Raw genomic sequence first — 280484 nt, forward strand, 5'->3', positions numbered from 1 at the left:
TTTAAAACCCTAATACTGACTAAAGGAAAGAGTCAGTTCAGGGTTTAAAACCCTAATGCTAACTGAATGGAAAAGTTCAGTTTAGGGTTTAAAACCCTAATGCTGATTAAAGGAAAAAGTTCAGTTTAGGGTTTAAAACCCTAATGCTGACTGAATGGAAAAGAGTTCAGTTTAGGGTTTAAAACCCTAATGCTGACTAAAGGAAAAGTTCAGTTTAGAGTTTAGTACCCTAATGCTGACTGGAAGGAAAAGTTCAGTTTAGGGTTTAAAACCCTAATGTTGACTGAAAGGAAAAGAGTTCAGTTTAGGGTTTAAAACCCTAATGCAGACTGACTGGAAAAAGTTCAGTTTAAGGTTTAAAACCCTAATGCTGACTGGAAGGAAAAAGTTCAGTTTTGGGTTTAAAACCCTAATGCTGACTGAAAGGAAAAGTTCAGTTTAGGGTTTAAAACCCTAATGCTGACTAAAGGAAAAAGTTCAGTTTAGGGTTTAAAACCCTAATGCTGATTAAAGGAAAAAGTTCAGTTTAGGGTTTAAAACCCTAATGCTGACTGAATGGAAAAGAGTTCAGTTTAGGGTTTAAAACCCTAATGCTGACTAAAGGAAAAAGTTCAGTTTAGGGTTTAAAACCCTAATGCTGACTAAAGGAAAAAGTTCAGTTTAGGATTTAAAACCCTAATGCTGATTAAAGGAAAAGTTCAGTTTAGGGTTTAAAACCCTAATGCTGACTGAATGGAAAAGTTCAATTTAGGGTTTAAAACTCTAATGCTGACTAAAGGAAAAAGTTCAGTTTAGGGTTTAAAACCCTAATGCTGACTGGAAGGAAAAAGTTCAGTTTAGGGTTTAAAACCCTAATGCTGACTGAAAGGAAAAGTTCAGTTTAGGGTTTAAAACCCTAATGCTGATTAAAGGAAAAAGTTCAGTTTAGGGTTTAAAACCCTAATGCTGACTGAATGGAAAAGAGTTCAGTTTAGGGTTTAAAACCCTAATGCTGACTAAAGGAAAAGTTCAGTTTAGAGTTTAGTACCCTAATGCTGATTGGAAGGAAAAGTTCAGTTTAGGGTTTAAAACCCTTATGCTGACTGAAAGGAAAAGAGTTCAGTTTAGGGTTTAAAACCCTAATGCAGACAGCTTGGAAAAAGTTCAGTTTAAGGTTTAAAACCCTAATGCTGACTGGAAGGAAAAAGTTCAGTTTTGGGTTTAAAACCCTAATGCTGACTGAAAGGAAAAGTTCAGTTTAGGGTTTAAAACCCTAATGCTGACTAAAGGAAAAAGTTCAGTTTAGGGTTTAAAACCCTAATGCTGATTAAAAGAAAAAGTTCAGTTTAGGGTTTAAAACCCTAATGCTGATTAAAGGAAAAAGTTCAGTTTAGGGTTTAAAACCCTAAAGCTGACTGAATGGCAAAGTTCAGTTTAGGGTTTAAAACCCTAATGCTGACTGAATGGAAAAGTTCAGTTTAGGGTTTAAAACCCTAATGCTGACTAAAGGAAAAAGTTCAGTTTAGGGTTTTAAACCCTAATGCTGACTAAAGGGAAAAGTTCAGTTTAGGGTTTAAAACCTTAATGCTGACTGAAAGGAAAAGAGTTCAGTTTAGGGTTTAAAACCCTAATGCTGACTAACTGGAAAAAGATCAGTTTAAGGTTTAAAACCCTAATGCTGACTGGAAGGAAAAAGTTCAGTTTAGGGTTTAAAACCCTAATGATGACTGAAAGGAAATGTTCAGTTTAGGGTTTAAAACCCTAATGCTGACTAAATGAAAAAGTTTCAGTTTAGGGTTTAAAACCCTAATGCTGATTAAAGGAAAAAGTTCAGTTTAGGGTTTAAAACCCTAATGCTGACTGAATGGAAAAGATTTCAGTTTAGGGTTTAAAACCCTAATGCTGACTAAAGGAAAAGTTCAGTTTAGGGTTTAAAACCCTAATGCCGACTAAAGGAAAAAGTTCAGTTTAGGGTTTAAAACCCTAATGCTGATTAAAGGAAAAAGTTCAGTTTAGGGTTTAAAACCCTAATGCTGACTGAATGGAAAAGATTTCAGTTTAGGGTTTAAAACCCTAATGTTGACTGAAAGGAAAAGTTCAGTTTAGGGTTTAAAACCCTAATGCTGACTAAAGGAAAAAGTTCAGTTTAGGGTTTAAAACCCTAATGCTGATTAAAGGAAAAAGTTCAGTTTAGGGTTTAAAACCCTAATGCTGACTGAATGGAAAAGAGTTCAGTTTAGGGTTTAAAACCCTAATGCTGACTGACTGGAAAAAGTTCAGTTTAAAGTTTAAAACCCTAATGCTGACTGGAAGGAAAAAGTTCAGTTTAGGGTTTAAAACCCTAATGCTGACTGAAAGGAAAAGTTCAGTTTAGGGTTTAAAACCTTAATGCTGACTAAAGGAAAAAGTTCAGTTTAGGGTTTAAAACCCTAATGCTGACTGAATGGAAAAGAGTTCAGTTTAGGGTTTAAAACCCTAATGCTGACTGACTGGAAAAAGTTCAGTTTAAGGTTTAAAACCCTAATGCTGACTGGAAGGAAAAAGTTCAGTTTAGGGTTTAAAACCCTAATGCTGACTGAAAGGAAAAGTTCAGTTTAGGGTTTAAAACCCTAATGCTGACTAAAGGAAAAAGTTCAGTTTAGGGTTTAAAACCCTAATGCTGACTGAATGGAAAAGTTCAGTTTAGGGTTTAAAACCCTAATGCTGACTAAAGGAAAAAGTTCAGTTTAGGGTTTAAAACCTTAAAGTTGACTGAATGGCAAAATTCAGTTTAGGGTTTAAAACCCTAATGCTGACTGAATGGAAAAGTTCAGTTTAGGGTTTAAAACTCTAATGCTAACTGGAAAGAGTTCAGTTTAGGGTTTAAAACCCTAATGCTGACTGAATGGAAAAAGTTCAGTTTAGGGTTTAAAACCCTAATGCTGACTGAAGGAAAGAGTTCAGTTTAGGGTTTAAAACCCTAATGCTGACTAAAGGGAAAGTTCAGTTTAGGGTTTAAAACCCTAATACTGACTGGCTGGAAAGAGTTCAGTTTAGGGTTTAAAACCCTAATGCTGACTGAATGGAAAAAGTTCAGTTTAGGGTTTAAAACCCTAATGCTGACTAAAGGAAAGAGTTCAGTTTAGGGTTTAAAACCCTAATGCTGACTGAATGGAAAAGTTCAGTTTAGGGTTTAAAACCCTAATGCTGACTAAAGGAAAAAGTTCAGTTTAGGGTTTAAAACCCTAATGCTGACTAAAGGAAAAGTTCAGTTTAGGGTTTAAAACCCTAATGCTGACTAAAGGGAAAAGTTCAGTTTAGGGTTTAAAACCCTAATGCTGACTGAAAGGAAAAGAGTTCAGTTTAGGGTTTAAAACCCTAATGCTGACTGACTGGAAAAAGTTCAGTTTAAGGTTTAAAACCCTAATGCTGACTGGAAGGAAAAAGTTCAGTTTAGGGATTAAAACCCTAATGCTGACTGAAAGGAAATATTCAGTTTAGGGTTTAAAACCCTAATGCTGACTAAAGGAAAAAGTTCAGTTTAGGGTTTAAAACCCTAATGCTGATTCAAAAAAAAAGTTCAGTTTAGGGTTTAAAACCCTAATGCTGATTAAAGGAAAAAGTTCTGTTTAGGGTTTAAAACCCTAAAGCTGACTGAATGGCAAAGTTTAGTTTAGGGTTTAAAACCCTAATACTGACTGAATGGAAATGTTCAATTTAGGGTTTAAAACTCTAATGCTGACTAAAGGAAAAAGTTCAGTTTAGGGTTTAAAACCCTAATGCTGACTGAATGGAAAAGAGTTCAGTTTAGCGTTTAAAACCCTAATGCTGACTAAATGAAAAGTTCAGTTTAGGGTTTAAAACACTAATGCTGACTGGAAGGAAAAGTTCAGTTTAGGGTTTAAAACCCTAATGCTGACTGAAAGGAAAAGAGTTCAGTTTAGGGTTTAAAACCCTAATGCTGACTGACTGGAAAAATTTCAGTTTAAGGTTTAAAACCCTAATGCTGACTGGAAGGAAAAAGTTCAGTTTTGGGTTTAAAACCCTAATGCTGACTGAAAGGAAAAGTTCAGTTTAGGGTTTAAAACCCTCATGCTGACTGAAGGAAAAAGTTCAGTTTAGGGTTTAAAACCCTAATGCTGATTAAAAGAAAAAGTTTAGTTTAGGGTTTAAAACCCTAATGCTGATTAAAGGAAAAAGTTCAGTTTAGGGTTTAAAACCCTAATGCTGACTAACTGACAAAGTTCAGTTTAGGGTTTAAAACCCTAATGTTGACTGGAAGGAAAAAGTTCAGTTTAGGGTTTAAAACCCTAATGCTGACTGAATGGAAAAGATTTCAGTTTAGGGTTTAAAACCCTAATGCTGACTAAAGGAAAAGTTCAGTTTAGGGTTTAAAACCCTAATGCCGACTAAAGGAAAAAGTTCAGTTTAGGGTTTAAAACCCTAATGCTGATTAAAGGGAAAAGTTCAGTTTAGGGTTTAAAACCCTAATGCTGACTGAATGGAAAAGATTTCAGTTTAGGGTTTAAAACCCTAATGTTGACTGAAAGGAAAAGTTCAGTTTAGGGTTTAAAACCCTAATGCTGACTAAAGGAAAAAGTTCAGTTTAGGGTTTAAAACCCTAATGCTGATTAAAGGAAAAAGTTCAGTTTAGGGTTTAAAACCCTAATGCTGACTGAATGGAAAAGAGTTCAGTTTAGGGTTTAAAACCCTAATGCTGACTGACTGGAAAAAGTTCAGTTTAAAGTTTAAAACCCTAATGCTGACTGGAAGGAAAAAGTTCAGTTTAGGGTTTAAAACCCTAATGCTGACTGAAAGGAAAAGTTCAGTTTAGGGTTTAAAACCCTAATGCTGACTAAAGGAAAAAGTTCAGTTTAGGGTTTAAAACCCTAATGCTGACTGAATGGAAAAGAGTTCAGTTTAGGGTTTAAAACCCTAATGCTGACTGACTGGAAAAAGTTCAGTTTAAGGTTTAAAACCCTAATGCTGACTGGAAGGAAAAAGTTCAGTTTAGGGTTTAAAACCCTAATGCTGACTGAAAGGAAAAGTTCAGTTTAGGGTTTAAAACCCTAATGCTGACTAAAGGAAAAAGTTCAGTTTAGGGTTTAAAACCCTAATGCTGACTGAATGGAAAAGTTCAGTTTAGGGTTTAAAACCCTAATGCTGACTAAAGGAAAAAGTTCAGTTTAGGGTTTAAAACCTTAAAGTTGACTGAATGGCAAAATTCAGTTTAGGGTTTAAAACCCTAATGCTGACTGAATGGAAAAGTTCAGTTTAGGGTTTAAAACTCTAATGCTAACTGGAAAGAGTTCAGTTTAGGGTTTAAAACCCTAATGCTGACTGAATGGAAAAAGTTCAGTTTAGGGTTTAAAACCCTAATGCTGACTGAAGGAAAGAGTTCAGTTTAGGGTTTAAAACCCTAATGCTGACTAAAGGGAAAGTTCAGTTTAGGGTTTAAAACCCTAATACTGACTGGCTGGAAAGAGTTCAGTTTAGGGTTTAAAACCCTAATGCTGACTGAATGGAAAAAGTTCAGTTTAGGGTTTAAAACCCTAATGCTGACTAAAGGAAAGAGTTCAGTTTAGGGTTTAAAACCCTAATGCTGACTGAATGGAAAAGTTCAGTTTAGGGTTTAAAACCCTAATGCTGACTAAAGGAAAAAGTTCAGTTTAGGGTTTAAAACCCTAATGCTGACTAAAGGAAAAGTTCAGTTTAGGGTTTAAAACCCTAATGCTGACTAAAGGGAAAAGTTCAGTTTAGGGTTTAAAACCCTAATGCTGACTGAAAGGAAAAGAGTTCAGTTTAGGGTTTAAAACCCTAATGCTGACTGACTGGAAAAAGTTCAGTTTAAGGTTTAAAACCCTAATGCTGACTGGAAGGAAAAAGTTCAGTTTAGGGATTAAAACCCTAATGCTGACTGAAAGGAAATATTCAGTTTAGGGTTTAAAACCCTAATGCTGACTAAAGGAAAAAGTTCAGTTTAGGGTTTAAAACCCTAATGCTGATTAAAAAAAAAGTTTAGTTTAGGGTTTAAAACCCTAATGCTGATTAAAGGAAAAAGTTCTGTTTAGGGTTTAAAACCCTAAAGCTGACTGAATGGCAAAGTTTAGTTTAGGGTTTAAAACCCTAATACTGACTGAATGGAAATGTTCAATTTAGGGTTTAAAACTCTAATGCTGACTAAAGGAAAAAGTTCAGTTTAGGGTTTAAAACCCTAATGCTGACTGAATGGAAAAGAGTTCAGTTTAGCGTTTAAAACCCTAATGCTGACTAAATGAAAAGTTCAGTTTAGGGTTTAAAACGCTAATGCTGACTGGAAGGAAAAGTTCAGTTTAGGGTTTAAAACCCTAATGCTGACTGAAAGGAAAAGAGTTCAGTTTAGGGTTTAAAACCCTAATGCTGACTGACTGGAAAAATTTCAGTTTAAGGTTTAAAACCCTAATGCTGACTGGAAGGAAAAAGTTCAGTTTTGGGTTTAAAACCCTAATGCTGACTGAAAGGAAAAGTTCAGTTTAGGGTTTAAAACCCTCATGCTGACTGAAGGAAAAAGTTCAGTTTAGGGTTTAAAACCCTAATGCTGATTAAAAGAAAAAGTTTAGTTTAGGGTTTAAAACCCTAATGCTGATTAAAGGAAAAAGTTCAGTTTAGGGTTTAAAACCCTAATGCTGACTAACTGACAAAGTTCAGTTTAGGGTTTAAAACCCTAATGTTGACTGAAAGGAAAAGTTCAGTTTAGGGTTTAAAACCCTAATGCTGACTAAAGGAAAAAGTTTAGTTTAGGGTTTAAAACCCTAATGCTGACTGAATGGAAAAGAGTTCAGTTTAGGGTTTAAAACCCTAATGCTGATTAAAAGAAAAAGTTCAGTTTAGGGTTTAAAACCCTAATGCTGATTAAAGGAAAAAGTTCAGTTTAGGGTTTAAAACCCTAATGCTGACTAAAGGAAAAGTTCAGTTTAGGGTTTAAAACCCTAATGTGAACTGGAAAAAGTTCAGTTTAGGGTTTAAAACCCTAATGCTGATTAAAGGAAAAAGTTCAGTTTAGGGTTTAAAACCCTAATGCTGACTGAATGGAAAAGAGTTCAGTTTAGGGTTTAAAACCCTAATGCTGACTAAAGGAAAAGTTCAGTTTAGAGTTTAGTACCCTAATGCTGACTGGAAGGAAAAGTTCAGTTTAGGGTTTAAAACCCTAATGCTGACTGACTGGAAAAAGTTCAGTTTAAGGTTTAAAACCCTAATGCTGACTGGAAGGAAAAAGTTCAGTTTTGGGTTTAAAACCCTAATGCTGACTGAAAGAAAAAGTTCAGTTTAGGGTTTAAAACCCTAATGCTGACTAAAGGAAAAAGTTCAGTTTAGGGTTTAAAACCCTAATGCTGATTAAAAGAAAAAGTTCAGTTTAGGGTTTAAAACCCTAATGCTGATTAAAGGAAAAAGTTCAGTTTAGGGTTTAAAACCCTAAAGCTGACTGAATGGCAAAGTTTAGTTTAGGGTTTAAAACCCTAATGCTGACTGAATGGAAAAGTTCAATTTAGGGTTTAAAACTCTAATGCTGACTAAAGGAAAAAGTTCAGTTTAGGGTTTAAAACCCTAATACTGACTAAAGGAAAGAGTTCAGTTCAGGGTTTAAAACCCTAATGCTAACTGAATGGAAAAGTTCAGTTTAGGGTTTAAAACCTTAATGCTGATTAAAGGAAAAAGTTCAGTTTAGGGTTTAAAACCCTAATGCTGACTGAATGGAAAAGAGTTCAGTTTAGGGTTTAAAACCCTAATGCTGACTAAAGGAAAAGTTCAGTTTAGAGTTTAGTACCCTAATGCTGACTGGAAGGAAAAGTTCAGTTTAGGGTTTAAAACCCTAATGTTGACTGAAAGGAAAAGAGTTCAGTTTAGGGTTTAAAACCCTAATGCAGACTGACTGGAAAAAGTTCAGTTTAAGGTTTAAAACCCTAATGCTGACTGGAAGGAAAAAGTTCAGTTTTGGGTTTAAAACCCTAATGCTGACTGAAAGGAAAAGTTCAGTTTAGGGTTTAAAACCCTAATGCTGACTAAAGGAAAAAGTTCAGTTTAGGGTTTAAAACCCTAATGCTGACTGAATGGAAAAGTTCAATTTAGGGTTTAAAACTCTAATGCTGACTAAAGGAAAAAGTTCAGTTTAGGGTTTAAAACCCTAATACTGACTAAAGGAAAGAGTTCAGTTTAGGGTTTAAAACCCTAATGCTGACTGAAAGGAAAAGTTCAGTTTAGGGTTTAAAACCCTAATGCTGATTAAAGGAAAAAGTTCAGTTTAGGGTTTAAAACCCTAATGCTGACTGAATGGAAAAGAGTTCAGTTTAGGGTTTAAAACCCTAATGCTGACTAAAGGAAAAGTTCAGTTTAGAGTTTAGTACCCTAATGCTGACTGGAAGGAAAAGTTCAGTTTAGGGTTTAAAACCCTAATGCTGACTGACTGGAAAAAGTTCAGTTTATGGGTTTAAAACCCTAATGCAGACAGACTGGAAAAAGTTCAGTTTAAGGTTTAAAACCCTAATGCTGACTGGAAGGAAAAAGTTCAGTTTTGGGTTTAAAACCCTAATGCTGACTGAAAGGAAAAGTTCAGTTTAGGGTTTAAAACCCTAATGCTGACTAAAGGAAAAAGTTCAGTTTAGGGTTTAAAACCCTAATGCTGATTAAAAGAAAAAGTTCAGTTTAGGGTTTAAAACCCTAATGCTGATTAAAGGAAAAAGTTCAGTTTAGGGTTTAAAACCCTAAAGCTGACTGAATGGCAAAGTTCAGTTTAGGGTTTAAAACCCTAATGCTGACTGAATGGAAAAGTTCAATTTAGGGTTTAAAACTCTAATGCTGACTAAAGGAAAAAGTTCAGTTTAGGGTTTAAAACCCTAATACTGACTAAAGGAAAGAGTTCAGTTCAGGGTTTAAAACCCTAATGCTAACTGAATGGAAAAGTTCAGTTTAGGGTTTAAAACCCTAATGCTGACTAAAGGAAAAAGTTCAGTTTAGGGTTTAAAACCCTAATGCTGACTAAAGGAAAAAGTTCAGTTTAGGGTTTTAAACCCTAATGCTGACTAAAGGGAAAAGTTCAGTTTAGGGTTTAAAACCTTAATGCTGACTGAAAGGAAAAGAGTTCAGTTTAGGGTTTAAAACCCTAATGCTGACTAACTGGAAAAAGATCAGTTTAAGGTTTAAAACCCTAATGCTGACTGGAAGGAAAAAGTTCAGTTTAGGGTTTAAAACCCTAATGATGACTGAAAGGAAATGTTCAGTTTAGGGTTTAAAACCCTAATGCTGACTAAAGAAAAAGTTTAGTTTAGGGTTTAAAACCCTAATGCTGATTAAAGGAAAAAGTTCAGTTTAGGGTTTAAAACCCTAATGCTGACTGAATGGAAAAGATTTCAGTTTAGGGTTTAAAACCCTAATGCTGACTAAAGGAAAAAGTTCAGTTTAGGGTTTAAAACCCTAATGCCGACTAAAGGAAAAAGTTCAGTTTAGGGTTTAAAACCCTAATGCCGATTAAAGGAAAAAGTTCAGTTTAGGGTTTAAAACCCTAATGCTGACTAAAGGAAAAAGTTCAGTTTAGGGTTTAAAACCCTAATGCTGAGTAAAAGAAAAAGTTCAGCTTAGGGTTTAAAACCCTAATGCTGACTAAAGGAAAAAGTTCAGTTTAGGGTTTAAAACCTTAAAGTTGACTGAATGGCAAAATTCAGTTTAGGGTTTAAAACCCTAATGCTGACTAAAGGGAAAGTTCAGTTTAGGGTTTAAAACCCTAATACTGACTGGCTGGAAAGAGTTCAGTTTAGGGTTTAAAACCCTAATGCTGACTGAATGGAAAAAGTTCAGTTTAGGGTTTAAAACCCTAATACTGACTGAAGGAAAGAGTTCAGTTTAGGGTTTAAAACCCTAATGCTGACTAAAGGGAAAGTTCAGTTTAGGGTTTAAAACCCTAATACTGACTGGCTGGAAAGAGTTCAGTTTAGGGTTTAAAACCCTAATGCTGACTGAATGGAAAAAGTTCAGTTTAGGGTTTAAAACCCTAATGCTGACTAAAGGAAAGAGTTCAGTTTAGGGTTTAAAACCCTAATGCTGACTGAATGGAAAAGTTCAGTTTAGGGTTTAAAACCCTAATGCTGACTAAAGGAAAAAGTTCAGTTTAGGGTTTAAAACCCTAATGCTGACTAAAGGAAAAGTTCAGTTTAGGGTTTAAAACCCTAATGCTGACTAAAGGGAAAAGTTCAGTTTAGGGTTTAAAACCCTAATGCTGACTGAAAGGAAAAGAGTTCAGTTTAGGGTTTAAAACCCTAATGCTGACTGACTGGAAAAAGTTCAGTTTAAGGTTTAAAACCCTAATGCTGACTGGAAGGAAAAAGTTCAGTTTAGGGATTAAAACCCTAATGCTGACTGAAAGGAAATATTCAGTTTAGGGTTTAAAACCCTAATGCTGACTAAAGGAAAAAGTTCAGTTTAGGGTTTAAAACCCTAATGCTGATTAAAAGAAAAAGTTCAGTTTAGGGTTTAAAACCCTAATGCTGATTAAAGGAAAAAGTTCAGTTTAGGGTTTAAAACCCTAAAGCTGACTGAATGGCAAAGTTCAGTTTAGGGTTTAAAACCCTAATGCTGACTGAATGGAAAAGTTCAGTTTAGGGTTTAAAACTCTAATGCTGACTAAAGGAAAAAGTTCAGTTTAGGGTTTAAAACCCTAATACTGACTAAAGGAAAGAGTTCAGTTCAGGGTTTAAAACCCTAATGCTAACTGAATGGAAAAGTTCAGTTTAGGGTTTAAAACCCTAATGCTGACTAAAGGAAAAAGTTCAGTTTAGGGTTTAAAACCCTAATGCTGACTAAAGGAAAAGTTCAGTTTAGGGTTTTAAACCCTAATGCTGACTAAAGGGAAAAGTTCAGTTTAGGGTTTAAAACTCTAATGCTAACTAAAGGAAAAAGTTCAGTTTAGGGTTTAAAACCCTAATGCTGACTAAAGGAAAGAGTTCAGTTTAGGGTTTAAAACCCTAATGCTGACTGAATGGAAATGTTCAGTTTAGGGTTTAAAACCCTAATGCTGACTAAAGGAAAAAGTTCAGTTTAGGGTTTAAAACCCTAATGCTGACTAAAGAAAAAGTTCAGTTTAGGGTTTAAAACCCTAATGCTGACTAAAGGGAAAAGTTCAGTTTAGGGTTTAAAACCCTAATGCTGACTGAAAGGAAAAGAGTTCAGTTTAGGGTTTAAAACCCTAATGCTGACTGACTGGAAAAAGTTCAGTTTAAGGTTTAAAACCCTAATGCTGACTGGAAGGAAAAAGTTCAGTTTAGGGATTAAAACCCTAATGCTGACTGAAAGGAAATATTCAGTTTAGGGTTTAAAACCCTAATGCTGACTAAAGGAAAAAGTTCAGTTTAGGGTTTAAAACCCTAATGCTGATTAAAGGAAAAAGTTCAGTTTAGGGTTTAAAACCCTAATGGTGACTGAATGGAAAAGATTTCAGTTTAGGGTTTAAAATCCTAATGCTGACTAAAGGAAAAGTTCAGTTTAGGGTTTAAAACCCTAATGCTGACTAAAAGGAAAAGTTCAGTTTAGAGTTTAAAACCCTAATACTAACTGAAAGGAAAAGAGTTCAGTTTAGGGTTTAAAACTCTAATGCTGACTGACTGGAAAAAGTTCAGTTTAAGGTTTAAAACCCTAATGCTGACTGGAAGGAAAAAGTTCAGTTTAAGGTTTAAAACCCTAATGCTGACTGAAAGGAAAAATTCAGTTGAGGGTTTAAAACCCTAATGCTGACTAAAAGGAAAAGTTCAGTTTAGAGTTTAAAACCCTAATACTAACTGAAAGGAAAAGAGTTCAGTTTAGGGTTTAAAACTCTAATGCTGACTGACTGGAAAAAGTTCAGTTTAAGGTTTAAAACCCTAATAATGACTGGAAGGAAAAAGTTCAGTTTAAGGTTTAAAACCCTAATGCTGACTGGAAGGAAAAAGTTCAGTTTAGGGTTTAAAACCCTAATGCTGACTAAAGGAAAAAGTTCAGTTTAGGGTTTAAAACCCTAATGCTGATTAAAGGAAAAAGTTCAGTTTAGGGTTTAAAACCCTAATGCTGACTGAATGGAAAAGAGTTCAGTTTAGGGTTTAAAACCCTAATGCTGACTGGAAGGAAAATTTCAGTTTAGGGTTTAAAACCCTAATGCTGACTGAAAGGAAAAGAGTTCAGTTTAGGGTTTAAAACCCTAATGCTGACTGACTGGAAAAAGTTCAGTTTAGGGTTTAAAACCCTAATGCTGACTGGAAGGAAAAAGTTCAGTTTAGGATTTAAAACCCTAATGCTGACTGAAAGGAAATATTCAGTTTAGGGTTTAAAACCCTAATGCTGACTAAAGGAAAAAGTTCAGTTTAGGGTTTAAAACCCTAATGCTGATTAAAGGAAAAAGTTCAGTTTAGGGTTTAAAACCCTAATGCTGACTGAACGGAAAAGATTTCAGTTTAGGGTTTAAAATCCTAATGCTGACTAAAGGAAAAGTTCAGTTTAGTGTTTAAAACCCTAATGCTGACTAAAAGGAAAAGTTCAGTTTAGAGTTTAAAACCCTAATACTGACTAAAAGGAAAAGAGTTCAGTTTAGGGTTTAAAACTCTAATGCTGACTGACTGGAAAAAGTTCAGTTTAAGGTTTAAAACCCTAATGCTGACTGGAAGGAAAAAGTTTAGTTTAGGGTTTAAAACCCTAATGCTGACTCAAAGGAAAAGTTCAGTTTAGGGTTTAAAACCCTAATGCTGACTAAAGGAAAAAGTTCAGTTTAGGGTTTAAAACCTTAATGCTGATTAAAGGAAAAAGTTCAGTTTAGGGTTTAAAACCCTAATGCTGACTGAATGGAAAAGAGTTCAGTTTAGGGTTTAAAACCCTAATGCTGACTAAATGAAAAGTTCAGTTTAGGGTTTAAAACCCTAATGCTGACTGGAAGGAAAAGTTCAGTTTAGGGTTTAAAACCCTAATGCTGACTGAAAGGAAAAGAGTTCAGTTTAGGGTTTAAAACCCTAATGCTGACTGACTGGAAAAATTTCAGTTTAAGGTTTAAACCCCTAATGCTGACTAGAAGGAAAAAGTTCAGTTTTGGGTTTAAAACCCTAATGCTGACTGAAAGGAAAAGTTCAGTTTAGGGTTTAAAACCCTCATGCTGACTAAAGGAAAAAGTTCAGTTTAGGGTTTAAAACCCTAATGCTGATTAAAAGAAAAAGTTCAGTTTAGGGTTTAAAACCCTAATGCTGATTAAAGGAAAAAGTTCAGTTTAGGGTTTAAAACCCTAATGCTGACTAACTGGCAAAGTTCAGTTTAGGGTTTAAAACCCTAATGCTGACTGGAAGGAAAAAGTTCAGTTTAGGGTTTAAAACCCTAATGCTGACTGAAAGGAAAAGTTCAGTTTAGGGTTTAAAACCCTAATGCTGACTAAAGGAAAAAGTTCAGTTTAGGGTTTAAAACCCTAATGCTGACTAACTGGCAAAGTTCAGTTTAAGGTTTAAAACCCTAATGCTGACTGGAAGGAAAAAGTTCAGTTTAGGGTTTAAAACCCTAATGCTGACTGAAAGGAAAAGTTCAGTTTAGGGTTTAAAACCCTAATGCTGACTAAAGGAAAAAGTTCAGTTTAGGGTTTAAAACCCTAATGCTGACTGAATGGAAAAGAGTTCAGTTTAGGGTTTAAAACCCTAATGCTGATTAAAAGAAAAAGTTCAGTTTAGGGTTTAAAACCCTAATGCTGATTAAAGGAAAAAGTTCAGTTTAGGGTTTAAAACCCTAATGCTGACTAAAGGAAAAGTTCAGTTTAGGGTTTAAAACCCTAATGTGAACTGGAAAAAGTTCAGTTTAGGGTTTAAAACCCTAATGCTGATTAAAGGAAAAAGTTCAGTTTAGGGTTTAAAACCCTAATGCTGACTGAATGGAAAAGAGTTCAGTTTAGGGTTTAAAACCCTAATGCTGACTAAAGGAAAAGTTCAGTTTAGAGTTTAGAACCCTAATGCTGACTGGAAGGAAAAGTTCAGTTTAGGGTTTAAAACCCTAATGCTGACTGAAAGGAAAAGAGTTCAGTTTAGGGTTTAAAACCCTAATGCAGACTGACTGGAAAAAGTTCAGTTTAAGGTTTAAAACCCTAATGCTGACTGGAAGGAAAAAGTTCAGTTTTGGGTTTAAAACCCTAATGCTGACTGAAAGGAAAAGTTCAGTTTAGGGTTTAAAACCCTAATGCTGACTAAAGGAAAAAGTTCAGTTTAGGGTTTAAAACCCTAATGCTGAGTAAAAGAAAAAGTTCAGCTTAGGGTTTAAAACCCTAATGCTGACTAAAGGAAAAAGTTCAGTTTAGGGTTTAAAACCTTAAAGCTGACTGAATGGCAAAATTCAGTTTAGGGTTTAAAACCCTAATGCTGACTGAATGGAAAAGTTCAGTTTAGGGTTTAAAACTCTAATGCTAACTAAAGGAAAAAGTTCAGTTTAGGGTTTAAAACCCTAATGCTGACTAAAGGAAAGAGTTCAGTTTAGGGTTTAAAACCCTAATGCTGACTGAATGGAAAAGTTCAGTTTAGGGTTTAAAACCCTAATGCTGACTAAAGGAAAAAGTTCAGTTTAGGGTTTAAAACCCTAATGCTGACTAAAGGAAAAGTTCAGTTTAGGGTTTTAAACCCTAATGCTGACTAAAGGGAAAAGTTCAGTTTAGGGTTTAAACCCCTAATGCTGACTAGAAGGAAAAAGTTCAGTTTTGGGTTTAAAACCCTAATGCTGACTGAAAGGAAAAGTTCAGTTTAGGGTTTAAAACCCTCATGCTGACTAAAGGAAAAAGTTCAGTTTAGGGTTTAAAACCCTAATGCTGATTAAAAGAAAAAGTTCAGTTTAGGGTTTAAAACCCTAATGCTGATTAAAGGAAAAAGTTCAGTTTAGGGTTTAAAACCCTAATGCTGACTAACTGGCAAAGTTCAGTTTAGGGTTTAAAACCCTAATGCTGACTGGAAGGAAAAAGTTCAGTTTAGGGTTTAAAACCCTAATGCTGACTGAAAGGAAAAGTTCAGTTTAGGGTTTAAAACCCTAATGCTGACTAAAGGAAAAAGTTCAGTTTAGGGTTTAAAACCCTAATGCTGACTGAATGGAAAAGAGTTCAGTTTAGGGTTTAAAACCCTAATGCTGATTAAAAGAAAAAGTTCAGTTTAGGGTTTAAAACCCTAATGCTGATTAAAGGAAAAAGTTCAGTTTAGGGTTTAAAACCCTAATGCTGACTAAAGGAAAAAGTTCAGTTTAGGGTTTAAAACCCTAATGTGAACTGGAAAAAGTTCAGTTTAGGGTTTAAAACCCTAATGCTGATTAAAGGAAAAAGTTCAGTTTAGGGTTTAAAACCCTAATGCTGACTGAATGGAAAAGAGTTCAGTTTAGGGTTTAAAACCCTAATGCTGACTAAAGGAAAAGTTCAGTTTAGAGTTTAGAACCCTAATGCTGACTGGAAGGAAAAGTTCAGTTTAGGGTTTAAAACCCTAATGCTGACTGAAAGGAAAAGAGTTCAGTTTAGGGTTTAAAACCCTAATGCAGACTGACTGGAAAAAGTTCAGTTTAAGGTTTAAAGCCCTAATGTTGACTGGAAGGAAAAAGTTCAGTTTTGGGTTTAAAACCCTAATGCTGACTGAAAGGAAAAGTTCAGTTTAGGGTTTAAAACCCTAATGCTGACTAAATGAAAAAGTTCAGTTTAGGGTTTAAAACCCTAATGCTGAGTAAAAGAAAAAGTTCAGCTTAGGGTTTAAAACCCTAATGCTGACTAAAGGAAAAAGTTCAGTTTAGGGTTTAAAACCTTAAAGCTGACTGAATGGCAAAATTCAGTTTAGGGTTTAAAACCCTAATGCTGACTGAATGGAAAAGTTCAGTTTAGGGTTTAAAACTCTAATGCTAACTAAAGGAAAAAGTTCAGTTTAGGGTTTAAAACCCTAATGCTGACTAAAGGAAAGAGTTCAGTTTAGGGTTTAAAACCCTAATACTGACTGAATGGAAAAGTTCAGTTTAGGGTTTAAAACCCTAATGCTGACTAAAGGAAAAAGTTCAGTTTAGGGTTTAAAACCCTAATGCTGACTAAAGGAAAAGTTCAGTTTAGGGTTTTAAACCCTAATGCTGACTAAAGGGAAAAGTTCAGTTTAGGGTTTAAAACCCTAATGCTGACTGAAAGGAAAAGAGTTCAGTTTAGGGTTTAAAACCCTAATGCTGACTGACTGGAAAAAGTTCAGTTTAAGGTTTAAAACCCTAATGCTGACTGGAAGGAAAAAGTTCAGTTTAGGGATTAAAACCCTAATGCTGACTGAAAGGAAATATTCAGTTTAGGGTTTAAAACCCTAATGCTGACTAAAGGAAAAAGTTCAGTTTAGGGTTTAAAACCCTAATGCTGATTAAAGGAAAAAGTTCAATTTAGGGTTTAAAACCCTAATGCTGACTGAATGGAAAAGATTTCAGTTTAGGGTTTAAAATCCTAATGCTGACTGAATGGAAAAGAGTTCAGTTTAGGGTTTAAAACCCTAATGCTGACTGGAAGGAAAATTTCAGTTTAGGGTTTAAAACCCTAATGCTAACTGAAAGGAAAAGAGTTCAGTTTAGGGTTTAAAACCCTAATGCTGACTGACTGGAAAAAGTTCAGTTTAGGGTTTAAAACCCTAATGCTGACTGAAAGGAAAAAGTTCAGTTTAGGGTTTAAAACCCTAATGCTGACTGAATGGAAAAGAGTTCAGTTTAGGGTTTAAAACCCTAATGCTGACTGGAAGGAAAATTTCAGTTTAGGGTTTAAAACCCTAATGCTGACTGAAAGGAAAAGAGTTCAGTTTAGGGTTTAAAACCCTAATGCTGACTGACTGGAAAAAGTTCAGTTTAGGGTTTAAAACCCTAATGCTGACTGGAAGGAAAAAGTTCAGTTTAGGGTTTAAAACCCTAATGCTGACTGAATGGAAAAGATTTCAGTTTAGGGTTTAAAATCCTAATGCTGACTAAAGGAAAAGTTCAGTTTAGGGTTTAAAACCCTAATGCTGACTAAAAGGAAAAGTTCAGTTTAGAGTTTAAAACCCTAATACTAACTGAAAGGAAAAGAGTTCAGTTTAGGGTTTAAAACTCTAATGCTGACTGACTGGAAAAAGTTCAGTTTAAGGTTTAAAACCCTAATGCTGACTGGAAGGAAAAAGTTCAGTTTAAGGTTTAAAACCCTAATGCTGACTGAAAGGAAAAATTCAGTTGAGGGTTTAAAACCCTAATGCTGACTAAAAGGAAAAGTTCAGTTTAGAGTTTAAAACCCTAATACTAACTGAAAGGAAAAGAGTTCAGTTTAGGGTTTAAAACTCTAATGTTGACTGACTGGAAAAAGTTCAGTTTAAGGTTTAAAACCCTAATAATGACTGGAAGGAAAAAGTTCAGTTTAAGGTTTAAAACCCTAATGCTGACTGAAAGGAAAAATTCAGTTTAGGGTTTAAAACCCTAATGCTGACTAAAGGAAAAAGTTCAGTTTAGGGTTTAAAACCTTAATGCTGATTAAAGGAAAAAGTTCAGTTTAGGGTTTAAAACCCTAATGCTGACTGAATGGAAAAGAGTTCAGTTTAGGGTTTAAAACCCTAATGCTGACTGGAAGGAAAATTTCAGTTTAGGGTTTAAAACCCTAATGCTGACTGAAAGGAAAAGAGTTCAGTTTAGGGTTTAAAACCCTAATGCTGACTGACTGGAAAAAGTTCAGTTTAGGGTTTAAAACCCTAATGCTGACTGGAAGGAAAAAGTTCAGTTTAGGATTTAAAACCCTAATGCTGACTGAAAGGAAATATTCAGTTTAGGGTTTAAAACCCTAATGCTGACTAAAGGAAAAAGTTCAGTTTAGGGTTTAAAACCCTAATGCTGATTAAAGGAAAAAGTTCAGTTTAGGGTTTAAAACCCTAATGCTGACTGAACGGAAAAGATTTCAGTTTGGGGTTTAAAATCCTAATGCTGACTAAAGGAAAAGTTCAGTTTAGGGTTTAAAACCCTAATGCTGACTAAAAGGAAAAGTTCAGTTTAGAGTTTAAAACCCTAATACTGACTGAAAGGAAAAGAGTTCAGTTTAGGGTTTAAAACTCTAATGCTGACTGACTGGAAAAAGTTCAGTTTAAGGTTTAAAACCCTAATGCTGACTGGAAGGAAAAAGTTTAGTTTAGGGTTTAAAACCCTAATGCTGACTCAAAGGAAAAGTTCAGTTTAGGGTTTAAAACCCTAATGCTGACTAAAGGAAAAAGTTTAGTTTAGGGTTTAAAACCTTAATGCTGATTAAAGGAAAAAGTTCAGTTTAGGGTTTAAAACCCTAATGCTGACTGAATGGAAAAGAGTTCAATTTAGGGTTTAAAACCCTAATGCTGACTGAATGGAAAAGTTCAGTTTAGGGTTTAAAACCCTAATGCTGACTGGAAGGAAAAGTTCAGTTTAGGGTTTAAAACCCTAATGCTGACTGAAAGGAAAAAGTTCAGTTTAGGGTTTAAAACCCTAATGCTGACTGACTGGAAAAATTTCAGTTTAAGGTTTAAACCCCTAATGTTGACTAGAAGGAAAAAGTTCAGTTTTGGGTTTAAAACCCTAATGCTGACTGAAAGGAAAAGTTCAGTTTAGGGTTTAAAACCCTCATGCTGACTAAAGGAAAAAGTTCAGTTTAGGGTTTAAAACCCTAATGCTGATTAAAAGAAAAAGTTCAGTTTAGGGTTTAAAACCCTAATGCTGATTAAAGGAAAAAGTTCAGTTTAGGGTTTAAAACCCTAATGCTGACTAACTGGCAAAGTTCAGTTTAGGGTTTAAAACCCTAATGCTGACTGGAAGGAAAAAGTTCAGTTTAGGGTTTAAAACCCTAATGCTGACTGAAAGGAAAAGTTCAGTTTAGGGTTTAAAACCCTAATGCTGACTAAAGGAAAAAGTTCAGTTTAGGGTTTAAAACCCTAATGCTGACTGAATGGAAAAGAGTTCAGTTTAGGGTTTAAAACCCTAATGCTGATTAAAAGAAAAAGTTCAGTTTAGGGTTTAAAACCCTAATGCTGATTAAAGGAAAAAGTTCAGTTTAGGGTTTAAAACCCTAATGCTGACTAAAGGAAAAGTTCAGTTTAGGGTTTAAAACCCTAATGTGAACTGGAAAAAGTTCAGTTTAGGGTTTAAAACCCTAATGCTGATTAAAGGAAAAAGTTCAGTTTAGGGTTTAAAACCCTAATGCTGACTGAATGGAAAAGAGTTCAGTTTAGGGTTTAAAACCCTAATGCTGACTAAAGGAAAAGTTCAGTTTAGAGTTTAGAACCCTAATGCTGGCTGGAAGGAAAAGTTCAGTTTAGGGTTTAAAACCCTAATGCTGACTGAAAGGAAAAGAGTTCAGTTTAGGGTTTAAAACCCTAATGCAGACTGACTGGAAAAAGTTCAGTTTAAGGTTTAAAACCCTAATGCTGACTGGAAGGAAAAAGTTCAGTTTTGGGTTTAAAACCCTAATGCTGACTGAAAGGAAAAGTTCAGTTTAGGGTTTAAAACCCTAATGCTGACTAAAGGAAAAAGTTCAGTTTAGGGTTTAAAACCCTAATGCTGATTAAAAGAAAAAGTTCAGTTTAGGGTTTAAAACCCTAATGCTGATTAAAGGAAAAAGTTCAGTTTAGGGTTTAAAACCCTAATGCTGACTAAAGGAAAAGTTCAGTTTAGGGTTTAAAACCCTAATGCCGACTAAAGGAAAAAGTTCAGTTTAGGGTTTAAAACCCTAATGCTGATTAAAGGAAAAAGTTCAGTTTAGGGTTTAAAACCCTAATGCTGACTGAATGGAAAAAGTTCAGTTTAGGGTTTAAAACCCTAATGCTGAGTAAAAGAAAAAGTTCAGCTTAGGGTTTAAAACCCTAATGCTGACTAAAGGAAAAAGTTCAGTTTAGGGTTTAAAACCTTAAAGTTGACTGAATGGCAAAATTCAGTTTAGGGTTTAAAACCCTAATGCTGACTGAATCGAAAAGTTCAGTTTAGGGTTTAAAACTCTAATGCTAACTGCTGGAAAGAGTTCAGTTTAGGGTTTAAAACCCTAATGCTGACTGAATGGAAAAAGTTCAGTTTAGGGTTTAAAACCCTAATGCTGACTGAAGGAAAGAGTTCAGTTTAGGGTTTAAAACCCTAATGCTGACTAAAGGGAAAGTTCAGTTTAGGGTTTAAAACCCTAATACTGACTGGCTGGAAAGAGTTCAGTTTAGGGTTTAAAACCCTAATGCTGACTGAATGGAAAAAGTTCAGTTTAGGGTTTAAAACCCTAATGCTGACTAAAGGAAAGAGTTCAGTTTAGGGTTTAAAACCCTAATGCTGACTGAATGGAAAAGTTCAGTTTAGGGTTTAAAACCCTAATGCTGACTAAAGGAAAAAGTTCAGTTTAGGGTTTAAAACCCTAATGCTGACTAAAGGAAAAGTTCAGTTTAGGGTTTAAAACCCTAATGCTGACTAAAGGGAAAAGTTCAGTTTAGGGTTTAAAACCCTAATGCTGACTGAAAGGAAAAGAGTTCAGTTTAGGGTTTAAAACCCTAATGCTGACTGACTGGAAAAAGTTCAGTTTAAGGTTTAAAACCCTAATGCTGACTGGAAGGAAAAAGTTCAGTTTAGGGATTAAAACCCTAATGCTGACTGAAAGGAAATATTCAGTTTAGGGTTTAAAACCCTAATGCTGACTAAAGGAAAAAGTTCAGTTTAGGGTTTAAAACCCTAATGCTGATTAAAAGAAAAAGTTCAGTTTAGGGTTTAAAACCCTAATGCTGATTAAAGGAAAAAGTTCAGTTTAGGGTTTAAAACCCTAAAGCTGACTGAATGGCAAAGTTCAGTTTAGGGTTTAAAACCCTAATGCTGACTGAATGGAAAAGTTCAGTTTAGGGTTTAAAACTCTAATGCTGACTAAAGGAAAAAGTTCAGTTTAGGGTTTAAAACCCTAATACTGACTAAAGGAAAGAGTTCAGTTCAGGGTTTAAAACCCTAATGCTAACTGAATGGAAAAGTTCAGTTTAGGGTTTAAAACCCTAATGCTGACTAAAGGAAAAAGTTCAGTTTAGGGTTTAAAACCCTAATGCTGACTAAAGGAAAAGTTCAGTTTAGGGTTTTAAACCCTAATGCTGACTAAAGGGAAAAGTTCAGTTTAGGGTTTAAAACTCTAATGCTAACTAAAGGAAAAAGTTCAGTTTAGGGTTTAAAACCCTAATGCTGACTAAAGGAAAGAGTTCAGTTTAGGGTTTAAAACCCTAATGCTGACTGAATGGAAAAGTTCAGTTTAGGGTTTAAAACCCTAATGCTGACTAAAGGAAAAAGTTCAGTTTAGGGTTTAAAACCCTAATGCTGACTAAAGAAAAAGTTCAGTTTAGGGTTTAAAACCCTAATGCTGACTAAAGGGAAAAGTTCAGTTTAGGGTTTAAAACCCTAATGCTGACTGAAAGGAAAAGAGTTCAGTTTAGGGTTTAAAACCCTAATGCTGACTGACTGGAAAAAGTTCAGTTTAAGGTTTAAAACCCTAATGCTGACTGGAAGGAAAAAGTTCAGTTTAGGGATTAAAACCCTAATGCTGACTGAAAGGAAATATTCAGTTTAGGGTTTAAAACCCTAATGCTGACTAAAGGAAAAAGTTCAGTTTAGGGTTTAAAACCCTAATGCTGATTAAAGGAAAAAGTTCAGTTTAGGGTTTAAAACCCTAATGGTGACTGAATGGAAAAGATTTCAGTTTAGGGTTTAAAATCCTAATGCTGACTAAAGGAAAAGTTCAGTTTAGGGTTTAAAACCCTAATGCTGACTAAAAGGAAAAGTTCAGTTTAGAGTTTAAAACCCTAATACTAACTGAAAGGAAAAGAGTTCAGTTTAGGGTTTAAAACTCTAATGCTGACTGACTGGAAAAAGTTCAGTTTAAGGTTTAAAACCCTAATGCTGACTGGAAGGAAAAAGTTCAGTTTAAGGTTTAAAACCCTAATGCTGACTGAAAGGAAAAATTCAGTTGAGGGTTTAAAACCCTAATGCTGACTAAAAGGAAAAGTTCAGTTTAGAGTTTAAAACCCTAATACTAACTGAAAGGAAAAGAGTTCAGTTTAGGGTTTAAAACTCTAATGCTGACTGACTGGAAAAAGTTCAGTTTAAGGTTTAAAACCCTAATAATGACTGGAAGGAAAAAGTTCAGTTTAAGGTTTAAAACCCTAATGCTGACTGGAAGGAAAAAGTTCAGTTTAGGGTTTAAAACCCTAATGCTGACTAAAGGAAAAAGTTCAGTTTAGGGTTTAAAACCCTAATGCTGATTAAAGGAAAAAGTTCAGTTTAGGGTTTAAAACCCTAATGCTGACTGAATGGAAAAGAGTTCAGTTTAGGGTTTAAAACCCTAATGCTGACTGGAAGGAAAATTTCAGTTTAGGGTTTAAAACCCTAATGCTGACTGAAAGGAAAAGAGTTCAGTTTAGGGTTTAAAACCCTAATGCTGACTGACTGGAAAAAGTTCAGTTTAGGGTTTAAAACCCTAATGCTGACTGGAAGGAAAAAGTTCAGTTTAGGATTTAAAACCCTAATGCTGACTGAAAGGAAATATTCAGTTTAGGGTTTAAAACCCTAATGCTGACTAAAGGAAAAAGTTCAGTTTAGGGTTTAAAACCCTAATGCTGATTAAAGGAAAAAGTTCAGTTTAGGGTTTAAAACCCTAATGCTGACTGAACGGAAAAATATCCAGTTTAGGGTTTAAAACCCTAATGCTGACTAAAGGAAAAAGTTCAGTTTAGGGTTTAAAACCCTAATGCTGACTAAAAGGAAAAGTTCAGTTTAGAGTTTAAAACCCTAATACTGACTGAAAGGAAAAGAGTTCAGTTTAGGGTTTAAAACTCTAATGCTGACTGACTGGAAAAAGTTCAGTTTAAGGTTTAAAACCCTAATGCTGACTGGAAGGAAAAAGTTTAGTTTAGGGTTTAAAACCCTAATGCTGACTCAAAGGAAAAGTTCAGTTTAGGGTTTAAAACCCTAATGCTGACTAAAGGAAAAAGTTCAGTTTAGGGTTTAAAACCTTAATGCTGATTAAAGGAAAAAGTTCAGTTTAGGGTTTAAAACCCTAATGCTGACTGAATGGAAAAGAGTTCAGTTTAGGGTTTAAAACCCTAATGCTGACTAAATGAAAAGTTCAGTTTAGGGTTTAAAACCCTAATGCTGACTGGAAGGAAAAGTTCAGTTTAGGGTTTAAAACCCTAATGCTGACTGAAAGGAAAAGAGTTCAGTTTAGGGTTTAAAACCCTAATGCTGACTGACTGGAAAAATTTCAGTTTAAGGTTTAAACCCCTAATGCTGACTAGAAGGAAAAAGTTCAGTTTTGGGTTTAAAACCCTAATGCTGACTGAAAGGAAAAGTTCAGTTTAGGGTTTAAAACCCTCATGCTGACTAAAGGAAAAAGTTCAGTTTAGGGTTTAAAACCCTAATGCTGATTAAAAGAAAAAGTTCAGTTTAGGGTTTAAAACCCTAATGCTGATTAAAGGAAAAAGTTCAGTTTAGGGTTTAAAACCCTAATGCTGACTAAAGGGAAAAGTTCAGTTTAGGGTTTAAAACCCTAATGCTGACTGGAAGGAAAAAGTTCAGTTTAGGGTTTAAAACCCTAATGCTGACTGAAAGGAAAAGTTCAGTTTAGGGTTTAAAACCCTAATGCTGACTAAAGGAAAAAGTTCAGTTTAGGGTTTAAAACCCTAATGCTGACTGAATGGAAAAGAGTTCAGTTTAGGGTTTAAAACCCTAATGCTGATTAAAAGAAAAAGTTCAGTTTAGGGTTTAAAACCCTAATGCTGATTAAAGGAAAAAGTTCAGTTTAGGGTTTAAAACCCTAATGCTGACTAAAGGAAAAGTTCAGTTTAGGGTTTAAAACCCTAATGTGAACTGGAAAAAGTTCAGTTTAGGGTTTAAAACCCTAATGCTGATTAAAGGAAAAAGTTCAGTTTAGGGTTTAAAACCCTAATGCTGACTGAATGGAAAAGAGTTCAGTTTAGGGTTTAAAACCCTAATGCTGACTAAAGGAAAAGTTCAGTTTAGAGTTTAGAACCCTAATGCTGACTGGAAGGAAAAGTTCAGTTTAGGGTTTAAAACCCTAATGCTGACTGAAAGGAAAAGAGTTCAGTTTAGGGTTTAAAACCCTAATGCAGACTGACTGGAAAAAGTTCAGTTTAAGGTTTAAAACCCTAATGCTGACTGGAAGGAAAAAGTTCAGTTTTGGGTTTAAAACCCTAATGCTGACTGAAAGGAAAAGTTCAGTTTAGGGTTTAAAACCCTAATGCTGACTAAAGGAAAAAGTTCAGTTTAGGGTTTAAAACCCTAATGCTGAGTAAAAGAAAAAGTTCAGTTTAGGGTTTAAAACCCTAATGCTGACTAAAGGAAAAAGTTCAGTTTAGGGTTTAAAACCCTAATGCTGACTGAATGGAAAAGTTCAGTTTAGGGTTTAAAACCCTAATGCTGACTGAATGGAAAAGTTCAGTTTAGGGTTTAAAACTCTAATGCTAACTAAAGGAAAAAGTTCAGTTTAGGGTTTAAAACCCTAATGCTGACTAAAGGAAAGAGTTCAGTTTAGGGTTTAAAACCCTAATGCTGACTGAATGGAAAAAGTTCAGTTTAGGGTTTAAAACCCTAATGCTGACTAAAGGAAAAAGTTCAGTTTAGGGTTTAAAACCCTAATGCTGACTAAAGGAAAAGTTCAGTTTAGGGTTTTAAACCCTAATGCTGACTAAAGGGAAAAGTTCAGTTTAGGGTTTAAAACCCTAATGCTGACTAAAGGAAAAAGTTCAGTTTTGGGTTTAAAACCCTAATGCTGACTGAAAGGGAAAAGTTCAGTTTAGGGTTTAAAACCCTCATGCTGACTAAAGGAAAAAGTTCAGTTTAGGGTTTAAAACCCTAATGCTGATTAAAAGAAAAAGTTCAGTTTAGGGTTTAAAACCCTAATGCTGATTAAAGGAAAAAGTTCAGTTTAGGGTTTAAAACCCTAATGCTGACTAAAGGGAAAAGTTCAGTTTAGGGTTTAAAACCCTAATGCTGACTGGAAGGAAAAAGTTCAGTTTAGGGTTTAAAACCCTAATGCTGACTGAAAGGAAAAGTTCAGTTTAGGGTTTAAAACCCTAATGCTGACTAAAGGAAAAAGTTCAGTTTAGGGTTTAAAACCCTAATGCTGACTGAATGGAAAAGAGTTCAGTTTAGGGTTTAAAACCCTAATGCTGATTAAAAGAAAAAGTTCAGTTTAGGGTTTAAAACCCTAATGCTGATTAAAGGAAAAAGTTCAGTTTAGGGTTTAAAACCCTAATGCTGACTAAAGGAAAAGTTCAGTTTAGGGTTTAAAACCCTAATGTGAACTGGAAAAAGTTCAGTTTAGGGTTTAAAACCCTAATGCTGATTAAAGGAAAAAGTTCAGTTTAGGGTTTAAAACCCTAATGCTGACTGAATGGAAAAGAGTTCAGTTTAGGGTTTAAAACCCTAATGCTGACTAAAGGAAAAGTTCAGTTTAGAGTTTAGAACCCTAATGCTGACTGGAAGGAAAAGTTCAGTTTAGGGTTTAAAACCCTAATGCTGACTGAAAGGAAAAGAGTTCAGTTTAGGGTTTAAAACCCTAATGCAGACTGACTGGAAAAAGTTCAGTTTAAGGTTTAAAACCCTAATGCTGACTGGAAGGAAAAAGTTCAGTTTTGGGTTTAAAACCCTAATGCTGACTGAAAGGAAAAGTTCAGTTTAGGGTTTAAAACCCTAATGCTGACTAAAGGAAAAAGTTCAGTTTAGGGTTTAAAACCCTAATGCTGAGTAAAAGAAAAAGTTCAGCTTAGGGTTTAAAACCCTAATGCTGACTAAAGGAAAAAGTTCAGTTTAGGGTTTAAAACCTTAAAGCTGACTGAATGGCAAAATTCAGTTTAGGGTTTAAAACCCTAATGCTGACTGAATGGAAAAGTTCAGTTTAGGGTTTAAAACTCTAATGCTAACTAAAGGAAAAAGTTCAGTTTAGGGTTTAAAACCCTAATGCTGACTAAAGGAAAGAGTTCAGTTTAGGGTTTAAAACCCTAATGCTGACTGAATGGAAAAGTTCAGTTTAGGGTTTAAAACCCTAATGCTGACTAAAGGAAAAAGTTCAGTTTAGGGTTTAAAACCCTAATGCTGACTAAAGGAAAAGTTCAGTTTAGGGTTTTAAACCCTAATGCTGACTAAAGGGAAAAGTTCAGTTTAGGGTTTAAAACCCTAATGCTGACTGAAAGGAAAAGAGTTCAGTTTAGGGTTTAAAACCCTAATGCTGACTGACTGGAAAAAGTTCAGTTTAAGGTTTAAAACCCTAATGCTGACTGGAAGGAAAAAGTTCAGTTTAGGGATTAAAACCCTAATGCTGACTGAAAGGAAATATTCAGTTTAGGGTTTAAAACCCTAATGCTGACTAAAGGAAAAAGTTCAGTTTAGGGTTTAAAACCCTAATGCTGATTAAAGGAAAAAGTTCAATTTAGGGTTTAAAACCCTAATGCTGACTGAATGGAAAAGATTTCAGTTTAGGGTTTAAAATCCTAATGCTGACTGAATGGAAAAGAGTTCAGTTTAGGGTTTAAAACCCTAATGCTGACTGGAAGGAAAATTTCAGTTTAGGGTTTAAAACCCTAATGCTAACTGAAAGGAAAAGAGTTCAGTTTAGGGTTTAAAACCCTAATGCTGACTGACTGGAAAAAGTTCAGTTTAGGGTTTAAAACCCTAATGCTGACTGAAAGGAAAAAGTTCAGTTTAGGGTTTAAAACCCTAATGCTGACTGAATGGAAAAGAGTTCAGTTTAGGGTTTAAAACCCTAATGCTGACTGGAAGGAAAATTTCAGTTTAGGGTTTAAAACCCTAATGCTGACTGAAAGGAAAAGAGTTCAGTTTAGGGTTTAAAACCCTAATGCTGACTGACTGGAAAAAGTTCAGTTTAGGGTTTAAAACCCTAATGCTGACTGGAAGGAAAAAGTTCAGTTTAGGGTTTAAAACCCTAATGCTGACTGAATGGAAAAGATTTCAGTTTAGGGTTTAAAATCCTAATGCTGACTAAAGGAAAAGTTCAGTTTAGGGTTTAAAACCCTAATGCTGACTAAAAGGAAAAGTTCAGTTTAGAGTTTAAAACCCTAATACTAACTGAAAGGAAAAGAGTTCAGTTTAGGGTTTAAAACTCTAATGCTGACTGACTGGAAAAAGTTCAGTTTAAGGTTTAAAACCCTAATGCTGACTGGAAGGAAAAAGTTCAGTTTAAGGTTTAAAACCCTAATGCTGACTGAAAGGAAAAATTCAGTTGAGGGTTTAAAACCCTAATGCTGACTAAAAGGAAAAGTTCAGTTTAGAGTTTAAAACCCTAATACTAACTGAAAGGAAAAGAGTTCAGTTTAGGGTTTAAAACTCTAATGTTGACTGACTGGAAAAAGTTCAGTTTAAGGTTTAAAACCCTAATAATGACTGGAAGGAAAAAGTTCAGTTTAAGGTTTAAAACCCTAATGCTGACTGAAAGGAAAAATTCAGTTTTGGGTTTAAAACCCTAATGCTGACTAAAGGAAAAAGTTCAGTTTAGGGTTTAAAACCCTAATGCTGATTAAAGGAAAAAGTTCAGTTTAGGGTTTAAAACCCTAATGCTGACTGAATGGAAAAGAGTTCAGTTTAGGGTTTAAAACCCTAATGCTGACTGGAAGGAAAATTTCAGTTTAGGGTTTAAAACCCTAATGCTGACTGAAAGGAAAAGAGTTCAGTTTAGGGTTTAAAACCCTAATGCTGACTGACTGGAAAAAGTTCAGTTTAGGGTTTAAAACCCTAATGCTGACTGGAAGGAAAAAGTTCAGTTTAGGATTTAAAACCCTAATGCTGACTGAAAGGAAATATTCAGTTTAGGGTTTAAAACCCTAATGCTGACTAAAGGAAAAAGTTCAGTTTAGGGTTTAAAACCCTAATGCTGATTAAAGGAAAAAGTTCAGTTTAGGGTTTAAAACCCTAATGCTGACTGAATGGAAAAGATTTCAGTTTAGGGTTTAAAATCCTAATGCTGACTAAAGGAAAAGTTCAGTTTAGGGTTTAAAACCCTAATGCTGACTAAAAGGAAAAGTTCAGTTTAGAGTTTAAAACCCTAATACTGACTGAAAGGAAAAGAGTTCAGTTTAGGGTTTAAAACTCTAATGCTGACTGACTGGAAAAAGTTCAGTTTAAGGTTTAAAACCCTAATGCTGACTGGAAGGAAAAAGTTCAGTTTAGGGTTTAAAACCCTAATGCTGAATCAAAGGAAAAGTTCAGTTTAGGGTTTAAAACCCTAATGCTGACTAAAGGAAAAAGTTCAGTTTAGGGTTTAAAACCTTAATGCTGATTAAAGGAAAAAGTTCAGTTTAGGGTTTAAAACCCTAATGCTGACTGAATGGAAAAGAGTTCAATTTAGGGTTTAAAACCCTAATGCTGACTAAATGAAAAGTTCAGTTTAGGGTTTAAAACCCTAATGCTGACTGGAAGGAAAAGTTCAGTTTAGGGTTTAAAACCCTAATGCTGACTGAAAGGAAAAAGTTCAGTTTAGGGTTTAAAACCCTAATGCTGACTGACTGGAAAAATTTCAGTTTAAGGTTTAAACCCCTAATGTTGACTAGAAGGAAAAAGTTCAGTTTTGGGTTTAAAACCCTAATGCTGACTGAAAGGAAAAGTTCAGTTTAGGGTTTAAAACCCTCATGCTGACTAAAGGAAAAAGTTCAGTTTAGGGTTTAAAACCCTAATGCTGATTAAAAGAAAAAGTTCAGTTTAGGGTTTAAAACCCTTATGCTGATTAAAGGAAAAAGTTCAGTTTAGGGTTTAAAACCCTAATGCTGACTAACTGGCAAAGTTCAGTTTAGGGTTTAAAACCCTAATGCTGACTGGAAGGAAAAAGTTCAGTTTAGGGTTTAAAACCCTAATGCTGACTGAAAGGAAAAGTTCAGTTTAGGGTTTAAAACCCTAATGCTGACTAAAGGAAAAAGTTCAGTTTAGGGTTTAAAACCCTAATGCTGACTGAATGGAAAAGAGTTCAGTTTAGGGTTTAAAACCCTAATGCTGATTAAAAGAAAAAGTTCAGTTTAGGGTTTAAAACCCTAATGCTGATTAAAGGAAAAAGTTCAGTTTAGGGTTTAAAACCCTAATGCTGACTAAAGGAAAAGTTCAGTTTAGGGTTTAAAACCCTAATGTGAACTGGAAAAAGTTCAGTTTAGGGTTTAAAACCCTAATGCTGATTAAAGGAAAAAGTTCAGTTTAGGGTTTAAAACCCTAATGCTGACTGAATGGAAAAGAGTTCAGTTTAGGGTTTAAAACCCTAATGCTGACTAAAGGAAAAGTTCAGTTTAGAGTTTAGAACCCTAATGCTGGCTGGAAGGAAAAGTTCAGTTTAGGGTTTAAAACCCTAATGCTGACTGAAAGGAAAAGAGTTCAGTTTAGGGTTTAAAACCCTAATGCAGACTGACTGGAAAAAGTTCAGTTTAAGGTTTAAAACCCTAATGCTGACTGGAAGGAAAAAGTTCAGTTTTGGGTTTAAAACCCTAATGCTGACTGAAAGGAAAAGTTCAGTTTAGGGTTTAAAACCCTAATGCTGACTAAAGGAAAAAGTTCAGTTTAGGGTTTAAAACCCTAATGCTGATTAAAAGAAAAAGTTCAGTTTAGGGTTTAAAACCCTAATGCTGATTAAAGAAAAAGTTCAGTTTAGGGTTTAAAACCCTAAAGTTGACTGAATGGCAAAGTTCAGTTTAGGGTTTAAAACCCTAATGCTGACTGAATGGAAAAGTTCAATTTAGGGTTTAAAACTCTAATGCTGACTAAAGGAAAAAGTTCAGTTTAGGGTTTAAAACCCTAATACTGACTAAAGGAAAGAGTTCAGTTCAGGGTTTAAAACCCTAATGCTAACTGAATGGAAAAGTTTCAGTTTAGGGTTTAAAACCCTAATGCTGACTAAAGGAAAAAGTTCAGTTTAGGGTTTAAAACCCTAATGCTGACTAAAGGAAAAGTTCAGTTTAGGGTTTTAAACCCTAATGCTGACTAAAGGGAAAAGTTCAGTTTAGGGTTTAAAACCCTAATGCTGACTGAAAGGAAAAGAGTTCAGTTTAGGGTTTAAAACCCTAATGCTGACTAACTGGAAAAAGATCAGTTTAAGGTTTAAAACCCTAATGCTGACTGGAAGGAAAAAGTTCAGTTTAGGGTTTAAAACCCTAATGCTGACTGAAAGGAAATGTTCAGTTTAGGGTTTAAAACCCTAATGCTGACTAAAGGAAAAAGTTCAGTTTAGGGTTTAAAACCCTAATGCTGATTAAAGGAAAAAGTTCAGTTTAGGGTTTAAAACCCTAATGCTGACTGAATGGAAAAGATTTCAGTTTAGGGTTTAAAACCCTAATGTTGACTGAAAGGAAAAGTTCAGTTTAGGGTTTAAAACCCTAATGCTGACTAAAGGAAAAAGTTCAGTTTAGGGTTTAAAACCCTAATGCTGACTGAATGGAAAAGAGTTCAGTTTAGGGTTTAAAACCCTAATTGCTGACTGAATGGAAAAGAGTTCAGTTTAGGGTTTAAAACCCTAATGCTGACTGACTGGAAAAAGTTCAGTTTAAAGTTTAAAACCCTAATGCTGACTGGAAGGAAAAAGTTCAGTTTAGGGTTTAAAACCCTAATGCTGACTGAAAGGAAAAGTTCAGTTTAGGGTTTAAAACCTTAATGCTGACTAAAGGAAAAAGTTCAGTTTAGGGTTTAAAACCCTAATGCTGATTAAAAGAAAAAGTTCAGTTTAGGGTTTAAAACCCTAATGCTGATTAAAGGAAAAAGTTCAGTTTAGGGTTTAAAACCCTAAAGCTGACTGAATGGCAAAGTTCAGTTTAGGGTTTAAAACCCTAATGCTGACTGAATGGAAAAGTTCAGTTTAGGGTTTAAAACTCTAATGCTGACTAAAGCAAAAAGTTCAGTTTAGGGTTTAAAACCCTAATGCTGACTAAAGGAAAGAGTTCATTTTAGGGTTTAAAACCCAAATGCTGACTGAATCGAAAAGTTCAGTTTAGGGTTTAAAACCCTAATGCTGACTAAAGAAAAAGTTCAGTTTAGGGTTTAAAACCCTAATGCTGACTAAAGGAAAAGTTCAGTTTAGGGTTTAAAACCCTAATTTTGACTAAAGGGAAAAGTTCAGTTTAGGGTTTAAAACCCTAATGCTGACTGAATGGAAAAGAGTTCAGTTTAGGGTTTAAAACCCTAATGCTGACTAAAGGAAAAGTTTAGTTTAGGGTTTAAAACCCTAATGCTGACTGAAAGGAAAAGTTCAGTTTATGGTTAAAAACCCTAATGCTGATTAAAGGAAAAAGTTCAGTTTATGGTTTAAAACCCTAATGCTGATTAAAGGAAAAAGTTCAGTTTAGGGTATAAAACCCTAATGCTGACTGAATGGAAAAGAGTTCAGTTTAGGGTTTAAAACCCTAATGCTGACTAAAGGAAAAGTTCAGTTTAGGGTTTAAAACCCTAATGCTGACTAAAAGGAAAAGTTCAGTTTAGGGTTTAAAACCCTAATGCTGACTGAAAGGAAAAGAGTTCAGTTTAGGGTTTAAAACCCTAATGCTGACTGACTGGAAAAAGTTCAGTTTAATGTTTAAAACCCTAATGCTGACTGGAAGGAAAAAGTTTAGTTTAGGGTTTAAAACCCTAATGCTGACTGAAAGGAAAAGTTCACTTTAGGGTTTAAAACCCTAATGCTGACTAAAGGAAAAAGTTCAGTTTAGGGTTTAAAACCCTAATGCTGATTAAAGGAAAAAGTTCAGTTTAGGGTTTAAAACCCTAATGCTGACTGAATGGAAAAGAGTTCAGTTTAGGGTTTAAAACCCTAATGCTGACTGACTGGAAAAAGTTCAGTTTAAGGTTTAAAACCCTAATGCTGACTGGAAGGAAAAAGTTCAGTTTAGGGTTTAAAACCCTAATGCTGACTGAAAGGAAAAGTTCAGTTTAGGGTTTAAAACCTTAAATCTGGCTGAATGGCAAAGTTCAGTTTAGGGTTTAAAACCCTAATGCTGACTGAATGGAAAAGTTCAGTTTAGGGTTTAAAACTCTAATGCTAACTAAAGAAAAAAGTTCAGTTTAGGGTTTAAAACCCTAATGCTGACTAAAGGAAAGAGTTCAGTTTAGGGTTTAAAACCCTAATGCTGACTGAATGGAAAAGTTCAGTTTAGGGTTTAAAACCCTAATGCTGACTAAAGGAAAAAGTTCAGTTTAGGGTTTAAAACCCTAATGCTGACTAAAGGAAAAGTTCAGTTTAGGGTTTAAAACCCTAATGCTGACTAAAGGGAAAACTTCAGTTTAGGGTTTAAAACCCTAATGCTGATTAAAGGAAAAAGTTCAGTTTAGGGTTTAAAACCCTAAAGCTGACTGAATGGCAAAGTTCAGTTTAGGGTTTAAAACCCTAATGCTGACTGAATGGAAAAGTTCAGTTTAGGGTTTAAAACTCTAATGCTGACTAAAGCAAAAAGTTCAGTTTAGGGTTTAAAACCCTAATGCTGACTAAAGGAAAGAGTTCATTTTAGGGTTTAAAACCCAAATGCTGACTGAATCGAAAAGTTCAGTTTAGGGTTTAAAACCCTAATGCTGACTAAAGAAAAATTTCAGTTTAGGGTTTAAAACCCTAATGCTGACTAAAGGAAAAGTTCAGTTTAGGGTTTAAAACCCTAATTTTGACTAAAGGGAAAAGTTCAGTTTAGGGTTTAAAACCCTAATGCTGACTGAATGGAAAAGAGTTCAGTTTAGGGTTTAAAACCCTAATGCTGACTAAAGGAAAAGTTTAGTTTAGGGTTTAAAACCCTAATGCTGACTGAAAGGAAAAGTTCAGTTTATGGTTAAAAACCCTAATGCTGACTAAAGGAAAAAGTTCAGTTTATGGTTTAAAACCCTAATGCTGATTAAAGGAAAAAGTTCAGTTTAGGGTATAAAACCCTAATGCTGACTGAATGGAAAAGAGTTCAGTTTAGGGTTTAAAACCCTAATGCTGACTAAAGGAAAAGTTCAGTTTAGGGTTTAAAACCCTAATGCTGACTAAAAGGAAAAGTTCAGTTTAGGGTTTAAAACCCTAATGCTGACTGAAAGGAAAAGAGTTCAGTTTAGGGTTTAAAACCCTAATGCTGACTGACTGGAAAAAGTTCAGTTTAATGTTTAAAACCCTAATGCTGACTGGAAGGAAAAAGTTTAGTTTAGGGTTTAAAACCCTAATGCTGACTGAAAGGAAAAGTTCACTTTAGGGTTTAAAACCCTAATGCTGACTAAAGGAAAAAGTTCAGTTTAGGGTTTAAAACCCTAATGCTGATTAAAGGAAAAAGTTCAGTTTAGGGTTTAAAACCCTAATGCTAACTGAATGGAAAAGAGTTCAGTTTAGGGTTTAAAACCCTAATGCTGACTGACTGGGAAAAGTTGAGTTTAAGGTTTAAAACCCTAATGCTGACTGGAAGGAAAAAGTTCAGTTTAGGGTTTAAAACCCTAATGCTGACTGAAAGGAAAAGTTCAGTTTAGGGTTTAAAACCTTAAATCTGGCTGAATGGCTAAGTTCAGTTTAGGGTTTAAAACCCTAATGCTGACTGAATGGAAAATTTCAGTTTAGGGTTTAAAACCCTAATGCTGACTAAAGGAAAAAGTTCAGTTTAGGGTTTAAAACCCTAATGCTGACTAAAGGAAAAGTTCAGTTTAGGGTTTAAAACCCTAATGCTGACTAAAGGGAAAACTTCAGTTTAGGGTTTAAAACCCTAATGCTGACTAAAAGGAAAAGAGTTCAGTTTAGGGTTTAAAACCCTAATGCTGACTGACTGGAAAAAGTTCAGTTTAAGGTTTAAAACCCTAATGCTGACTAAAGGAAAAAGTTCAGTTTAGGGTTTAAAACCTTAAATCTGGCTGAATGGCAAAGTTCAGTTTAGGGTTTAAAACCCTAATGCTGACTGAATGGAAAAGTTCAGTTTAGGGTTTAAAACTCTAATGCTAACTAAAGAAAAAAGTTCAGTTTAGGGTTTAAAACCCTAATGCTGACTAAAGGAAAGAGTTCAGTTTAGGGTTTAAAACCCTAATGCTGACTGAATGGAAAAGTTCAGTTTAGGGTTTAAAACCCTAATGCTGACTAAAAGGAAAAGTTCAGTTTAGGGTTTAAAACCCTAATGCTGACTAAAGGAAAAAGTTCAGTTTAGGGTTTAAAACCCTAATGCTGATTAAAGGAAAAAGTTCAGTTTAGGGTTTAAAACCCTAATGCTGACTGAATGGAAAAGAGTTCAGTTTAGCGTTTAAAACCCTAATGCTGACTAAATGAAAAGTCTAGTTTAGGGTTTAAAACTCTAATGCTGACTGAAAGGAAAAGTTCAGTTTAGGGTTTAAAACCCTAATGCTGACTGACTGGAAAAATTTCAGTTTAAGGTTAAAACCCTAATGCTGACTGGAAGGAAAAAGTTCAGTTTTGGGTTTAAAACCCTAATGCTGACTGAAAGGAAAAGTTCAGTTTAGGGTTTAAAACCCTCATGCTGACTAAAGGAAAAAGTTCAGTTTAGGGTTTAAAACCCTAATGCTGATTAAAAGAAAAAGTTCAGTTTAGGGTTTAAAACCCTAATGCTGATTAAAGGAAAAAGTTCAGTTTAGGGTTTAAAACCCTAATGCTGACTAACTGGCAAAGTTCAGTTTAGGGTTTAAAACCCTAATGCTGACTGGAAGGAAAAAGTTCAGTTTAGGGTTTAAAACCCTAATGCTGACTGAAAGGAAAAGTTCAGTTTAGGGTTTAAAACCCTAATGTTGACTAAAGGAAAAAGTTCAGTTTAGGGTTTAAAACCCTAATGCTGACTGAATGGAAAAGAGTTCAGTTTAGGGTTTAAAACCCTAATGCTGATTAAAAGAAAAAGTTCAGTTTAGGGTTTAAAACCCTAATGCTGATTAAAGGAAAAAGTTCAGTTTAGGGTTTAAAACCCTAATGTTGACTAAAGGAAAAGTTCAGTTTAGGGTTTAAAACCCTAATGTGAACTGGAAAAAGTTCAGTTTAGGGTTTAAAACCCTAATGCTGATTAAAGGAAAAAGTTCAGTTTAGGGTTTAAAACCCTAATGCTGACTGAATGGAAAAGAGTTCAGTTTAGGGTTTAAAACCCTAATGCTGACTAAAGGAAAAGTTCAGTTTAGAGTTTAGTACCCTAATGCTGACTGAAAGGAAAAGTTCAGTTTAGGGTTTAAAACCCTAATGCTGACTAAAGGAAAAAGTTCAGTTTAGGGTTTAAAACCCTAATGCTGATTAAAAGAAAAAGTTCAGTTTAGGGTTTAAAACCCTAATGCTGATTAAAGGAAAAAGTTCAGTTTAGGGTTTAAAACCCTAATGCTGACTAACTGGAAAAAGATCAGTTTAAGGTTTAAAACCCTAATGCTGACTGGAAGGAAAAAGTTCAGTTTAGGGTTTAAAACCCTAATGCTGACTGAAAGGAAATGTTCAGTTTAGGGTTTAAAACCCTAATGCTGACTAAAGGAAAAAGTTCAGTTTAGGGTTTAAAACCCTAATGCTGATTAAAGGAAAAAGTTCAGTTTAGGGTTTAAAACCCTAATGCTGACTAAAGGAAAAGTTCAGTTTAGGGTTTAAAACCCTAATGCTGACTAAAGGAAAAAGTTCAGTTTAGGGTTTAAAACCCTAATGCTGATTAAAGGAAAAAGTTCAGTTTAGGGTTTAAAACACTAATGCTGACTGAATGGAAAAGATTTCAGTTTAGGGTTTAAAACCCTAATGTTGACTGAAAGGAAAAGTTCAGTTTAGGGTTTAAAACCCTAATGCTGACTAAAGGAAAAAGTTCAGTTTAGGGTTTAAAACCCTAATGCTGATTAAAGGAAAAAGTTCAGTTTAGGGTTTAAAACCCTAATGCTGACTGAATGGAAAAGAGTTCAGTTTAGGGTTTAAAACCCTAATGCTGACTGACTGGAAAAAGTTCAGTTTAAAGTTTAAAACCCTAATGCTGACTGGAAGGAAAAAGTTCAGTTTTGGGTTTAAAACCCTAATGCTGACTGAAAGGAAAAGTTCAGTTTAGGGTTTAAAACCCTAATGCTGACTAAAGGAAAAAGTTCAGTTTAGGGTTTAAAACCCTAATGCTGATTAAAAGAAAAAGTTCAGTTTAGGGTTTAAAACCCTAATGCTGAATAAAGGAAAAAGTTCAGTTTAGGGTTTAAAACCCTAAAGCTGACTGAATGGCAAAGTTCAGTTTAGGGTTTAAAACCCTAATGCTGACTAACTGGAAAAAGATCAGTTTAAGGTTTAAAACCCTAATGCTGACTGGAAGGAAAAAGTTCAGTTTAGGGTTTAAAACCCTAATGCTGACTGAAAGGAAATGTTCAGTTTAGGGTTTAAAACCCTAATGCTGACTAAAGGAAAAAGTTCAGTTTAGGGTTTAAAACCCTAATGCTGATTAAAGGAAAAAGTTCAGTTTAGGGTTTAAAACCCTAATGCTGACTGAATGGAAAAGATTTCAGTTTAGGGTTTAAAACCCTAATGCTGACTAAAGGAAAAGTTCAGTTTAGGGTTTAAAACCCTAATGCTGACTAAAGGAAAAAGTTCAGTTTAGGGTTTAAAACCCTAATGCTGATTAAAGGAAAAAGTTCAGTTTAGGGTTTAAAACACTAATGCTGACTGAATGGAAAAGATTTCAGTTTAGGGTTTAAAACCCTAATGTTGACTGAAAGGAAAAGTTCAGTTTAGGGTTTAAAACCCTAATGCTGACTAAAGGAAAAAGTTCAGTTTAGGGTTTAAAACCCTAATGCTGATTAAAGGAAAAAGTTCAGTTTAGGGTTTAAAACCCTAATGCTGACTGAATGGAAAAGAGTTCAGTTTAGGGTTTAAAACCCTAATGCTGACTGACTGGAAAAAGTTCAGTTTAAAGTTTAAAACCCTAATGCTGACTGGAAGGAAAAAGTTCAGTTTTGGGTTTAAAACCCTAATGCTGACTGAAAGGAAAAGTTCAGTTTAGGGTTTAAAACCCTAATGCTGACTAAAGGAAAAAGTTCAGTTTAGGGTTTAAAACCCTAATGCTGATTAAAAGAAAAAGTTCAGTTTAGGGTTTAAAACCCTAATGCTGATTAAAGGAAAAAGTTCAGTTTAGGGTTTAAAACCCTAAAGCTGACTGAATGGCAAAGTTCAGTTTAGGGTTTAAAACCCTAATGCTGACTGAATGGAAAAGTTCAGTTTAGGGTTTAAAACTCTAATGCTGACTAAAGCAAAAAGTTCAGTTTAGGGTTTAAAACCCTAATGCTGACTAAAGGAAAGAGTTCATTTTAGGGTTTAAAACCCAAATGCTGACTGAATCGAAAAGTTCAGTTTAGGGTTTAAAACCCTAATGCTGACTAAATAAAAAGTTCAGTTTAGGGTTTAAAACCCTAATGCTGACTAAAGGAAAAGTTCAGTTTAGGGTTTAAAACCCTAATTTTGACTAAAGGGAAAAGTTCAGTTTAGGGTTTAAAACCCTAATGCTGACTGAATGGAAAAGAGTTCAGTTTAGGGTTTAAAACCCTAATGCTGACTAAAGGAAAAGTTTAGTTTAGGGTTTAAAACCCTAATGCTGACTGAAAGGAAAAGTTCAGTTTATGGTTAAAAACCCTAATGCTGACTAAAGGAAAAAGTTCAGTTTATGGTTTAAAACCCTAATGCTGATTAAAGGAAAAAGTTCAGTTTAGGGTATAAAACCCTAATGCTGACTGAATGGAAAAGAGTTCAGTTTAGGGTTTAAAACCCTAATGCTGACTAAAGGAAAAGTTCAGTTTAGGGTTTAAAACCCTAATGCTGACTAAAGGAAAAAGTTCAGTTTAGGGTTTAAAACCCTAATGCTGATTAAAGGAAAAAGTTCAGTTTAGGGTTTAAAACACTAATGCTGACTGAATGGAAAAGATTTCAGTTTAGGGTTTAAAACCCTAATGTTGACTGAAAGGAAAAGTTCAGTTTAGGGTTTAAAACCCTAATGCTGACTAAAGGAAAAAGTTCAGTTTAGGGTTTAAAACCCTAATGCTGACTGAATGGAAAAGAGTTCAGTTTAGGGTTTAAAACCCTAATGCTGACTGAATGGAAAAGAGTTCAGTTTAGGGTTTAAAACCCTAATGCTGACTGACTGGAAAAAGTTCAGTTTAAAGTTTAAAACCCTAATGCTGACTGGAAGGAAAAAGTTCAGTTTTGGGTTTAAAACCCTAATGCTGACTGAAAGGAAAAGTTCAGTTTAGGGTTTAAAACCCTAATGCTGACTAAAGGAAAAAGTTCAGTTTAGGGTTTAAAACCCTAATGCTGATTAAAAGAAAAAGTTCAGTTTAGGGTTTAAAACCCTAATGCTGAATAAAGGAAAAAGTTCAGTTTAGGGTTTAAAACCCTAAAGCTGACTGAATGGCAAAGTTCAGTTTAGGGTTTAAAACCCTAATGCTGACTGAATGGAAAAGTTCAGTTTAGGGTTTAAAACTCTAATGCTGACTAAACCAAAAAGTTCAGTTTAGGGTTTAAAACCCTAATGCTGACTAAAGGAAATAGTTCATTTTAGGGTTTAAAACCCAAATGCTGACTGAATCGAAAAGTTCAGTTTAGGGTTTAAAACCCTAATGCTGACTAAATAAAAAGTTCAGTTTAGGGTTTAAAACCCTAATGCTGACTAAAGGAAAAGTTCAGTTTAGGGTTTAAAACCCTAATTTTGACTAAAGGGAAAAGTTCAGTTTAGGGTTTAAAACCCTAATGCTGACTGAATGGAAAAGAGTTCAGTTTAGGGTTTAAAACCCTAATGCTGACTAAAGGAAAAGTTTAGTTTAGGGTTTAAAACCCTAATGCTGACTGAAAGGAAAAGTTCAGTTTATGGTTAAAAACCCTAATGCTGACTAAAGGAAAAAGTTCAGTTTATGGTTTAAAACCCTAATGCTGATTAAAGGAAAAAGTTCAGTTTAGGGTATAAAACCCTAATGCTGACTGAATGGAAAAGAGTTCAGTTTAGGGTTTAAAACCCTAATGCTGACTAAAGGAAAAGTTCAGTTTAGGGTTTAAAACCCTAATGCTGACTAAAAGGAAAAGTTCAGTTTAGGGTTTAAAACCCTAATGCTGACTGAAAGGAAAAGAGTGCAGTTTAGGGTTTAAAACCCTAATGCTGACTGACTGGAAAAAGTTCAGTTTAATGTTTAAAACCCTAATGTTGACTGGAAGGAAAAAGTTTAGTTTAGGGTTTAAAACCCTAATGCTGACTGAAAGGAAAAGTTCAGTTTAGGGTTTAAAACCCTAATGCTGACTAAAGGAAAAAGTTCAGTTTAGGGTTTAAAACCCTAATGCTGATTAAAGGAAAAAGTTCAGTTTAGGGTTTAAAACCCTAATGCTGACTGAATGGAAAAGAGTTCAGTTTAGGGTTTAAAACCCTAATGCTGACTGACTGGAAAAAGTTCAGTTTAAGGTTTAAAACCCTAATGCTGACTGGAAGGAAAAAGTTCAGTTTAGGGTTTAAAACCCTAATGCTGACTGAAAGGAAAAGTTCAGTTTAGGGTTTAAAACCCTAATGCTGACTAAAGGAAAAAGTTCAGTTTAGGGTTTAAAACCCTAATGCTGAGTAAAAGAAAAAGTTCAGTTTAGGGTTTAAAACCCTAATGCTGACTGAATGGAAAAGAGTTCAGTTTAGGGTTTAAAACCCTAATGCTGACTGACTGGAAAAAGTTCAGTTTAAAGTTTAAAACCCTAATGCTGACTGGAAGGAAAAAGTTCAGTTTTGGGTTTAAAACCCTAATGCTGACTGAAAGGAAAAGTTCAGTTTAGGGTTTAAAACCCTAATGCTGACTAAAGGAAAAAGTTCAGTTTAGGGTTTAAAACCCTAATGCTGATTAAAAGAAAAAGTTCAGTTTAGGGTTTAAAACCCTAATGCTGAATAAAGGAAAAAGTTCAGTTTAGGGTTTAAAACCCTAAAGCTGACTGAATGGCAAAGTTCAGTTTAGGGTTTAAAACCCTAATGCTGACTAACTGGAAAAAGATCAGTTTAAGGTTTAAAACCCTAATGCTGACTGGAAGGAAAAAGTTCAGTTTAGGGTTTAAAACCCTAATGCTGACTGAAAGGAAATGTTCAGTTTAGGGTTTAAAACCCTAATGCTGACTAAAGGAAAAAGTTCAGTTTAGGGTTTAAAACCCTAATGCTGATTAAAGGAAAAAGTTCAGTTTAGGGTTTAAAACCCTAATGCTGACTGAATGGAAAAGATTTCAGTTTAGGGTTTAAAACCCTAATGCTGACTAAAGGAAAAGTTCAGTTTAGGGTTTAAAACCCTAATGCTGACTAAAGGAAAAAGTTCAGTTTAGGGTTTAAAACCCTAATGCTGATTAAAGGAAAAAGTTCAGTTTAGGGTTTAAAACACTAATGCTGACTGAATGGAAAAGATTTCAGTTTAGGGTTTAAAACCCTAATGTTGACTGAAAGGAAAAGTTCAGTTTAGGGTTTAAAACCCTAATGCTGACTAAAGGAAAAAGTTCAGTTTAGGGTTTAAAACCCTAATGCTGATTAAAGGAAAAAGTTCAGTTTAGGGTTTAAAACCCTAATGCTGACTGAATGGAAAAGAGTTCAGTTTAGGGTTTAAAACCCTAATGCTGACTGACTGGAAAAAGTTCAGTTTAAAGTTTAAAACCCTAATGCTGACTGGAAGGAAAAAGTTCAGTTTTGGGTTTAAAACCCTAATGCTGACTGAAAGGAAAAGTTCAGTTTAGGGTTTAAAACCCTAATGCTGACTAAAGGAAAAAGTTCAGTTTAGGGTTTAAAACCCTAATGCTGATTAAAAGAAAAAGTTCAGTTTAGGGTTTAAAACCCTAATGCTGATTAAAGGAAAAAGTTCAGTTTAGGGTTTAAAACCCTAAAGCTGACTGAATGGCAAAGTTCAGTTTAGGGTTTAAAACCCTAATGCTGACTGAATGGAAAAGTTCAGTTTAGGGTTTAAAACTCTAATGCTGACTAAAGCAAAAAGTTCAGTTTAGGGTTTAAAACCCTAATGCTGACTAAAGGAAAGAGTTCATTTTAGGGTTTAAAACCCAAATGCTGACTGAATCGAAAAGTTCAGTTTAGGGTTTAAAACCCTAATGCTGACTAAATAAAAAGTTCAGTTTAGGGTTTAAAACCCTAATGCTGACTAAAGGAAAAGTTCAGTTTAGGGTTTAAAACCCTAATTTTGACTAAAGGGAAAAGTTCAGTTTAGGGTTTAAAACCCTAATGCTGACTGAATGGAAAAGAGTTCAGTTTAGGGTTTAAAACCCTAATGCTGACTAAAGGAAAAGTTTAGTTTAGGGTTTAAAACCCTAATGCTGACTGAAAGGAAAAGTTCAGTTTATGGTTAAAAACCCTAATGCTGACTAAAGGAAAAAGTTCAGTTTATGGTTTAAAACCCTAATGCTGATTAAAGGAAAAAGTTCAGTTTAGGGTATAAAACCCTAATGCTGACTGAATGGAAAAGAGTTCAGTTTAGGGTTTAAAACCCTAATGCTGACTAAAGGAAAAGTTCAGTTTAGGGTTTAAAACCCTAATGCTGACTAAAGGAAAAAGTTCAGTTTAGGGTTTAAAACCCTAATGCTGATTAAAGGAAAAAGTTCAGTTTAGGGTTTAAAACACTAATGCTGACTGAATGGAAAAGATTTCAGTTTAGGGTTTAAAACCCTAATGTTGACTGAAAGGAAAAGTTCAGTTTAGGGTTTAAAACCCTAATGCTGACTAAAGGAAAAAGTTCAGTTTAGGGTTTAAAACCCTAATGCTGACTGAATGGAAAAGAGTTCAGTTTAGGGTTTAAAACCCTAATGCTGACTGAATGGAAAAGAGTTCAGTTTAGGGTTTAAAACCCTAATGCTGACTGACTGGAAAAAGTTCAGTTTAAAGTTTAAAACCCTAATGCTGACTGGAAGGAAAAAGTTCAGTTTTGGGTTTAAAACCCTAATGCTGACTGAAAGGAAAAGTTCAGTTTAGGGTTTAAAACCCTAATGCTGACTAAAGGAAAAAGTTCAGTTTAGGGTTTAAAACCCTAATGCTGATTAAAAGAAAAAGTTCAGTTTAGGGTTTAAAACCCTAATGCTGAATAAAGGAAAAAGTTCAGTTTAGGGTTTAAAACCCTAAAGCTGACTGAATGGCAAAGTTCAGTTTAGGGTTTAAAACCCTAATGCTGACTGAATGGAAAAGTTCAGTTTAGGGTTTAAAACTCTAATGCTGACTAAACCAAAAAGTTCAGTTTAGGGTTTAAAACCCTAATGCTGACTAAAGGAAATAGTTCATTTTAGGGTTTAAAACCCAAATGCTGACTGAATCGAAAAGTTCAGTTTAGGGTTTAAAACCCTAATGCTGACTAAATAAAAAGTTCAGTTTAGGGTTTAAAACCCTAATGCTGACTAAAGGAAAAGTTCAGTTTAGGGTTTAAAACCCTAATTTTGACTAAAGGGAAAAGTTCAGTTTAGGGTTTAAAACCCTAATGCTGACTGAATGGAAAAGAGTTCAGTTTAGGGTTTAAAACCCTAATGCTGACTAAAGGAAAAGTTTAGTTTAGGGTTTAAAACCCTAATGCTGACTGAAAGGAAAAGTTCAGTTTATGGTTAAAAACCCTAATGCTGACTAAAGGAAAAAGTTCAGTTTATGGTTTAAAACCCTAATGCTGATTAAAGGAAAAAGTTCAGTTTAGGGTATAAAACCCTAATGCTGACTGAATGGAAAAGAGTTCAGTTTAGGGTTTAAAACCCTAATGCTGACTAAAGGAAAAGTTCAGTTTAGGGTTTAAAACCCTAATGCTGACTAAAAGGAAAAGTTCAGTTTAGGGTTTAAAACCCTAATGCTGACTGAAAGGAAAAGAGTGCAGTTTAGGGTTTAAAACCCTAATGCTGACTGACTGGAAAAAGTTCAGTTTAATGTTTAAAACCCTAATGTTGACTGGAAGGAAAAAGTTTAGTTTAGGGTTTAAAACCCTAATGCTGACTGAAAGGAAAAGTTCAGTTTAGGGTTTAAAACCCTAATGCTGACTAAAGGAAAAAGTTCAGTTTAGGGTTTAAAACCCTAATGCTGATTAAAGGAAAAAGTTCAGTTTAGGGTTTAAAACCCTAATGCTGACTGAATGGAAAAGAGTTCAGTTTAGGGTTTAAAACCCTAATGCTGACTGACTGGAAAAAGTTCAGTTTAAGGTTTAAAACCCTAATGCTGACTGGAAGGAAAAAGTTCAGTTTAGGGTTTAAAACCCTAATGCTGACTGAAAGGAAAAGTTCAGTTTAGGGTTTAAAACCCTAATGCTGACTAAAGGAAAAAGTTCAGTTTAGGGTTTAAAACCCTAATGCTGAGTAAAAGAAAAAGTTCAGTTTAGGGTTTAAAACCCTAATGCTGACTAAAGGAAAAAGTTCAGTTTAGGGTTTAAAACCTTAAATCTGGCTGAATGGCAAAGTTCAGTTTAGGGTTTAAAACCCTAATGCTGACTGAATGGAAAAGTTCAGTTTAGGGTTTAAAACTCTAATGCTAACTAAAGGAAAAAGTTCAGTTTAGGGTTTTAAACCCTAATGCTGACTAAAGGAAAGAGTCCAGTTTAGGGTTTAAAACCCTAATGCTGAGTGAATGGAAAAGTTCAGTTTAGGGTTTAAAACCCTAATGCTGACTAAAGGAAAAAGTTCAGTTTAGGGTTTAAAACCCTAATGCTGACTAAAGGAAAAGTTCAGTTTAGGGTTTAAAACCCTAATGCTGACTTAAGGGAAAACTTCAGTTTAGGGTTTAAAACCCTAATGCTGACTAAAAGGAAAAGAGTTCAGTTTAGGGTTTAAAACCCTAATGTTGACTGACTGGAAAAAGTTCAGTTTAAGGTTTAAAACCCTAATGCTGACTAGAAGGAAAAAGTTCAGTTTAGGGTTTAAAACCATAATGCTGACTGAAAGGAAATATTCAGTTTAGGGTTTAAAACCCTAATGCTGATTAAAGGAAAAAGTTCAGTTTAGCGTTTAAAACCCTAATGCTGACTGAATGGAAAAGATTTCAGTTTAGGGTTTAAAATCCTAATGCTGACTAAAGGAAAAGTTCAGTTTAGGGTTTAAAACCCTAATGCTGACTAAAAGGAAAAGTTTAGTTTAGAGTTTAAAACCCTAATACTGACTGAAAGGAAAAGAGTTCAGTTTAGGGTTTAAAACTCTAATGCTGACTGACTGGAAAAAGTTCAGTTTAAGGTTTAAAACCCTAATGCTGACTGGAAGGAAAAAGTTCAGTTTTGGGTTTAAAACCCTAATGCTGACTGAAAGGAAAAGTTCAGTTTAGGGTTTAAAACCCTAATGCTGACTAAAGGAAAAAGTTCAGTTTAGGGTTTAAAACCCTAATGCTGATTAAAAGAAAAAGTTCAGTTTAGGGTTTAAAACCCTAATGCTGAATAAAGGAAAAAGTTCAGTTTAGGGTTTAAAACCCTAAAGCTGACTGAATGGCAAAGTTCAGTTTAGGGTTTAAAACCCTAATGCTGACTGAATGGAAAAGTTCAGTTTAGGGTTTAAAACTCTAATGCTGACTAAAGCAAAAAGTTCAGTTTAGGGTTTAAAACCCTAATGCTGACTAAAGGAAAGAGTTCATTTTAGGGTTTAAAACCCAAATGCTGACTGAATCGAAAAGTTCAGTTTAGGGTTTAAAACCCTAATGCTGACTAAATAAAAAGTTCAGTTTAGGGTTTAAAACCCTAATGCTGACTAAAGGAAAAGTTCAGTTTAGGGTTTAAAACCCTAATTTTGACTAAAGGGAAAAGTTCAGTTTAGGGTTTAAAACCCTAATGCTGACTGAATGGAAAAGAGTTCAGTTTAGGGTTTAAAACCCTAATGCTGACTAAAGGAAAAGTTTAGTTTAGGGTTTAAAACCCTAATGCTGACTGAAAGGAAAAGTTCAGTTTATGGTTAAAAACCCTAATGCTGACTAAAGGAAAAAGTTCAGTTTATGGTTTAAAACCCTAATGCTGATTAAAGGAAAAAGTTCAGTTTAGGGTATAAAACCCTAATGCTGACTGAATGGAAAAGAGTTCAGTTTAGGGTTTAAAACCCTAATGCTGACTAAAGGAAAAGTTCAGTTTAGGGTTTAAAACCCTAATGCTGACTAAAAGGAAAAGTTCAGTTTAGGGTTTAAAACCCTAATGCTGACTGAAAGGAAAAGAGTCCAGTTTAGGGTTTAAAACCCTAATGCTGACTGACTGGAAAAAGTTCAGTTTAATGTTTAAAACCCTAATGTTGACTGGAAGGAAAAAGTTTAGTTTAGGGTTTAAAACCCTAATGCTGACTGAAAGGAAAAGTTCAGTTTAGGGTTTAAAACCCTAATGCTGACTAAAGGAAAAAGTTCAGTTTAGGGTTTAAAACCCTAATGCTGATTAAAGGAAAAAGTTCAGTTTAGGGTTTAAAACCCTAATGCTGACTGAATGGAAAAGAGTTCAGTTTAGGGTTTAAAACCCTAATGCTGACTGACTGGAAAAAGTTCAGTTTAAGGTTTAAAACCCTAATGCTGACTGGAAGGAAAAAGTTCAGTTTAGGGTTTAAAACCCTAATGCTGACTGAAAGGAAAAGTTCAGTTTAGGGTTTAAAACCCTAATGCTGACTAAAGGAAAAAGTTCAGTTTAGGGTTTAAAACCCTAATGCTGAGTAAAAGAAAAAGTTCAGTTTAGGGTTTAAAACCCTAATGCTGACTAAAGGAAAAAGTTCAGTTTAGGGTTTAAAACCTTAAATCTGGCTGAATGGCAAAGTTCAGTTTAGGGTTTAAAACCCTAATGCTGACTGAATGGAAAAGTTCAGTTTAGGGTTTAAAACTCTAATGCTAACTAAAGAAAAAAGTTCAGTTTAGGGTTTTAAACCCTAATGCTGACTAAAGGAAAGAGTCCAGTTTAGGGTTTAAAACCCTAATGCTGAGTGAATGGAAAAGTTCAGTTTAGGGTTTAAAACCCTAATGCTGACTAAAGGAAAAAGTTCAGTTTAGGGTTTAAAACCCTAATGCTGACTAAAGGAAAAGTTCAGTTTAGGGTTTAAAACCCTAATGCTGACTTAAGGGAAAACTTCAGTTTAGGGTTTAAAACCCTAATGCTGACTAAAAGGAAAAGAGTTCAGTTTAGGGTTTAAAACCCTAATGCTGACTGACTGGAAAAAGTTCAGTTTAAGGTTTAAAACCCTAATGCTGACTAAAGGAAAAAGTTCAGTTTAGGGTTTAAAACCATAATGCTGACTGAAAGGAAATATTCAGTTTAGGGTTTAAAACCCTAATGCTGATTAAAGGAAAAAGTTCAGTTTAGCGTTTAAAACCCTAATGCTGACTGAATGGAAAAGATTTCAGTTTAGGGTTTAAAATCCTAATGCTGACTAAAGGAAAAGTTCAGTTTAGGGTTTAAAACCCTAATGCTGACTAAAAGGAAAAGTTTAGTTTAGAGTTTAAAACCCTAATACTGACTGAAAGGAAAAGAGTTCAGTTTAGGGTTTAAAACTCTAATGCTGACTGACTAGAAAAAGTTCAGTTTAAGGTTTAAAACCCTAATGCTGACTGGAAGGAAAAAGTTCAGTTTTGAGTTTAAAACCCTAATGCTGACTGAAAGGAAAAGTTCAGTTTAGGGTTTAAAACCCTAATGCTGACTAAAGGAAAAAGTTTAGTTTAGGGTTTAAAACCCTAATGCTGATTAAAGGAAAAAGTTCAATTTAGGGTTTAAAACTCTAATGCTGACTAAATGGAAAAGAGTTCAGTTTAGGGTTTAAAACCCTAATGCTGACTAAATGAAAAGTTCAGTTTAGGGTTTAAAACCCTAATGCTGACTGGAAGGAAAAAGTTCAGTTTTGGGTTTAAAACCCTAATGCTGACTGAAAGGAAAAGTTCAGTTTAGGGTTTAAAACTCTAATGCTGACTAAAGGAAAAAGTTCAGTTTAGGGTTTAAAACCCTAATGCTGACTTAAAAGAAAAAGTTCAGTTTAGGGTTTAAAACCCTAATGCTGATTAAAGGAAAAAGTTCAGTTTAGGGTTTAAAACCCTAATGCTGACTGACTGGCAAAGTTCAGTTTAGGGTTTAAAACCCTAATGCTGACTGGAAGGAAAAAGTTCAGTTTAGGGTTTAAAACCCTAATGCTGACTAAAAGGAAAAGTTTAGTTTAGGGTTTAAAACCTTAATGCTGACTAAAGGAAAAAGTTCAGTTTAGGGTTTAAAACCCTAATGCTAACTGAATGGAAAAGAGTTCAGTTTAGGGTTTAAAACCCTAATGCTGATTAAAAGAAAAAGTTCAGTTTAGGGTTTAAAACTCTAATGCTGATTAAAGGAAAAAGTTCAGTTTAGGGTTTAAAACCCTAATGCTGACTAAAGTAAAAGTTCAGTTTAGGGTTTAAAACCCTAATGCTGACTGGAAGGAAAAGTTCAGTTTAGGGTTTAAAACCCTAATGCAGACTGAAAGGAAAATAGTTCAGTTTAGGGTTTAAAACCCTAATGCTGACTGACTGGAAAAAGTTCAGTTTAGGGTTTAAAACCCTAATGCTGATTAAAGGAAAAAGTTCAGTTTAGGGTTTAAAACCCTAATGCTGACTGAATGGAAAAGAGTTCAGTTTAGGGTTTAAAACCCTAATGCTGACTAAAGGAAAAGTTCAGTTTAGGGTTTAGAACCCTAATGCTGATTGGAAGGAAAAGTTCAGTTTAGGGTTTAAAACCCTAATGCTGACTAAAAGGAAAAGAGTTCAGTTTAGGGTTTAAAACCCTAATGCAGACTGACTGGAAAAAGTTCAGTTTAAGGTTTAAAACCCTAATGCTGACTAGAAGGAAAAAGTTCAATTTTGGGTTTAAAACCCTAATGCTGACTGAAAGGAAAAGTTCAGTTTAGGGTTTAAAACCCTAATGCTGACTAAAGGAAAAAGTTCAGTTTAGGGTTTAAAACCCTAATGCTGATTAAAAGAAAAAGTTCAGTTTAGGGTTTAAAACCCTAATGCTGATTAAAGGAAAAAGTTCAGTTTAGGGTTTAAAACCCTAAAGCTGACTGAATGGCAAAGTTCAGTTTAGGGTTTAAAACTCTAATGCTGACTAAAGGAAAAAGTTCAGTTTAGGGTTTAAAACCCTAATGCTGACTAAAGGAAAAGTTCAGTTTAGGGTTTAAAACCCTAATGCTGACTAAAGGGAAAAGTTCAGTTTAGGGTTTAAAACCCTAATGCTGACTGAAAGGAAAAGAGTTCAGTTTAGGGTTTAAAACCCTAATGCTGACTGACTGGAAAAAGTTCAGTTTAAGGTTTAAAACCCTAATGCTGACTGGAAGGAAAAAGTTCAGTTTTGGGTTTAAAACCCTAATGCTGACTGAAAGGAAAAGTTCAGTTTAGGGTTTAAAACCCTAATGCTGACTGAATGGAAAAGTTCAGTTTAGGGTTTAAAACCCTAATGCTGACTAAAGGAAAAAGTTCAGTTTAGGGTTTAAAACCCTAATGCTGACTAAAGGAAAAGTTCAGTTTAGGGTTTAAAACCCTAATGCTGACTAAAGGGAAAAGTTCAGTTTAGGGTTTAAAACCCTAATGCTGACTGAAAGGAAAAGAGTTCAGTTTAGGGTTTAAAACCCTAATGCTGACTGACTGGAAAAAGATCAGTTTAAGGTTTAAAACCCTAATGCTGACTGGAAGGAAAAAGTTCAGTTTAGGGTTTAAAACCCTAATGCTGACTGAAAGGAAATGTTCAGTTTAGGGTTTAAAACCCTGATGCTGACTAAAGTAAAAAGTTCAGTTTAGGGTTTAAAACCCTAATGCTGATTAAAGGAAAAAGTTCAGTTTAGGGTTTAAAACCCTAATGCTGACTGAATGGAAAAGATTTCAGTTTAGGGTTTAAAACCCTAATGCTGACTAAAGGAAAGAGTTCAGTTTAGGGTTTAAAACCCTAATGCTGACTGAATGGAAAAGTTCAGTTTAGGGTTTAAAACCCTAATGCTGACTAAAGGAAAAAGTTCAGTTTAGGGTTTAAAACCCTAATGCTGACTAAAGGAAAAAGTTCAGTTTAGGGTTTAAAACCCTAATGCTGACTAAAGGAAAAAAGTTCAGTTTAGGGTTTAAAAGCTTAAAGCTGACTGAATGGAAAAGTTCAGTTTAGGGTTTAAAACTCTAATGCTGATTAAAGGAAAAAGTTCAGTTTAGGGTTTAAAACCCTAATGCAGACTGACTGGAAAAAGTTCAGTTTAAGGTTTAAAACCCTAATGCTGACTGGAAGGAAAACGTTCAGTTTTGGGTTTAAAACCCTAATGCTTACTGAAAGGAAAAATTCAGTTTAGGGTTTAAAACCCTAATGCTGACTGAATGGAAAAGAGTTCAGTTTAGGGTTTAAAACCCTAATGCTGACTGACTGGAAAAAGTTGAGTTTAGGGTTTAAAACCCTAATGCTGACTAAAGGAAAGAGTTCAGTTTAGGGTTTAAAACCCTAATGCTGACTGAATGGAAAAGTTCAGTTTAGGGTTTAAAACCCTAATGCTGACTAAAGGAAAAAGTTCAGTTTAGGGTTTAAAACCCTAATGCTGACTAAAGGAAAAGTTCAGTTTAGGGTTTAAAACCCTAATGCTGACTAAAGGGAAAACTTCAGTTTAGGGTTTAAAACCCTAATGCTGACTAAAAGGAAAAGAGTTCAGTTTAGGGTTTAAAACCCTAATGCTGACTGACTGGAAAAAGTTCAGTTTAAGGTTTAAAACCCTAATGCTGACTAAAGGAAAAAGTTCAGTTTAGGGTTTAAAACCTTAAATCTGGCTGAATGGCAAAGTTCAGTTTAGGGTTTAAAACCCTAATGCTGACTGAATGGAAAAGTTCAGTTTAGGGTTTAAAACTCTAATGCTAACTAAAGAAAAAAGTTCAGTTTAGGGTTTTAAACCCTAATGCTGACTAAAGGAAAGAGGTCAGTTTAGCGTTTAAAACCCTAATGCTGACTAAAGGAAAAAGTTCAGTTTAGGGTTTAAAACCCTAATGCTGACTGAATGGAAAAGAGTTCAGTTTAGGGTTTAAAACCCTAATGCTAACTAAAGGAAAAGTTCAGTTTAGGGTTTAGAACCCTAATGCTGACTGGAAGGAAAAGTTCAGTTTAGGGTTTAAAACCCTAATGCTGACTAAAAGGAAAAGAGTTCAGTTTAGGGTTTAAAACCCTAATGCAGACTGACTGGAAAAAGTTCAGTTTAAGGTTTAAAACCCTAATGCTGACTAGAAGGAAAAAGTTCAATTTTGGGTTTAAAACCCTAATGCTGACTGAAAGGAAAAGTTCAGTTTAGGGTTTAAAACCCTAATGCTGACTAAAGGAAAAAGTTCAGTTTAGGGTTTAAAACCCTAATGCTGATTAAAAGAAAAAGTTCAGTTTAGGGTTTAAAACCCTAATGCTGATTAAAGGAAAAAGTTCAGTTTAGGGTTTAAAACCCTAAAGCTGACTGAATGGCAAAGTTCAGTTTAGGGTTTAAAACTCTAATGCTGACTAAAGGAAAAAGTTCAGTTTAGGGTTTAAAACCCTAATGCTGACTAAAGGAAAGAGTTCAGTTCAGGGTTTAAAACCCTAATGCTGACTGAATGGAAAAGTTCAGTTTAGGGTTTAAAACCCTAATGCTGACTAAAGGGAAAAAGTTCAGTTTAGGGTTTAAAACCCTAATGCTGACTAAAGGAAAAGTTCAGTTTAGGGTTTAAAACCCTAATGCTGACTAAAGGGAAAAGTTCAGTTTAGGGTTTAAAACCCTAATGCTGACTGAAAGGAAAAGAGTTCAGTTTAGGGTTTAAAACCCTAATGCTGACTGACTGGAAAAAGTCAGTTTAAGGTTTAAAACCCTAATGCTGACTGGAAGGAAAAAGTTCAGTTTAGGGTTTAAAACCCTAATGCTGACTGAAAGGAAATGTTCAGTTTAGGGTTTAAAACCCTGATGCTGACTAAAGTAAAAAGTTCAGTTTAGGGTTTAAAACCCTAATGCTGATTAAAGGAAAAAGTTCAGTTTAGGGTTTAAAACCCTAATGCTGACTGAATGGAAAAGATTTCAGTTTAGGGTTTAAAACCCTAATGCTGACTAAAGGAAAGAGTTCAGTTTAGGGTTTAAAACCCTAATGCTGACTGAATGGAAAAGTTCAGTTTAGGGTTTAAAACCCTAATGTTGACTGGAAGGAAAAAGTTCAGTTTAGGGTTTAAAACCCTAATGCTGACTAAAAGGAAAAGTTCAGTTTAGGGTTTAAAACCTTAATGCTGACTAAAGGAAAAAGTTCAGTTTAGGGTTTAAAACCCTAATGCTAACTGAATGGAAAAGAGTTCAGTTTAGGGTTTAAAACCCTAATGCTGATTAAAAGAAAAAGTTCAGTTTAGGGTTTAAAACTCTAATGCTGATTAAAGGAAAAAGTTCAGTTTAGGGTTTAAAACCCTAATGCTGACTAAAGGAAAAGTTCAGTTTAGGGTTTAAAACCCTAATGCTGACTGGAAGGAAAAGTTCAGTTTAGGGTTTAAAACCCTAATGCAGACTGAAAGGAAAACAGTTCAGTTTAGGGTTTAAAACCCTAATGCTGACTGACTGGAAAAAGTTCAGTTTAGGGTTTAAAACCCTAATGCTGATTAAAGGAAAAAGTTCAGTTTAGGGTTTAAAACCCTAATGCTGACTGAATGGAAAAGAGTTCAGTTTAGGGTTTAAAACCCTAATGCTGACTAAAGGAAAAGTTCAGTTTAGGGTTTAGAACCCTAATGCTGATTGGAAGGAAAAGTTCAGTTTAGGGTTTAAAACCCTAATGCAGACTGACTGGAAAAAGTTCAGTTTAAGGTTTAAAACCCTAATGCTGACTAGAAGGAAAAAGTTCAATTTTGGGTTTAAAACCCTAATGCTGACTGAAAGGAAAAGTTCAGTTTAGGGTTTAAAACCCTAATGCTGACTAAAGGAAAAAGTTCAGTTTAGGGTTTAAAACCCTAATGCTGATTAAAAGAAAAAGTTCAGTTTAGGGTTTAAAACCCTAATGCTGATTAAAGGAAAAAGTTCAGTTTAGGGTTTAAAACCCTAAAGCTGACTGAATGGCAAAGTTCAGTTTAGGGTTTAAAACTCTAATGCTGACTAAAGGAAAAAGTTCAGTTTAGGGTTTAAAACCCTAATGCTGACTAAAGGAAAGAGTTCAGTTCAGGGTTTAAAACCCTAATGCTGACTGAATGGAAAAGTTCAGTTTACGGTTTAAAACCCTAATACTGACTAAAGGAAAAAGTTCAGTTTAGGGTTTAAAACCCTAATGCTGATTAAAGGAAAAAGTTCAGTTTAGGGTTTAAAACCCTAAAGCTGACTGAATGGCAAAGTTCAGTTTAGGGTTTAAAACTCTAATGCTGACTAAAGGAAAAAGTTCAGTTTAGGGTTTAAAACCCTAATGCTGACTAAAGGAAAGAGTTCAGTTCAGGGTTTAAAACCCTAATGCTGATTGGAAGGAAAAGTTCAGTTTAGGGTTTAAAACCCTAATGCAGACTGACTGGAAAAAGTTCAGTTTAAGGTTTAAAACCCTAATGCTGACTAGAAGGAAAAAGTACAATTTTGGGTTTAAAACCCTAATGCTGACTGAAAGGAAAAGTTCAGTTTAGGGTTTAAAACCCTAATGCTGACTAAAGGAAAAGTTCAGTTTAGGGTTTAGAACCCTAATGCTGATTGGAAGGAAAAGTTCAGTTTAGGGTTTAAAACCCTAATGCAGACTGACTGGAAAAAGTTCAGTTTAAGGTTTAAAACCCTAATGCTGACTAGAAGGAAAAAGTTCAATTTTGGGTTTAAAACCCTAATGCTGACTGAAAGGAAAAGTTCAGTTTAGGGTTTAAAACCCTAATGCTGACTAAAGGAAAAAGTTCAGTTTAGGGTTTAAAACCCTAATGCTGATTAAAAGAAAAAGTTCAGTTTAGGGTTTAAAACCCTAATGCTGATTAAAGGAAAAAGTTCAGTTTAGGGTTTAAAACCCTAAAGCTGACTGAATGGCAAAGTTCAGTTTAGGGTTTAAAACTCTAATGCTGACTAAAGGAAAAAGTTCAGTTTAGGGTTTAAAACCCTAATGCTGACTAAAGGAAAGAGTTCAGTTCAGGGTTTAAAACCCTAATGCTGACTGAATGGAAAAGTTCAGTTTACGGTTTAAAACCCTAATACTGACTAAAGGAAAAAGTTCAGTTTAGGGTTTAAAACCCTAATGCTGACTAAAGGAAAAGTTCAGTTTAGGGTTTAAAACCCTAATGCTGATTAAAGGAAAAAGTTCAGTTTAGGGTTTAAAACCCTAATGCTGACTGAATGGAAAAGATTTCAGTTTAGGGTTTAAAACCCTAATGCTGACTAAAGGAAAGAGTTCAGTTTAGGGTTTAAAACCCTAATGCTGACTGAATGGAAAAGTTCAGTTTAGGGTTTAAAACCCTAATGTTGACTGGAAGGAAAAAGTTCAGTTTAGGGTTTAAAACCCTAATGCTGACTAAAAGGAAAAGTTCAGTTTAGGGTTTAAAACCTTAATGCTGACTAAAGGAAAAAGTTCAGTTTAGAGTTTAAAACCCTAATGCTAACTGAATGGAAAAGAGTTCAGTTTAGGGTTTAAAACCCTAATGCTGATTAAAAGAAAAAGTTCAGTTTAGGGTTTAAAACTCTAATGCTGATTAATGGAAAAAGTTCAGTTTAGGGTTTAAAACCCTAATGCTGACTAAAGGAAAAGTTCAGTTTAGGGTTTAAAACCCTAATGCTGACTGGAAGGAAAAGTTCAGTTTAGGGTTTAAAACCCTAATGCAGACTGAAAGGAAAACAGTTCAGTTTAGGGTTTAAAACCCTAATGCTGACTGACTGGAAAAAGTTCAGTTTAGGGTTTAAAACCCAAATGCTGATTAAAGGAAAAAGTTCAGTTTAGGGTTTAAAACCCTAATGCTGACTGAATGGAAAAGAGTTCAGTTTAGGGTTTAAAACCCTAATGCTGACTAAAGGAAAAGTTCAGTTTAGGGTTTAGAACCCTAATGCTGATTGGAAGGAAAAGTTCAGTTTAGGGTTTAAAACCCTAATGCAGACTGACTGGAAAAAGTTCAGTTTAAGGTTTAAAACCCTAATGCTGACTAGAAGGAAAAAGTTCAATTTTGGGTTTAAAACCCTAATGCTGACTGAAAGGAAAAGTTCAGTTTAGGGTTTAAAACCCTAATGCTGACTAAAGGAAAAAGTTCAGTTTAGGGTTTAAAACCCTAATGCTGATTAAAAGAAAAAGTTCAGTTTAGGGTTTAAAACCCTAATGCTGATTAAAGGAAAAAGTTCAGTTTAGGGTTTAAAACCCTAAAGCTGACTGAATGGCAAAGTTCAGTTTAGGGTTTAAAACTCTAATGCTGACTAAAGGAAAAAGTTCAGTTTAGGGTTTAAAACCCTAATGCTGACTAAAGGAAAGAGTTCAGTTCAGGGTTTAAAACCCTAATGCTGACTGAATGGAAAAGTTCAGTTTACGGTTTAAAACCCTAATACTGACTAAAGGAAAAAGTTCAGTTTAGGGTTTAAAACCCTAATGCTGACTAAAGGAAAAGTTCAGTTTAGGGTTTAAAACCCTAATGCTGACTAAAGGGAAAAGTTCAGTTTAGGGTTTAAAACCTTAATGCTGACTGAAAGGAAAAGTTCAGTTTAGGGTTTAAAACCCTAATGCTGACTAAAGGAAAAGTTCAGTTTAGGGTTTAAAACCCTAATGCTGACTAAAGGGAAAAGTTCAGTTTAGGGTTTAAAACCCTAATGCTGACTGAAAGGAAAAGAGTTTAGTTTAGGGTTTAAAACCCTAATGCTGACTGACTGGAAAAAAATCAGTTTAAGGTTTAAAACCCTAATGCTGACTGGAAGGAAAAAGTTCAGTTTACGGTTTAAAACCCTAATACTGACTAAAGGAAAAAGTTCAGTTTAGGGTTTAAAACCCTGATGCTGACTAAAGGAAAAGTTCAGTTTAGGGTTTAAAACCCTAATGCTGATTAAAGGAAAAAGTTCAGTTTAGGGTTTAAAACCCTAATGCTGACTGAATGGAAAAGATTTCAGTTTAGGGTTTAAAACCCTAATGCTGACTAAAGGAAAGAGTTCAGTTTAGGGTTTAAAACCCTAATGCTGACTGAATGGAAAAGTTCAGTTTAGGGTTTAAAACCCTAATGTTGACTGGAAGGAAAAAGTTCAGTTTAGGGTTTAAAACCCTAATGCTGACTAAAAGGAAAAGTTCAGTTTAGGGTTTAAAACCTTAATGCTGACTAAAGGAAAAAGTTCAGTTTAGGGTTTAAAACCCTAATGCTAACTGAATGGAAAAGAGTTCAGTTTAGGGTTTAAAACCCTAATGCTGATTAAAAGAAAAAGTTCAGTTTAGGGTTTAAAACTCTAATGCTGATTAAAGGAAAAAGTTTAGTTTAGGGTTTAAAACCCTAATGCTGACTAAAGGAAAAGTTCAGTTTAGGGTTTAAAACCCTAATGCTGACTGGAAGGAAAAGTTCAGTTTAGGGTTTAAAACCCTAATGCAGACTGAAAGGAAAACAGTTCAGTTTAGGGTTTAAAACCCTAATGCTGACTGACTGGAAAAAGTTTCAGTTTAGGGTTTAAAACCCTAATGCTGATTAAAGGAAAAAGTTCAGTTTAGGGTTTAAAACCCTAATGCTGACTGAATGGAAAAGAGTTCAGTTTAGGGTTTAAAACCCTAATGCTGACTAAAGGAAAAGTTCAGTTTAGGGTTTAGAACCCTAATGCTGATTGGAAGGAAAAGTTCAGTTTAGGGTTTAAAACCCTAATGCAGACTGACTGGAAAAAGTTCAGTTTAAGGTTTAAAACCCTAATGCTGACTAGAAGGAAAAAGTTCAATTTTGGGTTTAAAACCCTAATGCTGACTGAAAGGAAAAGTTCAGTTTAGGGTTTAAAACCCTAATGCTGACTAAAGGAAAAAGTTCAGTTTAGGGTTTAAAACCCTAATGCTGATTAAAAGAAAAAGTTCAGTTTAGGGTTTAAAACCCTAATGCTGATTAAAGGAAAAAGTTCAGTTTAGGGTTTAAAACCCTAAAGCTGACTGAATGGCAAAGTTCAGTTTAGGGTTTAAAACTCTAATGCTGACTAAAGGAAAAAGTTCAGTTTAGGGTTTAAAACCCTAATGCTGACTAAAGGAAAGAGTTCAGTTCAGGGTTTAAAACCCTAATGCTGACTGAATGGAAAAGTTCAGTTTACGGTTTAAAACCCTAATACTGACTAAAGGAAAAAGTTCAGTTTAGGGTTTAAAACCCTAATGCTGATTAAAGGAAAAAGTTCAGTTTAGGGTTTAAAACCCTAAAGCTGACTGAATGGCAAAGTTCAGTTTAGGGTTTAAAACTCTAATGCTGACTAAAGGAAAAAGTTCAGTTTAGGGTTTAAAACCCTAATGCTGACTAAAGGAAAGAGTTCAGTTCAGGGTTTAAAACCCTAATGCTGATTGGAAGGAAAAGTTCAGTTTAGGGTTTAAAACCCTAATGCAGACTGACTGGAAAAAGTTCAGTTTAAGGTTTAAAACCCTAATGCTGACTAGAAGGAAAAAGTTCAATTTTGGGTTTAAAACCCTAATGCTGACTGAAAGGAAAAGTTCAGTTTAGGGTTTAAAACCCTAATGCTGACTAAAGGAAAAGTTCAGTTTAGGGTTTAGAACCCTAATGCTGATTGGAAGGAAAAGTTCAGTTTAGGGTTTAAAACCCTAATGCAGACTGACTGGAAAAAGTTCAGTTTAAGGTTTAAAACCCTAATGCTGACTAGAAGGAAAAAGTTCAATTTTGGGTTTAAAACCCTAATGCTGACTGAAAGGAAAAGTTCAGTTTAGGGTTTAAAACCCTTAATGCTGACTAAAGGAAAAAGTTCAGTTTAGGGTTTAAAACCCTAATGCTGATTAAAAGAAAAAGTTCAGTTTAGGGTTTAAAACCCTAATGCTGATTAAAGGAAAAAGTTCAGTTTAGGGTTTAAAACCCTAAAGCTGACTGAATGGCAAAGTTCAGTTTAGGGTTTAAAACTCTAATGCTGACTAAAGGAAAAAGTTCAGTTTAGGGTTTAAAACCCTAATGCTGACTAAAGGAAAGAGTTCAGTTCAGGGTTTAAAACCCTAATGCTGACTGAATGGAAAAGTTTAGTTTAGGGTTTAAAACCCTAATACTGACTAAAGGAAAAAGTTCAGTTTAGGGTTTAAAACCCTGATGCTGACTAAAGGAAAAGTTCAGTTTAGGGTTTAAAACCCTAATGCTGATTAAAGGAAAAAGTTCAGTTTAGGGTTTAAAACCCTAATGCTGACTGAATGGAAAAGATTTCAGTTTAGGGTTTAAAACCCTAATGCTGACTAAAGGAAAGAGTTCAGTTTAGGGTTTAAAACCCTAATGCTGACTGAATGGAAAAGTTCAGTTTAGGGTTTAAAACCCTAATGTTGACTGGAAGGAAAAAGTTCAGTTTAGGGTTTAAAACCCTAATGCTGACTAAAAGGAAAAGTTCAGTTTAGGGTTTAAAACCTTAATGCTGACTAAAGGAAAAAGTTCAGTTTAGGGTTTAAAACCCTAATGCTAAGTGAATGGAAAAGAGTTCAGTTTAGGGTTTAAAACCCTAATGCTGATTAAAAGAAAAAGTTCAGTTTAGGGTTTAAAACTCTAATGCTGATTAAAGGAAAAAGTTCAGTTTAGGGTTTAAAACCCTAATGCTGACTAAAGGAAAAGTTCAGTTTAGGGTTTAAAACCCTAATGCTGACTGGAAGGAAAAGTTCAGTTTAGGGTTTAAAACCCTAATGCAGACTGAAAGGAAAACAGTTCAGTTTAGGGTTTAAAACCCTAATGCTGACTGACTGGAAAAAGTTCAGTTTAGGGTTTAAAACCCAAATGCTGATTAAAGGAAAAAGTTCAGTTTAGGGTTTAAAACCCTAATGCTGACTGAATGGAAAAGAGTTCAGTTTAGGGTTTAAAACCCTAATGCTGACTAAAGGAAAAGTTCAGTTTAGGGTTTAGAACCCTAATGCTGATTGGAAGGAAAAGTTCAGTTTAGGGTTTAAAACCCTAATGCAGACTGACTGGAAAAAGTTCAGTTTAAGGTTTAAAACCCTAATGCTGACTAGAAGGAAAAAGTTCAATTTTGGGTTTAAAACCCTAATGCTGACTGAAAGGAAAAGTTCAGTTTAGGGTTTAAAACCCTAATGCTGACTAAAGGAAAAAGTTCAGTTTAGGGTTTAAAACCCTAATGCTGATTAAAAGAAAAAGTTCAGTTTAGGGTTTAAAACCCTAATGCTGATTAAAGGAAAAAGTTCAGTTTAGGGTTTAAAACCCTAAAGCTGACTGAATGGCAAAGTTCAGTTTAGGGTTTAAAACTCTAATGCTGACTAAAGGAAAAAGTTCAGTTTAGGGTTTAAAACCCTAATGCTGACTAAAGGAAAGAGTTCAGTTCAGGGTTTAAAACCCTAATGCTGACTGAATGGAAAAGTTCAGTTTACGGTTTAAAACCCTAATACTGACTAAAGGAAAAAGTTCAGTTTAGGGTTTAAAACACTAATGCTGACTAAAGGAAAAGTTCAGTTTAGGGTTTAAAACCCTAATGCTGACTAAAGGGAAAAGTTCAGTTTAGGGTTAAAAACCTTAATGCTGACTGAAAGGAAAAGAGTTCAGTTTAAGGTTTAAAACCCTAATGCTGACTGACTGGAAAAAAATCAGTTTAAGGTTTAAAACCCTAATGCTGACTGGAAGGAAAAAGTTCAGTTTAGGGTTTAAAACCCTAATGCTGACTGAAAGGAAATGTTCAGTTTAGGGTTTAAAACCCTGATGCTGACTAAAGTAAAAAGTTCAGTTTAGGGTTTAAAACCCTAATGCTGATTAAAGGAAAAAGTTCAGTTTAGGGTTTAAAACCCTAATGCTGACTGAATGGAAAAGATTTCAGTTTAGGGTTTAAAACCCTAATGCTGACTAAAGGAAAGAGTTCAGTTTAGGGTTTAAAACCCTAATGCTGACTGAATGGAAAAGTTCAGTTTAGGGTTTAAAACCCTAATGCTGACTAAAGGAAAAAGTTCAGTTTAGGGTTTAAAACCCTAATGTTGAGTAAAAGAAAAAGTTCAGTTTAGCGTTTAAAACCCTAATGCTGACTAAAGGAAAAAGTTCAGTTTAGGGTTTAAAAGCTTAAAGCTGACTGAATGGAAAAGTTCAGTTTAGGATTTAAAACTCTAATGCTGATTAAAGGAAAAAGTTCAGTTTAGGGTTTAAAACCCTAATGCAGACTGACTGGAAAAAGTTCAGTTTAAGGTTTAAAACCCTAATGCTGACTGGAAGGAAAAAGTTCAGTTTTGGGTTTAAAACCCTAATGCTTACTGAAAGGAAAAGTTCAGTTTAGGGTTTAAAACCCTAATGCTGACTGAATGGAAAAGAGTTCAGTTTAGGGTTTAAAACCCTAATGCTGACTGACTGGAAAAAGTTGAGTTTAGGGTTTAAAACCCTAATGCTGACTAAAGGAAAGAGTTCAGTTTAGGGTTTAAAACCCTAATGCTGACTGAATGGAAAAGTTCAGTTTAGGGTTTAAAACCCTAATGCTGACTAAAGGAAAAAGTTCAGTTTAGGGTTTAAAACCCTAATGCTGACTAAAGGAAAAGTTCAGTTTAGGGTTTAAAACCCTAATGCTGACTAAAGGGAAAACTTCAGTTTAGGGTTTAAAACCCTAATGCTGACTAAAAGGAAAAGAGTTCAGTTTAGGGTTTAAAACCCTAATGCTGACTGACTGGAAAAAGTTCAGTTTAAGGTTTAAAACCCTAATGCTGACTAAAGGAAAAAGTTCAGTTTAGGGTTTAAAACCTTAAATCTGGCTGAATGGCAAAGTTCAGTTTAGGGTTTAAAACCCTAATGCTGACTGAATGGAAAAGTTCAGTTTAGGGTTTAAAACTCTAATGCTAACTAAAGAAAAAGTTCAGTTTAGGGTTTAAAACCCTAATGCTGACTAAAGGAAAGAGTTCAGTTTAGGGTTTAAAACCCTAATGCTGACTAAAGGAAAAAGTTCAGTTTAGGGTTTAAAACCCTAATGCTGACTGAATGGAAAAGAGTTCAGTTTAGGGTTTAAAACCCTAATGCTGACTAAAGGAAAAGTTCAGTTTAGGGTTTAGAACCCTAATGCTGACTGGAAGGAAAAGTTCAGTTTAGGGTTTAAAACCCTAATGCTGACTAAAAGGAAAAGAGTTCAGTTTAGGGTTTAAAACCCTAATGCAGACTGACTGGAAAAAGTTCAGTTTAAGGTTTAAAACCCTAATGCTGACTAGAAGGAAAAAGTTCAATTTTGGGTTTAAAACCCTAATGCTGACTGAAAGGAAAAGTTCAGTTTAGGGTTTAAAACCCTAATGCTGACTAAAGGAAAAAGTTCAGTTTAGGGTTTAAAACCCTAATGCTGATTAAAAGAAAAAGTTCAGTTTAGGGTTTAAAACCCTAATGCTGATTAAAGGAAAAAGTTCAGTTTAGGGTTTAAAACCCTAAAGCTGACTGAATGGCAAAGTTCAGTTTAGGGTTTAAAACTCTAATGCTGACTAAAGGAAAAAGTTCAGTTTAGGGTTTAAAACCCTAATGCTGACTAAAGGAAAGAGTTCAGTTCAGGGTTTAAAACCCTAATGCTGACTGAATGGAAAAGTTCAGTTTAGAGTTTAAAACCCTAATGCTGACTAAAGGAAAAAGTTCAGTTTAGGGTTTAAAACCCTAATGCTGACTAAAGGAAAAGTTCAGTTTAGGGTTTAAAACCCTAATGCTGACTAAAGGGAAAAGTTCAGTTTAGGGTTTAAAACCCTAATGCTGACTGAAAGGAAAAAGTTCAGTTTAGGGTTTAAAACCCTAATGCTGACTGAAAGGAAAAAGTTCAGTTTAGGGTTTAAAACCCTAATGCTGACTGGAAGGAAAAAGTTCAGTTTAGGGTTTAAAAGCCTAATGCTGACTGAAAGGAAATGTTCAGTTTAGGGTTTAAAACCCTGATGCTGACTAAAGTAAAAAGTTCAGTTTAGGGTTTAAAACCCTAATGCTGATTAAAGGAAAAAGTTCAGTTTAGGGTTTAAAACCCTAATGCTGACTGAATGGAAAAGATTTCAGTTTAGGGTTTAAAACCCTAATGCTGACTAAAGGAAAGAGTTCAGTTTAGGGTTTAAAACCCTAATGCTGACTGAATGGAAAAGTTCAGTTTAGGGTTTAAAACCCTAATGTTGACTGGAAGGAAAAAGTTCAGTTTAGGGTTTAAAACCCTAATGCTGACTAAAAGGAAAAGTTCAGTTTAGGGTTTAAAACCTTAATGCTGACTAAAGGAAAAAGTTCAGTTTAGGGTTTAAAACCCTAATGCTAAGTGAATGGAAAAGAGTTCAGTTTAGGGTTTAAAACCCTAATGCTGATTAAAAGAAAAAGTTCAGTTTAGGGTTTAAAACTCTAATGCTGATTAAAGGAAAAAGTTCAGTTTAGGGTTTAAAACCCTAATGCTGACTAAAGGAAAAGTTCAGTTTAGGGTTTAAAACCCTAATGCTGACTGGAAGGAAAAGTTCAGTTTAGGGTTTAAAACCCTAATGCAGACTGAAAGGAAAACAGTTCAGTTTAGGGTTTAAAACCCTAATGCTGACTGACTGGAAAAAGTTCAGTTTAGGGTTTAAAACCCAAATGCTGATTAAAGGAAAAAGTTCAGTTTAGGGTTTAAAACCCTAATGCTGACTGAATGGAAAAGAGTTCAGTTTAGGGTTTAAAACCCTAATGCTGACTAAAGGAAAAGTTCAGTTTAGGGTTTAGAACCCTAATGCTGATTGGAAGGAAAAGTTCAGTTTAGGGTTTAAAACCCTAATGCAGACTGACTGGAAAAAGTTCAGTTTAAGGTTTAAAACCCTAATGCTGACTAGAAGGAAAAAGTTCAATTTTGGGTTTAAAACCCTAATGCTGACTGAAAGGAAAAGTTCAGTTTAGGGTTTAAAACCCTAATGCTGACTAAAGGAAAAAGTTCAGTTTAGGGTTTAAAACCCTAATGCTGATTAAAAGAAAAAGTTCAGTTTAGGGTTTAAAACCCTAATGCTGATTAAAGGAAAAAGTTCAGTTTAGGGTTTAAAACCCTAAAGCTGACTGAATGGCAAAGTTCAGTTTAGGGTTTAAAACTCTAATGCTGACTAAAGGAAAAAGTTCAGTTTAGGGTTTAAAACCCTAATGCTGACTAAAGGAAAGAGTTCAGTTCAGGGTTTAAAACCCTAATGCTGACTGAATGGAAAAGTTCAGTTTACGGTTTAAAACCCTAATACTGACTAAAGGAAAAAGTTCAGTTTAGGGTTTAAAACGCTAATGCTGACTAAAGGAAAAGTTCAGTTTAGGGTTTAAAACCCTAATGCTGACTAAAGGGAAAAGTTCAGTTTAGGGTTAAAAACCTTAATGCTGACTGAAAGGAAAAGAGTTCAGTTTAAGGTTTAAAACCCTAATGCTGACTGACTGGAAAAAAATCAGTTTAAGGTTTAAAACCCTAATGCTGACTGGAAGGAAAAAGTTCAGTTTAGGGTTTAAAACCCTAATGCTGACTGAAAGGAAATGTTCAGTTTAGGGTTTAAAACCCTGATGCTGACTAAAGTAAAAAGTTCAGTTTAGGGTTTAAAACCCTAATGCTGATTAAAGGAAAAAGTTCAGTTTAGGGTTTAAAACCCTAATGCTGACTGAATGGAAAAGATTTCAGTTTAGGGTTTAAAACCCTAATGCTGACTAAAGGAAAGAGTTCAGTTTAGGGTTTAAAACCCTAATGCTGACTGAATGGAAAAGTTCAGTTTAGGGTTTAAAACCCTAATGCTGACTAAAGGAAAAAGTTCAGTTTAGGGTTTAAAACCCTAATGTTGAGTAAAAGAAAAAGTTCAGTTTAGCGTTTAAAACCCTAATGCTGACTAAAGGAAAAAGTTCAGTTTAGGGTTTAAAAGCTTAAAGCTGACTGAATGGAAAAGTTCAGTTTAGGATTTAAAACTCTAATGCTGATTAAAGGAAAAAGTTCAGTTTAGGGTTTAAAACCCTAATGCAGACTGACTGGAAAAAGTTCAGTTTAAGGTTTAAAACCCTAATGCTGACTGGAAGGAAAAAGTTCAGTTTTGGGTTTAAAACCCTAATGCTTACTGAAAGGAAAAGTTCAGTTTAGGGTTTAAAACCCTAATGCTGACTGAATGGAAAAGAGTTCAGTTTAGGGTTTAAAACCCTAATGCTGACTGACTGGAAAAAGTTGAGTTTAGGGTTTAAAACCCTAATGCTGACTAAAGGAAAGAGTTCAGTTTAGGGTTTAAAACCCTAATGCTGACTGAATGGAAAAGTTCAGTTTAGGGTTTAAAACCCTAATGCTGACTAAAGGAAAAAGTTCAGTTTAGGGTTTAAAACCCTAATGCTGACTAAAGGAAAAGTTCAGTTTAGGGTTTAAAACCCTAATGCTGACTAAAGGGAAAACTTCAGTTTAGGGTTTAAAACCCTAATGCTGACTAAAAGGAAAAGAGTTCAGTTTAGGGTTTAAAACCCTAATGCTGACTGACTGGAAAAAGTTCAGTTTAAGGTTTAAAACCCTAATGCTGACTAAAGGAAAAAGTTCAGTTTAGGGTTTAAAACCTTAAATCTGGCTGAATGGCAAAGTTCAGTTTAGGGTTTAAAACCCTAATGCTGACTGAATGGAAAAGTTCAGTTTAGGGTTTAAAACTCTAATGCTAACTAAAGAAAAAGTTCAGTTTAGGGTTTAAAACCCTAATGCTTGGCTGAATGGCAAAGTTCAGTTTAGCGTTTAAAACCCTAATGCTGACTAAAGGAAAAAGTTCAGTTTAGGGTTTAAAACCCTAATGCTGACTGAATGGAAAAGAGTTCAGTTTAGGGTTTAAAACCCTAATGCTGACTAAAGGAAAAGTTCAGTTTAGGGTTTAGAACCCTAATGCTGACTGGAAGGAAAAGTTCAGTTTAGGGTTTAAAACCCTAATGCTGACTAGAAGGAAAAAGTTCAATTTTGGGTTTAAAACCCTAATGCTGACTGAAAGGAAAAGTTCAGTTTAGGGTTTAAAACCCTAATGCTGACTAAAGGAAAAAGTTCAGTTTAGGGTTTAAAACCCTAATGCTGATTAAAAGAAAAAGTTCAGTTTAGGGTTTAAAACCCTAATGCTGATTAAAGGAAAAAGTTCAGTTTAGGGTTTAAAACCCTAAAGCTGACTGAATGGCAAAGTTCAGTTTAGGGTTTAAAACTCTAATGCTGACTAAAGGAAAAAGTTCAGTTTAGGGTTTAAAACCCTAATGCTGACTAAAGGAAAGAGTTCAGTTCAGGGTTTAAAACCCTAATGCTGACTGAATGGAAAAGTTCAGTTTAGAGTTTAAAACCCTAATGCTGACTAAAGGAAAAAGTTCAGTTTAGGGTTTAAAACCCTAATGCTGACTAAAGGAAAAGTTCAGTTTAGGGTTTAAAACCCTAATGCTGACTAAAGGGAAAAGTTCAGTTTAGGGTTTAAAACCCTAATGCTGACTGAAAGGAAAAAGTTCAGTTTAGGGTTTAAAACCCTAATGCTGACTGAAAGGAAAAAGTTCAGTTTAGGGTTTAAAACCCTAATGCTGACTGGAAGGAAAAAGTTCAGTTTAGGGTTTAAAAGCCTAATGCTGACTGAAAGGAAATGTTCAGTTTAGGGTTTAAAACCCTGATGCTGACTAAAGTAAAAAGTTCAGTTTAGGGTTTAAAACCCTAATGCTGATTAAAGGAAAAAGTTCAGTTTAGGGTTTAAAACCCTAATGCTGACTGAATGGAAAAGATTTCAGTTTAGGGTTTAAAACCCTAATGCTGACTAAAGGAAAGAGTTCAGTTTAGGGTTTAAAACCCTAATGCTGACTGAATGGAAAAGTTCAGTTTAGGGTTTAAAACCCTAATGCTGACTAAAGGAAAAAGTTCAGTTTAGGGTTTAAAACCCTAATGCTGACTAAAGGAAAAAGTTCAGTTTAGGGTTTAAAACCCTAATGCTGACTAAAGGAAAAAGTTCAGTTTAGGGTTTAAAAGCTTAAAGCTGACTGAATGGAAAAGTTCAGTTTAGGGTTTAAAACTCTAATGCTGATTAAAGGAAAAAGTTCAGTTTAGGGTTTAAAACCCTAATGCAGACTGACTGGAAAAAGTTCAGTTTAAGGTTTAAAACCCTAATGCTGACTGGAAGGAAAAAGTTCAGTTTTGGGTTTAAAACCCTAATGCTGACTGAAAGGAAAAGTTCAGTTTAGGGTTTAAAACCCTAATGCTGACTAAAAGAAAAAGTTCAGTTTAGGGTTTAAAACCCTAATGCTGATTAAAAGAAAAAGTTCAGTTTAGGGTTTAAAACCCTAATGCTGACTAAAGGAAAGAGTTCAGTTCAGGGTTTAAAACCCTAATGCTGACTGAATGGAAAAGTTCAGTTTAGGGTTTAAAACCCTAATGCTGACTAAAGGAAAAAGTTCAGTTTAGGGTTTAAAACCCTAATGCTGACTAAAGGAAAAGTTTAATTTAGGGTTTTAAACCCTAATGCTGACTAAAGGGAAAAGTTCAGTTTAGGTTTAAAACCCTAATGCTGACTGAAAGGAAAAGAGTTCAGTTTAGGGTTTAAAACCCTAATGCCGACTGACTGGAAAAAGATCAGTTTAAGGTTTAAAACCCCAATGCTGACTTGAAGGAAAAAGTTCAGTTTAGGGTTTAAAACCCTAATGCTGACTGAAAGGAAATGTTCAGTTTAGGGTTTAAAACCATAATGTTGACTAAAGGAAAAAGTTCAGTTTAGGGTTTAAAACCCTAATGCTGATTAAAGGAAAAAGTTCAGTTTAGGGTTTAAAACCCTAATGCTGACTGAATGGAAAAAAGTTCAGTTTAAGGTTTAAAACCCTAATGCTGACTGGAAGGAAAAAGTTCAGTTTAGGGTTTAAAACCCTAATGCTGACTGAAAGGAAATGTTCAGTTTAGGGTTTAAAACCCTGATGCTGACTAAAGTAAAAAGTTCAGTTTAGGGTTTAAAACCCTAATGCTGATTAAAGGAAAAAGTTCAGTTTAGGGTTTAAAACCCTAATGCTGACTGAATGGAAAAGATTTCAGTTTAGGGTTTAAAACCCTAATGCTGACTAAAGGAAAGAGTTCAGTTTAGGGTTTAAAACCCTAATGCTGACTGAATGGAAAAGTTCAGTTTAGGGTTTAAAACCCTAATGCTGACTAAAGGAAAAAGTTCAGTTTAGGGTTTAAAACCCTAATGCTGACTAAAGGAAAAAGTTCAGTTTAGGGTTTAAAACCCTAATGCTGACTAAAGGAAAAAGTTCAGTTTAGGGTTTAAAAGCTTAAAGCTGACTGAATGGAAAAGTTCAGTTTAGGGTTTAAAACTCTAATGCTGATTAAAGGAAAAAGTTCAGTTTAGGGTTTAAAACCCTAATGCAGACTGACTGGAAAAAGTTCAGTTTAAGGTTTAAAACCCTAATGCTGACTGGAAGGAAAAAGTTCAGTTTTGGGTTTAAAACCCTAATGCTGACTGAAAGGAAAAGTTCAGTTTAGGGTTTAAAACCCTAATGCTGACTAAAAGAAAAAGTTCAGTTTAGGGTTTAAAACCCTAATGCTGATTAAAAGAAAAAGTTCAGTTTAGGGTTTAAAACCCTAATGCTGACTAAAGGAAAGAGTTCAGTTCAGGGTTTAAAACCCTAATGCTGACTGAATGGAAAAGTTCAGTTTAGGGTTTAAAACCCTAATGCTGACTAAAGGAAAAAGTTCAGTTTAGGGTTTAAAACCCTAATGCTGACTAAAGGAAAAGTTTAATTTAGGGTTTTAAACCCTAATGCTGACTAAAGGGAAAAGTTCAGTTTAGGTTTAAAACCCTAATGCTGACTGAAAGGAAAAGAGTTCAGTTTAGGGTTTAAAACCCTAATGCCGACTGACTGGAAAAAGATCAGTTTAAGGTTTAAAACCCCAATGCTGACTTGAAGGAAAAAGTTCAGTTTAGGGTTTAAAACCCTAATGCTGACTGAAAGGAAATGTTCAGTTTAGGGTTTAAAACCATAATGTTGACTAAAGGAAAAAGTTCAGTTTAGGGTTTAAAACCCTAATGCTGATTAAAGGAAAAAGTTCAGTTTAGGGTTTAAAACCCTAATGCTGACTGAATGGAAAAGATTTCAGTTTAGGGTTTAAAAACCCTAATGCTGACTAAAGGAAAAGTTCAGTTTAGGGTTTAAAACCCTAATGCTGACTAAAGGAAAAAGTTCAGTTTAGGGTTTAAAACCCTAATGCTGACTGAATGGAAAAGATTTCAGTTTAGGGTTTAAAACCCTAATGCTGACTAAAAGGAAAAAGTTCAGTTTAGGGTTTAAAACCCTAATGCTGATTAAAAGAAAAAGTTCAGTTTAGGGTTTAAAACCCTAATGCTGACTAAAGGAAAGAGTTCAGTTCAGGGTTTAAAACCCTAATGCTGACTGAATGGAAAAGTTCAGTTTAGGGTTTAAAACCCTAATGCTGACTAAAGGAAAAAGTTCAGTTTAGGGTTTAAAACCCTAATGCTGACTAAAGGAAAAGTTCAGTTTAGGGTTTTAAACCCTAATGCTGACTAAACGGAAAAGTTCAGTTTAGGTTTAAAACCCTAATGCTGACTGAAAGGAAAAGATTTCAGTTTAGGGTTTAAAACCCTAGTGCTGACTGAAAGGAAAAGTTCAGTTTAGGGTTTAAAACCCTAATGCTGACTAAAGGAAAAAGTTCAGTTTAGGGTTTTAAACCCTAATGCTGACTAAAGGGAAAAGTTCAGTTTAGGTTTAAAACCCTAATGCTGACTGAAAGGAAAAGATTTCAGTTTAGGGTTTAAAACCCTAGTGCTGACTGAAAGGAAAAGTTCAATTTAGGGTTTAAAACCCTAATGCTGATTAAAGGAAAAAGTTCAGTTTAGGGTTTAAAACCCTAATGCTGACTGAATGGAAAAGATTTCAGTTTAGGGTTTAAAACCCTAATGCTGACTAAAGGAAAGAGTTCAGTTTAGGGTGTAAAACCCTAATGCTGACTGAATGGAAAAGTTCAGTTTAGGGTTTAAAACCCTAATGCTGACTAAAGGAAAAAGTTCAGTTTAGGGTTTAAAACCCTAATGTTGAGTAAAAGAAAAAGTTCAGTTTAGCGTTTAAAACCCTAATGCTGACTAAAGGAAAAAGTTCAGTTTAGGGTTTAAAAGCTTAAAGCTGACTGAATGGAAAAGTTCAGTTTAGGGTTTAAAACTCTAATGCTGATTAAAGGAAAAAGTTCAGTTTAGGGTTTAAAACCCTAATGCAGACTGACTGGAAAAAGTTCAGTTTAAGGTTTAAAACCCTAATGCTGACTGGAAGGAAAAAGTTCAGTTTTGGGTTTAAAACCCTAATGCTGACTGAAAGGAAAAGTTCAGTTTAGGGTTTAAAACCCTAATGCTGACTAAAAGAAAAAGTTCAGTTTAGGGTTTAAAACCCTAATGCTGATTAAAAGAAAAAGTTCAGTTTAGGGTTTAAAACCCTAATGCTGACTAAAGGAAAGAGTTCAGTTCAGGGTTTAAAACCCTAATGCTGACTGAATGGAAAAGTTCAGTTTAGGGTTTAAAACCCTAATGCTGACTAAAGAAAAAAGTTCAGTTTAGGGTTTAAAACCCTAATGCTGACTAAAGGAAAAGTTCAGTTTAGGGTTTTAAACCCTAATGCTGACTAAAGGGAAAAGTTCAGTTTAGGTTTAAAACCCTAATGCTGACTGAAAGGAAAAGATTTCAGTTTAGGGTTTAAAACCCTAGTGCTGACTGAATGGAAAAGATTTCAGTTTAGGGTTTAAAACCCTAGTGCTGACTGAAAGGAAAAGTTCAGTTTAGGGTTTAAAACCCTAATGCTGACTAAAGGAAAAAGTTCAGTTTAGGGTTTAAAACCCTAATGTTGATTAAAGGAAAAAGTTCAGTTTAGGGTTTAAAACCCTAATGCTGACTGAATGGAAAAGAGTTCAGTTTAGGGTTTAAAACCCTAATGCTGACTGACTGGAAAAAGTTCAGTTTAAAGTTTAAAACCCTAATGCTGACTGGAAGGAAAAAGTTCAGTTTAGGGTTTAAAACCCTAATGCTGACTGAAAGGAAAAGTTCAGTTTAGGGTTTAAAACCCTAATGCTGACTAAAGGAAAAAGTTCAGTTTAGGGTTTAAAACCCTAATGCTGATTAAAAGAAAAAGTTCAGTTTAGGGTTTAAAACCCTAATGCTGATTAAAGGAAAAAGTTCAGTTTAGGGTTTAAAACCCTAAAGCTGACTGAATGGCAAAGTTCAGTTTAGGGTTTAAAACCCTAATGCTGACTGAATGGAAAAGTTCAGTTTAGGGTTTAAAACTCTAATGCTGACTAAAGCAAAAAGTTCAGTTTAGGGTTTAAAACCCTAATGTTGACTAAAGGAAAGAGTTCATTTTAGGGTTTAAAACTCTAATGCTGACTGAATCGAAAAGTTCAGTTTAGGGTTTAAAACCCTAATGCTGACTAAAGAAAAAGTTCAGTTTAGGGTTTAAAACCCTAATGCTGACTAAAGGAAAAGTTCAGTTTAGGGTTTAAAACCCTAATTTTGACTAAAGGGAAAAGTTCAGTTTAGGGTTTAAAACCCTAATGCTGACTGAATGGAAAAGAGTTCAGTTTAGGGTTTAAAACCCTAATGCTGACTAAAGGAAAAGTTTAGTTTAGGGTTTAAAACCCTAATGCTGACTGAAAGGAAAAGTTCAGTTTATGGTTAAAACCCTAATGCTGACTAAAGAAAAAAGTTCAGTTTATGGTTTAAAACCCTAATGCTGATTAAAGGAAAAAGTTCAGTTTAGGGTATAAAACCCTAATACTGACTGAATGGAAAAGAGTTCAGTTTAGGGTTTAAAACCCTAATGCTGACTAAAGGAAAAGTTCAGTTTAGGGTTTAAAACCCTAATGCTGACTAAAAGGAAAAGTTCAGTTTAGGGTTTAAAACCCTAATGCTGACTGAAAGGAAAAGAGTTCAATTTAGGGTTTAAAACCCTAATGCTGACTGACTGGAAAAAGTTCAGTTTAATGTTTAAAACCCTAATGCTGACTGGAAGGAAAAAGTTTAGTTTAGGGTTTAAAACCCTAATGCTGACTGAAAGGAAAAGTTCAGTTTAGGGTTTAAAACCCTAATGCTGACTAAAGGAAAAAGTTCAGTTTAGGGTTTAAAACCCTAATGCTGATTAAAGGAAAAAGTTCAGTTTAGGGTTTAAAACCCTAATGCTGACTGAATGGAAAAGAGTTCAGTTTAGGGTTTAAAACCCTAATGCTGACTGACTGGAAAAAGTTCAGTTTAAGGTTTAAAACCCTAATGCTGACTGGAAGGAAAAAGTTCAGTTTAGGGTTTAAAACCCTAATGCTGACTGAAAGGAAAAGTTCAGTTTAGGGTTTAAAACCCTAATGCTGATTAAAGGAAAAAGTTCAGTTTAGGGTTTAAAACCCTAATGCTGACTGAATGGAAAAGAGTTCAGTTTAGGGTTTAAAACCCTAATGCTGACTGACTGGAAAAAGTTCAGTTTAAGGTTTAAAACCCTAATGCTGACTGGAAGGAAAAAGTTCAGTTTAGGGTTTAAAACCCTAATGCTGACTGAAAGGAAAAGTTCAGTTTAGGGTTTAAAACCCTAATGCTGATTAAAGGAAAAAGTTCAGTTTAGGGTTTAAAACCCTAATGCTGACTGAATGGAAAAGAGTTCAGTTTAGGGTTTAAAACCCTAATGCTGACTGACTGGAAAAAGTTCAGTTTAAGGTTTAAAACCCTAATGCTGACTGGAAGGAAAAAGTTCAGTTTAGGGTTTAAAACCCTAATGCTGACTGAAAGGAAAAGTTCAGTTTAGGGTTTAAAACCCTAATGCTGATTAAAGGAAAAAGTTCAGTTTAGGGTTTAAAACCCTAATGCTGACTGAATGGAAAAGAGTTCAGTTTAGGGTTTAAAACCCTAATGCTGACTGACTGGAAAAAGTTCAGTTTAAGGTTTAAAACCCTAATGCTGACTGGAAGGAAAAAGTTCAGTTTAGGGTTTAAAACCCTAATGCTGACTGAAAGGAAATTTTCAGTTTAGGGTTTAAAACCCTAATGCTGACTAAAGGAAAAAGTACAGTATAGGGTTTAAAACCCTAATGCTGATTAAAGGAAAAAGTTCAGTTTAGCGTTTAAAACCCTAATGCTGACTGAATGGAAAAGATTTCAGTTTAGGGTTTAAAATCCTAATGCTGACTAAAGGAAAAGTTCAGTTTAGGGTTTAAAACCCTAATGCTGACTAAAGGAAAAACTTCAGTTTAGGGTTTAAAACCCTAATGCTGACTAAAAGGAAAAGAGTTCAGTTTAGGGTTTAAAACCCTAATGTTGACTAAAGGAAAGAGTTCATTTTAGGGTTTAAAACCCTAATGCTGACTGAATCGAAAAGTTCAGTTTAGGGTTTAAAACCCTAATGCTGACTAAAGAAAAAGTTCAGTTTAGGGTTTAAAACCATAATGCTGACTAAAGGAAAAGTTCAGTTTAGGGTTTAAAACCCTAATTTTGACTAAAGGGAAAAGTTCAGTTTAGGGTTTAAAACCCTAATGCTGACTGAATGGAAAAGAGTTCAGTTTAGGGTTTAAAACCCTAATGCTGACTAAAGGAAAAGTTTAGTTTAGGGTTTAAAACCCTAATGCTGACTGAAAGGAAAAGTTCAGTTTATGGTTAAAACCCTAATGCTGACTAAAGAAAAAAGTTCAGTTTATGGTTTAAAACCCTAATGCTGATTAAAGGAAAAAGTTCAGTTTAGGGTATAAAACCCTAATACTGACTGAATGGAAAAGAGTTCAGTTTAGGGTTTAAAACCCTAATGCTGACTAAAGGAAAAGTTCAGTTTAGGGTTTAAAACCCTAATGCTGACTAAAAGGAAAAGTTCAGTTTAGGGTTTAAAACCCTAATGCTGACTGAAAGGAAAAGAGTTCAGTTTAGGGTTTAAAACCCTAATGCTGACTGACTGGAAAAAGTTCAGTTTAATGTTTAAAACCCTAATGCTGACTGGAAGGAAAAAGTTTAGTTTAGGGTTTAAAACCCTAATGCTGACTGAAAGGAAAAGTTCAGTTTAGGGTTTAAAACCCTAATGCTGACTAAAGGAAAAAGTTCAGTTTAGGGTTTAAAACCCTAATGCTGATTAAAGGAAAAAGTTCAGTTTAGGGTTTAAAACCCTAATGCTGACTGAATGGAAAAGAGTTCAGTTTAGGGTTTAAAACCCTAATGCTGACTGACTGGAAAAAGTTCAGTTTAAGGTTTAAAACCCTAATGCTGACTGGAAGGAAAAAGTTCAGTTTAGGGTTTAAAACCCTAATGCTGACTGAAAGTAAAAGTTCAGTTTAGGGTTTAAAACCCTAATGCTGACTAAAGGAAAAAGTTCAGTTTAGGGTTTAAAACCCTAATGCTGAGTAAAAGAAAAAGTTCAGTTTAGGGTTTAAAACCCTAATGCTGACTAAAGGAAAAAGTTCAGTTTAGGGTTTAAAACCTTAAATCTGATTGAATGGCAAAGTTCAGTTTAGGGTTTAAAACCCTAATGCTGACTGAATGGAAAAGTTCAGTTTAGGGTTTAAAACTCTAATGCTAACTAAAGAAAAAAGTTCAGTTTAGGGTTTAAAACCCTAATGCTGACTAAAGGAAAGAGTTCAGTTTAGGGTTTAAAACCCTAATGCTGACTGAATGGAAAAGTTCAGTTTAGGGTTTAAAACCCTAATGCTGACTAAAGGAAAAGTTCAGTTTAGGGTTTAAAACCCTAATGCTGACTAAAGGGAAAAGAGTTCAGTTTAGGGTTTAAAACCCTAATGCTGACTGACTGGAAAAAGTTCAGTTTAAGGTTTAAAACCCTAATGCTGACTGGAAGGAAAAAGTTCAGTTTAGGGTTTAAAACCCTAATGCTGACTGAAAGGAAATTTTCAGTTTAGGGTTTAAAACCCTAATGCTGACTAAAGGAAAAAGTACAGTATAGGGTTTAAAACCCTAATGCTGATTAAAGGAAAAAGTTCAGTTTAGCGTTTAAAACCCTAATGCTGACTGAATGGAAAAGATTTCAGTTTAGGGTTTAAAATCCTAATGCTGACTAAAGGAAAAGTTTAGTTTAGGGTTTAAAACCCTAATGCTGACTAAAAGGAAAAGTTTAGTTTAGAGTTTAAAACCCTAATACTGACTGAAAGGAAAAGAGTTCAGTTTAGGGTTTAAAACTCTAATGCTGACTGACTGGAAAAAGTTCAGTTTAAGGTTTAAAACCCCAATGCTGACTGGAAGGAAAAAGTTCAGTTTAGGGTTTAAAACCCTAATGCTGACTGAAAGGAAAAATTCAGTTTAGGGTTTAAAACCCTAATGCTGACTAAAGGAAAAAGTTCAGTTTAGGGTTTAAAACCCTAATGCTGATTAAAGGAAAAAGTTCAGTTTAGGGTTTAAAACCCTTATGCTGACTAAATGGAAAAGAGTTCAGTTTAGGGTTTAAAACCCTAATGCTGACTAAATGAAAAGTTCACTTTAGGGTTTAAAACCCTAATGCTGACTGGAAGGAAAAAGTTCAGTTTTGGGTTTAAAACCCTAATGCTGACTGAAATGAAAAGTTCAGTTTAGGGTTTAAAACACTAATGCTGACTAAAAGGAAAAGAGTTCAGTTTAGGGTTTAAAACCCTAATGCTGACTGACTGGAAAAAGTTCAGTTTAGGGTTTAAAACCCTAATGCTGACTGAAAGGAAATTTTCAGTTTAGGGTTTAAAACCCTAATGCTGACTAAAGGAAAAAGTACAGTATAGGGTTTAAAACCCTAATGCTGATTAAAGGAAAAAGTTCAGTTTAGCGTTTAAAACCCTAATGCTGACTGAATGGAAAAGATTTCAGTTTAGGGTTTAAAATCCTAATGCTGACTAAAGGAAAAGTTTAGTTTAGGGTTTAAAACCCTAATGCTGACTAAAAGGAAAAGTTTAGTTTAGAGTTTAAAACCCTAATACTGACTGAAAGGAAAAGAGTTCAGTTTAGGGTTTAAAACTCTAATGCTGACTGACTGGAAAAAGTTCAGTTTAAGGTTTAAAACCCCAATGCTGACTGGAAGGAAAAAGTTCAGTTTAGGGTTTAAAACCCTAATGCTGACTGAAAGGAAAAATTCAGTTTAGGGTTTAAAACCCTAATGCTGACTAAAGGAAAAAGTTCAGTTTAGGGTTTAAAACCCTAATGCTGATTAAAGGAAAAAGTTCAGTTTAGGGTTTAAAACTCTTATGCTGACTAAATGGAAAAGAGTTCAGTTTAGGGTTTAAAACCCTAATGCTGACTAAATGAAAAGTTCAGTTTAGGGTTTAAAACCCTAATGCTGACTGGAAGGAAAAAGTTCAGTTTTGGGTTTAAAACCCTAATGCTGACTGAAATGAAAAGTTCAGTTTAGGGTTTAAAACCCTAATGCTGACTAAAGAAAAAGTTCAGTTTAGGGTTTAAAACCCTAATGCTGACTAAAGGAAAAGTTCAGTTTAGGGTTTAAAACCCTAATTTTGACTAAAGGGAAAAGTTCAGTTTAGGGTTTAAAACCCTAATGCTGACTGAATGGAAAAGAGTTCAGTTTAGGGTTTAAAACCCTAATGCTGACTAAAGGAAAAGTTTAGTTTAGGGTTTAAAACCCTAATGCTGATTAAAGGAAAAAGTTCAGTTTAGGGTTTAAAACCCTAATGCTGACTGAATGGAAAAGAGTTCAGTTTAGGGTTTAAAACCCTAATGCTGACTGACTGGAAAAAGTTCAGTTTAAGGTTTAAAACCCTAATGCTGACTGGAAGGAAAAAGTTCAGTTTAGGGTTTAAAACCCTAATGCTGACTGAAAGTAAAAGTTCAGTTTAGGGTTTAAAACCCTAATGCTGACTAAAGGAAAAAGTTCAGTTTAGGGTTTAAAACCCTAATGCTGAGTAAAAGAAAAAGTTCAGTTTAGGGTTTAAAACCCTAATGCTGACTAAAGGAAAAAGTTCAGTTTAGGGTTTAAAACCTTAAATCTGATTGAATGGCAAAGTTCAGTTTAGGGTTTAAAACCCTAATGCTGACTGAATGGAAAAGTTCAGTTTAGGGTTTAAAACTCTAATGCTAACTAAAGAAAAAAGTTCAGTTTAGGGTTTAAAACCCTAATGCTGACTAAAGGAAAGAGTTCAGTTTAGGGTTTAAAACCCTAATGCTGACTGAATGGAAAAGTTCAGTTTAGGGTTTAAAACCCTAATGCTGACTAAAGGAAAAGTTCAGTTTAGGGTTTAAAACCCTAATGCTGACTAAAGGGAAAAGAGTTCAGTTTAGGGTTTAAAACCCTAATGCTGACTGACTGGAAAAAGTTCAGTTTAAGGTTTAAAACCCTAATGCTGACTGGAAGGAAAAAGTTCAGTTTAGGGTTTAAAACCCTAATGCTGACTGAAAGGAAATTTTCAGTTTAGGGTTTAAAACCCTAATGCTGACTAAAGGAAAAAGTACAGTATAGGGTTTAAAACCCTAATGCTGATTAAAGGAAAAAGTTCAGTTTAGCGTTTAAAACCCTAATGCTGACTGAATGGAAAAGATTTCAGTTTAGGGTTTAAAATCCTAATGCTGACTAAAGGAAAAGTTTAGTTTAGGGTTTAAAACCCTAATGCTGACTAAAAGGAAAAGTTTAGTTTAGAGTTTAAAACCCTAATACTGACTGAAAGGAAAAGAGTTCAGTTTAGGGTTTAAAACTCTAATGCTGACTGACTGGAAAAAGTTCAGTTTAAGGTTTAAAACCCCAATGCTGACTGGAAGGAAAAAGTTCAGTTTAGGGTTTAAAACCCTAATGCTGACTGAAAGGAAAAATTCAGTTTAGGGTTTAAAACCCTAATGCTGACTAAAGGAAAAAGTTCAGTTTAGGGTTTAAAACCCTAATGCTGATTAAAGGAAAAAGTTCAGTTTAGGGTTTAAAACCCTTATGCTGACTAAATGGAAAAGAGTTCAGTTTAGGGTTTAAAACCCTAATGCTGACTAAATGAAAAGTTCACTTTAGGGTTTAAAACCCTAATGCTGACTGGAAGGAAAAAGTTCAGTTTTGGGTTTAAAACCCTAATGCTGACTGAAATGAAAAGTTCAGTTTAGGGTTTAAAACACTAATGCTGACTAAAAGGAAAAGAGTTCAGTTTAGGGTTTAAAACCCTAATGCTGACTGACTGGAAAAAGTTCAGTTTAGGGTTTAAAACCCTAATGCTGACTGAAAGGAAATTTTCAGTTTAGGGTTTAAAACCCTAATGCTGACTAAAGGAAAAAGTACAGTATAGGGTTTAAAACCCTAATGCTGATTAAAGGAAAAAGTTCAGTTTAGCGTTTAAAACCCTAATGCTGACTGAATGGAAAAGATTTCAGTTTAGGGTTTAAAATCCTAATGCTGACTAAAGGAAAAGTTTAGTTTAGGGTTTAAAACCCTAATGCTGACTAAAAGGAAAAGTTTAGTTTAGAGTTTAAAACCCTAATACTGACTGAAAGGAAAAGAGTTCAGTTTAGGGTTTAAAACTCTAATGCTGACTGACTGGAAAAAGTTCAGTTTAAGGTTTAAAACCCCAATGCTGACTGGAAGGAAAAAGTTCAGTTTAGGGTTTAAAACCCTAATGCTGACTGAAAGGAAAAATTCAGTTTAGGGTTTAAAACCCTAATGCTGACTAAAGGAAAAAGTTCAGTTTAGGGTTTAAAACCCTAATGCTGATTAAAGGAAAAAGTTCAGTTTAGGGTTTAAAACTCTTATGCTGACTAAATGGAAAAGAGTTCAGTTTAGGGTTTAAAACCCTAATGCTGACTAAATGAAAAGTTCAGTTTAGGGTTTAAAACCCTAATGCTGACTGGAAGGAAAAAGTTCAGTTTTGGGTTTAAAACCCTAATGCTGACTGAAATGAAAAGTTCAGTTTAGGGTTTAAAACCCTAATGCTGACTAAAGAAAAAGTTCAGTTTAGGGTTTAAAACCCTAATGCTGACTAAAGGAAAAGTTCAGTTTAGGGTTTAAAACCCTAATTTTGACTAAAGGGAAAAGTTCAGTTTAGGGTTTAAAACCCTAATGCTGACTGAATGGAAAAGAGTTCAGTTTAGGGTTTAAAACCCTAATGCTGACTAAAGGAAAAGTTTAGTTTAGGGTTTAAAACCCTAATGCTGACTGAAAGGAAAAGTTCAGTTTATGGTTAAAAACCCTAATGCTGACTAAAGAAAAAAGTTCAGTTTATGGTTTAAAACCCTAATGCTGATTAAAGGAAAAAGTTCACTTTAGGGTATAAAACCCTAATACTGACTGAATGGAAAAGAGTTCTGTTTAGGGTTTAAAACCCTAATGCTGACTAAAGGAAAAGTTCAGTTTAGGGTTTAAAACTCTAATGCTGACTAAAAGGAAAAGTTCAGTTTAGGGTTTAAAACCCTAATGCTAACTGAAAGGAAAAGAGTTCAGTTTAGGGTTTAAAACCCTAATGCTGACTGACTGGAAAAAGTTCAGTTAAATGTTTAAAACCCTAATGCTAACTGGAAGGAAAAAGTTTAGTTTAGGGTTTAAAACCCTAATGCTGACTGAAAGGAAAAGTTCAGTTTAAGGTTTAAAACCCTAATGCTGACTAAAAGGAAAAGAGTTCAGTTTAGGGTTTAAAACCCTAATGCTGACTGAATGGAAAAGTTCAGTTTAGGGTTTAAAACTCTAATGCTAACTAAAGAAAAAAGTTCAGTTTAGGGTTTAAAACCCTAATGCTGACTAAAGGAAAGAGTTCAGTTTAGGGTTTAAAACCCTAATGCTGACTGAATGGAAAAGTTCAGTTTAGGGTTTAAAACCCTAATGCTGACTAAAGGAAAAGTTCAGTTTAGGGTTTAAAACCCTAATGCTGACTAAAGGGAAAAGTTCAGTTTAGGGTTTAAAACCCTAATGCTGACTAAAAGGAAAAGAGTTCAGTTTAGGGTTTAAAACCCTAATGCTGACTGACTGGAAAAAGTTCAGTTTAAGGTTTAAAACCCTAATGCTGACTGGAAAGGAAAAGTTCAGTTTAGGGTTTAAAACCCTAATGCTGACTGAAAGGAAATTTTCAGTTTAGGGTTTAAAACCCTAATGCTGACTAAAGGAAAAAGTTCAGTATAGGGTTTAAAACCCTAATGCTGATTAAAGGAAAAAGTTCAGTTTAGCGTTTAAAACCCTAATGCTGACTGAATGGAAAAGATTTCAGTTTAGGGTTTAAAATCCTAATGCTGACTAAAGGAAAAGTTCAGTTTAGGGTTTAAAACCCTAATGCTGACTAAAAGGAAAAGTTTAGTTTAGAGTTTAAAACCCTAATACTGACTGAAAGGAAAAGAGTTCAGTTTAGGGTTTAAAACTCTAATGCTGACTGACTGGAAAAAGTTCAGTTTAAAGTTTAAAACCCTAATGCTGACTGGAAGGAAAAAGTTCAGTTTAGGGTTTAAAACCCTAATGCTGACTGAAAGGAAAAGTTCAGTTTAGGGTTTAAAACCCTAATGCTGACTAAAGGAAAAAGTTCAGTTTAGGGTTTAAAACCCTAATGCTGATTAAAGGAAAAAGTTCAGTTTAGGGTTTAAAACCCTTATGCTGACTAAATGGAAAAGAGTTCAGTTTAGGGTTTAAAACCCTAATGCTGACTAAATGAAAAGTTCAATTTAGGGTTTAAAACCCTAATGCTGACTGAAAGGAAAAAGTTCAGTTTTGGGTTTAAAACCCTAATGCTGACTGAAAGGAAAAATTCAGTTTAGGGTTTAAAACTCTAATTCTGACTAAAGGAAAAAGTTCAGTTTAGGGTTTAAAACCCTAATGCTGATTAAAAGAAAAAGTTCAGTTTAGGGTTTAAAACCCTAATGCAACTAAAGGAAAAAGTTCAGTTTAGGGTTTAAAACCCTAATGCTGACTAAAGGAAAAGTTCAGTTTAGGGTTTAAAACCCTAATGCTGACTGGAAGGAAAAGTTCAGTTTAGGGTTTAAAACCCTAATGCAGACTGAAAGGAAAAGAGTTCAGTTTAGGGTTTAAAACCCTAATGCTGACTGACTGGAAAAAGTTCAGTTTAGGGTTTAAAACCCTAATGCTGATTAAAGGAAAAAGTTCAGTTTAGGGTTTAAAACCCTAATGCTGACTGAATGGAAAAGAGTTCAGTTTAGGGTTTAAAACCCTAATGCTGACTAAAGGAAAAGTTCAGTTTAGGGTTTAGAACCCTAATGCTGACTGGAAGGAAAAGTTCAGTTTAGGGTTTAAAACCCTAATGCTGACTGAAAGGAAAAGAGTTCAGTTTAGGGTTTAAAACCCTAATGCAGACTGACTGGAAAAAGTTCAGTTTAAGGTTTAAAACCCTAATGCTGACTAGAAGGAAAAAGTTCAATTTTGGGTTTAAAACCCTAATGCTGACTGAAAGGAAAAGTTCAGTTTAGGGTTTAAAACCCTAATGCTGACTAAAGGAAAAAGTTCAGTTTAGGGTTTAAAACCCTAATGCTGATTAAAAGAAAAAGTTCAGTTTAGGGTTTAAAACCCTAATGCTGATTAAAGGAAAAAGTTCAGTTTAGGGTTTAAAACCCTAAAGTTGACTGAATGGCAAAGTTCAGTTTAGGGTTTAAAACTCTAATGCTGACTAAAGGAAAAAGTTCAGTTTAGGGTTTAAAACCCTAATGCTGACTAAAGGAAAGAGTTCAGTTCAGGGTTTAAAACCCTAATGCTGACTGAATGGAAAAGTTTAGTTTAGGGTTTAAAACCCTAATGCTGACTAAAGGGAAAAGTTCACTTTAGGGTTTAAAACCCTAATGCTGACTGAAAGGAAAAGAGTTCAGTTTAGGGTTTAAAACCCTAATGCTGACTGACTGGAAAAAAATCAGTTTAAGGTTTAAAACCCTAATGCTGACTGGAAGGAAAAAGTTCAGTTTAGGGTTTAAAACCCTAATGCTGACTGAAAGTAAATGTTCAGTTTAGGGTTTAAAACCCTGATGCTGACTAAAGTAAAAGAGTTCAGTTTAGGGTTTAAAACCCTAATGCTGACTGACTGGAAAAAGTTGAGTTTAAGGTTTAAAACCCTAATGTTGACTGGAAGGAAAAAGTTCAGTTTAGGGTTTAAAACCCTAATGCTGACTGAAAGTAAAAGTTCAGTTTAGGGTTTAAAACCCTAATGCTGACTAAAGGAAAAAGTTCAGTTTAGGGTTTAAAACCCTAATGCTGAGTAAAAGAAAAAGTTCAGTTTAGGGTTTAAAACCCTAATGCTGACTAAAGGAAAAAGTTCAGTTTAGGGTTTAAAACCTTAAATCTGGCTGAATGGCAAAGTTCAGTTTAGGGTTTAAAACCCTAATGCTGACTGAATGGAAAAGTTCAGTTTAGGGTTTAAAACTCTAATGCTAACTAAAGAAAAAAGTTCAGTTTAGGGTTTAAAACCCTAATGCTGACTAAAGGAAAGAGTTCAGTTTAGGGTTTAAAACCCTAATGCTGACTGAATGGAAAAGTTCAGTTTAGGGTTTAAAACCCTAATGCTGACTAAAGGAAAAGTTCAGTTTAGGGTTTAAAACCCTAATGCTGACTAAAGGGAAAAGTTCAGTTTAGGGTTTAAAACACTAATGCTGACTGAATGGAAAAGAGTTCAGTTTAGGGTTTAAAACCCTAATGCTGACTGACTGGAAAAAGTTCAGTTTAAGGTTTAAAACCCTAATGCTGACTGGAAGGAAAAAGTTCAGTTTAGGGTTTAAAACCCTAATGCTGACTGAAAGGAAATTTTCAGTTTAGGGTTTAAAACCCTAATGCTGACTAAAGGAAAAAGTACAGTATAGGGTTTAAAACCCTAATGCTGATTAAAGGAAAAAGTTCAGTTTAGCGTTTAAAACCCTAATGCTGACTGAATGGAAAAGATTTCAGTTTAGGGTTTAAAATCCTAATGCTGACTAAAGGAAAAGTTCAGTTTAGGGTTTAAAACCCTAATGCTGACTAAAGGAAAAACTTCAGTTTAGGGTTTAAAACCCTAATGCTGACTAAAAGGAAAAGAGTTCAGTTTAGGGTTTAAAACCCTAATGTTGACTAAAGGAAAGAGTTCATTTTAGGGTTTAAAACCCTAATGCTGACTGAATCGAAAAGTTCAGTTTAGGGTTTAAAACCCTAATGCTGACTAAAGAAAAAGTTCAGTTTAGGGTTTAAAACCCTAATGCTGACTAAAGGAAAAGTTCAGTTTAGGGTTTAAAACCCTAATTTTGACTAAAGGGAAAAGTTCAGTTTAGGGTTTAAAACCCTAATGCTGACTGAATGGAAAAGAGTTCAGTTTAGGGTTTAAAACCCTAATGCTGACTAAAGGAAAAGTTTAGTTTAGGGTTTAAAACCCTAATGCTGACTGAAAGGAAAAGTTCAGTTTATGGTTAAAACCCTAATGCTGACTAAAGAAAAAAGTTCAGTTTATGGTTTAAAACCCTAATGCTGATTAAAGGAAAAAGTTCAGTTTAGGGTATAAAACCCTAATACTGACTGAATGGAAAAGAGTTCAGTTTAGGGTTTAAAACCCTAATGCTGACTAAAGGAAAAGTTCAGTTTAGGGTTTAAAACCCTAATGCTGACTAAAAGGAAAAGTTCAGTTTAGGGTTTAAAACCCTAATGCTGACTGAAAGGAAAAGAGTTCAGTTTAGGGTTTAAAACCCTAATGCTGACTGACTGGAAAAAGTTCAGTTTAATGTTTAAAACCCTAATGCTGACTGGAAGGAAAAAGTTTAGTTTAGGGTTTAAAACCCTAATGCTGACTGAAAGGAAAAGTTCAGTTTAGGGTTTAAAACCCTAATGCTGACTAAAGGAAAAAGTTCAGTTTAGGGTTTAAAACCCTAATGCTGATTAAAGGAAAAAGTTCAGTTTAGGGTTTAAAACCCTAATGCTGACTGAATGGAAAAGAGTTCAGTTTAGGGTTTAAAACCCTAATGCTGACTGACTGGAAAAAGTTCAGTTTAAGGTTTAAAACCCTAATGCTGACTGGAAGGAAAAAGTTCAGTTTAGGGTTTAAAACCCTAATGCTGACTGAAAGTAAAAGTTCAGTTTAGGGTTTAAAACCCTAATGCTGACTAAAGGAAAAAGTTCAGTTTAGGGTTTAAAACCCTAATGCTGAGTAAAAGAAAAAGTTCAGTTTAGGGTTTAAAACCCTAATGCTGACTAAAGGAAAAAGTTCAGTTTAGGGTTTAAAACCTTAAATCTGATTGAATGGCAAAGTTCAGTTTAGGGTTTAAAACCCTAATGCTGACTGAATGGAAAAGTTCAGTTTAGGGTTTAAAACTCTAATGCTAACTAAAGAAAAAAGTTCAGTTTAGGGTTTAAAACCCTAATGCTGACTAAAGGAAAGAGTTCAGTTTAGGGTTTAAAACCCTAATGCTGACTGAATGGAAAAGTTCAGTTTAGGGTTTAAAACCCTAATGCTGACTAAAGGAAAAGTTCAGTTTAGGGTTTAAAACCCTAATGCTGACTAAAGGGAAAAGAGTTCAGTTTAGGGTTTAAAACCCTAATGCTGACTGACTGGAAAAAGTTCAGTTTAAGGTTTAAAACCCTAATGCTGACTGGAAGGAAAAAGTTCAGTTTAGGGTTTAAAACCCTAATGCTGACTGAAAGGAAATTTTCAGTTTAGGGTTTAAAACCCTAATGCTGACTAAAGGAAAAAGTACAGTATAGGGTTTAAAACCCTAATGCTGATTAAAGGAAAAAGTTCAGTTTAGCGTTTAAAACCCTAATGCTGACTGAATGGAAAAGATTTCAGTTTAGGGTTTAAAATCCTAATGCTGACTAAAGGAAAAGTTTAGTTTAGGGTTTAAAACCCTAATGCTGACTAAAAGGAAAAGTTTAGTTTAGAGTTTAAAACCCTAATACTGACTGAAAGGAAAAGAGTTCAGTTTAGGGTTTAAAACTCTAATGCTGACTGACTGGAAAAAGTTCAGTTTAAGGTTTAAAACCCCAATGCTGACTGGAAGGAAAAAGTTCAGTTTAGGGTTTAAAACCCTAATGCTGACTGAAAGGAAAAATTCAGTTTAGGGTTTAAAACCCTAATGCTGACTAAAGGAAAAAGTTCAGTTTAGGGTTTAAAACCCTAATGCTGATTAAAGGAAAAAGTTCAGTTTAGGGTTTAAAACCCTTATGCTGACTAAATGGAAAAGAGTTCAGTTTAGGGTTTAAAACCCTAATGCTGACTAAATGAAAAGTTCACTTTAGGGTTTAAAACCCTAATGCTGACTGGAAGGAAAAAGTTCAGTTTTGGGTTTAAAACCCTAATGCTGACTGAAATGAAAAGTTCAGTTTAGGGTTTAAAACACTAATGCTGACTAAAAGGAAAAGAGTTCAGTTTAGGGTTTAAAACCCTAATGCTGACTGACTGGAAAAAGTTCAGTTTAGGGTTTAAAACCCTAATGCTGACTGAAAGGAAATTTTCAGTTTAGGGTTTAAAACTCTAATGCTGACTAAAGGAAAAAGTACAGTATAGGGTTTAAAACCCTAATGCTGATTAAAGGAAAAAGTTCAGTTTAGCGTTTAAAACCCTAATGCTGACTGAATGGAAAAGATTTCAGTTTAGGGTTTAAAATCCTAATGCTGACTAAAGGAAAAGTTTAGTTTAGGGTTTAAAACCCTAATGCTGACTAAAAGGAAAAGTTTAGTTTAGAGTTTAAAACCCTAATACTGACTGAAAGGAAAAGAGTTCAGTTTAGGGTTTAAAACTCTAATGCTGACTGACTGGAAAAAGTTCAGTTTAAGGTTTAAAACCCCAATGCTGACTGGAAGGAAAAAGTTCAGTTTAGGGTTTAAAACCCTAATGCTGACTGAAAGGAAAAATTCAGTTTAGGGTTTAAAACCCTAATGCTGACTAAAGGAAAAAGTTCAGTTTAGGGTTTAAAACCCTAATGCTGATTAAAGGAAAAAGTTCAGTTTAGGGTTTAAAACTCTTATGCTGACTAAATGGAAAAGAGTTCAGTTTAGGGTTTAAAACCCTAATGCTGACTAAATGAAAAGTTCAGTTTAGGGTTTAAAACCCTAATGCTGACTGGAAGGAAAAAGTTCAGTTTTGGGTTTAAAACCCTAATGCTGACTGAAATGAAAAGTTCAGTTTAGGGTTTAAAACCCTAATGCTGACTAAAGAAAAAGTTCAGTTTAGGGTTTAAAACCCTAATGCTGACTAAAGGAAAAGTTCAGTTTAGGGTTTAAAACCCTAATTTTGACTAAAGGGAAAAGTTCAGTTTAGGGTTTAAAACCCTAATGCTGACTGAATGGAAAAGAGTTCAGTTTAGGGTTTAAAACCCTAATGCTGACTAAAGGAAAAGTTTAGTTTAGGGTTTAAAACCCTAATGCTGACTGAAAGGAAAAGTTCAGTTTATGGTTAAAAACCCTAATGCTGACTAAAGAAAAAAGTTCAGTTTATGGTTTAAAACCCTAATGCTGATTAAAGGAAAAAGTTCACTTTAGGGTATAAAACCCTAATACTGACTGAATGGAAAAGAGTTCTGTTTAGGGTTTAAAACCCTAATGCTGACTAAAGGAAAAGTTCAGTTTAGGGTTTAAAACTCTAATGCTGACTAAAAGGAAAAGTTCAGTTTAGGGTTTAAAACCCTAATGCTAACTGAAAGGAAAAGAGTTCAGTTTAGGGTTTAAAACCCTAATGCTGACTGACTGGAAAAAGTTCAGTTAAATGTTTAAAACCCTAATGCTAACTGGAAGGAAAAAGTTTAGTTTAGGGTTTAAAACCCTAATGCTGACTGAAAGGAAAAGTTCAGTTTAAGGTTTAAAACCCTAATGCTGACTAAAAGGAAAAGAGTTCAGTTTAGGGTTTAAAACCCTAATGCTGACTGAATGGAAAAGTTCAGTTTAGGGTTTAAAACTCTAATGCTAACTAAAGAAAAAGTTCAGTTTAGGGTTTAAAACCCTAATGCTGACTAAAGGAAAGAGTTCAGTTTAGGGTTTAAAACCCTAATGCTGACTGAATGGAAAAGTTCAGTTTAGGGTTTAAAACCCTAATGCTGACTAAAGGAAAAGTTCAGTTTAGGGTTTAAAACCCTAATGCTGACTAAAGGGAAAAGTTCAGTTTAGGGTTTAAAACCCTAATGCTGACTAAAAGGAAAAGAGTTCAGTTTAGGGTTTAAAACCCTAATGCTGACTGACTGGAAAAAGTTCAGTTTAAGGTTTAAAACCCTAATGCTGACTGGAAAGGAAAAGTTCAGTTTAGGGTTTAAAACCCTAATGCTGACTGAAAGGAAATTTTCAGTTTAGGGTTTAAAACCCTAATGCTGACTAAAGGAAAAAGTTCAGTATAGGGTTTAAAACCCTAATGCTGATTAAAGGAAAAAGTTCAGTTTAGCGTTTAAAACCCTAATGCTGACTGAATGGAAAAGATTTCAGTTTAGGGTTTAAAATCCTAATGCTGACTAAAGGAAAAGTTCAGTTTAGGGTTTAAAACCCTAATGCTGACTAAAAGGAAAAGTTTAGTTTAGAGTTTAAAACCCTAATACTGACTGAAAGGAAAAGAGTTCAGTTTAGGGTTTAAAACTCTAATGCTGACTGACTGGAAAAAGTTCAGTTTAAAGTTTAAAACCCTAATGCTGACTGGAAGGAAAAAGTTCAGTTTAGGGTTTAAAACCCTAATGCTGACTGAAAGGAAAAGTTCAGTTTAGGGTTTAAAACCCTAATGCTGACTAAAGGAAAAAGTTCAGTTTAGGGTTTAAAACCCTAATGCTGATTAAAGGAAAAAGTTCAGTTTAGGGTTTAAAACCCTTATGCTGACTAAATGGAAAAGAGTTCAGTTTAGGGTTTAAAACCCTAATGCTGACTAAATGAAAAGTTCAATTTAGGGTTTAAAACCCTAATGCTGACTGAAAGGAAAAAGTTCAGTTTTGGGTTTAAAACCCTAATGCTGACTGAAAGGAAAAATTCAGTTTAGGGTTTAAAACTCTAATTCTGACTAAAGGAAAAAGTTCAGTTTAGGGTTTAAAACCCTAATGCTGATTAAAAGAAAAAGTTCAGTTTAGGGTTTAAAACCCTAATGCAACTAAAGGAAAAAGTTCAGTTTAGGGTTTAAAACCCTAATGCTGACTAAAGGAAAAGTTCAGTTTAGGGTTTAAAACCCTAATGCTGACTGGAAGGAAAAGTTCAGTTTAGGGTTTAAAACCCTAATGCAGACTGAAAGGAAAAGAGTTCAGTTTAGGGTTTAAAACCCTAATGCTGACTGACTGGAAAAAGTTCAGTTTAGGGTTTAAAACCCTAATGCTGATTAAAGGAAAAAGTTCAGTTTAGGGTTTAAAACCCTAATGCTGACTGAATGGAAAAGAGTTCAGTTTAGGGTTTAAAACCCTAATGCTGACTAAAGGAAAAGTTCAGTTTAGGGTTTAGAACCCTAATGCTGACTGGAAGGAAAAGTTCAGTTTAGGGTTTAAAACCCTAATGCTGACTGAAAGGAAAAGAGTTCAGTTTAGGGTTTAAAACCCTAATGCAGACTGACTGGAAAAAGTTCAGTTTAAGGTTTAAAACCCTAATGCTGACTAGAAGGAAAAAGTTCAATTTTGGGTTTAAAACCCTAATGCTGACTGAAAGGAAAAGTTCAGTTTAGGGTTTAAAACCCTAATGCTGACTAAAGGAAAAAGTTCAGTTTAGGGTTTAAAACCCTAATGCTGATTAAAAGAAAAAGTTCAGTTTAGGGTTTAAAACCCTAATGCTGATTAAAGGAAAAAGTTCAGTTTAGGGTTTAAAACCCTAAAGTTGACTGAATGGCAAAGTTCAGTTTAGGGTTTAAAACTCTAATGCTGACTAAAGGAAAAAGTTCAGTTTAGGGTTTAAAACCCTAATGCTGACTAAAGGAAAGAGTTCAGTTCAGGGTTTAAAACCCTAATGCTGACTGAATGGAAAAGTTTAGTTTAGGGTTTAAAACCCTAATGCTGACTAAAGGGAAAAGTTCACTTTAGGGTTTAAAACCCTAATGCTGACTGAAAGGAAAAGAGTTCAGTTTAGGGTTTAAAACCCTAATGCTGACTGACTGGAAAAAAATCAGTTTAAGGTTTAAAACCCTAATGCTGACTGGAAGGAAAAAGTTCAGTTTAGGGTTTAAAACCCTAATGCTGACTGGAAGGAAAAAGTTCAGTTTAGGGTTTAAAACCCTAATGCTGACTAAAGGAAAAAGTTCAGTTTAGGGTTTAAAACCCTAATGCTGATTAAAGGAAAAAGTTCAGTTTAGGGTTTAAAACCCTAATGCTGACTGAATGGAAAAGATTTCAGTTTAGGGTTTAAAACCCTAATGCTGACTAAAGGAAAGAGTTCAGTTTAGGGTTTAAAACCCTAATGTTGACTGAATGGAAAAGTTTAGTTTAGGGTTTAAAACCCTAATGCTGACTAAAGGAAAAAGTTCAGTTTAGGGTTTAAAACCCTAATGTTGAGTAAAAGAAAAAGTTCAGTTTAGCGTTTAAAACTCTAATGTTGACTAAAGGAAAAAGTTCAGTTTAGGGTTTAAAAGCTTAAAGCTGACTGAATGGAAAAGTTCAGTTTAGGGTTTAAAACTCTAATGCTAACTAAAGGAAAAAGTTCAGTTTAGGGTTTAAAACCCTAATGCTGACTAAAGGAAAGAGTTCAGTTTAGGGTTTAAAACCCTAATGCTGACTAAAGGAAAGAGTTTAGTTTAGGGTTTAAAACCCTAATGCTGACTGAATGGAAAAGTTCAGTTTAGGGTTTAAAACCCTAATGCTGACTAAAGGAAAAAGTTTAGTTTAGGGTTTAAAACCCTAATGCTGACTAAAGGAAAAGTTCAGTTTAGGGTTTAAAACCCTAATGCTGACTAAAGGGAAAAGTTCAGTTTAGGGTTTAAAACCCTAATGCTGACTGAAAGGAAAAGAGTTCAGTTTAGGGTTTAAAACCCTAATGCTGACTGACTGGAAAAAGTTCAGTTTAAGGTTTAAAACCCTAATGCTGACTGGAAGGAAAAAGTTCACTTTAGGGTTTAAAACCCTAATGCTGACTGAAAGGAAATATCCAGTTTAGGGTTTAAAACCCTAATGCTGACTAAAGGAAAAAGTTCAGTTTAGGGTTTAAAACCCTTATGCTGATTAAAGGAAAAAGTTCAGTTTAGGGTTTAAAACCCTAATGCTGACTGAATGGAAAAGATTTCAGTTTAGGGTTTAAAACCGTAATGCTGACTAAAGGAAAAGTTCAGTTTAGGGTTTAAAACCCTAATGCTGACTAAAAGGAAAAGTTCAGTTTAGAGTTTAAAACCCTAATACTGACTGAAAGGAAAAGAGTTCAGTTTAGGGTATAAAACTCTAATGCTGACTGACTGGAAAAAGTTCAATTTAAGGTTTAAAACCCTAATGTTGACTGGAAGGAAAAAGTTCAGTTTAGGGTTTAAAACCCTAATGCTGACTGAAAGGAAAAGTTCAGTTTAGGGTTTAAAACCTTAATGCTGACTAAAGGAAAAAGTTCAGTTTAGTGTTTAAAACCCTAATGTTGACTAAAGGAAAAGTTTAGTTTAGGGTTTAAAACCCTAATGCTGACTGGAAGGAAAAGTTCAGTTTAGGGTTTAAAACCCTAATGCTGACTAAAGGAAAAAGTTCAGTTTAAGGTTTAAAACCCTAATGTTGACTGGAAGGAAAAAGTTCAGTTTAGGGTTTAAAACCCTAATGCTGACTGAAAGGAAAAGTTCAGTTTAGGGTTTAAAACCCTAATGCTGACTAAAGGAAAAAGTTCAGTTTAGGGTTTAAAACCCTAATGCTGAGTAAAAGAAAAAGTTCAGTTTAGGGTTTAAAACCCTAATGCTGACTAAAGGAAAAAGTTCAGTTTAGGGTTTAAAACCTTAAAGCTGACTGAATGGCAAAGTTCAGTTTAGGGTTTAAAACCCTAATGCTGACTGAATGGAAAAGTTCAGTTTAGGGTTTAAAACTCTAATGCTAACTAAAGAAAAAAGTTCAGTTTAGGGTTTAAAACCCTAATGCTGACTAAAGAAAAGAGTTCAGTTTAGGGTTTAAAACCCTAATGCTGACTGAATGGAAAAGTTCAGTTTAGGGTTTAAAACCCTAATGCTGACTAAAGGAAAAGTTCAGTTTAGGGTTTAAAACCCTAATGCTGACTAAAGGGAAAAGTTCAGTTTAGGGTTTAAAACCCTAATGCTGACTAAAAGGAAAAGAGTTCAGTTTACGGTTTAAAACCCTAATGCTGACTGACTGGAAAAAGTTCAGTTTAAGGTTTAAAACCCTAATGCTGACTGGAAGGAAAAAGTTCAGTTTAGGGTTTAAAACCCTAATGCTGACTGAAAGGAAATTTTCAGTTTAGGGTTTAAAACCCTAATGCTGACTAAAGGAAAAAGTTCAGTATATGGTTTAAAACCCTAATGCTGATTAAAGGAAAAAGTTCAGTTTAGCGTTTAAAACCCTAATGCTGACTGAATGGAAAAGATTTCAGTTTAGGGTTTAAAATCCTAATGCTGACTAGAGGAAAAGTTCAGTTTAGGGTTTAAATCCCTAATGCTGACTAAAAGGAAAAGTTTAGTTTAGAGTTTAAAACCCTAATACTGACTGAAAGGAAAAGAGTTCAGTTTAGGGTTTAAAACTCTAATGCTGACTGACTGGAAAAAGTTCAGTTTAAGGTTTAAAACCCTAATGCTGACTGGAAGGAAAAAGTTCAGTTTAGGGTTTAAAACCCTAATGCTGACTGAAAGGAAAAGTTCAGTTTAGGGTTTAAAACCCTAATGCTGACTAAAGGAAAAAGTTCAGTTTAGGGTTTAAAACCCTAATGCTGATTAAAGGAAAAAGTTCAGTTTAGGGTTTAAAACCCTAATGCTGACTAAATAGAAAAGAGTTTAGTTTAGGGTTTAAAACCCTAATGCTGACTAAATGAAAAGTTCAGTTTAGGGTTTAAAACCCTAATGCTGACTGGAAGGAAAAAGTTCAGTTTTGGGTTTAAAACCCTAATGCTGACTGAAAGGAAAAGTTCAGTTTAAGGTTTAAAACCCTAATGCTGACTGGAAGGAAAAAGTTCAGTTTAGGGTTTAAAATCCTAATGCTGACTAGAGGAAAAGTTCAGTTTAGGGTTTAAATCCCTAATGCTGACTAAAAGGAAAAGTTTAGTTTAGAGTTTAAAACCCTAATACTGACTGAAAGGAAAAGAGTTCAGTTTAGGGTTTAAAACTCTAATGCTGACTGACTGGAAAAAGTTCAGTTTAAGGTTTAAAACCCTAATGCTGACTGGAAGGAAAAAGTTCAGTTTAGGGTTTAAAACCCTAATGCTGACTGAAAGGAAAAGTTCAGTTTAGGGTTTAAAACCCTAATGCTGACTAAAGGAAAAAGTTCAGTTTAGGGTTTAAAACCCTAATGCTGATTAAAGGAAAAAGTTCAGTTTAGGGTTTAAAACCCTAATGCTGACTAAATGGAAAAGAGTTCAGTTTAGGGTTTAAAACCCTAATGCTGACTAAATGAAAAGTTCAGTTTAGGGTTTAAAACCCTAATGCTGACTGGAAGGAAAAAGTTCAGTTTTGGGTTTAAAACCCTAATGCTGACTGAAAGGAAAAGTTTAGTTTAGGGTTTAAAACTCTAATGCTGACTAAAGGAAAAAGTTCAGTTTAGGGTTTAAAACCCTAAGCTGATTAAAAGAAAAAGTTCAGTTTAGGGTTTAAAACCCTAATGCTGATCAAAGGAAAAAGTTCAGTTTAGGGTTTAAAACCCTAATGCTGACTGAATGGAAAAGAGTTCAGTTTAGGGTTTAAAACCCTAATGCTGACTGACTGGAAAAAGTTGAGTTTAAGGTTTAAAACCCTAATGTTGACTGGAAGGAAAAAGTTCAGTTTAGGGTTTAAAACCCTAATGCTGACTGAAAGTAAAAGTTCAGTTTAGGGTTTAAAACCCTAATGCTGACTAAAGGAAAAAGTTCAGTTTAGGGTTTAAAACCCTAATGCTGAGTAAAAGAAAAAGTTCAGTTTAGGGTTTAAAACCCTAATGCTGACTAAAGGAAAAAGTTCAGTTTAGGGTTTAAAACCTTAAATCTGACTGAATGGCAAAGTTCAGTTTAGGGTTTAAAACCCTAATGCTGACTGAATGGAAAAGTTCAGTTTAGGGTTTAAAACTCTAATGCTAACTAAAGAAAAAAGTTCAGTTTAGGGTTTAAAACCCTAATGCTGACTAAAGGAAAGAGTTCAGTTTAGGGTTTAAAACCCTAATGCTGACTGAATGGAAAAGTTCAGTTTAGGGTTTAAAACCCTAATGCTGACTAAAGGAAAAGTTCAGTTTAGGGTTTAAAACCCTAATGCTGACTAAAGGGAAAAGTTCAGTTTAGGGTTTAAAACACTAATGCTGACTGAATGGAAAAGAGTTCAGTTTAGGGTTTAAAACCCTAATGCTGACTGACTGGAAAAAGTTCAGTTTAAGGTTTAAAACCCTAATGCTGACTGGAAGGAAAAAGTTCAGTTTAGGGTTTAAAACCCTAATGCTGACTGAAAGGAAATTTTCAGTTTAGGGTTTAAAACCCTAATGCTGACTAAAGGAAAAAGTACAGTATAGGGTTTAAAACCCTAATGCTGATTAAAGGAAAAAGTTCAGTTTAGCGTTTAAAACCCTAATGCTGACTGAATGGAAAAGATTTCAGTTTAGGGTTTAAAATCCTAATGCTGACTGAAAGGAAAAGAGTTCAGTTTAGGGTTTAAAACTCTAATGCTGACTGACTGGAAAAAGTTCAGTTTAAGGTTTAAAACCCTAATGCTGACTGGAAGGAAAAAGTTCAGTTTAGGGTTTAAAACCCTAATGCTGACTGAAAGGAAAAGTTCAGTTTAGGGTTTAAAACCCTAATGCTGACTAAAGGAAAAAGTTCAGTTTAGGGTTTAAAACCCTAATGCTGATTAAAGGAAAAAGTTCAGTTTAGGGTTTAAAACCCTAATGCTGACTAAATGGAAAAGAGTTCAGTTTAGGGTTTAAAACCCTAATGCTGACTAAATGAAAAGTTCAGTTTAGGGTTTAAAACCCTAATGCTGACTGGAAGGAAAAAGTTCAGTTTTGGGTTTAAAACCCTAATGCTGACTGAAAGGAAAAGTTTAGTTTAGGGTTTAAAACTCTAATGCTGACTAAAGGAAAAAGTTCAGTTTAGGGTTTAAAACCCTAAGCTGATTAAAAGAAAAAGTTCAGTTTAGGGTTTAAAACCCTAATGCTGATCAAAGGAAAAAGTTCAGTTTAGGGTTTAAAACCCTAATGCTGACTGAATGGAAAAGAGTTCAGTTTAGGGTTTAAAACCCTAATGCTGACTGACTGGAAAAAGTTGAGTTTAAGGTTTAAAACCCTAATGTTGACTGGAAGGAAAAAGTTCAGTTTAGGGTTTAAAACCCTAATGCTGACTGAAAGTAAAAGTTCAGTTTAGGGTTTAAAACCCTAATGCTGACTAAAGGAAAAAGTTCAGTTTAGGGTTTAAAACCCTAATGCTGAGTAAAAGAAAAAGTTCAGTTTAGGGTTTAAAACCCTAATGCTGACTAAAGGAAAAAGTTCAGTTTAGGGTTTAAAACCTTAAATCTGACTGAATGGCAAAGTTCAGTTTAGGGTTTAAAACCCTAATGCTGACTGAATGGAAAAGTTCAGTTTAGGGTTTAAAACTCTAATGCTAACTAAAGAAAAAAGTTCAGTTTAGGGTTTAAAACCCTAATGCTGACTAAAGGAAAGAGTTCAGTTTAGGGTTTAAAACCCTAATGCTGACTGAATGGAAAAGTTCAGTTTAGGGTTTAAAACCCTAATGCTGACTAAAGGAAAAGTTCAGTTTAGGGTTTAAAACCCTAATGCTGACTAAAGGGAAAAGTTCAGTTTAGGGTTTAAAACACTAATGCTGACTGAATGGAAAAGAGTTCAGTTTAGGGTTTAAAACCCTAATGCTGACTGACTGGAAAAAGTTCAGTTTAAGGTTTAAAACCCTAATGCTGACTGGAAGGAAAAAGTTCAGTTTAGGGTTTAAAACCCTAATGCTGACTGAAAGGAAATTTTCAGTTTAGGGTTTAAAACCCTAATGCTGACTAAAGGAAAAAGTACAGTATAGGGTTTAAAACCCTAATGCTGATTAAAGGAAAAAGTTCAGTTTAGCGTTTAAAACCCTAATGCTGACTGAATGGAAAAGATTTCAGTTTAGGGTTTAAAATCCTAATGCTGACTAAAGGAAAAGTTCAGTTTAGGGTTTAAAACCCTAATGCTGACTAAAAGGAAAAGTTTAGTTTAGAGTTTAAAACCCTAATACTGACTGAAAGGAAAAGAGTTCAGTTTAGGGTTTAAAACTCTAATGCTGACTGACTGGAAAAAGTTCAGTTTAAGGTTTAAAACCCTAATGCTGACTGGAAGGAAAAAGTTCAGTTTAGGGTTTAAAACCCTAATGCTGACTGAAAGGAAAAGTTCAGTTTAGGGTTTAAAACCCTAATGCTGACTAAAGGAAAAAGTTCAGTTTAGGGTTTAAAACCCTAATGCTGATTAAAGGAAAAAGTTCAGTTTAGGGTTTAAAACCCTTATGCTGACTAAATGGAAAAGAGTTCAGTTTAGGGTTTAAAACCCTAATGCTGACTAAATGAAAAGTTCAGTTTAGGGTTTAAAACCCTAATGCTGACTGGAAGGAAAAAGTTCAGTTTTGGGTTTAAAACCCTAATGCTGACTGAAATGAAAAGTTCAGTTTAGGGTTTAAAACCCTAATGCTGACTAAAGAAAAAGTTCAGTTTAGGGTTTAAAACCCTAATGCTGACTAAAGGAAAAGTTCAGTTTAGGGTTTAAAACCCTAATTTTGACTAAAGGGAAAAGTTCAGTTTAGGGTTTAAAACCCTAATGCTGACTGAATGGAAAAGAGTTCAGTTTAGGGTTTAAAACCCTAATGCTGACTAAAGGAAAAGTTTAGTTTAGGGTTTAAAACCCTAATGCTGACTGAAAGGAAAAGTTCAGTTTATGGTTAAAAACCCTAATGCTGACTAAAGAAAAAAGTTCAGTTTATGGTTTAAAACCCTAATGCTGATTAAAGGAAAAAGTTCAGTTTAGGGTATAAAACCCTAATACTGACTGAATGGAAAAGAGTTCTGTTTAGGGTTTAAAACCCTAATGCTGACTAAAGGAAAAGTTCAGTTTAGGGTTTAAAACCCTAATGCTGACTAAAAGGAAAAGTTCAGTTTAGGGTTTAAAACCCTAATGCTAACTGAAAGGAAAAGAGTTCAGTTTAAGGTTTAAAACCCTAATGCTGACTGACTGGAAAAAGTTCAGTTAAATGTTTAAAACCCTAATGCTGACTGGAAGGAAAAAGTTTAGTTTAGGGTTTAAAACCCTAATGCTGACTGAAAGGAAAAGTTCAGTTTAGGGTTTAAAACCCTAATGCTGACTAAAAGGAAAAGAGTTCAGTTTAGGGTTTAAAACCCTAATGCTGACTGAATGGAAAAGTTCAGTTTAGGGTTTAAAACTCTAATGCTAACTAAAGAAAAAAGTTCAGTTTAGGGTTTAAAACCCTAATGCTGACTAAAGGAAAGAGTTCAGTTTAGGGTTTAAAACCCTAATGCTGACTGAATGGAAAAGTTCAGTTTAGGGTTTAAAACCCTAATGCTGACTAAAGGAAAAGTTCAGTTTAGGGTTTAAAACCCTAATGCTGACTAAAGGGAAAAGTTCAGTTTAGGGTTTAAAACCCTAATGCTGACTAAAAGGAAAAGAGTTCAGTTTAGGGTTTAAAACCCTAATGCTGACTGACTGGAAAAAGTTCAGTTTAAGGTTTAAAACCCTAATGCTGACTGGAAGGAAAAAGTTCAGTTTAGGGTTTAAAACCCTAATGCTGACTGAAAGGAAATTTTCAGTTTAGGGTTTAAAACCCTAATGCTGACTAAAGGAAAAAGTTACAGTATAGGGTTTAAAACCCTAATGCTGATTAAAGGAAAAAGTTCAGTTTAGCGTTTAAAACCCTAATGCTGACTGAATGGAAAAGATTTCAGTTTAGGGTTTAAAATCCTAATGCTGACTAAAGGAAAAGTTCAGTTTAGGGTTTAAAACCCCAATGCTGACTAAAAGGAAAAGTTTAGTTTAGAGTTTAAAACCCTAATACTGACTGAAAGGAAAAGAGTTCAGTTTAGGGTTTAAAACTCTAATGCTGACTGACTGGAAAAAGTTCAGTTTAAAGTTTAAAACCCTAATGCTGACTGGAAGGAAAAAGTTCAGTTTAGGGTTTAAAACCCTAATGCTGACTGAAAGGAAAAGTTCAGTTTAGGGTTTAAAACCCTAATGCTGACTAAAGGAAAAAGTTCAGTTTAGGGTTTAAAACCCTAATGCTGATTAAAGGAAAAAGTTCAGTTTAGGGTTTAAAACCCTTATGCTGACTAAATGGAAAAGAGTTCAGTTTAGGGTTTAAAACCCTAATGCTGACTAAATGAAAAGTTCAGTTTAGGGTTTAAAACCCTAATGCTGACTGAAAGGAAAAAGTTCAGTTTTGGGTTTAAAACCCTAATGCTGACTGAAAGGAAAAATTCAGTTTAGGGTTTAAAACTCTAATTCTGACTAAAGGAAAAAGTTCAGTTTAGGGTTTAAAACCCTAATGCTGATTAAAAGAAAAAGTTCAGTTTAGGGTTTAAAACCCTAATGCTGATCAAAGGAAAAAGTTCAGTTTAGGGTTTAAAACCCTAATGCTGACTAAAGGAAAAGTTCAGTTTAGGGTTTAAAACCCTAATGCTGACTGGAAGGAAAAGTTCAGTTTAGGGTTTAAAACCCTAATGCAGACTGAAAGGAAAAGAGTTCAGTTTAGGGTTTAAAACCCTAATGCTGACTGACTGGAAAAAGTTCAGTTTAGGGTTTAAAACCCTAATGCTGATTAAAGGAAAAAGTTCAGTTTAGGGTTTAAAACCCTAATGCTGACTGAAAGGAAAAGAGTTCAGTTTAGGGTTTAAAACCCTAATGCAGACTGACTGGAAAAAGTTCAGTTTAAGGTTTAAAACCCTAATGCTGACTAGAAGGAAAAAGTTCAATTTTGGGTTTAAAACCCTAATGCTGACTGAAAGGAAAAGTTCAGTTTAGGGTTTAAAACCCTAATGCTGACTAAAGGAAAAAGTTCAGTTTAGGGTTTAAAACCCTAATGCTGACTAAAGGAAAAAGTTCAGTTTAGGGTTTAAAACCCTAATGCTGATTAAAGGAAAAAGTTCAGTTTAGGGTTTAAAACCCTAAAGCTGACTGAATGGCAAAGTTCAGTTTAGGGTTTAAAACTCTAATGCTGACTAAAGGAAAAAGTTCAGTTTAGGGTTTAAAACCCTAATGCTGACTAAAGGAAAGAGTTCAGTTCAGGGTTTAAAACCCTAATGCTGACTGAATGGAAAAGTTTAGTTTAGGGTTTAAAACCCTAATGCTGACTAAAGGGAAAAGTTCACTTTAGGGTTTAAAACCCTAATGCTGACTGAAAGGAAAAGAGTTCAGTTTAGGGTTTAAAACCCTAATGCTGACTGACTGGAAAAAAATCAGTTTAAGGTTTAAAACCCTAATGCTGACTGGAAGGAAAAAGTTCAGTTTAGGGTTTAAAACCCTAATGCTGACTGAAAGGAAATGTTCAGTTTAGGGTTTAAAACCCTGATGCTGACTAAAGTAAAAAGTTCAGTTTAGGGTTTAAAACCCTAATGCTGATTAAAGGAAAAAGTTCAGTTTAGGGTTTAAAACCCTAATGCTGACTGAATGGAAAAGATTTCAGTTTAGGGTTTAAAACCCTAATGCTGACTAAAGGAAAGAGTTCAGTTTAGGGTTTAAAACCCTAATGTTGACTGAATGGAAAAGTTCAGTTTAGGGTTTAAAACCCTAATGCTGACTAAAGGAAAAAGTTCAGTTTAGGGTTTAAAACCCTAATGTTGAGTAAAAGAAAAAGTTCAGTTTAGCGTTTAAAACTCTAATGTTGACTAAAGGAAAAAGTTCAGTTTAGGGTTTAAAACCCTAATGCTGACTGAATGGAAAAGTTCAGTTTAGGGTTTAAAACTCTAATGCTAACTAAAGGAAAAAGTTCAGTTTAGGGTTTAAAACCCTAATGCTGACTAAAGGAAAGAGTTCAGTTTAGGGTTTAAAACCCTAATGCTGACTAAAGGAAAGAGTTTAGTTTAGGGTTTAAAACCCTAATGCTGACTGAATGGAAAAGTTCAGTTTAGGGTTTAAAACCCTAATGCTGACTAAAGGAAAAAGTTTAGTTTAGGGTTTAAAACCCTAATGCTGACTAAAGGAAAAGTTCAGTTTAGGGTTTAAAACCCTAATGCTGACTAAAGGGAAAAGTTCAGTTTAGGGTTTAAAACCCTAATGCTGACTGAAAGGAAAAGAGTTCAGTTTAGGGTTTAAAACCCTAATGCTGACTGACTGGAAAAAGTTCAGTTTAAGGTTTAAAACCCTAATGCTGACTGGAAGGAAAAAGTTCACTTTAGGGTTTAAAACCCTAATGCTGACTGAAAGGAAATATCCAGTTTAGGGTTTAAAACCCTAATGCTGACTAAAGGAAAAAGTTCAGTTTAGGGTTTAAAACCCTTATGCTGATTAAAGGAAAAAGTTCAGTTTAGGGTTTAAAACCCTAATGCTGACTGAATGGAAAAGATTTCAGTTTAGGGTTTAAAACCGTAATGCTGACTAAAGGAAAAGTTCAGTTTAGGGTTTAAAACCCTAATGCTGACTAAAAGGAAAAGTTCAGTTTAGAGTTTAAAACCCTAATACTGACTGAAAGGAAAAGAGTTCAGTTTAGGGTATAAAACTCTAATGCTGACTGACTGGAAAAAGTTCAATTTAAGGTTTAAAACCCTAATGTTGACTGGAAGGAAAAAGTTCAGTTTAGGGTTTAAAACCCTAATGCTGACTGAAAGGAAAAGTTCAGTTTAGGGTTTAAAACCTTAATGCTGACTAAAGGAAAAAGTTCAGTTTAGGGTTTAAAACCCTAATGCTGACTAAAGGAAAAGTTCAGTTTAGGGTTTAAAACCCTAATGCTGACTGGAAGGAAAAGTTCAGTTTAGGGTTTAAAACCCTAATGCTGACTGAAAGGAAAAGAGTTCAGTTTAGGGTTTAAAACCCTAATGCTGACTGACTGGAAAAAGTTGAGTTTAAGGTTTAAAACCCTAATGTTGACTGGAAGGAAAAAGTTCAGTTTAGGGTTTAAAACCCTAATGCTGACTGAAAGGAAAAGTTCAGTTTAGGGTTTAAAACCCTAATGCTGACTAAAGGAAAAAGTTCAGTTTAGGGTTTAAAACCCTAATGCTGAGTAAAAGAAAAAGTTCAGTTTAGGGTTTAAAACCCTAATGCTGACTAAAGGAAAAAGTTCAGTTTAGGGTTTAAAACCCTAATGCTGACTGAATGGAAAAGTTCAGTTTAGGGTTTAAAACCCTAATGCTGACTAAAGGAAAAGTTCAGTTTAGGGTTTAAAACCCTAATGCTGACTAAAGGGAAAAGTTCAGTTTAGGGTTTAAAACCCTAATGCTGACTAAAAGGAAAAGAGTTCAGTTTACGGTTTAAAACCCTAATGCTGACTGACTGGAAAAAGTTCAGTTTAAGGTTTAAAACCCTAATGCTGACTGGAAGGAAAAAGTTCAGTTTAGGGTTTAAAACCCTAATGCTGACTGAAAGGAAATTTTCAGTTTAGGGTTTAAAACCCTAATGCTGACTAAAGGAAAAAGTTCAGTATAGGGTTTAAAACCGTAATGCTGATTAAAGGAAAAAGTTCAGTTTAGCGTTTAAAACCCTAATGCTGACTGAATGGAAAAGATTTCAGTTTAGGGTTTAAAATCCTAATGCTGACTAGAGGAAAAGTTCAGTTTAGGGTTTAAATCCCTAATGCTGACTAAAAGGAAAAGTTTAGTTTAGAGTTTAAAACCCTAATACTGACTGAAAGGAAAAGAGTTCAGTTTAGGGTTTAAAACTCTAATGCTGACTGACTGGAAAAAGTTCAGTTTAAGGTTTAAAACCCTAATGCTGACTGGAAGGAAAAAGTTCAGTTTAGGGTTTAAAACCCTAATGCTGACTGAAAGGAAAAGTTCAGTTTAGGGTTTAAAACCCTAATGCTGACTAAAGGAAAAAGTTCAGTTTAGGGTTTAAAACCCTAATGCTGATTAAAGGAAAAAGTTCAGTTTAGGGTTTAAAACCCTAATGCTGACTAAATGGAAAAGAGTTCAGTTTAGGGTTTAAAACCCTAATGCTGACTAAATGAAAAGTTCAATTTAGGGTTTAAAACCCTAATGCTGACTGGAAGGAAAAAGTTCAGTTTTGGGTTTAAAACCCTAATGCTGACTGAAAGGAAAAGTTCAGTTTAGGGTTTAAAACTCTAATGCTGACTAAAGGAAAAAGTTCAGTTTAGGGTTTAAAACCCTAAGCTGATTAAAAGAAAAAGTTCAGTTTAGGGTTTAAAACCCTAATGCTGATCAAAGGAAAAAGTTCAGTTTAGGGTTTAAAACCCTAATGCTGACTAAAGGAAAAGTTCAGTTTAGGGTTTAAAACCCTAATGCTGACTGGAAGGAAAAGTTCAGTTTAGGGTTTAAAACCCTAATGCAGACTGAAAGGAAAAGAGTTCAGTTTAGGGTTTAAAACCCTAATGCTGACTAAAGGAAAAGTTCAGTTTAGGGTTTAGAACCCTAATGCTGATTAAAGGAAAAAGTTCAGTTTAGGGTTTAAAACCATAATGCTGACTGAATGGAAAAGAGTTCAGTTTAGGGTTTAAAACCCTAATGCTGACTAAAGGAAAAGTTCAGTTTAGGGTTTAGAACCCTAATGCTGACTGGAAGGAAAAGTTCAGTTTAGGGTTTAAAACCCTAATGCTGACTGAAAGGAAAAGAGTTCAGTTTAGGGTTTAAAACCCTAATGCAGACTGACTGGAAAAAGTTCAGTTTAAGGTTTAAAACCCTAATGCTGACTAGAAGGAAAAAGTTCAATTTTGGGTTTAAAACCCTAATGCTGACTGAAAGGAAAAGTTCAGTTTAGGGTTTAAAACCCTAATGCTGACTAAAGGAAAAAGTTCAGTTTAGGGTTTAAAACCCTAAAGCTGACTGAATGGCAAAGTTCAGTTTAGGGTTTAAAACTCTAATGCTGACTAAAGGAAAAAGTTCAGTTTAGGGTTTAAAACCATAATGCTGACTGAATGGAAAAGAGTTCAGTTTAGGGTTTAAAACCCTAATGCTGACTAAAGGAAAAGTTCAGTTTAGGGTTTAGAACCCTAATGCTGACTGGAAGGAAAAGTTCAGTTTAGGGTTTAAAACCCTAATGCTGACTGAAAGGAAAAGAGTTCAGTTTAGGGTTTAAAACCCTAATGCAGACTGACTGGAAAAAGTTCAGTTTAAGGTTTAAAACCCTAATGCTGACTAGAAGGAAAAAGTTCAATTTTGGGTTTAAAACCCTAATGCTGACTGAAAGGAAAAGTTCAGTTTAGGGTTTAAAACCCTAATGCTGACTAAAGGAAAAAGTTCAGTTTAGGGTTTAAAACCCTAAAGCTGACTGAATGGCAAAGTTCAGTTTAGGGTTTAAAACTCTAATGCTGACTAAAGGAAAAAGTTCAGTTTAGGGTTTAAAACTCTAATGCTGACTAAAGGAAAGAGTTCAGTTCAGGGTTTAAAACCCTAATGCTGACTGTATGGAAAAGTTCAGTTTAGGGTTTAAAACCCTAATGCTGACTAAAGGGAAAAGTTCACTTAAGGGTTTAAAACCCTAATGCTGACTGAAAGGAAAAGAGTTCAGTTTAGGGTTTAAAACCCTAATGCTGACTGACTGGAAAAAAATCAGTTTAAGGTTTAAAACCCTAATGCTGACTGGAAGGAAAAAGTTCAGTTTAGGGTTTAAAACCCTAATGCTGACTGAAAGGAAATGTTCAGTTTAGGGTTTAAAACCCTGATGCTGACTAAAGTAAAAAGTTCAGTTTAGGGTTTAAAACCCTAATGCTGATTAAAGGAAAAAGTTCAGTTTAGGGTTTAAAACCCTAATGCTGACTGAATGAAAAAGAGTTCAGTTTAGGGTTTAAAACCCTAATGCTGACTAAAGGAAAGAGTTCAGTTTAGGGTTTAAAACCCTAATGCTGACTGAATGGAAAATTTCAGTTTAGGGTTTAAAACCCTAATGCTGACTAAAGGAAAAAGTTCTGTTTAGGGTTTAAAAGCTTAAAGTTGACTGAATGGAAAAGTTCAGTTTAGGGTTTAAAACTCTAATGCTAACTAAAGGAAAAAATCAGTTTAGGGTTTAAAACCCTAATGCTGACTAAAAGAAAGAGTTCAGTTTAGGGTTTAAAACTCTAATGCTGACTGAATGGAAAAGTTCAGTTTAGGGTTTAAAACCCTAATGCTGACTAAAGGAAAAAGTTCAGTTTAGGGTTTAAAACCCTAATGCTGAGTAAAAGAAAAAGTTCAGTTTAGGGTTTAAAACCCTAATGCTGACTAAAGGAAAAAGTTCAGTTTAGGGTTTAAAACCTTAAAGCTGACTGAATGGCAAAGTTCAGTTTAGGGTTTAAAACCCTAATGCTGACTGAATGGAAAAGTTCAGTTTAGGGTTTAAAACTCTAATGCTGACTAAAGGAAAAAGTTCAGTTTAGGGTTTAAAACCCTAATGCTGACTAAAGGAAAGAGTTTAGTTTAGGGTTTAAAACCCTAATGCTGACTAAATGGAAAAGTTCAGTTTAGGGTTTAAAACCCTAATGCTGACTAAAGGAAAAAGTTTAGTTTAGGGTTTAAAACCCTAATGCTGACTAAAGGAAAAGTTCAGTTTAGGGTTTAAAACCCTAATGCTGACTAAAGGGAAAAGTTCAGTTTAGGGTTTAAAACCCTAATGCTGACTGAAAGGAAAAGAGTTCAGTTTAGGGTTTAAAACCCTAATGCTGACTGACTGGAAAAAGATCAGTTTAAGGTTTAAAACCCTAATGCTGACTGGAAGGAAAAAGTTCACTTTAGGGCTTAAAACCCTAATGCTGACTGATAGGAAATATCCAGTTTAGGGTTTAAAACCCTAATGCTGACTAAAGGAAAAAGTTCAGTTTAGGGTTTAAAATCCTAATGCTGATTAAAGGAAAAAGTTCAGTTTAGGGTTTAAAACCCTAATGTTGATTGAATGGAAAAGATTTCAGTTTAGGGTTTAAAACCGTAATGCTGACTAAAGGAAAAGTTCAGTTTAGGGTTTAAAACCCTAATGCTGACTAAAAGGAAAAGTTCAGTTTAGAGTTTAAAACCCTAATACTGACTGAAAGGAAAAGAGTTCAGTTTAGGGTATAAAACTCTAATGCTGACTGACTGGAAAAAGTTCAGTTTAAGGTTTAAAACCCTAATGTTGACTGGAAGGAAAAAGTTCAGTTTAGGGTTTAAAATCCTAATGCTGACTGAAAGGAAAAGTTCAGTTTAGGGTTTAAAACCCTAATGCTGACTAAAGGAAAAAGTTCAGTTTAGTGTTTAAAACCCTAATGCTGATTAAAGGAAAAAGTTCAGTTTAGGGTTTAAAACCCTAATGCTGACTGAATGGAAAAGAGTTCAGTTTAGGGTATAAAACCCTAATGTTGACTAAAGGAAAAGTTTAGTTTAGGGTTTAAAACCCTAATGCTGACTGGAAGGAAAAGTTTAGTTTAGGGTTTAAAATCCTAATGCTGACTGAAAGGAAAAGAGTTCAGTTTAGGGTTTAAAACCCTAATGCTGACTGACTGGAAAAGGTTCAGTTTAAGGTTTAAAACCCTAATGCTGACTGAATGGAAAAGTTCAGTTTTGGGTTTAAAACCCTAATGCTGACTGAAAGGAAAAGTTCAGTTTAGGGTTTAAAACTCTAATGCTGACTAAAGGAAAAAGTTCAGTTTAGGGTTTAAAACCCTAAGCTGATTAAAAGAAAAAGTTCAGTTTAGGGTTTAAAACCCTAATGCTGATCAAAGGAAAAAGTTCAGTTTAGGGTTTAAAACCCTAATGCTGACTAAAGGAAAAGTTCAGTTTAGGGTTTAAAACCCTAATGCTGACTGGAAGGAAAAGTTCAGTTTAGGGTTTAAAACCCTAATGCAGACTGAAAGGAAAAGAGTTCAGTTTAGGGTTTAAAACCCTAATGCTGACTAACTGGAAAAAGTTCAGTTTAGGGTTTAAAACCCTAATGCTGATTAAAGGAAAAAGTTCAGTTTAGGGTTTAAAACCCTAATGCTGACTGAATGGAAAAGAGTTCAGTTTAGGGTTTAAAACCCTAATGCTGACTAAAGGAAAAGTTCAGTTTAGGGTTTAGAACCCTAATGCTGACTGGAAGGAAAAGTTCAGTTTAGGGTTTAAAACCCTAATGCTGACTGAAAGGAAAAGAGTTCAGTTTAGGGTTTAAAACCCTAATGCAGACTGACTGGAAAAAGTTCAGTTTAAGGTTTAAAACCCTAATGCTGACTAGAAGGAAAAAGTTCAATTTTGGGTTTAAAACCCTAATGCTGACTGAAAGGAAAAGTTCAGTTTAGGGTTTAAAACCCTAATGCTGACTAAAGGAAAAAGTTCAGTTTAGGGTTTAAAACCCTAAAGCTGACTGAATGGCAAAGTTCAGTTTAGGGTTTAAAACTCTAATGCTGACTAAAGGAAAAAGTTCAGTTTAGGGTTTAAAACCCTAATGCTGACTAAAGGAAAGAGTTCAGTTCAGGGTTTAAAACCCTAATGCTGACTGTATGGAAAAGTTCAGTTTAGGGTTTAAAACCCTAATGCTGACTAAAGGGAAAAGTTCACTTTAGGGTTTAAAACCCTAATGCTGACTGAAAGGAAAAGAGTTCAGTTTAGGGTTTAAAACCCTAATGCTGACTGGAAGGAAAAAGTTCAGTTTAGGGTTTAAAACCCTAATGCTGACTGAAAGGAAATGTTCAGTTTAGGGTTTAAAACCCTGATGCTGACTAAAGTAAAAAGTTCAGTTTAGGGTTTAAAACCCTAATGCTGATTAAAGGAAAAAGTTCAGTTTAGGGTTTAAAACCCTAATGCTGACTGAATGTAAAAGATTTCAGTTTAGGGTTTAAAACCCTAATGCTGACTAAAGGAAAGAGTTCAGTTTAGGGTTTAAAACCCTAATGCTGACTGAATGGAAAAGTTCAGTTTAGGGTTTAAAACCCTAATGCTGACTAAAGGAAAAAGTTCAGTTTAGGGTTTAAAACCCTAATGCTGACTAAAGGAAAAAGTTCAGTTTAGGGTTTAAAACCCTAATGCTGACTAAAGGAAAAAGTTCAGTTTAGGGTTTAAAACCCTAATGCTGACTGAATGGAAAAGTTCAGTTTAGGGTTTAAAACTCTAATGCTAACTAAAGGAAAAAATCAGTTTAGGGTTTAAAACCCTAATGCTGACTAAAGGAAAGAGTTCAGTTTAGGGTTTAAAACTCTAATGCTGACTGAATGGAAAAGTTCAGTTTAGGGTTTAAAACCCTAATGCTGACTAAAGGAAAAAGTTCAGTTTAGGGTTTAAAACCCTAATGCTGAGTAAAAGAAAAAGTTCAGTTTAGGGTTTAAAACCCTAATGCTGACTAAAGGAAAAAGTTCAGTTTAGGGTTTAAAACCTTAAAGCTGACTGAATGGCAAAGTTCAGTTTAGGGTTTAAAACCCTAATGCTGACTGAATGGAAAAGTTCAGTTTAGGGTTTAAAACTCTAATGCTAACTAAAGGAAAAAGTTTAGTTTAGGGTTTAAAACCCTAATGCTGACTAAAGGAAAGAGTTTAGTTTAGGGTTTAAAACCCTAATGCTGACTAAATGGAAAAGTTCAGTTTAGGGTTTAAAACCCTAATGCTGACTAAAGGAAAAAGTTTAGTTTAGGGTTTAAAACCCTAATGCTGACTAAAGGAAAAGTTCAGTTTAGGGTTTAAAACCCTAATGCTGACTAAAGGGAAAAGTTCAGTTTAGGGTTTAAAACCCTAATGCTGACTGAAAGGAAAAGAGTTCAGTTTAGGGTTTAAAACCCTAATGCTGACTGACTGGAAAAAGATCAGTTTACGGTTTAAAACCCTAATGCTGACTGGAAGGAAAAAGTTCACTTTAGGGCTTAAAACCCTAATGCTGACTGATAGGAAATATCCAGTTTAGGGTTTAAAACCCTAATGCTGACTAAAGGAAAAAGTTCAGTTTAGGGTTTAAAATCCTAATGCTGATTAAAGGAAAAAGTTCAGTTTAGGGTTTAAAACCCTAATGCTGAATGAATGGAAAAGATTTCAGTTTAGGGTTTAAAACCGTAATGCTGACTAAAGGAAAAGTTCAGTTTAGGGTTTAAAACCCTAATGCTGACTAAAAGGAAAAGTTCAGTTTAGAGTTTAAAACCCTAATACTGACTGAAAGGAAAAGAGTTCAGTTTAGGGTATAAAACTCTAATGCTGACTGACTGGAAAAAGTTCAGTTTAAGGTTTAAAACCCTAATGTTGACTGGAAGGAAAAAGTTCAGTTTAGGGTTTAAAATCCTAATGCTGACTGAAAGGAAAAGTTCAGTTTAGGGTTTAAAACCCTAATGCTGACTAAAGGAAAAAGTTCAGTTTAGTGTTTAAAACCCTAATGCTGATTAAAGGAAAAAGTTCAGTTTAGGGTTTAAAACCCTAATGCTGACTGAATGGAAAAGAGTTCTGTTTAGGGTTTAAAACCCTAATGTTGACTAAAGGAAAAGTTTAGTTTAGGGTTTAAAACCCTAATGCTGACTGGAAGGAAAAGTTTAGTTTAGGGTTTAAAATCCTAATGCTGACTGAAAGGAAAAGAGTTCAGTTTAGGGTTTAAAACCCTAATGCTGACTGACTGGAAAAGGTTCAGTTTAAGGTTTAAAACCCTAATGTTGACTGGAAGGAAAAAGTTCAGTTTAGGGTTTATAACCCTAATGCTGACTGAAAGGAAAAGTTCAGTTTAGGGTTTAAAACCCTAATGCTGACTAAAGGAAAAAGTTCAGTTTAGGGTTTAAAACCCTAATGCTGAGTAAAAGAAAAAGTTCAGTTTAGGGTTTAAAACCCTAATGCTGACTAAAGGAAAAAGTTCAGTTTAGGGTTTAAAACCTTAAATCTGACTGAATGGCAAAGTTCAGTTTAGGGTTTAAAACCCTAATGCTGACTGAATGGAAAAGTTCAGTTTAGGATTTAAAACTCTAATGCTAACTAAAGAAAAAAGTTCAGTTTAGGGTTTAAAACCCTAATGCTGACTAAAGAAAAGAGTTCAGTTCAGGGTTTAAAACCCTAATGCTGAATGTATGGAAAAGTTCAGTTTAGGGTTTAAAACCCTAATGCTGACTAAAGGGAAAAGTTCACTTTAGGGTTTAAAACCCTAATGCTGACTGAAAGGAAAAGAGTTCATTTTAGGGTTTAAAACCCTAATGCTGACTGACTGGAAAAAAATCAGTTTAAGGTTTAAAACCCTAATGCTGACTGGAAGGAAAAAGTTCAGTTTAGGGTTTAAAACCCTAATGCTGACTGAAAGGAAATGTTCAGTTTAGGGTTTAAAACCCTGATGCTGACTAAAGTAAAAAGTTCAGTTTAGGGTTTAAAACCCTAATGCTGATTAAAGGAAAAAGTTCAGTTTAGGGTTTAAAACCCTAATGCTGACTGAATGGAAAAGATTTCAGTTTAGGGTTTAAAACCCTAATGCTGACTAAAGGAAAGAGTTCAGTTTAGGGTTTAAAACCCTAATGCTGACTGAATGGAAAAGTTCAGTTTAGGGTTTAAAACCCTAATGCTGACTAAAGGAAAAAGTTCTGTTTAGGGTTTAAAACCCTAATGTTGAGTAAAAGAAAAAGTTCAGTTTAGCATTTAAAACTCTAATGTTGACTAAAGGAAAAAGTTCAGTTTAGGGTTTAAAAGCTTAAAGCTGACTGAATGGAAAAGTTCAGTTTAGGGTTTAAAACTCTAATGCTAACTAAAGGAAAAAATCAGTTTAGGGTTTAAAACCCTAATGCTGACTAAAGGAAAGAGTTCAGTTTAGGGTTTAAAACTCTAATGCTGACTGAATGGAAAAGTTCAGTTTAGGGTTTAAAACCCTAATGTTGACTAAAGGAAAAAGTTTAGTTTAGGGTTTAAAACCCTAATGCTGAGTAAAAGAAAAAGTTCAGTTTAGGGTTTAAAACCCTAATGCTGACTAAAGGAAAAAGTTCAGTTTAGGGTTTAAAACCTTAAAGCTGACTGAATGGCAAAGTTCAGTTTAGGGTTTAAAACCCTAATGCTGACTAAAGGAAAGAGTTTAGTTTAGGGTTTAAAACCCTAATGCTGACTAAATGGAAAAGTTCAGTTTAGGGTTTAAAACCCTAATGCTGACTAAAGGAAAAAGTTTAGTTTAGGGTTTAAAACCCTAATGCTGACTAAAGGAAAAGTTCAGTTTAGGGTTTAAAACCCTAATGCTGACTAAAGGGAAAAGTTCAGTTTAGGGTTTAAAACCCTAATGCTGACTGAAAGGAAAAGAGTTCAGTTTAGGGTTTAAAACCCTAATGCTGACTGACTGGAAAAAGTTCAGTTTAAGGTTTAAAACCCTAATGCTGACTGGAAGGAAAAAGTTCACTTTAGGGCTTAAAACCCTAATGCTGACTGATAGGAAATATCCAGTTTAGGGTTTAAAACCCTAATGCTGACTAAAGGAAAAAGTTCAGTTTAGGGTTTAAAATCCTAATGCTGATTAAAGGAAAAAGTTCAGTTTAGGGTTTAAAACCCTAATGCTGACTGAATGGAAAAGATTTCAGTTTAGGGTTTAAAACCGTAATGCTGACTAAAGGAAAAGTTCAGTTTAGGGTTTAAAACCCTAATGCTGACTAAAAGGAAAAGTTCAGTTTAGAGTTTAAAACCCTAATACTGACTGAAAGGAAAAGAGTTCAGTTTAGGGTATAAAACTCTAATGCTGACTGACTGGAAAAAGTTCAGTTTAAGGTTTAAAACCCTAATGTTGACTGGAAGGAAAAAGTTCAGTTTAGGGTTTAAAACCCTAATGCTGACTGAAAGGAAAAGTTCAGTTTAGGGTTTAAAACCCTAATGCTGACTAAAGGAAAAAGTTCAGTTTAGTGTTTAAAACCCTAATGCTGATTAAAGGAAAAAGTTCAGTTTAGGGTTTAAAACCCTAATGCTGACTGAATGGAAAAGAGTTCAGTTTAGGGTTTAAAACCCTAATGCTGACTGACTGGAAAAGTTTAGTTTAGGGTTTAAAACCCTAATGCTGACTGGAAGGAAAAGTTCAGTTTAGGGTTTAAAATCCTAATGCTGACTGAAAGGAAAAGAGTTCAGTTTAGGGTTTAAAACCCTAATGCTGACTGACTGGAAAAGGTTCAGTTTAAGGTTTAAAACCCTAATGTTGACTGGAAGGAAAAAGTTCAGTTTAGGGTTTATAACCCTAATGCTGACTGAAAGGAAAAGTTCAGTTTAGGGTTTAAAACCCTAATGCTGACTAAAGGAAAAAGTTCAGTTTAGGGTTTAAAACCCTAATGCTGAGTAAAAGAAAAAGTTCAGTTTAGGGTTTAAAACCCTAATGCTGACTAAAAGGAAAAGAGTTCAGTTTAGGGTTTAAAACCCTAATGCTGACTGACTGGAAAAAGTTCAGTTTAAGGTTTAAAACCCTAATGCTGACTGGAAGGGAAAAGTTCAGTTTAGGGTTTAAAACCCTAATGCTGACTGAAAGGAAATTTTCAGTTTAGGGTTTAAAACCCTAATGCTGACTAAAGGAAAAAGTTCAGTATAGGGTTTAAAACCCTAATGCTGACTAAAAGGAAAAGTTCAGTTTAGAGTTTAAAACCCTAATACTGACTGAAAGGAAAAGAGTTCAGTTTAGGGTATAAAACTCTAATGCTGACTGACTGGAAAAAGTTCAATTTAAGGTTTAACACCCTAATGTTGACTGGAAGGAAAAAGTTCAGTTTAGGGTTTAAAACCCTAATGTTGACTGAAAGGAAAAGTTCAGTTTAGGGTTTAAAACCCTAATGCTGACTAAAGGAAAAAGTTCAGTTTAGTGTTTAAAACCCTAATGCTGATTAAAGGAAAAAGTTCAGTTTAGGGTTTAAAACCCTAATGCTGACTGAAAGGAAATTTTCAGTTTAGGGTTTAAAACCCTAATGCTGACTAAAGGAAAAAGTTCAGTTTAGGGTTTAAAACCCTAATGCTGACTAAAAGGAAAAGTTCAGTTTAGAGTTTAAAACCCTAATACTGACTGAAAGGAAAAGAGTTCAGTTTAGGGTATAAAACTCTAATGCTGACTGACTGGAAAAAGTTCAGTTTAAGGTTTAAAACCCTAATGTTGACTGGAAGGAAAAAGTTCAGTTTAGGGTTTAAAACCCTAATGCTGACTGAAAGGAAAAGTTCAGTTTAGGGTTTAAAACCCTAATGCTGACTAAAGGAAAAAGTTCAGTTTAGTGTTTAAAACCCTAATGCTGATTAAAGGAAAAAGTTCAGTTTAGGGTTTAAAACCCTAATGCTGACTGAATGGAAAAGAGTTCAGTTTAGGGTTTAAAACCCTAATGCTGACTGACTGGAAAAGTTTAGTTTAGGGTTTAAAACCCTAATGCTGACTGGAAGGAAAAGTTCAGTTTAGGGTTTAAAATCCTAATGCTGACTGAAAGGAAAAGAGTTCAGTTTAGGGTTTAAAACCCTAATGCTGACTGACTGGAAAAGGTTCAGTTTAAGGTTTAAAACCCTAATGTTGACTGGAAGGAAAAAGTTCAGTTTAGGGTTTAAAACCCTAATGCTGACTGAAAGGAAAAGTTCAGTTTAGGGTTTAAAACCCTAATGCTGACTAAAGGAAAAAGTTCAGTTTAGGGTTTAAAACCCTAATGCTGACTGAATGGAAAAAGTTCAGTTTAGGGTTTAAAACCCTAATGCTGACTAAAGGAAAGAGTTCAGTTTAGGGTTTAAAACCCTAATGCTGACTGAATGGCAAAGTTCAGTTTAGGGTTTAAAACCCTAATGCTGACTGAATGGAAAAGTTCAGTTTAGGATTTAAAACTCTAATGCTAACTAAAGAAAAAAGTTCAGTTTAGGGTTTAAAACCCTAATGCTGACTAAAGAAAAGAGTTCAGTTTAGGGTTTAAAACCCTAATGCTGACTGAATGGAAAAGTTCAGTTTAGGGTTTAAAACCCTAATGCTGACTAAAGGAAAAGTTCAGTTTAGGGTTTAAAACCCTAATGCTGACTAAAGGGAAAAGTTCAGTTTAGGGTTTAAAACCCTAATGCTGACTAAAAGGAAAAGAGTTCAGTTTAGGGTTTAAAACCCTAATGCTGACTGACTGAAAAAAGTTCAGTTTAAGGTTTAAAACCCTAATGCTGACTGGAAGGAAAAAGTTCAGTTTAGGGTTTAAAACCCTAATGCTGACTGAAAGGAAATTTTCAGTTTAGGGTTTAAAACCCTAATGCTGACTAAATGAAAAAGTTCAGTATAGGGTTTAAAACCCTAATGCTGATTAAATGAAAAAGTTCAGTTTAGGGTTTAAAACCCTAATGCTGACTGAATGGAAAAGATTTCAGTTTAGGGTTTAAAATCCTAATGCTGACTAAAGGAAAAGTTCAGTTTAGGGTTTAAAACCCTAATGCTGACTAAAAGGAAAAGTTTAGTTTAGAGTTTAAAACCCTAATACTGACTGAAAGGAAAAGAGTTCAGTTTAGGGTTTAAAACTCTAATATTGACTGACTGGAAAAAGTTCAGTTTAAGGTTTAAAACCCTAATGCTGACTGGAAGGAAAAAGTTCAGTTTAGGGTTTAAAACCCTAATGCTGACTTAAAGGAAAAGTTCAGTTTAGGGTTTAAAACCCTAATGCTGACTAAAGGAAAAAGTTCAATTTAGGGTTTAAAACCCTAATGCTGATTAAAGGAAAAAGTTCAGTTTAGGGTTTAAAACCCTAATGCTGACTAAATGGAAAAGAGTTCAGTTTAGGGTTTAAAACCCTAATGTTGACTAAATGAAAAGTTCAGTTTAGGTTTAAAACCCTAATGCTGACTGGAAGGAAAAAGTTCAGTTTTGGGTTTAAAACCCTAATGCTGACTGAAAGGAAAAGTTCAGTTTAGGGTTTAAAATTCTAATGCTGACTAAAGGAAAAAGTTCAGTTTAGGGTTTAAAACCCTAATGCTGATTAAAAGAAAAAGTTCAGTTTAGGGTTTAAAACCCTAATGCTGATCAAAGGAAAAAGTTCAGTTTAGGGTTTAAAACCCTAATGCTGACTGGAAGGAAAAGTTCAGTTTAGGGTTTAAAACCCTAATGCAGACTGAAAGGAAAAGAGTTCAGTTTAGGGTTTAAAACCCTAATGCTGACTGACTGGAAAAAGTTCAGTTTAGGGTTTAAAACCCTAATGCTGATTAAAGGAAAAAGTTCAGTTTAGGGTTTAAAACCCTAATGCTGACTGAATGGAAAAGAGTTCAGTTTAGGGTTTAAAACCCTAATGCTGACTAAAGGAAAAGTTCAGTTTAGGGTTTAGAACCCTAATGCTGACTGGAAGGAAAAGTTCAGTTTAGGGTTTAAACCCCTAATGCTGACTGAAAGGAAAAGAGTTCTGTTTAGGGTTTAAAACCCTAATGCAGACTGACTGGAAAAAGTTCAGTTTAAGGTTTAAAACCCTAATGCTGACTAGAAGGAAAAAGTTCAATTTTGGATTTAAAACCCTAATGCTGACTGAAAGGAAAAGTTCAGTTTAGGGTTTAAAACCCTAATGCTGACTAAAGGAAAAAGTTTAGTTTAGGGTTTAAAACCCTAATGCTGATTAAAAGAAAAAGTTCAGTTTAGGGTTTAAAACCCTAATGCTGATTAAAGGAAAAAGTTCAGTTTAGGGTTTAAAACCCTAAAGCTGACTGAATGGCAAAGTTCAGTTTAGGGTTTAAAACTCTAATGCTGACTAAAGGAAAAAGTTCAGTTTAGGGTTTAAAACCCTAATGCTGACTAAAGGAAAGAGTTCAGTTCAGGGTTTAAAACCCTAATGCTGACTGAATGGAAAAGTTCAGTTTAGGGTTTAAAACCCTAATGCTGACTGAAAGGAAAAGAGTTCAGTTTAGGGTTTAAAACCCTAATGCTGACTGACTGGAAAAAGATCAGTTTAAGGTTTAAAACCCTAATGCTGACTGGAAGGAAAAAGTTCAGTTTTCGGTTTAAAACCCTAATGCTGACTGAAAGGAAATGTTCAGTTTAGGGTTTAAAACCCTGATGCTGACTAAAGTAAAAAGTTCAGTTTAGGGTTTAAAACCCTAATGCTGATTAAAGGAAAAAGTTCAGTTTAGGGTTTAAAACCCTAATGCTGACTGAATGGAAAAGATTTCAGTTTAGGGTTTAAAACCCTAATGCTGACTAAAGGAAAGAGTTCAGTTTAGGGTTTAAAACCCTAATGCTGACTGAATGGAAAAGTTCAGTTTAGGGTTTAAAACCCTAATGCTGACTAAAGGAAAAAGTTCAGTTTAGGGTTTAAAACCCTAATGTTGAGTAAAAGAAAAAGTTCAGTTTAGGGTTTAAAACCCTAATGCTGACTAAAGGAAAAAGTTCAGTTTAGGGTTTAAAACCCTAATGCTGAGTAAAAGAAAAAGTTCAGTTTAGGGTTTAAAACCCTAATGCTGACTAAAGGAAAAAGTTCAGTTTAGGGTTTAAAACCTTAAAGCTGACTGAATGGCAAAGTTCAGTTTAAGGTTTAAAACCCTAATGCTGACTGAATGGAAAAGTTCAGTTTAGGGTTTAAAACTCTAATGCTAACTAAAGGAAAAAGTTCAGTTTAGGGTTTAAAACCCTAATGCTGACTAAAGGAAAGAGTTTAGTTTAGGGTTTAAAACCCTAATGCTGACTAAATGGAAAAGTTTAGTTTAGGGTTTAAAACCCTAATGCTGACTAAAGGAAAAAGTTTAGTTTAGGGTTTAAAACCCTAATGCTGACTAAAGGAAAAGTTCAGTTTAGGGTTTAAAACCCTAATGCTGACTAAAGGGAAAAGTTCAGTTTAGGGTTTAAAACCCTAATGCTGACTGAAAGGAAAAGAGTTCAGTTTAGGGTTTAAAACCCTAATGCTGACTGACTGGAAAAAGTTCAGTTTAAGGTTTAAAACCCTAATGCTGACTGGAAGGAAAAAGTTCACTTTAGGGCTTAAAACCCTAATGCTGACTGATAGAAAATATCCAGTTTAGGGTTTAAAACCCTAATGCTGACTAAAGGAAAAAGTTCAGTTTAGGGTTTAAAATCCTAATGCTAATTAAAGGAAAAAGTTCAGTTTAGGGTTTAAAACCCTAATGCTGACTGAATGGAAAAGATTTCAGTTTAGGGTTTAAAACCGTAATGCTGACTAAAGGAAAAGTTCAGTTTAGGGTTTAAAACCCTAATGCTGACTAAAAGGAAAAGTTCAGTTTAGAGTTTAAAACCCTAATACTGACTGAAAGGAAAAGAGTTCAGTTTAGGGTATAAAACTCTAATGCTGACTGACTGGAAAAAGTTCAGTTTAAGGTTTAAAACCCTAATGTTGACTGGAAGGAAAAAGTTCAGTTTAGGGTTTAAAACCCTAATGCTGACTGAAAGGAAAAGTTCAGTTTAGGGTTTAAAACCCTAATGCTGACTAAAGGAAAAAGTTCAGTTTAGTGTTTAAAACCCTAATGCTGATTAAAGGAAAAAGTTCAGTTTAGGGTTTAAAACCCTAATGCTGACTGAATGGAAAAGAGTTCAGTTTAGGGTTTAAAACCCTAATGCTGACTGACTGGAAAAAGTTCAGTTTAGGGTTTAAAACCCTAATGCTGACTGAAAGGAAAAGTTCAGTTTTGGGTTTAAAATCCTAATGCTGACTGAAAGGAAAAGAGTTCAGTTTAGGGTTTAAAACCCTAATGCTGACTGACTGGAAAAGGTTCAGTTTAAGGTTTAAAACCCTAATGTTGACTGGAAGGAAAAAGTTCAGTTTAGGGTTTAAAACCCTAATGCTGACTGAAAGGAAAAGTTCAGTTTAGGGTTTAAAACCCTAATGCTGACTAAAGGAAAAAGTTCAGTTTAGGGTTTAAAACCCTAATGCTGAGTAAAAGAAAAAGTTCAGTTTAGGGTTTAAAACCCTAATGCTGACTAAAGGAAAAAGTTCAGTTTAGGGTTTAAAACCTTAAATCTGACTGAATGGCAAAGTTCAGTTTAGGGTTTAAAACCCTAATGCTGACTGAATGGAAAAGTTCAGTTTAGGATTTAAAACTCTAATGCTAACTAAAGAAAAAAGTTCAGTTTAGGGTTTAAAACCCTAATGCTGACTAAAGAAAAGAGTTCAGTTTAGGGTTTAAAACCCTAATGCTGACTGAATGGAAAAGTTCAATTTAGGGTTTAAAACCCTAATGCTGACTAAAGGAAAAGTTCAGTTTAGGGTTTAAAACCCTAATGCTGACTAAAGGGAAAAGTTCAGTTTAGGGTTTAAAACCCTAATGCTGACTAAAAGGAAAAGAGTTCAGTTTAGGGTTTAAAACCCTAATGCTGACTGACTGGAAAAAGTTCAGTTTAAGGTTTAAAACCCTAATGCTGACTGGAAGGAAAAAGTTCAGTTTAGGGTTTAAAACCCTAATGCTGACTGAAAGGAAATTTTCAGTTTAGGATTTAAAACCCTAATGCTGACTAAAGGAAAAAGTTCAGTTTAGGGTTTAAAACCCTAAAGCTGACTGAATGGCAAAGTTCAGTTTAGGGTTTAAAACTCTAATGCTGACTAAAGGAAAAAGTTCAGTTTAGGGTTTAAAACTCTAATGCTGACTAAAGGAAAGAGTTCAGTTCAGGGTTTAAAACCCTAATGCTGACTGTATGGAAAAGTTCAGTTTAGGGTTTAAAACCCTAATGCTGACTAAAGGGAAAAGTTCACTTAAGGGTTTAAAACCCTAATGCTGACTGAAAGGAAAAGAGTTCAGTTTAGGGTTTAAAACCCTAATGCTGACTAAAGGAAAAGTTCAGTTTAGGGTTTAGAACCCTAATGCTGACTGGAAGGAAAAGTTCAGTTTAGGGTTTAAAACCCTAATGCTGACTGAAAGGAAAAGAGTTCAGTTTAGGGTTTAAAACCCTAATGCAGACTGACTGGAAAAAGTTCAGTTTAAGGTTTAAAACCCTAATGCTGACTAGAAGGAAAAAGTTCAATTTTGGGTTTAAAACCCTAATGCTGACTGAAAGGAAAAGTTCAGTTTAGGGTTTAAAACCCTAATGCTGACTAAAGGAAAAAGTTCAGTTTAGGGTTTAAAACCCTAAAGCTGACTGAATGGCAAAGTTCAGTTTAGGGTTTAAAACTCTAATGCTGACTAAAGGAAAAAGTTCAGTTTAGGGTTTAAAACTCTAATGCTGACTAAAGGAAAGAGTTCAGTTCAGGGTTTAAAACCCTAATGCTGACTGTATGGAAAAGTTCAGTTTAGGGTTTAAAACCCTAATGCTGACTAAAGGGAAAAGTTCACTTAAGGGTTTAAAACCCTAATGCTGACTGAAAGGAAAAGAGTTCAGTTTAGGGTTTAAAACCCTAATGCTGACTGACTGGAAAAAAATCAGTTTAAGGTTTAAAACCCTAATGCTGACTGGAAGGAAAAAGTTCAGTTTAGGGTTTAAAACCCTAATGCTGACTGAAAGGAAATGTTCAGTTTAGGGTTTAAAACCCTGATGCTGACTAAAGTAAAAAGTTCAGTTTAGGGTTTAAAACCCTAATGCTGATTAAAGGAAAAAGTTCAGTTTAGGGTTTAAAACCCTAATGCTGACTGAATGTAAAAGATTTCAGTTTAGGGTTTAAAACCCTAATGCTGACTAAAGGAAAGAGTTCAGTTTAGGGTTTAAAACCCTAATGCTGACTGAATGGAAAATTTCAGTTTAGGGTTTAAAACCCTAATGCTGACTAAAGGAAAAAGTTCTGTTTAGGGTTTAAAAGCTTAAAGTTGACTGAATGGAAAAGTTCAGTTTAGGGTTTAAAACTCTAATGCTAACTAAAGGAAAAAATCAGTTTAGGGTTTAAAACCCTAATGCTGACTAAAAGAAAGAGTTCAGTTTAGGGTTTAAAACTCTAATGCTGACTGAATGGAAAAGTTCAGTTTAGGGTTTAAAACCCTAATGCTGACTAAAGGAAAAAGTTCAGTTTAGGGTTTAAAACCCTAATGCTGAGTAAAAGAAAAAGTTCAGTTTAGGGTTTAAAACCCTAATGCTGACTAAAGGAAAAAGTTCAGTTTAGGGTTTAAAACCTTAAAGCTGACTGAATGGCAAAGTTCAGTTTAGGGTTTAAAACCCTAATGCTGACTGAATGGAAAAGTTCAGTTTAGGGTTTAAAACCCTAATGCTGACTAAAGGAAAAAGTTCAGTTTAGGGTTTAAAACCCTAATGCTGACTAAAGGAAAGAGTTTAGTTTAGGGTTTAAAACCCTAATGCTGACTAAATGGAAAAGTTCAGTTTAGGGTTTAAAACCCTAATGCTGACTAAAGGAAAAAGTTTAGTTTAGGGTTTAAAACCCTAATGCTGACTAAAGGAAAAGTTCAGTTTAGGGTTTAAAACCCTAATGCTGACTAAAGGGAAAAGTTCAGTTTAGGGTTTAAAACCCTAATGCTGACTGAAAGGAAAAGAGTTCAGTTTAGGGTTTAAAACCCTAATGCTGACTGACTGGAAAAAGATCAGTTTAAGGTTTAAAACCCTAATGCTGACTGGAAGGAAAAAGTTCACTTTAGGGCTTAAAACCCTAATGCTGACTGATAGGAAATATCCAGTTTAGGGTTTAAAACCCTAATGCTGACTAAAGGAAAAAGTTCAGTTTAGGGTTTAAAATCCTAATGCTGATTAAAGGAAAAAGTTCAGTTTAGGGTTTAAAACCCTAATGTTGATTGAATGGAAAAGATTTCAGTTTAGGGTTTAAAACCGTAATGCTGACTAAAGGAAAAGTTCAGTTTAGGGTTTAAAACCCTAATGCTGACTAAAAGGAAAAGTTCAGTTTAGAGTTTAAAACCCTAATACTGACTGAAAGGAAAAGAGTTCAGTTTAGGGTATAAAACTCTAATGCTGACTGACTGGAAAAAGTTCAGTTTAAGGTTTAAAACCCTAATGTTGACTGGAAGGAAAAAGTTCAGTTTAGGGTTTAAAATCCTAATGCTGACTGAAAGGAAAAGTTCAGTTTAGGGTTTAAAACCCTAATGCTGACTAAAGGAAAAAGTTCAGTTTAGTGTTTAAAACCCTAATGCTGATTAAAGGAAAAAGTTCAGTTTAGGGTTTAAAACCCTAATGCTGACTGAATGGAAAAGAGTTCAGTTTAGGGTATAAAACCCTAATGTTGACTAAAGGAAAAGTTTAGTTTAGGGTTTAAAACCCTAATGCTGACTGGAAGGAAAAGTTTAGTTTAGGGTTTAAAATCCTAATGCTGACTGAAAGGAAAAGAGTTCAGTTTAGGGTTTAAAACCCTAATGCTGACTGACTGGAAAAGGTTCAGTTTAAGGTTTAAAACCCTAATGCTGACTGAATGGAAAAGTTCAGTTTTGGGTTTAAAACCCTAATGCTGACTGAAAGGAAAAGTTCAGTTTAGGGTTTAAAACTCTAATGCTGACTAAAGGAAAAAGTTCAGTTTAGGGTTTAAAACCCTAAGCTCATTAAAAGAAAAAGTTCAGTTTAGGGTTTAAAACCCTAATGCTGATCAAAGGAAAAAGTTCAGTTTAGGGTTTAAAACCCTAATGCTGACTAAAGGAAAAGTTCAGTTTAGGGTTTAAAACCCTAATGCTGACTGGAAGGAAAAGTTCAGTTTAGGGTTTAAAACCCTAATGCAGACTGAAAGGAAAAGAGTTCAGTTTAGGGTTTAAAACCCTAATGCTGACTAACTGGAAAAAGTTCAGTTTAGGGTTTAAAACCCTAATGCTGATTAAAGGAAAAAGTTCAGTTTAGGGTTTAAAACCCTAATGCTGACTGAATGGAAAAGAGTTCAGTTTAGGGTTTAAAACCCTAATGCTGACTAAAGGAAAAGTTCAGTTTAGGGTTTAGAACCCTAATGCTGACTGGAAGGAAAAGTTCAGTTTAGGGTTTAAAACCCTAATGCTGACTGAAAGGAAAAGAGTTCAGTTTAGGGTTTAAAACCCTAATGCAGACTGACTGGAAAAAGTTCAGTTTAAGGTTTAAAACCCTAATGCTGACTAGAAGGAAAAAGTTCAATTTTGGGTTTAAAACCCTAATGCTGACTGAAAGGAAAAGTTCAGTTTAGGGTTTAAAACCCTAATGCTGACTAAAGGAAAAAGTTCAGTTTAGGGTTTAAAACCCTAAAGCTGACTGAATGGCAAAGTTCAGTTTAGGGTTTAAAACTCTAATGCTGACTAAAGGAAAAAGTTCAGTTTAGGGTTTAAAACCCTAATGCTGACTAAAGGAAAGAGTTCAGTTCAGGGTTTAAAACCCTAATGCTGACTGTATGGAAAAGTTCAGTTTAGGGTTTAAAACCCTAATGCTGACTAAAGGGAAAAGTTCACTTTAGGGTTTAAAACCCTAATGCTGACTGAAAGGAAAAGAGTTCAGTTTAGGGTTTAAAACCCTAATGCTGACTGGAAGGAAAAAGTTCAGTTTAGGGTTTAAAACCCTAATGCTGACTGAAAGGAAATGTTCAGTTTAGGGTTTAAAACCCTGATGCTGACTAAAGTAAAAAGTTCAGTTTAGGGTTTAAAACCCTAATGCTGATTAAAGGAAAAAGTTCAGTTTAGGGTTTAAAACCCTAATGCTGACTGAATGTAAAAGATTTCAGTTTAGGGTTTAAAACCCTAATGCTGACTAAAGGAAAGAGTTCAGTTTAGGGTTTAAAACCCTAATGCTGACTGAATGGAAAAGTTCAGTTTAGGGTTTAAAACCCTAATGCTGACTAAAGGAAAAAGTTCAGTTTAGGGTTTAAAACCCTAATGCTGACTAAAGGAAAAAGTTCAGTTTAGGGTTTAAAACCCTAATGCTGACTAAAGGAAAAAGTTCAGTTTAGGGTTTAAAACCCTAATGCTGACTGAATGGAAAAGTTCAGTTTAGGGTTTAAAACTCTAATGCTAACTAAAGGAAAAAATCAGTTTAGGGTTTAAAACCCTAATGCTGACTAAAGGAAAGAGTTCAGTTTAGGGTTTAAAACTCTAATGCTGACTGAATGGAAAAGTTCAGTTTAGGGTTTAAAACCCTAATGCTGACTAAAGGAAAAAGTTCAGTTTAGGGTTTAAAACCCTAATGCTGAGTAAAAGAAAAAGTTCAGTTTAGGGTTTAAAACCCTAATGCTGACTAAAGGAAAAAGTTCAGTTTAGGGTTTAAAACCTTAAAGCTGACTGAATGGCAAAGTTCAGTTTAGGGTTTAAAACCCTAATGCTGACTGAATGGAAAAGTTCAGTTTAGGGTTTAAAACTCTAATGCTAACTAAAGGAAAAAGTTTAGTTTAGGGTTTAAAACCCTAATGCTGACTAAAGGAAAGAGTTTAGTTTAGGGTTTAAAACCCTAATGCTGACTAAATGGAAAAGTTCAGTTTAGGGTTTAAAACCCTAATGCTGACTAAAGGAAAAAGTTTAGTTTAGGGTTTAAAACCCTAATGCTGACTAAAGGAAAAGTTCAGTTTAGGGTTTAAAACCCTAATGCTGACTAAAGGGAAAAGTTCAGTTTAGGGTTTAAAACCCTAATGCTGACTGAAAGGAAAAGAGTTCAGTTTAGGGTTTAAAACCCTAATGCTGACTGACTGGAAAAAGATCAGTTTACGGTTTAAAACCCTAATGCTGACTGGAAGGAAAAAGTTCACTTTAGGGCTTAAAACCCTAATGCTGACTGATAGGAAATATCCAGTTTAGGGTTTAAAACCCTAATGCTGACTAAAGGAAAAAGTTCAGTTTAGGGTTTAAAATCCTAATGCTGATTAAAGGAAAAAGTTCAGTTTAGGGTTTAAAACCCTAATGCTGAATGAATGGAAAAGATTTCAGTTTAGGGTTTAAAACCGTAATGCTGACTAAAGGAAAAGTTCAGTTTAGGGTTTAAAACCCTAATGCTGACTAAAAGGAAAAGTTCAGTTTAGAGTTTAAAACCCTAATACTGACTGAAAGGAAAAGAGTTCAGTTTAGGGTATAAAACTCTAATGCTGACTGACTGGAAAAAGTTCAGTTTAAGGTTTAAAACCCTAATGTTGACTGGAAGGAAAAAGTTCAGTTTAGGGTTTAAAATCCTAATGCTGACTGAAAGGAAAAGTTCAGTTTAGGGTTTAAAACCCTAATGCTGACTAAAGGAAAAAGTTCAGTTTAGTGTTTAAAACCCTAATGCTGATTAAAGGAAAAAGTTCAGTTTAGGGTTTAAAACCCTAATGCTGACTGAATGGAAAAGAGTTCTGTTTAGGGTTTAAAACCCTAATGTTGACTAAAGGAAAAGTTTAGTTTAGGGTTTAAAACCCTAATGCTGACTGGAAGGAAAAGTTTAGTTTAGGGTTTAAAATCCTAATGCTGACTGAAAGGAAAAGAGTTCAGTTTAGGGTTTAAAACCCTAATGCTGACTGACTGGAAAAGGTTCAGTTTAAGGTTTAAAACCCTAATGTTGACTGGAAGGAAAAAGTTCAGTTTAGGGTTTATAACCCTAATGCTGACTGAAAGGAAAAGTTCAGTTTAGGGTTTAAAACCCTAATGCTGACTAAAGGAAAAAGTTCAGTTTAGGGTTTAAAACCCTAATGCTGAGTAAAAGAAAAAGTTCAGTTTAGGGTTTAAAACCCTAATGCTGACTAAAGGAAAAAGTTCAGTTTAGGGTTTAAAACCTTAAATCTGACTGAATGGCAAAGTTCAGTTTAGGGTTTAAAACCCTAATGCTGACTGAATGGAAAAGTTCAGTTTAGGATTTAAAACTATAATGCTAACTAAAGAAAAAAGTTCAGTTTAGGGTTTAAAACCCTAATGCTGACTAAAGAAAAGAGTTTAGTTCAGGGTTTAAAACCCTAATGCTGAATGTATGGAAAAGTTCAGTTTAGGGTTTAAAACCCTAATGCTGACTAAAGGGAAAAGTTCACTTTAGGGTTTAAAACCCTAATGCTGACTGAAAGGAAAAGAGTTCATTTTAGGGTTTAAAACCCTAATGCTGACTGACTGGAAAAAAATCAGTTTAAGGTTTAAAACCCTAATGCTGACTGGAAGGAAAAAGTTCAGTTTAGGGTTTAAAACCCTAATGCTGACTGAAAGGAAATGTTCAGTTTAGGGTTTAAAACCCTGATGCTGACTAAAGTAAAAAGTTCAGTTTAGGGTTTAAAACCCTAATGCTGATTAAAGGAAAAAGTTCAGTTTAGGGTTTAAAACCCTAATGCTGACTGAATGGAAAAGATTTCAGTTTAGGGTTTAAAACCCTAATGCTGACTAAAGGAAAGAGTTCAGTTTAGGGTTTAAAACCCTAATGCTGACTGAATGGAAAAGTTCAGTTTAGGGTTTAAAACCCTAATGCTGACTAAAGGAAAAAGTTCTGTTTAGGGTTTAAAACCCTAATGTTGAGTAAAAGAAAAAGTTCAGTTTAGCATTTAAAACTCTAATGTTGACTAAAGGAAAAAGTTCAGTTTAGGGTTTAAAAGCTTAAAGCTGACTGAATGGAAAAGTTCAGTTTAGGGTTTAAAACTCTAATGCTAACTAAAGGAAAAAATCAGTTTAGGGTTTAAAACCCTAATGCTGACTAAAGGAAAGAGTTCAGTTTAGGGTTTAAAACTCTAATGCTGACTGAATGGAAAAGTTCAGTTTAGGGTTTAAAACCCTAATGTTGACTAAAGGAAAAAGTTTAGTTTAGGGTTTAAAACCCTAATGCTGAGTAAAAGAAAAAGTTCAGTTTAGGGTTTAAAACCCTAATGCTGACTAAAGGAAAAAGTTCAGTTTAGGGTTTAAAACCTTAAAGCTGACTGAATGGCAAAGTTCAGTTTAGGGTTTAAAACCCTAATGCTGACTAAAGGAAAGAGTTTAGTTTAGGGTTTAAAACCCTAATGCTGACTAAATGGAAAAGTTCAGTTTAGGGTTTAAAACCCTAATGCTGACTAAAGGAAAAAGTTTAGTTTAGGGTTTAAAACCCTAATGCTGACTAAAGGAAAAGTTCAGTTTAGGGTTTAAAACCCTAATGCTGACTGAAAGGAAAAGAGTTCAGTTTAAGGTTTAAAACCCTAATGCTGACTGACTGGAAAAAGATCAGTTTAAGGTTTAAAACCCTAATGCTGACTGGAAGGAAAAAGTTCACTTTAGGGCTTAAAACCCTAATGCTGACTGATAGGAAATATCCAGTTTAGGGTTTAAAACCCTAATGCTGACTAAAGGAAAAAGTTCAGTTTAGGGTTTAAAATCCTAATGCTGATTAAAGGAAAAAGTTCAGTTTAGGGTTTAAAACCCTAATGCTGACTGAATGGAAAAGATTTCAGTTTAGGGTTTAAAACCGTAATGCTGACTAAAGGAAAAGTTCAGTTTAGGGTTTAAAACCCTAATGCTGACTAAAAGGAAAAGTTCAGTTTAGAGTTTAAAACCCTAATACTGACTGAAAGGAAAAGAGTTCAGTTTAGGGTATAAAACTCTAATGCTGACTGACTGGAAAAAGTTCAGTTTAAGGTTTAAAACCCTAATGTTGACTGGAAGGAAAAAGTTCAGTTTAGGGTTTAAAACCCTAATGCTGACTGAAAGGAAAAGTTCAGTTTAGGGTTTAAAACCCTAATGCTGACTAAAGGAAAAAGTTCAGTTTAGTGTTTAAAACCCTAATGCTGATTAAAGGAAAAAGTTCAGTTTAGGGTTTAAAACCCTAATGCTGACTGAATGGAAAAGAGTTCAGTTTAGGGTTTAAAACCCTAATGCTGACTGACTGGAAAAGTTTAGTTTAGGGTTTAAAACCCTAATGCTGACTGGAAGGAAAAGTTCAGTTTAGGGTTTAAAATCCTAATGCTGACTGAAAGGAAAAGAGTTCAGTTTAGGGTTTAAAACCCTAATGCTGACTGACTGGAAAAGGTTCAGTTTAAGGTTTAAAACCCTAATGTTGACTGGAAGGAAAAAGTTCAGTTTAGGGTTTATAACCCTAATGCTGACTGAAAGGAAAAGTTCAGTTTAGGGTTTAAAACCCTAATGCTGACTAAAGGAAAAAGTTCAGTTTAGGGTTTAAAACCCTAATGCTGAGTAAAAGAAAAAGTTCAGTTTAGGGTTTAAAACCCTAATGCTGACTAAAAGGAAAAGAGTTCAGTTTAGGGTTTAAAACCCTAATGCTGACTGACTGGAAAAAGTTCAGTTTAAGGTTTAAAACCCTAATGCTGACTGGAAAGAAAAAGTTCAGTTTAGGGTTTAAAACCCTAATGCTGACTGAAAGGAAATTATTCAGTTTAGGGTTTAAAACCCTAATGTTGACTAAAGGAAAAAGTTCAGTTTAGGGTTTAAAACCCTAATGCTGACTAAAAGGAAAAGTTCAGTTTAGAGTTTAAAACCCTAATACTGACTGAAAGGAAAAGAGTTCAGTTTAGGGTATAAAACTCTAATGCTGACTGACTGGAAAAAGTTCAATTTAAGGTTTAACACCCTAATGTTGACTGGAAGGAAAAAGTTCAGTTTAGGGTTTAAAACCCTAATGTTGACTGAAAGGAAAAGTTCAGTTTAGGGTTTAAAACCCTAATGCTGACTAAAGGAAAAAGTTCAGTTTAGTGTTTAAAACCCTAATGCTGATTAAAGGAAAAAGTTCAGTTTAGGGTTTAAAACCCTAATGCTGACTGAATGGAAAAGAGTTCAGTTTAGGGTTTAAAACCCTAATGCTGACTGACTGGAAAAGTTTAGTTTAGGGTTTAAAACCCTAATGCTGACTGGAAGGAAAAGTTCAGTTTAGGGTTTAAAATCCTAATGCTGACTGAAAGGAAAAGAGTTCAGTTTAGGGTTTAAAACCCTAATGCTGACTGACTGGAAAAGGTTCAGTTTAAGGTTTAAAACCCTAATGTTGACTGGAAGGAAAAAGTTCAGTTTAGGGTTTAAAACCCTAATGCTGACTGAAAGGAAAAGTTCAGTTTAGGGTTTAAAACCCTAATGCTGACTAAAGGAAAAAGTTCAGTTTAGGGTTTAAAACCCTAATGCTGACTGAATGGAAAAAGTTCAGTTTAGGGTTTAAAACCCTAATGCTGACTAAAGGAAAGAGTTCAGTTTAGGGTTTAAAACCCTAATGCTGACTGAATGGCAAAGTTCAGTTTAGGGTTTAAAACCCTAATGCTGACTGAATGGAAAAGTTCAGTTTAGGATTTAAAACTCTAATGCTAACTAAAGAAAAAAGTTCAGTTTAGGGTTTAAAACCCTAATGCTGACTAAAGAAAAGAGTTCAGTTTAGGGTTTAAAACCCTAATGCTGACTGAATGGAAAAGTTCAGTTTAGGGTTTAAAACCCTAATGCTGACTAAAGGAAAAGTTCAGTTTAGGGTTTAAAACCCTAATGCTGACTAAAGGGAAAAGTTCAGTTTAGGGTTTAAAACCCTAATGCTGACTAAAAGGAAAAGAGTTCAGTTTAGGGTTTAAAACCCTAATGCTGACTGACTGAAAAAAGTTCAGTTTAAGGTTTAAAACCCTAATGCTGACTGGAAGGAAAAAGTTCAGTTTAGGGTTTAAAACCCTAATGCTGACTGAAAGGAAATTTTCAGTTTAGGGTTTAAAACCCTAATGCTGACTAAATGAAAAAGTTCAGTATAGGGTTTAAAACCCTAATGCTGATTAAAGGAAAAAGTTCAGTTTAGCATTTAAAACCCTAATGCTGACTGAATGGAAAAGATTTCAGTTTAGGGTTTAAAATCCTAATGCTGACTAAAGGAAAAGTTCAGTTTAGGGTTTAAAACCCTAATGCTGACTAATAGGAAAAGTTTAGTTTAGAGTTTAAAACCCTAATACTGACTGAAAGGAAAAGAGTTCAGTTTAGGGTTTAAAACTCTAATGTTGACTGACTGGAAAAAGTTCAGTTTAAGGTTTAAAACCCTAATGCTGACTGGAAGGAAAAAGTTCAGTTTAGGGTTTAAAACCCTAATGCTGACTTAAAGGAAAAGTTCAGTTTAGGGTTTAAAACCCTAATGCTGACTAAAGGAAAAAGTTCAATTTAGGGTTTAAAACCCTAATGCTGATTAAAGGAAAAAGTTCAGTTTAGGGTTTAAAACCCTAATGCTGACTAAATGGAAAAGAGTTCAGTTTAGGGTTTAAAACCCTAATGTTGACTAAATGAAAAGTTCAGTTTAGGTTTAAAACCCTAATGCTGACTGGAAGGAAAAAGTTCAGTTTTGGGTTTAAAACCCTAATGCTGACTGAAAGGAAAAGTTCAGTTTAGGGTTTAAAATTCTAATGCTGACTAAAGGAAAAAGTTCAGTTTAGGGTTTAAAACCCTAATGCTGATTAAAAGAAAAAGTTCATTTTAGGGTTTAAAACCCTAATGCTGATCAAAGGAAAAAGTTCAGTTTAGGGTTTAAAACCCTAATGCTGACTGGAAGGAAAAGTTCAGTTTAGGGTTTAAAACCCTAATGCAGACTGAAAGGAAAAGAGTTCAGTTTAGGGTTTAAAACCCTAATGCTGACTGACTGGAAAAAGTTCAGTTTAGGGTTTAAAACCCTAATGCTGATTAAAGGAAAAAGTTCAGTTTAGGGTTTAAAACCCTAATGCTGACTGAATGGAAAAGAGTTCAGTTTAGGGTTTAAAACCCTAATGCTGACTAAAGGAAAAGTTCAGTTTAGGGTTTAGAACCCTAATGCTGACTGGAAGGAAAAGTTCAGTTTAGGGTTTAAACCCCTAATGCTGACTGAAAGGAAAAGAGTTCTGTTTAGGGTTTAAAACCCTAATGCAGACTGACTGGAAAAAGTTCAGTTTAAGGTTTAAAACCCTAATGCTGACTAGAAGGAAAAAGTTCAATTTTGGATTTAAAACCCTAATGCTGACTGAAAGGAAAAGTTCAGTTTAGGGTTTAAAACCCTAATGCTGACTAAAGGAAAAAGTTTAGTTTAGGGTTTAAAACCCTAATGCTGATTAAAAGAAAAAGTTCAGTTTAGGGTTTAAAACCCTAATGCTGATTAAAGGAAAAAGTTCAGTTTAGGGTTTAAAACCCTAAAGCTGACTGAATGGCAAAGTTCAGTTTAGGGTTTAAAACTCTAATGCTGACTAAAGGAAAAAGTTCAGTTTAGGGTTTAAAACCCTAATACAGACTAAAGGAAAGAGTTCAGTTCAGGGTTTAAAACCCTAATGCTGACTGAATGGAAAAGTTCAGTTTAGGGTTTAAAACCCTAATGCTGACTAAAGGGAAAAGTTCACTTTAGGGTTTAAAACCCTAATGCTGACTGAAAGGAAAAGAGTTCAGTTTAGGGTTTAAAACCCTAATGCTGACTGACTGGAAAAAAATCAGTTTAAGGTTTAAAACCCTAATGCTGACTGGAAGGAAAAAGTTCAGTTTACGGTTTAAAACCCTAATGCTGACTGAAAGGAAATGTTCAGTTTAGGGTTTAAAACCCTGATGCTGACTAAAGTAAAAAGTTCAGTTTAGGGTTTAAAACCCTAATGCTGATTAAAGGAAAAAGTTCAGTTTAGGGTTTAAAACCCTAATGCTGACTGAATGGAAAAGATTTCAGTTTAGGGTTTAAAACCCTAATGCTGACTAAAGAAAAGAGTTCAGTTTAGGGTTTAAAACCCTAATGCTGACTGAATGGAAAAGTTCAGTTTAGGGTTTAAAACCCTAATGCTGACTAAAGGAAAAAGTTCAGTTTAGTGTTTAAAACCCTAATGTTGAGTAAAAGAAAAAGTTCAGTTTAGGGTTTAAAACCCTAATGCTGACTAAAGGAAAAAGTTCAGTTTAGGGTTTAAAACCCTAATGCTGAGTAAAAGAAAAAGTTCAGTTTAGGGTTTAAAACCCTAATGCTGACTAAAGGAAAAAGTTCAGTTTAGGGTTTAAAACCTTAAAGCTGACTGAATGGCAAAGTTCAGTTTAAGGTTTAAAACCCTAATGCTGACTGAATGGAAAAGTTCAGTTTAGGGTTTAAAACTCTAATGCTAACTAAAGGAAAAAGTTCAGTTTAGGGTTTAAAACCCTAATGCTGACTAAAGGAAAGAGTTTAGTTTAGGGTTTAAAACCCTAATGCTGACTAAATGGAAAAGTTTAGTTTAGGGTTTAAAACCCTAATGCTGACTAAAGGAAAAAGTTTAGTTTAGGGTTTAAAACCCTAATGCTGACTAAAGGAAAAGTTCAGTTTAGGGTTTAAAACCCTAATGCTGACTAAAGGGAAAAGTTCAGTTTAGGGTTTAAAACCCTAATGCTGACTGAAAGGAAAAGAGTTCAGTTTAGGGTTTAAAACCCTAATGCTGACTGACTGGAAAAAGTTCAGTTTAAGGTTTAAAACCCTAATGCTGACTGGAAGGAAAAAGTTCACTTTAGGGCTTAAAACCCTAATGCTGACTGATAGAAAATATCCAGTTTAGGGTTTAAAACCCTAATGCTGACTAAAGGAAAAAGTTCAGTTTAGGGTTTAAAATCCTAATGCTAATTAAAGGAAAAAGTTCAGTTTAGGGTTTAAAACCCTAATGCTGACTGAATGGAAAAGATTTCAGTTTAGGGTTTAAAACCGTAATGCTGACTAAAGGAAAAGTTCAGTTTAGGGTTTAAAACCCTAATGCTGACTAAAAGGAAAAGTTCAGTTTAGAGTTTAAAACCCTAATACTGACTGAAAGGAAAAGAGTTCAGTTTAGGGTATAAAACTCTAATGCTGACTGACTGGAAAAAGTTCAGTTTAAGGTTTAAAACCCTAATGTTGACTGGAAGGAAAAAGTTCAGTTTAGGGTTTAAAACCCTAATGCTGACTGAAAGGAAAAGTTCAGTTTAGGGTTTAAAACCCTAATGCTGACTAAAGGAAAAAGTTCAGTTTAGTGTTTAAAACCCTAATGCTGATTAAAGGAAAAAGTTCAGTTTAGGGTTTAAAACCCTAATGCTGACTGAATGGAAAAGAGTTCAGTTTAGGGTTTAAAACCCTAATGCTGACTGACTGGAAAAAGTTCAGTTTAGGGTTTAAAACCCTAATGCTGACTGAAAGGAAAAGTTCAGTTTTGGGTTTAAAATCCTAATGCTGACTGAAAGGAAAAGAGTTCAGTTTAGGGTTTAAAACCCTAATGCTGACTGACTGGAAAAGGTTCAGTTTAAGGTTTAAAACCCTAATGTTGACTGGAAGGAAAAAGTTCAGTTTAGGGTTTAAAACCCTAATGCTGACTGAAAGGAAAAGTTCAGTTTAGGGTTTAAAACCCTAATGCTGACTAAAGGAAAAAGTTCAGTTTAGGGTTTAAAACCCTAATGCTGAGTAAAAGAAAAAGTTCAGTTTAGGGTTTAAAACCCTAATGCTGACTAAAGGAAAAAGTTCAGTTTAGGGTTTAAAACCTTAAATCTGACTGAATGGCAAAGTTCAGTTTAGGGTTTAAAACCCTAATGCTGACTGAATGGAAAAGTTCAGTTTAGGATTTAAAACTCTAATGCTAACTAAAGAAAAAAGTTCAGTTTAGGGTTTAAAACCCTAATGCTGACTAAAGAAAAGAGTTCAGTTTAGGGTTTAAAACCCTAATGCTGACTGAATGGAAAAGTTCAATTTAGGGTTTAAAACCCTAATGCTGACTAAAGGAAAAGTTCAGTTTAGGGTTTAAAACCCTAATGCTGACTAAAGGGAAAAGTTCAGTTTAGGGTTTAAAACCCTAATGCTGACTAAAAGGAAAAAAGTTCAGTTTAGGGTTTAAAACCCTAATGCTGATTGACTGGAAAAAGTTCAGTTTAAGGTTTAAAACCCTAATGCTGATTGGAAGGAAAAAGTTCAGTTTAGGGTTTAAAACCCTAATGCTGACTGAATGGAAAAGATTTCAGTTTAGGGTTTAAAATCCTAATGCTGACTAAAGGAAAAGTTCAGTTTAGGGTTTAAAACCCTAATGCTGACTAAAAGGAAAAGTTCAGTTTAGAGTTTAAAACCCTAATACTGACTGAAAGGAAAAGAGTTCAGTTTAGGGTATAAAACTCTAATGCTGACTGACTGGAAAAAGTTCAATTTAAGGTTTAACACCCTAATGTTGACTGGAAGGAAAAAGTTCAGTTTAGGGTTTAAAACCCTAATGTTGACTGAAAGGAAAAGTTCAGTTTAGGGTTTAAAACCCTAATGCTGACTAAAGGAAAAAGTTCAGTTTAGTGTTTAAAACCCTAATGCTGATTAAAGGAAAAAGTTCAGTTTAGGGTTTAAAACCCTAATGCTGACTGAAAGGAAATTTTCAGTTTAGGGTTTAAAACCCTAATGCTGACTAAAGGAAAAAGTTCAGTTTAGGGTTTAAAACCCTAATGCTGACTAAAAGGAAAAGTTCAGTTTAGAGTTTAAAACCCTAATACTGACTGAAAGGAAAAGAGTTCAGTTTAGGGTATAAAACTCTAATGCTGACTGACTGGAAAAAGTTCAGTTTAAGGTTTAAAACCCTAATGTTGACTGGAAGGAAAAAGTTCAGTTTAGGGTTTAAAACCCTAATGCTGACTGAAAGGAAAAGTTCAGTTTAGGGTTTAAAACCCTAATGCTGACTAAAGGAAAAAGTTCAGTTTAGGGTTTAAAACCCTAATGCTGACTGAATGGAAAAGAGTTCAGTTTAGGGTTTAAAACCCTAATGTTGACTAAAGGAAAAGTTTAGTTTAGGGTTTAAAACCCTAATGCTGACTGGAAGGAAAAGTTCAGTTTAGGGTTTAAAATCCTAATGCTGACTGAAAGGAAAAGAGTTCAGTTTAGGGTTTAAAACCCTAATGCTGACTGACTGGAAAAGGTTCAGTTTAAGGTTTAAAACCCTAATGTTGACTGGAAGGAAGAAGTTCAGTTTAGGGTTTAAAACCCTAATGCTGACTGAAAGGAAAAGTTCAGTTTAGGGTTTAAAACCCTAATGCTGACTAAAGGAAAAAGTTCAGCTTAGGGTTTAAAACCCTAATGCTGAGTAAAAGAAAAAGTTCAGTTTAGGGTTTAAAATCCTAATGCTGACTAAAGGAAAAAGTTCAGTTTAGGGTTTAAAACCTTAAATCTGACTGAATGGCAAAGTTCAGTTTAGGGTTTAAAACCCTAATGCTGACTGAATGGAAAAGTTCAGTTTAGGATTTAAAACTCTAATGCTAACTAAAGAAAAAAGTTCAGTTTAGGGTTTAAAACCCTAATGCTGACTAAAGAAAAGAGTTCAGTTTAGGGTTTAAAACCCTAATGCTGACTGAATGGAAAAGTTCAGTTTAGGGTTTAAAACCCTAATGCTGACTAAAGGAAAAGTTCAGTTTAGGGTTTAAAACTCTAATGCTGACTGAATGGAAAAGTTCAGTTTAGGGTTTAAAACCCTAATGCTGACTAAAAGGAAAAGAGTTCAGTTTAGGGTTTAAAACCCTAATACTGACTGACTGGAAAAAGTTCAGTTTAAGGTTTAAAACCCTAATGCTGACTGGAAGGAAAAAGTTCAGTTTAGGGTTTAAAACCCTAATGCTGACTGAAAGGAAATTTTCAGTTTAGGGTTTAAAACCCTAATGCTGACTAAAGGAAAAAGTTCAGTATAGGGTTTAAAACCCTAATGCTGATTAAAGGAAAAAGTTCAGTTTAGCATTTAAAACCCTAATGCTGACTGAATGGAAAAGATTTCAGTTTAGGGTTTAAAATCCTAATACTGACTAAAGGAAAAGTTCAGTTTAGGGTTTAAAACCCTAATGCTGACTAAAAGGAAAAGTTTAGTTTAGAGTTTAAAACCCTAATACTGACTGAAAGGAAAAGAGTTCAGTTTAGGGTTTAAAACTCTAATGCTGACTGACTGGAAAAAGTTCAGTTTAAGGTTTAAAACCCTAATGCTGACTGGAAGGAAAAAGTTCAGTTTAGGGTTTAAAACCCTAATGCTGACTTAAAGGAAAAGTTCAGTTTAGGGTTTAAAACCCTAATGCTGACTAAAGGAAAAAGTTCAATTTAGGGTTTAAAACCCTAATGCTGATTAAAGGAAAAAGTTCAGTTTAGGGTTTAAAACCCTAATGCTGAATAAATGGAAAAGAGTTCAGTTTAGGGTTTAAAACCCTAATGTTGACTAAATGAAAAGTTCAGTTTAGGGTTTAAAACCCTAATGCTGACTGGAAGGAAAAAGTTCAGTTTTGGGTTTAAAACCCTAATGTTGACTGAAAGGAAAAGTTCAGTTTAGGGTTTAAAACTCTAATGCTGACTAAAGGAAAAAGTTCAGTTTAGGGTTTAAAACCCTAATGCTGATTAAAAGAAAAAGTTCAGTTTAGGGTTTAAAACCCTAATGCTGATCAAAGGAAAAAGTTCAGTTTAGGGTTTAAAACCCTAATGCTGACTGGAAGGAAAAGTTCAGTTTAGGGTTTAAAACCCTAATGCAGACTGAAAGGAAAAGAGTTCAGTTTAGGGTTTAAAACCCTAATGCTGACTGACTGGAAAAAGTTCAGTTTAGGGTTTAAAACCCTAATGCTGATTAAAGGAAAAAGTTCAGTTTAGGGTTTAAAACCCTAATGCTGACTGAATGGAAAAGAGTTCAGTTTAGGGTTTAAAACCCTAATGCTGACTAAAGGAAAAGTTCAGTTTAGGGTTTAGAACCCTAATGCTGACTGGAAGGAAAAGTTCAGTTTAGGGTTTAAAACCCTAATGCTGACTGAAAGGAAAAGAGTTCTGTTTAGGGTTTAAAACCCTAATGCAGACTGACTGGAAAAAGTTCAGTTTAAGGTTTAAAACCCTAATGCTGACTAGAAGGAAAAAGTTCAATTTTGGATTTAAAACCCTAATGCTGACTGAAAGGAAAAGTTCAGTTTAGGGTTTAAAACCCTAATGCTGACTAAAGGAAAAAGTTTAGTTTAGGGTTTAAAACCCTAATGCTGATTAAAAGAAAAAGTTCAGTTTAGGGTTTAAAACCCTAATGCTGATTAAAGGAAAAAGTTCAGTTTAGGGTTTAAAACCCTAAAGCTGACTGAATGGCAAAGTTCAGTTTAGGGTTTAAAACTCTAATGCTGACTAAAGGAAAAAGTTCAGTTTAGGGTTTAAAACCCTAATGCTGACTAAAGGAAAGAGTTCAGTTCAGGGTTTAAAACCCTAATGCTGACTGAATGGAAAAGTTCAGTTTAGGGTTTAAAACCCTAATGCTGACTAAAGGGAAAAGTTCACTTTAGGGTTTAAAACCCTAATGCTGACTGAAAGGAAAAGAGTTCAGTTTAGGGTTTAAAACCCTAATGCTGACTGACTGGAAAAAAATCAGTTTAAGGTTTAAAACCCTAATGCTGACTGGAAGGAAAAAGTTCAGTTTACGGTTTAAAACCCTAATGCTGACTGAAAGGAAATGTTCAGTTTAGGGTTTAAAACCCTGATGCTGACTAAAGTAAAAAGTTCAGTTTAGGGTTTAAAACCCTAATGCTGATTAAAGGAAAAAGTTCAGTTTAGGGTTTAAAACCCTAATGCTGACTGAATGGAAAAGATTTCAGTTTAGGGTTTAAAACCCTAATGATGACTAAAGGAAAGAGTTTAGTTTAGGGTTTAAAACCCTAATGCTGACTGAATGGAAAAGTTCAGTTTAGGGTTTAAAACCCTAATGCTGACTAAAGGAAAAAGTTCAGTTTAGGGTTTAAAACCCTAATGTTGAGTAAAAGAAAAAGTTCAGTTTAGCGTTTAAAACTCTAATGTTGACTAAAGGAAAAAGTTCAGTTTAGGGTTTAAAAGCTTAAAGCTGACTGAATGGAAAAGTTCAGTTTAGGGTTTAAAACTCTAATGCTAACTAAAGGAAAAAGTTCAGTTTAGGGTTTAAAACCCTAATGCTGACTAAAGAAAAGAGTTCAGTTTAGGGTTTAAAACTCTAATGCTGACTGAATGGAAAAGTTCAGTTTAGGGTTTAAAATCCTAATGCTGACTAAAGGAAAAAGTTCAGTTTAGGGTTTAAAACCCTAATGCTGAGTAAAAGAAAAAGTTCAGTTTAGGGTTTAAAACCCTAATGCTGACTAAAGGAAAAAGTTCAGTTTAGGGTTTAAAACCTTAAAGCTGACTGAATGGCAAAGTTCAGTTTAGGGTTTAAAACCCTAATGCTGACTGAATGGAAAAGTTCAGTTTAGGGTTTAAAACTCTAATGCTAACTAAAGGAAAAAGTTCAGTTTAGGGTTTAAAACCCTAATGCTGACTAAAGGAAAGAGTTTAGTTTAGGGTTTAAAACCCTAATGCTGACTGAATGGAAAAGTTCAGTTTAGGGTTTAAAACCCTAATGCTGACTAAAGGAAAAAGTTTAGTTTAGGGTTTAAAACCCTAATGCTGACTAAAGGAAAAGTTCAGTTTAGGGTTTAAAACCCTAATGCTGACTAAAGGGAAAAGTTCAGTTTAGGGTTTAAAACCCTAATGCTGACTGAAAGGAAAAGAGTTCAGTTTAGGGTTTAAATCCCTAATGTTGACTGACTGGAAAAAGTTCAGTTTAAGGTTTAAAACACTAATGCTGACTGGAAGGAAAAAGTTCATTTTAGGGTTTAAAACCCTAATGCTGACTGAAAGGAAAAGTTCAGTTTAGGGTTTAAAACCCTAATGCTGACTAAAGGAAAAAGTTAAGTTTAGGGTTTAAAACCCTAATGCTGATTAAAGGAAAAAGTTCAGTTTAGGGTTTAAAACCCTAATGCTGACTGAATGGAAAAGATTTCAGTTTAGGGTTTAAAACCGTAATGCTGACTAAAGGAAAAGTTCAGTTTAGGGTTTAAAACCCTAATGCTGACTAAAAGGAAAAGTTCAGTTTAGAGTTTAAAACCCTAATACTGACTGAAAGGAAAAGAGTTCAGTTTAGGGTATAAAACTCTAATGCTGACTGACTGGAAAAAGTTCAGTTTAAGGTTTAAAACCCTAATGTTGACTGGAAGGAAAAAGTTCAGTTTAGGGTTTAAAACCCTAATGCTGACTGAAAGGAAAAGTTCAGTTTAGGGTTTAAAACCCTAATGCTGACTAAAGGAAAAAGTTCAGTTTAGTGTTTAAAACCCTAATGCTGATTAAAGGAAAAAGTTCACCTTAGGGTTTAAAACCCTAATGCTGACTGAATGGAAAAGAGATCAGTTTAGGGTTTAAAACCCTAATGCTGACTAAAGGAAAAGTTTAGTTTAGGGTTTAAAACCCTAATGCTGACTGGAAGGAAAAGTTCAGTTTAGAGTTTAAAACCCTAATGCTGACTTAAAGGAAAAAGTTCAGTTTAGGGTTTAAAACCCTAATGCTGACTGAATGGAAAAGAGTTCAGTTTAGGGTTTAAAACCCTAATGCTGACTGACTGGAAAAAGTTCAGTTTAAGGTTTAAAACCCTAATGCTGACTGGAAGGAAAAAGTTCAGTTTAGGGTTTAAAACCCTAATGCTGACTGAAAGGAAAAGTTCAGTTTAGGGTTTAAAACCCTAATGCTGATTAAAGGAAAAAGTTCAGTTTAGGGTTTAAAACCCTAATGCTGACTGAATGGAAAAGAGTTCAGTTTAGGGTTTAAAACCCTAATGCTGACTGACTGGAAAAAGTTCAGTTTAAGGTTTAAAACCCTAATGCTGACTGGAAGGAAAAAGTTCAGTTTAGGGTTTAAAACCCTAATGCTGACTGAAAGGAAAAGTTCAGTTTAGGGTTTAAAACCCTAATGCTGACTAAAGGAAAAAGTTCAGTTTAGGGTTTAAAACCTTAATGCTGACTAAAGGAAAAGTTCAGTTTAGGGTTTAAAACCCTAATGCTGACTAGAGGGAAAAGTTCAGTTTAGGTTTAAAACCCTAATGCTGACTGAAAGGAAAAGAGTTCAGTTTAGGGTTTAAAACCCTAATGTTGACTGACTGGAAAAAGTTCAGTTTAAGGTTTAAAACCCTAATGCTGACTGGAAGGAAAAAGTTCAGTTTAGGGTTTAAAACCCTAATGCTGACTGAAAGGAAATGTTCAGTTTAGGGTTTAAAACCTTGATGCTGACTAAAGTAAAAAGTTCAGTTTAGGGTTTAAAACCCTAATGCTGATTAAAAGAAAAAGTTTAGTTTAGGGTTTAAAACCCTAATGCTGACTGAATGGAAAAGATTTCAGTTTAGGGTTTAAAACCCTAATGCTGACTAAAGGAAAGAGTTCAGTTTAGGGTTTAAAACCCTAATGCTGACTGAATGGAAAAGTTCAGTTTAGGGTTTAAAACCCTAATGCTGACTAAAGGAAAAAGTTCAGTTTAGGGTTTAAAACCCTAATGCTGACTAAAGGAAAAAGTTCAGTTTAGGGTTTAAAACCCTAATGCTGACTAAAGGAAAAAGTTCAGTTTAGGGTTTAAAACCCTAATGCTGACTGAATGGAAAAGTTCAGTTTAGGGTTTAAAAATCTAATGCTAACTAAAGGAAAAAGTTCAGTTTAGGGTTTAAAACCCTAATGCTGACTAAAGGAAAGCGTTCAGTTTAGGGTTTAAAACCCTAATGCTGACTGAATGGAAAAGTTCAGTTTAGGGTTTAAAACCCTAATGCTGACTAAAGGAAAAAGTTCAGTTTAGGGTTTAAAACCCTAATGCTGAGTAAAAGAAAAAGTTCAGTTTAGGGTTTAAAACCCTAATGCTGACTAAAGGAAAAAGTTCAGTTTAGGGTTTAAAACCTTAAAGCTGACTGAATGGCAAAGTTCAGTTTAGGGTTTAAAACCCTAATGCTGACTGAATGGAAAAGTTCAGTTTAGGGTTTAAAACTCTAATGCTAACTAAAGGAAAAAGTTCAGTTTAGGGTTTAAAACCCTAATGCTGACTAAAGGAAAGAGTTCAGTTTAGGGTTTAAAACCCTAATGCTGACTGAATGGAAAAGTTCAGTTTAGGGTTTAAAACCCTAATGCTGACTAAAGGAAAAAGTTTAGTTTAGGGTTTAAAACCCTAATGCTGACTAAAGGAAAAGTTCAGTTTAGGGTTTAAAACCCTAATGCTGACTAAAGGGAAAAGTTCAGTTTAGGGTTTAAAACCCTAATGCTGTATGAAAGGAAAAGAGTTCAGTTTAGGGTTTAAAACCCAAATGTTGACTGACTCGAAAAAGTTCAGTTTAAGGTTTAAAACCCTAATGCTGACTGGAAGGAAAAAGTTCAGTTTAGGGTTTAAAACCCTAATGCTGACTGAAAGGAAAAGAGTTCAGTTTAGGGTTTAAAACCCTAATGCTGACTGACTGGAAAAGGTTCAGTTTAAGGTTTAAAACCCTAATGCTGACTGGAAGGAAAAAGTTTAGTTTTGGGTTTAAAACCCTAATGCTGACTAAAGGAAAAGTTCAGTTTAGGGTTTAAAACCCTAATGCTGACTAAAAGGAAAAGTTCAGTTTAGAGTTTAAAACCCTAATACTGACTGAAAGGAAAAGAGTTCAGTTTAGGGTTTAAAACACTAATGCTGACTGACTGGAAAAGGTTCAGTTTAAGGTATAAAACCCTAATGCTGACTGAATGGAAAAGATTTCAGTTTAGGGTTTAAAACCCTAATGCTGACTAAAGGAAAAGTTCAGTTTAGGGTTTAAAACCCTAATGCTGACTAAAAGGAAAAGTTCAGTTTAGAGTTTAAAACCCTAATACTGACTGAAAGGAAAAGAGTTCAGTTTAGGGTATAAAACTCTAATGCTGACTGACTGGAAAAAGTTCAGTTTAAGGTTTAAAACCCTAATGCTGACTGGAAGGAAAAAGTTCAGTTTAGGGTTTAAAACCCTAATGCTGACTGAAAGGAAAAGTTCAGTTTAGGGTTTAAAACCCTAATGCTGACTAAAGGAAAAAGTTCAGTTTATGGTTTAAAACCCTAATGCTGACTGAATGGAAAAGAGTTCAGTTTAGGGTTTAAAACCCTAATGCTGACTAAAAGAAAAGTTCAGTTTAGGGTTTAAAACCCTAATGCTGACTGGAAGGAAAAGTTCAGTTTAGGATTTAAAATCCTAATGCTGACTGAAAGGAAAAGAGTTCAGTTTAGGGTTTAAAACCCTAATGCTGACTGACTGGAAAAGGTTCAGTTTAAGGTTTAAAACCCTAATGCTGACTGGAAGGAAAAAGTTTAGTTTTGGGTTTAAAATCCTAATGCTGACTGAAAGGAAAAGTTCAGTTTAGGGTTTAAAACCCTAATGCTGATTAAAGGAAAAAGTTCAGTTTAGGGTTTAAAACCCTAATGCTGACTGAATGGAAAAGAGTTCAGTTTAGGGTTTAAAACCCTAATGTTGACTAAAGGAAAAGAGTTCAGTTTAGGGTTTAAAACCCTAATGCTGACTGACTGGAAAAAGTTCAGTTTAAGGTTTAAAACCCTAATGCTGACTGGAAGGAAAAAGTTTAGTTTAGGGTTTAAAACCCTAATGCTGACTGAAAGGAAAAGTTCAGTTTAGGGTTTAAAACCCTAATGCTGACTAAAGGAAAAAGTTCAGTTTAGGGTTTAAAACCCTAATGCTGACTAAAGGAAAAGTTCAGTTTAGGGTTTAAAACCCTAATGCTGACTAGAGGGAAAAGTTCAGTTTAGGGTTTAAAACCCTAATACTGACTGAAAGGAAAAGAGTTCAGTTTAGGGTTTAAAACCCTAATGCTGACTGACTGGAAAAAGTTCAGATTAAGGTTTAAAACCCTAATGTTGACTGGAAGGAAAAAGTTCAGTTTAGGGTTTAAAATCCTAATGCTGACTGAAAGGAAATGTTCAGTTTAGGGTTTAAAACCCTAATGCTGACTAAAGGAAAAAGTTCAGTTTAGGGTTTAAAACCCTAATGCTGATTAAAGAAAAAAGTTCAGTTTAGGGTTTAAAACCCTAATGCTGACTGAATGGAAAAGATTTCAGTTTAGGGTTTAAAACCCTAATGCTGACTAAAGGAAAGAGTTCAGTTTAGGGTTTAAAACCGTAATGCTGAGTAAAAGAAAAAGTTCAGTTTAGGGTTTAAAACCGTAATGCTGACTGGAAGGAAAAAGTTCAGTTTAGGGTTTAAAACCCTAATGCTGACTGAAAGGAAATTTTCAGTTTAGGGTTTAAAACCCTAATGCTGACTAAAGGAAAAAGTTCAGTTTAGGGTTTAAAACCCTAATGCTGATTAAAGGAAAAAGTTCAGTTTAGGGTTTAAAACCCTAATGCTGACTGAATGGAAAAGATTTCAGTTTAGGGTTTAAAACCCTAATGCTGACTAAAGGAAAGAGTTCAGTTTAGGGTTTAAAACCCTAATGCTGACTGAAAGGAAATTTTCAGTTTAGGGTTTAAAACCCTAATGCTGACTAAAGGAAAAAGTTCAGTATAGGGTTTAAAACCCTAATGCTGATTAAAGGAAAAAGTTCAGTTTAGGGTTTAAAACCCTAATGCTGACTGAATGGAAAAGATTTCAGTTTAGGGTTTAAAACCCTAATGCTAACTAGAGGGAAAAGTTCAGTTTAGGGTTTAAAACCCTAATACTGACTGAAAGGAAAAGAGTTCAGTTTAGGGTTTAAAACCCTAATGCTGACTGACTGGAAAAAGTTCAGATTAAGGTTTAAAACCTTAATGTTGACTGGAAGGAAAAAGTTCAGTTTAGGGTTTAAAATCCTAATGCTGACTGAAAGGAAATGTTCAGTTTAGGGTTTAAAACCCTAATGCTGACTAAAGGAAAAAGTTCAGTTTAGGGTTTAAAACCCTAATGCTGATTAAAGAAAAAAGTTCAGTTTAGGGTTTAAAACCCTAATGCTGACTGAATGGAAAAGATTTCAGTTTAGGGTTTAAAATCCTAATGCTGACTAAAGGAAAAGTTCAGTTTAGGGTTTAAAACCCTAATGCTGACTAAAGGGAAAAGTTCAGTTTAGGGTTTAAAACCCTAATGCTGACTAAAAGGAAAAGAGTTCAGTTTAGGGTTTAAAACCCTAATGCTGACTGACTGGAAAAAGTTCAGTTTAAGGTTTAAAACCCTAATGCTGACTGGAAGGAAAAAGTTCAGTTTAGGGTTTAAAACCCTAATGCTGACTGAAAGGAAAAGTTCAGTTTAGGGTTTAAAACCCTAATGCTGACTAAAGGAAAAAGTTCAGTTTAGGGTTTAAAACCTTAATGCTGACTGAATGGAAAAGAGTTCAGTTTAGGGTTTAAAACCCTAATGCTGACTAAAAGAAAAGTTCAGTTTAGGGTTTAAAACCCTAATGCTGACTGGAAGGAAAAGTTCAGTTTAGGATTTAAAATCCTAATGCTGACTGAAAGGAAAAGAGTTCAGTTTAGGGTTTAAAACCCTAATGCTGACTGACTGGAAAAGGTTCAGTTTAAGGTTTAAAACCCTAATGCTGACTGGAAGGAAAAAGTTTAGTTTTGGGTTTAAAATCCTAATGCTGACTGAAAGGAAAAGTTCAGTTTAGGGTTTAAAACCCTAATGCTGATTAAAGGAAAAAGTTCAGTTTAGGGTTTAAAACCCTAATGCTGACTGAATGGAAAAGAGTTCAGTTTAGGGTTTAAAACCCTAATGTTGACTAAAGGAAAAGAGTTCAGTTTAGGGTTTAAAACCCTAATGCTGACTGACTGGAAAAAGTTCAGTTTAAGGTTTAAAACCCTAATGCTGACTGGAAGGAAAAAGTTTAGTTTAGGGTTTAAAACCCTAATGCTGACTGAAAGGAAAAGTTCAGTTTAGGGTTTAAAACCCTAATGCTGACTAAAGGAAAAAGTTCAGTTTAGGGTTTAAAACCCTAATGCTGACTAAAGGAAAAGTTCAGTTTAGGGTTTAAAACCCTAATGCTGACTAGAGGGAAAAGTTCAGTTTAGGGTTTAAAACCCTAATACTGACTGAAAGGAAAAGAGTTCAGTTTAGGGTTTAAAACCCTAATGCTGACTGACTGGAAAAAGTTCAGATTAAGGTTTAAAACCCTAATGTTGACTGGAAGGAAAAAGTTCAGTTTAGGGTTTAAAATCCTAATGCTGACTGAAAGGAAATGTTCAGTTTAGGGTTTAAAACCCTAATGCTGACTAAAGGAAAAAGTTCAGTTTAGGGTTTAAAACCCTAATGCTGATTAAAGAAAAAAGTTCAGTTTAGGGTTTAAAACCCTAATGCTGACTGAATGGAAAAGATTTCAGTTTAGGGTTTAAAACCCTAATGCTGACTAAAGGAAAGATTTCAGTTTAGGGTTTAAAACCGTAATGCTGAGTAAAAGAAAAAGTTCAGTTTAGGGTTTAAAACCGTAATGCTGACTGGAAGGAAAAAGTTCAGTTTAGGGTTTAAAACCCTAATGCTGACTGAAAGGAAATTTTCAGTTTAGGGTTTAAAACCCTAATGCTGACTAAAGGAAAAAGTTCAGTTTAGGGTTTAAAACCCTAATGCTGATTAAAGGAAAAAGTTCAGTTTAGGGTTTAAAACCCTAATGCTGACTGAATGGAAAAGATTTCAGTTTAGGGTTTAAAACCCTAATGCTGACTAAAGGAAAGAGTTCAGTTTAGGGTTTAAAACCCTAATGCTGACTGAAAGGAAATTTTCAGTTTAGGGTTTAAAACCCTAATGCTGACTAAAGGAAAAAGTTCAGTATAGGGTTTAAAACCCTAATGCTGATTAAAGGAAAAAGTTCAGTTTAGGGTTTAAAACCCTAATGCTGACTGAATGGAAAAGATTTCAGTTTAGGGTTTAAAACCCTAATGCTGACTAGAGGGAAAAGTTCAGTTTAGGGTTTAAAACCCTAATACTGACTGAAAGGAAAAGAGTTCAGTTTAGGGTTTAAAACCCTAATGCTGACTGACTGGAAAAAGTTCAGATTAAGGTTTAAAACCCTAATGTTGACTGGAAGGAAAAAGTTCAGTTTAGGGTTTAAAATCCTAATGCTGACTGAAAGGAAATGTTCAGTTTAGGGTTTAAAACCCTAATGCTGACTAAAGGAAAAAGTTCAGTTTAGGGTTTAAAACCCTAATGCTGATTAAAGAAAAAAGTTCAGTTTAGGGTTTAAAACCCTAATGCTGACTGAATGGAAAAGATTTCAGTTTAGGGTTTAAAATCCTAATGCTGACTAAAGGAAAAGTTCAGTTTAGGGTTTAAAACCCTAATGCTGACTAAAGGGAAAAGTTCAGTTTAGGGTTTAAAACCCTAATGCTGACTAAAAGGAAAAGAGTTCAGTTTAGGGTTTAAAACCCTAATGCTGACTGACTGGAAAAAGTTCAGTTTAAGGTTTAAAACCGTAATGCTGACTGGAAAGAAAAAGTCCAGTTTAGGGTTTAAAACCCTAATGCTGACTGAAAGGAAAAGTTCAGTTTAGGGTTTAAAACCCTAATGCTGACTAAAGGAAAAAGTTCAGTTTAGGGTTTAAAAGCCTAATGCTGATTAAAGGAAAAAGTTCAGTTTAGGATTTAAAACCCTAAAGCTGACTGAATGGAAAAGATTTCAGTTTAGGGTTTAAAACCCTAATGCTGACTAAAGGAAAGAGTTCAGTTTAGGGTTTAAAACCCTAATGCTGACTGAAAGGAAATTTTCAGTTTAGGGTTTAAAACCCTAATGCTGATTAAAGGAAAAAGTTCAGTTTAGGGTTTAAAACCCTAATGCTGACTGAATGGAAAAGATTTCAGTTTAGGGTTTAAAACCCTAATGCTGACTAAAGGAAAGAGTTCAGTTTAGGGTTTAAAACCCTAATGCTGACTGAATGGAAAAGTTCAGTTTAGGGTTTAAAACCCTAATGCTGACTAAAAGAAAAAGTTCAGTTTAGGGTTTAAAACCGTAATGCTGAGTAAAAGAAAAAGTTCAGTTTAAGGTTTAAAACCCTAATGCTGACTGGAAGGAAAAAGTTCAGTTTAGGGTTTAAAACCCTAATGCTGACTGAAAGGAAATTTTCAGTTTAGGGTTTAAAACCCTAATGCTGACTAAAGGAAAAAGTTACAGTATAGGGTTTAAAACCCTAATGCTGATTAAAGGAAAAAGTTCAGTTTAGCGTTTAAAACCCTAATGCTGACTGAATGGAAAAGATTTCAGTTTAGGGTTTAAAATCCTAATGCTGACTAAAGGAAAAGTTCAGTTTAGGGTTTAAAACCCTAATGCTGACTAAAGGAAATTTTCAGTTTAGGGTTTAAAACCCTAATGCTGACTAAAGGAAAAAGTTCAGTTTAGGGTTTAAAACCCTAATGCTGATTAAAGGAAAAAGTTCAGTTTAGGGTTTAAAACCCTAATGCTGACTGAATGGAAAAGATTTCAGTTTAGGGTTTAAAACCCTAATGCTGACTGAAAGGAAAAGTTCAGTTTAGGGTTTAAAACCCTAATGCTGACTAAAGGAAAAAGTTCAGTTTAGGGTTTAAAACCCTAATGCTGATTAAAGGAAAAAGTTCAGTTTAGGGTTTAAAACCCTAAAGCTGACTGAATGGCAAAGTTCAGTTTAGGGTTTAAAACCCTAATGCTGAATGAATGGAAAAGAGTTCAGTTTAGGGTTTAAAACCCTAATGCTGACTAAAGGAAAAAAATCAGTTTAAGGTTTAAAACCCTAATGCTGACTGGAAGGAAAAAGTTCAGTTTAGGGTTTAAAACCCTAATGCTGACTGAAAGGAAATGTTCAGTTTAGGGTTTAAAACCCTGATGCTGACTAAAGTAAAAAGTTCAGTTTAGGGTTTAAAACCCTAATGCTGACTGGAAGGAAAAAGTTCAGTTTAGGGTTTAAAACGCTAATGCTGACTGAAAGGAAATGTTCAGTTTAGGGTTTAAAACCCTAATGCTGACTAAAGGAAAAAGTTCAGTTTAGGGTTTAAAACCCTAATGCTGATTAAAGGAAAAAGTTCAGTTTAGGGTTTAAAACCCTAATGCTGACTGAATGGAAAAGATTTCAGTTTAGGGTTTAAAACCCTAATGCTGACTAAAGGAAAGAGTTCAGCTTAGGGTTTAAAACCCTAATGCTGACTGAATGGAAAAGTTCAGTTTAGGGTTTAAAACCCTAATGCTGACTAAAGGAAAAAGTTCAGTTTAGGGTTTAAAACCCTAATGTTGAGTAAAAGAAAAAGTTCAGTTTAGCGTTTAAAACTCTAATGTTGACTAAAGGAAAAAGTTCAGTTTAGGGTTTAAAAGCTTAAAGCTGACTGAATGGAAAAGTTCAGTTTAGGGTTTAAAACTCTAATGCTAACTAAAGGAAAAAGTTCAGTTTAGGGTTTAAAACCCTAATGCTGACTAAAGGAAAGAGTTCAGTTTAGGGTTTAAAACTCTAATGCTGACTGAATGGAAAAGTTCAGTTTAGGGTTTAAAACCCTAATGCTGACTAAAGGAAAAAGTTCAGTTTAGGGTTTAAAACCCTAATGCTGAGTAAAAGAAAAAGTTCAGTTTAGGGTTTAAAACCCTAATGCTGACTGAATGGAAAAGTTCAGTTTAGGGTTTAAAACTCTAATGCTAACTAAAGGAAAAAGTTCAGTTTAGGGTTTAAAACCCTAATGCTGACTAAAGGAAAGAGTTTAGTTTAGGGTTTAAAACCCTAATGCTGACTGAATGGAAAAGTTCAGTTTAGGGTTTAAAACTCTAATGCTAACTAAAGGAAAAAGTTCAGTTTAGGGTTTAAAACCCTAATGCTGACTAAAGGAAAAAGTTTAGTTTAGGGTTTAAAACCCTAATGATGACTAAAGGAAAAGTTCAGTTTAGGGTTTAAAACCCTAATGCTGACTAAAGGGAAAAGTTCAGTTTAGGGTTTAAAACCCTAATGCTGACTGAAAGGAAAAGAGTTCAGTTTAGGGTTTAAAACCCTAATGCTGACTGACTGGAAAAAGTTCAGTTTAAGGTTTAAAACCCTAATGCTGACTGGAAGGAAAAAGTTCAGTTTAGGGTTTAAAACCCTAATGCTGATTAAAGGAAAAAGTTCAGTTTAGGGTTTAAAACCCTAATGCTGACTGAATGGAAAAGAGGTCAGTTTAGGGTTTAAAACCCTAATGCTGACTAAAGTAAAAGAGTTCAGTTTAGGGTTTAAAACCCTAATGCTGACTCACTGGAAAAAGTTCAGTTTAAGGTTTAAAACCCTAATGCTGACTGGAAGGAAAAAGTTCAGTTTAGGGTTTAAAACCCTAATGCTGACTGAAAGGAAAAATTCAGTTTAGGGTTTAAAACCCTAATGCTGACTAAAGGAAAAAGTTCAGTTTAGGGTTTAAAACCTTAATGCTGACTAAAGGAAAAGTTCAGTTTAGGGTTTAAAACCCTAATGCTGACTAGAGGGAAAAGTTCAGTTTAGGTTTAAAACACTAATGCTGACTGAAAGGAAAAGAGTTCAGTTTAGGGTTTAAAACCCTAATGCCGACTGACTGGAAAAAGTTCAGTTTAAGGTTTAAAACCCTAATGCTGACTGGAAGGAAAAAGTTCAGTTTAGTGTTTAAAACCCTAATGCTGACTGAAAGGAAATGTTCAGTTTAGGGTTTAAAACCCTGATGCTGACTAAACTAAAAAGTTCAGTTTAGGGTTTAAAACCCTAATGCTGATTAAAGGAAAAAGTTTAGTTTAGGGTTTAAAACCCTAATGCTGACTGAATGGAAAAGATTTCAGTTTAGGGTTTAAAACCCTAATGCTGACTAAAGGAAAGAGTTCAGTTTAGGGTTTAAAACCCTAATGCTGACTGAATGGAAAAGTTCAGTTTAGGGTTTAAAACCCTAATGCTTACTAAAGGAAAAAGTTTAGTTTAGGGTTTAAAACCCTAATGATGACTAAAGGAAAAGTTCAGTTTAGGGTTTAAAACCCTAATGCTGACTAAAGGGAAAAGTTCAGTTTAGGGTTTAAAACCCTAATGCTGACTGAAAGGAAAAGAGTTCAGTTTAGGGTTTAAAACCCTAATGCTGACTGACTGGAAAAAGTTCAGTTTAGGGTTTAAAACCCTAATGCTGACTAAAGGAAAAAGTTCAGTTTAGGGTTTAAAACCCTAATGCTGATTAAAGGAAAAAGTTCAGTTTAGGGTTTAAAACCCTAATGCTGACTGAATGGAAAAGATTTCAGTTTAGGGTTTAAAACCGTAATGCTGACTAAAGGAAAAGTTCAGTTTAGGGTTTAAAACCCTAATGCTGACTAAAAGGAAAAGTTCAGTTTAGAGTTTAAAACCCTAATACTGACTGAAAGGAAAAGAGTTCAGTTTAGGGTATAAAACTCTAATGCTGACTGACTGGAAAAAGTTCAGTTTAAGGTTTAAAACCCTAATGCTGACTGGAAGGAAAAAGTTCAGTTTAGGGTTTAAAACCCTAATGCTGACTGAAAGGAAAAGTTCAGTTTAGGGTTTAAAACCCTAATGCTGACTAAAGGAAAAAGTTCAGTTTAGGGTTTAAAACCCTAATGCTGAATAAAGGAAAAAGTTCAGTTTAGGGTTTAAAACCCTAATGCTGACTGAATGGAAAAGATTTCAGTTTAGGGTTTAAAACCCTAATGCTGACTATAGGAAAAGTTCAGTTTAGGGTTTAAAACCCTAATGCTGACTGGAAGGAAAAGTTCAGTTTAGGGTTTAAAACCCTAATGCTGACTGAAAGGAAAAGAGTTCAGTTTAGGGTTTAAAACCCTAATGCTGACTGACTGGAAAAGGTTCAGTTTAAGGTTTAAAACCCTAATGCTGACTGGAAGGAAAAAGTTCAATTTTGGGTTTAAAACCCTAATGCTGATTGAAAGGAAAAGTTCAGTTTAGGGTTTAAAACCCTAATGCTGATTAAAGGAAAAAGTTCAGTTTAGGGTTTAAAACCCTAATGCTGACTGAATGGAAAAGAGGTCAGTTTAGGGTTTAAAACCCTAATGCTGACTAAAGTAAAAGAGTTCAGTTTAGGGTTTAAAACCCTAATGCTGACTCACTGGAAAAAGTTCAGTTTAAGGTTTAAAACCCTAATGCTGACTGGAAGGAAAAAGTTCAGTTTAGGGTTTAAAACCCTAATGCTGACTGAAAGGAAAAATTCAGTTTAGGGTTTAAAACCTAATGCTGACTAAAGGAAAAAGTTCAGTTTAGGGTTTAAAACCTTAATGCTGACTAAAGGAAAAGTTCAGTTTAGGGTTTAAAACCCTAATGCTGACTAAAGGAAAAAGTTCAGTTTAGTGTTTAAAACCTTAATGCTGACTAAAGGAAAAGTTTAGTTTAGGGTTTAAAACCCTAATGCTGACTAGAGGGAAAAGTTCAGTTTAGGTTTAAAACACTAATGCTGACTGAAAGGAAAAGAGTTCAGTTTAGGGTTTAAAACCCTAATGCTGACTGATTGGAAAAAGTTCAGTTTAAGGTTTAAAACCCTAATGCTGACTGGAAGGAAAAAGTTCAGTTTAGTGTTTAAAACCCTAATGCTGACTGAAAGGAAATGTTCAGTTTAGGGTTTAAAACCCTGATGCTGACTAAAGTAAAAAGTTCAGTTTAGGGTTTAAAACCGTAATGCTGATTAAAGGAAAAAGTTTAGTTTAGGGTTTAAAACCCTAATGCTGACTGAATGGAAAAGATTTCAGTTTAGGGTTTAAAACCCTAATGCTGACTAAAGGAAAGAGTTTAGTTTAGGGTTTAAAACCCTAATGCTGACTGAATGGAAAAGTTCAGTTTAGGGTTTAAAACCCTAATGCTGACTAAAGGAAAAAGTTTAGTTTAGGGTTTAAAACCCTAATGCTGACTAAAGGAAAGAGTTCAGTTTAGGGTTTAAAACCCTAATGCTGACTAAAGGAAAAAGTTTAGTTTAGGGTTTAAAACCCTAATGCTGACTGAAAGGAAAAGAGTTCAGTTTAGGGTTTAAAACCCTAATGCTGACTGAAAGGAAATATCCAGTTTAGGGTTTAAAACCCTAATGCTGACTAAAGGAAAAAGTTCAGTTTAGGGTTTAAAACCCTAATGCTGATTAAAGGAAAAAGTTCAGTTTAGGGTTTAAAACCCTAATGCTGACTGAATGGAAAAGATTTCAGTTTAGGGTTTAAAACCGTAATGCTGACTAAAGGAAAAGTTCAGTTTAGGGTTTAAAACCCTAATGCTGACTAAAAGGAAAAGTTCAGTTTAGAGTTTAAAACCCTAATACTGACTGAAAGGAAAAGAGTTCAGTTTAGGGTATAAAACTCTAATGCTGACTGACTGGAAAAAGTTCAGTTTAAGGTTTAAAACCCTAATGCTGACTGGAAGGAAAAAGTTCAGTTTAGGGTTTAAAACCCTAATGCTGACTGAAAGGAAAAGTTCAGTTTAGGGTTTAAAACCCTAATGCTGACTAAAGGAAAAAGTTCAGTTTAGGGTTTAAAACCCTAATGCTGATTAAAGGAAAAAGTTCAGTTTAGGGTTTAAAACCCTAATGCTGACTGAATGGAAAAGATTTCAGTTTAGGGTTTAAAACCCTAATGCTGACTATAGGAAAAGTTCAGTTTAGGGTTTAAAACCCTAATGCTGACTGGAAGGAAAAGTTCAGTTTAGGGTTTAAAACCCTAATGCTGACTGAAAGGAAAAGAGTTCAGTTTAGGGTTTAAAACCCTAATGCTGACTGACTGGAAAAGGTTCAGTTTAAGGTTTAAAACCCTAATGCTGACTGGAAGGAAAAAGTTCAATTTTGGGTTTAAAACCCTAATGCTGATTGAAAGGAAAAGTTCAGTTTAGGGTTTAAAACCCTAATGCTGATTAAAGGAAAAAGTTCAGTTTAGGGTTTAAAACCCTAATGCTGACTGAATGGAAAAGAGGTCAGTTTAGGGTTTAAAACCCTAATGCTGACTAAAGTAAAAGAGTTCAGTTTAGGGTTTAAAACCCTAATGCTGACTCACTGGAAAAAGTTCAGTTTAAGGTTTAAAACCCTAATGCTGACTGGAAGGAAAAAGTTCAGTTTAGGGTTTAAAACCCTAATGCTGACTGAAAGGAAAAATTCAGTTTAGGGTTTAAAACCCTAATGCTGACTAAAGGAAAAAGTTCAGTTTAGGGTTTAAAACCTTAATGCTGACTAAAGGAAAAGTTCAGTTTAGGGTTTAAAACCCTAATGCTGACTAGAGGGAAAAGTTCAGTTTAGGTTTAAAACACTAATGCTGACTGAAAGGAAAAGAGTTCAGTTTAGGGTTTAAAACCCAAATGCTGACTGACTGGAAAAAGTTCAGTTTAAGGTTTAAAACCCTAATGCTGACTGGAAGGAAAAAGTTCAGTTTAGTGTTTAAAACCCTAATGCTGACTGAAAGGAAATGTTCAGTTTAGGGTTTAAAACCCTGATGCTGACTAAAGTAAAAAGTTCAGTTTAGGGTTTAAAACCCTAATGCTGATTAAAGGAAAAAGTTCAGTTTAGGGTTTAAAACCCTAATGCTGACTGAAAGGAAAAAGAGTTCAGTTTAGGGTTTAAAACCCTAATGCTGACTGGAAGGAAAAAGTTCAGTTTAGGGTTTAAAACCCTAATGCTGACTAAAGGAAAAAGTTCAGTTTAGGGTTTAAAACCCTAATGCTGATTAAAGGAAAAAGTTCAGTTTAGGGTTTAAAACCCTAATGCTGACTGAATGGAAAAGATTTCAGTTTAGGGTTTAAAACCGTAATGCTGACTAAAGGAAAAGTTCAGTTTAGGGTTTAAAACCCTAATGCTGACTAAAAGGAAAAGTTCAGTTTAGAGTTTAAAACCCTAATACTGACTGAAAGGAAAAGAGTTCAGTTTAGGGTATAAAACTCTAATGCTGACTGACTGGAAAAAGTTCAGTTTAAGGTTTAAAACCCTAATGCTGACTGGAAGGAAAAAGTTCAGTTTAGGGTTTAAAACCCTAATGCTGACTGAAAGGAAAAGTTCAGTTTAGGGTTTAAAACCCTAATGCTGACTAAAGGAAAAAGTTCAGTTTAGGGTTTAAAACCCTAATGCTGATTAAAGGAAAAAGTTCAGTTTAGGGTTTAAAACCCTAATGCTGACTGAATGGAAAAGATTTCAGTTTAGGGTTTAAAACCCTAATGCTGACTATAGGAAAAGTTCAGTTTAGGGTTTAAAACCCTAATGCTGACTGGAAGGAAAAGTTCAGTTTAGGGTTTAAAACCCTAATGCTGACTGAAAGGAAAAGAGTTCAGTTTAGGGTTTAAATCCCTAATGCTGACTGACTGGAAAAGGTTCAGTTTAAGGTTTAAAACCCTAATGCTGACTGGAAGGAAAAAGTTCAATTTTGGGTTTAAAACCCTAATGCTGATTGAAAGGAAAAGTTCAGTTTAGGGTTTAAAACCCTAATGCTGATTAAAGGAAAAAGTTCAGTTTAGGGTTTAAAACCCTAATGCTGACTGAATGGAAAAGAGGTCAGTTTAGGGTTTAAAACCCTAATGCTGACTAAAGTAAAAGAGTTCAGTTTAGGGTTTAAAACCCTAATGCTGACTCACTGGAAAAAGTTCAGTTTAAGGTTTAAAACCCTAATGCTGACTGGAAGGAAAAAGTTCAGTTTAGGGTTTAAAACCCTAATGCTGACTGAAAGGAAAAATTCAGTTTAGGGTTTAAAACCCTAATGCTGACTAAAGGAAAAAGTTCAGTTTAGGGTTTAAAACCTTAATGCTGACTAAAGGAAAAGTTCAGTTTAGGGTTTAAAACCCTAATGCTGACTAGAGGGAAAAGTTCAGTTTAGGTTTAAAACACTAATGCTGACTGAAAGGAAAAGAGTTCAGTTTAGGGTTTAAAACCCTAATGCTGACTGACTGGAAAAAGTTCAGTTTAAGGTTTAAAACCCTAATGCTGACTGGAAGGAAAAAGTTCAGTTTAGGGTTTAAAACCTAATGCTGACTGAAAGGAAATGTTCAGTTTAGGGTTTAAAACCCTGATGCTGACTAAAGTAAAAAGTTCAGTTTAGGGTTTAAAACCCTAATGCTGATTAAAGGAAAAAGTTTAGTTTAGGGTTTAAAACCCTAATGCTGACTGAATGGAAAAGATTTCAGTTTAGGGTTTAAAACCCTAATGCTGACTAAAGGAAAGAGTTCAGTTTAGGGTTTAAAACCCTAATGCTGACTGAATGGAAAAGTTCAGTTTAGGGTTTAAAACCCTAATGCTGACTAAAGGAAAAAGTTTAGTTTAGGGTTTAAAACCCTAATGATGACTAAAGGAAAAGTTCAGTTTAGGGTTTAAAACCCTAATGCTGACTAAAGGGAAAAGTTCAGTTTAGGGTTTAAAACCCTAATGCTGACTGAAAGGAAAAGAGTTCAGTTTAGGGTTTAAAACCCTAATGCTGACTGACTGGAAAAAGTTCAGTTTAGGGTTTAAAACCCTAATGCTGACTAAAGGAAAAAGTTCAGTTTAGGGTTTAAAACCCTAATGCTGATTAAAGGAAAAAGTTCAGTTTAGGGTTTAAAACCCTAATGCTGACTGAATGGAAAAGATTTCAGTTTAGGGTTTAAAACCGTAATGCTGACTAAAGGAAAAGTTCAGTTTAGGGTTTAAAACCCTAATGCTGACTAAAAGGAAAAGTTCAGTTTAGAGTTTAAAACCCTAATACTGACTGAAAGGAAAAGAGTTCAGTTTAGGGTATAAAACTCTAATGCTGACTGACTGGAAAAAGTTCAGTTTAAGGTTTAAAACCCTAATGCTGACTGGAAGGAAAAAGTTCAGTTTAGGGTTTAAAACCCTAATGCTGACTGAAAGGAAAAGTTCAGTTTAGGGTTTAAAACCCTAATGCTGACTAAAGGAAAAAGTTCAGTTTAGGGTTTAAAACCCTAATGCTGAATAAAGGAAAAAGTTCAGTTTAGGGTTTAAAACCCTAATGCTGACTGAATGGAAAAGATTTCAGTTTAGGGTTTAAAACCCTAATGCTGACTATAGGAAAAGTTCAGTTTAGGGTTTAAAACCCTAATGCTGACTGGAAGGAAAAGTTCAGTTTAGGGTTTAAAACCCTAATGCTGACTGAAAGGAAAAGAGTTCAGTTTAGGGTTTAAAACCCTAATGCTGACTGACTGGAAAAGGTTCAGTTTAAGGTTTAAAACCCTAATGCTGACTGGAAGGAAAAAGTTCAATTTTGGGTTTAAAACCCTAATGCTGATTGAAAGGAAAAGTTCAGTTTAGGGTTTAAAACCCTAATGCTGATTAAAGGAAAAAGTTCAGTTTAGGGTTTAAAACCCTAATGCTGACTGAATGGAAAAGAGGTCAGTTTAGGGTTTAAAACCCTAATGCTGACTAAAGTAAAAGAGTTCAGTTTAGGGTTTAAAACCCTAATGCTGACTCACTGGAAAAAGTTCAGTTTAAGGTTTAAAACCCTAATGCTGACTGGAAGGAAAAAGTTCAGTTTAGGGTTTAAAACCCTAATGCTGACTGAAAGGAAAAATTCAGTTTAGGGTTTAAAACCTAATGCTGACTAAAGGAAAAAGTTCAGTTTAGGGTTTAAAACCTTAATGCTGACTAAAGGAAAAGTTCAGTTTAGGGTTTAAAACCCTAATGCTGACTAAAGGAAAAAGTTCAGTTTAGTGTTTAAAACCTTAATGCTGACTAAAGGAAAAGTTTAGTTTAGGGTTTAAAACCCTAATGCTGACTAGAGGGAAAAGTTCAGTTTAGGTTTAAAACACTAATGCTGACTGAAAGGAAAAGAGTTCAGTTTAGGGTTTAAAACCCTAATGCTGACTGATTGGAAAAAGTTCAGTTTAAGGTTTAAAACCCTAATGCTGACTGGAAGGAAAAAGTTCAGTTTAGTGTTTAAAACCCTAATGCTGACTGAAAGGAAATGTTCAGTTTAGGGTTTAAAACCCTGATGCTGACTAAAGTAAAAAGTTCAGTTTAGGGTTTAAAACCGTAATGCTGATTAAAGGAAAAAGTTTAGTTTAGGGTTTAAAACCCTAATGCTGACTGAATGGAAAAGATTTCAGTTTAGGGTTTAAAACCCTAATGCTGACTAAAGGAAAGAGTTTAGTTTAGGGTTTAAAACCCTAATGCTGACTGAATGGAAAAGTTCAGTTTAGGGTTTAAAACCCTAATGCTGACTAAAGGAAAAAGTTTAGTTTAGGGTTTAAAACCCTAATGCTGACTAAAGGAAAGAGTTCAGTTTAGGGTTTAAAACCCTAATGCTGACTAAAGGAAAAAGTTTAGTTTAGGGTTTAAAACCCTAATGCTGACTGAAAGGAAAAGAGTTCAGTTTAGGGTTTAAAACCCTAATGCTGACTGAAAGGAAATATCCAGTTTAGGGTTTAAAACCCTAATGCTGACTAAAGGAAAAAGTTCAGTTTAGGGTTTAAAACCCTAATGCTGATTAAAGGAAAAAGTTCAGTTTAGGGTTTAAAACCCTAATGCTGACTGAATGGAAAAGATTTCAGTTTAGGGTTTAAAACCGTAATGCTGACTAAAGGAAAAGTTCAGTTTAGGGTTTAAAACCCTAATGCTGACTAAAAGGAAAAGTTCAGTTTAGAGTTTAAAACCCTAATACTGACTGAAAGGAAAAGAGTTCAGTTTAGGGTATAAAACTCTAATGCTGACTGACTGGAAAAAGTTCAGTTTAAGGTTTAAAACCCTAATGCTGACTGGAAGGAAAAAGTTCAGTTTAGGGTTTAAAACCCTAATGCTGACTGAAAGGAAAAGTTCAGTTTAGGGTTTAAAACCCTAATGCTGACTAAAGGAAAAAGTTCAGTTTAGGGTTTAAAACCCTAATGCTGATTAAAGGAAAAAGTTCAGTTTAGGGTTTAAAACCCTAATGCTGACTGAATGGAAAAGATTTCAGTTTAGGGTTTAAAACCCTAATGCTGACTATAGGAAAAGTTCAGTTTAGGGTTTAAAACCCTAATGCTGACTGGAAGGAAAAGTTCAGTTTAGGGTTTAAAACCCTAATGCTGACTGAAAGGAAAAGAGTTCAGTTTAGGGTTTAAAACCCTAATGCTGACTGACTGGAAAAGGTTCAGTTTAAGGTTTAAAACCCTAATGCTGACTGGAAGGAAAAAGTTCAATTTTGGGTTTAAAACCCTAATGCTGATTGAAAGGAAAAGTTCAGTTTAGGGTTTAAAACCCTAATGCTGATTAAAGGAAAAAGTTCAGTTTAGGGTTTAAAACCCTAATGCTGACTGAATGGAAAAGAGGTCAGTTTAGGGTTTAAAACCCTAATGCTGACTAAAGTAAAAGAGTTCAGTTTAGGGTTTAAAACCCTAATGCTGACTCACTGGAAAAAGTTCAGTTTAAGGTTTAAAACCCTAATGCTGACTGGAAGGAAAAAGTTCAGTTTAGGGTTTAAAACCCTAATGCTGACTGAAAGGAAAAATTCAGTTTAGGGTTTAAAACCCTAATGCTGACTAAAGGAAAAAGTTCAGTTTAGGGTTTAAAACCTTAATGCTGACTAAAGGAAAAGTTCAGTTTAGGGTTTAAAACCCTAATGCTGACTAGAGGGAAAAGTTCAGTTTAGGTTTAAAACACTAATGCTGACTGAAAGGAAAAGAGTTCAGTTTAGGGTTTAAAACCCAAATGCTGACTGACTGGAAAAAGTTCAGTTTAAGGTTTAAAACCCTAATGCTGACTGGAAGGAAAAAGTTCAGTTTAGTGTTTAAAACCCTAATGCTGACTGAAAGGAAATGTTCAGTTTAGGGTTTAAAACCCTGATGCTGACTAAAGTAAAAAGTTCAGTTTAGGGTTTAAAACCCTAATGCTGATTAAAGGAAAAAGTTCAGTTTAGGGTTTAAAACCCTAATGCTGACTGAAAGGAAAAAGAGTTCAGTTTAGGGTTTAAAACCCTAATGCTGACTGGAAGGAAAAAGTTCAGTTTAGGGTTTAAAACCCTAATGCTGACTAAAGGAAAAAGTTCAGTTTAGGGTTTAAAACCCTAATGCTGATTAAAGGAAAAAGTTCAGTTTAGGGTTTAAAACCCTAATGCTGACTGAATGGAAAAGATTTCAGTTTAGGGTTTAAAACCGTAATGCTGACTAAAGGAAAAGTTCAGTTTAGGGTTTAAAACCCTAATGCTGACTAAAAGGAAAAGTTCAGTTTAGAGTTTAAAACCCTAATACTGACTGAAAGGAAAAGAGTTCAGTTTAGGGTATAAAACTCTAATGCTGACTGACTGGAAAAAGTTCAGTTTAAGGTTTAAAACCCTAATGCTGACTGGAAGGAAAAAGTTCAGTTTAGGGTTTAAAACCCTAATGCTGACTGAAAGGAAAAGTTCAGTTTAGGGTTTAAAACCCTAATGCTGACTAAAGGAAAAAGTTCAGTTTAGGGTTTAAAACCCTAATGCTGATTAAAGGAAAAAGTTCAGTTTAGGGTTTAAAACCCTAATGCTGACTGAATGGAAAAGATTTCAGTTTAGGGTTTAAAACCCTAATGCTGACTATAGGAAAAGTTCAGTTTAGGGTTTAAAACCCTAATGCTGACTGGAAGGAAAAGTTCAGTTTAGGGTTTAAAACCCTAATGCTGACTGAAAGGAAAAGAGTTCAGTTTAGGGTTTAAATCCCTAATGCTGACTGACTGGAAAAGGTTCAGTTTAAGGTTTAAAACCCTAATGCTGACTGGAAGGAAAAAGTTCAATTTTGGGTTTAAAACCCTAATGCTGATTGAAAGGAAAAGTTCAGTTTAGGGTTTAAAACCCTAATGCTGATTAAAGGAAAAAGTTCAGTTTAGGGTTTAAAACCCTAATGCTGACTGAATGGAAAAGAGGTCAGTTTAGGGTTTAAAACCCTAATGCTGACTAAAGTAAAAGAGTTCAGTTTAGGGTTTAAAACCCTAATGCTGACTCACTGGAAAAAGTTCAGTTTAAGGTTTAAAACCCTAATGCTGACTGGAAGGAAAAAGTTCAGTTTAGGGTTTAAAACCCTAATGCTGACTGAAAGGAAAAATTCAGTTTAGGGTTTAAAACCCTAATGCTGACTAAAGGAAAAAGTTCAGTTTAGGGTTTAAAACCTTAATGCTGACTAAAGGAAAAGTTCAGTTTAGGGTTTAAAACCCTAATGCTGACTAGAGGGAAAAGTTCAGTTTAGGTTTAAAACACTAATGCTGACTGAAAGGAAAAGAGTTCAGTTTAGGGTTTAAAACCCTAATGCTGACTGACTGGAAAAAGTTCAGTTTAAGGTTTAAAACCCTAATGCTGACTGGAAGGAAAAAGTTCAGTTTAGGGTTTAAAACCTAATGCTGACTGAAAGGAAATGTTCAGTTTAGGGTTTAAAACCCTGATGCTGACTAAAGTAAAAAGTTCAGTTTAGGGTTTAAAACCCTAATGCTGATTAAAGGAAAAAGTTTAGTTTAGGGTTTAAAACCCTAATGCTGACTGAATGGAAAAGATTTCAGTTTAGGGTTTAAAACCCTAATGCTGACTAAAGGAAAGAGTTCAGTTTAGGGTTTAAAACCCTAATGCTGACTGGAAGGAAAAGTTCAGTTTAGGGTTTAAAACCCTAATGCTGACTGAAAGGAAAAGAGTTCAGTTTAGGGTTTAAATCCCTAATGCTGACTGACTGGAAAAGGTTCAGTTTAAGGTTTAAAACCCTAATGCTGACTGGAAGGAAAAAGTTCAATTTTGGGTTTAAAACCCTAATGCTGATTGAAAGGAAAAGTTCAGTTTAGGGTTTAAAACCCTAATGCTGATTAAAGGAAAAAGTTCAGTTTAGGGTTTAAAACCCTAATGCTGACTGAATGGAAAAGAGGTCAGTTTAGGGTTTAAAACCCTAATGCTGACTAAAGTAAAAGAGTTCAGTTTAGGGTTTAAAACCCTAATGCTGACTCACTGGAAAAAGTTCAGTTTAAGGTTTAAAACCCTAATGCTGACTGGAAGGAAAAAGTTCAGTTTAGGGTTTAAAACCCTAATGATGACTGAAAGGAAAAATTCAGTTTAGGGTTTAAAACCCTAATGCTGACTAAAGAAAAAAGTTCAGTTTAGGGTTTAAAACCTTAATGCTGACTAAAGGAAAAGTTCAGTTTAGGGTTTAAAACCCTAATGCTGACTAGAGGGAAAAGTTCAGTTTAGGTTTAAAACACTAATGCTGACTGAAAGGAAAAGAGTTCAGTTTAGGGTTTAAAACCCTAATGCTGACTTACTGGAAAAAGTTCAGTTTAAGGTTTAAAACCCTAATGCTGACTGGAAGGAAAAAGTTCAGTTTAGTGTTTAAAACCTAATGCTGACTGAAAGGAAATGTTCAGTTTAGGGTTTAAAACCCTGATGCTGACTAAAGTAAAAAGTTCAGTTTAGGGTTTAAAACCCTAATGCTGATTAAAGGAAAAAGTTTAGTTTAGGGTTTAAAACCCTAATGCTGACTGAATGGAAAAGATTTCAGTTTAGGGTTTAAAACCCTAATGCTGACTAAAGGAAAGAGTTCAGTTTAGGGTTTAAAACCCTAATGCTGACTGAATGGAAAAGTTCAGTTTAGGGTTTAAAACCCTAATGCTGACTAAAGGAAAAAGTTCAGTTTAGGGTTTAAAACCCTAATGCTGACTAAAGGAAAAAGTTCAGTTTAGGGTTTAAAACCCTAATGCTGACTAAAGGAAAAAGTTCAGTTTAGGGTTTAAAAGCTTAAAGCTGACTGAATGGAAAAGTTCAGTTTAGGGTTTAAAACTCTAATGCTAACTAAAGGAAAAAGTTCAGTTTAGGGTTTAAAACCCTAATGCTGACTAAAGGAAAGCGTTCAGTTTAGGGTTTAAAACCCTAATGCTGACTGAATGGAAAAGTTCAGTTTAGGGTTTAAAAACCTAATGCTGACTAAAGGAAAAAGTTCAGTTTAGGGTTTAAAACCCTAATGCTGAGTAAAAGAAAAAGTTCAGTTTAGGGTTTAAAACCCTAATGCTGACTAAATGAAATAGTTCAGTTTAGGGTTTAAAACCTTAAAGCTGACTGAATGGCAAAGTTCAGTTTAGGGTTTAAAACCCTAATGCTGACTGAATGGAAAAGTTCAGTTTAGGGTTTAAAACCTTAAAGCTGACTGAATGGCAAAGTTCAGTTTAGGGTTTAAAACCCTAATGCTGACTGAATGGAAAAGTTCAGTTTAGGGTTTAAAACCCTAATGCTGACTGAATGGAAAAGTTCAGTTTAGGGTTTAAAACCCTAATGCTGACTAAAGGAAAAAGTTTAGTTTAGGGTTTAAAACCCTAATGCTGACTAAAGGAAAAGTTCAGTTTAGGGTTTAAAACCCTAATGCTGACTAAAGGGAAAAGTTCAGTTTAGGGTTTAAAACCCTAATGCTGACTGAAAGGAAAAGAGTTCAGTTTAGGGTTTAAAACCCTAATGCTGACTGACTGGAAAAAGTTCAGTTTAAGGTTTAAAACCCTAATGCTGACTGGAAGGAAAAAGTTCAGTTTAGGGTTTAAAACCCTAATGCTGACTGAAAGGAAAAGTTCAGTTTAGGGTTTAAAACCCTAATGCTGACTGAAAGGAAAAAGTTCAGTTTAGGGTTTAAAACCCTAATGCTGACTGAAAGGAAAAGTTCAGTTTAGGGTTTAAAACCCTAATGCTGACTGAAAGGAAAAAGTTCAGTTTAGGGTTTAAAACCCTAATACTGACTAAAAGGAAAAGAGTTCAGTTTAGGGTTTAAAACCCTAATGCTGACTGAATGGAAAAGTTCAGTTTAGGGTTTAAAACCTTAAAGCTGACTGAATGGCAAAGTTCAGTTTAGGGTTTAAAACCCTAATGCTGACTGAATGGAAAAGTTCAGTTTAGGGTTTAAAACCCTAATGCTGACTGAATGGAAAAGTTCAGTTTAGGGTTTAAAACCCTAATGCTGACTAAAGGAAAAAGTTTAGTTTAGGGTTTAAAACCCTAATGCTGACTAAAGGAAAAGTTCAGTTTAGGGTTTAAAACCCTAATGCTGACTAAAGGGAAAAGTTCAGTTTAGGGTTTAAAACCCTAATGCTGACTGAAAGGAAAAGAGTTCAGTTTAGGGTTTAAAACCCTAATGCTGACTGACTGGAAAAAGTTCAGTTTAAGGTTTAAAACCCTAATGCTGACTGGAAGGAAAAAGTTCAGTTTAGGGTTTAAAACCCTAATGCTGACTGAAAGGAAAAGTTCAGTTTAGGGTTTAAAACCCTAATGCTGACTAAAGGAAAAAGTTCAGTTTAGGGTTTAAAACCCTAATGCTGACTGAAGGAAAAGTTCAGTTTAGGGTTTAAAACCCTAATGCTGACTAAAAGGAAAAGTTCAGTTTAGAGTTTAAAACCCTAATGCTGACTAAAGGAAAAAGTTCAGTTTAGGGTTTAAAACCCTAATGCTGATTAAATGAAAAAGTTCAGTTTAGGGTTTAAAACCCTAATGCTGACTGAATGGAAAAGATTTCAGTTTAGGGTTTAAAATCCTAATGCTGACTAAAGGAAAAGTTCAGTTTAGGGTTTAAAACCCTAATGCTGACTAAAAGGAAAAGTTCAGTTTAGAGTTTAAAACCCTAATACTGACTGAAAGGAAAAGAGTTCAGTTTAGGGTATAAAACTCTAATGCTGACTGACTGGAAAAAGTTCAGTTTAAGGTTTAAAACCCTAATGCTGACTGGAAGGAAAAAGTTCAGTTTAGGGTTTAAAACCCTAATGCTGACTGAAAGGAAAAGTTCAGTTTAGGGTTTAAAACCCTAATGCTGACTAAAGGAAAAAGTTCAGTTTATGGTTTAAAACCCTAATGCTGATTAAAGGAAAAAGTTCAGTTTAGGGTTTAAAACCCTAATGCTGACTGAATGGAAAAGAGTTCAGTTTAGGGTTTAAAACCCTAATGCTGACTAAAGGAAAAGTTCAGTTTAGGGTTTAAAACCCTAATGCTGACTAAAGGAAAAGTTCAGTTTAGGGTTTAAAACCCTAATGCTGACTGAAAGGAAAAGTTCAGTTTAGGGTTTAAAACCCTAATGCTGACTGAAAGGAAAAGAGTTCAGTTTAGGGTTTAAAACCCTAATGCTGACTGACTGGAAAAAGTTCAGTTTAAGGTTTAAAACCCTAATGCTGACTGGAAGGAAAAAGTTCAGTTTAGGGTTTAAAACCCTAATGCTGACTGAAAGGAAAAGTTCAGTTTAGGGTTTAAAACCCTAATGCTGATTAAAGGAAAAAGTTCAGTTTAGGGTTTAAAACCCTAATGCTGACTGAATGGAAAAGAGTTCAGTTTAGGGTTTAAAACCCTAATGCTGACTGACTGGAAAAAGTTCAGTTTAAGGTTTAAAACCCTAATGCTGACTGGAAGGAAAAAGTTCAGTTTAGGGTTTAAAACCCTAATGCTGACTGAAAGGAAAAGTTCAGTTTAGGGTTTAAAACCCTAATGCTGACTAAAGGAAAAAGTTCAGTTTAGGGTTTAAAACCCTAATGCTGACTGAATGGAAAAGTTCAGTTTAGGGTTTAAAACCCTAATGCTGACTAAAGGAAAAAGTTCAGTTTAGGGTTTAAAACCCTAATGCTGACTAAAGGAAAAGAGTTCAGTTTAGGGTTTAAAACCCTAATGCTGACTGACTGGAAAAAGTTCAGTTTAAGGTTTAAAACCCTAATGTTGACTGGAAGGAAAAAGTTCAGTTTAGGGTTTAAAATCCTAATGCTGACTGAAAGGAAATGTTCAGTTTAGGGTTTAAAACCCTAATGCTGACTAAAGGAAAAAGTTCAGTTTAGGGTTTAAAACCCTAATGCTGATTAAAGAAAAAAGTTCAGTTTAGGGTTTAAAACCCTAATGCTGACTGAATGGAAAAGATTTCAGTTTAGGGTTTAAAACCCTAATGCTGACTAAAGGAAAGAGTTCAGTTTAGGGTTTAAAACCCTAATGCTGACTGAATGGAAAAGTTCAGTTTAGGGTTTAAAACCCTAATGCTGACTAAAGGAAAAAGTTCAGTTTAGGGTTTAAAACCCTAATGCTGACTAAAGGAAAAAGTTCAGTTTAGGGTTTAAAACCCTAATGTTGACTAAAGGAAAAAGTTCAGTTTAGGGTTTAAAAGCTTAAAGCTGACTGAATGGAAAAGTTCAGTTTAGGGTTTAAAACTCTAATGCTAACTAAAGGAAAAAGTTCAGTTTAGGGTTTAAAACCCTAATGCTGACTAAAGGAAAGAGTTCAGTTTAGGGTTTAAAACCCTAATGCTGACTGAATGGAAAAGTTCAGTTTAGGGTTTAAAACCCTAATGCTGACTAAAGGAAAAAGTTCAGTTTAGGGTTTAAAACCCTAATGCTGAGTAAAAGAAAAAGTTCAGTTTAGGGTTTAAAACCCTAATGCTGACTAAAGGAAAAAGTTCAGTTTAGGGTTTAAAACCTTAAAGCTGACTGAATGGCAAAGTTCAGTTTAGGGTTTAAAACCCTAATGCTGACTGAATGGAAAAGTTCAGTTTAGGGTTTAAAACTCTAATGCTAACTAAAGGAAAAAGTTCAGTTTAGGGTTTAAAACCCTAATGCTGACTGAATGGAAAAGTTCAGTTTAGGGTTTAAAACCCTAATGCTGACTAAAGGAAAAAGTTTCAGTTTAGGGTTTAAAACCCTAATGCTGACTAAAGGAAAAGTTCAGTTTAGGGTTTAAAACCCTAATGCTGACTAAAGGGAAAAGTTCAGTTTAGGGTTTAAAACCCTAATGCTGACTGAAAGGAAAAGAGTTCAGTTTAGGGTTTAAAACCCTAATGCTGACTGACTGGAAAAAGTTCAGTTTAAGGTTTAAAACCCTAATGCTGACTGGAAGGAAAAAGTTCAGTTTAGGGTTTAAAACCCTAATGCTGACTGAAAGGAAATATTCAGTTTAGGGTTTAAAACCCTAATGCTAACTAAAGGAAAAAGTTCAGTTTAGGGTTTAAAACCCTAATGCTGATTAAAGGAAAAAGTTCAGTTTAGGGTTTAAAACCCTAATGCTGACTGAATGGAAAAGATTTCAGTTTAGGGTTTAAAACTCTAATGCTGACTGACTGGAAAAGTTCAGTTTAGGGTTTAAAACCCTAATGCTGACTAAAAGGAAAAGTTCAGTTTAGAGTTTAAAACCCTAATACTGACTGAAAGGAAAAGAGTTCAGTTTAGGGTATAAAACTCTAATGCTGACTGACTGGAAAAAGTTCAGTTTAAGGTTTAAAACCCTAATGCTGACTGGAAGGAAAAAGTTTAGTTGAGGGTTTAAAACCCTAATGCTGACTGGAAGGAAAAAGTTCAGTTTAGGGTTTAAAACCCTAATGCTGACTAAAGGAAAAAGTTCAGTTTAGGGTTTAAAACCCTAATGCTGATTAAAGGAAAAAGTTCAGTTTAGGGTTTAAAACCCTAATGCTGACTGAATGGAAAAGAGTTCAGTTTAGGGTTTAAAACCCTAATGCTGACTAAAGGAAAAGTTCAGTTTAGGGTTTAAAACCCTAGTGCTGACTGGAAGGAAAAGTTCAGTTTAGGGTTTAAAACCCTAATGCTGACTGAAAGGAAAAGAGTTCAGTTTAGGGTTTAAAACCCTAATGCTGACTGACTGGAAAAGGTTCAGTTTAAGGTTTAAAACCCTAATGCTGACTGGAAGGAAAAAGTTCAGTTTAGGGTTTAAAACCCTAATGCTGACTGAAAGGAAAAGTTCAGTTTAGGGTTTAAAACCCTAATGCTGATTAAAGGAAAAAGTTCAGTTTAGGGTTTAAAACCCTAATGCTGACTGAATGGAAAAGAGTTCAGTTTAGGGTTTAAAACCCTAATGCTGACTAAAGGAAAAAGTTCAGTTTAGGGTTTAAAACCCTAATGCTGACTGAATGGAAAAGTTCAGTTTAGGGTTTAAAACCCTAATGCTGACTAAAGGAAAAAGTTCAGTTTAGGGTTTAAAACCCTAATGCTGATTAAAGGAAAAAGTTCAGTTTAGGGTTTAAAACCCTAATGCTGACTGAATGGAAAAGAGTTCAGTTTAGGGTTTAAAACCCTAATGCTGATTAAAGGAAAAAGTTCAGTTTAGGGTTTAAAACCCTAATGCTGACTAAAGGAAAAAGTTCAGTTTAGGGTTTAAAACCCTAATGCTGATTAAAAGAAAAAGTTCAGTTTAGGGTTTAAAACCCTAATGCTGATTAAAAGAAAAAGTTCAGTTTAGGGTTTAAAACCCTAATGCTGATTAAAGAAAAAAGTTCAGTTTAGGGTTTAAAACCCTAATGCTGACTGAATGGAAAAGATTTCAGTTTAGGGTTTAAAACCCTAATGCTGACTAAAGGAAAGAGTTCAGTTTAGGGTTTAAAACCCTAATGCTGACTGAATGGAAAAGTTCAGTTTAGGGTTTAAAACCCTAATGCTGACTAAAGGAAAAAGTTCAGTTTAGGGTTTAAAACCCTAATGCTGACTAAAGGAAAAAGTTCAGTTTAGGGTTTAAAACCCTAATGTTGACTAAAGGAAAAAGTTCAGTTTAGGGTTTAAAAGCTTAAAGCTGACTGAATGGAAAAGTTCAGTTTAGGGTTTAAAACTCTAATGCTAACTAAAGGAAAAAGTTCAGTTTAGGGTTTAAAACCCTAATGCTGACTAAAGGAAAGAGTTCAGTTTAGGGTTTAAAACCCTAATGCTGACTGAATGGAAAAGTTCAGTTTAGGGTTTAAAACCCTAATGCTGACTAAAGGAAAAAGTTCAGTTTAGGGTTTAAAACCCTAATGCTGAGTAAAAGAAAAATTTCAGTTTAGGGTTTAAAACCCTAATGCTGACTAAAGGAAAAAGTTCAGTTTAGGGTTTAAAACCCTAATGCTGACTGGAAGGAAAAAGTTTAGTTGAGGGTTTAAAACCCTAATGCTGACTGAATGGAAAAGTTCAGTTTAGGGTTTAAAACCCTAATGCTGACTAAAGGAAAAAGTTCAGTTTAGGGTTTAATACCCTAATGCTGATTAAAGGAAAAAGTTCAGTTTAGGGTTTAAAACCCTAATGCTGACTGAATGGAAAAGAGTTCAGTTTAGGGTTTAAAACCCTAATGCTGACTAAAGGAAAAGTTCAGTTTAGGGTTTAAAACCCTAGTGCTGACTGGAAGGAAAAGTTCAGTTTAGGGTTTAAAACCCTAATGCTGACTGAAAGGAAAAGAGTTCAGTTTAGGGTTTAAAACCCTAATGCTGACTGACTGGAAAAAGTTCAGTTTAAGGTTTAAAACCCTAATGCTGACTGGAAGGAAAAAGTTCAGTTTTGGGTTTAAAACCCTAATGCTGACTGAAAGGAAAAATTCAGTTTAGGGTTTAAAACCCTAATGCTGATTAAAGGAAAAAGTTCAGTTTAGGGTTTAAAACCCTAATGCTGACTGAATGGAAAAGAGTTCAGTTTAGGGTTTAAAACCCTAATGCTGACTAAAGGAAAAAGTTCAGTTTAGGGTTTAAAACCCTAATGCTGACTGAATGGAAAAGTTCAGTTTAGGGTTTAAAACCCTAATGCTGACTAAAGGAAAAAGTTCAGTTTAGGGTTTCAAACCCTAATGCTGATTAAAGGAAAAAGTTCAGTTTAGGGTTTCAAACCCTAATGCTGACTGAATGGAAAAGAGTTCTGTTTAGGGTTTTAAACCCTAATGCTGACTAATGAAAAAAGTTCAGTTTAGGGTTTAAAACCCTAATGCTGACTAAAGGAAAAAGTTCAGTTTAGGGTTTAAAACCCTAATGCTGATTAAAAGAAAAAGTTCAGTTTAGGGTTTAAAACCCTAATGCTGATTAAAGGAAAAAGTTCAGTTTAGGGTTTAAAACCCTAAAGCTGACTGAATGGCAAAGTTCAGTTTAGGGTTTAAAACCCTAATGCTGACTAAAGGAAAAAGTTCAGTTTAGGGTTTAAAACCCTAATGCTGACTAAAGGAAAAAGTTCAGTTTAGGGTTTAAAACCCTAATGCTGACAAAAGGAAAGAGTTCAGTTCAGGGTTTAAAACTCTAATGCTGACTGAATGGAAAAGTTCAGTTTAGGGTTTAAAACCCTAATGCTGACTAAAGGAAAAAGTTTAGTTTAGGGTTTAAAACCCTAATGCTGACTAAAGGAAAAGTTCAGTTTAGGGTTTAAAACCCTAATGCTGACTAGAGGGAAAAGTTCAGTTTAGGGTTTAAAACCCTAATGCTGACTGAAAGGAAAAGAGTTCAGTTTAGGGTTTAAAACCCTAATGCTGACTGACTGGAAAAAGTACAGTTTAAGGTTTAAAACCCTAATGTTGACTGGAAGGAAAAAGTTCAGTTTAGGGTTTAAAATCCTAATGCTGACTGAAAGGAAATGTTCAGTTTAGGGTTTAAAACCCTAATGCTGACTAAAGGAAAAAGTTCAGTTTAGTGTTTAAAACCCTAATGCTGATTAAAGAAAAAAGTTCAATTTAGGGTTTAAAACCCTAATGCTGACTGAATGGAAAAGATTTCAGTTTAGGGTTTAAAACCCTAATGCTGACTAAAGGAAAGAGTTCAGTTTAGGGTTTAAAACACTAATGCTGACTGAATGGAAAAGTTCAGTTTAGGGTTTAAAACCCTAATGCTGACTAAAGGAAAAAGTTCAGTTTAGGGTTTAAAACCCTAATGCTGACTAAAGGAAAGAGTTCAGTTCAGGGTTTAAAACTCTAATGCTGACTGAATGAAAAAGTTCAGTTTAGGGTTTAAAACCCTAATGCTGACTAAAGGAAAAAGTTTAGTTTAGGGTTTAAAACCCTAATGCTGACTAAAGGAAAAGTTCAGTTTAGGGTTTAAAACCCTAATGCTGACTAGAGGGAAAAGTTCAGTTTAGGGTTTAAAACCCTAATGCTGACTGAAAGGAAAAGAGTTCATTTTAGGGTTTAAAACCCTAATGCTGACTGGAAGGAAAAAGTTCAGTTTAGGGTTTAAAATCCTAATGCCGACTGAAAGGAAATGTTCAGTTTAGGGTTTAAAACCCTAATGCTGACTAAAGGAAAAAGTTCAGTTTAGGGTTTAAAACCCTAATGCTGATTAAAGAAAAAAGTTCAGTTTAGGGTTTAAAACCCTAATGCTGACTGAATGGAAAAGATTTCAGTTTAGGGTTTAAAACCCTAATGCTGACTAAAGGAAAGAGTTCAGTTTAGGGTTTAAAACCCTAATGCTGACTGAATGGAAAAGTTCAGTTTAGGGTTTAAAACCCTAATGCTGACTAAAGGAAAAAGTTCAGTTTAGGGTTTAAAACCCTAATGCTGAGTAAAAGAAAAAGTTCAGTTTAGGGTTTAAAACCCTAATGCTGACTAAAGGAAAAAGTTCAGTTTAGGGTTTAAAACCCTAATGCTGACTAAAGGAAAAGTTCAGTTTAGGGTTTAAAACCCTAATGCTGACTAAAGGGAAAAGTTCAGTTTAGGGTTTAAAACCCTGATGCTGACTGAAAGGAAAAGAGTTCAGTTTAGGGTTTAAAATCCTAATGCTGACTGAAAGGAAATGTTCAGTTTAGGGTTTAAAACCCTAATGCTGACTAAAGGAAAAAGTTCAGTTTAGGGTTTAAAACCCTAATGCTGATTAAAGAAAAAAGTTCAGTTTAGGGTTTAAAACCCTAATGCTGACTGAATGGAAAAGATTTCAGTTTAGGGTTTAAAACCCTAATGCTGACTAAAGGAAAGAGTTCAGTTTAGGGTTTAAAACCCTAATGCTAACTGAATGGAAAAGTTCAGTTTAGGGTTTAAAACCCTAATGCTGACTAAAGGAAAAAGTTCAGTTTAGGGTTTAAAACCCTAATGCTGAGTAAAAGAAAAAGTTCAGTTTAGGGTTTAAAACCCTAATGCTGACTAAAGGAAAAAGTTCAGTTTAGGGTTTAAAACCCTAATGCTGACTAAAGGAAAAGTTCAGTTTAGGGTTTAAAACCCTAATGCTGACTAAAGGGAAAAGTTCAGTTTAGGGTTTAAAACCATGATGCTGACTGAAAGGAAAAGAGTTCAGTTTAGGGTTTAAAACCCTAATGCTGACTGAATGGAAAAGTTCAGTTTAGGGTTTAAAACCCTAATGCTGACTAAAGGAAAAAGTTCAGTTTAGGATTTAAAACCCTAATGCTGAGTAAAAGAAAAAGTTCAGTTTAGGGTTTAAAACCCTAATGTTGACTAAAGGAAAAAGTTCAGTTTAGGGTTTAAACCCTTAAAGCTTACTGAATGGAAAAGTTCAGTTTAGGGTTTAAAACTCTAATGCTAACTAAAGGAAAAAGTTCAGTTTAGGGTTTAAAACCCTAATGCTGACTAAAGGAAAGAGTTTAGTTTAGGGTTTAAAACCCTAATGCTGACTGAATGGAAAAGTTTAGTTTAGGGTTTAAAACCCTAATGCTGACTAAAGGAAAAAGTTCAGTTTAGGGTTTAAAACCCTAATGCTGACTGAATGGAAAAGTTCAGTTTAGGGTTTAAAACCCTAATGCTGACTAAAGGAAAAAGTTCAGTTTAGGGTTTAAAACCCTAATGCTGATTAAAGGAAAAAGTTCAGTTTAGGGTTTAAAACCCTAATGCTGACTGAATGGAAAAGAGTTCAGTTTAGGGTTTAAAACCCTAATGCTGACTAAAGGAAAAAGTTTAGTTTAGGGTTTAAAACCCTAATGCTGACTAAAGGAAAAAGTTCAGTTTAGGGTTTAAAACCCTAATGCTGATTAAAAGAAAAAGTTCAGTTTAGGGTTTAAAACCCTAATGCTGATTAAAGGAAAAAGTTCAGTTTAGGGTTTAAAACCCTAAAGCTGACTGAATGGCAAAGTTCAGTTTAGGGTTTAAAACCCTAATGCTGACGAATGGAAAAGTTCAATTTAGGGGTTAAAACTCTAATGCTGACTAAAGGAAAAAGTTCAGTTTAGGGTTTAAAACCCTAATGCTGACTAAAGGAAAGAGTTCAGTTCAGGGTTTAAAACTCTAATGCTGACTGAATGGAAAAGTTCAGTTTAGGGTTTAAAACCCTAATGCTGACTAAAGGAAAATGTTTAGTTTAGGGTTTAAAACCCTAATGCTGACTAGAGGGAAAAGTTCAGTTTAGGGTTTAAAACCCTAATGCTGACTGAAAGGAAAAGAGTTCATTTTAGGGTTTAAAACCCTAATGCTGACTGACTGGAAAAAGTTCAGTTTAAGGTTTAAAACCCTAATGTTGACTGGAAGGAAAAAGTTCAGTTTAGGGTTTAAAATCCTAATGCTGACTGAAAGGAAATATTCAGTTTAGGGTTTAAAACCCTAATGCTGACTAAAGGAAAAAGTTCAGTTTAGGGTTTAAAACCCTAATGCTGATTAAAGAAAAAAGTTCAGTTTAGGGTTTAAAACCCTAATGCTGACTGAATGGAAAAGTTCAGTTTAGGGTTTAAAACCCTAATGCTGACTAAAGGAAAAGAGTTCAGTTTAGGGTTTAAAACCCTAATGCTGAGTAAAAGAAAAAGTTCAGTTTAGGGTTTAAAACCCTAATGCTGACTAAAGGAAAAAGTTCAGTTTAGGGTTTAAAACCCTAATGCTGACTAAAGGAAAAGTTCAGTTTAGGGTTTAAAACACTAATGCTGACTAAAGGGAAAAGTTCAGTTTAGGGTTTAAAACCCTGATGCTGACTGAAAGGAAAAGAGTTCAGTTTAGGGTTTAAAATCCTAATGCTGACTGAAAGGAAATGTTCAGTTTAGGGTTTAAAACCCTAATGCTGACTAAAGGAAAAAGTTCAGTTTAGGGTTTAAAACCCTAATGCTGATTAAAGAAAAAAGTTCAGTTTAGGGTTTAAAACCCTAATGCTGACTGAATGGAAAAAGTTCAGTTTAAGGTTTAAAACCCTAATGCTGACTGAATGGAAAAGTTCAGTTTAGGGTTTAAAACCCTAATGCTGACTAAAGGAAAAAGTTCAGTTTAGGGTTTAAAACCCTAATGCTGAGTAAAAGAAAAAGTTCAGTTTAGGGTTTAAAACCCTAATGCTGACTAAAGGAAAAAGTTCAGTTTAGGTTTTAAAACCCTAATGCTGACTAAAGGAAAAGTTCAGTTTAGGGTTTAAAACCCTAATGCTGACTAAAGGGAAAAGTTCAGTTTAGGGTTTAAAACCCTGATGCTGACTGAAAGGAAAAGAGTTCAGTTTAGGGTTTAAAATCCTAATGCTGACTGAAAGGAAAAAGTTCAGTTTAGGGTTTAAAACCCTAATGCTGACTAAAGGAAAAAGTTCAGTTTAGGGTTTAAAACCCTAATGCTGATTAAAGGAAAAAGTTCAGTTTAGGGTTTAAAACCCTAATGCTGACTGAATGGAAAAGATTTCAGTTTAGGGTTTAAAACCCTAATGCTGACTAAAGGAAAGAGTTCAGTTTAGGGTTTAAAACCCTAATGCTAACTGAATGGAAAAGTTCAGTTTAGGGTTTAAAACCCTAATGCTGACTAAAGGAAAAAGTTCAGTTTAGGGTTTAAAACCCTAATGCTGAGTAAAAGAAAAAGTTCAGTTTAGGGTTTAAAACCCTAATGCTGACTAAAGGAAAAAGTTCAGTTTAGGGTTTAAAACCCTAATGCTGACTAAAGGAAAAGTTCAGTTTAGGGTTTAAAACCCTAATGCTGACTAAAGGGAAAAGTTCAGTTTAGGGTTTAAAACCATGATGCTGACTGAAAGGAAAAGAGTTCAGTTTAGGGTTTAAAACCCTAATGCTGACTGAATGGAAAAGTTCAGTTTAGGGTTTAAAACCCTAATGCTGACTAAAGGAAAAAGTTCAGTTTAGGATTTAAAACCCTAATGCTGAGTAAAAGAAAAAGTTCAGTTTAGGGTTTAAAACCCTAATGTTGACTAAAGGAAAAGGTTCAGTTTAGGGTTTAAAACCTTAAAGCTGACTGAATGGCAAAGTTCAGTTTAGGGTTTAAAACCCTAATGCTGACTGAATGGAAAAGTTCAGTTTAGGGTTTAAAACTCTAATGCTAACTAAAGGAAAAAGTTCAGTTTAGGGTTTAAAACCCTAATGCTGACTAAAGGAAAGAGTTTAGTTTAGGGTTTAAAACCCTAATGCTGACTGAATGGAAAAGTTCAGTTTAGGGTTTAAAACCCTAATGCTGACTAAAGGAAAAAGTTCAGTTTAGGGTTTAAAACCCTAATGCTGACTGAATGGAAAAGTTCAGTTTAGGGTTTAAAACCCTAATGCTGACTAAAGGAAAAAGTTCAGTTTAGGGTTTAAAACCCTAATGCTGATTAAAGGAAAAAGTTCAGTTTAGGGTTTAAAACCCTAATGCTGACTGAATGGAAAAGAGTTCAGTTTAGGGTTTAAAACCCTAATGCTGACTAAAGGAAAAAGTTCAGTTTAGGGTTTAAAACCCTAATGCTGACTAAAGGAAAAAGTTCAGTTTAGGGTTTAAAACCCTAATGCTGATTAAAGGAAAAAGTTCAGTTTAGGGTTTAAAACCCTAAAGCTGACTGAATGGCAAAGTTCAGTTTAGGGTTTAAAACCCTAATGCTGACGAATGGAAAAGTTCAATTTAGGGGTTAAAACTCTAATGCTGACTAAAGGAAAAAGTTCAGTTTAGGGTTTAAAACCCTAATGCTGACTAAAGGAAAGAGTTCAGTTCAGGGTTTAAAACTCTAATGCTGACTGAATGGAAAAGTTCAGTTTAGGGTTTAAAACCCTAATGCTGACTAAAGGAAAAAGTTTAGTTTAGGGTTTAAAACCCTAATGCTGACTAAAGGAAAAGTTCAGTTTAGGGTTTAAAACCCTAATGCTGACTAGAGGGAAAAGTTCAGTTTAGGGTTTAAAACCCTAATGCTGACTGAAAGGAAAAGAGTTCATTTTAGGGTTTAAAACCCTAATGCTGACTGACTGGAAAAAGTTCAGTTTAAGGTTTAAAACCCTAATGTTGACTGGAAGGAAAAAGTTCAGTTTAGGGTTTAAAATCCTAATGCTGACTGAAAGGAAATATTCAGTTTAGGGTTTAAAACCCTAATGCTGACTAAAGGAAAAAGTTCAGTTTAGGGTTTAAAACCCTAATGCTGATTAAAGAAAAAAGTTCAGTTTAGGGTTTAAAACCCTAATGCTGACTGAATGGAAAAGTTCAGTTTAGGGTTTAAAACCCTAATGCTGACTAAAGGAAAAGAGTTCAGTTTAGGGTTTAAAACCCTAATGCTGAGTAAAAGAAAAAGTTCAGTTTAGGGTTTAAAACCCTAATGCTGACTAAAGGAAAAAGTTCAGTTTAGGGTTTAAAACCCTAATGCTGACTAAAGGAAAAGTTCAGTTTAGGGTTTAAAACACTAATGCTGACTAAAGGGAAAAGTTCAGTTTAGGGTTTAAAACCCTGATGCTGACTGAAAGGAAAAGAGTTCAGTTTAGGGTTTAAAATCCTAATGCTGACTGAAAGGAAATGTTCAGTTTAGGGTTTAAAACCCTAATGCTGACTAAAGGAAAAAGTTCAGTTTAGGGTTTAAAACCCTAATGCTGATTAAAGAAAAAAGTTCAGTTTAGGGTTTAAAACCCTAATGCTGACTGAATGGAAAAGATTTCAGTTTAGGGTTTAAAACCCTAATGCTGACTAAAGGAAAGAGTTCAGTTTAGGGTTTAAAACCCTAATGCTGACTGAATGGAAAAGTTCAGTTTAGGGTTTAAAACCCTAATGCTGACTAAAGGAAAAAGTTCAGTTTAGGGTTTAAAACCCTAATGCTGAGTAAAAGAAAAAGTTCAGTTTAGGGTTTAAAACCCTAATGCTGACTAAAGGAAAAAGTTCAGTTTAGGTTTTAAAACCCTAATGCTGACTAAAGGAAAAGTTCAGTTTAGGGTTTAAAACCCTAATGCTGACTAAAGGGAAAAGTTCAGTTTAGGGTTTAAAACCCTGATGCTGACTGAAAGGAAAAGAGTTCAGTTTAGGGTTTAAAATCCTAATGCTGACTGAAAGGAAATGTTCAGTTTAGGGTTTAAAACCCTAATGCTGACTAAAGGAAAAAGTTCAGTTTAGGGTTTAAAACCCTAATGCTGATGAAAGAAAAAAGTTCAGTTTAGGGTTTAAAACCCTAATGCTGACTGAATGGAAAAGATTTCAGTTTAGGGTTTAAAACCCTAATGCTGACTAAAGGAAAGAGTTCAGTTTAGGGTTTAAAACCCTAATGCTAACTGAATGGAAAAGTTCAGTTTAGGGTTTAAAACCCTAATGCTGACTAAAGGAAAAAGTTCAGTTTAGGGTTTAAAACCCTAATGCTGAGTAAAAGAAAAAGTTCAGTTTAGGGTTTAAAACCCTAATGCTGACTAAAGGAAAAAGTTCAGTTTAGGGTTTAAAACCCTAATGCTGACTAAAGGAAAAGTTCAGTTTAGGGTTTAAAACCCTAATGCTGACTAAAGGGAAAAGTTCAGTTTAGGGTTTAAAACCATGATGCTGACTGAAAGGAAAAGAGTTCAGTTTAGGGTTTAAAACCCTAATGCTGACTGAATGGAAAAGTTCAGTTTAGGGTTTAAAACCCTAATGCTGACTAAAGGAAAAAGTTCAGTTTAGGATTTAAAACCCTAATGCTGAGTAAAAGAAAAAGTTCAGTTTAGGGTTTAAAACCCTAATGTTGACTAAAGGAAAAGGTTCAGTTTAGGGTTTAAAACCTTAAAGCTGACTGAATGGCAAAGTTCAGTTTAGGGTTTAAAACCCTAATGCTGACTGAATGGAAAAGTTCAGTTTAGGGTTTAAAACTCTAATGCTAACTAAAGGAAAAAGTTCAGTTTAGGGTTTAAAACCCTAATGCTGACTAAAGGAAAGAGTTTAGTTTAGGGTTTAAAACCCTAATGCTGACTGAATGGAAAAGTTCAGTTTAGGGTTTAAAACCCTAATGCTGACTAAAGGAAAAAGTTCAGTTTAGGGTTTAAAACCCTAATGCTGACTGAATGGAAAAGTTCAGTTTAGGGTTTAAAACCCTAATGCTGACTAAAGGAAAAAGTTCAGTTTAGGGTTTAAAACCCTAATGCTGATTAAAGGAAAAAGTTCAGTTTAGGGTTTAAAACCCTAATGCTGACTGAATGGAAAAGAGTTCAGTTTAGGGTTTAAAACCCTAATGCTGACTAAAGGAAAAAGTTCAGTTTAGGGTTTAAAACCCTAATGCTGACTAAAGGAAATAGTTCAGTTTAGGGTTTAAAACCCTAATGCTGATTAAAGGAAAAAGTTCAGTTTAGGGTTTAAAACCCTAAAGCTGACTGAATGGCAAAGTTCAGTTTAGGGTTTAAAACCCTAATGCTGACGAATGGAAAAGTTCAATTTAGGGGTTAAAACTCTAATGCTGACTAAAGGAAAAAGTTCAGTTTAGGGTTTAAAACCCTAATGCTGACTAAAGGAAAGAGTTCAGTTCAGGGTTTAAAACTCTAATGCTGACTGAATGGAAAAGTTCAGTTTAGGGTTTAAAACCCTAATGCTGACTAAAGGAAAAAGTTTAGTTTAGGGTTTAAAACCCTAATGCTGACTAAAGGAAAAGTTCAGTTTAGGGTTTAAAACCCTAATGCTGACTAGAGGGAAAAGTTCAGTTTAGGGTTTAAAACCCTAATGCTGACTGAAAGGAAAAGAGTTCATTTTAGGGTTTAAAACCCTAATGCTGACTGACTGGAAAAAGTTCAGTTTAAGGTTTAAAACCCTAATGTTGACTGGAAGGAAAAAGTTCAGTTTAGGGTTTAAAATCCTAATGCTGACTGAAAGGAAATATTCAGTTTAGGGTTTAAAACCCTAATGCTGACTAAAGGAAAAAGTTCAGTTTAGGGTTTAAAACCCTAATGCTGATTAAAGAAAAAAGTTCAGTTTAGGGTTTAAAACCCTAATGCTGACTGAATGGAAAAGTTCAGTTTAGGGTTTAAAACCCTAATGCTGACTAAAGGAAAAATTCAGTTTAGGGTTTAAAAACCTAATGCTGAGTAAAAGAAAAAGTTCAGTTTAGGGTTTAAAACCCTAATGCTGACTAAAGGAAAAAGTTCAGTTTAGGGTTTAAAACCCTAATGCTGACTAAAGGAAAAGTTCAGTTTAGGGTTTAAAACACTAATGCTGACTAAAGGGAAAAGTTCAGTTTAGGGTTTAAAACCCTGATGCTGACTGAAAGGAAAAGAGTTCAGTTTAGGGTTTAAAATCCTAATGTTGACTGAAAGGAAATGTTCAGTTTAGGGTTTAAAACCCTAATGCTGACTAAAGGAAAAAGTTCAGTTTAGGGTTTAAAACCCTAATGCTGATTAAAGAAAAAAGTTCAGTTTAGGGTTTAAAACCCTAATGCTGACTGAATGGAAAAGATTTCAGTTTAGGGTTTAAAACCCTAATGCTGACTAAAGGAAAGAGTTCAGTTTAGGGTTTAAAACCCTAATGCTGACTGAATGGAAAAGTTCAGTTTAGGGTTTAAAACCCTAATGCTGACTAAAGGAAAAAGTTCAGTTTAGGGTTTAAAACCCTAATGCTGAGTAAAAGAAAAAGTTCAGTTTAGGGTTTAAAACCCTAATGCTGACTAAAGGAAAAAGTTCAGTTTAGGGTTTAAAACCCTAATGCTGACTAAAGGAAAAGTTCAGTTTAGGGTTTAAAACCCTAATGCTGACTAAAGGGAAAAGTTCAGTTTAGGGTTTAAAACCCTGATGCTGACTGAAAGGAAAAGAGTTCAGTTTAGGGTTTAAAACCCTAATGCTGACTGAATGGAAAAGTTCAGTTTAGGGTTTAAAACCCTAATGCTGACTAAAGGAAAAAGTTCAGTTTAGGATTTAAAACCCTAATGCTGACTAAAGGAAAGAGTTCAGTTTAGGGTTTTAAAACCCTAATGCTGACTGAATGGAAAAGTTCAGTTTAGGGTTTAAAACCCTAATGCTGACTAAAGGAAAAAGTTCAGTTTAGGGTTTAAAACCCTAATGCTGACTAAATGGAAAAGTTCAGTTTAGGGTTTAAAACCCTAATGCTGACTAAAGGAAAAAGTTCAGTTTAGGGTTTAAAACCCTAATGCTGACTAAAGGAAAGAGTTTAGTTTAGGGTTTAAAACCCTAATGCTGACTGAATGGAAAAGTTTAGTTTAGGGTTTAAAACCCTAATGCTGACTGGAAGGAAAAAGTTCACTTTAGGGTTTAAAACCCTAATGCTGACTGAAAGGAAATATTCAGTTTAGGGTTTAAAACCCTAATGCTGACTAAAGGAAAAAGTTCAGTTTAGGGTTTAAAACCCTAATGCTGACTGAATGGAAAAGATTTCAGTTTAGGGTTTAAAACCCTAATGCTGACTAAAAGGAAAAGTTCAGTTTAGAGTTTAAAACCCTAATACTGACTGAAAGGAAAAGAGTTCAGTTTAGGGTATAAAACTCTAATGCTGACTGACTGGAAAAAGTTCAGTTTAAGGTTTAAAACCCTAATGCTGACTGGAAGGAAAAAGTTCAGTTTAGGGTTTAAAACCCTAATGCTGACTAAAAGGAAAAGTTCAGTTTAGGGTTTAAAACCCTAATGCTGACTAAAGGAAAAAGTTCAGTTTAGGGTTTAAAACCCTAATGCTGATTAAAGGAAAAAGTTCAGTTTAGGGTTTAAAACCCTAATGCTGACTGAATGGAAAAGAGTTCAGTTTAGGGTTTAAAACCCTAATGCTGACTGACTGGAAAAAGTTCAGTTTAAGGTTTAAAACCCTAATGCTGACTGGAAGGAAAAAGTTCAGTTTAGGGTTTAAAACCCTAATGCTGACTGAAAGGAAAAGTTCAGTTTAGGGTTTAAAACCCTAATGCTGATTAAAGGAAAAAGTTCAGTTTAGGGTTTAAAACCCTAATGCTGACTGAATGGAAAAGAGTTCAGTTTAGGGTTTAAAACCCTAATGCTGACTGACTGGAAAAGGTTCAGTTTAAGGTTTAAAACCCTAATGCTGACTGGAAGGAAAAAGTTCAGTTATGGGTTTAAAACCCTAATGCTGACTGAAAGGAAAAGTTCAGTTTAGGGTTTAAAACCCTAATGCTGACTAAAGGAAAAAGTTTAGTTTAGGGTTTAAAACCCTAATGCTGATTTAAAGAAAAAGTTCAGTTTAGGGTTTAAAACCCTAATGCTGATTAAAGAAAAAAGTTCAGTTTAGGGTTTAAAACCCTAATGCTGACTGACTGGCAAAGTTCAGTTTAGGGTTTAAAACCCTAATGCTGACTGGAAGGAAAAAGTTCAGTTTAGGGTTTAAAACCCTAATGCTGACTGAAAGGAAAAGTTCAGTTTATGGTTTAAAACTCTAATGCTGACTAAAGGAAAAAGTTCAGTTTAGGGTTTAAAACCCTAATGCTGATTAAAAGAAAAAGTTCAGTTTAGGGTTTAAAACCCTAATGCTGATTAACGAAAAAAGTTCAGTTTAGGGTTTAAAACCCTAAAGCTGACTAAAGGAAAAAGTTCAGTTTAGGGTTTAAAACCCTAAAGCTGACTGAATGGCAAAGTTCAGTTTAGGGTTTAAAACCCTAATGCTGACTGAATGGAAAAGTTCAATTTAGGGTTTAAAACTCTAATGCTGACTAAAGGAAAAAGTTCAGTTTAGGGTTTAAAACCCTAATGCTGACTAAAGGAAAGAGTTCAGTTCAGGGTTTAAAACCCTAATGCTGACTGAATGGAAAAGTTTAGTTTAGGGTTTAAAACCCTAATGCTGACTAAAGGAAAAAGTTCAGTTTAGGGTTTAAAACCCTAATGCTGACTAAAGGAAAAGTTCAGTTTAGGGTTTAAAACCCTAATGCTGACTAAAGGGAAAAGTTCAGTTTAGGGTTTAAAACCCTAATGCTGACTGAAAGGAAAAGAGTTCAGTTTAGGGTTTAAAACCCTAATGCTGACTGACTAGAAAAAGTTCAGTTTAAGGTTTAAAACCCTAATGCTGACTGGAAGGAAAAAGTTCAGTTTAGGGTTTAAAACCCTAATGTTGACTGAAAGGAAATGTTCAGTTTAGGGTTTAAAACCCTAATGCTGACTAAAGGAAAAAGTTCAGTTTAGGGTTTAAAACCCTAATGCTGACTAAATGGCAAAGTTTAGTTTAGGGTTTAAAACCCTAATGCTGACTGAATGGAAAAGTTTAGTTTAGGGTTTAAAACCCTAATGCTGACTGAATGGAAAAGTTCAGTTTAGGGTTTAAAACCCTAATGCTGACTAAAGGAAAAAGTTCAGTTTAGGGTTTAAAACCCTAATGCTGACTAAAGGAAAAGTTCAGTTTAGGGTTTAAAACCCTAATGCTGACTAAAGGGAAAAGTTCAGTTTAGGGTTTAAAACCCTAATGCTGACTGAATGGAAAAAGTTCAGTTTAAGGTTTTAAACCCTAATGCTGACTGGAAGGAAAAAGTTCAGTTTAAGGTTTAAAACCCTAATGCTGACTGGAAGGAAAAAGTTCAGTTTAGGGTTTAAAACCCTAATGCTGACTGAAAGGAAAAGTTCAGTTTAGGGTTTAAAACCCTAATGCTGACTAAAGGAAAAAGTTCAGTTTAGGGTTTAAAACCCTAATGCTGATTAAAGGAAAAAGTTCAGTTTAGGTTTTAAAACCCTAATGCTGACTGAATGGAAAAGAGTTCAGTTTAGGGTTTAAAACCCTAATGCTGACTAAAGGAAAAGTTCAGTTTAGGGTTTAAAACCCTATTGCTGACTGGAAGGAAAAGTTCAGTTTAGGGTTTAAAACCCTAATGCTGATTGAAAGGAAAAGAGTTCAGTTTAGGGTTTAAAACCCTAATGCTGACTGACTGGAAAAGGTTCAGTTTAAGGTTTAAAACCCTAATGCTGACTGGAAGGAAAAAGTTCAGTTATGGGTTTAAAACCCTAATGCTGACTGAAAGGAAAAGTTCAGTTTAGGGTTTAAAACCCTAATGCTGACTAAAGGAAAAAGTTCGGTTTAGGGTTTAAAACCCTAATGCTGACAAAAGGAAAGAGTTTAGTTTAGGGTTTAAAACCCTAATGCTGACTGAATGGAAAAGTTCAGTTTAGGGTTTAAAACCCTAATGCTGACTGACTGGCAAAGTTCAGTTTAGGGTTTAAAACCCTAATGCTGACTAGAAGGAAAAAGTTCAGTTTAGGGTTTAAAACCCTAATGCTGACTGAAAGGAAAAGTTCAGTTTATGGTTTAAAACCCTAATGCTGACTAAAGGAAAAAGTTCAGTTTAGGGTTTAAAACCCTAATGCTGATTAAAAGAAAAAGTTCAGTTTAGGGTTTAAAACCCTAATGCTGATTAAAGGAAAAAGTTCAGTTTAGGGTTTAAAACCCTAAAGCTGACTGAATGGCAAAGTTCAGTTTAGGGTTTAAAACCCTAATGCTGACTGAATGGAAAAGTTCAATTTAGGGTTTAAAACTCTAATGCTGACTAAAGGAAAAAGTTTAGTTTAGGGTTTAAAACCCTAATGCTGACTAAAGGAAAGAGTTCAGTTCAGGGTTTAAAACCCTAATGCTGACTGAATGGAAAAGTTTAGTTTAGGGTTTAAAACCCTAATGCTGACTAAAGGAAAAAGTTCAGTTTAGGGTTTAAAACCCTAATGCTGACTAAAGGAAAAGTTCAGTTTAGGGTTTAAAACCCTAATGCTGACTAAAGGGAAAAGTTCAGTTTAGGGTTTAAAACCCTGATGCTGACTGAAAGGAAAAGAGTTCAGTTTAGGGTTTAAAACCCTAATGTTGACTGACTAGAAAAAGTTCAGTTTAAGGTTTAAAACCCTAATGCTGACTGGAAGGAAAAAGTTCAGTTTAGGGTTTAAAACCCTAATGTTGACTGAAAGGAAATGTTCAGTTTAGGGTTTAAAACCCTAATGCTGACTAAAGGAAAAAGTTCAGTTTAGGGTTTAAAACCCTAAAGCTGACTGAATGGCAAAGTTCAGTTTAGGGTTTAAAACCCTAATGCTGACTGAATGGAAAAGTTTAGTTTAGGGTTTAAAACCCTAATGCTGACTGAATGGAAAAGTTCAGTTTAGGGTTTAAAACCCTAATGCTGACTAAAGGAAAAAGTTCAGTTTAGGGTTTAAAACCCTAATGCTGACTAAAGGAAAAGTTCAGTTTAGGGTTTAAAACCCTAATGCTGACTAAAGGGAAAAGTTCAGTTTAGGGTTTAAAACCCTAATGCTGACTGAAAGGAAAAGAGTTCAGTTTAGGGTTTAAAACCCTAATGCTGACTGACTGGAAAAAGTTCAGTTTAAGGTTTAAAACCCTAATGCTGACTGGAAGGAAAAAGTTCACTTTAGGGTTTAAAACCCTAATGCTGACTGAAAGGAAATATTCAGTTTAGGGTTTAAAACCCTAATGCTGACTAAAGGAAAAAGTTCAGTTTAGGGTTTAAAACCCTAATGCTGATTAAAGGAAAAAGTTCAGTTTAGGGTTTAAAACCCTAATGCTGACTGAATGGAAAAGATTTCAGTTTAGGGTTTAAAACCCTAATGCTGACTAAAGGAAAAGTTCAGTTTAGGGTTTAAAACCCTAATGCTGACTAAAGGAAAAAGTTCAGTTTAGGGTTTAAAACCCTAATGCTGACTGACTGGAAAAAGTTCAGTTTAAGGTTTAAAACCCTAATACTGACTAGAAGGAAAAAGTTCAGTTTAGGGTTTAAAACCCTAATGCTAACTGAAAGGAAAAGTTCAGTTTAGGGTTTAAAACCCTAATGCTGACTAAAGGAAAAAGTTCAGTTTAGGGTTTAAAACCCTAATGCTGATTAAAGGAAAAAGTTCAGTTTAGGTTTTAAAACCCTAATGCTGACTGAATGGAAAAGAGTTCAGTTTAGGGTTTAAAACCCTAATGCTGACTAAAGGAAAAGTTCAGTTTAGGGTTTAAACCCTATTGCTGACTGGAAGGAAAAGTTCAGTTTAGGGTTTAAAACCCTAATGCTGATTGAAAGGAAAAGAGTTCAGTTTAGGGTTTAAAACCCTAATGCTGACTGACTGGAAAAGGTTAAGTTTAAGGTTTAAAACCCTAATGCTGACTAGAAGGAAAAAGTTCAGTTTTGGGTTTAAAACCCTAATGTTGACTGAAAGGAAAAGTTCAGTTTAGGGATTAAAACCCTAATGCTGATTAAAGAAAAAAGTTTAGTTTAGGGTTTAAAACCCTAATGCTGACTGAATGGAAAAGAGTTCAGTTTAGGGTTTAAAACCCTAATGCTGACTAAAGGAAAAAGTTCAGTTTAGGGTTTAAAACCCTAATGCTGACTGAATGGAAAAGTTCAGTTTAGGGTTTAAAACCCTAATGCTGACTAAAGGAAAAAGTTCAGTTTAGGGTTTAAAACCCTAATGCTGATTAAAGGAAAAAGTTCAGTTTAGGGTTTAAAACCCTAATGCTGACTGAATGGAAAAGAGTTCAGTTTAGGGTTTAAAACCCTAATGCTGACTAAAGGAAAAAGTTCAGTTTAGGGTTTAAAACCCTAATGCTGACTAAAGGAAAAAGTTCAGTTTAGGATTTAAAATCCTAATGCTGATTAAAAGAAAAAGTTCAGTTTAGGGTTTAAAACCCTAATGCTGATTAAAGGAAAAAGTTCAGTTTAGGGTTTAAAACCCTAAAGCTGACTGAATGGAAAAGTTCAGTTTAGGGTTTAAAACCCTAATGCTGACGAATGGCAAAGTTCAATTTAGGGGTTAAAACTCTAATGCTGACTAAAGGAAAAAGTTCAGTTTAGGGTTTAAAACCCTAATGCTGACTAAAGGAAAGAGTTCAGTTCAGGGTTTAAAACTCTAATGCTGACTGAATGGAAAAGTTCAGTTTAGGGTTTAAAACCCTAATGCTGACTAAAGGAAAAAGTTTAGTTTAGGGTTTAAAACCCTAATGCTGACTAAAGGAAAAGTTCAGTTTAGGGTTTAAAACCCTAATGCTGACTAGAGGGAAAAGTTCAGTTTAGGGTTTAAAACCCTAATGCTGACTAAAAGGAAAAGAGTTCAGTTTAGGGTTTAAAACCCTAATGCTGACTGACTGGAAAAAGTTCAGTTTAAGGTTTAAAACCCTAATGCTGACTGGAAGGAAAAAGTTCAGTTTAGGGTTTAAAATCCTAATGCTGACTGAAAGGAAATGTTCAGTTTAGGGTTTAAAACCCTAATGCTGACTAAAGGAAAAAGTTCAGTTTAGGGTTTAAAACCCTAATGCTGATTAAAGAAAAAAGTTCAGTTTAGGGTTTAAAACCCTAATGCTGACTGAATGGAAAAGATTTCAGTTTAGGGTTTAAAACCCTAATGCTGACTAAAGGAAAGAGTTCAGTTTAGGGTTTAAAACCCTAATGCTGACTGAATGGAAAAGTTCAGTTTAGGGTTTAAAACCCTAATGCTGACTAAAGAAAAAGTTCAGTTTAGGGTTTAAAACCCTAATGCTGACGTAAAAGAAAAAGTTCAGTTTAGGGTTTAAAACCCTAATGCTGACTAAAGGAAAAAGTTCAGTTTAGGGTTTAAAACCCTAATGCTGACTAAAGGAAAAGTTCAGTTTAGGGTTTAAAACCCTAATGCTGACTGAAAGGAAAAGAGTTCAGTTTAGGGTTTAAAACCCTAATGCTGACTGACTGGAAAAAGTTCAGTTTAAGGTTTAAAACCCTAATGCTGACTAAAGGAAAAAGTTCAGTTTATGGTTTAAAACCCTAATGCTGATTAAACAAAAAAGTTCAGCTTAGGGTTTAAAACCCTAATGCTGACTGAATGGAAAAGATTTCAATTTAGGGTTTAAAACCCTAATGCTGACTAAAGGAAATAGTTCAGTTTAGGGTTTAAAACCCTAATGCTGACTGAATGGAAAAGTTCAGTTTAGGGTTTAAAACCCAAATGCTGACTAAAGGAAAAAGTTCAGTTTAGGGTTTAAAACCCTAATGCTGACTAAAGGAAAAAGTTCAGTTTAGGGTTTAAAACCCTAATGCTGACTAAAGGAAAAGTTCAGTTTAGGGTTTAAAACCCTAATGCTGACTAAAGGGAAAAGTTCAGTTTAGGGTTTAAAACCCTGATGCTGACTGAAAGGAAAAGAGTTCAGTTTAGGGTTTAAAACCCTAATGCTGACTGAATGGAAAAGTTCAGTTTAGGGTTTAAAACCCTAATGCTGACTAAAGGAAAAAGTTCAGTTTAGGATTTAAAACCCTAATGCTGAGTAAAAGAAAAAGTTCAGTTTAGGGTTTAAAACCCTAATGTTGACTAAAGGAAAAAGTTCAGTTTAGGGTTTAAAACCTTAAAGCTGACTGAATGGCAAAGTTTAGTTTAGGGTTTAAAACCCTAATGCTGACTGAATGGAAAAGTTCAGTTTAGGGTTTAAAACTCTAATGCTAACTAAAGGAAAAAGTTCAGTTTAGGGTTTAAAACCCTAATGCTGACTAAAGGAAAGAGTTCAGTTTAGGGTTTAAAACCCTAATGCTGACTGAATGGAAAAGTTTAGTTTAGGGTTTAAAACCCTAATGCTGACTGGAAGGAAAAAGTTCACTTTAGGGTTTAAAACCCTAATGCTGACTGAAAGGAAATATTCAGTTTAGGGTTTAAAACCCTAATGCTGACTAAAGGAAAAAGTTCAGTTTAGGGTTTAAAACCCTAATGCTGATTAAAGGAAAAAGTTCAGTTTAGGGTTTAAAACCCTAATGCTGATTAAAGGAAAAAGTTCAGTTTAGGGTTTAAAACTCTAATGCTGACTAAAGGAAAAAGTTCAGTTTAGGGTTTAAAACCCTAATGCTGACTAAAGGAAAGAGTTTAGTTTAGGGTTTAAAACCCTAATGCTGACTGAATGGAAAAGTTCAGTTTAGGGTTTAAAACCCTAATGCTGACTAAAGGAAAAAGTTTAGTTTAGGGTTTAAAACCCTAATGCTGACTAAAGGAAAAAGTTTAGTTTAGGGTTTAAAACCCTAATGCTGACCAAAGGAAAAGTTCAGTTTAGGGTTTAAAACCCTAATGCTGACTAGAGGGAAAAGTTCAGTTTAGGGTTTAAAACCCTAATGCTGACTAAAAGGAAAAGAGTTCATTTTAGGGTTTAAAACCCTAATGCTGACTGACTGGAAAAAGTTCAGTTTAAGGTTTAAAACCCTAATGTTGACTGGAAGGAAAAAGTTCAGTTTAGGGTTTAAAATCCTAATGCTGACTGAAAGGAAATGTTCAGTTTAGGGTTTTAAACCCTAATGCTGACTAAAGGAAAAAGTTCAGTTTAGGGTTTAAAACCCTAATGCTGATTAAAGAAAAAAGTTCAGTTTAGGGTTTAAAACCCTAATGCTGACTGAATGGAAAAGATTTCAGTTTAGGGTTTAAAACCCTAATGCTGACTAAAGGAAAGAGTTCAGTTTAGGGTTTAAAACCCTAATGCTGACTGAATGGAAAAGTTCAGTTTAGGGTTTAAAACCCTAATGCTGACTAAAGGAAAAAGTTCAGTTTAGGGTTTAAAACCCTAATGCTGAGTAAAAGAAAAAGTTCAGTTTAGGGTTTAAAACCCTAATGCTGACTAAAGGGAAAAGTTCAGTTTAGGGTTTAAAACCCTAATGCTGATTAAAGAAAAAAGTTCAGTTTAGGGTTTAAAACCCTAATGCTGACTGAATGGAAAAGAGTTCAGTTTAGGGTTTAAAACCCTAATGCTGACTAAAGGAAATAGTTCAGTTTAGGGTTTAAAACCCTAATGCTGACTGAATGGAAAAGTTCAGTTTAGGGTTTAAAACCCTAATGCTGACTAAAGGAAAAAGTTCAGTTTAGGGTTTAAAACCCTAATGCTGAGTAAAAGAAAAAGTTCAGTTTAGGGTTTAAAACCCTAATGCTGACTAAAGGAAAAAGTTCAGTTTAGGGTTTAAAACCCTAATGCTGACTAAAGGAAAAGTTCAGTTTAGGGTTTAAAACCCTAATGCTGACTAAAGGGAAAAGTTCAGTTTAGGGTTTAAAACCCTGATGCTGACTGAAAGGAAAAGAGTTCAGTTTAGGGTTTAAAACCCTAATGCTGACTGAATGGAAAAGTTCAGTTTAGGGTTTAAAACCCTAATGCTGACTAAAGGAAAAAGTTCAGTTTAGGATTTAAAACCCTAATGCTGAGTAAAAGAAAAAGTTCAGTTTAGGGTTTAAAACCCTAATGTTGACTAAAGGAAAAAGTTCAGTTTAGGGTTTAAAACCTTAAAGCTGACTGAATGGCAAAGTTCAGTTTAGGGTTTAAAACCCTAATGCTGACTGAATGGAAAAGTTCAGTTTAGGGTTTAAAACTCTAATGCTAACTAAAGGAAAAAGTTCAGTTTAGGGTTTAAAACCCTAATGCTGACTAAAGGAAAGAGTTTAGTTTAGGGTTTAAAACCCTAATGCTGACTGAATGGAAAAGTTTAGTTTAGGGTTTAAAACCCTAATGCTGACTGGAAGGAAAAAGTTCACTTTAGGGTTTAAAACCCTAATGCTGACTGAAAGGAAATATTCAGTTTAGGGTTTAAAACCTTAATGCTGACTAAAGGAAAAGTTCAGTTTAGGGTTTAAAACCCTAATGCTGACTAAAAGGAAAAGTTCAGTTTAGAGTTTAAAACCCTAATACTGACTGAAAGGAAAAGAGTTCAGTTTAGGGTATAAAACTCTAATGCTGACTGACTGGAAAAAGTTCAGTTTAAGGTTTAAAACCCTAATGCTGACTGGAAGGAAAAAGTTCAGTTTAGGGTTTAAAACCCTAATGCTGACTGAAAGGAAAAGTTCAGTTTAGGGTTTAAAACCCTAATGCTGACTAAAGGAAAAAGTTCAGTTTAGGGTTTAAAACCCTAATGCTGATTAAAGGAAAAAGTTCAGTTTAGGTTTTAAAACCCTAATGCTGACTGAATGGAAAAGAGTTCAGTTTAGGGTTTAAAACCCTAATGCTGACTAAAGGAAAAGTTCAGTTTAGGGTTTAAAACCCTATTGCTGACTGGAAGGAAAAGTTCAGTTTAGGGTTTAAAACCCTAATGCTGATTGAAAGGAAAAGAGTTCAGTTTAGGGTTTAAAACCCTAATGCTGACTGACTGGAAAAGGTTCAGTTTAAGGTTTAAAACCCTAATGCTGACTGGAAGGAAAAAGTTCAGTTTTGGGTTTAAAACCCTAATGCTGACTGAAAGGAAAAGTTCAGTTTAGGGTTTAAAACCCTAATGCTGACTAAAGGAAAAAGTTCAGTTTAGGGTTTAAAACCCTAATGCTGATTAAAAGAAAAAGTTCAGTTTAGGGTTTAAAACCCTAATGCTGATTAAAGGAAAAAGTTCAGTTTAGGGTTTAAAACCCTAATGCTGACTGACTGGCAAAGTTCAGTTTAGGGTTTAAAACCCTAATGCTGACTGGAAGGAAAAAGTTCAGTTTAGGGTTTAAAACCCTAATGCTGACTGAAAGGAAAAGTTCAGTTTATGGTTTAAAACCCTAATGCTGACTAAAGGAAAAAGTTCAGTTTAGGGTTTAAAACCCTAATGCTGATTAAAAGAAAAAGTTCAGTTTAGGGTTTAAAACCCTAATGCTGATTAAAGAAAAAAGTTCAGTTTAGGGTTTAAAACCCTAAAGCTGACTGAATGGCAAAGTTAGTTTAGGGTTTAAAACCCTAATGCTGACTGAATGGAAAAGTTCAATTTAGGGTTTAAAACTCTAATGCTGACTAAAGGAAAACGTTTAGTTTAGGGTTTAAAACCCTAATGCTGACTAAAGGAAAGAGTTCAGTTCAGGGTTTAAAACCCTAATGCTGACTGAATGGAAAAGTTTACTTTAGGGTTTAAAACCCTAATGCTGACTAAAGGAAAAAGTTCAGTTTAGGGTTTAAAACCCTAATGCTGACTAAAGGAAAAGTTCAGTTTAGGGTTTAAAACCCTAATGCTGACTAAAGGGAAAAGTTCAGTTTAGGGTTTAAAACCCTGATGCTGACTGAAAGGAAAAGAGTTCAGTTTAGGGTTTAAAACCCTAATGCTGACTGACTAGGAAAAGTTCAGTTTAGGGTTTAAAACCCTAATGCTGACTAAAGGAAAAAGTTCAGTTTAGGGTTTAAAACCCTAATGCTGACTAAAGGAAAAGTTCAGTTTAGGGTTTAAAACCCTAATGCTGACTAAAGGGAAAAGTTCAGTTTAGGGTTTAAAACCCTAATGCTGACTGAAAGGAAAAGAGTTCAGTTTAGGGTATAAAACTCTAATGCTGACTGACTGGAAAAAGTTCAGTTTAAGGTTTAAAACCCTAATGCTGACTGGAAGGAAAAAGTTCAGTTTAGGGTTTAAAACCCTAATGCTGACTGAAAGGAAAAGTTCAGTTTAGGGTTTAAAACCCTAATGCTGACTAAAGGAAAAAGTTCAGTTTAGGGTTTAAAACCCTAAAGCTGACTGAATGACAAAGTTCAGTTTAGGGTTTAAAACCCTAATGCTGACTGAATGGAAAAGAGTTCAGTTTAGGGTTTAAAACCCTAATGCTGACTAAAGGAAAAGTTCAGTTTAGGGTTTAAAACCCTAATGCTGACTGGAAGGAAAAGTTCAGTTTAGGGTTTAAAACCCTAATGCTGACTGAAAGGAAAAGAGTTCAGTTTAGGGTTTAAAACCCTAATGCTGACTGACTGGAAAAGGTTCAGTTTAAGGTTTAAAACCCTAATGCTGACTGGAAGGAAAAAGTTCAGTTTTGGGTTTAAAACCCTAATGCTGACTGAAAGGAAAAGTTCAGTTTAGGGTTTAAAACCCTAATGCTGACTAAAGGAAAAAGTTCAGTTTAGGGTTTAAAACCCTAATGCTGATTAAAAGAAAAAGTTCAGTTTAGGGTTTAAAACCCTAATGCTGATTAAAGGAAAAAGTTCAGTTTAGGGTTTAAAACCCTAATGCTGACTGACTGGCAAAGTTCAGTTTAGGGTTTAAAACCCTAATGCTGACTGGAAGGAAAAAGTTCAGTTTAGGGTTTAAAACCCTAATGCTGACTGAAAGGAAAAGTTCAGTTTATGGTTTAAAACCCTAATGCTGACTAAAGGAAAAAGTTCAGTTTAGGGTTTAAAACCCTAATGCTGATTAAAAGAAAAAGTTCAGTTTAGGGTTTAAAACCCTAATGCTGATTAAAGGAAAAAGTTCAGTTTAGGGTTTAAAACCCTAAAGCTGACTGAATGGCAAAGTTCAGTTTAGGGTTTAAAACCCTAATGCTGACTGAATGGAAAGTTCAATTTAGGGTTTAAAACTCTAATGCTGACTAAAGGAAAAAGTTCAGTTTAGGGTTTAAAACCCTAATGCTGACTAAAGGAAAGAGTTCAGTTCAGGGTTTAAAACCCTAATGCTGACTGAATGGAAAAGTTTAGTTTAGGGTTTAAAACCCTAATGCTGACTAAAGGAAAAAGTTCAGTTTAGGGTTTAAAACCCTAATGCTGACTAAAGGAAAAGTTCAGTTTAGGGTTTAAAACCCTAATGCTGACTAAAGGGAAAAGTTCAGTTTAGGGTTTAAAACCCTGATGCTGACTGAAAGGAAAAGAGTTCAGTTTAGGGTTTAAAACCCTATTGCTGACTGACTGGAAAAAGTTCAGTTTAGGGTTTAAAACCCTAATGCTGACTAAAGGAAAAGTTCAGTTTAGGGTTTAAAACCCTAATGCTGACTAAAGGAAAAAGTTCAGTTTAGGGTTTAAAACCCTAATGCTGACTAAAGGAAAAAGTTCAGTTTAGGGTTTAAAACCTTAAAGCTGACTGAATGGCAAAGTTCAGTTTAGGGTTTAAAACCCTAATGCTGACTGAATGGAAAAGTTCAGTTTAGGGTTTAAAACTCTAATGCTAACTAAAGGAAAAAGTTCAGTTTAGGGTTTAAAACCCTAATGCTGACTAAAGGAAAGAGTTTAGTTTAGGGTTTAAAACCCTAATGCTGACTGAATGGAAAAGTTCAGTTTAGGGTTTAAAACCCTAATGCTGACTAAAGGAAAAAGTTCAGTTTAGGGTTTAAAACCCTAATGCTGACTAAAGGAAAAGTTCAGTTTAGGGTTTAAAACCCTAATGCTGACTAAAGGGAAAAGTTCAGTTTAGGGTTTAAAACCCTAATGCTGACTGAAAGGAAAAGAGTTCAGTTTAGGGTTTAAAACCGTAATGCTGACTGACTGGAAAAAGTTCAGTTTAAGGTTTAAAACCCTAATGCTGACTGGAAGGAAAAAGTTCACTTTAGGGTTTAAAACCCTAATGCTGACTGAAAGGAAATATTCAGTTTAGGGTTTAAAACCCTAATGCTGACTAAAGGAAAAAGTTCAGTTTAGGGTTTAAAACCCTAATGCTGATTAAAGGAAAAAGTTCAGTTTAGGGTTTAAAACCCTAATGCTGACTGAATGGAAAAGATTTCAGTTTAGGGTTTAAAACCCTAATGCTGACTAAAGGAAAAGTTCAGTTTAGGGTTTAAAACCCTAATGCTGACTAAAAGGAAAAGTTCAGTTTAGAGTTTAAAACCCTAATACTGACTGAAAGGAAAAGAGTTCAGTTTAGGGTATAAAACTCTAATGCTGACTGACTGGAAAAAGTTCAGTTTAAGGTTTAAAACCCTAATGCTGACTGGAAGGAAAAAGTTCAGTTTAGGGTTTAAAACCCTAATGCTGACTGAAAGGAAAAGTTCAGTTTAGGGTTTAAAACCCTAATGCTGACTAAAGGAAAAAGTTTAGTTTAGGGTTTAAAACCCTAATGCTGACTGAATGGAAAAGAGTTCAGTTTAGGGTTTAAAACCCTAATGCTCACTGAATGGAAAAGAGTTCAGTTTAGGGTTTTAAACCCTAATGCTGACTAAAGGAAAAGTTCAGTTTAGGGTTTAAAACCCTAATGCTGACTAGAAGGAAAAGTTCAGTTTAGGGTTTAAAACCCTAATGCTGACTGAAAGGAAAAGAGTTCAGTTTAGGGTTTAAAACCCTAATGCTGACTGACTGGAAAAGGTTCAGTTTAAGGTTTAAAACCCTAATGCTGACTGGAAGGAAAAAGTTCAGTTTTGGGTTTAAAACCCTAATGCTGACTGAAAGGAAAAGTTCAGTTTAGGGTTTAAAACCCTAATGCTGACTAAAGGAAAAAGTTCAGTTTAGGGTTTAAAACCCTAATGCTGATTAAAAGAAAAAGTTCAGTTTAGGGTTTAAAACCCTAATGCTGATTAAAGGAAAAAGTTCAGTTTAGGGTTTAAAACCCTAATGCTGACTGACTGGCAAAGTTCAGTTTAGGGTTTAAAACCCTAATGCTGACTGGAAGGAAAAAGTTCAGTTTAGGGTTTAAAACCCTAATGCTGACTGAAAGGAAAAGTTCAGTTTATGGTTTAAAACCCTAATGCTGACTAAAGGAAAAAGTTCAGTTTAGGGTTTAAAACCCTAATGCTGATTAAAAGAAAAAGTTCAGTTTAGGGTTTAAAACCCTAATGCTGATTAAAGGAAAAAGTTCAGTTTAGGGTTTAAAACCCTAAAGCTAACTGAATGGCAAAGTTAGTTTAGGGTTTAAAACCCTAATGCTGACTGAATGGAAAAGTTCAATTTAGGGTTTAAAACTCTAATGCTGACTAAAGGAAAAAGTTCAGTTTAGGGTTTAAAACCCTAATGCTGACTAAAGGAAAGAGTTCAGTTCAGGGTTTAAAACCCTAATGCTGACTGAATGGAAAAGTTTAGTTTAGGGTTTAAAACCCTAATGCTGACTAAAGGAAAAAGTTCAGTTTAGGGTTTAAAACCCTAATGCTGACTAAAGGAAAAGTTCAGTTTAGGGTTTAAAACCCTAATGCTGACTAAAGGGAAAAGTTCAGTTTAGGGTTTAAAACCCTGATGCTGACTAAAAGGAAAAGAAGTTCAGTTTAGGGTTTAAAACCCTAATGCTGACTGACTGGAAAAAGTTCAGTTTAAGGTTTAAAACCCTAATGCTGACTGGAAGGAAAAAGTTCAGTTTAGGGTTTAAAACCCTAATGTTGACTGAAAGGAAATGTTCAGTTTATGGTTTAAAACCCTAATGCTGACTAAAGGAAAAAGTTCAGTTTAGGGTTTAAAACCTTAAAGCTGACTGAATGGCAAAGTTCAGTTTAGGTTTTAAAACCCTAATGCTGACTGAATGGAAAAGAGTTCAGTTTAGGGTTTAAAACCCTAATGCTGACTAAAGGAAAAGTTCAGTTTAGGGTTTAAAACCCTATTGCTGACTGGAAGGAAAAGTTCAGTTTAGGGTTTAAAACCCTAATGCTGATTGAAAGGAAAAGAGTTCAGTTTAGGGTTTAAAACCCTAATGCTGACTGACTGGAAAAGGTTCAGTTTAAGGTTTAAAACCCTAATGCTGACTGGAAGGAAAAAGTTCAGTTTTGGGTTTAAAACCCTAATGCTGACTGAAAGGAAAAGTTCAGTTTAGGGTTTAAAACCCTAATGCTGATTAAAAGAAAAAGTTCAGTTTAGGGTTTAAAACCCTAATGCTGATTAAAGGAAAAAGTTCAGTTTAGGGTTTAAAACCCTAATGCTGACTGACTGGCAAAGTTCAGTTTAGGGTTTAAAACCCTAATGCTGACTGGAAGGAAAAAGTTCAGTTTAGGGTTTAAAACCCTAATGCTGACTGAAAGGAAAAGTTCAGTTTATGGTTTAAAACCCTAATGCTGACTAAAGGAAAAAGTTCAGTTTAGGGTTTAAAACCCTAATGCTGACTAAAGGGAAAAGTTCAGATTAGGGTTTAAAACCCTAATGCTGACTGAAAGGAAAAGAGCTCAGTTTAGGGTTTAAAACCGTAATGCTGACTGACTGGAAAAAGTTCAGTTTAAGGTTTAAAACCCTAATGCTGACTGGAAGGAAAAAGTTCACTTTAGGGTTTAAAACCCTAATGCTGACTGAAAGGAAATATTCAGTTTAGGGTTTAAAACCCTAATGCTGACTAAAGGAAAAAGTTCAGTTTAGGGTTTAAAACCCTAATGCTGATTAAAGGAAAAAGTTCAGTTTAGGGTTTAAAACCCTAATGCTGACTGAATGGAAAAGATTTCAGTTTAGGGTTTAAAACCCTAATGCTGACTAAAGGAAAAGTTCAGTTTAGGGTTTAAAACCCTAATGCTGACTAAAAGGAAAAGTTCAGTTTAGAGTTTAAAACCCTAATACTGACTGAAAGGAAAAGAGTTCAGTTTAGGGTATAAAACTCTAATGCTGACTGACTGGAAAAAGTTCAGTTTAAGGTTTAAAACCCTAATGCTGACTGGAAGGAAAAAGTTCAGTTTAGGGTTTAAAACCCTAATGCTGACTGAAAGGAAAAGTTCAGTTTAGGGTTTAAAACCCTAATGCTGACTAAAGGAAAAAGTTTAGTTTAGGGTTTAAAACCCTAATGCTGACTGAATGGAAAAGAGTTCAGTTTAGGGTTTAAAACCCTAATGCTCACTGAATGGAAAAGAGTTCAGTTTAGGGTTTTAAACCCTAATGCTGACTAAAGGAAAAGTTCAGTTTAGGGTTTAAAACCCTAATGCTGACTAGAAGGAAAAGTTCAGTTTAGGGTTTAAAACCCTAATGCTGACTGAAAGGAAAAGAGTTCAGTTTAGGGTTTAAAACCCTAATGCTGACTGACTGGAAAAGGTTCAGTTTAAGGTTTAAAACCCTAATGCTGACTGGAAGGAAAAAGTTCAGTTTTGGGTTTAAAACCCTAATGCTGACTGAAAGGAAAAGTTCAGTTTAGGGTTTAAAACCCTAATGCTGACTAAAGGAAAAAGTTCAGTTTAGGGTTTAAAACCCTAATGCTGATTAAAAGAAAAAGTTCAGTTTAGGGTTTAAAACCCTAATGCTGATTAAAGGAAAAAGTTCAGTTTAGGGTTTAAAACCCTAATGCTGACTGACTGGCAAAGTTCAGTTTAGGGTTTAAAACCCTAATGCTGACTGGAAGGAAAAAGTTCAGTTTAGGGTTTAAAACCCTAATGCTGACTGAAAGGAAAAGTTCAGTTTATGGTTTAAAACCCTAATGCTGACTAAAGGAAAAAGTTCAGTTTAGGGTTTAAAACCCTAATGCTGATTAAAAGAAAAAGTTCAGTTTAGGGTTTAAAACCCTAATGCTGATTAAAGGAAAAAGTTCAGTTTAGGGTTTAAAACCCTAAAGCTAACTGAATGGCAAAGTTAGTTTAGGGTTTAAAACCCTAATGCTGACTGAATGGAAAAGTTCAATTTAGGGTTTAAAACTCTAATGCTGACTAAAGGAAAAAGTTCAGTTTAGGGTTTAAAACCCTAATGCTGACTAAAGGAAAGAGTTCAGTTCAGGGTTTAAAACCCTAATGCTGACTGAATGGAAAAGTTTAGTTTAGGGTTTAAAACCCTAATGCTGACTAAAGGAAAAAGTTCAGTTTAGGGTTTAAAACCCTAATGCTGACTAAAGGAAAAGTTCAGTTTAGGGTTTAAAACCCTAATGCTGACTAAAGGGAAAAGTTCAGTTTAGGGTTTAAAACCCTGATGCTGACTAAAAGGAAAAGAAGTTCAGTTTAGGGTTTAAAACCCTAATGCTGACTGACTGGAAAAAGTTCAGTTTAAGGTTTAAAACCCTAATGCTGACTGGAAGGAAAAAGTTCAGTTTAGGGTTTAAAACCCTAATGTTGACTGAAAGGAAATGTTCAGTTTATGGTTTAAAACCCTAATGCTGACTAAAGGAAAAAGTTCAGTTTAGGGTTTAAAACCTTAAAGCTGACTGAATGGCAAAGTTCAGTTTAGGTTTTAAAACCCTAATGCTGACTGAATGGAAAAGAGTTCAGTTTAGGGTTTAAAACCCTAATGCTGACTAAAGGAAAAGTTCAGTTTAGGGTTTAAAACCCTATTGCTGACTGGAAGGAAAAGTTCAGTTTAGGGTTTAAAACCCTAATGCTGATTGAAAGGAAAAGAGTTCAGTTTAGGGTTTAAAACCCTAATGCTGACTGACTGGAAAAGGTTCAGTTTAAGGTTTAAAACCCTAATGCTGACTGGAAGGAAAAAGTTCAGTTTTGGGTTTAAAACCCTAATGCTGACTGAAAGGAAAAGTTCAGTTTAGGGTTTAAAACCCTAATGCTGATTAAAAGAAAAAGTTCAGTTTAGGGTTTAAAACCCTAATGCTGATTAAAGGAAAAAGTTCAGTTTAGGGTTTAAAACCCTAATGCTGACTGACTGGCAAAGTTCAGTTTAGGGTTTAAAACCCTAATGCTGACTGGAAGGAAAAAGTTCAGTTTAGGGTTTAAAACCCTAATGCTGACTGAAAGGAAAAGTTCAGTTTATGGTTTAAAACCCTAATGCTGACTAAAGGAAAAAGTTCAGTTTAGGGTTTAAAACCCTAATGCTGATTAAAAGAAAAAGTTCAGTTTAGGGTTTAAAACCCTAATGCTGATTAAAGAAAAAAGTTCAGTTTAGGGTTTAAAACCCTAAAGCTGACTGAATGGCAAAGTTAGTTTAGGGTTTAAAACCCTAATGCTGACTGAATGGAAAAGTTCAATTTAGGGTTTAAAACTCTAATGCTGACTAAAGGAAAACGTTTAGTTTAGGGTTTAAAACCCTAATGCTGACTAAAGGAAAGAGTTCAGTTCAGGGTTTAAAACCCTAATGCTGACTGAATGGAAAAGTTTACTTTAAGGTTTAAAACCCTAATGCTGACTAAAGGAAAAAGTTCAGTTTAGGGTTTAAAACCCTAATGCTGACTAAAGGAAAAGTTCAGTTTAGGGTTTAAAACCCTAATGCTGACTAAAGGGAAAAGTTCAGTTTAGGGTTTAAAACCCTGATGCTGACTGAAAGGAAAAGAGTTCAGTTTAGGGTTTAAAACCCTAATGCTGACTGACTAGAAAAAGTTCAGTTTAGGGTTTAAAACCCTAATGCTGACTAAAGGAAAAGTTCAGTTTAGGGTTTAAAACCCTAATGCTGACTAAAGGAAAAAGTTCAGTTTAGGGTTTAAAACCCTAATGCTGACTAAAGGAAAAAGTTCAGTTTAGGGTTTAAAACCTTAAAGCTGACTGAATGGCAAAGTTCAGTTTAGGGTTTAAAACCCTAATGCTGACTGAATGGAAAAGTTCAGTTTAGGGTTTAAAACTCTAATGCTAACTAAAGTAAAAAGTTCAGTTTAGGGTTTAAAACCCTAATGCTGACTAAAGGAAAGAGTTTAGTTTAGGGTTTAAAACCCTAATGCTGACTGAATGGAAAAGTTCAGTTTAGGGTTTAAAACCCTAATGCTGACTAAAGGAAAAAGTTCAGTTTAGGGTTTAAAACCCTAATGCTGACTAAAGGAAAAGTTCAGTTTAGGGTTTAAAACCCTAATGCTGACTAAAGGGAAAAGTTCAGTTTAGGGTTTAAAACCCTAATGCTGACTGAAAGGAAAAGAGTTCAGTTTAGGGTTTAAAACCCTAATGCTGACTGACTGGAAAAAGTTCAGTTTAAGGTTTTAAACCCTAATGCTGGCTGGAAGGAAAAAGTTCACTTTAGGGTTTAAAACCCTAATGCTGACTGAAAGGAAATATTCAGTTTAGGGTTTAAAACCCTAATGCTGACTAAAGGAAAAAGTTCAGTTTAGGGTTTAAAACCCTAATTCTGATTAAAGGAAAAAGTTCAGTTTAGGGTTTAAAACCCTAATGCTGACTGAATGGAAAAGATTTCAGTTTAGGGTTTAAAACCCTAATGCTGACTAAAAGGAAAAGTTCAGTTTAGAGTTTAAAACCCTAATACTGACTGAAAGGAAAAGAGTTCAGTTTAGGGTATAAAACTCTAATGCTGACTGACTGGAAAAAGTTCAGTTTAAGGTTTAAAACCCTAATGCTGACTGGAAGGAAAAAGTTCAGTTTAGGGTTTAAAACCCTAATGCTGACTGAAAGGAAAAGTTCAGTTTAGGGTTTAAAACCCTAATGCTGACTAAAGGAAAAAGTTCAGTTTAGGGTTTAAAACCCTAAAGCTGACTGAATGACAAAGTTCAGTTTAGGGTTTAAAACCCTAATGCTGACTGAATGGAAAAGAGTTCAGTTTAGGGTTTAAAACCCTAATGCTGACTAAAGGAAAAGTTCAGTTTAGGGTTTAAAACCCTAATGCTGACTGGAAGGAAAAGTTCAGTTTAGGGTTTAAAACCCTAATGCTGACTGAAAGGAAAAGAGTTCAGTTTAGGGTTTAAAACCCTAATGCTGACTGACTGAAAAAGGTTCAGTTTAAGGTTTAAAACCCTAATGCTGACTGGAAGGAAAAAGTTCAGTTTAGGGTTTAAAACCCTAATGCTGACTGACTGAAAAAGGTTCAGTTTAAGGTTTAAAACCCTAATGCTGACTGGAAGGAAAAAGTTCAGTTTTGGGTTTAAAACCCTAATGCTGACTGAAAGGAAAAGTTCAGTTTAGGGTTTAAAACCCTAATGCTGACTAAAGGAAAAAGTTCAGTTTAGGGTTTAAAACCCTAATGCTGATTAAAAGAAAAAGTTCAGTTTAGGGTTTAAAACCCTAATGCTGATTAAAGGAAAAAGTTCAGTTTAGGGTTTAAAACCCTAATGCTGACTGACTGGCAAAGTTCAGTTTAGGGTTTAAAACCCTAATGCTGACTGGAAGGAAAAAGTTCAGTTTAGGGTTTAAAACCCTAATGCTGACTGAAAGGAAAAGTTCAGTTTATGGTTTAAAACCCTAATGCTGACTAAAGGAAAAAGTTCAGTTTAGGGTTTAAAACCCTAATGCTGATTAAAAGAAAAAGTTCAGTTTAGGGTTTAAAACCCTAATGCTGATTAAAGGAAAAAGTTCAGTTTAGGGTTTAAAACCCTAAAGCTGACTGAATGGCAAAGTTCAGTTTAGGGTTTAAAACCCTAATGCTGACTGAATGGAAAGTTCAATTTAGGGTTTAAAACTCTAATGCTGACTAAAGGAAAAAGTTCAGTTTAGGGTTTAAAACCCTAATGCTGACTAAAGGAAAGAGTTCAGTTCAGGGTTTAAAACCCTAATGCTGACTGAATGGAAAAGTTTAGTTTAGGGTTTAAAACCCTAATGCTGACTAAAGGAAAAGGTTCAGTTTAGGGTTTAAAACCCTAATGCTGACTAAAGGAAAAGTTCAGTTTAGGGTTTAAAACCCTAATGCTGACTAAAGGGAAAAGTTCAGTTTAGGGTTTAAAACCCTAATGCTGACTGAAAGGAAAAGAGTTCAGTTTAGGGTTTAAAACCCTAATGCTGACTGACTGGAAAAAGTTCAGTTTAAGGTTTAAAACCCTAATGCTGACTGGAAGGAAAAAGTTCAGTTTAGGGTTTAAAACCCTAATGCTGACTAAAGGATAAAGTTCAGTTTAGGGTTTAAAACCCTAATGCTGACTAAAGGAAAAAGTTCAGTTTAGGGTTTAAAACCTTAAAGCTGACTGAATGGCAAAGTTCAGTTTAGGGTTTAAAACCCTAATGCTGACTGAATGGAAAAGTTCAGTTTAGGGTTTAAAATTCTAATGCTAACTAAAGGAAAAAGTTCAGTTTAGGGTTTAAAACCCTAATGCTGACTAAAGGAAAGAGTTTAGTTTAGGGTTTAAAACCCTAATGCTGACTGAATGGAAAAGTTCAGTTTAGGGTTTAAAACCCTAATGCTGACTAAAGGAAAAAGTTCAGTTTAGGGTTTAAAACCCTAATGCTGACTAAAGGAAAAGTTCAGTTTAGGGTTTAAAACCCTAATGCTGACTAAAGGGAAAAGTTCAGTTTAGGGTTTAAAACCCTAATGCTGACTGAAAGGAAAAGAGTTCAGTTTAGGGTTTAAAACCGTAATGCTAACTGACTGGAAAAAGTTCAGTTTAAGGTTTAAAACCCTAATGCTGACTGGAAGGAAAAAGTTCACTTTAGGGTTTAAAACCCTAATGCTGACTGAAAGGAAATATTCAGTTTAGGGTTTAAAACCCTAATGCTGACTAAAGGAAAAAGTTCAGTTTAGGGTTTAAAACCCTAATGCTGATTAAAGGAAAAAGTTCAGTTTAGGGTTTAAAACCCTAATGCTGACTGAATGGAAAAGATTTCAGTTTAGGGTTTAAAACCCTAATGCTGACTAAAGGAAAAGTTCAGTTTAGGGTTTAAAACCCTAATGCTGACTAAAAGGAAAAGTTCAGTTTAGAGTTTAAAACCCTAATACTGACTGAAAGGAAAAGAGTTCAGTTTAGGGTATAAAACTCTAATGCTGACTGACTGGAAAAAGTTCAGTTTAAGGTTTAAAACCCTAATGCTGACTGGAAGGAAAAAGTTCAGTTTAGGGTTTAAAACCCTAATGCTGACTGAAAGGAAAAGTTCAGTTTAGGGTTTAAAACCCTAATGCTGACTAAAGGAAAAAGTTTAGTTTAGGGTTTAAAACCCTAATGCTGACTGAATGGAAAAGAGTTCAGTTTAGGGTTTAAAACCCTAATGCTGACTGAATGGAAAAGAGTTCAGTTTAGGGTTTTAAACCCTAATGCTGACTAAAGGAAAAGTTCAGTTTAGGGTTTAAAACCCTAATGCTGACTAGAAGGAAAAGTTCAGTTTAGGGTTTAAAACCCTAATGCTGACTGAAAGGAAAAGAGTTCAGTTTAGGGTTTAAAACCCTAATGCTGACTGACTGGAAAAAGGTTCAGTTTAAGGTTTAAAACCCTAATGCTGACTGGAAGGAAAAAGTTCAGTTTTGGGTTTAAAACCCTAATGCTGACTGAAAGGAAAAGTTCAGTTTAGGGTTTAAAACCCTAATGCTGACTAAAGGAAAAAGTTCAGTTTAGGGTTTAAAACCCTAATGCTGATTAAAAGAAAAAGTTCAGTTTAGGGTTTAAAACCCTAATGCTGATTAAAGGAAAAAGTTCAGTTTAGGGTTTAAAACCCTAATGCTGACTGACTGGCAAAGTTCAGTTTAGGGTTTAAAACCCTAATGCTGACTGGAAGGAAAAAGTTCAGTTTAGGGTTTAAAACCCTAATGCTGACTGAAAGGAAAAGTTCAGTTTATGGTTTAAAACCCTAATGCTGACTAAAGGAAAAAGTTCAGTTTAGGGTTTAAAACCCTAATGCTGATTAAAAGAAAAAGTTCAGTTTAGGGTTTAAAACCCTAATGCTGATTAAAGGAAAAAGTTCAGTTTAGGGTTTAAAACCCTAAAGCTAACTGAATGGCAAAGTTAGTTTAGGGTTTAAAACCCTAATGCTGACTGAATGGAAAAGTTCAATTTAGGGTTTAAAACTCTAATGCTGACTAAAGGAAAAAGTTCAGTTTAGGGTTTAAAACCCTAATGCTGACTAAAGGAAAGAGTTCAGTTCAGGGTTTAAAACCCTAATGCTGACTGAATGGAAAAGTTTAGTTTAGGGTTTAAAACCCTAATGCTGACTAAAGGAAAAAGTTCAGTTTAGGGTTTAAAACCCTAATGCTGACTAAAGGAAAAGTTCAGTTTAGGGTTTAAAACCCTAATGCTGACTAAAGGGAAAAGTTCAGTTTAGGGTTTAAAACCCTGATGCTGACTAAAAGGAAAAGAATTCAGTTTAGGGTTTAAAACCCTAATGCTGACTTACTGGAAAAAGTTCAGTTTAAGGTTTAAAACCCTAATGCTGACTGGAAGGAAAAAGTTCAGTTTAGGGTTTAAAACCCTAATGTTGACTGAAAGGAAATGTTCAGTTTATGGTTTAAAACCCTAATGCTGACTAAAGGAAAAAGTTCAGTTTAGGGTTTAAAACCTTAAAGCTGACTGAATGGCAAAGTTCAGTTTAGGGTTTAAAACCCTAATGCTGACTAAATGGAAAAGTTCAGTTTAGGGTTTAAAACTCTAATGCTAACTAAAGGAAAAAGTTCGGTTTAGGGTTTAAAACCCTAATGCTGACAAAAGGAAAGAGTTTAGTTTAGGGTTTAAAACCCTAATGCTGACTGAATGGAAAAGTTCAGTTTAGGGTTTAAAACCCTAATGCTGACTAAAGGAAAAGTTCAGTTTAAGGTTTAAAACCCTAATGCTGACTAAAGGGAAAAAGTTCAGTTTAGGGTTTAAAACCCTAATGCTGACTGAAAGGAAAAGAGTTCAGTTTAGGGTTTAAAACTCTAATGCTGACTGACTGGAAAAAGTTCAGTTTAAGGTTTAAAACCCTAATGCTGACTGGAAGGAAAAAGTTCACTTTAGGGTTTAAAACCCTAATGCTGACTGAAAGGAAATAGTTCAGTTTAGGGTTTAAAACCCTAATGCTGACTAAAGGAAAAAGTTCAGTTTAGGGTTTAAAACCCTAATGCTGATTAAAGGAAAAAGTTCAGTTTAGGGTTTAAAACCCTAATGCTGACTGAATGGAAAAGATTTCAGTTTAGGGTTTAAAACCCTAATGCTGACTAAAGGAAAAGTTCAGTTTAGGGTTTAAAACCCTAATGCTGACTAAAAGGAAAAGTTCAGTTTAGAGTTTAAAACCCTAATACTGACTGAAAGGAAAAGAGTTCAGTTTAGGGTATAAAACTCTAATGCTGACTGACTGGAAAAAGTTCAGTTTAAGGTTTAAAACCCTAATGCTGACTGGAAGGAAAAAGTTCAGTTTAGGGTTTAAAACCCTAATGCTGACTGAAAGGAAAAGTTCAGTTTAGGGTTTAAAACCCTAATGCTGACTAAAGGAAAAAGTTCAGTTTAGGGTTTAAAACCCTAATGCTGATTAAAGGAAAAAGTTCAGTTTAGGGTTTAAAACCCTAATGCTGACTGAATGGAAAAGAGTTCAGTTTAGGGTTTAAAACCCTAATGCTGACTGACTGGAAAAAGTTCAGTTTAAGGTTTAAAACCCTAATGCTGACTGGAAGGAAAAAGTTCAGTTTAGGGTTTAAAACCCTAATGCTGACTGAAAGGAAAAGTTCAGTTTAGGGTTTAAAACCCTAATGCTGACTAAAGGAAAAAGTTCAGTTTAGGGTTTAAAACCCTAATGCTGATTAAAGGAAAAAGTTCAGTTTAGGGTTTAAAACCCTAATGCTGATTAAAGGAAAAAGTTCAGTTTAGGGTTTAAAACCCTAATGCTGACTGAATGGAAAAAGTTCAGTTTAGGGTTTAAAACCCTAATGCTGACTGAATGGAAAAATTCAGTTTAGGGTTTAAAACCCTAATGCTTACTGAATAGAAAAAGTTCAGTTTAGGGTTTAAAACCCTAATGCCGACTAAAGGAAAAAGTTCAGTTTAGGGTTTAAAACCCTAATGCTGATTAAAGGAAAAAGTTCAGTTTAGGGTTTAAAACCCTAATGCTGACTGAATGGAAAAGATTTCAGTTTAGGGTTTAAAACCCTAATGCTGACTAAAGGAAAAGTTCAGTTTAGGGTTTAAAACCCTAATGCTGACTAAAAGGAAAAGTTCAGTTTAGAGTTTAAAACCCTAATACTGACTGAAAGGAAAAGAGTTCAGTTTAGGGTATAAAACTCTAATGCTGACTGACTGGAAAAAGTTCAGTTTAAGGTTTAAAACCCTAATGCTGACTGGAAGGAAAAAGTTCAGTTTAGGGTTTAAAACCCTAATGCTGACTGAAAGGAAAAGTTCAGTTTAGGGTTTAAAACCCTAATGCTGACTAAAGGAAAAAGTTTAGTTTAGGGTTTAAAACCCTAATGCTGACTGAATGGAAAAGAGTTCAGTTTAGGGTTTAAAACCCTAATGCTGACTGAATGGAAAAGAGTTCAGTTTAGGGTTTTAAACCCTAATGCTGACTAAAGGAAAAGTTCAGTTTAGGGTTTAAAACCCTAATGCTGACTAGAAGGAAAAGTTCAGTTTAGGGTTTAAAACCCTAATGCTGACTGAAAGGAAAAGAGTTCAGTTTAGGGTTTAAAACCCTAATGCTGACTGACTGGAAAAAGGTTCAGTTTAAGGTTTAAAACCCTAATGCTGACTGGAAGGAAAAAGTTCAGTTTTGGGTTTAAAACCCTAATGCTGACTGAAAGGAAAAGTTCAGTTTAGGGTTTAAAACCCTAATGCTGACTAAAGGAAAAAGTTCAGTTTAGGGTTTAAAACCCTAATGCTGATTAAAAGAAAAAGTTCAGTTTAGGGTTTAAAACCCTAATGCTGATTAAAGGAAAAAGTTCAGTTTAGGGTTTAAAACCCTAATGCTGACTGACTGGCAAAGTTCAGTTTAGGGTTTAAAACCCTAATGCTGACTGGAAGGAAAAAGTTCAGTTTAGGGTTTAAAACCCTAATGCTGACTGAAAGGAAAAGTTCAGTTTATGGTTTAAAACCCTAATGCTGACTAAAGGAAAAAGTTCAGTTTAGGGTTTAAAACCCTAATGCTGATTAAAAGAAAAAGTTCAGTTTAGGGTTTAAAACCCTAATGCTGATTAAAGGAAAAAGTTCAGTTTAGGGTTTAAAACCCTAAAGCTAACTGAATGGCAAAGTTAGTTTAGGGTTTAAAACCCTAATGCTGACTGAATGGAAAAGTTCAATTTAGGGTTTAAAACTCTAATGCTGACTAAAGGAAAAAGTTCAGTTTAGGGTTTAAAACCCTAATGCTGACTAAAGGAAAGAGTTCAGTTCAGGGTTTAAAACCCTAATGCTGACTGAATGGAAAAGTTTAGTTTAGGGTTTAAAACCCTAATGCTGACTAAAGGAAAAAGTTCAGTTTAGGGTTTAAAACCCTAATGCTGACTAAAGGAAAAGTTCAGTTTAGGGTTTAAAACCCTAATGCTGACTAAAGGGAAAAGTTCAGTTTAGGGTTTAAAACCCTGATGCTGACTAAAAGGAAAAGAGTTCAGTTTAGGGTTTAAAACCCTAATGCTGACTGACTGGAAAAAGTTCAGTTTAAGGTTTAAAACCCTAATGCTGACTGGAAGGAAAAAGTTCAGTTTAGGGTTTAAAACCCTAATGTTGACTGAAAGGAAATGTTCAGTTTATGGTTTAAAACCCTAATGCTGACTAAAGGAAAAAGTTCAGTTTAGGGTTTAAAACCTTAAAGCTGACTGAATGGCAAAGTTCAGTTTAGGGTTTAAAACCCTAATGCTAACTAAATGGAAAAGTTCAGTTTAGGGTTTAAAACTCTAATGCTAACTAAAGGAAAAAGTTCGGTTTAGGGTTTAAAACCCTAATGCTGACAAAAGGAAAGAGTTTAGTTTAGGGTTTAAAACCCTAATGCTGACTGAATGGAAAAGTTCAGTTTAGGGTTTAAAACCCTAATGCTGACTAAAGGAAAAGTTCAGTTTAAGGTTTAAAACCCTAATGCTGACTAAAGGGAAAAAGTTCAGTTTAGGGTTTAAAACCCTAATGCTGACTGAAAGGAAAAGAGTTCAGTTTAGGGTTTAAAACTCTAATGCTGACTGACTGGAAAAAGTTCAGTTTAAGGTTTAAAACCCTAATGCTGACTGGAAGGAAAAAGTTCACTTTAGGGTTTAAAACCCTAATGCTGACTGAAAGGAAAAAGTTCAGTTTAGGGTTTAAAACCCTAATGCTGACTAAAGGAAAAAGTTCAGTTTAGGGTTTAAAACCCTAATGCTGATTAAAGGAAAAAGTTCAGTTTAGGGTTTAAAACCCTAATGCTGACTGAATGGAAAAGATTTCAGTTTAGGGTTTAAAACCCTAATGCTGACTAAAGGAAAAGTTCAGTTTAGGGTTTAAAACCCTAATGCTGACTAAAAGGAAAAGTTCAGTTTAGAGTTTAAAACCCTAATACTGACTGAAAGGAAAAGAGTTCAGTTTAGGGTATAAAACTCTAATGCTGACTGACTGGAAAAAGTTCAGTTTAAGGTTTAAAACCCTAATGCTGACTGGAAGGAAAAAGTTCAGTTTAGGGTTTAAAACCCTAATGCTGACTGAAAGGAAAAGTTCAGTTTAGGGTTTAAAACCCTAATGCTGACTAAAGGAAAAAGTTCAGTTTAGGGTTTAAAACCCTAATGCTGATTAAAGGAAAAAGTTCAGTTTAGAGTTTAAAACCCTAATGCTGACTTAATGGAAAAGAGTTCAGTTTATGGTTTAAAACCCTAATGCTGACTAAAGGAAAAGTTTAGTTTAGGGTTTAAAACCCTAATGCTGACTGGAAGGAAAAGTTCAGTTTAGGGTTTAAAACCCTAATGCTGACTGAAAGGAAATGTTCAGTTTTGGGTTTAAAACCCTAATGCTGACTAAAGGAAAAAGTTCAGTTTAGGGTTTAAAACCTTAAAGCTAACTGAATGGCAAAGTTCAGTTTAGGGTTTAAAACCCTAATGCTGACTAAAGGGAAAAGTTCAGTTTAGGGTTTAAAACCCTGATGCTGACTGAAAAGAAAAGAGTTCAGTTTAGGGTTTAAAACCCTAATGCTGACTGACTGGAAAAAGTTCAGTTTAAGGTTTAAAACCCTAATGCTGACTTGAAGGAAAAAGTTCAGTTTAGGGTTTAAAACCCTAATGTTGACTGAAAGGAAATGTTCAGTTTAGGGTTTAAAACCCTAATGCTGACTAAGGGAAAAAGTTCAGTTTAGGGTTTAAAACCTTAAAGCTGACTGAATGGCAAAGTTCAGTTTAGGGTTTAAAAGCCTAATGCTGACTGAATGGAAAAGTTCAGTTTAGGGTTTAAAACTCTAATGCTAACTAAAGGAAAAAGTTCAGTTTAGTGTTTAAAACCCTAATGCTAACAAAAGGAAAGAGTTTAGTTTAGGGTTTAAAACCCTAATGCTGACTGAATGGAAAAGTTCAGTTTAGGGTTTAAAACCCTAATGCTGACTAAAGGAAAAAGTTCAGTTTAGGGTTTAAAACCCTAATGCTGACTAAAAGAAAAGTTCAGTTTAGGGTTTAAAACCCTAATGCTGACTAAAGGGAAAAGTTCAGTTTAGGGTTTAAAACCCTAATGCTGACTGAAAGGAAAAGAGTTCAGTTTAGGGTTTAAAACCCTAATGCTGACTGACTGGAAAAAGTTCAGTTTAAGGTTTAAAACCCTAATGCTGACTGGAAGGAAAAAGTTCAGTTTAGGGTTTAAAACCCTAATGCTGACTGAAAGGAAATATTCAGTTTAGGGTTTAAAACCCTAATGCTGACTAAAGGAAAAAGTTCAGTTTAGGGTTTAAAACCCTAATGCTGATTAAAGGAAAAAGTTCAGTTTAGGGTTTAAAACCCTAATGCTGACTGAATGGAAAAGATTTCAGTTTAGGGTTTAAAACCCTAATGCTGACTAAAGGAAAAGTTCAGTTTAGGGTTTAAAACCCTAATGCTGACTAAAAGGAAAAGTTCAGTTTAGAGTTTAAAACCCTAATACTGACTGAAAGGAAAAGAGTTCAGTTTAGGGTATAAAACTCTAATGCTGACTGACTGGAAAAAGTTCAGTTTAAGGTTTAAAACCCTAATGTTGACTGGAAGGAAAAAGTTCAGTTTAGGGTTTAAAACCCTAATGCTGACTGAAAGGAAAAGTTCAGTTTAGGGTTTAAAACCCTAATGCTGACTAAAGGAAAAAGTTCAGTTTAGGGTTTAAAACCCTAATGCTGACTGAATGGAAAAGTTCAGTTTAGGGTTTAAAACCCTAATGCTGACTGAATGGAAAAAGTTCAGTTTAGGGTTTAAAACCCTAATGTTGACTAAAGGAAAAAGTTCAGTTTAGGGTTTAAAACCCTAATGCTGACTAAAGGAAAAGTTCAGTTTAGGGTTTAAAACCCTAATGCTGACTAAAGGAAAAAGTTCAGTTTAGGGTTTAAAACCCTAATGCTGACTAAAGGAAAAAGTTCAGTTTAGGGTTTAAAACCTTAAAGCTGACTGAATGGCAAAGTTCAGTTTAGGGTTTAAAACCCTAATGCTGACTGAATGGAAAAGTTCAGTTTAGGGTTTAAAACTCTAATGCTAACTAAAGGAAAAAGTTCAGTTTAGGGTTTAAAACCCTAATGCTGACTAAAGGAAAGAGTTTAGTTTAGGGTTTAAAACCCTAATGCTGACTGAATGGAAAAGTTCAGTTTAGGGTTTAAAACCCTAATGCTGACTAAAGGAAAAAGTTCAGTTTAGGGTTTAAAACCCTAATGCTGACTAAAGGAAAAGTTCAGTTTAGGGTTTAAAACCCTAATGCTGACTAAAGGGAAAAGTTCAGTTTAGGGTTTAAAACCCTAATGCTGACTGAAAGGAAAAGAGTTCAGTTTAGGGTTTAAAACCCTAATGCTGACTGACTGGAAAAAGTTCAGTTTAAGGTTTAAAACCCTAATGCTGACTGGAAGGAAAAAGTTCACTTTAGGGTTTAAAACCCAAATGCTGACTGAAAGGAAATATTCAGTTTAGGGTTTAAAACCCTAATGCTGACTAAAGGAAAAAGTTCAGTTTAGGGTTTAAAACCCTAATGCTGATTAAAGGAAAAAGTTCAGTTTAGGGTTTAAAACCCTAATGCTGACTGAATGGAAAAGATTTCAGTTTAGGGTTTAAAACCGTAATGCTGACTAAAGGAAAAGTTCAGTTTAGGGTTTAAAACCCTAATGCTGACTAAAAGGAAAAGTTCAGTTTAGAGTTTAAAACCCTAATACTGACTGAAAGGAAAAGAGTTCAGTTTAGGGTATAAAACTCTAATGCTGACTGACTGGAAAAAGTTCAGTTTAAGGTTTAAAACCCTAATGCTGACTGGAAGGAAAAAGTTCAGTTTAGGGTTTAAAACCCTAATGCTGACTGAAAGGAAAAGTTCAGTTTAGGGTTTAAAACCCTAATGCTGACTAAAGGAAAAAGTTCAGTTTAGGGTTTAAAACCCTAATGCTGATTAAAGGAAAAAGTTCAGTTTAGGTTTTAAAACCCTAATGCTGACTGGAAGGAAAAGTTCAGTTTAGGGTTTAAAACCCTAATGCTGACTAAAGGATAAAGTTCAGTTTAGGGTTTAAAACCCTAATGCTGACTAAAGGAAAAAGTTCAGTTTAGGGTTTAAAACCTTAAAGCTGACTGAATGGCAAAGTTCAGTTTAGGGTTTAAAACCCTAATGCTGACTGAATGGAAAAGTTTAGTTTAGGGTTTAAAACTCTAATGCTGACTAAAGGAAAAGTTCAATTTAGGGTTTAAAACCCTAATGCTGACTAAAGGAAAGAGTTTAGTTTAGGGTTTAAAACCCTAATGCTGACTGAATGGAAAAGTTCAGTTTAGGGTTTAAAACCCTAATGCTGACTAAAGGAAAAAGTTTAGTTTAGGGTTTAAAACCCTAATGCTGACTAAAGGAAAAGTTCAGTTTAGGGTTTAAAACCCTAATGCTGACTAAAGGGAAAAGTTCAGTTTAGGGTTTAAAACCCTAATGCTGACTGAAAGGAAAAGAGTTCAGTTTAGGGTTTAAAACCCTAATGCTGACTGACTGGAAAAAGTTCAGTTTAAGGTTTAAAACCCTAATGCTGACTGGAAGGAAAAAGTTCAGTTTTGGGTTTAAAACCCTAAATGCTGACTGGAAGGAAAAAGTTCAGTTTAGGGTTTAAAACCCTAATGCTGACTAAAGGAAAAAGTTCAGTTTAGGGTTTAAAACCCTAATGCTGATTAAAGGAAAAAGTTCAGTTTAGGGTTTAAAACCCTAATGCTGACTGAATGGAAAAGATTTCAGTTTAGGGTTTAAAACCCTAATGCTGACTAAAGGAAAAGTTCAGTTTAGGGTTTAAAACCCTAATGCTGACTAAAAGGAAAAGTTCAGTTTAGAGTTTAAAACCCTAATACTGACTGAAAGGAAAAGAGTTCAGTTTAGGGTATAAAACTCTAATGCTGACTGACTGGAAAAAGTTCAGTTTAAGGTTTAAAACCCTAATGCTGACTGGAAGGAAAAAGTTCAGTTTAGGGTTTAAAACCCTAATGCTGACTGAAAGGAAAAGTTCAGTTTAGGGTTTAAAACCCTAATGCTGACTAAAGGAAAAAGTTCAGTTTAGGGTTTAAAACCCTAATGCTGATTAAAGGAAAAAGTTCAGTTTAGGGTTTAAAACCCTAATGCTGACTGAATGGAAAAGAGTTCAGTTTAGGGTTTAAAACCCTAATGCTGACTAAAGGAAAAGTTCAGTTTAGGGTTTAAAACCCTAATGCTGACTGGAAGGAAAAGTTCAGTTTAGGGTTTAAAACCCTAATGCTGACTGAAAGGAAAAGAGTTCAGTTTAGGGTTTAAAACCCTAATGCTGACTGACTGGAAAAGGTTCAGTTTAAGGTTTAAAACCCTAATGCTGACTGGAAGGAAAAAGTTCAGTTTTGGGTTTAAAACCCTAATGCTGACTGAAAGGAAAAGTTCAGTTTAGGGTTTAAAACCCTAATGCTGACTAAAGGAAAAAGTTCAGTTTAGGGTTTAAAACCCTAATGCTGATTAAAAGAAAAAGTTCAGTTTAGGGTTTAAAACCCTAATGCTGATTAAAGGAAAAAGTTCAGTTTAGGGTTTAAAACCCTAATGCTGACTGAATGGAAAAGAGTTCAGTTTAGGGTTTAAAACCCTAATGCTGACTAAAGGAAAAGTTCAGTTTAGGGTTTAAAACCCTAATGCTGACTGAAAGGAAAAGTTCAGTTTATGGTTTAAAACCCTAATGGCTGACTAAAGGAAAAAGTTCAGTTTAGGGTTTAAAACCCTAATGCTGATTAAAAGAAAAAGTTCAGTTTAGGGTTTAAAACCCTAATGCTGATTAAAGGAAAAAGTTCAGTTTAGGGTTTAAAACCCTAAAGCTGACTGAATGGCAAAGTTTAGTTTAGGGTTTAAAACCCTAATGCTGACTGAATGGAAAAGTTCAATTTAGGGTTTAAAACTCTAATGCTGACTAAAGGAAAAAGTTCAGTTTAGGGTTTAAAACCCTAATGCTGACTAAAGGAAAGAGTTCAGTTCAGGGTTTTAAAACCCTAATGCTGACTGAATGGAAAAGTTTAGTTTAGGGTTTAAAACCCTAATGCTGACTAAAGGAAAAAGTTCAGTTTAGGGTTTAAAACCCTAATGCTGACTAAAGGAAAAGTTCAGTTTAGGGTTTAAAACCCTAATGCTGACTAAAGGGAAAAGTTCAGTTTAGGGTTTAAAACCCTAATGCTGACTGAAAGGAAAAGAGTTCAGTTTAGGGTTTAAAACCCTAATGCTGACTGACTGGAAAAAGTTCAGTTTAAGGTTTAAAACCCTAATGCTGACTGGAAGGAAAAAGTTCAGTTTAGGGTTTAAAACCCTAATGCTGACTAAAGGAAAAAGTTCAGTTTAGGGTTTAAAACCCTAATGCTGATTAAAGGAAAAAGTTCAGTTTAGGGTTTAAAACCCTAATGCTGACTGAATGGAAAAGATTTCAGTTTAGGGTTTAAAACCCTAATGCTGACTAAAGGAAAAAGTTCAGTTTAGGGTTTAAAACCCTAATGCTGATTAAAGGAAAAAGTTCAGTTTAGGGTTTAAAACCCTAATGCTGACTGAATGGAAAAGATTTCAGTTTAGGGTTTAAAACCCTAATGCTGACTGAAAGGAAAAGTTCAGTTTAGGGTTTAAAACCCTAATGCTGACTAAAGGAAAAAGTTCAGTTTAGGGTTTAAAACCCTAATGCTGATTAAAGGAAAAAGTTCAGTTTAGGGTTTAAAACCCTAATGCTGACTGAATGGAAAAGAGTTCAGTTTAGGGTTTAAAACCCTAATGCTGACTAAAGGAAAAAGTTCAGTTTAGGGTTTAAAACCCTAATGCTGACTGAAGGAAAAAGTTCAGTTTAGGGTTTAAAACCCTAATGCTGACTAAAGGAAAAGTTCAGTTTAGGGTTTAAAACCCTAATGCTGATTAAAGGAAAAAGTTCAGTTTAGGGTTTAAAACCCTAAAGCTGACTGAATGGCAAAGTTCAGTTTAGGGTTTAAAACCCTAATGCTGAATGAATGGAAAAGAGTTCAGTTTAGGGGGCCCCGCAGCTTGTCCATTTTGTTTGTCCAGGTTCGTCTCGATTTTATTTAAGGGGATAAACCTATAACGACTACATCTCTATTGTGTTCATCTCTAATAAAATGAAAGAAAGAGGATTACGTGCTGATTACATGCTTGACCAACTTCAGATCCTTATTTGATTATCTGATTTTATGAGGCGTGAATTGTTTTGTGCCTTATTTCATGGATGAACATGTTGTTAAATTGTCAGGGGAAATTAATATACAAGATCAATAGAACTGCTAAAAGCTTATAATAAATGTTCTTCAGATCCGAGTTTAAAACTTGCCTATTTAAACCAAATCAGTGAAATTAACTTATCGGAAACTATTGCTAATAGAGTTTGAACAAGATCATGTGAACTACCTACAAAGATTCAATAAAACTAACATCATATCTGGCAAGATTAAGGCATTCTGTTCCATACATGCAGAATATTAGTTGAAAGGTTACCTAATTATCTGTGTGCCAAAACACTCATACATCCCTTATCAGACAACCCATTAAGCAAACGAAATTACAATTTAGGACGAACTAAGCTGCGATTAAGTTCGAGGCTACCTAATGTGTTTCTTTATTGAATTACAAACTAAACAAATTACACAAATCTAATAACATTCATAAAAAACTGTAACTGCAGCAAACGAATGATTAAACTTCTGCATATCTTTGATTTCATGCTTTCATTGTTACATCAGATGCAAAGTCTTAGTATGTACCTGGATGTTGGATACAACAGAAGAAGCAAAGGGGTCAGTAGAGCAATAGAAGCAATACCAAACAGCAGCAGTAACAGCAGGTACAAATAGAACAAAATCCCAGTGCAAGAGGCAACTAGAGCCGATGGAGAAATGGCAGAATGAAGCAAATTCCCAGTAGTATGGAATCAGAGATCCAGGCAATCCAATTCCAGGAGAAACAAACAATATAAATCCAAACAATAGACTTAGCCGATACTTGAAAGAAGACAGAACTGATTTAAACAGTTTGAACAAACTAAGAATCGAACAAACAATAGGAAGAGAGCAGTTTCTGATTTTTGTGATATCCCTCTCCCTATCTCCTTTCTTTTCAAAATCTGATCTCAATTTTCAGTCTTGAAATCTATTTGAGCTATCAAAAAGAATTCTTTTTTTCAGTTTTTTTTTGTTTTCAGAACTCAGCTCTCAATCTCCAATCCCCTCTCAGTTCCCTCTGTTATTATCAAAAAATGTCCTCCTTCAAACTGATGGAAGTTCTCCCTTTTATCAACCTAAAATCAGCCCTTTAACAACCTGTTAGACAGTCAGAACACCCCTCCCATGTGCTATCTTCTTTTCAGTTTCCACTTACTATTTAAATAAAAACACAACCCATGATATTCCCTCGCAATTTTACCTTTTGAGTAAGGTTTATTATTTCTGAAACTAAAGCAGAATATGGGCAGCAGAATGTAATCTGACAGCATATGTTGTCAAACTATTTTAATTCAAAAAGGGCCTTTATGCACATGTTGTGCACAAGTGCACATGCTATCAATTCAGATTGCAATTACAGACCAGACTTTAGATTTCTGAAATCAAATTAAACAACTATAAGTAGCTAAACTCAGTTCCTAATTGATTCAGGCAATGTTTAACAGAAGCAGGTCAATTGGTTATTGTTCGGACAACTGAAACTAATTGACGATATATGTCGACTCGACTATACTAATTACAACATGTTCAATCAAAACCAATGATTAGAATCGAACAGTGTTGCACCAAGGGTTCAAATTGCACAGGCAACACAGAGGTTAACTTGGGGATTGATTAATCAAACAATTTCAATTCAGTCGATTATGCAGTTTTACATACATACACATTATCGGTGAATGAGGAAACATTTGACCAAATACAGAGGGGTACAGGCAAGGTGGACAATCAACAGTTGATAAAAATTCAAAGACACAAATTACACAAAACATTTGGTCATACGAACAGACCTTTAAACCACACACGTACTGAATAAAGGAGAAGGAGAACAAACTCACCTTATATCCCGAAAAATCAAAAGTCTTAGCTTGGATTCGAACAGACCCTTCTCAAGGTTGAACGGACTTTAATCGAAGTGTTTCTCAAAGGAGAAACACTTCAATTAAAGTCCATTAGACCCTAATCTCTTGGTTTAAACAGGCACGGAACAGGCACGAGGTTTAAACCTAATCTCTTAGTTTAAACAGGCACGGAACAGACCCTTGGTTTAGCTTGGATTAGACCCTAATCTCTTGGTTTAAACAGGCACGGAACAGACCCTTGGTTTAGCTTGGATTAGACCCTAATCTCTTGGTTTAAACAGGCACGGAACAGGCACGAGGTTTAAACATAATCTCTTGGTTTAAACAAGCACGGAACAGACCCTTGGTTTAGCTTGGATTAGACCCTAATCTCTTGGTTTAAACAGGCACGGAACAGGCACGAGGAAACCTAGGGTTCAAAAAATCAGATCTGGGATTCGTGTTTCCCTGGTTAGATTCGGACTAAACCAAACATGGTTTGGTAACGAGGGAGGTTCGGGGACTGTCTGGTGCGAAGTTAGGGTAGATCGGGGTAGGTCAGGTTCCGACTCGAATCTTCAAATGAAGATTCGAGAAGGTGGGAGGGGATTCGAAATATGTAGTTGGTGGATTTGGGTTCAGGACAGTGAGGAGCATCTATGGTGTTAAGGAGGGGGTCACCGGCGTCCATGCCGCCAGCTTTCATGGTGAAGGTATACAGGGGCGGCTAGGGTTTGGAGGTCTGAAGTCTGCGGAGGGGACGACTACGGCCTGGGGGTTCGGATGGGGGGGGCAGGGTAAAGGTTATAGGTTTATATAGTTAGTGAGGGGTTGATTCCTAGCCGTTGGATGGGGTGAGATGAAGGGTCAGGATCTTTTGGCTGGTAGGGGACGGTGTCGTTTCATCCTAAAGGGGTTTGGGTCGGTCCGGGTGGAATGGGTCGGGTTCATCAGTGGGTATGGGGAATGTGATCTTGGCCGTTGATCCATCTGAGATCAACGGTCCAGACCAAACACGAACTAAACGACGCCGTTTGATATAGTTAGGGGCTGAACTGGACTGGACCGGGTAATTTTGGTTTTGGGTTGGGTTGTTTGGGCTTGTTTATTTAAAATCGGACTGGCCCAAGTCCGAAACTCTTTCTTATTTTTTTTTCTCTTTTTAATTTCTTAAATTAATTTGCCCAATAATACCATATAAAACATTGAACAACAATTATCACACAATTAACATTTAATTATACTAAATACTTAATGACAAAATACAATGAAGGATGCACACATTTTATTTTTTCTTTTAATAAACGGATTACGGTTCACACGACATATAAACATATATTTTTTTTTGTTTGAATAAAAACAACCATGGGCAAAATCACAAATAACTAACAAGAATGTCACGTAAAAAATCCAACAAATGTACAGCAAGACCAATTGCTGTTATTTTATTTCTTTTGGAGCGATTGTCGCGTAAAACAAAAATCACGTGCTCACAGCTGCCCCTCTTTGTTCGGAAACACGAAGAGTTTTCGTGCAAAGATAAAGTGAGCGGATATGAGCGATTTTTGCCTATGGACTACTCCGTATGAAGCATGTTTTGAAAGTTTTGACCGAATCTTTGCTTCAAAGATTTCCTACATATCCTGGGCTAACCAGGAATCAGGTCAGTGTAGTTTGGGAAATTTTTGGCAGCTGGGACTACCATGGGATTGCCATGCTTGCTGTTACTGCTGTTGCTGTCGTCACCGTTGCTTTACTGACCGCCTTATTACAACCAAAGAAAAATTGGAACTGAACTAAATACTTATATGCATGTCAACTGCTAGTTACAAGATTCCTATCTATGATTCTTTTGCGACTTGATCATGGGTCTTAGCTGATATTGCTTGGAGACTTCGATCCAAATCTTGATGCTTGCGAGTTGTAGGTGCTTGTTTAATCTCTGGATACTTAGTGAGACGTGACTGGCAGAGTTCTGGACCTTAATCAAATCTTGGAGCGATCCGCCTTCCATTTTCTCCGGTATCTCGGGACATTTCTTTTTGTCTTTTTCTTCTTAGATTCTGAGTTGAGACTTATCTCGTGGGTCGTTTCGATCCGTGTGGCTCGAGGTTAGACCTGCGGGGAAGAACAAACGAATGAAATTTTCTGCCCCAGTTTCACTGGAAAATTTCGTGAATTATTTACCAGGAAGTTCATAAAATTGATGAAAGAAGATATGAATGATCAGTTCAGGGTTGGAGTCCTAGTACCGGCTAGCTGGGGAGAAGTTAGAGTGGAAACTCTAATACTGACCAACTGGGGAAAAGTTCAGTTTAGGGTTTAAAACCCTAATGCTGATTAAAGGAAGAGTTCAGTTTAGGGTTTAAAACCCTAATGCTGACTGAAAGGGAAAGTTCAGTTTAGGGTTTAAAACCCTAATGCTGACTGAAAGGAAAAATTCAGTTTAGGGTTTAAAAACCCTAATGCTGACTAAAGGAAAGAGTTCAATTTAGGGTTTAAAACCCTAATGCTGACTGAAAGGAAAAGTTCAGTTTAGGGTTTAAAACCCTAATGTTGACTAAAAGGAAAAGTTCAGTTTAGGGTTTAAAACCCTAATGCTGACTAGCTGGAAAAGTTCAGTTTAGGGTTTAAAACCCTAATGCTGACTGAAAGGAAAAGTTCAGTTTAGTGTTTAAAACCCTAATGTTGACTAAATGGAAAAAGTTCAGTTTAAGGTTTAAAACCCCAATACTGACTGAAAGGAAAAGTTCAGTTTAGGGTTAAAAACCCTAATGCTGACTGAAAGGAAAAGTTCAGTTTAGTGTTTAAAACCCTAATGCTGACTGAATGGAAAAAGTTCAGTTTAGGGTTTAAAACCCTAATGCTGACTGAAAGAAAAAGTTCAGTTTAGGGTTTAAAACCCTAATGCTGACTAAAAGGAAAAGTTCAGTTTAGGGTTTAAAACCCTAATGTTGACTGAAAGGAAAAAGTTCAGTTTAGGGTTTAAAACCCTAATGTTGACTAAAAGGAAAAGTTCAGTTTAGGGTTTAAAACCCTAATGCTGACTGAAAGGAAAAGTTCAGTTTAGGGTTTAAAACCCTAATGCTGACTAAAGGAAAAAATTCAGTTTAGGGTTTAAAACCCTAATGCTGATTAAAGGAAAAAGTTCAGTTTAGGGTTTAAAACCCTAATGCTGACTGAAAAGAAAAGTTCAGTTTAGGGTTTAAAACTCTAATGCTGACTAAAGGAAAAAGTTCAGTTTAGGGTTTAAAACCCTAATGCTGATTAAAGGAAAAAGTTTAGTTTAGGGTTTAAAACCCTAATGCTGACTGAATGGAAAAGAGTTCAGTTTAGGGTTTAAAACCCTAATGCTGAATAAAGGAAAAGTTCAGTTTAGGGTTTAAAACCATAATGCTGACTGAAAGGAAGAGTTCAGTTTAGGGTTTAAATCCCTAATACTGACTGAAAGGAAAAGAGTTCAGTTTAGGGTTTAAAGCCCTAATGCTGACTGACTGGAAAAAGTTCAGTTTAAGGTTTAAAACCCTAATGCTGACTGGAAGGAAAAAGTTCAGTTTAGGGTTTAAAACCCTAATGCTGACTGAAAGTAAAAGTTCAGTTTAGGGTTTAAAACCCTAATGCTGACTAAAGGAAATAGTTCAGTTTAGGGTTTAAAACCCTAATGTTGATTAAAGGAAAAAGTTCAGTTTAGGGTTTAAAACCCTAATGCTGGCTGAATGGAAAAGAGTTCAGTTTAGGGTTTAAAACCCTAATGCTGACTGACTGGAAAAAGTTCAGTTTAAAGTGTAAAACCCTAATGCTGACTGGAAGGAAAAAGTTCAGTTTAGGGTTTAAAACCCTAATGTTGACTGAAAGGAAAAGTTCAGTTTAGGGTTTAAAACCCTAATGCTGAATAAAGCAAAAAGTTCAGTTTAGGGTTTAAAACCCTAATGCTGATTAATAGAAAAAGTTCAGTTTAGGGTTTAAAACCCTAATGCTGATTAAAGGAAAAAGTTCAGTTTAGGGTTTAAAACCCTAAAGCTGACTGAATGGCAAAGTTTAGTTTAGGGTTTAAAACCCTAATGCTGACTGAATGGAAAAGTTCAGTTTAGGGTTTAAAACTCTAATGCTGACTAAAGGAAAAAGTTCAGTTTAGGGTTTAAAACCCTAATGCTGACTAAAGGAAAAAGTTCATTTTAGGGTTTAAAACCCTAATGCTGACTGAATGGAAAAGTTCAGTTTAGGGTTTAAAACCCTAATGCTGACTAAAGGAAAAGTTCAGTTTAGGGTTTAAAACCCTAATGCTAACTAAAGGAAAAGTTCAGTTTAGGGTTTAAAACCCTAATGCTGACTAAAGGGAAAAGTTCAGTTTAGGGTTTAAAACCCTAATGCTGACTGAATGGAAAAGAGTTCAGTTTAGGGTTTAAAACCCTAATGCTGACTAAAGGAAAAGTTTAGTTTAGGGTTTAAAACCCTAATGCTGACTGAAAGGAAAAGTTCAGTTTAGGGTTTAAAACCCTAATGCTGACTAAAGGAAAAAGTTTAGTTTATGGTTTAAAACCCTAATGCTGATTAAAGGAAAAAGGTCAGTTTAGGGTATAAAACCCTAATGCTGACTGAATGGAAAAGAGTTCAGTTTAGGGTTTAAAACCCTAATGCTGACTAAAGGAAAAGTTCAGTTTAGGGTTAAAACCCTAATGCCGAATAAAGGAAAAAGTTCAGTTTAGGGTTTAAAACCCTAATGCTGAGTAAAAGAAAAAGTTCAGTTTAGGGTTTAAAACCCTAATGCTGACTGACTAGCAAAGTTCAGTTTAGGGTTTAAAACCCTAATGCTGACTAAAGGAAAAAGTTCAGTTTAGGGTTTAAAACCTTAAAGCTGACTGAATGGCAAAGTTCAGTTTAGGGTTTAAAACCCTAATGCTGACTGAATGGAAAAGTTCAGTTTAAGATTTAAAACCCTAATGCTGACTGAAAGGAAAAGTTCAGTTTAGGGTTAAAAACCCTAATGCTGACTGAAAGGAAAAAGTTCAGTTTAGGGTTTAAAACCCTAATGCTGACTGAATGGAAAAAGTTCAGTTTAGGGTTTAAAACCCTAATGCTGACTGAAAGAAAAAGTTCAGTTTAGGGTTTAAAACCCTAATGCTGACTAAAAGGAAAAGTTCAGTTTAGGGTTTAAAACCCTAATGCTGACTAAAAGGAAAAAGTTCAGTTTAGGGTTTAAAACCCTAATGTTGACTAAAAGGAAAAGTTCAGTTTAGGGTTTAAAACCCTAATGCTGACTGAAAGGAAAAGTTCAGTTTAGGGTTTAAAACCCTAATGCTGACTGAAAGGAAAAATTCAGTTTAGGGTTTAAAACCCTAATGCTGATTAAAGGAAAAAGTTCAGTTTAGGGTTTAAAACCCTAATGCTGAATGAATGGAAAAGAGTTCAGTTTAGGGTTTAAAACCCTAATGCTGACTAAAGGAAAAGTTTAGTTTAGGGTTTAAAACCCTAATGCTGACTGAAAAGAAAAGTTCAGTTTAGGGTTTAAAACCCTAATGCTGACTAAAGGAAAAAGTTCAGTTTAGGGTTTAAAACCCTAATGCTGATTAAAGGAAAAAGTTTAGTTTAGGGTTTAAAACCCTAATGCTGACTGAATGGAAAAGAGTTCAGTTTAGGGTTTAAAACCCTAATGCTGAATAAAGGAAAAGTTCAGTTTAGGGTTTAAAACCATAATGCTGATTGAAAGGAAGAGTTCAGTTTAGGGTTTAAAACCCTAATGCTGACTGAAAGGAAAAGAGTTCAGTTTAGGGTTTAAAGCCCTAATGCTGACTGACTGGAAAAAGTTCAGTTTAAGGTTTAAAACCCTAATGCTGACTGGAAGGAAAAAGTTCAGTTTAGGGTTTAAAACCCTAATGCTGACTGAAAGTAAAAGTTCAGTTTAGGGTTTAAAACCCTAATGCTGACTAAAGGAAATAGTTCAGTTTAGGGTTTAAAACCCTAATGTTGATTAAAGGAAAAAGTTCAGTTTAGGGTTTAAAACCCTAATGCTGACTGAATGGAAAAGAGTTCAGTTTAGGGTTTAAAACCCTAATGCTGACTGACTGGAAAAAGTTCAGTTTAAAGTTTAAAACCCTAATGCTGACTGGAAGGAAAAAGTTCAGTTTAGGGTTTAAAACCCTAATGCTGACTGAAAGGAAAAGTTCAGTTTAGGGTTTAAAACCCTAATGCTGACTAAAGGAAAAAGTTCAGTTTAGGGTTTAAAACCCTAATGCTGATTAAAAGAAAAAGTTCAGTTTAGGGTTTAAAACCCTAATGCTGATTAAAGGAAAAAGTTCAGTTTAGGGTTTAAAACCCTAAAGCTGACTGAATGGCAAAGTTCAGTTTAGGGTTTAAAACCCTAATGCTGACTGAATGGAAAAGTTCAGTTTAGGGTTTAAAACCCTAATGCTGACTAAAGGAAAAAGTTCAGTTTAGGGTTTAAAACCCTAATGCTGACTAAAGGAAAGAGTTCAGTTTAGGGTTTAAAACCCTAATGCTGACTGAATGGAAAAGTTCAGTTTAGGGTTTAAAACACTAATGCTGACTAAAGGAAAAGTTCAGTTTAGGGTTTAAAACCCTAATGCTGACTAAAGGAAAAGTTCAGTTTAGGGTTTAAAACCCTAATGCTGACTAAAGGGAAAAGTTCAGTTTAGGGTTTAAAACCCTAATGCTGACTGAATGGAAAAGAGTTCAGTTTAGGGTTTAAAACCCTAATGCTGACTAAAGGAAAAGTTTAGTTTAGGGTTTAAAACCCTAATGCTGACTGAAAGGAAAAGTTCAGTTTAGGGTTTAAAACACTAATGCTGACTAAAGGAAAAAGTTTAGTTTATGGTTTAAAACCCTAATGCTGATTAAAGGAAAAAGGTCAGTTTAGGGTATAAAACCCTAATGCTGACTGAATGGAAAAGAGTTCAGTTTAGGGTTTAAAACCCTAATGCTGACTAAAGGAAAAGTTCAGTTTATGGTTTAAAACCCTAATGCTGACTAAAGGAAAAAGTTCAGTTTAGGGTTTAAAACCCTAATGCTGAGTAAAAGAAAAAGTTCAGTTTAGGGTTTAAAACCCTAATGCTGACTGACTGGCAAAGTTCAGTTTAGGGTTTAAAACCCTAATGCTGAATAAAGGAAAAAGTTCAGTTTAGGGTTTAAAACCTTAAAGCTGACTGAATCGCAAAGTTCAGTTTAGGGTTTAAAACCTTAATGCTGACTGAATGGAAAAAGTTCAGTTTAGGGTTTAAAACTTTAAAGCTGACTGAATGGCAAAGTTTAGTTTAGGGTTTAAAACTCTAATGCTGACTGAATGGAAAAGTTCAGTTTAGGTTTTAAAACTCTAATGCTAACTAAAGGAAAAAGTTCAGTTTAGGGTTTAAAACCCTAATGCTGACTAAAGGAAAGAGTTCAGTTTAGGGTTTAAAACCCTAATGCTGACTGAATGGAAACGTTCAGTTTAGGGTTTAAAACCCTAATGCTGACTAAAGGAAAAGTTCAGTTTAGGGTTTAAAACCCTAATGCTGACTAAAGGGAAAAGTTCAGTTTAGGGTTTAAAACCCTAATGCTGACTGAAAGGAAAAGAGTTCAGTTTAGGGTTTAAAACCCTAATGCTGACTGACTGGAAAAAGTTCAGTTTAAGGTTTAAAACCCTAATGCTGACTGAAAGGAAAAGTTCAGTTTAGGGTTTAAAACCCTAATGCTGACTGAAAGGAAATATTCAGTTTAGGGTTTAAAACCCTAATGCTGACTAAAGGAAAAAGTTCAGTTTAGGGTTTAAAACCCTAATGCTGATTAAAGGAAAAAGTTCAGTTTAGGGTTTAAAACCCTAATGCTGACTGAATGGAAAAGATTTCAGTTTAGGGTTTAAAATCCTAATGCTGACTAAAGGAAAAGTTCAGTTTAGGGTTTAAAACCCTAATGCTGACTAAAAGGAAAAGTTCAGTTTAGAGTTTAAAACCCTAATACTGACTGAAAGGAAAAGAGTTCAGTTTAGGGTTTAAAACCCTAATGCTGACTAAATGGAAAAAGTTCAGTTTAAGGTTTAAAACCCTAATGCTGACTGAAAGGAAAAGTTCAGTTTAGGGTTTAAAACCCTAATGCTGACTGAAAGTAAAAGTTCAGTTTAGAATTTAAAACCCTAATGCTGACTAAATGGAAAAAGTTCAGTTTAGGGTTTAAAACCCTAATGTTGACTGAAAGGAAAAGTTCAGTTTAGGGTTTAAAACCCTAATGCTGACTAAAGCAAAAAGTTCAGTTTAGGGTTTAAAACCCTAATGCTGATTAATAGAAAAAGTTCAGTTTAGGGTTTAAAACCCTAATGCTGATTAAAGGAAAAAGTTCAGTTTAGGGTTTAAAACCCTAAAGCTGACTGAATGGCAAAGTTCAGTTTAGGGTTTAAAACCCTAATGCTGACTGAATGGAAAAGTTCAGTTTAGGGTTTAAAACTCTAATGCTGACTAAAGGAAAAAGTTCAGTTTAGGGTTTAAAACCCTAATGCTGACTAAAGGAAAGAGTTCATTTTAGGGTTTAAAACCCTAATGCTGACTGAATGGAAAAGTTCAGTTTAGGGTTTAAAACCCTAATGCTGACTAAAGGAAAAGTTCAGTTTAGGGTTTAAAACCCTAATGCTAACTAAAGGAAAAGTTCAGTTTAGGGTTTAAAACCCTAATGCTGACTAAAGGGAAAAGTTCAGTTTAGGGTTTAAAACCCTAATGCTGACTGAATGGAAAAGAGTTCAGTTTAGGGTTTAAAACCCTAATGCTGACTAAAGGAAAAGTTTAGTTTAGGGTTTAAAACCCTAATGCTGACTGAAAGGAAAAGTTCAGTTTAGGGTTTAAAACCCTAATGCTGACTAAAGGAAAAAGTTCAGTTTAGGGTTTAAAACCCTAATGCTGATTAAAGGAAAAAGGTCAGTTTAGGGTATAAAACCCTAATGCTGACTGAATGGAAAAGAGTTCAGTTTAGGGTTTAAAACCCTAATGCTGACTAAAGGAAAAGTTCAGTTTAGGGTTTAAAACCCTAATGCTGAATAAAGGAAAAAGTTCAGTTTAGGGTTTAAAACCCTAATGCTGAGTAAAAGAAAAAGTTCAGTTTAGGGTTTAAAACCCTAATGCTGACTGACTAGCAAAGTTCAGTTTAGGGTTTAAAACCCTAATGCTGACTAAAGGAAAAAGTTCAGTTTAGGGTTTAAAACCTTAAAGCTGACTGAATGGCAAAGTTCAGTTTAGGGTTTAAAACCCTAATGCTGACTGAATGGAAAAGTTCAGTTTAAGATTTAAAACCCTAATGCTGACTGAAAGGAAAAGTTCAGTTTAGGGTTAAAAACCCTAATGCTGACTGAAAGGAAAAAGTTCAGTTTAGGGTTTAAAACCCTAATGCTGACTGAATGGAAAAAGTTCAGTTTAGGGTTTAAAACCCTAATGCTGACTGAAAGAAAAAGTTCAGTTTAGGGTTTAAAACCCTAATGCTGACTAAAAGGAAAAGTTCAGTTTAGGGTTTAAAACCCTAATGCTGACTAAAAGGAAAAAGTTCAGTTTAGGGTTTAAAACCCTAATGTTGACTAAAAGGAAAAGTTCAGTTTAGGGTTTAAAACCCTAATGCTGACTGAAAGGAAAAGTTCAGTTTAGGGTTTAAAACCCTAATGTTGACTAAAGGAAAAAATTCAGTTTAGGGTTTAAAACCCTAATGCTGATTAAAGGAAAAAGTTCAGTTTAGGGTTTAAAACCCTAATGCTGAATGAATGGAAAAGAGTTCAGTTTAGGGTTTAAAACCCTAATGCTGACTAAAGGAAAAGTTTAGTTTAGGGTTTAAAACCCTAATGCTGACTGAAAAGAAAAGTTCAGTTTAGGGTTTAAAACCCTAATGCTGACTAAAGGAAAAAGTTCAGTTTAGGGTTTAAAACCCTAATGCTGATTAAAGGAAAAAGTTTAGTTTAGGGTTTAAAACCCTAATGCTGACTGAATGGAAAAGAGTTCAGTTTAGGGTTTAAAACCCTAATGCTGAATAAAGGAAAAGTTCAGTTTAGGGTTTAAAACCATAATGCTGATTGAAAGGAAGAGTTCAGTTTAGGGTTTAAAACCCTAATGCTGACTGAAAGGAAAAGAGTTCAGTTTAGGGTTTAAAGCCCTAATGCTGACTGACTGGAAAAAGTTCAGTTTAAGGTTTAAAACCCTAATGCTGACTGGAAGGAAAAAGTTCAGTTTAGGGTTTAAAACCCTAATGCTGACTGAAAGTAAAAGTTCAGTTTAGGGTTTAAAACCCTAATGCTGACTAAAGGAAATAGTTCAGTTTAGGGTTTAAAACCCTAATGTTGATTAAAGGAAAAAGTTCAGTTTAGGGTTTAAAACCCTAATGCTGACTGAATGGAAAAGAGTTCAGTTTAGGGTTTAAAACCCTAATGCTGACTGACTGGAAAAAGTTCAGTTTAAAGTTTAAAACCCTAATGCTGACTGGAAGGAAAAAGTTCAGTTTAGGGTTTAAAACCCTAATGCTGACTGAAAGGAAAAGTTCAGTTTAGGGTTTAAAACCCTAATGCTGACTAAAGCAAAAAGTTCAGTTTAGGGTTTAAAACCCTAATGCTGATTAAAAGAAAAAGTTCAGTTTAGGGTTTAAAACCCTAATGCTGATTAAAGGAAAAAGTTCAGTTTAGGGTTTAAAACCCTAAAGCTGACTGAATGGCAAAGTTCAGTTTAGGGTTTAAAACCCTAATGCTGACTGAATGGAAAAGTTCAGTTTAGGGTTTAAAACTCTAATGCTGACTAAAGGAAAAAGTTCAGTTTAGGGTTTAAAACCCTAATGCTGACTAAAGGAAAGAGTTCATTTTAGGGTTTAAAACCCTAATGCTGACTGAATGGAAAAGTTCAGTTTAGGGTTTAAAACACTAATGCTGACTAAAGGAAAAGTTCAGTTTAGGGTTTAAAACCCTAATGCTGACTAAAGGAAAAGTTCAGTTTAGGGTTTAAAACCCTAATTTTGACTAAAGGGAAAAGTTCAGTTTAGGGTTTAAAACCCTAATGCTGACTGAATGGAAAAGAGTTCAGTTTAGGGTTTAAAACCCTAATGCTGACTAAAGGAAAAGTTTAGTTTAGGGTTTAAAACCCTAATGCTGACTGAAAGGAAAAGTTCAGTTTAGGGTTTAAAACACTAATGCTGACTAAAGGAAAAAGTTTAGTTTATGGTTTAAAACCCTAATGCTGATTAAAGGAAAAAGGTCAGTTTAGGGTATAAAACCCTAATGCTGACTGAATGGAAAAGAGTTCAGTTTAGGGTTTAAAACCCTAATGCTGACTAAAGGAAAAGTTCAGTTTATGGTTTAAAACCCTAATGCTGACTAAAGGAAAAAGTTCAGTTTAGGGTTTAAAACCCTAATGCTGAGTAAAAGAAAAAGTTCAGTTTAGGGTTTAAAACCCTAATGCTGACTGACTGGCAAAGTTCAGTTTAGGGTTTAAAACCCTAATGCTGACTAAAGGAAAAAGTTCAGTTTAGGGTTTAAAACCTTAAAGCTGACTGAATGGCAAAGTTCAGTTTAGGGTTTAAAACCTTAATGCTGACTGAATGGAAAAAGTTCAGTTTAGGGTTTAAAACTTTAAAGCTGACTGAATGGCAAAGTTTAGTTTAGGGTTTAAAACTCTAATGCTGACTGAATGGAAAAGTTCAGTTTAGGTTTTAAAACTCTAATGCTAACTAAAGGAAAAAGTTCAGTTTAGGGTTTAAAACCCTAATGCTGACTAAAGGAAAGAGTTCAGTTTAGGGTTTAAAACCCTAATGCTGACTGAATGGAAACGTTCAGTTTAGGGTTTAAAACCCTAATGCTGACTAAAGGAAAAGTTCAGTTTAGGGTTTAAAACCCTAATGCTGACTAAAGGGAAAAGTTCAGTTTAGGGTTTAAAACCCTAATGCTGACTGAAAGGAAAAGAGTTCAGTTTAGGGTTTAAAACCCTAATGCTGACTGACTGGAAAAAGTTCAGTTTAAGGTTTAAAACCCTAATGCTGACTGAAAGGAAAAGTTCAGTTTAGGGTTTAAAACCCTAATGCTGACTGAAAGGAAATATTCAGTTTAGGGTTTAAAACCCTAATGCTGACTAAAGGAAAAAGTTCAGTTTAGGGTTTAAAACCCTAATGCTGATTAAAGGAAAAAGTTCAGTTTAGGGTTTAAAACCCTAATGCTGACTGAATGGAAAAGATTTCAGTTTAGGGTTTAAAATCCTAATGCTGACTAAAGGAAAAGTTCAGTTTAGGGTTTAAAACCCTAATGCTGACTAAAAGGAAAAGTTCAGTTTAGAGTTTAAAACCCTAATACTGACTGAAAGGAAAAGAGTTCAGTTTAGGGTTTAAAACTCTAATGCTGACTGACTGGAAAAAGTTCAGTTTAAGGTTTAAAACCCTAATGCTGACTGAAAGGAAAAGTTCAGTTTAGGGTTTAAAACCCTAATGCTGACTGAAAGTAAAAGTTCAGTTTAGGGTTTAAAACCCTAATGCTGACTAAATGGAAAAAGTTCAGTTTAGGGTTTAAAACCCTAATGCTGACTGAAAGAAAAAGTTCAGTTTAGGGTTTAAAACCCTAATGCTGACTGAAAGGAAAAAGTTCAGTTTAGGGTTTAAAACCCTAATGCTGACTGAAAGGAAAAGTTCAGTTTAGGGTTTAAAACCCTAATGCTGACTGAAAGGAAAAGTTCAGTTTATGGTTTAAAACCCTAATGCTGACTAAAGGAAAAAATTCAGTTTATGGTTTAAAACCCTAATGCTGATTAAAGGAAAAAGTTCAGTTTAAAGTTTAAAACCCTAATACTGAATGAATGGAAAAGAGTTCAGTTTTGGGTTTAAAACCCTAATGCTAACTAAAGGAAAAGTTTAATTTAGGGTTTAAAACCCTAATGCTGACTGAAAGGAAAAGTTCAGTTTAGGGTTTAAAACCCTAATGCTGACTAAAGGAAAAAGTTCAGTTTAGGGTTTAAAACCCTAATGCTGACTAAAGGAAAAAGTTCAGTTTAGGGTTTAAAACCTTAAAGCTGACTGAATGGCAAAGTTCAGTTTAGGGTTTAAAACCCTAATGCTGACTGAATGGAAAAGTTCAGTTTAGGGTTTAAAACTTTAAAGCTGACTGAATGGCAAAGTTTAGTTTAGGGTTTAAAACCCTAATGCTGACTGAATGGAAAAGTTCAGTTTAGGTTTTAAAACTCTAATGCTAACTAAAGGAAAAAGTTCAGTTTAGGGTTTAAAACCCTAATGCTGACTAAAGGAAAGAGTTTAGTTTAGGGTTTAAAACCCTAATGCTGACTGAATGGAAAAGTTCAGTTTAGGGTTTAAAACCCTAATGCTGACTAAAGGAAAAGTTCAGTTTAGGGTTTAAAACCCTAATGCTGACTAAAGGGAAAAGTTCAGTTTAGGGTTTAAAACCCTAATGCTGACTGAAAGGAAAAGAGTTCAGTTTAGGGTTTAAAACCCTAATGCTGACTGACTGGAAAAAGTTCAGTTTAAGGTTTAAAACCCTAATGCTGACTGGAAGGAAAAAGTTTAGTTTAGGGTTTAAAACCCTAATGCTGACTGAAAGGAAATATTCAGTTTAGGGTTTAAAACCCTAATGCTGACTAAAGGAAAAAGTTCAGTTTAGGGTTTAAAACCCTGATGCTGATTAAAGGAAAAAGTTCAGTTTAGGGTTTAAAACCCTAATGCTGACTGAATGGAAAGAATTTCAGTTTAGGGTTTAAAATTCTAATGCTGATTAAAAGGAAAAGTTCAGTTTAGGATTTAAAACCCTAATGCTGACTGAAAGGAAAAGAGTTCAGTTTAGGGTTTAAAACTCTAATGCTGACTGACTGAAAAAAGTTCAGTTTAAGGTTTAAAACCCTAATGCTGACTGGAAGGAAAAAGTTCAGTTTAGTGTTTAAAACCCTAATGCTGACTGAAAGGAAAAGTTCAGTTTAGGGTTTAAAACCCTAATGCTGACTAAAGGAAAAAGTTCAGTTTAGGGTTTAAAACCCTAATGCTGATTAAAGGAAAAAGTTCAGTTTAGGGTTTAAAACCCTAATGCTGACTGAATGGAAAAGAGTTTAGTTTAGGGTTTAAAACCCTAATGCTGACTAAATGAAAAGTTCAGTTTAGGGTTTAAAACCCTAATGCTGACTGGAAGGAAAAGTTCAGTTTAGGGTTTAAAACCCTAATGCTGACTGAAAGGAAAAGAGTTCAGTTTAGGGTTTAAAACCCTAATGCTGACTGACTGGAAAAAGTTCAGTGTAAGGTTTAAAACCCTAATGCTGACTGGAAGGAAAAAGTTCAGTTTTGGGTTTAAAACCCTAATGCTGACTGAAAGGAAAAGTTTAGTTTAGGGTTTAAAACCCTAATGCTGACTGAAAGGAAAAGTTCAGTTTAGGGTTTAAAACCCTAATGCTGACTAAAGGAAAAAGTTCAGTTTATGGTTTAAAATCCTAATGCTGACTGAAAGGAAAAGAGTTCAGTTTAGGGTTTAAAACCCTAATGCTGACTAACTGGAAAAAGTTCAGTTTAAGGTTTAAAACCCTAATGCTGACTGGAAGGAAAAAGTTCAGTTTAGGGTTTAAAACCCTAATGCTGAGTAAAAGAAAAAGTTCAGTTTAGGGTTTAAAACCCTAATGCTGACTAAAGGAAAAAGTTCAGTTTAGGGTTTAAAACCTTAAAGCTGACTGAATGGCAAAGTTCAGTTTAGGGTTTAAAACCCTAATGCTGACTGAATGGAAAAGTTCAGTTTAGGGTTTAAAACCCTAATGCTGACTAAAGGAAAAGTTCAGTTTAGGGTTAAAAACCCTAATGCTGACTGAAAGGAAAAGTTCAGTTTAGGGTTTAAAACCCTAATGCTGACTGAATGGAAAAAGTTCAGTTTAGGGTTTAAAACCCTAATGCTGACTGAAAGAAAAAGTTCAGTTTAGGGTTTAAAACCCTAATGCTGACTAAAAGGAAAAGTTCAGTTTAGGGTTTATAACCCTAATGCTGACTAAAAGGAAAAAGTTCAGTTTAGGGTTTAAAACCCTAATGTTGACTAAAAGGAAAAGTTCAGTTTAGGGTTTAAAACCCTAATGTTGACTGAAAGGAAAAGTTCAGTTTAGGGTTTAAAACCCTAATGCTGACTAAAGGAAAAAATTCAGTTTAGGGTTTAAAACCCTAATGCTGATTAAAGGAAAAAGTTCAGTTTAGGATTTAAAACCCTAATGCTGAATGAATGGAAAAGAGTTCAGTTTAGGGTTTAAAACCCTAATGCTGACTAAAGGAAAAGTTTAGTTTAGGGTTTAAAACCCTAATGCTGACTGAAAAGAAAAGTTCAGTTTAGGGTTTAAAACCCTAATGCTGACTAAAGGAAAAAGTTCAGTTTAGGGTTTAAAACCCTAATGCTGATTAAAGGAAAAAGTTTAGTTTAGGGTTTAAAACCCTAATGCTGACTGAATGGAAAAGAGTTCAGTTTAGGGTTTAAAACCCTAATGCTGAATAAAGGAAAAGTTCAGTTTAGGGTTTAAAACCATAATGCTGACTGAAAGGAAGAGTTCAGTTTAGGGTTTAAAATCCTAATGCTGACTGAAAGGAAAAGTTCAGTTTAGGGTTTAAAACCCTAATGCTGACTAAAGCAAAAAGTTCAGTTTAGGGTTTAAAACCCTAATGCTGATTAATAGAAAAAGTTCAGTTTAGGGTTTAAAACCCTAATGCTGATTAAAGGAAAAAGTTCAGTTTAGGGTTTAAAACCCTAAAGCTGACTGAATGGCAAAGTTCAGTTTAGGGTTTAAAACCCTAATGCTGACTGAATGGAAAAGTTCAGTTTAGGGTTTAAAACTCTAATGCTGACTAAAGGAAAGAGTTCAGTTTAGGGTTTAAAACCCTAATGCTGACTAAAGGAAAGAGTTCATTTTAGGGTTTAAAACCCTAATGCTGACTGAATGGAAAAGTTCAGTTTAGGGTTTAAAACACTAATGCTGACTAAAGGAAAAGTTCAGTTTAGGGTTTAAAACCTTAATGCTGACTAAAGGAAAAGTTCAGTTTAGGGTTTAAAACCCTAATGCTGACTAAAGGGAAAAGTTCAGTTTAGGGTTTAAAACCCTAATGCTGACTGAATGGAAAAGAGTTCAGTTTAGGGTTTAAAACCCTAATGCTGACTAAAGGAAAAGTTTAGTTTAGGGTTTAAAACCCTAATGCTGACTGAAAGGAAAAGTTCAGTTTAGGGTTTAAAACCCTAATGCTGACTAAAGGAAAAAGTTTAGTTTAGGGTTTAAAACCCTAATGCTAATTAAAGGAAAAAGGTCAGTTTAGGGTATAAAACCCTAATGCTGACTGAATGGAAAAGAGTTCAGTTTAGGGTTTAAAACCCTAATGCTGACTAAAGGAAAAGTTCAGTTTAGGGTTTAAAACCCTAATGCTGACTAAAGGAAAAAGTTCAGTTTAGGGTTTAAAACCCTAATGCTGAGTAAAAGAAAAAGTTCAGTTTAGGGTTTAAAACCCTAATGCTGACTAAAGGAAAAAGTTCAGTTTAGGGTTTAAAACCCTAATGCTGACTGAATGGAAAAGTTCAGTTTAGGGTTTAAAACCCTAATGCTGACTGAATGGAAAAGTTCAGTTTAGGGTTTAAAACCCTAATGCTGACTGAATGGAAAAGTTCAGTTTAGGGTTTAAAACCCTAATGCTGACTAAATGGAAAAAGTTCAGTTTAGGGTTTAAAACCCTAATGCTGACTGAATGGAAAAGTTCAGTTTAGGGTTTAAAACTCTAATGCTGACTAAAGGAAAAAGTTCAGTTTAGGGTTTAAAACCCTAATGCTGACTAAAGGAAAAGTTCAGTTTAGGGTTTAAAACCCTAATGCTGACTAAAGGAAAAAGTTCAGTTTAGGGTTTAAAACCCTAATGCTGACTAAAGGAAAAGTTCAGTTTAGGGTTTAAAACCCTAATGCTGACTAAAGGGAAAAGTTCAGTTTAGGGTTTAAAACCCTAATGCTGACTGAAAGGAAAAGAGTTCAGTTTAGGGTTTAAAACCCTAATGCTGACTGACTGGAAAAAGTTCAGTTTAAGGTTTAAAACCCTAATGCTGACTGAAAGGAAAAGGTTTAGTTTAGGGTTTAAAACCCTAATGCTGACTAAAAGGAAATATTCAGTTTAGGGTTTAAAACTCTAATGCTGACTAAAGGAAAAAGTTCAGTTTAGGGTTTAAAACCCTAATGCTGATTAAAGGAAAAAGTTCAGTTTAGGGTTTAAAACCCTAATGCTGACTGAATGGAAAAGAGTTCAGTTTAGGGTTTAAAACCCTAATGCTGACTGACTGGAAAAAGTTCAGTTTAAGGTTTAAAACCCTAATGCTGACTGGAAGGAAAAAGTTCAGTTTAGGGTTTAAAACCCTAATACTGACTGAAAGGAAAAGAGTTCAGTTTAGGGTTTAAAACTCTAATGCTAACTGACTGAAAAAAGTTCAGTTTAAGGTTTAAAACCCTAATGCTGACTGGAAGGAAAAAGTTCAGTTTAGTGTTTAAAACCCTAATGCTGACTGAAAGGAAAAGTTCAGTTTAGGGTTTAAAACCCTAATGCTGACTAAAGGAAAAAGTTCAGTTTAGGGTTTAAAACCCTAATGTTGATTAAAGGAAAAAGTTCAGTTTAGGGTTTAAAACCCTAATGCTGACTGAATGGAAAAGAGTTCAGTTTAGGGTTTAAAACCCTAATGCTGACTGACTGGAAAAAGTTCAGTTTAAGGTTTAAAACCCTAATGCTGACTGGAAGGAAAAAGTTCAGTTTAGGGTTTAAAACCCTAATGCTGACTGAAAGGAAAAGTTCAGTTTAGGGTTTAAAACCCTAATGCTGACTGAAAGGAAAAAGTTCAGTTTAGGGTTTAAAACCCTAATGCTGACTGACTGGAAAAAGTTCAGTTTAGGGTTTAAAACCCTAATGCTGACTGAATGGAAAAGTTCAGTTTAAGGTTTAAAACCCTAATGCTGACTGAAAGGAAAAGTTCAGTTTAGGGTTAAAAACCCTAATGCTGACTGAAAGGAAAAGTTCAGTTTAGGGTTTAAAACCCTAATGCTGACTGAATGGAAAAAGTTCAGTTTAGGGTTTAAAACCCTAATGCTGACTGAAAGAAAAAGTTCAGTTTAGGGTTTAAAACCCTAATGCTGACTAAAAGGAAAAGTTCAGTTTAGGGTTTATAACCCTAATGCTGACTAAAAGGAAAAAGTTCAGTTTAGGGTTTAAAACCCTAATGTTGACTAAAAGGAAAAGTTCAGTTTAGGGTTTAAAACCCTAATGTTGACTGAAAGGAAAAGTTCAGTTTAGGGTTTAAAACCCTAATGCTGACTAAAGGAAAAATTCAGTTTAGGGTTTAAAACCCTAATGCTGATTAAAGGAAAAAGTTCAGTTTAGGATTTAAAACCCTAATGCTGAATGAATGGAAAAGAGTTCAGTTTAGGGTTTAAAACCCTAATGCTGACTAAAGGAAAAGTTTAGTTTAGGGTTTAAAACCCTAATGCTGACTGAAGGAAAAAGTTCAGTTTAGGGTTTAAAATCCTAATGCTGACTGAAAGGAAAAGTTCAGTTTAGGGTTTAAAACCCTAATGCTGACTAAAGGAAAAGTTCAGTTTAGGGTTTAAAACCCTAATGCTGATTAATAGAAAAAGTTCAGTTTAGGGTTTAAAACCCTAATGCTGATTAAAGGAAAAAGTTCAGTTTAGGGTTTAAAACCCTAAAGCTGACTGAATGGCAAAGTTCAGTTTAGGGTTTAAAACCCTAATGCTGACTGAATGGAAAAGTTCAGTTTAGGGTTTAAAACTCTAATGCTGACTAAAGGAAAGAGTTCAGTTTAGGGTTTAAAACCCTAATGCTGACTAAAGGAAAGAGTTCAGTTTAGGGTTTAAAACCCTAATGCTGACTAAAGGAAAGAGTTCATTTTAGGGTTTAAAACCCTAATGCTGACTGAATGGAAAAGTTCAGTTTAGGGTTTAAAACACTAATGCTGACTAAAGGAAAAGTTCAGTTTAGGGTTTAAAACCCTAATGCTGACTAAAGGAAAAGTTCAGTTTAGGGTTTAAAACCCTAATGCTGACTAAAGGGAAAAGTTCAGTTTAGGGTTTAAAACCCTAATGCTGACTGAATGGAAAAGAGTTCAGTTTAGGGTTTAAAACCCTAATGCTGACTAAAGGAAAAGTTTAGTTTAGGGTTTAAAACCCTAATGCTGACTGAAAGGAAAAGTTCAGTTTAGGGTTTAAAACCCTAATGCTGACTAAAGGAAAAAGTTCAGTTTAGGGTTTAAAACCCTAATGCTGATTAAAGGAAAAAGGTCAGTTTAGGGTATAAAACCCTAATGCTGACTGAATGGAAAAGAGTTCAGTTTAGGGTTTAAAACCCTAATGCTGACTAAAGGAAAAGTTCAGTTTAGGGTTTAAAACCCTAATGCTGACTAAAGGAAAAAGTTCAGTTTAGGGTTTAAAACCCTAATGCTGAGTAAAAGAAAAAGTTCAGTTTAGGGTTTAAAACCCTAATGCTGACTAAAGGAAAAAGTTCAGTTTAGGGTTTAAAACCCTAATGCTGACTAAAGGAAAAAGTTGAGTTTAGGGTTTAAAACCTTAAAGCTGACTGAATGGCAAAGTTCAGTTTAGGGTTTAAAACCCTAATGCTGACTGAATGGAAAAGTTCAGTTTAGGGTTTAAAACTTTAAAGCTGACTGAATGGCAAAGTTTAGTTTAGGGTTTAAAACCCTAATGCTGACTGAATGGAAAAGTTCAGTTTAGGTTTTAAAACTCTAATGCTAACTAAAGGAAAAAGTTCAGTTTAGGGTTTAAAACCCTAATGCTGACTGAATGGAAACGTTCAGTTTAGGGTTTAAAACCCTAATGCTGACTAAAGGAAAAGTTCAGTTTAGGGTTTAAAACCCTAATGCTGACTAAAGGGAAACGTTCAGTTTAGGGTTTAAAACCCTAATGCTGACTGAAAGGAAAAGAGTTCAGTTTAGGGTTTAAAACCCTAATGCTGACTGACTGGAAAAAGTTCAGTTTAAGGTTTGAAACCCTAATGCTGACTGAAAGGAAAAAGTTTAGTTTAGGGTTTAAAACCCTAATGCTGACTAAAAGGAAATATTCAGTTTAGGGTTTAAAACTCTAATGCTGACTAAAGGAAAAAGTTCAGTTTAGGGTTTAAAACCCTAATGCTGATTAAAGGAAAAAGTTCAGTTTAGGGTTTAAAACCCTAATGCTGACTGAATGGAAAAGAGTTCAGTTTAGGGTTTAAAACCCTAATGCTGACTGACTGGAAAAAGTTCAGTTTAAGGTTTAAAACCCTAATGCTGACTGGAAGGAAAAAGTTCAGTTTAGGGTTTAAAACCCTAATACTGACTGAAAGGAAAAGAGTTCAGTTTAGGGTTTAAAACTCTAATGCTAACTGACTGAAAAAAGTTCAGTTTAAGGTTTAAAACCCTAATGCTGACTGGAAGGAAAAAGTTCAGTTTAGTGTTTAAAACCCTAATGCTGACTGAAAGGAAAAGTTCAGTTTAGGGTTTAAAACCCTAATGCTGACTAAAGGAAAAAGTTCAGTTTAGGGTTTAAAACCCTAATGCTGATTAAAGGAAAAAATTCAGTTTAGGGTTTAAAACCCTAATGCTGATTAAAGGAAAAAGTTCAGTTTAGAGTTTAAAACCCTAATGCTGACTGAAAGGAAAAGAGTTCAGTTTAGGGTTTAAAACCCTAATGCTGACTGACTGGAAAAAGTTCAGTGTAAGGTTTAAAACCCTAATGCTGACTGGAAGGAAAAAGTTCAGTTTTGGGTTTAAAACTCTAATGCTGACTGAAAGGAAAAGTTTAGTTTAGGGTTTAAAACCCTAATGCTGACTGAAAGGAAAAGTTCAGTTTAGGGTTTAAAACCCTAATGCTGACTAAAGGAAAAAGTTCAGTTTATGGTTTAAAATCCTAATGCTGACTGAAAGGAAAAGAGTTCAGTTTAGGGTTTAAAACCCTAATGCTGACTAACTGGAAAAAGTTCAGTTTAAGGTTTAAAACCCTAATGCTGACTGGAAGGAAAAAGTTCAGTTTAGGGTTTAAAACCCTAATGCTGACTGAAAGGAAAAGTTCAGTTTAGGGTTTAAAACCCTAATGCTGACTAAAAGAAAAAGTTCAGTTTAGGGTTTAAAGCCCTAATGCTGATTAAAGGAAAAAGTTCAGTTTAGGGTTTAAAACCTTAATGCTGACTGAATGGAAAAGAGTTCAGTTTAGGGTTTAAAACCCTAATACTGACTGACTGGAAAAAGTTCAGTTTAAGGTTTAAAACCCTAATGCTGACTGGAAGGAAAAAGTTCAGTTTAGGGTTTAAAACCCTAATGCTGACTGAAAGGAAAAGTTCAGTTTAGGGTTTAAAACCCTAATGCTGACTAAAGGAAAAAGTTCAGTTTAGGGTTTAAAACCCTAATGCTGACTAAATGGAAAAAGTTCAGTTTAGGGTTTAAAACCCTAATGCTGGCTGAAAGAAAAAGTTCAGTTTAGGGTTTAAAACCCTAATGCTGACTGAAAGGAAAAAGTTCAGTTTAGGGTTTAAAACCCTAATGCTGACTGAAAGGAAAAGTTCAGTTTAGGGTTTAAAACCCTAATGCTGACTGAAAGGAAAAGTTCAGTTTATGGTTTAAAACCCTAATGCTGACTAAAGGAAAAAATTCAGTTTAGGGTTTAAAACCCTAATGCTGATTAAAGGAAAAAGTTCAGTTTAGAGTTTAAAACCCTAATGCTGACTGAAAGGAAAAGAGTTCAGTTTAGGGTTTAAAACCCTAATGCTGACTGACTGGAAAAAGTTCAGTGTAAGGTTTAAAACCCTAATGCTGACTGGAAGGAAAAAGTTCAGTTTTGGGTTTAAAACTCTAATGCTGACTGAAAGGAAAAGTTTAGTTTAGGGTTTAAAACTCTAATGCTGACTGAAAGGAAAAGTTCAGTTTAGCGTTTAAAACCCTAATGATGACTAAAGGAAAAAGTTCAGTTTATGGTTTAAAATCCTAATGCTGACTGAAAGGAAAAGAGTTCAGTTTAGGGTTTAAAACCCTAATGCTGACTGAATGGAAACGTTCAGTTTAGGGTTTAAAACCCTAATGCTGACTAAAGGAAAAGTTCAGTTTAGGGTTTAAAACCCTAATGCTGACTAAAGGGAAACGTTCAGTTTAGGGTTTAAAACCCTAATGCTGACTGAAAGGAAAAGAGTTCAGTTTAGGGTTTAAAACCCTAATGCTGACTGACTGGAAAAAGTTCAGTTTAAGGTTTGAAACCCTAATGCTGACTGAAAGGAAAAAGTTTAGTTTAGGGTTTAAAACCCTAATGCTGACTAAAAGGAAATATTCAGTTTAGGGTTTAAAACTCTAATGCTGACTAAAGGAAAAAGTTCAGTTTAGGGTTTAAAGCCCTAATGCTGATTAAAGGAAAAAGTTCAGTTTAGGGTTTAAAACCCTAATGCTGACTGAATGGAAAGAATTTCAGTTTAGGGTTTAAAATTCTAATGCTGACTAAAGGAAAAGTTCAGTTTAGGGTTTAAAACCCTAATGCTGACTAAAAGGAAAAGTTTAGTTTAGAGTTTAAAACCCTAATACTGACTGAAAGGAAAAGAGTTCAGTTTAGGGTTTAAAACTCTAATGCTAACTGACTGAAAAAAGTTCAGTTTAAGGTTTAAAACCCTAATGCTGACTGGAAGGAAAAAGTTCAGTTTAGTGTTTAAAACCCTAATGCTGACTGAAAGGAAAAGTTCAGTTTAGGGTTTAAAACCCTAATGCTGACTAAAGGAAAAAGTTCAGTTTAGGGTTTAAAACCCTAATGTTGATTAAAGGAAAAAGTTCAGTTTAGGGTTTAAAACCCTAATGCTGACTGAATGGAAAAGAGTTTAGTTTAGGGTTTAAAACCCTAATGCTGACTAAATGAAAAGTTCAGTTTAGGGTTTAAAACCCTAATGCTGACTGGAAGGAAAAGTTCAGTTTAGGGTTTAAAACTCTAATGCTGATTGAAAGGAAAAGAGTTCAGTTTAGGGTTTAAAACCCTAATGCTGACTGACTGGAAAAAGTTCAGTGTAAGGTTTAAAACCCTAATGCTGACTGGAAGGAAAAAGTTCAGTTTTGGGTTTAAAACTCTAATGCTGACTGAAAGGAAAAGTTTAGTTTAGGGTTTAAAACCCTAATGCTGACTGAAAGGAAAAGTTCAGTTTAGGGTTTAAAACCCTAATGCTGACTAAAGGAAAAAGTTCAGTTTATGGTTTAAAATCCTAATGCTGACTGAAAGGAAAAGAGTTCAGTTTAGGGTTTAAAACCCTAATGCTGACTAACTGGAAAAAGTTCAGTTTAAGGTTTAAAACCCTAATGCTGACTGGAAGGAAAAAGTTCAGTTTAGGGTTTAAAACCCTAATGCTGACTGAAAGGAAAAGTTCAGTTTAGGGTTTAAAGCCCTAATGCTGATTTAAGGAAAAAGTTCAGTTTAGGGTTTAAAACCTTAATGCTGACTGAATGGAAAAGCGTTCAGTTTAGGGTTTAAAACCCTAATGCTGACTGGCTGGAAAAGTTCAGTTTAGGGTTTAAAACCCTAATGCTGACTGAAAGGAAAAGTTCAGTTTAGTGTTTAAAACCCTAATGCTGACTAAATGGAAAAAGTTCAGTTTAAGGTTTAAAACCCTAATGCTGACTGAAAGGAAAAGTTCAGTTTAGGGTTTAAAACCCTAATGCTGACTGAAAGGAAAAGTTCAGTTTAGGGTTTAAAACCCTAATGCTGACTAAATGGAAAAAGTTCAGTTTAGGGTTTAAAACCCTAATGCTGACTGAAAGAAAAAGTTCAGTTTAGGGTTTAAAACCCTAATGCTGACTGAAAGGAAAAAGTTCAGTTTAGGGTTTAAAACCCTAATGCTGACTGAAAGGAAAAGTTCAGTTTAGGGTTTAAAACCCTAATGCTGACTGAAAGGAAAAGTTCAGTTTATGGTTTAAAACCCTAATGCTAACTAAAGGAAAAAATTCAGTTTAGGGTTTAAAACCCTAATGCTGATTAAAGGAAAAAGTTCAGTTTAGAGTTTAAAACCCTAATGCTGACTGAAAGGAAAAGAGTTCAGTTTAGGGTTTAAAACCCTAATGCTGACTGACTGGAAAAAGTTCAGTGTAAGGTTTAAAACCCTAATGCTGACTGGAAGGAAAAAGTTCAGTTTTGGGTTTAAAACTCTAATGCTGACTGAAAGGAAAAGTTTAGTTTAGGGTTTAAAACCCTAATGCTGACTGAAAGGAAAAGTTCAGTTTAGGGTTTAAAACCCTAATGCTGACTAAAGGAAAAAGTTCAGTTTATGGTTTAAAATCCTAATGCTGACTGAAAGGAAAAGAGTTCAGTTTAGGGTTTAAAACCCTAATGCTGACTAACTGGAAAAAGTTCAGTTTAAGGTTTAAAACCCTAATGCTGACTGGAAGGAAAAAGTTCAGTTTAGGGTTTAAAACCCTAATGCTGACTGAAAGGAAAAGTTCAGTTTAGGGTTTAAAACCCTAATGCTGACTAAAAGAAAAAGTTCAGTTTAGGGTTTAAAGCCCTAATGCTGATTAAAGGAAAAAGTTCAGTTTAGGGTTTAAAACCTTAATGCTGACTGAATGGAAAAGAGTTCAGTTTAGGGTTTAAAACCCTAATACTGACTGACTGGAAAAAGTTCAGTTTAAGGTTTAAAACCCTAATGCTGACTGGAAGGAAAAAGTTCAGTTTAGGGTTTAAAACCCTAATGCTGACTGAAAGGAAAAGTTCAGTTTAGGGTTTAAAACCCTAATGCTGACTGAAAGGAAAAGTTCAGTTTAGGATTTTAAACCCTAATGCTGACTAACTGGAAAAAGTTCAGTTTAAGGTTTAAAACCCTAATGCTGACTGGAAGGAAAAAGTTCAGTTTAGGGTTTAAAACCCTAATGCTGACTGAAAGGAAAAGTTCAGTTTAGGGTTTAAAACCCTAATGCTGACTAAAAGAAAAAGTTCAGTTTAGGGTTTAAAGCCCTAATGCTGATTAAAGGAAAAAGTTCAGTTTAGGGTTTAAAACCTTAATGCTGACTGAATGGAAAAGAGTTCAGTTTAGGGTTTAAAACCCTAATACTGACTGACTGGAAAAAGTTCAGTTTAAGGTTTAAAACCCTAATGCTGACTGGAAGGAAAAAGTTCAGTTTAGGGTTTAAAACCCTAATGCTGACTGAAAGGAAAAGTTCAGTTTAGGGTTTAAAACCCTAATGCTGACTGAAAGGAAAAGTTCAGTTTAGGATTTAAAACCCTAATGCTGACTAAATGGAAAAAGTTCAGTTTAGGGTTTAAAACCCTAATGCTGGCTGAAAGAAAAAGTTCAGTTTAGGGTTTAAAACCCTAATGCTGACTGAAAGGAAAAAGTTCAGTTTAGGGTTTAAAACCCTAATGCTGACTGAAAGGAAAAGTTCAGTTTAGGGTTTAAAACCCTAATGCTGACTGAAAGGAAAAGTTCAGTTTATGGTTTAAAACCCTAATGCTGACTAAAGGAAAAAATTCAGTTTAGGGTTTAAAACCCTAATGCTGACTGAATGGAAAAGAGTTTAGTTTAGGGTTTAAAACCCTAATGCTGACTAAATGAAAAGTTCAGTTTAGGGTTTAAAACCCTAATGCTGACTGGAAGGAAAAGTTCAGTTTAGGGTTTAAAACTCTAATGCTGATTGAAAGGAAAAGAGTTCAGTTTAGGGTTTAAAACCCTAATGCTGACTGACTGGAAAAAGTTCAGTGTAAGGTTTAAAACCCTAATGCTGACTGGAAGGAAAAAGTTCAGTTTTGGGTTTAAAACTCTAATGCTGACTGAAAGGAAAAGTTTAGTTTAGGGTTTAAAACCCTAATGCTGACTGAAAGGAAAAGTTCAGTTTAGGGTTTAAAACCCTAATGCTGACTAAAGGAAAAAGTTCAGTTTATGGTTTAAAATCCTAATGCTGACTGAAAGGAAAAGAGTTCAGTTTAGGGTTTAAAACCCTAATGCTGACTAACTGGAAAAAGTTCAGTTTAAGGTTTAAAACCCTAATGCTGACTGGAAGGAAAAAGTTCAGTTTAGGGTTTAAAACCCTAATGCTGACTGAAAGGAAAAGTTCAGTTTAGGGTTTAAAGCCCTAATGCTGATTTAAGGAAAAAGTTCAGTTTAGGGTTTAAAACCTTAATGCTGACTGAATGGAAAAGCGTTCAGTTTAGGGTTTAAAACCCTAATGCTGACTGGCTGGAAAAGTTCAGTTTAGGGTTTAAAACCCTAATGCTGACTGAAAGGAAAAGTTCAGTTTAGTGTTTAAAACCCTAATGCTGACTAAATGGAAAAAGTTCAGTTTAAGGTTTAAAACCCTAATGCTGACTGAAAGGAAAAGTTCAGTTTAGGGTTTAAAACCCTAATGCTGACTGAAAGGAAAAGTTCAGTTTAGGATTTAAAACCCTAATTCTGACTAAATGGAAAAAGTTCAGTTTAGGGTTTAAAACCCTAATGCTGACTGAAAGAAAAAGTTCAGTTTAGGGTTTAAAACCCTAATGCTGACTGAAAGGAAAAAGTTCAGTTTAGGGTTTAAAACCCTAATGCTGACTGAAAGGAAAAGTTCAGTTTAGGGTTTAAAACCCTAATGCTGACTGAAAGGAAAAGTTCAGTTTATGGTTTAAAACCCTAATGCTAACTAAAGGAAAAAATTCAGTTTAGGGTTTAAAACCCTAATGCTGATTAAAGGAAAAAGTTCAGTTTAGAGTTTAAAACCCTAATGCTGACTGAAAGGAAAAGAGTTCAGTTTAGGGTTTAAAACCCTAATGCTGACTGACTGGAAAAAGTTCAGTGTAAGGTTTAAAACCCTAATGCTGACTGGAAGGAAAAAGTTCAGTTTTGGGTTTAAAACTCTAATGCTGACTGAAAGGAAAAGTTTAGTTTAGGGTTTAAAACCCTAATGCTGACTGAAAGGAAAAGTTCAGTTTAGGGTTTAAAACCCTAATGCTGACTAAAGGAAAAAGTTCAGTTTATGGTTTAAAATCCTAATGCTGACTGAAAGGAAAAGAGTTCAGTTTAGGGTTTAAAACCCTAATGCTGACTAACTGGAAAAAGTTCAGTTTAAGGTTTAAAACCCTAATGCTGACTGGAAGGAAAAAGTTCAGTTTAGGGTTTAAAACCCTAATGCTGACTGAAAGGAAAAGTTCAGTTTAGGGTTTAAAACCCTAATGCTGACTAAAAGAAAAAGTTCAGTTTAGGGTTTAAAGCCCTAATGCTGATTAAAGGAAAAAGTTCAGTTTAGGGTTTAAAACCTTAATGCTGACTGAATGGAAAAGAGTTCAGTTTAGGGTTTAAAACCCTAATACTGACTGACTGGAAAAAGTTCAGTTTAAGGTTTAAAACCCTAATGCTGACTGGAAGGAAAAAGTTCAGTTTAGGGTTTAAAACCCTAATGCTGACTGAAAGGAAAAGTTCAGTTTAGGGTTTAAAACCCTAATGCTGACTGAAAGGAAAAGTTCAGTTTAGGATTTAAAACCCTAATGCTGACTAACTGGAAAAAGTTCAGTTTAAGGTTTAAAACCCTAATGCTGACTGGAAGGAAAAAGTTCAGTTTAGGGTTTAAAACCCTAATGCTGACTGAAAGGAAAAGTTCAGTTTAGGGTTTAAAACCCTAATGCTGACTAAAAGAAAAAGTTCAGTTTAGGGTTTAAAGCCCTAATGCTGATTAAAGGAAAAAGTTCAGTTTAGGGTTTAAAACCTTAATGCTGACTGAATGGAAAAGAGTTCAGTTTAGGGTTTAAAACCCTAATACTGACTGACTGGAAAAAGTTCAGTTTAAGGTTTAAAACCCTAATGCTGACTGGAAGGAAAAAGTTCAGTTTAGGGTTTAAAACCCTAATGCTGACTGAAAGGAAAAGTTCAGTTTAGGGTTTAAAACCCTAATGCTGACTGAAAGGAAAAGTTCAGTTTAGGATTTAAAACCCTAATGCTGACTAAATGGAAAAAGTTCAGTTTAGGGTTTAAAACCCTAATGCTGGCTGAAAGAAAAAGTTCAGTTTAGGGTTTAAAACCCTAATGCTGACTGAAAGGAAAAAGTTCAGTTTAGGGTTTAAAACCCTAATGCTGACTGAAAGGAAAAGTTCAGTTTAGGGTTTAAAACCCTAATGCTGACTGAAAGGAAAAGTTCAGTTTATGGTTTAAAACCCTAATGCTGACTAAAGGAAAAAATTCAGTTTAGGGTTTAAAACCCTAATGCTGATTAAAGGAAAAAGTTCAGTTTAGAGTTTAAAACCCTAATGCTGACTGAAAGGAAAAGAGTTCAGTTTAGGGTTTAAAACCCTAATGCTGACTGACTGGAAAAAGTTCAGTGTAAGGTTTAAAACCCTAATGCTGACTGGAAGGAAAAAGTTCAGTTTTGGGTTTAAAACTCTAATGCTGACTGAAAGGAAAAGTTTAGTTTAGGGTTTAAAACTCTAATGCTGACTGAAAGGAAAAGTTCAGTTTAGCGTTTAAAACCCTAATGATGACTAAAGGAAAAAGTTCAGTTTATGGTTTAAAACCCTAATGCTGACTGAAAGGAAAAGAGTTCAGTTTAGGGTTTAAAACCCTAATGCTGACTGACTGGAAAAAGTTCAGTTTAAGGTTTAAAACCCTAATGCTGACTGGAAGGAAAAAGTTCAGTTTAGGGTTTAAAACCCTAATGCTGACTGAAAGGAAAAGTTCAGTTTAGGGTTTAAAACCCTAATGCTGACTAAAAGAAAAAGTTCAGTTTAGGGTTTAAAGCCCTAATGCTGATTAAAGGAAAAAGTTCAGTTTAGGGTTTAAAACCTTAATGCTGACTGAATGGAAAAGAGTTCAGTTTAGGGTTTAAAACCCTAATGCTGACTGACTGGAAAAAGTTCAGTTTAAGGTTTAAAACCCTAATGCTGACTGGAAGGAAAAAGTTCAGTTTAGGGTTTAAAACCCTAATGCTGACTGAAAGGAAAAGTTCAGTTTAGGGTTTAAAACCCTAATGCTGACTAAAGGAAAAAGTTCAGTTTAGGGTTTAAAACCCTAATGCTGACTGAATGGAAAAAGTTCAGTTTAGGGTTTAAAACCCTAATGCTGACTAAAGGAAAAAGTTCAGTATAGGGTTTAAAACCCTAATGCTGACTGAATGGAAAAGAGTTCAGTTTAGTGTTTAAAACCCTAATGCTGACAGAAAGGAAAAGTTCAGTTTAGGGTTTAAAACCCTAATGGTGACTGGCTGGAAAAGTTCAGTTTAGGGTTTAAAACCCTAATGCTGACTGAAAGGAAAAGTTCAGTTTAGTGTTTAAAACCCTAATGCTGACTAAATGGAAAAAGTTCAGTTTAAGGTTTAAAACCCTAATGCTGACTGAAAGGAAAAGTTCAGTTTAGGGTTTAAAACCCTAATGCTGACTGGAAGGAAAAAGTTCAGTTTAGGGTTTAAAACCCTAATGCTGACTGAAAGGAAAAGTTCAGTTTAGGATTTAAAACCCTAATGCTGACTAAATGGAAAAAGTTCAGTTTAGGGTTTAAAACCCTAATGCTGACTGAAAGAAAAAGTTCAGTTTAGGGTTTAAAACCCTAATGCTGACTGAAAGGAAAAAGTTCAGTTTAGGGTTTAAAACCCTAATGCTGACTGAAAGGAAAAGTTCAGTTTAGGGTTTAAAACCCTAATGCTGACTAAAGGAAAAAATTCAGTTTAGGGTTTAAAACCCTAATGCTGATTAAAGGAAAAAGTTCAGTTTAGAGTTTAAAACCCTAATGCTGACTGAAAGGAAAAGAGTTCAGTTTAGGGTTTAAAACCCTAATGCTGACTGACTGGAAAAAGTTCAGTGTAAGGTTTAAAACCCTAATGCTGACTGGAAGGAAAAAGTTCAGTTTTGGGTTTAAAACTCTAATGCTGACTGAAAGGAAAAGTTTAGTTTAGGGTTTAAAACTCTAATGCTGACTGAAAGGAAAAGTTCAGTTTAGCGTTTAAAACCCTAATGATGACTAAAGGAAAAAGTTCAGTTTATGGTTTAAAATCCTAATGCTGACTGAAAGGAAAAGAGTTCAGTTTAGGGTTTAAAACCCTAATGCTGACTAACTGGAAAAAGTTTAGTTTAAGGTTTAAAACCCTAATGCTGACTGGAAGGAAAAAGTTCAGTTTAGGGTTTAAAACCCTAATGCTGACTGAAAGGAAAAATTCAGTTTAGGGTTTAAAACCCTAATGCTGACTAAAAGAAAAAGTTCAGTTTAGGGTTTAAAGCCCTAATGCTGATTAAAGGAAAAAGTTCAGTTTAGGGTTTAAAACCTTAATGCTGACTGAATGGAAAAGAGTTCAGTTTAGGGTTTAAAACCCTAATGCTGACTGACTGGAAAAAGTTCAGTTTAAGGTTTAAAACCCTAATGCTGACTGGAAGGAAAAAGTTCAGTTTAGGGTTTAAAACCCTAATGCTGACTGAAAGGAAAAGTTCAGTTTAGGGTTTAAAACCCTAATGCTGACTAAAGGAAAAAGTTCAGTTTAGGGTTTAAAACCCTAATGCTGACTGAATGGAAAAAGTTCAGTTTAGGGTTTAAAACCCTAATGCTGACTAAAGGAAAAAGTTCAGTATAGGGTTTAAAACCCTAATGCTGACTGAATGGAAAAGAGTTCAGTTTAGTGTTTAAAACCCTAATGCTGACAGAAAGGAAAAGTTCAGTTTAGGGTTTAAAACCCTAATGCTGACTGGCTGGAAAAGTTCAGTTTAGGGTTTAAAACCCTAATGCTGACTGAAAGGAAAAGTTCAGTTTAGTGTTTAAAACCCTAATGCTGACTAAATGGAAAAAGTTCAGTTTAAGGTTTAAAACCCTAATGCTGACTGAAAGGAAAAGTTCAGTTTAGGGTTTAAAACCCTAATGCTGACTGAAAGGAAAAGTTCAGTTTAGGGTTTAAAACCCTAATGCTGACTAAATGGAAAAAGTTCAGTTTAGGGTTTAAAACCCTAATGCTGACTGAAAGAAAAAGTTCAGTTTAGGGTTTAAAACCCTAATGCTGACTGAAAGGAAAAAGTTCAGTTTAGGGTTTAAAACCCTAATGCTGAGTGAAAGGAAAAGTTCAGTTTAGGGTTTAAAACCCTAATGCTGACTGAAAGGAAAAGTTCAGTTTAGGGTTTAAAACCCTTATGCTGACTAAAGGAAAAAATTCAGTTTAGGGTTTAAAACCCTAATGCTGATTAAAGGAAAAAGTTCAGTTTAGGGTTTAAAACCCTAATGCTGAATGAATGGAAAAGAGTTCAGTTTAGGGTTTAAAACCCTAATGCTGACTAAAGGAAAAGTTTAGTTTAGGGTTTAAAACCCTAATGCTGACTGAAAGGAAAAGTTCAGTTTAGGGTTTAAAACCCTAATGCTGACTGAAAGGAAAAGAGTTCAGTTTAGGGTTTAAAGCCCTAATGTTGATTTAAGGAAAAAGTTCAGTTTAGGGTTTAAAACCTTAATGCTGACTGAATGGAAAAGCGTTCAGTTTAGGGTTTAAAACCCTAATGCTGACTGGCTGGAAAAGTTCAGTTTAGGGTTTAAAACCCTAATGCTGACTGAAAGGAAAAGTTCAGTTTAGTGTTTAAAACCCTAATGCTGACTAAATGGAAAAAGTTCAGTTTAAGGTTTAAAACCCTAATGCTGACTGAACTGGAAAAGTTCAGTTTAGGGTTTAAAACCCTAATGCTGACTGAAAGGAAAAGTTCAGTTTAGGATTTAAAACCCTAATTCTGACTAAATGGAAAAAGTTCAGTTTAGGGTTTAAAACCCTAATGCTGACTGAAAGAAAAAGTTCAGTTTAGGGTTTAAAACCCTAATGCTGACTGGAAGGAAAAAGTTCAGTTTAGGGTTTAAAACCCTAATGCTGACTGAAAGGAAAAGTTCAGTTTAGGGTTTAAAACCCTAATGCTGACTGAAAGGAAAAGTTCAGTTTATGGTTTAAAACCCTAATGCTAACTAAAGGAAAAAATTCAGTTTAGGGTTTAAAACCCTAATGCTGATTAAAGGAAAAAGTTCAGTTTAGAGTTTAAAACCCTAATGCTGACTGAAAGGAAAAGAGTTCAGTTTAGGGTTTAAAACCCTAATGCTGACTGACTGGAAAAAGTTCAGTGTAAGGTTTAAAACCCTAATGCTGACTGGAAGGAAAAAGTTCAGTTTTGGGTTTAAAACTCTAATGCTGACTGAAAGGAAAAGTTTAGTTTAGGGTTTAAAACCCTAATGCTGACTGAAAGGAAAAGTTCAGTTTAGGGTTTAAAACCCTAATGCTGACTAAAGGAAAAAGTTCAGTTTATGGTTTAAAATCCTAATGCTGACTGAAAGGAAAAGAGTTCAGTTTAGGGTTTAAAACCCTAATGCTGACTAACTGGAAAAAGTTCAGTTTAAGGTTTAAAACCCTAATGCTGACTGGAAGGAAAAAGTTCAGTTTAGGGTTTAAAACCCTAATGCTGACTGAAAGGAAAAGTTCAGTTTAGGGTTTAAAACCCTAATGCTGACTAAAAGAAAAAGTTCAGTTTAGGGTTTAAAGCCCTAATGCTGATTAAAGGAAAAAGTTCAGTTTAGGGTTTAAAACCTTAATGCTGACTGAATGGAAAAGAGTTCAGTTTAGGGTTTAAAACCCTAATACTGACTGACTGGAAAAAGTTCAGTTTAAGGTTTAAAACCCTAATGCTGACTGGAAGGAAAAAGTTCAGTTTAGGGTTTAAAACCCTAATGCTGACTGAAAGGAAAAGTTCAGTTTAGGGTTTAAAACCCTAATGCTGACTGAAAGGAAAAGTTCAGTTTAGGGTTTAAAACCCTAATGCTGACTAAATGGAAAAAGTTCAGTTTAGGGTTTAAAACCCTAATGCTGACTGAAAGAAAAAGTTCAGTTTAGGGTTTAAAACCCTAATGCTGACTGAAAGGAAAAAGTTCAGTTTAGGGTTTAAAACCCTAATGCTGACTGAAAGGAAAAGTTCAGTTTAGGGTTTAAAACCCTAATGCTGACTGAAAGGAAAAGTTCAGTTTATGGTTTAAAACCCTAATGCTGACTAAAGGAAAAAATTCAGTTTAAGGTTTAAAACCCTAATGCTCATTAAAGGAAAAAGTTCAGTTTAGAGTTTAAAACCCTAATGCTGACTGAAAGGAAAAGAGTTCAGTTTAGGGTTTAAAACCCTAATGCTGACTGACTGGAAAAAGTTCAGTGTAAGGTTTAAAACCCTAATGCTGACTGGAAGGAAAAAGTTCAGTTTTGGGTTTAAAACTCTAATGCTGACTGAAAGGAAAAGTTTAGTTTAGGGTTTAAAACCCTAATGCTGACTGAAAGGAAAAGTTCAGTTTAGCGTTTAAAACCCTAATGATGACTAAAGGAAAAAGTTCAGTTTATGGTTTAAAATCCTAATGCTGACTGAAAGGAAAAGAGTTCAGTTTAGGGTTTAAAACCCTAATGCTGAATAAATGGAAAAAGTTCAGTTTAAGGTTTAAAACCCTAATGCTGACTGAAAGGAAAAGTTCAGTTTAGGGTTTAAAACCCAAATGTTGACTGAAAGGAAAAGTTCAGTTTAGGGTTTAAAACCCTAATGCTGACTAAATGGAAAAAGTTCAGTTTAGGGTTTAAAACCCTAATGCTGACTGAAAGAAAAAGTTCAGTTTAGGGTTTAAAACCCTAATGCTGACTGAAAGGAAAAAGTTCAGTTTAGGGTTTAAAACCCTAATGCTGACTGAAAGGAAAAGTTCAGTTTAGGGTTTAAAACCCTAATGCTGACTGAAAGGAAAAGTTCAGTTTAGGGTTTAAAACCCTAATGCTGACTAAAGGAAAAAATTCAGTTTAGGGTTTAAAACCCTAATGCTGATTAAAGGAAAAAGTTCAGTTTAGGGTTTAAAACCCTAATGCTGAATGAATGGAAAAGAGTTCAGTTTAGGGTTTAAAACCCTAATGCTGACTAAAGGAAAAGTTTAGTTTAGGGTTTAAAACCCTAATGCTGACTGAAAGGAAAAGTTCAGTTGAGGGTTTAAAACCCTAATGCTGACTAAAGGAAAAAGTTCAGTTTAGGGTTTAAAACCCTAATGCTGACTAAAGGAAAAAGTTCAGTTTAGGGTTTAAAACCCTAATGCTGATTAAAGGAAAAAGTTCAGTTTAGGGTTTAAAACCCTAATGCTGACTGAATGGAAAAGAGTTTAGTTTAGGGTTTAAAACCCTAATGCTGACTAAATGAAAAGTTCAGTTTAGGGTTTAAAACCCTAATGCTGACTGGAAGGAAAAGTTCAGTTTAGGGTTTAAAACCCTAATGCTGACTGAAAGGAAAAGAGTTCAGTTTAGGGTTTAAAACCCTAATGCTGACTGGAAGGAAAAAGTTTAGTTTTGGGTTTAAAACCCTAATGCTGACTGAAAGGAAAAGTTCAGTTTAGGGTTTAAAACCCTAATGCTGACTAAAGGAAAAAGTTCAGTTTATGGTTTAAAATCCTAATGCTGACTGAAAGGAAAAGAGTTCAGTTTAGGGTTTAAAACCCTAATGCTGACTAACTGGAAAAAGTTCAGTTTAAGGTTTAAAACCCTAATGCTGACTGGAAGGAAAAAGTTCAGTTTAGGGTTTAAAACCCTAATGCTGACTGAAAGGAAAAGTTCAGTTTAGGGTTTAAAACCCTAATGCTGACTAAAAGAAAAAGTTCAGTTTAGGGTTTAAAGCCCTAATGCTGATTAAAGGAAAAAGTTCAGTTTAGGGTTTAAAACCTTAATGCTGACTGAATGGAAAAGAGTTCAGTTTAGGGTTTAAAACCCTAATACTGACTGACTGGAAAAAGTTCAGTTTAAGGTTTAAAACCCTAATGCTGACTGGAAGGAAAAAGTTCAGTTTAGGGTTTAAAACCCTAATGCTGACTGAAAGGAAAAGTTCAGTTTAGGGTTTAAAACCCTAATGCTGACTAAAGGAAAAAGTTCAGTTTAGGGTTTAAAACCCTAATGCTGAGTAAAAGAAAAAGTTCAGTTTAGGGTTTAAAACCCTAATGCTGATTAAAGGAAAAAGTTCAGTATAGGGTTTAAAACCCTAATGCTGACTGAATGGAAAAGAGTTCAGTTTAGGGTTTAAAACCCTAATGCTGACTGAAAGGAAAAGTTCAGTTTAGGGTTTAAAACCCTAATGCTGACTGAAAGGAAAAGTTCAGTTTAGGGTTTAAAACCCTAATGCTGACTGAAAGGAAAAGTTCAGTTTAGGGTTTAAAACCCTAATGCTGACTAAAGGAAAAAATTCAGTTTAGGGTTTAAAACCCTAATGCTGATTAAAGGAAAAAGTTCAGTTTAGGGTTTAAAACCCTAATGCTGAATGAATGGAAAAGAGTTCAGTTTAGGGTTTAAAACCCTAATGCTGACTAAAGGAAAAGTTTAGTTTAGGGTTTAAAACCCTAATGCTGACTGAAAGGAAAAGTTCAGTTTAGGGTTTAAAACCCTAATGCTGACTAAAGGAAAAAGTTCAGTTTAGGGTTTAAAACCCTAATGCTGATTAAAGGGAAAAGTTTAGTTTAGGGTTTAAAACCCTAATGCTGACTGAATGGAAAAGTTCAGTTTAGGGTTTAAAACCCTAATGCTGACTGAATGGAAAAGTTTAGTTTAGGGTTTAAAACCTTAAAGCTGACTGAATGGCAAAGTTCAGTTTAGGGTTTATAACCCTAATGCTGACTGAATGGAAAAGTTCAGTTTAGGTTTTAAAACTCTAATGCTAACTAAAGGAAAAAGTTCAGTTTAGGGTTTAAAACCCTAATGCTGACTAAAGGAAAGAGTTCAGTTTAGGGTTTAAAACCCTAATGCTGACTGAATGGAAAAGTTCAGTTTAGGGTTTAAAACCCTAATGCTAACTAAAGGAAAAGTTCAGTTTAGGGTTTAAAACCCTAATGCTGACTAAAGGGAAAAGTTCAGTTTAGGGTTTAAAACCCTAATGCTGACTGAAAGGAAAAGAGTTCAGTTTAGGGTTTAAAACCCTAATGCTGACTGACTGGAAAAAGTTCAGTTTAAGGTTTAAAACCTTAATGCTGACTGGAAGGAAAAAGTTTAGTTTAGGGTTTAAAACCCTAATGCTGACTGAAAGGAAATATTCAGTTTAGGGATTAAAACCCTAATGCTGACTAAAGGAAAAAGTTCAGTTTAGGGTTTAAAACCCTAATGCTGATTAATAGAAAAAGTTCAGTTTAGGGTTTAAAACCCTAATGCTGACTAAAGGAAAAATGTTCAGTTTAGGGTTTAAAACCCTAATGCTGACTAAAAGAAAAAGTTCAGTTTAGAGTTTAAAACCCTAATACTGACTGAAAGGAAAAGAGTTCAGTTTAGGGTTTAAAACTCTAATGCTGACTGACTGAAAAAAGTTCAGTTTAAGGTTTAAAACCCTAATGCTGACTGGAAGGAAAAAGTTCAGTTTAGGGTTTAAAACCTTAATGCTGACTGAAAGGAAAAGTTCAGTTTAGGGTTTAAAACCCTAATGCTGACTAAAGGAAAAAGTTCAGTTTAGGGTTTAAAACCCTAATGCTGATTAAAGAAAAAAGTTCAGTTTAGGGTTTAAAACCCTAATGCTGACTGAATGGAAAAGAGTTTAGTTTAGGGTTTAAAACCCTAATGCTGACTAAATGAAAAGTTCAGTTTAGGGTTTAAAACCCTAATGCTGACTGGAAGGAAAAGTTCAGTTTAGGGTTTAAAACCCTAATGCTGACTGAAAGGAAAAGAGTTCAGTTTAGGGTTTAAAACCCTAATGCTGACTGACTGGAAAAAGTTCAGTGTAAGGTTTAAAACCCTAATGCTGACTGGAAGGAAAAAGTTCAGTTTTGGGTTTAAAACTCTAATGCTGACTGAAAGGAAAAGTTTAGTTTAGGGTTTAAAACCCTAATGCTGACTGAAAGGAAAAGTTCAGTTTAGGGTTTAAAACCCTAATGCTGACTAAAGGAAAAAGTTCAGTTTATGGTTTAAAATCCTAATGCTGACTAAAAGGAAAAGAGTTCAGTTTAGGGTTTAAAACCCTAATGCTGACTAACTGGAAAAAGTTCAGTTTAAGGTTTAAAACCCTAATGCTGACTGGAAGGAAAAAGTTCAGTTTAGGGTTTAAAACCCTAATGCTGACTGAAAGGAAAAGTTCAGTTTAGGGTTTAAAACCCTAATGCTGACTAAAAGAAAAAGTTCAGTTTAGGGTTTAAAGCCCTAATGCTGATTAAAGGAAAAAGTTCAGTTTAGGGTTTAAAACCCTAATGCTGACTGACTGGAAAAAGTTCAGTTTAAGGTTTAAAACCCTAATGCTGACTGGAAGGAAAAAGTTCAGTTTAGGGTTTAAAACCCTAATGCTGACTGAAAGGAAAAGTTCAGTTTAGGGTTTAAAACCCTAATGCTGACTAAAGGAAAAAGTTCAGTTTAGGGTTTAAAACCCTAATGCTGAGTAAAAGAAAAAGTTCAGTTTATGGTTTAAAACCCTGATGCTGATTAAAGGAAAATGTTCAGTATAGGGTTTAAAACCCTAATGCTGTCTGAATGGAAAAGAGTTCAGTTTAGTGTTTAAAACCCTAATGCTGACTGAAAGGAAAAGTTCAGTTTAGGGTTTAAAACCCTAATGCTGACTGGCTTGAAAAGTTCAGTTTTGGGTTTAAAACCCTAATGCTGACTGAAAGGAAAAGTTCAGTTTAGTGTTTAAAACCCTAATGCTGACTAAATGGAAAAAGTTCAGTTTAAGGTTTAAAACCCTAATGCTGATTGAAAGGAAAAGTTCAGTTTAGGGTTTAAAACCCAAATGCTGACTGAAAGGAAAAGTTCAGTTTAGGGTTTAAAACCCTAATGCTGACTAAATGGAAAAAGTTCAGTTTAGGGTTTAAAACCCTAATGCTGACTGAAAGAAAAAGTTCAGTTTAGGGTTTAAAACCCTAATGCTGACTGAAAGGAAAAAGTTCAGTTTAGGGTTTAAAACCCTAATGCTGACTGAATGGAAAAGTTCAGTTTAGGTTTTAAAACTCTAATGCTAACTAAAGGAAAAAGTTCAGTTTAGGGTTTAAAACCCTAATGCTGACTAAAGGAAAGAGTTCAGTTTAGGGTTTAAAACCCTAATGCTGACTGAATGGAAAAGTTCAGTTTAGGGTTTAAAACCCTAATGCTAACTAAAGGAAAAGTTCAGTTTAGGGTTTAAAACCCTAATGCTGACTAAAGGGAAAAGTTCAGTTTAGGGTTTAAAACCCTAATGCTGACTGAAAGGAAAAGAGTTCAGTTTAGGGTTTAAAACCCTAATGCTGACTGACTGGAAAAAGTTCAGTTTAAGGTTTAAAACCCTAATGCTGACTGGAAGGAAAAAGTTTAGTTTAGGGTTTAAAACCCTAATGCTGACTGAAAGGAAATATTCAGTTTAGGGTTTAAAACCCTAATGCTGACTAAAGGAAAAAGTTCAGTTTAGGGTTTAAAACCCTAATGCTGATTAAAGGAAAAAGTTCAGTTTAGGGTTTAAAACCCTAATGCTGACTGAATGGAAAAGATTTCAGTTTAGGGTTTAAAACCCTAATGCTGACTAAAGGAAAAGTTCAGTTTAGGGTTTAAAACCCTAATGCTGACTAAAGGAAAAAGTTCAGTTTAGGGTTTAAAACCCTAATGCTGACTAAAGGAAAAAGTTCAGTTTAGGGTTTAAAACTCTAATGCTGACTGACTGGAAAAAGTTCAGTTTAAGGTTTAAAACCCTAATGCTGACTGGAAGGAAAAAGTTCAGTTTAGGGTTTAAAACCCTAATGCTGACTGAAAGGAAAAGTTCAGTTTAGGGTTTAAAACCCTAATGCTGACTAAAGGAAAAAGTTCAGTTTAGGGTTTAAAACCCTAATGCTGATTAAAGGAAAAAGTTCAGTTTAGGGTTTAAAACCCTAATGCTGGACTGAATGGAAAAGAGTTTAGTTTAGGGTTTAAAACCCTAATGCTGACTAAATGAAAAGTTCAGTTTAGGGTTTAAAACCCTAATGCTGACTGGAAGGAAAAGTTCAGTTTAGGGTTTAAAACCCTAATGTTGACTGAAAGGAAAAGAGTTCAGTTTAGGGTTTAAAACCCTAATGCTGACTGACTGGAAAAAGTTCAGTGTAAGGTTTAAAACCCTAATGCTGACTGGAAGGAAAAAGTTCAGTTTTGGGTTTAAAACTCTAATGCTGACTGAAAGGAAAAGTTTAGTTTAGGGTTTAAAACCCTAATGCTGACTGAAAGGAAAAGTTCAGTTTAGGGTTTAAAACCCTAATGCTGACTAAAGGAAAAAGTTCAGTTTATGGTTTAAAATCCTAATGCTGACTGAAAGGAAAAGAGTTCAGTTTAGGGTTTAAAACCCTAATGCTGACTAACTGGAAAAAGTTCAGTTTAAGGTTTAAAACCCTAATGCTGACTGGAAGGAAAAAGTTCAGTTTAGGGTTTAAAACCCTAATGCTGACTGAAAGGAAAAGTTCAGTTTAGGGTTTAAAACCCTAATGCTGACTAAAAGAAAAAGTTCAGTTTAGGGTTTAAAGCCCTAATGCTGATTAAAGGAAAAAGTTCAGTTTAGGGTTTAAAACCTTAATGCTGACTGAATGGAAAAGAGTTCAGTTTAGGGTTTAAAACCCTAATGCTGACTGACTGGAAAAAGTTCAGTTTAAGGTTTAAAACCCTAATGCTGACTGGAAGGAAAAAGTTCAGTTTAGGGTTTAAAACCCTAATGCTGACTGAAAGGAAAAGTTCAGTTTAGGGTTTAAAACCCTAATGCTGACTAAAGGAAAAAGTTCAGTTTAGGGTTTAAAACCCTAATGCTGATTAAAGGAAAAAGTTCAGTTTAGGGTTTAAAACCCTGATGCTGATTAAAAGAAAAAGTTCTGTTTATGGTTTAAAACCCTGATGCTGTCTGAATGGAAAAGAGTTCAGTTTAGTGTTTAAAACCCTAATGCTGACTGAAAGGAAAAGTTCAGTTTAGGGTTTAAAACCCTAATGCTGACTGGCTGGAAAAGTTCAGTTTTGGGTTTAAAACCCTAATGCTGACTGAAAGGAAAAGTTCAGTTTAGTGTTTAAAACCCTAATGCTGACTAAATGGAAAAAGTTCAGTATAAGGTTTAAAACCCTAATGCTGATTGAAAGGAAAAGTTCAGTTTAGGGTTTAAAACCCTAATGCTGACTGAAAGGAAAAGTTTAGTTTAGGGTTTAAAACCCTAATGCTGACTGAAAGGAAAAGTTCAGTTTAGGGTTTAAAACCCTAATGCTGACTAAAGGAAAAAGTTCAGTTTATGGTTTAAAATCCTAAGGCTGACTGAAAGGAAAAGAGTTCAGTTTAGGGTTTAAAACCCTAATGCTGACTAACTGGAAAAAGTTCAGTTTAAGGTTTAAAACCCTAATGCTGACTGGAAGGAAAAAGTTCAGTTTAGGGTTTAAAACCCTAATGCTGACTGAAAGGAAAAGTTCAGTTTAGGGTTTAAAACCCTAATGCTGACTAAAAGAAAAAGTTCAGTTTAGGGTTTAAAGCCCTAATGCTGATTAAAGGAAAAAGTTCAGTTTAGGGTTTAAAACCTTAATGCTGACTGAATGGAAAAGAGTTCAGTTTAGGGTTTAAAACCCTAATGCTGACTGACTGGAAAAAGTTCAGTTTAAGGTTTAAAACCCTAATGCTGACTGGAAGGAAAAAGTTCAGTTTAGGGTTTAAAACCCTAATGCTGACTGAAAGGAAAAGTTCAGTTTAGGGTTTAAAACCCTAATGCTGACTAAAGGAAAAAGTTCAGTTTAGGGTTTAAAACCCTAATGCTGAGTAAAAGAAAAAGTTCTGTTTATGGTTTAAAACCCTGATGCTGTCTGAATGGAAAAGAGTTCAGTTTAGTGTTTAAAACCCTAATGCTGACTGAAAGGAAAAGTTCAGTTTAGGGTTTAAAACCCTAATGCTGACTGGCTGGAAAAGTTCAGTTTTGGGTTTAAAACCCTAATGGTGACTGAAAGGAAAAGTTCAGTTTAGTGTTTAAAACCCTAATGCTGACTAAATGGAAAAAGTTCAGTTTAAGGTTTAAAACCCTAATGCTGATTGAAAGGAAAAGTTCAGTTTAGGGTTTAAAACCCAAATGCTGACTAACTGGAAAAAGTTCAGTTTAAGGTTTAAAACCCTAATGCTGACTGGAAGGAAAAAGTTCAGTTTAGGGTTTAAAACCCTAATGCTGACTGAAAGGAAAAGTTCAGTTTAGGGTTTAAAACCCTAATGCTGACTAAAAGAAAAAGTTCAGTTTAGGGTTTAAAGCCCTAATGCTGATTAAAGGAAAAAGTTCAGTTTAGGGTTTAAAACCTTAATGCTGACTGAATGGAAAAGAGTTCAGTTTAGGGTTTAAAACCCTAATGCTGACTGACTGGAAAAAGTTCAGTTTAAGGTTTAAAACCCTAATGCTGACTGGAAGGAAAAAGTTCAGTTTAGGGTTTAAAACCCTAATGCTGACTGAAAGGAAAAGTTCAGTTTAGGGTTTAAAACCCTAATGCTGACTGAAAGGAAAAGAGTTCAGTTTAGGGTTTAAAACCATAATGCTGACTAACTGGAAAAAGTTCAGTTTAAGGTTTAAAACCCTAATGCTGACTGGAAGGAAAAAGTTCAGTTTAGGGTTTAAAACCCTAATGCTGACTGAAAGGAAAAGTTCAGTTTAGGGTTTAAAACCCTAATGCTGACTAAAAGAAAAAGTTCAGTTTAGGGTTTAAAGCCCTAATGCTGATTAAAGGAAAAAGTTCAGTTTAGGGTTTAAAACCTTAATGCTGACTGAATGGAAAAGAGTTCAGTTTAGGGTTTAAAACCCTAATGCTGACTGACTGGAAAAAGTTCAGTTTAAGGTTTAAAACCCTAATGCTGACTGGAAGGAAAAAGTTCAGTTTAGGGTTTAAAACCCTAATGCTGACTGAAAGGAAAAGTTCAGTTTAGGGTTTAAAACCCTAATGCTGACTAAAGGAAAAAGTTCAGTTTAGGGTTTAAAACCCTAATGCTGAGTAAAAGAAAAAGTTCAGTTTATGGTTTAAAACCCTGATGCTGTCTGAATGGAAAAGAGTTCAGTTTAGTGTTTAAAACCCTAATGCTGACTGAAAGGAAAAGTTCAGTTTAGGGTTTAAAACCCTAATGCTGACTGGCTGGAAAAGTTCAGTTTTGGGTTTAAAACCCTAATGCTGACTGAAAGGAAAAGTTCAGTTTAGTGTTTAAAACCCTAATGCTGACTAAATGGAAAAAGTTCAGTTTAAGGTTTAAAACCCTAATGCTGATTGAAAGGAAAAGTTCAGTTTAGGGTTTAAAACCCAAATGCTGACTGAAAGGAAAAGTTCAGTTTAGGGTTTAAAACCCTAATGCTGACTAAATGGAAAAAGTTCAGTTTAGGGTTTAAAACCCTAATGCTGACTGAAAGAAAAAGTTCAGTTTAGGGTTTAAAACCCTAATGCTGACTGAAAGGAAAAAGTTCAGTTTAGGGTTTAAAACCCTAATGCTGACTGAAAGGAAAAGTTCAGTTTAGGGTTTAAAACCCTAATGCTGACTGAAAGGAAAAGTTCAGTTTAGGGTTTAAAACCCTAATGCTGACTAAAGGAAAAAGTTCAGTTTAGGGTTTAAAACCCTAATGCTGATTAAAGGAAAAAGTTCAGTTTAGGGTTTAAAACCCTAATGCTGACTGAATGGAAAAGAGTTCAGTTTAGGGTTTAAAACCCTAATGCTGACTAAAGGAAAAGTTTAGTTTAGGGTTTAAAACCCTAATGCTGACTGAAAGGAAAAGTTCAGTTTAGGGTTTAAAACCCTAATGCTGACTAAAGGAAAAAGTTCAGTTTAGGGTTTAAAACCCTAATGCTGATTAAAGGAAAAAGTTCAGTTTAGGGTTTAAAACCCTAATGCTGACTGAATGGAAAAGAGTTCAGTTTAGGGTTTAAAACCCTAATGCTGAATAAAGGAAAAGTTCAGTTTAGCGTTTAAAACCCTAATGCTGACTAAAGGAAAGAGTTCAGTTTAGGGTTTAAAACCCTAATGCTGATTAAAGGAAAAAGTTCAGTTTAGGGTTTAAAACCCTAATGCTGACTGAATGGAAAAGAGTTTAGTTTAGGGTTTAAAACCCTAATGCTGACTAAATGAAAAGTTCAGTTTAGGGTTTAAAACCCTAATGCTGACTGGAAGGAAAAGTTCAGTTTAGGGTTTAAAACCCTAATGCTGACTGAAAGGAAAAGAGTTCAGTTTAGGGTTTAAAACCCTAATGCTGACTGACTGGAAAAAGTTCAGTTTAAGGTTTAAAACCCTAATGCTGACTGGAAGGAAAAAGTTCAGTTTAGGGTTTAAAACCCTAATGCTGACTGAAAGGAAAAGTTCAGTTTAGGGTTTAAAACCCTAATGCTGACTAAAGGAAAAAGTTCAGTTTAGGGTTTAAAACCCTAATGCTGATTAAAGGAAAAAGTTCAGTTTAGGGTTTAAAACCCTAATGCTGACTGAATGGAAAAGAGTTTAGTTTAGGGTTTAAAACCCTAATGCTGACTAAATGAAAAGTTCAGTTTAGGGTTTAAAACCCTAATGCTGACTGGAAGGAAAAGTTCAGTTTAGGGTTTAAAACCCTAATGCTGACTGAAAGGAAAAGAGTTCAGTTTAGGGTTTAAAACCCTAATGCTGACTGACTGGAAAAAGTTCAGTGTAAGGTTTAAAACCCTAATGCTGACTGGAAGGAAAAAGTTCAGTTTTGGGTTTAAAACTCTAATGCTGACTGAAAGGAAAAGTTTAGTTTAGGGTTTAAAACCCTAATGCTGACTAAAAGAAAAAGTTCAGTTTAGGGTTTAAAGCCCTAATGCTAATTAAAGGAAAAAGTTCAGTTTAGGGTTTAAAACCTTAATGCTGACTGAATGGAAAAGAGTTCAGTTTAGGGTTTAAAACCCTAATGCTGACTGACTGGAAAAAGTTCAGTTTAAGGTTTAAAACCCTAATGCTGACTGGAAGGAAAAAGTTCAGTTTAGGGTTTAAAACCCTAATGCTGACTGAAAGGAAAAGTTCAGTTTAGGGTTTAAAACCCTAATGCTGACTAAAGGAAAAAGTTCAGTTTAGGGTTTAAAACCCTAATGCTGACTGAATGGAAAAGTTCAGTTTAGGGTTTAAAACCCTAATGCTGACTAAAGGAAAAAGTTCAGTTTAGGGTTTAAAACCCTAATGCTGACTGAATGGAAAAGAGTTCAGTTTAGTGTTTAAAACCCTAATGCTGACTGAAAGGAAAAGTTCAGTTTAGGGTTTAAAACCCTAATGCTGACTGGCTGGAAAAGTTCAGTTTAGGGTTTAAAACCCTAATGCTGACTGAAAGGAAAAGTTCAGTTTAGTGTTTAAAACCCTAATGCTGACTAAATGGAAAAAGTTCAGTTTAAGGTTTAAAACCCTAATGCTGACTGAAAGGAAAAGTTCAGTTTAGGGTTTAAAACCCTAATGCTGACTGAAAGGAAAAGTTCAGTTTAGGGTTTAAAACCCTAATGCTGACTAAATGGAAAAAGTTCAGTTTAGGGTTTAAAACCCTAATGCTGACTGAAAGGAAAAAGTTCAGTTTAGGGTTTAAAACCCTAATGCTGACTGAAAGGAAAAGTTCAGTTTAGGGTTTAAAACCCTAATGCTGACTGAAAGGAAAAGTTCAGTTTAGGGTTTAAAACCCTAATGCTGACTAAAGGAAAAAATTCAGTTTAGGGTTTAAAACCCTAATGCTGATTAAAGGAAAAAGTTCAGTTTAGGGTTTAAAACCCTAATGCTGAATGAATGGAAAAGAGTTCAGTTTAGGGTTTAAAACCCTAATGCTGACTAAAGGAAAAGTTTAGTTTAGGGTTTAAAACCCTAATGCTGACTGAAAGGAAAAGTTCAGTTTAGGGTTTAAAACCCTAATGCTGACTAAAGGAAAAAGTTCAGTTTAGGGTTTAAAACCCTAATGCTGACTGACTGGAAAAAGTTCAGTTTAAGGTTTAAAACCCTAATGCTGACTGGAAGGAAAAAGTTCAGTTTAGGGTTTAAAACCCTAATGCTGACTGAAAGGAAAAGTTCAGTTTAGGGTTTAAAACCCTAATGCTGACTAAAGGAAAAAGTTCAGTTTAGGGTTTAAAACCCTAATGCTGATTAAAGGAAAAAGTTCAGTTTAGGGTTTAAAACCCTAATGCTGACTGAATGGAAAAGAGTTTAGTTTAGGGTTTAAAACCCTAATGCTGACTAAATGAAAAGTTCAGTTTAGGGTTTAAAACCCTAATGCTGACTGGAAGGAAAAGTTCAGTTTAGGGTTTAAAACCCTAATGCTGACTGAAAGGAAAAGAGTTCAGTTTAGGGTTTAAAACCCTAATGCTGACTGACTGGAAAAAGTTCAGTGTAAGGTTTAAAACCCTAATGCTGACTGGAAGGAAAAAGTTCAGTTTTGGGTTTAAAACTCTAATGCTGACTGAAAGGAAAAGTTTAGTTTAGGGTTTAAAACCCTAATGCTGACTAAAAGAAAAAGTTCAGTTTAGGGTTTAAAGCCCTAATGCTAATTAAAGGAAAAAGTTCAGTTTAGGGTTTAAAACCTTAATGCTGACTGAATGGAAAAGAGTTCAGTTTAGGGTTTAAAACCCTAATGCTGACTGACTGGAAAAAGTTCAGTTTAAGGTTTAAAACCCTAATGCTGACTGGAAGGAAAAAGTTCAGTTTAGGGTTTAAAACCCTAATGCTGACTGAAAGGAAAAGTTCAGTTTAGGGTTTAAAACCCTAATGCTGACTAAAGGAAAAAGTTCAGTTTAGGGTTTAAAACCCTAATGCTGACTGAATGGAAAAGTTCAGTTTAGGGTTTAAAACCCTAATGCTGACTAAAGGAAAAAGTTCAGTTTAGGGTTTAAAACCCTAATGCTGACTGAATGGAAAAGAGTTCAGTTTAGTGTTTAAAACCCTAATGCTGACTGAAAGGAAAAGTTCAGTTTAGGGTTTAAAACCCTAATGCTGACTGGCTGGAAAAGTTCAGTTTAGGGTTTAAAACCCTAATGCTGACTGAAAGGAAAAGTTCAGTTTAGTGTTTAAAACCCTAATGCTGACTAAATGGAAAAAGTTCAGTTTAAGGTTTAAAACCCTAATGCTGACTGAAAGGAAAAGTTCAGTTTAGGGTTTAAAACCCTAATGCTGACTGAAAGGAAAAGTTCAGTTTAGGGTTTAAAACCCTAATGCTGACTAAATGGAAAAAGTTCAGTTTAGGGTTTAAAACCCTAATGCTGACTGAAAGGAAAAAGTTCAGTTTAGGGTTTAAAACCCTAATGCTGACTGAAAGGAAAAGTTCAGTTTAGGGTTTAAAACCCTAATGCTGACTGAAAGGAAAAGTTCAGTTTAGGGTTTAAAACCCTAATGCTGACTAAAGGAAAAAATTCAGTTTAGGGTTTAAAACCCTAATGCTGATTAAAGGAAAAAGTTCAGTTTAGGGTTTAAAACCCTAATGCTGAATGAATGGAAAAGAGTTCAGTTTAGGGTTTAAAACCCTAATGCTGACTAAAGGAAAAGTTTAGTTTAGGGTTTAAAACCCTAATGCTGACTGAAAGGAAAAGTTCAGTTTAGGGTTTAAAACCCTAATGCTGACTAAAGGAAAAAGTTCAGTTTAGGGTTTAAAACCCTAATGCTGACTGAATGGAAAAGAGTTCAGTTTAGGGTTTAAAACCCTAATGCTGACTGAATGGAAAAGAGTTCAGTTTAGGGTTTAAAACCCTAATGCTGAATAAAGGAAAAGTTCAGTTTAGCGTTTAAAACCCTAATGCTGACTAAAGGAAAGAGTTCAGTTTAGGGTTTAAAACCCTAATGCTGACTGAATGGAAAAGTTCAGTTTAGGGTTTAAAACCCTAATGCTGACTAAAGGAATAGTTCAGTTTAGGGTTTAAAACCCTAATGTTGACTAAAGGGAAAAGTTCAGTTTAGGGTTTAAAACCCTAATGCTGACTGAAAGGAAAAGAGTTCAGTTTAGGGTTTAAAACCCTAATGCTGACTGACCGAAAAAAGTTCAGTTTAAGGTTTAAAACCCTAATGCTGACTGGAAGGAAGAAGTTTAGTTTAGGGTTTAAAATCCTAATGCTGACTGAAAGGAAATATTCAGTTTAGGGTTTAAAACCCTAATGCTGACTAAAGGAAAATGTTCAGTTTAGGGTTTAAAACCCTAATGCTGACTGAATGGAAAAGAGTTCAGTTTAGGGTTTAAAACCCTAATGCTGAATAAAGGAAAAGTTCAGTTTAGCGTTTAAAACCCTAATGCTGACTAAAGGAAAGAGTTCAGTTTAGGGTTTAAAACCCTAATACTGACTGAATGGAAAAGTTCAGTTTAGGGTTTAAAACCCTAATGCTGACTAAAGGAATAGTTCAGTTTAGGGTTTAAAACCCTAATGTTGACTAAAGGGAAAAGTTCAGTTTAGGGTTTAAAACCCTAATGCTGACTGAAAGGAAAAGAGTTCAGTTTAGGGTTTAAAACCCTAATGCTGACTGACTGGAAAAAGTTCAGTTTAAGGTTTAAAACCCTAATGCTGACTGGAAGGAAAAAGTTCAGTTTTGGGTTTAAAACCCTAATGCTGACTGAAAGGAAATATTCAGTTTAGGGTTAAAACCCTAATGCTGACTAAAGGAAAAAGTTCAGTTTAGGGTTTAAAACCCTAATGCTGACTAAAAGGAAAAGTTCAGTTTAGAGTTTAAAACCCTAATACTGACTGAAAGGAAAAGAGTTCAGTTTAGGGTTTAAAACTCTAATGCTGACTGACTGGAAAAAGTTCAGTTTAAGGTTTAAAACCCTAATGCTGACTGGAAGGAAAAAGTTCAGTTTAGGGTTTAAAACCCTAATGCTGACTGAAAGGAAAAGTTCAGTTTAGGGTTTAAAACCCTAATGCTGACTAAAGGAAAAAGTTCAGTTTAGGGTTTAAAACCCTAATGCTGATTAAAGGAAAAAGTTCAGTTTAGGGTTTAAAACCCTAATGCTGACTGAATGGAAAAGAGTTTAGTTTAGGGTTTAAAACCCTAATGCTGACTAAATGAAAAGTTCAGTTTAGGGTTTAAAACCCTAATGCTGACTGGAAGGAAAAGTTCAGTTTAGGGTTTAAAACCCTAATGCTGACTGAAAGGAAAAGAGTTCAGTTTAGGGTTTAAAACCCTAATGCTGACTGACTGGAAAAAGTTCAGTTTAAGGTTTAAAACCCTAATGCTGACTGGAAGGAAAAAGTTCAGTTTAGGGTTTAAAACCCTAATGCTGACTGAAAGGAAAAGTTCAGTTTAGGGTTTAAAACCCTAATGCTGACTAAAAGAAAAAGTTCAGTTTAGGGTTTAAAGCCCTAATGCTAATTAAAGGAAAAAGTTCAGTTTAGGGTTTAAAACCTTAATGCTGACTGAATGGAAAAGAGTTCAGTTTAGGGTTTAAAACCCTAATGCTGACTGACTGGAAAAAGTTCAGTTTAAGGTTTAAAACCCTAATGCTGACTGGAAGGAAAAAGTTCAGTTTAGGGTTTAAAACCCTAATGCTGACTGAAAGGAAAAGTTCAGTTTAGGGTTTAAAACCCTAATGCTGACTAAAGGAAAAAGTTCAGTTTAGGGTTTAAAACCCTAATGCTGACTGAATGGAAAAGTTCAGTTTAGGGTTTAAAACCCTAATGCTGACTAAAGGAAAAAGTTCAGTTTAGGGTTTAAAACCCTAATGCTGACTGAATGGAAAAGAGTTCAGTTTAGTGTTTAAAACCCTAATGCTGACTGAAAGGAAAAGTTCAGTTTAGGGTTTAAAACCCTAATGCTGACTGGCTGGAAAAGTTCAGTTTAGGGTTTAAAACCCTAATGCTGACTGAAAGGAAAAGTTCAGTTTAGTGTTTAAAACCCTAATGCTGACTAAATGGAAAAAGTTCAGTTTAAGGTTTAAAACCCTAATGCTGACTGAAAGGAAAAGTTCAGTTTAGGGTTTAAAACCCTAATGCTGACTGAAAGGAAAAGTTCAGTTTAGGGTTTAAAACCCTAATGCTGACTAAATGGAAAAAGTTCAGTTTAGGGTTTAAAACCCTAATGCTGACTGAAAGGAAAAAGTTCAGTTTAGGGTTTAAAACCCTAATGCTGACTGAAAGGAAAAGTTCAGTTTAGGGTTTAAAACCCTAATGCTGACTGAAAGGAAAAGTTCAGTTTAGGGTTTAAAACCCTAATGCTGACTAAAGGAAAAAATTCAGTTTAGGGTTTAAAACCCTAATGCTGATTAAAGGAAAAAGTTCAGTTTAGGGTTTAAAACCCTAATGCTGAATGAATGGAAAAGAGTTCAGTTTAGGGTTTAAAACCCTAATGCTGACTAAAGGAAAAGTTTAGTTTAGGGTTTAAAACCCTAATGCTGACTGAAAGGAAAAGTTCAGTTTAGGGTTTAAAACCCTAATGCTGACTAAAGGAAAAAGTTCAGTTTAGGGTTTAAAACCCTAATGCTGATTAAAGGAAAAAGTTCAGTTTAGGGTTTAAAACCCTAATGCTTACTGAATGGAAAAGAGTTCAGTTTAGGGTTTAAAACCCTAATGCTGAATAAAGGAAAAGTTCAGTTTAGCGTTTAAAACCCTAATGCTGACTAAAGGAAAGAGTTCAGTTTAGGGTTTAAAACCCTAATGCTGACTGAATGGAAAAGTTCAGTTTAGGGTTTAAAACCCTAATGCTGACTAAAGGAATAGTTCAGTTTAGGGTTTAAAACCCTAATGTTGACTAAAGGGAAAAGTTCAGTTTAGGGTTTAAAACCCTAATGCTGACTGAAAGGAAAAGAGTTCAGTTTAGGGTTTAAAACCCTAATGCTGACTGACCGGAAAAAGTTCAGTTTAAGGTTTAAAACCCTAATGCTGACTGGAAGGAAAAAGTTTAGTTTAGGGTTTAAAATCCTAATGCTGACTGAAAGGAAATATTCAGTTTAGGGTTTAAAACCCTAATGCTGACTAAAGGAAAATGTTCAGTTTAGGGTTTAAAACCCTACTGCTGACTAAAAGGAAAAGTTCAGTTTAGAGTTTAAAACCCTAATACTGACTAAAAGGAAAAGAGTTCAGTTTAGGGTTTAAAACTCTAATGCTGACTGACTGGAAAAAGTTCAGTTTAAGGTTTAAAACCCTAATGCTGACTGGAAGGAAAAAGTCTCAGTTTTGGGTTTAAAACCCTAATGCTGACTGAAAGGAAAAGTTCAGTTTAGGGTTTAAAACCCTAATGCTGACTAAAGGAAAAAGTTCAGTTTAGGGTTTAAAACCCTAATGCTGATTAAAGGAAAAAGTTCAGTTTAGGGTTTAAAACCCTAATGCTGACTGAATGGAAAAGAGTTCAGTTTAGGGTTTAAAACCCTAATGCTGACTAAATGAAAAGTTCAGTTTAGGGTTTAAAACCCTAATGCTGACTGGAAGGAAAAGTTCAGTTTAGGGTTTAAAACCCTAATGCTGACTGAAAGGAAAAGAGTTCAGTTTAGGGTTTAAAACCCTAATGCTGACTGACTGGAAAAAGTTCAGTTTAAGGTTTAAAACCCTAATGCTGACTGGAAGGAAAAAGTTCAGTTTAGGGTTTAAAACCCTAATGCTGACTAAAGGAAAAAGTTCAGTTTATGGTTTAAAACCCTAATGCTGATTAAAGGAAAAAGTTCAGTTTAGGGTTTAAAACCCTAATGCTGACTGAATGGAAAAGAGTTCAGTTTAGGGTTTAAAACCCTAATGCTGACTGACTGGAAAAAGTTCAGTTTAAGGTTTAAAACCCTAATGCTGACTGGAAGGAAAAAGTTCAGTTTAGGGTTTAAAACCCTAATGCTGACTGAAAGGAAAAGTTCAGTTTAGGGTTTAAAACCCTAATGCTGACTAAAGGAAAAAGTTCAGTTTAGGGTTTAAAACCCTAATGCTGATTAAAGGAAAAAGTTCAGTTTAGGGTTTAAAACCCTAATGCTGACTGAATGGAAAAGAGTTCAGTTTAGGGTTTAAAACCCTAATGCTGACTGACTGGAAAAAGTTCAGTTTAAGGTTTAAAACCCTAATGCTGACTGGAAGGAAAAAGTTCAGTTTAGGGTTTAAAACCCTAATGCTGACTGAAAGGAAAAGTTCAGTTTAGGGTTTAAAACCCTAATGCTGACTAAAGGAAAAAGTTCAGTTTAGGGTTTAAAACCCTAATGCTGATTAAAGGAAAAAGTTCAGTTTAGGGTTTAAAACCCTAATGCTGACTAAAGGAAAAAGTTCAGTTTAGGGTTTAAAACCTTAAAGCTGACTGAAAGGAAAAAGTTCAGTTTAGGGTTTAAAACCCTAATGCTGACTGAATGGAAAAGTTCAGTTTAGGGTTTAAAACCTTAAAGCTGACTGAATGGCAAAGTTCAGTTTAGGGTTTAAAACCCTAATGCTGACTGAATGGAAAAGTTCAGTTTAGGGTTTAAAACCCTAATGCTGACTAAAGGAATAGTTCAGTTTAGGGTTTAAAACCCTAATGTTGACTAAAGGGAAAAGTTCAGTTTAGGGTTTAAAACCCTAATGCTGACTGAAAGGAAAAGAGTTCAGTTTAGGGTTTAAAACCCTAATGCTGACTGACCGGAAAAAGTTCAGTTTAAGGTTTAAAACCCTAATGCTGACTGGAAGGAAAAAGTTTAGTTTAGGGTTTAAAATCCTAATGCTGACTGAATGGAAAAGATTTCAGTTTAGGGTTTAAAACCCTAATGCTGACTAAAGGAAAAGTTCAGTTTAGGGTTTAAAACCCTAATGCTGACTAAAAGGAAAAGTTCAGTTTAGAGTTTAAAACCCTAATACTGACTGAAAGGAAAAGAGTTCAGTTTAGGGTTTAAAACTCTAATGCTGACTGACTGGAAAAAGTTCAGTTTAAGGTTTAAAACCCTAATGCTGACTGGAAGGAAAAAGTTCAGTTTAGGGTTTAAAACCCTAATGTTGACTGAAGGAAAAGTTCAGTTTAGGGTTTAAAACCCTAATGCTGACTAAAGGAAAAAGTTCAGTTTAGGGTTTAAAACCCTAATGCTGATTAAAGGAAAAAGTTCAGTTTAGGGTTTAAAACCCTAATGCTGACTGAATGGAAAAGAGTTCAGTTTAGGGTTTAAAACCCTAATGCTGACTAAATGAAAAGTTCAGTTTAGGGTTTAAAACCCTAATGCTGACTGGAAGGAAAAGTTCAGTTTAGGGTTTAAAACCCTAATGCTGACTGAAAGGAAAAGAGTTCAGTTTAGGGTTTAAAACCCTAATGCTGACTGACTGGAAAAAGTTCAGTTTAAGGTTTAAAACCCTAATGCTGACTGGAAGGAAAAAGTTCAGTTTTGGGTTTAAAACTCTAATGCTGACTGAAAGGAAAAGTTTAGTTTAGGGTTTAAAACCCTAATGCTTACTGAAAGGAAAAGTTCAGTTTAGGGTTTAAAACCCTAATGCTGACTAAAGGAAAAAGTTCAGTTTATGGTTTAAAACCCTAATGCTGATTAAAGGAAAAAGGTCAGTTTAGGGTATAAAACCCTAATGCTGACTGAATGGAAAAGAGTTCAGTTTAGGGTTTAAAACCCTAATGCTGACTAAAGGAAAAGTTCAGTTTAGGGTTTAAAACCCTAATGCTGACTGAAAGGAAAAGAGTTCAGTTTAGGGTTTAAAACCCTAATGCTGACTGACTGGAAAAAGTTCAGTTTAAGGTTTAAAACCCTAATGCTGACTGGAAGGAAAAAGTTCAGTTTAGGGTTTAAAACCCTAATGCTGACTGAAAGGAAAAGTTCAGTTTAGGGTTTAAAACCCTAATGCTGACTAAAGGAAAAAGTTCAGTTTAGGGTTTAAAACCCTAATGCTGACTGACTGGAAAAAGTTCAGTTTAAGGTTTAAAACCCTAATGTTGACTGGAAGGAAAAAGTTCAGTTTTGGGTTTAAAACTCTAATGCTGACTGAAAGGAAAAGTTTAGTTTAGGGTTTAAAACCCTAATGCTTACTGAAAGGAAAAGTTCAGTTTAGGTTTTAAAACCCTAATGCTGACTAAAGGAAAAAGTTCAGTTTAAGGTTTAAAACCCTAATGCTGACTGGAAGGAAAAAGTTCAGTTTAGGGTTTAAAACCCTAATGCTGACTGAAAGGAAAAGTTCAGTTTAGGGTTTAAAACCCTAATGCTGATTAAAGGAAAAAGTTCAGTTTAGGGTTTAAAACCCTAATGCTGACTGAATGGAAAAGAGTTCAGTTTAGGGTTTAAAACCCTAATGCTGACTGACTGGAAAAAGTTCAGTTTAAGGTTTAAAACCCTAATGCTGACTGGAAGGAAAAAGTTCAGTTTAGGGTTTAAAACCCTAATGCTGACTGAAAGGAAAAGTTCAGTTTAGGGTTTAAAACCCTAATGCTGACTAAAGGATAAAGTTCAGTTTAGGGTTTAAAACCCTAATGCTGAGTAAAAGAAAAAGTTCAGTTTAGGGTTTAAAACCCTAATGCTGACTAAAGGAAAAAGTTCAGTTTAGGGTTTAAAACCTTAAAGCTGACTGAATGGCAAAGTTCAGTTTAGGGTTTAAAACCCTAATGCTGACTGAATGGAAAAGTTCAGTTTAGGGTTTAAAACCTTAAAGCTTTATTGAATGGCAAAGTTCAGTTTAGGGTTTAAAACCCTAATGCTGACTGAATGGAAAAGTTCAGTTTAGGGTTTAAAACCCTAATGCTGACTAAAGGAAAAAGTTCAGTTTAGGGTTTAAAACCCTAATGCTGACTAAAGGAAAGAGTTCAGTTTAGGGTTTAAAACCCTAATGCTGACTGAATGGAAAAGTTCAGTTTAGGGTTTAAAACCCTAATGCTGACTAAAGGAAAAGTTCAGTTTAGGGTTTAAAACCCTAATGCTGACTAAAGGAAAGAGTTCAGTTTAGGGTTTAAAACCCTAATGCTGACTAAAGGAAAAGTTCAGTTTAGGGTTTAAAACCCTAATGCTGACTGAATGGAAAAGTTCAGTTTAGGGTTTAAAACCCTAATGCTGACTAAAGGAAAGAGTTCAGTTTAGGGTTTAAAACCCTAATGCTGACTAAAGGAAAGAGTTCAGTTTAGGGTTTAAAACCCTAATGCTGACTGAATGGAAAAGTTCAGTTTAGGGTTTAAAACCCTAATGCTGACTAAAGGAAAAGTTCAGTTTAGGGTTTAAAACCCTAATGCTGACTAAAGGGAAAAGTTCAGTTTAGGGTTTAAAACCCTAATGCTGACTGAAAGGAAAAGAGTTCAGTTTAGGGTTTAAAACCCTAATGCTGACTGACTGGAAAAAGTTCAGTTTAAGGTTTAAAACCCTAATGCTGACTGAAAGAAAAAGTTCAGTTTAGGGTTTAAAACCCTAATGCTGACTGAAGGAAAAGTTCAGTTTAGGGTTTAAAACCCTAATGCTGACTAAAGGAAAAAGTTCAGTTTAGGGTTTAAAACCCTAATGCTGATTAAAGGAGAAAGTTCAGTTTAGGGTTTAAAACCCTAATGCTGACTGAATGGAAAAGAGTTCAGTTTAGGGTTTAAAACCCTAATGCTGACTGGAAGGAAAAAGTTCAGTTTAGGGTTTAAAACCCTAATGCTGACTGAAAGGAAAAGTTCAGTTTAGGGTTTAAAACCCTAATGCTGACTAAAAGAAAAAGTTCAGTTTAGGGTTTAAAACCCTAATGCTGATTAAAGGAAAAAGTTCAGTTTAGGGTTTAAAACCCTAATGCTGACTGAATGGAAAAGAGTTCAGTTTAGGGTTTAAAACCCTAATGCTGACTGACTGGAAAAAGTTCAGTTTAAGGTTTAAAACCCTAATGCTGACTGGAAGGAAAAAGTTCAGTTTAGGGTTTAAAACCCTAATGCTGACTGAAAGGAAAAGTTCAGTTTAGGGTTTAAAACCCTAATGCTGACTAAAGGATAAAGTTCAGTTTAGGGTTTAAAACCCTAATGCTGAGTAAAAGAAAAAGTTCAGTTTAGGGTTTAAAACCCTAATGCTGACTAAAGGAAAAAGTTCAGTTTAGGGTTTAAAACCTTAAAGCTGACTGAATGGCAAAGTTCAGTTTAGGGTTTAAAACCCTAATGCTGACTGAATGGAAAAGTTCAGTTTAGGGTTTAAAACCTTAAAGCTGACTGAATGGCAAAGTTCAGTTTAGGGTTTAAAACCCTAATGCTGACTGAATGGAAAAGTTCAGTTTAGGGTTTAAAACCCTAATGCTGACTAAAGGAAAAAGTTCAGTTTAGGGTTTAAAACCCTAATGCTGACTGAATGGAAAAGTTCAGTTTAGGGTTTAAAACCCTAATGCTGACTGAATGGAAAAGTTCAGTTTAGGGTTTAAAACCCTAATGCTGACTAAAGGGAAAAGTTCAGTTTAGGGTTTAAAACCCTAATGCTGACTGAAAGGAAAAGAGTTCAGTTTAGGGTTTAAAACCCTAATGCTGACTGACTGGAAAAAGTTCAGTTTAAGGTTTAAAACCCTAATGCTGACTGAAAGGAAAAGTTCAGTTTAGGGTTTAAAACCCTAATGCTGACTGAAATGAAAAAGTTCAGTTTAGGGTTTAAAACCCTAATGCTGACTGAATGGAAAAGAGTTTAGTTTAGGGTTTAAAACCCTAATGCTGACTGGAAGGAAAAGTTCAGTTTAGGGTTTAAAACCCTAATGCTGACTGAAAGGAAAAAGTTCAGTTTAGGGTTTAAAACCCTAATGCTGACTGACTGGAAAAAGTTCAGTGTAAGGTTTAAAACCCTAATGCTGACTGGAAGGAAAAAGTTCAGTTTTGGGTTTAAAACTCTAATGTTGACTGAAAGTAAAAGTTTAGTTTAGGGTTTAAAACCCTAATACTGACTGAAAGGAAAAGAGTTCAGTTTAGGGTTTAAAACTCTAATGTTGACTGACTGGAAAAAGTTCAGCTTAAGGTTTAAAACCCTAATGCTGACTGGAAGGAAAAAGTTCAGTTTAGGGTTTAAAACCCTAATGTTGACTGAAGGAAAAGTTCAGTTTAGGGTTTAAAACCCTAATGCTGACTAAAGGAAAAAGTTCAGTTTAGGGTTTAAAACCCTAATGCTGATTAAAGGAAAAAGTTCAGTTTAGGGTTTAAAACCCTAATGCTGACTGAATGGAAAAGAGTTCAGTTTAGGGTTTAAAACCCTAATGCTGACTAAATGAAAAGTTCAGTTTAGGGTTTAAAACCCTAATGCTGACTGGAAGGAAAAGTTCAGTTTAGGGTTTAAAACCCTAATGCTGACTGAAAGGAAAAGAGTTCAGTTTAGGGTTTAAAACCCTAATGCTGACTGACTGGAAAAAGTTCAGTTTAAGGTTTAAAACCCTAATGCTGACTGGAAGGAAAAAGTTCAGTTTTGGGTTTAAAACTCTAATGCTGACTGAAAGGAAAAGTTTAGTTTAGGGTTTAAAACCCTAATGCTTACTGAAAGGAAAAGTTCAGTTTAGGGTTTAAAACCCTAATGCTGACTAAAGGAAAAAGTTCAGTTTATGGTTTAAAACCCTAATGCTGATTAAAGGAAAAAGGTCAGTTTAGGGTATAAAACCCTAATGCTGACTGAATGGAAAAGAGTTCAGTTTAGGGTTTAAAACCCTAATGCTGACTAAAGGAAAAGTTCAGTTTAGGGTTTAAAACCCTAATGCTGACTGAAAGGAAAAGAGTTCAGTTTAGGGTTTAAAACCCTAATGCTGACTGACTGGAAAAAGTTCAGTTTAAGGTTTAAAACCCTAATGCTGACTGGAAGGAAAAAGTTCAGTTTAGGGTTTAAAACCCTAATGCTGACTGAAAGGAAAAGTTCAGTTTAGGGTTTAAAACCCTAATGCTGACTAAAGGAAAAAGTTCAGTTTAGGGTTTAAAACCCTAATGCTGACTGACTGGAAAAAGTTCAGTTTAAGGTTTAAAACCCTAATGTTGACTGGAAGGAAAAAGTTCAGTTTTGGGTTTAAAACTCTAATGCTGACTGAAAGGAAAAGTTTAGTTTAGGGTTTAAAACCCTAATGCTTACTGAAAGGAAAAGTTCAGTTTAGGTTTTAAAACCCTAATGCTGACTAAAGGAAAAAGTTCAGTTTAAGGTTTAAAACCCTAATGCTGACTGGAAGGAAAAAGTTCAGTTTAGGGTTTAAAACCCTAATGCTGACTGAAAGGAAAAGTTCAGTTTAGGGTTTAAAACCCTAATGCTGATTAAAGGAAAAAGTTCAGTTTAGGGTTTAAAACCCTAATGCTGACTGAATGGAAAAGAGTTCAGTTTAGGGTTTAAAACCCTAATGCTGACTGACTGGAAAAAGTTCAGTTTAAGGTTTAAAACCCTAATGCTGACTGGAAGGAAAAAGTTCAGTTTAGGGTTTAAAACCCTAATGCTGACTGAAAGGAAAAGTTCAGTTTAGGGTTTAAAACCCTAATGCTGACTAAAGGATAAAGTTCAGTTTAGGGTTTAAAACCCTAATGCTGAGTAAAAGAAAAAGTTCAGTTTAGGGTTTAAAACCCTAATGCTGACTAAAGGAAAAAGTTCAGTTTAGGGTTTAAAACCTTAAAGCTGACTGAATGGCAAAGTTCAGTTTAGGGTTTAAAACCCTAATGCTGACTGAATGGAAAAGTTCAGTTTAGGGTTTAAAACCTTAAAGCTTTATTGAATGGCAAAGTTCAGTTTAGGGTTTAAAACCCTAATGCTGACTGAATGGAAAAGTTCAGTTTAGGGTTTAAAACCCTAATGCTGACTAAAGGAAAAAGTTCAGTTTAGGGTTTAAAACCCTAATGCTGACTAAAGGAAAGAGTTCAGTTTAGGGTTTAAAACCCTAATGCTGACTGAATGGAAAAGTTCAGTTTAGGGTTTAAAACCCTAATGCTGACTAAAGGAAAAGTTCAGTTTAGGGTTTAAAACCCTAATGCTGACTAAAGGGAAAAGTTCAGTTTAGGGTTTAAAACCCTAATGCTGACTGAAAGGAAAAGAGTTCAGTTTAGGGTTTAAAACCCTAATGCTGACTGACTGGAAAAAGTTCAGTTTAAGGTTTAAAACCCTAATGCTGACTGAAAGAAAAAGTTCAGTTTAGGGTTTAAAACCCTAATGCTGACTGAAGGAAAAGTTCAGTTTAGGGTTTAAAACCCTAATGCTGACTAAAGGAAAAAGTTCAGTTTAGGGTTTAAAACCCTAATGCTGATTAAAGGAGAAAGTTCAGTTTAGGGTTTAAAACCCTAATGCTGACTGAATGGAAAAGAGTTCAGTTTAGGGTTTAAAACCCTAATGCTGACTGGAAGGAAAAAGTTCAGTTTAGGGTTTAAAACCCTAATGCTGACTGAAAGGAAAAGTTCAGTTTAGGGTTTAAAACCCTAATGCTGACTAAAAGAAAAAGTTCAGTTTAGGGTTTAAAACCCTAATGCTGATTAAAGGAAAAAGTTCAGTTTAGGGTTTAAAACCCTAATGCTGACTGAATGGAAAAGAGTTCAGTTTAGGGTTTAAAACCCTAATGCTGACTGACTGGAAAAAGTTCAGTTTAAGGTTTAAAACCCTAATGCTGACTGGAAGGAAAAAGTTCAGTTTAGGGTTTAAAACCCTAATGCTGACTGAAAGGAAAAGTTCAGTTTAGGGTTTAAAACCCTAATGCTGACTAAAGGATAAAGTTCAGTTTAGGGTTTAAAACCCTAATGCTGAGTAAAAGAAAAAGTTCAGTTTAGGGTTTAAAACCCTAATGCTGACTAAAGGAAAAAGTTCAGTTTAGGGTTTAAAACCTTAAAGCTGACTGAATGGCAAAGTTCAGTTTAGGGTTTAAAACCCTAATGCTGACTGAATGGAAAAGTTCAGTTTAGGGTTTAAAACCTTAAAGCTGACTGAATGGCAAAGTTCAGTTTAGGGTTTAAAACCCTAATGCTGACTGAATGGAAAAGTTCAGTTTAGGGTTTAAAACCCTAATGCTGACTAAAGGAAAAAGTTCAGTTTAGGGTTTAAAACCCTAATGCTGACTGAATGGAAAAGTTCAGTTTAGGGTTTAAAACCCTAATGCTGACTGAATGGAAAAGTTCAGTTTAGGGTTTAAAACCCTAATGCTGACTAAAGGGAAAAGTTCAGTTTAGGGTTTAAAACCCTAATGCTGACTGAAAGGAAAAGAGTTCAGTTTAGGGTTTAAAACCCTAATGCTGACTGACTGGAAAAAGTTCAGTTTAAGGTTTAAAACCCTAATGCTGACTGAAAGGAAAAGTTCAGTTTAGGGTTTAAAACCCTAATGCTGACTGAAGGAAAAGTTCAGTTTAGGGTTTAAAACCCTAATGCTGACTGAATGGAAAAGAGTTTAGTTTAGGGTTTAAAACCCTAATGCTGACTGGAAGGAAAAGTTCAGTTTAGGGTTTAAAACCCTAATGCTGACTGAAAGGAAAAAGTTCAGTTTAGGGTTTAAAACCCTAATGCTGACTGACTGGAAAAAGTTCAGTGTAAGGTTTAAAACCCTAATGCTGACTGGAAGGAAAAAGTTCAGTTTTGGGTTTAAAACTCTAATGTTGACTGAAAGTAAAAGTTTAGTTTAGGGTTAAAAACCCTAATGCTGACTGAAAGGAAAAGTTCAGTTTAGGGTTTAAAACCCTAATGCTGACTAAAGGAAAAAGTTCAGTTTATGGTTTAAAATCCTAATGCTGACTGAAAGGAAAAGAGTTCAGTTTAGGGTTTAAAACCCTAATGCTGACTAACTGGAAAAAGTTCAGTTTAAGGTTTAAAACCCTAATGTTGACTGGAAGGAAAAAGTTCAGTTTAGGGTTTAAAACCCTAATGCTGACTGAAAGGAAAAGTTCAGTTTAGGGTTTAAAACCCTAATGCTGACTAAAAGAAAAAGTTCAGTTTAGGGTTTAAAGCCCTAATGCTGATTAAAGGAAAAAGTTCAGTTTAGGGTTTAAAACCATAATGCTGACTGAATGGAAAAGAGTTCAGTTTAGGGTTTAAAACCCTAATGCTGACTGGCTGGAAAAGTTCAGTTTAGGGTTTAAAACCCTAATGCTGACTGAAAGGAAAAGTTCAGTTTAGTGTTTAAAACCCTAATGCTGACTAAATGGAAAAAGTTCAGTTTAAGGTTTAAAACCCTAATGCTGACTGAAAGGAAAAGTTCAGTTTAGGGTTTAAAACCCTAATGCTGACTGAAAGGAAAAGTTCAGTTTAGGGTTTAAAACCCTAATGCTGACTAAATGGAAAAAGTTCAGTTTAGGGTTTAAAACCCTAATGCTGACTGAAAGAAAAAGTTCAGTTTAGGGTTTAAAACCCTAATGCTGACTGAAAGGAAAAAGTTCAGTTTAGGGTTTAAAACCCTAATGCTGACTGAAAGGAAAAGTTCAGTTTAGGGTTTAAAACCCTAATGCTGACTGAAAGGAAAAGTTCAGTTTAGGGTTTAAAACCCTAATGCTGACTAAAGGAAAAAATTCAGTTTAGGGTTTAAAACCCTAATGCTGATTAAAGGAAAAAGTTCAGTTTAGGGTTTAAAACCCTAATGCTGAATGAATGGAAAAGAGTTCAGTTTAGGGTTTAAAACCCTAATGCTGACTAAAGGAAAAGTTTAGTTTAGGGTTTAAAACCCTAATGCTGACTGAAAGGAAAAGTTCAGTTTAGGGTTTAAAACCCTAATGCTGACTAAAGGAAAAAGTTCAGTTTAGGGTTTAAAACCCTAATGCTGACTGAATGGAAAAGTTCAAGTTTAGGGTTTAAAACCCTAATGCTGACTGAATGGAAAAGTTCAGTTTAGGGTTTAAAACCCTAATGCTGACTAAAGGAAAAAGTTCAGTTTAGGGTTTAAAACCCTAATGCTGATTAAAGGAAAAAGTTCAGTTTAGGGTTTAAAACCCTAATGCTAACTGAATGGAAAAGAGTTTAGTTTAGGGTTTAAAACCCTAATGCTGACTAAATGAAAAGTTCAGTTTAGGGTTTAAAACCCTAATGCTGACTGGAAGGAAAAGTTCAGTTTAGGGTTTAAAACCCTAATGCTGACTGAAAGGAAAAGAGTTCAGTTTAGGGTTTAAAACCCTAATGCTGACTGACTGGAAAAGTTCAGTTTAGGGTTTAAAACCCTAATGCTGACTAAAGGAAAAGTTCAGTTTAGGGTTTAAAACCCTAATGCTGACTAAAGGAAAAAGTTCAGTTTAGGGTTTAAAACCCTAATGCTGACTGAAAGTAAAAGTTCAGTTTAGGGTTTAAAACCCTAATGCTGACTAAAGGATAAAGTTTAGTTTAGGGTTTAAAACCCTAATGCTGAGTAAAAGAAAAAGTTCAGTTTAGGGTTTAAAACCCTAATGCTGACTAAAGGAAAAAGTTCAGTTTAGGGTTTAAAACCTTAAAGCTGACTGAATGGCAAAGTTCAGTTTAGGGTTTAAAACCCTAATGCTGACTGAATGGAAAAGTTCAGTTTAGGGTTTAAAACCTTAAAGCTGACTGAATGGCAAAGTTCAGTTTAGGGTTTAAAACCCTAATGCTGACTGAATGGAAAAGTTCAGTTTAGGTTTTAAAAGTCTAATGCTAACTAAAGGAAAAAGTTCAGTTTAGGGTTTAAAACCCTAATGCTGACTAAAGGAAAGAGTTCAGTTTAGGGTTTAAAACCCTAATGCTGACTGAATGGAAAAGTTCAGTTTAGGGTTTAAAACCCTAATGCTGACTAAAGGAAAAGTTCAGTTTAGGGTTTAAAACCCTAATGCTGACTAAAGGGAAAAGTTCAGTTTAGGGTTTAAAACCCTAATGCTGACTGAAAGGAAAAGAGTTCAGTTTAGGGTTTAAAACCCTAATGCTGACTGACTGGAAAAAGTTCAGTTTAAGGTTTAAAACCCTAATGCTGACTGAAAGGAAAAGTTCAGTTTAGGGTTTAAAACCCTAATGCTGACTGAAATGAAAAAGTTCAGTTTAGGGTTTAAAACCCTAATGCTGACTAAAGGAAAAAATTCAGTTTAGGGTTTAAAACCCTAATGCTGATTAAAGGAAAAAGTTCAGTTTAGGGTTTAAAACCCTAATGCTGAATGAATGGAAAAGAGTTCAGTTTAGGGTTTAAAACCCTAATGCTGACTAAAGGAAAAGTTTAGTTTAGGGTTTAAAACCCTAATGCTGACTGAAAGGAAAAGTTCAGTTTAGGGTTTAAAACCCTAATGCTGACTAAAGGAAAAAGTTCAGTTTAGAGTTTAAAACCCTAATACTGACTGAAAGGAAAAGAGTTCAGTTTAGGGTTTAAAACTATAATGCTGACTGACTGAAAAAAGTTCAGTTTAAGGTTTAAAACCCTAATGCTGACTGGAAGGAAAAAGTTCAGTTTAGGGTTTAAAACCCTAATACTGACTAAAAGGAAAAAGTTCAGTTTAGGGTTTAAAACCCTAATGCTGACTAAAGGAAAAAGTTCAGTTTAGGGTTTAAGACCCTAATGCTGATTAAAGGAAAAAGTTCAGTTTAGGGTTTAAAACCCTAATGCTGACTAAAGGGAAAAGTTCAGTTTAGGGTTTAAAACCCTAATGCTGACTGACTGGAAAAAGTTCAGTTTAAGGTTTAAAACCCTAATGCTGACTGAAAGGAAAAGTTCAGTTTAGGGTTTAAAACCCTAATGCTGACTGAAGGAAAAGTTCAGTTTAGGGTTTAAAACCCTAATGCTGACTGAATGGAAAAGAGTTTAGTTTAGGGTTTAAAACCCTAATGCTGACTGGAAGGAAAAGTTCAGTTTAGGGTTTAAAACCCTAATGCTGACTGAAAGGAAAAAGTTCAGTTTAGGGTTTAAAACCCTAATGCTGACTGACTGGAAAAAGTTCAGTGTAAGGTTTAAAACCCTAATGCTGACTGGAAGGAAAAAGTTCAGTTTAAGGTTTAAAACCTTAAAGCTGACTGAATGGCAAAGTTCAGTTTAGGGTTTAAAACCCTAATGCTGACTGAATGGAAAAGTTCAGTTTAGGGTTTAAAACCTTAAAGCTGACTGAATGGCAAAGTTCAGTTTAGGGTTTAAAACCCTAATGCTGACTGAATGGAAAAGTTCAGTTTAGGTTTTAAAAGTCTAATGCTAACTAAAGGAAAAAGTTCAGTTTAGGGTTTAAAACCCTAATGCTGACTAAAGGAAAGAGTTCAGTTTAGGGTTTAAAACCCTAATGCTGACTGAATGGAAAAGTTCAGTTTAGGGTTTAAAACCCTAATGCTGACTAAAGGAAAAGTTCAGTTTAGGGTTTAAAACCCTAATGCTGACTAAAGGAAAAAGTTCAGTTTAGGGTTTAAAACCCTAATGCTGACTGAATGGAAAAGTTCAGTTTAGGGTTTAAAACCCTAATGCTGACTAAAGGATAAAGTTCAGTTTAGGGTTTAAAACCCTAATGCTGAGTAAAAGAAAAAGTTCAGTTTAGGGTTTAAAACCCTAATGCTGACTAAAGGAAAAAGTTCAGTTTAGGGTTTAAAACCTTAAAGCTGACTGAATGGCAAAGTTCAGTTTAGGGTTTAAAACCCTAATGCTGACTGAATGGAAAAGTTCAGTTTAGGGTTTAAAACCTTAAAGCTGACTGAATGGCAAAGTTCAGTTTAGGGTTTAAAACCCTAATGCTGACTGAATGGAAAAGTTCAGTTTAGGTTTTAAAAGTCTAATGCTAACTAAAGGAAAAAGTTCAGTTTAGGGTTTAAAACCCTAATGCTGACTAAAGGAAAGAGTTCAGTTTAGGGTTTAAAAACCCTAATGCTGACTGAATGGAAAAGTTCAGTTTAGGGTTTAAAACCCTAATGCTGACTAAAGGAAAAGTTCAGTTTAGGGTTTAAAACCCTAATGCTGACTAAAGGGAAAAGTTCAGTTTAGGGTTTAAAACCCTAATGCTGACTGAAAGGAAAAGAGTTCAGTTTAGGGTTTAAAACCCTAATGCTGACTGACTGGAAAAAGTTCAGTTTAAGGTTTAAAACCCTAATGCTGACTGAAAGGAAAAGTTCAGTTTAGGGTTTAAAACCCTAATGCTGACTGAAATGAAAAAGTTCAGTTTAGGGTTTAAAACCCTAATGCTGACTAAAGGAAAAAATTCAGTTTAGGGTTTAAAACCCTAATGCTGATTAAAGGAAAAAGTTCAGTTTAGGGTTTAAAACCCTAATGCTGAATGAATGGAAAAGAGTTCAGTTTAGGGTTTAAAACCCTAATGCTGACTAAAGGAAAAGTTTAGTTTAGGGTTTAAAACCCTAATGCTGACTGAAAGGAAAAGTTCAGTTTAGGGTTTAAAACCCTAATGCTGACTAAAGGGAAAAGTTCAGTTTAGAGTTTAAAACCCTAATACTGACTGAAAGGAAAAGAGTTCAGTTTAGGGTTTAAAACCCTAATGCTGACTGAAGGAAAAGTTCAGTTTAGGGTTTAAAACCCTAATGCTGACTGAATGGAAAAGAGTTTAGTTTAGGGTTTAAAACCCTAATGCTGACTGGAAGGAAAAGTTCAGTTTAGGGTTTAAAACCCTAATGCTGACTGAAAGGAAAAAGTTCAGTTTAGGGTTTAAAACCCTAATGCTGACTGACTGGAAAAAGTTCAGTGTAAGGTTTAAAACCCTAATGCTGACTGGAAGGAAAAAGTTCAGTTTAAGGTTTAAAACCTTAAAGCTGACTGAATGGTAAAGTTCAGTTTAGGGTTTAAAACCCTAATGCTGACTGAATGGAAAAGTTCAGTTTAGGGTTTAAAACCTTAAAGCTGACTGAATGGCAAAGTTCAGTTTAGGGTTTAAAACCCTAATGCTGACTGAATGGAAAAGTTCAGTTTAGGTTTTAAAAGTCTAATGCTAACTAAAGGAAAAAGTTCAGTTTAGGGTTTAAAACCCTAATGCTGACTAAAGGAAAGAGTTCAGTTTAGGGTTTAAAACCCTAATGCTGACTGAATGGAAAAGTTCAGTTTAGGGTTTAAAACCCTAATGCTGACTAAAGGAAAAGTTCAGTTTAGGGTTTAAAACCCTAATGCTGACTAAAGGAAAAAGTTCAGTTTAGGGTTTAAAACCCTAATGCTGACTGAATGGAAAAGTTCAGTTTAGGGTTTAAAACCCTAATGCTGACTAAAGGATAAAGTTCAGTTTAGGGTTTAAAACCCTAATGCTGAGTAAAAGAAAAAGTTCAGTTTAGGGTTTAAAACCCTAATGCTGACTAAAGGAAAAAGTTCAGTTTAGGGTTTAAAACCTTAAAGCTGACTGAATGGCAAAGTTCAGTTTAGGGTTTAAAACCCTAATGCTGACTGAATGGAAAAGTTCAGTTTAGGGTTTAAAACCTTAAAGCTGACTGAATGGCAAAGTTCAGTTTAGGGTTTAAAACCCTAATGCTGACTGAATGGAAAAGTTCAGTTTAGGTTTTAAAAGTCTAATGCTAACTAAAGGAAAAAGTTCAGTTTAGGGTTTAAAACCCTAATGCTGACTAAAGGAAAGAGTTCAGTTTAGGGTTTAAAAACCCTAATGCTGACTGAATGGAAAAGTTCAGTTTAGGGTTTAAAACCCTAATGCTGACTAAAGGAAAAGTTCAGTTTAGGGTTTAAAACCCTAATGCTGACTAAAGGGAAAAGTTCAGTTTAGGGTTTAAAACCCTAATGCTGACTGAAAGGAAAAGAGTTCAGTTTAGGGTTTAAAACCCTAATGCTGACTGACTGGAAAAAGTTCAGTTTAAGGTTTAAAACCCTAATGCTGACTGAAAGGAAAAGTTCAGTTTAGGGTTTAAAACCCTAATGCTGACTGAAATGAAAAAGTTCAGTTTAGGGTTTAAAACCCTAATGCTGACTAAAGGAAAAAATTCAGTTTAGGGTTTAAAACCCTAATGCTGATTAAAGGAAAAAGTTCAGTTTAGGGTTTAAAACCCTAATGCTGAATGAATGGAAAAGAGTTCAGTTTAGGGTTTAAAACCCTAATGCTGACTAAAGGAAAAGTTTAGTTTAGGGTTTAAAACCCTAATGCTGACTGAAAGGAAAAGTTCAGTTTAGGGTTTAAAACCCTAATGCTGACTAAAGGAAAAAGTTCAGTTTAGAGTTTAAAACCCTAATACTGACTGAAAGGAAAAGAGTTCAGTTTAGGGTTTAAAACTATAATGCTGACTGACTGAAAAAAGTTCAGTTTAAGGTTTAAAACCCTAATGCTGACTGGAAGGAAAAAGTTCAGTTTAGGGTTTAAAACCCTAATACTGACTGAAAGGAAAAGTTCAGTTTAGGGTTTAAAACCCTAATGCTGACTAAAGGAAAAAGTTCAGTTTAGGGTTTAAGACCCTAATGCTGATTAAAGGAAAAAGTTCAGTTTAGGGTTTAAAACCCTAATGCTGACTAAAGGGAAAAGTTCAGTTTAGGGTTTAAAACCCTAATGCTGACTGACTGGAAAAAGTTCAGTTTAAGGTTTAAAACCCTAATGCTGACTGAAAGGAAAAGTTCAGTTTAGGGTTTAAAACCCTAATGCTGACTGAAGGAAAAGTTCAGTTTAGGGTTTAAAACCCTAATGCTGACTGAATGGAAAAGAGTTTAGTTTAGGGTTTAAAACCCTAATGCTGACTGGAAGGAAAAGTTCAGTTTAGGGTTTAAAACCCTAATGCTGACTGAAATGAAAAAGTTCAGTTTAGGGTTTAAAACCCTAATGCTGACTGACTGGAAAAAGTTCAGTGTAAGGTTTAAAACCCTAATGCTGACTGGAAGGAAAAAGTTCAGTTTTGGGTTTAAAACTCTAATGTTGACTGAAAGTAAAAGTTTAGTTTAGGGTTAAAAACCCTAATGCTGACTGAAAGGAAAAGTTCAGTTTAGGGTTTAAAACCCTAATGCTGACTAAAGGAAAAAGTTCAGTTTATGGTTTAAAATCCTAATGCTGACTGAAAGGAAAAGAGTTCAGTTTAGGGTTTAAAACCCTAATGCTGACTAACTGGAAAAAGTTCAGTTTAAGGTTTAAAACCCTAATGTTGACTGGAAGGAAAAAGTTCAGTTTAGGGTTTAAAATCCTAATGCTGACTGAAAGGAAAAGTTCAGTTTAGGGTTTAAAACCCTAATGCTGACTAAAAGAAAAAGTTCAGTTTAGGGTTTAAAGCCCTAATGCTGATTAAAGGAAAAAGTTCAGTTTAGGGTTTAAAACCATAATGCTGACTGAATGGAAAAGAGTTCAGTTTAGGGTTTAAAACCCTAATGCTGACTGGCTGGAAAAGTTCAGTTTAGGGTTTAAAACCCTAATGCTGACTGAAAGGAAAAGTTCAGTTTAGTGTTTAAAACCCTAATGCTGACTAAATGGAAAAAGTTCAGTTTAAGGTTTAAAACCCTAATGCTGACTGAAAGGAAAAGTTCAGTTTAGGGTTTAAAACCCTAATGCTGACTGAAAGGAAAAGTTCAGTTTAGGGTTTAAAACCCTAATGCTGACTAAATGGAAAAAGTTCAGTTTAGGGTTTAAAACCCTAATGCTGACTGAAAGAAAAAGTTCAGTTTAGGGTTTAAAACCCTAATGCTGACTGAAAGGAAAAAGTTCAGTTTAGGGTTTAAAACCCTAATGCTGACTGAAAGGAAAAGTTCAGTTTAGGGTTTAAAACCCTAATGCTGACTGAAAGGAAAAGTTCAGTTTAGGGTTTAAAACCCTAATGCTGACTAAAGGAAAAAATTCAGTTTAGGGTTTAAAACCCTAATGCTGATTAAAGGAAAAAGTTCAGTTTAGGGTTTAAAACCCTAATGCTGAATGAATGGAAAAGAGTTCAGTTTAGGGTTTAAAACCCTAATGCTGACTAAAGGAAAAGTTTAGTTTAGGGTTTAAAACCCTAATGCTGACTGAAAGGAAAAGTTCAGTTTAGGGTTTAAAACCCTAATGCTGACTAAAGGAAAAAGTTCAGTTTAGGGTTTAAAACCCTAATGCTGACTGAATGGAAAAGTTCAAGTTTAGGGTTTAAAACCCTAATGCTGACTGAATGGAAAAGTTCAGTTTAGGGTTTAAAACCCTAATGCTGACTAAAGGAAAAAGTTCAGTTTAGGGTTTAAAACCCTAATGCTGATTAAAGGAAAAAGTTCAGTTTAGGGTTTAAAACCCTAATGCTGACTGAATGGAAAAGAGTTTAGTTTAGGGTTTAAAACCCTAATGCTGACTAAATGAAAAGTTCAGTTTAGGGTTTAAAACCCTAATGCTGACTGGAAGGAAAAGTTCAGTTTAGGGTTTAAAACCCTAATGCTGACTGAAAGGAAAAGTTCAGTTTAGGGTTTAAAACCCTAATGCTGACTAAAGGGAAAAGTTCAGTTTAGAGTTTAAAACCCTAATACTGACTTAAAGGAAAAGAGTTCAGTTTAGGGTTTAAAACTATAATGCTGACTGACTGAAAAAAGTTCAGTTTAAGGTTTAAAACCCTAATGCTGACTGGAAGGAAAAAGTTCAGTTTAGGGTTTAAAACCCTAATACTGACTGAAAGGAAAAGTTCAGTTTAGGGTTTAAAACCCTAATGCTGACTAAAGGAAAAAGTTCAGTTTAGGGTTTAAGACCCTAATGCTGATTAAAGGAAAAAGTTCAGTTTAGGGTTTAAAACCCTAATGCTGACTGAATGGAAAAGAGTTTAGTTTAGGGTTTAAAACCATAATGCTGACTAAATGAAAAGTTCAGTTTAGGGTTTAAAACCCTAATGCTGACTGGAAGGAAAAGTTCAGTTTAGGGTTTAAAACCCTAATGCTGATTAAAGGAAAAAGTTCAGTTTAGGGTTTAAAACCCTAATGCTGAATGAATGGAAAAGAGTTCAGTTTAGGGTTTAAAACCCTAATGCTGACTAAAGGAAAAGTTTAGTTTAGGGTTTAAAACCCTAATGCTGACTGAAAGGAAAAGTTCAGTTTAGGGTTTAAAACCCTAATGCTGACTAAAGGAAAAAGTTCAGTTTAGGGTTTAAAACCCTAATGCTGACTGAATGGAAAAGTTCAAGTTTAGGGTTTAAAACCCTAATGCTGACTGAATGGAAAAGTTCAGTTTAGGGTTTAAAACCCTAATGCTGACTAAAGGAAAAAGTTCAGTTTAGGGTTTAAAACCCTAATGCTGATTAAAGGAAAAAGTTCAGTTTAGGGTTTAAAACCTTAAAGCTGACTGAATGGCAAAGTTCAGTTTAGGGTTTAAAACCCTAATGCTGACTGAATGGAAAAGTTCAGTTTAGGTTTTAAAAGTCTAATGCTAACTAAAGGAAAAAGTTCAGTTTAGGGTTTAAAACCCTAATGCTGACTAAAGGAAAGAGTTCAGTTTAGGGTTTAAAACCCTAATGCTGACTGAATGGAAAAGTTCAGTTTAGGGTTTAAAACCCTAATGCTGACTAAAGGAAAAGTTCAGTTTAGGGTTTAAAACCCTAATGCTGACTAAAGGAAAGAGTTCAGTTTAGGGTTTAAAACCCTAATGCTGACTGGAAGGAAAAGTTCAGTTTAGGGTTTAAAACCCTAATGCTGACTGAAAGGAAAAGTTCAGTTTAGGGTTTAAAACCCTAATGCTGACTAAAGGGAAAAGTTCAGTTTAGAGTTTAAAACCCTAATACTGACTTAAAGGAAAAGAGTTCAGTTTAGGGTTTAAAACTATAATGCTGACTGACTGAAAAAAGTTCAGTTTAAGGTTTAAAACCCTAATGCTGACTGGAAGGAAAAAGTTCAGTTTAGGGTTTAAAACCCTAATACTGACTGAAAGGAAAAGTTCAGTTTAGGGTTTAAAACCCTAATGCTGACTAAAGGAAAAAGTTCAGTTTAGGGTTTAAGACCCTAATGCTGATTAAAGGAAAAAGTTCAGTTTAGGGTTTAAAACCCTAATGCTGACTGAATGGAAAAGAGTTTAGTTTAGGGTTTAAAACCATAATGCTGACTAAATGAAAAGTTCAGTTTAGGGTTTAAAACCCTAATGCTGACTGGAAGGAAAAGTTCAGTTTAGGGTTTAAAACCCTAATGCTGATTAAAGGAAAAAGTTCAGTTTAGGGTTTAAAACCCTAATGCTGAATGAATGGAAAAGAGTTCAGTTTAGGGTTTAAAACCCTAATGCTGACTAAAGGAAAAGTTTAGTTTAGGGTTTAAAACCCTAATGCTGACTGAAAGGAAAAGTTCAGTTTAGGGTTTAAAACCCTAATGCTGACTAAAGGAAAAAGTTCAGTTTAGGGTTTAAAACCCTAATGCTGACTGAATGGAAAAGTTCAAGTTTAGGGTTTAAAACCCTAATGCTGACTGAATGGAAAAGTTCAGTTTAGGGTTTAAAACCCTAATGCTGACTAAAGGAAAAAGTTCAGTTTAGGGTTTAAAACCCTAATGCTGATTAAAGGAAAAAGTTCAGTTTAGGGTTTAAAACCTTAAAGCTGACTGAATGGCAAAGTTCAGTTTAGGGTTTAAAACCCTAATGCTGACTGAATGGAAAAGTTCAGTTTAGGTTTTAAAAGTCTAATGCTAACTAAAGGAAAAAGTTCAGTTTAGGGTTTAAAACCCTAATGCTGACTAAAGGAAAGAGTTCAGTTTAGGGTTTAAAACCCTAATGCTGACTGAATGGAAAAGTTCAGTTTAGGGTTTAAAACCCTAATGCTGACTAAAGGAAAAGTTCAGTTTAGGGTTTAAAACCCTAATGCTGACTAAAGGAAAAAGTTCAGTTTAGGGTTTAAAACCCTAATGCTGACTGAATGGAAAAGTTCAGTTTAGGGTTTAAAACCCTAATGCTGACTAAAGGATAAAGTTCAGTTTAGGGTTTAAAACCCTAATGCTGAGTAAAAGAAAAAGTTCAGTTTAGGGTTTAAAACCCTAATGCTGACTAAAGGAAAAAGTTCAGTTTAGGGTTTAAAACCTTAAAGCTGACTGAATGGCAAAGTTCAGTTTAGGGTTTAAAACCCTAATGCTGACTGAATGGAAAAGTTCAGTTTAGGGTTTAAAACCTTAAAGCTGACTGAATGGCAAAGTTCAGTTTAGGGTTTAAAACCCTAATGCTGACTGAATGGAAAAGTTCAGTTTAGGTTTTAAAAGTCTAATGCTAACTAAAGGAAAAAGTTCAGTTTAGGGTTTAAAACCCTAATGCTGACTAAAGGAAAGAGTTCAGTTTAGGGTTTAAAAACCCTAATGCTGACTGAATGGAAAAGTTCAGTTTAGGGTTTAAAACCCTAATGCTGACTAAAGGAAAAGTTCAGTTTAGGGTTTAAAACCCTAATGCTGACTAAAGGGAAAAGTTCAGTTTAGGGTTTAAAACCCTAATGCTGACTGAAAGGAAAAGAGTTCAGTTTAGGGTTTAAAACCCTAATGCTGACTGACTGGAAAAAGTTCAGTTTAAGGTTTAAAACCCTAATGCTGACTGAAAGGAAAAGTTCAGTTTAGGGTTTAAAACCCTAATGCTGACTAAAGGAAAAAATTCAGTTTAGGGTTTAAAACCCTAATGCTGATTAAAGGAAAAAGTTCAGTTTAGGGTTTAAAACCCTAATGCTGAATGAATGGAAAAGAGTTCAGTTTAGGGTTTAAAACCCTAATGCTGACTAAAGGAAAAGTTTAGTTTAGGGTTTAAAACCCTAATGCTGACTGAAAGGAAAAGTTCAGTTTAGGGTTTAAAACCCTAATGCTGACTAAAGGAAAAAGTTCAGTTTAGAGTTTAAAACCCTAATACTGACTGAAAGGAAAAGAGTTCAGTTTAGGGTTTAAAACTATAATGCTGACTGACTGAAAAAAGTTCAGTTTAAGGTTTAAAACCCTAATGCTGACTGGAAGGAAAAAGTTCAGTTTAGGGTTTAAAACCCTAATACTGACTGAAAGGAAAAGTTCAGTTTAGGGTTTAAAACCCTAATGCTGACTAAAGGAAAAAGTTCAGTTTAGGGTTTAAGACCCTAATGCTGATTAAAGGAAAAAGTTCAGTTTAGGGTTTAAAACCCTAATGCTGACTAAAGGGAAAAGTTCAGTTTAGGGTTTAAAACCCTAATGCTGACTGACTGGAAAAAGTTCAGTTTAAGGTTTAAAACCCTAATGCTGACTGAAAGGAAAAGTTCAGTTTAGGGTTTAAAACCCTAATGCTGACTGAAGGAAAAGTTCAGTTTAGGGTTTAAAACCCTAATGCTGACTGAATGGAAAAGAGTTTAGTTTAGGGTTTAAAACCCTAATGCTGACTGGAAGGAAAAGTTCAGTTTAGGGTTTAAAACCCTAATGCTGACTGAAATGAAAAAGTTCAGTTTAGGGTTTAAAACCCTAATGCTGACTGACTGGAAAAAGTTCAGTGTAAGGTTTAAAACCCTAATGCTGACTGGAAGGAAAAAGTTCAGTTTTGGGTTTAAAACTCTAATGTTGACTGAAAGTAAAAGTTTAGTTTAGGGTTAAAAACCCTAATGCTGACTGAAAGGAAAAGTTCAGTTTAGGGTTTAAAACCCTAATGCTGACTAAAGGAAAAAGTTCAGTTTATGGTTTAAAATCCTAATGCTGACTGAAAGGAAAAGAGTTCAGTTTAGGGTTTAAAACCCTAATGCTGACTAACTGGAAAAAGTTCAGTTTAAGGTTTAAAACCCTAATGTTGACTGGAAGGAAAAAGTTCAGTTTAGGGTTTAAAATCCTAATGCTGACTGAAAGGAAAAGTTCAGTTTAGGGTTTAAAACCCTAATGCTGACTAAAAGAAAAAGTTCAGTTTAGGGTTTAAAGCCCTAATGCTGATTAAAGGAAAAAGTTCAGTTTAGGGTTTAAAACCATAATGCTGACTGAATGGAAAAGAGTTCAGTTTAGGGTTTAAAACCCTAATGCTGACTGGCTGGAAAAGTTCAGTTTAGGGTTTAAAACCCTAATGCTGACTGAAAGGAAAAGTTCAGTTTAGTGTTTAA

Source organism: Nicotiana sylvestris, chromosome 8 (assembly GCF_000393655.2).
Source record: "Nicotiana sylvestris chromosome 8, ASM39365v2, whole genome shotgun sequence".
NCBI lineage: Eukaryota > Viridiplantae > Streptophyta > Magnoliopsida > Solanales > Solanaceae > Nicotiana > Nicotiana sylvestris.